Source organism: Neopsephotus bourkii, unplaced genomic scaffold, assembly GCF_033783945.1.
Source record: "Neopsephotus bourkii isolate Nb327-2 ecotype Australia unplaced genomic scaffold, CSIRO-AGI_Nbou_v1 NB_694, whole genome shotgun sequence".
Classification (NCBI taxonomy): Eukaryota; Metazoa; Chordata; class Aves; order Psittaciformes; family Psittacidae; genus Neopsephotus; species Neopsephotus bourkii.
In genome coordinates, this window is record NW_026901193.1 from 15,816 (window position 1) to 281,180 (window position 265,365).

The following is a 265,365-nucleotide window of genomic DNA, read 5'->3' on the forward strand; positions in this document are numbered from 1 at the left end:
GGGGAGCTGCGGCACCGCCCCGGACCCATCCCCCATGACCCCATCCCCGATGGCCCCGTCCCTCCCTGTCCCCATCCCCTCCCTGTGCCCATCCCCTCCCCGTCCCCATCCCCTCCCTGTCCCCATCCCCTCCCCGTCCCCATCCCCTCCCTGTCCCCATCCCCTCCCCGTCCCCATCCCCTCCCCGTCCCCATCCCCTCCCTGTCCCCATCCCCTCCCTGTCCCCATCCCCTCCCTGTCCCCATCCCCTCCCCGTCCCCATCCCCTCCCCGTCCCCATCCCCTCCCTGTCCCCATCCCCTCCCTGTCCCCATCCCCTCCCTGTCCCCATCCCCTCCCTGTCCCCATCCCCTCCCTGTCCCCATCCCCTCCCTGTCCCCATCCCCTCCCTGTCCCATCCCCTCCCTGTCCCCATCCCCTCCCTGTCCCCATCCCCATGGCCCCATCCCGGCCCCACCTGAGCCCTATGGCGAGGCTGCGCATGGCGGCCCCGCACCCGGTGCCCGTGGGGTTGAAGGGGATGCGGTACCCGCCGGGGACCCCCGGCTGCAGCTGAGATGTGCCTGGGGGCAGAGGGGTGAGACCCCCCCATGACCCCCCATGAACCCCCCAGACCCCTCCATGACCCCCCATGAACCCCCCAGACCCCTCCATGCCATCCCCATGGCCCCCCCATGACCCCCCCATGACCCCTCCATTACATCCCCATGGCCCCCCCCAGTGCCCCCCATGACCCCCCATGACCCCCCCATGACCCCTCCATGACCCCCCATGGCCCCCCCAGACCCCTCTATGCCATCCCCATGGCCCCCCCCATGACCCCCCCATGACCCTTCCATTACATCCCCATGCCCCCCCCAGTGCCCCCCATGACCCCCACATGACCCCCCATGACCCCTCCATTACATCTCCATGCCCCCCCCCCCCCCCCCTTTATAACCCCCCCAGACCCCTCCATGACATCCCCATTACCCCCCATTACCCCCCCTCACCCAGGATGCTCGTGGGGCCCGGTTTGCGCCCCTCCATGTCCCCCATTGCATCCACGTAGCGCCGGGCCATCTCCTGCAGCAGCGCTTCCCCCTCCAGCCCTGGGGGGGCGGTAGTGAGACCCCCCCCCAACATGGACCCCCACAAGTGGGCGGAGCATCACCCCATAGACACCCCATCCCCTGTGCATCCCATCCCTTATGACCCCATCCCTTGGGTACCCCATCCCTTTGGACCCCATCATTGGATATCCCATCACCTGGGAACCCCATCTTTGGGTACCCCATCCCCTGTGCATCCCATCCCTTGGGTACCCTATTTGGGTAACACATCCCTTAGTCCCCCATCCTTTGGGTACCCCATTTGGGTACCACATCTCCTGGGCACCCCATCCATTAGGCCCCCATCCCTTGGGTACCCCATTTGGGTACCACATCCCTTAGGCCCCCATGCCTTGGGTACCACATCCCTTAAGACCCCATCCCTTAGGCCCCCATCTCCTTCTTCACCCCATTCCCCCCCCCTTTGGCTCCCCCATTGGTGTCCCCCCCATCCCCCCCATCTTTGGGGTGCCCCCGTACCCGTGGCCAGCGCCTCGGCCGTGGCCAGGTGCAGGACGGTGTCATCGCTCACGGGCCACTCGGGGGGCTCCAGGACGATGGCCCCCAGCCCCCCCAGTTCCTCCAGTTCCGCATGGATCTGGGGCCCCGAGGTGCAGTACTCCCAGCGCCCCCCCCGGTACCCCAGCGCATCCCCCACCCCGCTCAGCACCATGGCGGCCTCATAGGATTCCACTGAGGGCACCCTAAAAATGGGGCGGGGAAAGGGGTTAATGGGGGGGTACCAGCAATGGGACCCCCCCTTCCCAATGGGACCCCCCCTTCCCAATGGGACCCCCCCCTCCCAATGGGACCCCTCCTTCCCAATGGGACCCCCCTTCCCAATGGGACCCCCCCTTCCCAATGGGACCCCCCCTTCCCAATGGGACCCCCCCTTCCCAATGGGATCCCCCCTTCCCAATGGGACCCCCCTCTTCCCAACGGGATCCCCCCGTTCCCAATGGGACACTCACTTCTCCTCCATAGCAGCTGGGGATGCCCATCAGGAGGGGGGCAAGGAGCCAGGAGGGTTTAAGGAGGAGGAGGAGGAGATCCCATGGGATCGAATGGGATCAATCCCAAAGGGACGTGGGGGGAGTGGGGGGGGGATGGAGGGGGTGAGGGTGAAGGTGGATGGGGGGGGCACCCAATGGGGTAATTGCAAAGGGGGATGGAAATGCATGGGGGTACCCCAAGGGTGGATGGGGGTACCCTAAAGATGGATGGGGGGACCCAAAGGGCAATGGGAGCAGATGGGGGGTACCCTAAAGATGGATGATGGGACCCTCAAAGGGCAATGGAAGCAGATGGGGGGACCCCAAAGGTGGATGGGGGGACCCCAAAGGGCAATGGAAGCAGATGGGGGGTACCCAAAGGCTCAAACGGGCACATGGGAGCCCCCCAAAAGGACCAGGAAGGTGCCCAAGGGACCCCAAGGATGAGGGATGCAGGGGTGGAAGCAGCATCCCCATGGAGCGAGGTCCCTGGTGCGGATTTATCCCGCAGTGACCCCAAAACCGCCGCTTTTTGCCCCATAAAAGCACCCAAATCCCGGAGCCCTGAGGGATCCTCCTTAAATCCCAGAGCCTGGAATGGGACCGGCCCCAGGAGCTCCGCGCAGGCCCGCATCCAAGGACACGGCTGCTGCCCCACAAGCAGCTCCCAGCCCGTTTTGGGCCAAAAAGAGGTGGAATCGGGCCCAGGCTGTTGTTAAACGGCAGCTTCGGGGGGGGGGGGGGAATGAAGGGATGGGGGCAGAAGGAATGGGGTTTGTGGGGTGCTGCCGGCAGCGGGCGGGTGAATGGGGCTGGGAGCGGGATGCTCCATGGTGATAGCGGACCAGACGCCACAACCCGTTATGGTTGTAAAGCGGGTTCGCTTTATTGAGCTGAAGGCGCATTGGGGTTTGGTCCCCCAAAAGGCACGTGTCCCTTAGCGCCCTTTTCCTTCTACATTTACCCTGTAGAGTCATACATATTCATAGTCTAGCCCGCTTCGTATTATAATGAGCTAACAGGCGCTCCGCGCATGCGCAGTGCCTCCTGCTGGTCTCGGGCAGGGGTCTGCAGATGAAGTAAAGGAGCCTTCCTACCTCTGGTCCTCACGCATGCTCTTTAGGAGCTGGATGGGCCTGGTCCATGAGCTGGTTTAATGGGCTATTCCCTTCGTTAGGAAGCTTTATCTTAGTCCTGCCTGATAAGGCACCTGGTGAGCTCCTTAACCCAGCTATGACTTAAGCAGTACCCCCTGTACAGCCCCCCCATTCTCCTCATTAGGAGGTTCTGTCCTGGCACTGCCTGATAAGGCACCTGGTGAGCTCGTTAACCCGGCTATGACTTAAGCAGTACCCCCTGTACAGCCCCCCTGTACACAATAGGCCACATCAGTTTCAGTGACAGGCTCAGGTTGGCACCGGGGGGGGGGTCCCTGTCTCATTGGGGCACCACAGGGGCAGCTCCAGTCCCGTCCCCCCCCATAGCAAAGCTCAAAGGGGGGGGACCCTCATCCATCACCCTGTGGGGGGGGCATTAATGTCATGGGGGGGTCCATAGGGGAGGGGGTTTAAGCTTCAAGGCCTGGGGGGATTGGGGGGCGGGGGGCACCTTTAGGTCCATAGAGCCCCCCCCAATGGGGTGGGTGGTGCTGGGTGGCGGAGGGGTGGTCCCAGTTCGGGGGAGGGGCATGGATGGAAGCATCCATTGGGTGCTGGGAGGGGGTCATGGGGGGGGCACCCATCTCCAGCGGTTTATGGGGGGGGAGGGGGCGTCCACATGGGGCTGGGGACCGCCATGAGGGTGCTCCCGCCTCAAGGTCCGGGCGGGCGCCACTGCCGGTGGCGCTGTTTCCCGTTCCGGGCTGGCGCCGCTACCCGGCGTTTCCGGTTCCCGTCGTTGTTCCGGTTCCCGTTCCCCGTTCGCCGTCCCCGCTCCCGTTTCCCGTCGTTCCCGTTCCCGTTTCCCAGCGCGGTTCCGGCCGCGATGGGCGCGCACCTGGCTCGGCGCTACGCGGGCGGCGCGGACACGGAGCCGGACCCACTGCGCATGCCCACGTTTCCCCCCGAGCTGGGCATGCCGGAGCGCCGCCCGCGCAGTCAGTGCCCCACGTGACCTTGGGGTGACCCCCGGGTGACCCCCGGGTGACCTCCGGGTGACCTGTGCATGCACCGGGGGGCTGTGGGGGCTATGGGGTGGCTATGGGGGCTGTGGGGGGGCATAGAGAGCTATGGGTGCTATCGGGCCTATGGGGGCTATGGAGGGGCTATGGGGGCTATGGGGGGGCTATAGGGTGGCTATGGGGGCTATGGGGGGGCTATAGGGTGGCTATGGGGTGGCTATGGGGGCTGTGGGGGCTATGGGGTGGCTATGGGGGCTGTGGGTGCTATGGGTGCTATAGGGTGCTGTAGGTGCTGTGGGTGCTATGGGTGTTGTGGGTGCTATACAGTGCTATGGGTGCTATGGGCCACCAGGAGCACATCACACCCAATGTGCCAGCTCCACATCACCCCACTCATGTCCCCATTGCCCCCCATTACCCCTATTACCCCATTACTCCCATTGCCCCCATTATCCCCATTGCCCCCATGTCCCCATTACCCCCATTGTCCCCATTACCCCCATTTCCCCATTACCCCACTGACCCCGTTCCCCCCCAGCCATGGTGGCCTCCGCGGAGGTCCTGGCCGCGGCGCGGGTGCCCCTGGAGCAGCGCGATTTCTGCGCCCATCACCTGGTGAAGCTCCTGCGGTGCAAGCGCGACGCCTTCCCCGCACCGTGGAGCTGCCGGGACCTGCAGCACGGCTGGGAGGCCTGCCAGCACCACGAGTATGGGAACGGGGGGATAGGGGGGATATAGGGGGTATGGGATATGGGGTATGGGGTGTGGGGTATGGGGCATGGGATGTGGGGTATGGGGTGTGGGTTATGGGGGATGGGATATGGGATACGGATGGGATATGGGGTATGGGGTACGGGATATGGGGGATGGGGGATAGGATATGGGGGATGGGATATGGGGTACGGAATATGGGATATGGGGGATGGGATGTCGGGTATGGGATATGTCATTCCGTGTCACTCCACTCCCATGTTGTTCCTGTGTCATCCCTGTGTCATCCCCGTGTCACTCCCATGTGATTCCCATGTCATTCCCATGTCATTCCCATGTCATCCCCATGTCATTCCCATGTCACTCCCCGTGTCATTCCCATGTCATTCCCATGTCATTCCCATGTCATTCCCATGTCATTCCCATGTCACTCCCCGTGTCATTCCCGTGTCATTCCCGTGTCATTCCCGTGTCATCCCCATGTTCCCAGCTATGTGATGCGCATGAAGGAGTTTGAGCGCGAGCGGCGGCTGCTCCAGCGCCAGAAGCGGCGGCGCCTGCGGGAGGAGGCGGCGGCGGCGGCAGCACAGGCGTGACGAGGGCACACGTGACAGCCACGTGACAGCCATGTGACAGCCACGTGACACCCACGTGACACCCACGTGACAGCCACATGACAGCCGCGTGACAGCCATGTGACAGCCACGTGACACCCACGTGACAGCCGCGTGACACAGGCGTGAGGCCTCAATAAACACCCGGAGCTCTCCTTGTGTTTTATTGCCAGGGACAGGGGACACCCAATGGGGACACCCCAGTGGGAATACCCCAATGGTGAGAATGGGGACACCCCAATGGGGACACCCCAATGGGGACACCCCAATGGTGAGAATGGGGACACCCCAATGGTGAGAATGGGGACACCCCACTGGGGACACGACCATGGGGACACCCAATGGGGACATCCCAGTGGTGAGAATGGGGACACCCCAATGGGGGCACCCAATGGGGATACCCCAGTGGTGACACCCAGTGGGGACACCCAATGGGGGCACCCCAATGGGTCCGTGTCCATGTGTCCCCCATTGGGGTCTCCCATCGGGTGTCTCGTTGGGGTTCCCCATCGGGTGCCCCCAGGGGGTGCTCAGAGCAGGAAGGGGACGATGGGGGAGCGCAGGGCCGGGTACTCGCGGAACTCCCGCAGGTAACTGCGGTGCTTGCCCTGCGCCCAGATGGCCATCTGCACAAAGCCCACCAGCGAGAAGAGAGCCACTGCGGGGACAGGGGGACAATGGGGGTAATGGGGACACTGGGGGCAATGGGGGTAATGGGGACACTGGGGGCAATGGGGGGCAATGGGGGTAATGGGGACATTGGGGGCAATGGGAGCAATGGGGACATTGGGGGCAATGGGGACATTGGGGGCAATGGGGACATTGGGGGTAACGGGAACGTTGGGGGCAATGGGGACTTTGGGGGCAATGGGGACATGGGGGGCAATGGGGGCAATGGGGACATTGGGGGTAATGGGGACATTGGGGGCAATGGGGGCAATAGGGACATTGGGGGCAATGGGAACATTGGGGACATTGGGGGCAATGGGGACATTGGGGGCATTGGGGGCAATGGGGATATTGGAGGCAAAGGGGACAATGGGGACATTGAGGGCATAGGGGACATTGGTGGCAGTGGGACAAGGGCTATGGGGACCCTGAGCTCAGCATGGGACAAGGAATGGGACAAGGAGCATGGGGGGGGCATGGGGAGACTCCGGGGTTGCCCCCCCCCAAAGGTGACTCCTCCCCTTGGGTCCCCCCATCACAATGACCCCCCCCTCACCAGGCAGGCACTGGGTCATGATGGTGAAACCGATCCAGGAGCCGACCTGGGGGGGGGCAGCACCCATGGGGGGCCGTTAGTGCTCCCCAATGGCACCCAGTGACCCCAGTACACCCCCACTGCCCCCCAATACACCCCATAGCCCCCCCAGTGCCCCCCAATACACCCCCCCATAGCCCCCCCCAGTGCCCCCCATGGCCCCGGTGCCACCTCGTAGGTGTAGTTGGGGCAGGAGACGAGCAGGAAGAGCCATGTGAAGGGGTTGCGGGTGGGGTACGGGATCTTGCGCGTCTTGGAGCCTGGATGGGACAGGGGTGTAACATGTAACATGTATGGGACATGTATGTAACACGTAACATGTATGGGACATGGGTGTAACGTAATATGTATGGGACATGTAACACGTAACACGTATGGGACATGTATGAGACATGGGTGTAACATGTATGGGACATGGGTGTAACACGTAACATGCATGGGGCATGGGTGTAACATGTAACATGTATGGGACACGTATGGGACATGTGTGTAACACATGTATGGAACATGTATGTAACGCATGACATGTATGTAATGTAACATCATACACGTCGTGTAATGCGGTTAACACATGACATGTATGTAACATGTATGTAACATGTAACATACATAACACGTGTGACGTGACATCCTGACATATGCATGTGACCCCCTGTGCAACACCCCCATGTGTGTCCCCTGCAACCCAGCACAAACATGACCCCGCACACATGTGACCCCACACACACGTGACCCCTCACACATGTGACCCAGCACAAACATGACCCTGCACACACGTGACCCCCCCCACATGTGACCCCGCACACACGTGACCACGTCCATGTCCTCACCCGCAGGGCGCAGGTTCCTCAGGGCCACGTGGATGGAGAAGTTCCCGAGCTGGCAAAACTGGGGGGGGGAGATCAAGGGGGGGTGCACCCCATAGACCCCCAATACATCCCATAGACCCCCATGTACCCCATAGCACCCCAATACACCCCATAGCACCCCAATACATCCCATAGACCCCCATGGACCCCATAGACCCCCAATACATCCCATAGACACCCATGCCCCCCTAGACCTTCATGCACCTCATAGCACCCCAATACACCCCATAGACCCCCATGCATTCTATAGCACCCCAATGCACCCCATAGACCCAACCAACACCCCATAACCCCCCAGTACTCCCTCGCACCCAATGCCCCTCCAGCACCCCATAGCCCCCCCCAGCATCCCATAGTACCCCAATACACCCCCTAGCCCCCCCACATCCCATAGCCCTCCATAGACCCCCCCAACACCCCATAGCACCCTATAGCACCCCATGGCTTCTCCAGCACCCCATAGCCCCCAATGCACCCACAGCCCTCCATAGGCCCCCCAGCACCCCACAGCGCCCCATAGCACCCACCAGGAACATGGCCAGCGCCAGCTTCACCTGATCATCCCCATAGGCTGAGGGGACACAAGGGGGGGGTCAAGGATAAGGACACCCCCCTGCAGTATCCCCATAGGTTGTGGGGGGACAGGGACAGGGATGGGGACACTCATGGGGGTCTTGATCTGATGGGTGACAGGGATGGGTGACAGTGACAGGGATGGGTGATGGTCAGGTCTATAGGGTGCATGGGTGATGGGTGACAGTGACACTGATGGGGATGTGATCTGATGGGTGACAGGGATGGGTGAGGGTGACAGGGATGGTGACAAAGCAGGTCTATAGGGTGCATGGGTGATGGGTGACAGTGACGGTGACACTGATGGATGTGTGACCTGATGGGTGATAGGGTGATGGGTGACAGGGATGGGTGATGGTCAGGTCTATAGGGTGCATGGGTGATGGGTGACAGTGGGTGACAGTGACAGTGACACTGATGGAGGTGTGACCTGATGGGTGATAGGGTGACGGGTGACAGGGATGGGTGATGGTCAGGTCTATAGGGTGCATGGGTGATGGGTGACAGTGGGTGACAGGGATGGGTGATGGTGAGGTCTATAGGGTGCATGGGTGATGGGTGACAGTGGGTGACAGGGATGGGTGATGGTCAGGTCTATAGGGTGCATGGGTGATGGGTGACAGTGGGTGACAGGGATGGGTGATGGTCAGGTCTATAGGGTGCATGGGTGCCAGGGGGTGCCAGCACTCACCGGGGGGGGTGTACAGCGGGTGGTTGATGTAATAGGCCATCCAGGCAGCAAAGCCCCAGTAGTAGGTGCAGTTCTGGGTGTGGGGGGGACACACAGAGAGCACCCATGGGTGACACCGGGGACACCCCCCCGGCAGCACCCATCAAAGGGACACGGGGGGGGCTCACCTTGAAGATGTTGCGCAGGGGCATGGTCCCATGGGAGAAGCGGTGGATGAAGAGGGTCTCCAAGAGGCGCTTGATGTAGTGGAAGGAGTGACAGGCACAGGCCAGGCTGGGGGGACATGGGGGGATATAGGGGATATAGGGGACATAGGGGACATGAGGAGATATAGGGGACATAGAGGCTATAGAGGATATAGGAGACATAGGGGACATGGGGGATATAGGGAACACAGGGGACATGAGCGGATATAGAGGATATAGGAGATATAGGGGACATAGAGGCTATAGAGGATATAGGGGACATAGGGGACATGCGGGGTATAGGGGATATAGAGGATATAGAGTATATAGGGGATATAGGGGATATAGGGGATATAGGGGACATAGGGGATATAGGGGATCTAGGTGACAGCTCTGCTCCCCCTGCCCCAAATCCAGCTGCATCCAAGTGAGGTGCTGAGTCCCCCCTCCCCAACACCCTCCAAGACCCCCCGATTGGCCCCATTCCCCCATTGCCCCACATCGTCCCTATTGCCCCACATTGTCCCCATTACCCCCATCACCCCCATTGCCCCCCATTGCCCCACACTGCCCCTATTGCCCCATTGGCAGCACTCACTGGACCACTCGGTGCCTGCTGGCAGTGAAGTCGTAGCGGGGCCCATACAGGAAGGGGACCCGGAAGTAGAAGAGCAGGTAAATGAGTAACGGCCCCGCGTACTCCGTCAGGAACACCTGGAATGGGGATGGGATGGGGGGGATGGGCCACGGGCAGGGGGGCATAGAGATATGGATGGGGGCATGGGATGGGGGATGGGTGAGGGATGGATGATGGATGATGGATGGATGGATGATGATGGATGATGGATGGATGATGGATGATGATGGATGGATGATGGATGGATGGATGGATGGATGGATGATGATGGATGGATGAAGGATGGATGATGGATGGATGCATGGATGACGATGGATGGATGGATGGATGATGGATGGATGGATGGATGGATGATGGATGATGATGATGGATGGATGAATGGATGATGATGGATGATGATGGATGATGATGATGATGGATGATGATGATGGATAATGGATGATGATGATGGATGATAATGATAATGATGGATAATGGATGATGATGATGATGGATGATGGATGATGATGATGGATGGATGAATGGATGATGATGGATGATGATGGATGATGATGATGATGGATGATGGATGGATGATGGATGCAGGAGCTGTGCCAGGAGCCCTGACCCCATCTCCTCACCGTCACCCAGCTGATCTGTGCCCCGAGGTCTCGGAAGTAGAAGGTGGCCGTGGTACCCACGGGGAGGCTCTGCAGCACATCCTCATCCTTCAGGGACCGGCCCTCTGCAGGGACAGCCTGCTGACCAGAGACCCACAGACCCCACAGACCCCCATAGACCCCCATAAACCCACCATAGACCCCATACACACACATAGACACCTATAAACCCGCTGTAGGCCCCCATAAACCCCCATAAAGCCTCCATAGCCCCCCATAAGCCCCCACAAGTCCCCCAATAGACACACCATAAACCCTCATAGACCCCCATAGACCCCCCATAGACCCCATAGACACCCATAAACCCCCTATAGACCCCCATAGACACCCATAAACCCCCATAAACCCCCCCCATAAACCCCCCCATAGACCCCCAATAGACCCCATAGACCCCCATAAACCCCCCATAGACCCCCAATAGACCCCCATAAACCCCCTATAGACCCCCAATAGACCCCATAGACCCCCATAAACCCCCCATAGACCCCAAATAGACCCCCATAAACCCCCTATAGACCCCCAATAGACCCCATAGACACCCATAAACCCTTATAGATCCCCTACAGACCTCCCATACACTCCCAGTAGACCCCATAGACCCCCATAAACCCCCCACAGACCCCCAATAGACCCCCATAAACCCCCTATAGACCCCCAATATACCCCATCGACACCCATAAACCCTTATAGACCCCCTATAGACCCCCCATAGACCCCCAATAGACCCCATAGACCCCCATAAACCCCCCATAGACCCCCATAAACCCCCTATAGACCCCCATAAACCCCTATAGACCCCCACAGACCCCCATAAACCCCCTATAGACGCCCCATAAACCCCCTATAGACCCCCATAGACCCCCCATAAACCCCTATAGACCCCCCATTATCCCCTGGGTACCACTCACTGGGATCCAGCCGCAGTGACTGCCGGGCTGGGTACCACTGGGGATCTGCAGGGCACAAGGGACACGGCACTGGTGGCCCCTTGGGGACAACGATGGCACCCGAGGGGTGTGGGAGCCCCAATGTCCCTTATGGGTGCCCCAGTGTCCCCCTATGGGTGCCCCCATTGTTCTTTATCGGTGCCCCCAATGTCCCCCTATGGGTGCCCCCAGTGCCCCCTATGGGTGCCCCCAATGAGTGCCCCCAATGTCCCTCTATGGGTGCCCCAATGTTCCTCTATGGGTGCCCCAATGACCCCTTATGGGTGCCCCCAATGTCCCACTATGGGTGCCCCCATTGTTCTTTATGGGTGCCCCAGTGTCCCCCTATGGGTGCCCCAATGTCCCTTATGGGTGCCCCCAATGTCCCCCTATGGGTGCCCCAGTGTCCCTTATGGGTGCTCCAATGTCCCCCTATGGGTGCCCCCAATGTCCCCCTATGGGTGCCCCAATATCCCTTATGGGTGCCCCAATGTCCCCCTATGGATGCCCCCAATGAGTGACCCCAATGTCCCCCTATGGGTGCCCCAATGTCCCCCTATGGGTGCCCCCAATGAGTGCCCCCAATGTCCCTTATGGGTGCCCCCAGCTGCCACCTACGGGCCTTGGTGAAGAGGTTCTTGATGTCAGCGATGGTGGCGTGAGGCTCTACCTATGATGTGGGGGGGAGGTAAGGAAAGGGGATGGGTGTTGTGTGTGTGTGCCCCCATCCCCATCACCATGATGGGGTCACCCCATTGTGGGCAGTAGGGAGGAGGGGGGTAAGGGAAGGGGATGGGTGCTGTGTGTGTGTGCCCCCATCCCCATCACCATGATGGGGTCACCCCATTGTGGGCAGTGGGGGGGGGGGGGTAAGGAAAGGGGATGGGTGCTGTGTGTGTGTGCCCCCATCCCCATCACCATGATGGGGTCACCCCATTGTGGGCAGTGGGGAGGGGGGTAAGGAAAGGGGATGGGTGTTGTGTGTGTGTGCCCCCATCCCCATCACCATGATGGGGTCACCCCATTGTGGGCATTGGGGAGGAGGGGGGTAAGGAAAGGGGATGGGTGCTGTGTGTGTGTGCCCCCCATCACCATCACCATGATGGGGTCACCCCATTGTGGGCATTAGGGAGGAGGGGGGTAAGGTAAGGGGATGGGTGTTGTGTGTGTGTGCCCCCCATCACCATCACCATGATGGGGTCACCCCATTGTGGGCATTAGGGAGGAGGGGGGTAAGGAAAGGGGATGGGTGTTGTGTGTGTGTGCCCCCATCACCATCATCATGATGGGGTCACCCCATTGTGGGCAGTGGGGAGGAGGGGGGTAAGGAAAGGGGATGGGTGTTGTGTGTGTGTGCCCCCATCCCCATCACCATGATGGGGTCACCCCATTGTGGGCATTAGGGAGGAGGGGGGTAAGGAAAGGGGATGGGTGTTGTGTGTGTGTGCCCCCATCCCCATCACCATGATGGGGTCACCCCATTGTGGGCATAGGGGGGGGTCCATGGGTACCTTGTCGAGGAAGCAGAGCTTCTGGCGGCTGCGCGCATCCAGGATCTCCACCTCGAAGAAGAGAGTGGCTTTCTTGAGCTTCTTCGGGGGGGGGGCCCGGTGCCACAGCTCCAGCAATGGGGACAGAGCCACCGGGGCCTCCTCCATGGCCCTTGGGCACGGCCCGAAACCTGATCGGGCCTTAGGGTGCTGCTAAATATAAAGGCACCCCCCCCCCCCCCCAAGCATCACCACCCAATGGCACCCATCCCATTGCCATCACGTCATGGGGTGGCTCTTGGCCACCGTGGCCCCAAAGGTGGCCCTGGAGGTGGCCATGAGGGGCAACGGGAGGCGGTGGTGAAGGGGACACAGGAGGTAAGGAGGGACCCCTCTTCCCCCCCCCATCAATGGGACCCACAGTGGGTGGTGGCACCCATGGGGTGTGCTAGGAGGGGGGGGGCAGGGTGTGTTATCTGCTGGCACCCAAATAGGGGTGGCAGCCTTGGGGACACCCAAATAGGGGGTGGCACCCATGGGATGGGGCTATGGGGATGGGGGCTGTCCCCTTAGGGACAACCAAAGGGGGTCTGGGACTCCCATAAAGGGGACACCCAATGGGGCCTTGCACCCCTGGGACCCCACTGTAGGGGCAGCTATATATAGGGACTGTGTATGCTATATAGGTATGTGTTATATATACTATATATACACTGTATATGCACTGTGTATAAAGTATATATACTGGGTATTTATACTATAGATGCTACGTGTGTGCCATATATACACTATACATAGTGTGTATATGTGCTATATATGCTATACGTATGGCATATTTACACTATATGTACGCTGCATACTATGTATATGTACTATATATACAGTATATACATTATATAGTCTATATACTATACATATATAGTATATACACTGTATATATTATGTATGTGCCATATATACACTATATACATGGTGTATATACTATAAATATAGCATATATACACTATATATATTATATATACTACATATATCATATATACTTCGTGTATATGATATATATACCATGTATATATAGTATATATAACGTATATACTATATATATGGCATCTATACACTGTATATATACCATATACACACTTTGTACATACTATATATGCTATATACATGCCATATATACTGTATATACACATATGGTCTCTCTATATATACTATATATATGTTATATATCACATATAAACCCCCATATACAGCGCATACACAGGGGCCATAGGGGACACCCCAATGGGACCCGGCACCCCTGGGGACACCCAACCGCTCATGCGCACACGCGCCCCCCCCGTCTGTCCGTGGCGCTGCCCGTCGTGCCCGGCGCATGCGCAGCACCGCAGCGGCGCCTCGCGGGTCCGTGGAGCTGGAACCGGAGCCGGGACCGGGAGCGGGGCTGGAGCCGGGGCTGGAGCCGGGGTTGGGTCCGGGGCTGGAGCCGGGGTTGCGGCCTCGGCCGGGCCCGGGCCCCCGGTGCCGCCGCTCACCTCGTAGTGCTTCATGGCTGCTCCCGCCCGGCGCCCCCTGCTGACGTCAACCGCCTCCTCACGCCCCCGCCAATCGCTGCCGCGGGGCTGGGAGGGGACAGCCAATCAACGAGCGTGGTGTGACTCCCTCCCTCCCACCCTCCCACCCCTCGCGGCGGTCCCGCCCCCTGCGCTCTGCCCCGCCCCTTCGCTGTTACTGGGGCAACGGGAACTCCTGAGCGCGCCGCTGCCAATGGGAGGAGGAGGCGGGGGTGGAGGAAGGAGGAGGCAGCCAATAGGGAGGCGGGACGAGGGGAGGGAGGCGGGCCTTCGGGTGGTCGGGGCTTCGGGGACCCCATGTCCCATATCCCCATGTCCCTGTATCCCATTATCCCCATGTCCCTGTATCCCCATATCCCCAATATTCCCATGTCCCCATGTCCCTGTATCCCCGTATCTCCATGTCCCTGTACTCCCATATCCCCATATCCCCATGTCCCATATTCCCCTGTCCCTGTGTCCCAGTGTATTTATGCCCCCTTGCTGGCTCTGTGCATGATGGTGGCTTTAGGAGACAGGGTCGGGCTGTCACTGCAGGTGTAGGTGGCTATGGTTGACAGGGTGTCACTATGGGTGATGATAATAGTGTCTATGGGTGACAAGGTGTCTCTATGGGTGACAGGGTGTCACAGGGGGTGACAGGTTCAGGCTGTCACTGGGGGTGTAGGTGTCTATGGGTGACAGCGCCTATGGGTGACAGTGCTGTCATGGCGGGTGATGCCGACGCGTTGCCATGGTGACGCTCTCCGGTGGGGGGGCCAGAGGTGGTACCAATAGCAGCTTGTCCCGGTTGCCATGGCAACCTCCCCCTCCCACCTCCACCCCACGCCCCGCCCCTCTCCGCGACGCACCGCTCTCCGATTGGCAGCCGTACGGAGGGGCGGGGCGGGGCGCTCTCCCATTGGCAGATACGCGGCGGGGGCGGTGCCAGGCGCTCGGCGGGCTCTGGAAGGTTCCGGCTGCGCCTCAGTGAGGCGGCGGCGGGGCCGGAGCCGGAGCCGGAGCCGGAGCCGGGATCGGGATCGGGATCGGGATCGGGATCGGGATCGCGATCGCGATCATATCGCGACATGGGCAAGGACTATTACCGCACGCTGGGGCTGTCCCGCGGCGCCTCAAGCGAGGACATTCGCCGCGCGTACCGGCGGCAGGCCCTGCGCTTCCACCCGGACAAGAACAAGGAGCCCGGCGCCGAGGAGCGCTTCAAGGAGGTGGCCGAGGCCTACGATGTGCTCAGCGACCCCAAGAAACGGGAGATCTTCGACAAGTACGGGGAGGAGGGTGAGCTATGGGGCAGCCGTGGGGCTGGCAGTGGGGCTGAGTGCTGGGCCATGGGGCAGGCAGCAGTGGGGCAGGGTATGGGGCTGGCAGTGGGGCAGGACCATGGGGCAGGCTGTGCGGCTGTCAGTGGGTCAGTTGTGGGGCTTAAGTGGGGCAGGCCTGGGGCTGGCAGTGGGGGGGGGCTGTGGGGCAGGCCTGGGGCTAGCAGTGGAGCAGTAGGGCAGGCCACGAGGCCGTCAGTGGGTCAGCCATGGGGCTGGCAGTGGGGAAGGCCATGAGGCTGGCAGTGGGGCAGGCGGTGGGGGGGGTGACAGTGGGGCAGGCACATGGGGCAGGCCATGAGGCCGTCAGTGGAGCAGGCTATGGGGCTGGCAGTGGAGCAGGCCATGAGGCTGTCAGTGGATCAGCTGTGGGGCTGGCAGTGGGGCAGGCCTCAGGCTGGCAGTGGAGCAGGCTGTGGGGCAGGCCATGAGGCTGGCAGTGGATCAGCCGTGGGGCTGGCAGTGGAGCAGGCTATGGGGCTGGCAGTGGGGCAGGCTATGGGGCTGGCAGTGGAGCAGGCCATGAGGCTGTCAGTGGATCGGCTATGGGGCAGGCTATGGGGCTGGCAGGCAGTGAGGCAGGCAGTGGAGCAGTGGTGCACTGCCCATGGGGCAGGCCATGACGCCATCAGTGGGGCAGGCCTGGGCCTGACATGGGGCAGGCTATGGGGCTGGCAGTGGAGCACGCCATGAGGCTGTCAGTGGATCAGCCGTGGGGCTGGTGGTGGAGCTAGCAGTGAGGCAGGCCATGAGGCAGTCAGTGGGGCAGGCTATGGGGCTGGCAGTGGGGCAGGCCCATGGGGCAGGCTATGAGGCCATCAGTGGGTCAGCTATGGGGCTGGCAGTGGGGCAGGCTGTGGGGCCGGGTGCCGGGCCATGGAGCAGGCAGCAGTGGGGCAGGCTATGGGGCCAGCAGTGGGTCACCCATGAGCCTGACAGTGGGGCAGGCTATGGGGCCGGCAGTGGGGCAGGAGCCTGGGGCGTGCTGGAGCCGGCCGGGCCTGTTGGGGCCGTCAGCGGCGTCTGCGCCCGAGTAGAACCGGTTCCCTCAGCGCCACCGCCCCACGCTCTGCCCCACACCCAGCCCCATGCCCTGCCCCATAGCCTGCCCCACAGCCAGCTCCGTGCCCAGCCCCACACCCTGCCCCACGCCGGCATTCATTCAGCAGGGTTCCTGTCACTAACCTGCACTCCCTGCCCTTCCCTCCATCCCCTTCCCCTCCTGTCCTTCTGTTCCTTTCCCTCCATCCCCTTCCCATCTCTCCATCCCTGTCCCTCTACCACCTTCATCCCCATCCCCTCCCCTCCATCCCCTTTTCCCCATCCCCTTCATCCCCATCCCCTCCCTTCCATCCCCTCCCCTCCATCCCCTTCATCCCCATCCCCTCCCCTCCATCCCCTCCCCTCCATCCCCTCCATCCCCATCCCCTCCATCCCCTCCCCTCCATCCCCTTCATCCCCATCCCCTCCCCCCATCCCTCCCCTCCATCCCCTCCCCTCCATCCCCTCCCCTCCATCCCCTCCCCTTCCCCCTCTCCCTACACCAGGTCTAAAGGGGGGCACCCCCACCTCAGGCCCCGGGGGGGTCCCCAACGGCCCCACCTTCACCTACACCTTCCGGGGGGACCCCCACGCCATGTTCGCCGAGTTCTTCGACGGCCGCAACCCCTTCGACACCTTCTTCGTGCAGCGCAGCGGCGAGGATGAGGACGAGGAGCCCTTCACCACCTTCCACGTGGGCTTCCCCCGCGGGCGCCCGCCCGGGGCCCGCCGCCAGGACCCCCCCGTGCTCTACGACCTCAAGGTCTCCCTGGAGGAGATCTACAGCGGCTGCACCAAGAAGATGAAGATCTCCCACAAGCGCCTCAACCCCGACGGGAAGACGGTGAGGAATGAGGACAAGATCCTCACCATCGAGGTGAAGCGGGGCTGGAAGGAGGGCACCAAAATCACCTTCCCCAAGGAAGGGGACCAGACCCCCACCAACATCCCCGCCGACGTCGTCTTCGTCCTCAAGGACAAACCTCACGGGGTCTTCCGAAGGGACGGCTCCGACATCGTGTACCCGGCCAAGATCAGCCTCCGGGAGGTGGGCGCCGCGTTGGGGTCGTGGTGGGAGGGAGCAGCAGGGATCCATTGATCGTGGGCATGGTGGGGATGGAGAGACCGGATTGGTCTGGGGGCAACGTCAAGGTTGGGTTCGTCATGGTGGAGACATCAACAAATGACTTGGTCTTGGTGGAGACGACAAGGTTGGGATGAGTCTTGGTCATGGTGGGACATCAAGGATGGGTTGGTCTTGTTTATGGTGAGGGCATCAAGGATGGGTTGGTCTTGGTCCTGGCAAAGACATCAAGGTTGGGTTGGTCTTGGTCCTGGCAAAGACATCAAGGATGGGTTGGTCTTGGTCATGGTGGGGGCATCAGGGATGGGTTGGTCTTGGTCCTGGCAAAGACATCAAGGATGGGTTGGTCTTGGTCATGGTGGGGCATCAAGGATGGGTTGGTCTTGGTCCTGGCAAGGACATCAAGGATGGGTTGGTCTTGGTCATGGTGGAGATGTCAAGGTTGGGTTGGTCTTGGTCCTGGCAAGGACATCAAGGATGGGTTGGTCTTGGTCATGGTGGGACATCAAGGTTGGGTTGGTCTCGGTCATGGTGGAGATGTCAGTTTTGGGTTGGTCTTCATGGGGGTATCAGAGCTGGGTTGGTCTCGGTGTGGATGTAGTGGGTGAAGGTTGGTTCTGGCCATGGGGGGGACGCAGTGGCTGAAAGTTGGTCATGGTGGGGACATTGAAGTTGGGTTCGTCTTGGTGTTGGTGATTGGCTCTGTTGGGTGCCAGTTGGCTCCACTGGGTGCAGGTGGCTCCATTGGGTGCAGTTGGCTCCATTGGGTGCTTTGCTCCATTGGGTGCTGCTTGGCTCCATTGGGTGGTGTTCAGTTCCATTGGGTGCCTCTGGGCTCCACTGGCTGATGGTCAGTTCCGTTGGGTGCCATTTGGCTCCATTGGGTGCCACTGAGTTCTGTTAAGTGCAGTTGGTTCTGTTGGGTGCTGCTGGGCTCCATTGAGTGTGGTGGGCTCCATTGGGTGACATTCAGCTCCATTGGGTGCTCGTTGGCTCCACTGGGTACCGTTTGGCTCCATTGGGTGCCAATGGGCTCTGTTGAGTGTGGTTGGCTCCATTGAGTGCCATTCGACTTCATTGGGTGCCGCTTGGCTCCACTGGGTACCGTTTGGCTCATTTGGGTGCCAATGGGCTCCATTGAGTGTGGTTGGTTCCATTGAGTGCCATTCGACTTCATTGGGTGCTGCTTGGTTCCATTGAGTGCTGCTTGGCTCCATTGGCTGCCGCTTGGCTCCATTGGCTGCCGCTTGGCTCCATTGGGTGCCTCTTGGCTCCATTGGGTGCCGGTTGGCTCCATTGGGTGCTGCTTGGCTCCATTGACTGCCGCTTGGCTCCATTGGCTGCCGCTTGGCTCCATTGGGTGCCTCTTGGCTCCATTGGGTGCTGCTTGGATCCATTGGGTGCTGCTTGGCTCCATTGGGTGCTGCTTGGCTCCATTGGGTGCTGCTTGGCTCCATTGACTGCCGCTGCTCTCCATTGGCTGCCGGTTGGCTCCATTGACTGCCGCTGCTGTCCATTGGCTGCCGGTTGGCTCCATTGAGTGCCGCTGCTCTCCATTGGGTGCCGCTGGTCCCCATTGGCTGCTGGTTGGCACCATTGGGTACTTGTTGGCTCTGTTGAGTGCCGCTGCTCTCCATTGGCTGCCGGTTGGCTCCATTGGGTGCCTCTTGGCTCCATTGGGTACTGGTTGGCTCTGTTGAGTGCCGCTGCTCTCCATTGGCTGCCGGTTCGCTCTGTTGAGTGCCGCCTGTCCCCATTGGCCGTTGCTGTCCCCGCAGGCTCTGTGCGGGTGCACGGTGCACACACCCACCCTGGACGGCCGCACCATTCCCATGGTGTTCCAGGACATCCTGAAGCCCGGCGTCAAGCGGCGCATCCCCGGCGAGGGCCTGCCCCTGCCGCGAGCACCGGAGCAGCGCGGGGACCTGGTCATCGAGTTCGAGGTCAAGTTCCCAGACCGCATCCCCCCGGCATCGCGGAGCCTCCTGGAGCAGATCCTGCCCCTCTGACCCCCAGCCATGGGGCACTGGGGGCCAGCCCCACACACACACACACAAGAGGCAGGCAGGGCCATGGGGGGCCCCCTCTGCCCTATTGGAGCTCATGGGGTGGCCCCCACCCCCTTCATGGGGTCCATATGGAGGGTGCTGGGGGGGGTGTCATGTGTGTTCCCCCCCCAACTCCATCTATGGGGGCCTGGGGGTCCTTAGGGGGTGTCCCCCCCCATCTTGAGGGTCATGAGGTGTCCGTAGGGTGTCCTATATCCACCCTCTTGGGGTGTTCCCTCCACCCCATGTTGCTCATGGGGTGTCTTTAGGGTGTCATTCCCCCCCTTATTGGGGTCCTAGGGTCCTGTCCCCCCCTCCCAACCCCATCTATGAGGTCCTGGGGTGTCCTTAGGGTGCCCCCCCTATCTCTCTGCTCTGGTGGCCTTGGGGTGTCCTTGTGCTCTGTCCACCCCCCCCTCATCTCTGTGCTCTGGGGGGATTTTGGGGTCCCTCACTTGGGGGTCGTGGGGTTCACTGCCCCCCCAATGATTCAGGGGTCTCCTAACTCCATTATTGGGGTCCCCATGCCCTTGCCCCCCAATTCTTTGGGGTCCCCCCATCATTCCCCCCCATCCTCCCCCCCCTCCATTCTCCACCCCATTTGGGGTCCCCCCTCCCTCATCTCATCCATTCCCCAATTTGGGGTCATCCCCCCATCATTTTCCCCCCATTGCTCCCCCCCCATCATATCCCCTCCTATATGGGGTCCCCCCCCTCCTCCCCCCCCCAATATGGGGTCCCCCCAATCATTCCCCCCCATTACCTCCCCACTTTGGGGTCCCCCTGGGGGGGGGGCATCACAGTATCCCCTCCCCCCCTCCCCGTTTACCCCCCATCCCAATCCATGGGGGACCCCCCATTGAGTGGGGGGTGTTGGGGGGCCGCGGGCGGCTCTGGGGGGGTCTATGGGGGGGGCGGGTCCCTCGTATCCTTTGGGATGAATCCGCCCGGAAAAGGGGCTGTTCCTGCCGGAACTCTCGTGGCTTTGTATAAAGCATCAAACCTGCCCCCGGCTGTGAGCGTTTGTGGGGGGGACCCCAAAATGGGGTTTGGGACCCCCAACCTGGGGGTGGGAGACCCCAAAATGGGGTCTGGTACCCCCAAATTGGGGTGTGGGAGCCACAAATGGGGTCTGCGACCCCCAGATGAAGACTGGGACCCAAAAATGGGGTCTGGGAGGCTCAAGTCTGCGGTGAGACCCCCCCAGTGAGGTCTGGGACCCCAAATAGGGACTGGGACCCCCAAAATGGGGTCTGGTACCCCCAAATTGGGGTGTGGGAGCCATAAATGGCGTCTGGGACCCCCTAAATGGGGCTTGGGAGACATAAATATGGGGTGGGACCCCCACAATGGGGTCTGGGACCCCAGAGTTGGGGTTTGGGACCCCCCAAATTGGGGTGTGGGAGCCATAAATGGGGTCTGGGACCTCCCTAAATGGGCATTGGGAGCCATAAACTGGGGTGGGAGCCCCCCAAGGGGGTCTGGGACTCCCACAATGGGGCCTGTGCCCCCCGAAGGGCTCTGGGACCCTGGGTCCGCCCGCCCGCCATGGGGCGCAATTCCCGGATCCGCCCATCCCGGGGACTCGCAACTCTCGCTCCTGATTGGCTGCGGGCGGCCCCACCCTCGGGGGAATGCGGGGCCGGGCGCGCCCACCGCCTGGAGCGCGGGGAGGGGGAGGCCTTTCCTGCCCACACCCACCTCCCATTGGTCAGCGGGGCGGGGCGGCGGCGCTGATTGGTCAAAGGGCGCTTTGGCCCCGCCCTCCCGGAAGTGTCGCTCCGGCTTCAGCGCCCGGCGGAGAGTCCGGCGGTGAGCGGCGGGGCCGGGACGGGGGGTTCGGGGGGGTTCGGAAAGAGCCGAGAGGTCCCGAAGGGTCCGGGGGCGCTCCGAGGGGGTCCCGAAGGGTGCCGAGGGGGTCCGAAAGGTTCCGGGAGGGTCCCGAAGGGTGCCGAGGGGGTCCGAAGGGTTCCGGGGAGGGATCCGAGGGGGTCCCGAAGGGTTCCGGGGAGGCTCGGAGGTGTCCGAAGGGTCCCGGGGCTGATCCGAAAGGTCCCGGAGAGACCCGAGGTGTCTCGAAGGTGTCCGCAGGGTCCCGATGGGGTCCGGTGGGTCCCGAGGAGGCTCCGAAGGGTCTCGGGGAGGGGGGGGGGGTCCGAAAGGTCCCGGAGAATCCCGAGGGGTCCCAAATGGTCCCGGGAGGGATCCGAATAGTTCCTGGGGGTCCCGAAGCGTTCCGGGGGGTCAGGAAGGGGTCCGAAGGGTCCCCTATTGACCTCCCCGTGTCTTACTGTCTCCCATTGTTCTCCCATACCCCCCCTTGCCCCGCATTCTCTCTATTCCCCCATTACCCCTAATTCCCCATTACCCTGTTGCCCCCATTACTTCTCATTCACCCCCATTTATTTTCTCTTTCCATTCACTCTCTTCCATTCATCTCCATTTATTCACTCTCTCCATTCACATCCATTCACCTTCATTCTCCCTCATTCACCCCTTCCGTTCCTCCCCATTTATCACCCCCCTCCATTCCCTCCATTTCCCCATTCATTGCCCCCCATTTCCCCTCCATCCCCCCTACATTCCCCCCATTCATTGCCCCCCATTCCCCCATTTCCCCCCTCCATTCATCCCCATTCCCCCCCTTTGTTTCCTCCTTCGTTTCCCCCCCTTTCCCCCATTCATTCCCCCTTCATTTCCCCCATTCTCCCTTCATTTCTCCCCATTCTCCCCATTCATTCCCGCCGTTCCCCCCATTCGTTCCCCCCTCCTTTCCCCCTGTTCCCCCATTCAATCCCCTCCATTCTCCCTTCATTCCCTCTATTTCCCCCGTTCATTCCCTCCGTTCCCCCCCATTCATTCCCCTCTGTTCCCCCCATCCATTCCCCCCCATTCCCCCCCATCCAACCCCCCATTGCCCCCCCTCCGTTTCCCCCCCCCAGCTCCCCATCCTCCTCCCTTCCCCCCCCGCTCCCCGCCGATGCCGCTGGGGCTGAGCCGCCGCAAGAAGCCGCCGCCGCTGGTGGAGAACGAGGAGGAGGCGGCGGCGGGGGGGGGCGGCAGCGGCGGGGCCGGGGGCAGCGGGGCCGAGGCCGGGCCCGGAGCGGGGCTGGGGGCGGGGCCGGGGGCGGGGCCCGGAGCGGGGGCGGGGCCGGGGGCGGGGCCGCTGCGGCCGCGGCTCGTGTTCCACACGCAGCTGGCGCACGGGAGCCCCACGGGGCGCGTGGAGGGGTTCAGCAACGTCCGGGAGCTCTACGGGAAGATCGCGGCGGCCTTCGGGATCCCCCCGGCAGAGGTGGACGGGGGGGAACGGGGGGGGAAACGGGGTCCTATGGGGGGGGAACGGGGATGGATGGGGGGGAAACAGGGTCCTATGGGGGGGAACGGGGATGGGGGGAATGTGGGTGGGGATGGATGGGAGGGAATGGGGGGGAAAAGGGGTCCTATGGGGGGAATGGAATGGGGGGAATGGGGATGGATGGGGGAAATGTGGGCAATAGGGATGCGGATGGATGGGGGGAATGGAATGGGGATGAATGGGGGGGAATGGGGATGGATGGGGGATGTGGGAATGGGGTTGAATGGGGGGAATGGAACGCGCATTAATGGGCATAGATGGGGGTGATGGGGGGAATGGGCGTAATGGAGTAATGGGGATGGATGGGGGCTGTGGGAATGGGGTTAAATGGGAATGGGGATGAATGGGGTGAAGGGGGCTGATGGGGGAATGGGGATAACGGGGGTGAATGGGAGCAATGGGGGGAATGAGGGGGAATGAGGATGAATGGGGACAATGGGGGGAATTGGGAGAATGGGGGCAATGGGGGTAGTGGGGTGCTGGGGGGGGTACCTGAGGGGGTAATGGGACCCACCACACTGTGTCCCATTGTGTCCCCCATTGTGTGTCCCATGGTGTCCCATTGGGGTGTCCCATTGTGTGCCATTGTGTCCCATTGTGTGCCATTGGGGTGTCCCATTGTATCCCATTGTGTCCCATTGGGGGGTCACCCCATAGCACCCCATTGACTCCCCCCCGCAGGTGCTGTTCTGCACGCTCAACACGCACAAGGTGGACATGGAGAAGCTGCTGGGGGGCCAGATCGGGCTCGAGGACTTCATCTTCGCGCACACGCGGGGCCAGCGCAAGCGCGTCGAGGTCCTCAAGTCCGAGGAGGCGCTGGGGCTCACCATCACCGACAACGGCGCCGGCTACGCCTTCATCAAGGTGACCCCGTGGGGCCATGGGGTGGATATGGGGGTCAATGGGTGCTGTGGGGAGGGGGAAGCTGGGAGGGTACCAGGGCAACGGGATGGGGATGCCTATGGGTGGCCTTGGGGACCTGTATGGGTGGCCGTGGGGAGTCTTTGGGTGCCTATGGGTGTCTATGGGTACCCCTATGGGTGCCTATGGGTGGCCATGGGGACCCTTTGGATGCCTATGGGTGGCCCTGGGGACCCCTTTGGGTGGCCCTGGGGACCCCTTTGGATGCCTATATGTGGCTATGGGGCCCCCTTTGGGTGGCCATGGGGACCCCTTTGGGTGCCTATGGGTGGCCATGGGGATGCCTTTGGGTGTCTATGGGTGGCCCTGGGGACCCCTTTAGTGCCTATGGGTGGTCATGGGGACCCCTTTGGTGCCTATGGGTGGCCATGGGGACCCCTTTGGGTGGCCCTGGGGACCCCTACGGGTGGCCCTGGGGACCCCTTTGGTGCCTATGGGTGGCCTTGGGGCCCCCTTTAGTGCCTATCGGTGGTCATGGGGACCCTTTAGGTGTCTATGGGTGCCCCTGGGGACCCCCTTGGTACCCATGGCCCCCCCGTGCCCGCAGCGCATCCGCGAGGGCAGCGTCATTGCCCGCATCCCCCTGATCGGGGTCGGGGACGTGATCGAGGCCATCGACGGCCGCAGCCTCGTGGGCGCCCGGCACTTCGAGGTGGCCAAAGTGCTCAAGGAGCTGCCCCGGGGCCGCAGCTTCGCCCTGCACCTCACTGAGCCCCGCAGGGCCTTCGGTGGGCACCCAATGGGGGGAATGGGGGGGGCAATGGGGGAGAATGGGAGGGGGGGCAATGGGGGTATCCCAATAGGAGACAGCAGGGGGTGAATGGGAGGAGGGACAACGGGGGGGTCCCAACGGGAGAGTCCCAATAAGAGGCAATTGGGGGGCCCAATGGGAGGGGGCCCAATGGGGGCAATGGGAGAATCCCAATAGGAGGCACTGGGAGGAGTCCCAGTGGGAGGGTCCCAATAGGAGGCAATGGGGGGGGTCCCAAAGGGAGGGTTCCAATAGGAGGCAGTGGGAGCAGTCCCAATGGGAGGGTCGCAATGGGAGGCAATGGGGGGGTCCCAATAGCAGGGTCCCTATGTGAAACAATGGGAGGGTTCCCATGGGAGTCAATGGGAAGGGTCCCAATGGGAGTCAATGAGAGGGTCCCCCTCCGTTGCACTGGGAGCCCCCCCCCCACCGTGGGGTCAGGGCTTGGGTTGGAGCCCCCCACCCCCCCTCTGACCCCCCCTTTTCCCTTGCAGACATGATCGCCCCAAGGGGAGGGGGGGGCCGAGGGGGGGGCACCCCCATGGGCTCCGGTCGGGGCACCCTGCGCCTGCGCGCCAATGGGCCCCCCACCCTGGAGGAGCAGGTACTGGGACCCTCATCATGGGGACCCCCATCATGAACTTCCCCATATCCCTGATCCCCCCCCATCATGGGACCCCCCCATCATGGGACCCCCCCATCATGGGGACCCCCCCCATCATGGGGACCCCACCATATCCCTGCCCCCCCCATCATGGAGACCCCCCCCATATCCCTGCCCCCCTCCCATCATGGAGACCCCCCCATATCCCTGATCCCCCTCATTATGGGGAACCCCCCCCATACTGGGGACCCCCCCAACCCCTCTGTGCCCCCCCCAGCCCTCAGCCTTCGAGGAGCGCGCAGTGGCCAAGGTGGACGATTTGCTGGAGAGCTACATGGGCATCCGGGACAGCGAGCTGGGTGAGAGCCCCCCCATGGGACCCTTCTACGGGACCCCCCTATGGGACCTCCCCCATGGAACCCCTCTAATGGGTGCTGGGACCCCCCCATGGGACCCCCTAATGGGTGCTGGGACCCCCCCATGGGACCCTTCTATGGGACCCCCCCATGGAACCCCTCTAATAGGTGCTGGGGCCCTCCCATGGGACCCCTGTAATGGGTGCTGGGACCCCCCCCATGGAACCCCTCTAATGGGTGCTGGCACCCCATCAATGAGGCACTCCAAGGGGACCCCCACAATGGGTGCTGGGACTCCCCCATAGGCCCCATAACCCCCCCACGCAATGGGTGCTGGCACCCCTCCATGTGATACCCCCTAATGGGATCTGGGACCCCCCCCATGTGACCCCCCCACAAATGGGTGCTGGAACCCCCTTCCCCATAAGAACCCCCCCAATGGGTGTTGGAACACCCCCCCATGGGACCTCCCCTAATGGTTGCTGCCCTCCCCCCATCGTGTCACAACCTCCCCATAGGACCCCACTATCGGACCCCCCCCATTGCACCCCTATGGTCCCCCCCCATTGACCTCCCAGTATCCCCGCAGCCGCCACCATGGTGGAGCTGGGCCGGGATGCTCCGGATCCGGATGCGCTGGCTCAGGCCCTGGATTCCCAGCTCGGGGACTTCGCCTTCCCGGACGAGTTCGTCTTCGACGTCTGGGGGGCCATCGGCGACGCCAAAGCGGGGCGCGGATGAGGGGGACCCCCCCCATGGACCCCCATTAAGACCACTACAACCCCCCCCTCCTTCCCCCCCCCATAAACTGCTGGAGATGGGTACCCCCCTTAGCACCCCCATCCATGCCCCCACCCCCCAAACTGGGACCACCCCCCCACCACCCAGCACCACCCACCCCATTGGGGGGGGCTCTATGGACCTAAAGGTGCCCCCCCCCACCAATCCCCCCAGGGCTTGAAGCTTAAACCCCCTCCCCTATGGACCCCCCCATGACATTAATGCCCCCCCCCAGGGTGATGGATGAGGGTCCCCCCCCCCTTTGAGCGTTGCTATGGGGGGGGATGGGACTGGAGCTGCCCCTGTGGTGCCCCAATGGGACAGGGACCCCCCCCCGGTGCCAACCTGAGCCTGTCACTGACCCCCCCCCCATCGCACTGACTACCTCGGGGGGGGGCACAGCACAACCCCCCCCGGTCACTGTGTTCCTATTGGGGGGGCGGTTATGGGGGGGGCGGTTATGGGGGGGGTCTTCTGTCATCCCCTCCCCCCCCGGGGGTTATTTTTGTATCTGGCACTAAAGGTGATTTTACCGGAAAGAGGAGAATTTGGGGGGGGGGGAGGCGATGGGGGTGAGGGGCAGAGGCCGCTGATGCTCGGAGCCGGCATCGTCTGGGGGGGGGGGAGCTGGGAGCCGGGCATGGGATGGGGATGGGGATGGGGATGGGGATGGGGATGGGGATGGGATGGGGATGGGGATGGGATGGGGATGGGGATGGGATGGGGATGGGGATGGGGATGGGATGGGGATGGGATGGGATGTGGATGGAGATGGGATGGGGATGGGATGGGATGGGATGGGTGGCCATGGCAACACCAGAGGGGACCACTGCTGTCACCCTATGGGCTGAAGGGGATGGGATGGGGATGGGGATGGGGATGGGGATGGGGTGGGGATGGGTGGCCATGGCAACACCAGAGGGGACCACTGCTGTCACCCTATGGGCTGAAGGGGACGGGATGGGGATGGGTGGCAGTGTCCATGGCCCCTTCCGGGTCCTTGGCTCCGATCTCTCAGCCCCGATCCCGGTTGGTTTCGGTTCCCCCTCCCCGGCCACGCTCGGTGCTTCCTTCCTGAGCGCTGATGCCAGCGCCAGCCCCTTGTTCCCCCTGCGGCGGCCGGAGCGGGATGGGATGGGACTGGATGGGCAAGGAACCGGTTCAAACGGGTCCAGAGCGATCCAAACCGGGTCAAACGGGTCCAGAGCGATCCAAACCGGGTCAAACGGGTCCAAAGCGATCCAAACCGGGTCAAACGGGTCCAGAGCGATCCAAACCGGGTCAAACGGGTCCAAAGCGATCCAAACCGGGTCAAACGGGTCCAGAGCGATCCAAACCGGGTCAAACGGGTCCAAACTGATCCAGATGGGTCCAAACGTGTTCAAACGGGTCCAAACGTGTTCAAACGGGTCCAAACGGGTCTGAAAGTGTTCAAATGGGTCAAAACCAGTTCAAACCAGTCCAAACTGATCCAAATGGGTCCAGACATGTTCAAAGTGGTCCAAATTGATCCAAATGGGTCCAAACATGTTCAAACGGGTCAAAACCAGTCCAAGCTGTTTCAAACCAATCCAAATGGTTCCAAATGTGTGCAAACTAGTCCAAACTTGTTCAAACTGGTCAAAAGTGATCCAAATGTGTCCAAACTGGTTCAAAGGGGTCCAAACCAGTTCAAAACGGGCCGAAGCAGTTTGCAAAGGTCCAAACCTGGGGCAGGTTCGGGGTCCCGGGGGCAGGTTCGGGGTCCCGGGGTCAGGTTCGGGGTCCCTGGGGGCAGGTTCGGGGTCCCGGGGTCAGGTTCCAGGTCCCGGGGGCAGGTTCGGGGTCCCTGGGGACAGGTTCGGGGCCCCGGGGGCAGGTTCGGGGTCCCCGGGGGCAGGTTCGGGGTCCCGGGGTCAGGTTCCAGGTCCCGGGGGCAGGTTCGGGGTCCCCGGGGGCAGGTTCGGGGTCCCCGGTGCCTGTTCCGGGTCCTTGGCTCCGATCTCTCAGCCCCGATCCCGGTCGGTTCCGGTTCCCCCTCCCCGGCCACCCTCGGTGCTTCCTTCCTGAGCGCCGACGCCGGCGCCAGCCCCGTGCTCCTCCTGCGGCGGCCGCAGCGGGACCCAACGGGACCGGACGGGACCGAACGGGACCGAACCAACGGGACCGGACGGGCAATGGGGCCGGAGCCGCTCTTCCTCCTCCTCCTCCTCCTCCCAGGTCGGTCCCCCCCCCCCTCCCCGGGACCGGCGTTTCCCGGTGCCTGACCCCGGTTCCCCCCGCAGGAGCCTCCGCTCCTCCTCCCCCTCCCCTCGTGCTCCTGCTCGGTACCGACGGCCCCCCCCGCATCGGCTGCTTCGCCCCCAAGCGCTTCTCCGGGAGCGCCTTCGAGCTGCTGGGGGACGGGGCCCGGGCCCCGGTGCGGAGCGTCCCGGCAGAGCCGCACCAGCACACGGCCCAGTTCACCCTGGACGGAGCCGCCGCCGCCTCCCGGTGCTACTGGTGCCGGTACCGGAGCCGCAACGGGAGCGTGTGGGAGACATCGGAGCTCAGCGAGGGGATCGCGGTGACCGGTGCGGGATGGGGATGGGATGGGGATGGGATGGGGATGGGGATGGGATGGGGATGGGATGGGGATGGGATGGGGATGGGATGGGATGGGATGGGGATGGGATGGGGATGGGGATGGGGATGGGGATGGGGATGGGGATGGGATGGGGATGGGGATGGGGATGGGATGGGGATGGGGATGGGATGGGATGGGGATGGGGATGGGATGGGATGGGGATGGGATGGGGATGGGATGGGATGGGATGGGGATGGATGGGGATGGGATGGGATGGGATGGGATGGGATGGGGATGGATGGGGATGGGATGGGATGGGATGGGATGGGATGGGATGGGATGGGATGGGGATGGATGGGGATGGGATGGGGATGGGATGGGATGGGGATGGGATGGGGATGGGGATGGGGATGTGATGGGATGGGGGTTGGGGTTGATCCCCGTTCCCGACGGGGCAGCCCCAAGCAGCTCCCTCGCTCCCTGCCCGCAGGCTCCGCTGACGCCGGGTGCGGGATCCCCGGCTCCGAGCCCCGCGGCTCCGCGGCCGCTCCGGGGGCCCCGCGGCTCCTCCCGCTGCTCGCCCTGGGGCTGCTCGGGGCGCTCTGAAGGGGCGGGACCGGGGCGGGGGGAACGCCTGGGGCCGCCCCCGCCTCTTCCTGCTCCTCCTTCCCCTCCCTCCGGTGCCCCCATCCCGGTGCCCCCTTCCCGGTGCCCCCTTCCCGGTGCTCCCTTCCCGGTGCTCCCATCCCGGTGCCCCCATCCCGGTGCCCCCATTCCGGTGCCCCCTTCCCGGTGCTCCCATCCCGGTGCTGTCCGGTCCCGGTTCAATAAAGGTCTTGGTGCCGGTACCGGATGTGGTGCTGGACCCCCCCCTGCGTCCTTGATCCCGGTCCTGGTCCCTCCATCCCCGTTCCTGTTCCTGATCCCTGCGTCCCCTTCTGGTTCCATTCCCAGTCCCGGTTGTGATCCCAGTCCCGATTCTATTCCTGCTTCCCAGTGCTGGTCCCGGTCCTGGTCCTGTGATCCCATTCCCGACCCTGTTTCTGATCCCATTCCCGTTCCCAGTTGTGATCCATTCCTGGTTCCAGTCCCATTCCCAGTCTCAGTGGTGATCCCATTCCAGATTCCATTCCCAATCCCGTTACCATTCCCAGTCTCAGTTGTGATTCCATTCCTGATGCCGGTCTCATTCCCGGTCCCAGTCCCAGTTGTGATCCCATTCCCACTCCCATTCCCTATCTCATTCCTGCTCCCATTCCCAGTCTCCATTCCCGATCCCATTCCCAGCTGTGATCCCATTCCTGATCCCGTTCCCAATCCCATTCCTGATTCCTCTCCCATTCCTAGTTCTGCTTGTGATCCCATTCCTGGTTCTGCTCCCATTCCCGGTTCAGGTTGTGATCCCATTCCCACTCCCATTCCCACTCCCATTTCCGCTCCCATTCCCGATCCCATTTCCACTCCCATTCCCATTCCCTGTCCCCATTCCCGTTCCCATTCCCTGTCCCCATTCCCTGTCCCCATTCCCTGTCCCCATTCCCTCTCTCATTCCCGTCCCCATTCCCGTTCCCATTCCCTGTCCCCATTCCCTGTCCCCATTCCCATCCCCGTTCCCATTCCAGTCCCCATTCCCATTCCCGTTCCCGTCCCCATTCCCGTCCCCATTCCCATTCCCTCTCCCATTCCCTCTCCCATTCCCGTCCCCATTCCCTGTCCCCATTCCTGTCCCCATTCCCTGTCCCCATTCCCTGTCTTCATTCCCATTCCCGTTCCCATTCCCGTTCCCATCCCCATTCCCTGTCCCCATTCCCGTCCCCCTTCCCTCTCCCTCCCCTCGTCCTCCACCCAGCAGGGGGCGCTGTTCCCCCCGCGGTGGCCGCCGCCGGGCGGGAGGGGGCGTGTCCCGGCGGCGGAGGGGGCGTGTCCTGCGCGCGGCGCCTCAAGATGGCCGCGGTGTCGGTGTTCGCCGGCGTGCGGCTCCTCACGATCGGGGACGCCAATGGCGAGCTCCAGCGGCACCAGGAGCAGCAGCCGCTGCGCCTCGAGGTCCGCACCGGGCCCGACAGCGCCGCCATCGCGCTCCACGGCCGTGAGTGGGGACGGGGGGGACCCGAGTGGGGCCTGGGGGGGATAATGGGGGGGGGGCGGTGGGAGGGGGAGGGGGAATATAGGGTTATATGGGGGGGTGGGGCTGGGGGGGGCTATGGGGGTCTATGGAGGCTCTATGGGTGTCTGTGGGGGGGCTATGGGGGCCTGTATGGGGTCTATGGGGGGGCTATGGGGGTCTGGGGTGGTCTATGGGGGACTATGCGGCCTCTATAGGGGTCTGTGTGGGGTCTATGGGGTTCTATGGGGGTCTGTGGGTCTATGGGGGGGCTATGGGGGTCTGTGTGGGCTCTATGGGGGCCTATGGGGGTCTGTGGGGGTTCTATGGGGGTCTGGGGGGGGCTATGGGGTGCTATGGGGGTTTCTGTGGGATCTCTAGGGGTCTGTGGGGGGGCTATGGGGGTCTGTGGGTGTATGGGGGGGCTATGGGGGTCTTTGTGGGCTCTATGGGGGCTTTCTGGGGGTCTGTGGGGTAGCAACGGGGGTCTGTGTGGGGTCTGTGGGGCTCTATGGGGGTCTATGGAGGGTATGGGGGTCTGTGGGGGATCTGTGGGGTGTCTATGGGGGGGTTGGTCTATGAGGGGGTCTGTGGAGGTTCTGTGTGGGGCCTGTGGGGGTCTGCCTGTGTCTATGGGGGGGCCTATTGGGGGGTCTATGTGGGTCCATGCGTCCCTATGGGGGGGGTCCATGCGTCCCTATGGGGGGGGGTCCATGCGTCCCTATGGGGGGGGGTCCATGCGTCCCTATGGGGGGGGGCCCATGCGTCCCTATGGGGGGGGTCCATGCGTCCCTATGGGGGGGGGTCCATGCGTCCCTATGGGGGGGGGGTCCATGCGTCCCTATGGGGGGTCCCCCTTCCCCCCGGAGCTTCCTTCCCGCCCCCCCTTTTCTGGCTCCTTTGTGTTGGTGGAGGGGGGGGCTCCGTTCCCCCCCATCCCCTGCATCCGGTGCCTTCTGTGCCGGTGCTGGCTCCGCCGTGGGTCCCAGCCCCAGAAGTGGATGTGTGGGGCTCTATGGGGGGGTCCTCACCCTCGTGTCCCCCCCCAGCCGAGGACGTGTGCGTGTTCAAGTGCTCCGTGTCCCGTGAGACCGAGTGCAGCCGCGTGGGGAAGCAGTCGTTCATTGTCACCCTGGGCTGCAACAGCGTCCTGCTCCAGTTCGCCACCCCTGCTGGTGCGATATGGGATACTGGGATACGGGATACAGGATACGGGATACGGGATACAGGATACGGGATACGGGATACAGGATACGGGATACAGGATACTGGGATATGGGATATGGGTACAGGATACAGGATCTGCGTGGGGAAGCAGTCGTTCATCGTCACCCTGGGCTGCAACAGCGTCCTGCTCCAGTTCGCCACCCCCGCTGGTGCGCAGCGGGATACTGGGATACCAGATATGAGATCTGGGATATGGGATGGGGCACTGGGATGTGGGATCTGGGATGTTGCACCGGGATGTGAGATGCAGCACCGGGATGCAGGATGCAGCAGTGGGATGCGGCACTGGGATGTGCGATGCGGGATGCGGGATGAAGGATGCGGCACTGGGATGCGGCACTGGGATGTGCGATGCGGGATGCAGGATGAAGGATGCGGCACCGGGATGGGGTTTGATGGGGTTTGACCCCCCCTTTCCCCCCTGGCAGATTTCTGCTCCTTCTACAACATCCTCAAGAACTGCCGCGGGCACAACACAGAGCGCTCCGTGTTCAGCGAGCGCACCGAGGAGTCCTCGGCCGTGCAGTACTTCCAGGTGGGGCCCGGTGCAGCGCGGGGCTGGTGCTGAGCGTGGTGCTGGATATGGTGCTGGTGCTGAGCACGGTACCAGTGCTGAGCATGGTGCTGAGCATGGTGCTGGATACAGTGCTGGTGCTGAGCACGGTACCAGTGCTGAGCATGGTGCTGAGCGCGGTGCCGGTGCTGATTGCGATGCTGAACATGGTGCTGGTGCTGAGCATGGTACTGGTGCTGAGCATGATGCTGAGTGCGGTGCCAGTGCTGAGCACAGTGCTGAATGCAGTGCTGGACATGGAGCTGGTGCTGATCACGGTGCTGAGCGTGGTACCGGTGCTGATCACGGTGCTGAATGCGGTGCCAGTGCTGAGTGTGGTGCTGGACACGGTGCTGAGCGTGCTGCTGGTGCTGGACGTGGTGGTGGTGCTGATTGCGGTGCTGGACGTGGTGCTGGTGCTGATCACGGGGCTGAATGCGGTGCCAGTGCTGAGTGTGGTGCTGGACGCGGTGCTGAGCGCGGTGCCCGGGCTGATCATGATGCTGAGCGTGGTGCCCATCACGGTGCCAATCACGGTGCCGGTGCTGGTTGCAGTGCTGAGCACGGTGCTGGTGCTGATCCCGGTGCTGGTTGCGGTGTTGATCATGGTGCTGAGCACGGTGCCGGTGCCGATCACGGTGCCGATTGCAGTGCTGATCATGGTGCTGGTTGCGGTGCCGGTGCTGATCTCGGTGCTGATCTCGGTGCCGGTGCTGGTCTTGGTGCCGGTGCTGATCTTGGTGCCGAGCATGGTGCCGGTGCCGATCTTTGCCCGGTTGCGCTCCGCAGTTCTACGGGTACCTGTCGCAGCAGCAGAACATGATGCAGGATTACGTGCGGACGGGCACGTACCAGCGCGCCATCCTCCAGAACCACAGCGACTTCAAGGACAAGGTCCGGTGCTGCCGGGAGTGGGGGCGGGATCGGGAACCGGGGGTGGGAACAGAGCCATGGATGGGCACAGCCGGGACTGGGAATGGGACCAGAACTGGTGCCGGGAACAGGAGCATGAATGGGCACAATTGGGAATGGGACTGGGAATGAGACCAGAACCAGTGCTGGGAATAGAAGCAGGACCAGCCCTGAGAACCGTGATCAGGAATGGAATCGGGAATGGGATCACAACTGGGACTGGGAATGGAAGCAGGATCAACATCAGGGTTGGGAACCAAGATCAGGAACAGGACCGTGGATGGGCACCAGAATTGGAAGCAGGAATGGGATTGGGAAGATGGCTGGGATCAGGACCTGGATTGGAAAGCGGGATGGGAGACTGGGATTGGGAATGGGATTGGGATGGAGGGACCAGGTTTGGGATCATGATACTGGGATTGGGAAACAGGATCAAGAACCGGGATCAAGGGCGTGCACCTTTATGGCACCGGGACGGGAGCACCGGGAAGGGGGCACCGGGATGGGAGCACCGGGAAGGGGGCACCGGGATGGGAGCACCGGGATGGGAGCACCGGGAAGGGGGCACTGGGATGGGAGCACTGGGATGGGGGCACCGGGATGCAGATAATGGACCCAGCACTGGTTCTTCCCCCGTCCCCCCAGATCGTGCTGGACGTTGGCTGCGGCTCCGGGATCCTCTCGTTCTTCGCGGCCCAAGCCGGCGCCAGGAAGATTTACGCGGTGGAAGCCAGCACCATGGCCCAGCACGCCGAGGTGGGCACCGCGCCGCAATGCACCGGTGGTGATGGTGGTGGTTGGGGGGGGATCCTCATTGCCAAACCCCCCCTTCCCCATTGCTTTCCATTGCCCCCCATCGCAGGTGCTGGTGAAGAGCAACAACCTGACGGAGCGCATCGTGGTGATCCCCGGCAAGGTGGAGGAGGTGGCGCTGCCGGAGCAGGTGGACGTCATCATCTCGGAGCCCATGGGCTACATGCTCTTCAATGAGCGCATGCTCGAGAGCTACCTCCACGCCAAGAAGTACCTGAAGCCCAGCGGTGAGGCCGCGGCACCGGCGCCGGCACCGGTTCCACCGCATCCACCCCCCCCCCCCCCGTCCAACCGATGTCCTCCCCTTTGCCCCCCCATAGGGAACATGTTCCCCACCATCGGCGATGTCCACTTGGCCCCGTTCACCGACGAGCAGCTCTACATGGAGCAGTTCACCAAAGCCAACTTCTGGTGAGCACCACGGGGGGGGTCCAGCACCAGCCCCATCCTAACCCTTTCCTGACCCCCCCTCCATCCCCATTGACCCTATTGTTGAGGGGGGTCCATCCCCATCATTGTCCCAACCCTTCCCTGGCCCCCCCTCCATCCCCATTGACCCCATTGCTGAGGGGGGTCCATCCCCATCCCCATCCCAACCCTTCCCTGACCCCCCCCTCCATCCCCATTGACCCCATTGCTGAGGGGTGTCCATCCCCATCCCCATCCCAACCCTTCCCTGGCCCCCCCTCCATCCCCATTGACCCCATTGCTGAGGGGTGTCCATCCCCATCCCCATCCCAACCCTTCCCTGGCCCCCCCTCCATCCCCATTGACCCCATTGCTGAGGGGTGTCCATCCCCATCCCCATCCCAACCCTTCCCTGGCCCCCCCTCCATCCCCATTGACCCCATTGCTGAGGGGTGTCCATCCCCATCCCCATCCCAACCCTTCCCTGGCCCCCCCTCCATCCCCATTGACCCCATTGCTGAGGGGTGTCCATCCCCATCCCAACCCTTCCCTTCACCCCCCTCCATCCCCATTGACCCCATTGCTGAGGGGGGTCCATCCCCATCCCAACCCTTCCCTGGCCCCCCCTCCATCCCCATTGACCCCATTGCTGAGGGGGGTCCATCCCCATCCCCATCCCAACCCTTCCCTGGCCCCCCCTCCATCCCCATTGCCCCCATTGCTCTATGCCCCCCCATGGCAGGTACCAACCCTCCTTCCACGGCGTGGACCTCTCAGCGCTGCGCGGTGCCGCCGTGGATGAGTATTTCCGGCAGCCCGTGGTGGTGAGTGCACCCCGAACCCCCATTGGGTGCTGGGGGGGGGGGGGCCTGCCCATTGACCCCCCCTTTTTGTCCCATCCCCCCCAGGACACCTTCGATATCCGCATTTTAATGGCCAAATCGGTCAAATACACCGTGAACTTCCTGGAGGCCAAGGAGGGCGACTTGCACAGGTTGGTGGTAACGGGGGGGGGGCACCCCAAAGCCTCTTTTTGGGGTCCCCCCCATGATTCCAGCCCCATTGTGCCCCTATAGGATAGAAATCCCCTTCAAGTTCCACATGCTGCACTCGGGGCTGGTCCATGGCCTGGCCTTCTGGTTCGATGTCGCCTTCATCGGCTCCATGTACGTGCAGGGGTTGGGGGGGGGGTTCCTCCTCCTCTTCCTCCTCCTCATCTTCCTCTTCCTCCCCCCCCAGCATGACCGTGTGGCTCTCGACGGCCCCCACCGAGCCCCTGACCCATTGGTACCAGGTCCGGTGCCTCTTCCAGTCGCCGCTGTTTGCCAAAGCCGGGGACACACTCTCAGGGACGTGTCTGCTCATCGCCAACAAGAGGTGAGGTGGGGGGGGGTCCCCGTCCCACTGCATCCCAGTGCATCCCAGTGCATCCCATTCAGCTGCATCCTATCCCCATCCCATCCCACTGCATCCCATCCCCATCCCATCCCAGTGCATCCCATTCAACTGCATCCTATCCCCACCCCATCCCAGTGCATCCCATCCCCATCCCATCCCCATCCCATCCCATCTGCATCCCACTGCATCCCACTGCATCCCATCCCCATCCCATCCCAGTGCATCCCATCCCAGTGCATCCCATCCCCATCCCATCTGCATCGCATCCCACTGCATCTCATCCCCATCCCACACCATCCCCATTGCACCCCATCCCATTCCACCACATCCCATCCATATCCCGCCCCCATCCCACCCCCCTCCTACTGCATCCCACCCGCATCCCAGTGCATCCCATCCCATCCCCATTCCCCCCCATCCCCATCCCTCCCCCATCCCACCCCTGTATCCTTACCCAGCCGCTGGCCCCATTTGGTTGTGCCGCGGTCCCTGGGTACCGGGCGCTGGCACCAGGAATAGCTCACGGTGATGGTGTTGGGGGGGGGCTGATCCAGTTTGGGGGGGGCCCAGTTCTGGAGCTGTATTTATAGCCCCTGATGCAGGCAATGAGCACCCAGGTGCCAGAACCCCCCCATCCCCCCCAGTGCTTTGTGTTGGGGGGGGTTTGGGGGGGTCCCTTCCACCCCTGGGGGCTCTCACCCCTTGTCCCCCCCCAGACAGAGCTACGACATCAGCATCGTGGCCCAGGTCGACCAAACCGGCTCCAAGTCCAGCAACCTCCTGGACCTGAAAAACCCCTTCTTCAGGTGGGGGGGGGCACAAAGGGGGGTTGGGGGGGTGCCCAGGACCCCCCCATTGCTCATCCCCCCCCCCCCCCATGTGCAGGTACACGGGCACGACGCCGTCGCCCCCCCCCGGCTCCCACTACACGTCCCCATCGGAGAACATGTGGAGCACGGGCAGCACCTACAACATGAGCACGGGCATGGCTGTGGCCGGTGGGTGCTGGGGTCATGGGGGGGGCACCCTAATGGGGAGGGGGGGTTAAACCCCGCTTTGGGGTCTCACCGCCCCCCCTTCCTCTTTGCCCCCATAGGGATGCCAGCAGCCTACGACCTGAGCAGCGTCATCGCCGGCGGCTCCAATGTCGGCCACAACAACCTCATCCCCTTAGGTGGGGTTTGGGGGGGTTTATGGGGGGACACAGGAGAGCACCCCCATATCCACCTTAAACTCACCCCAAATCCTTCCATCTATCCCCCCCCCAAGCCAACACCGGCATCGTCAACCACACTCACTCCAGGATGGGCTCCATCATGAGCACCGGCATCGTTCAAGGTACAGCCCCCCCCAGACACCCCAGAATCCCCCCCGACACCCCAAAACCCACCCCAGATACCCCCAAACCCACCCCAGATACCCCAAAACCCACCTCAAACACTCCAAAACCCGCCTCAATCCCCCCAAACCCACCTCAAACACCCCAAAACACCCAAAACCCACCTCAACCCCCCCAAACCCACTTCAAAGCCCCCAAAACCCACCTCAAACACCCCAAAACACCCAAAACCCTCCTCAAAGCCCTCAAACCCCACCCCAAACACCAGTAAACCCACCCCAGATACCCCAAAACTCACCTCAAACCCCCCAAAACACCTAAAAGTCTCCTCAACCCCCCCAAAACCCCCCCCAACCCCCCTCAAACCACCCCAAAACCCCCCCAACACCCCAAAACCTTCAATCCTCTTCAAGCCCCCCAAACTCCCCCCACCTCAAACACCCCAAAACTCCTCATTAAACCCCCCAAAAAACACCCCCTTAACCCCCCCATCCCTCTCTTTAACCCCCCCTCCTCCCCCGGTTCCCGCAGGCTCCTCCACGGCGCAAGGGGGCGCTGTCTCCAGCGCCCATTACCCGCTCAACAGCCAGTTCACCATGGGCGGCCCGGCCATCTCTATGGCGTCGCCCATGTCCATCACCACCAACACCATGCACTACGGCAGCTGAGGCTGCGCGGATCGGCCCCAACCAAAACCGGGGGGGGACGGGGGGGGCAAACCCCAAAACACCCCCACTCCCTCCCCCCCTTCCTCCTCCTCTCTCTTTCAGCGCTCATTTTTGGGGTATTTTGGGGGTTTTTTATTAATGAATGGGCAGGAATGGGGGGTGGAGGTGTCCCCCTCCCCTCGGAATGTACCAAACGCTCCCGGTTTGGGGGGTGGAGGGGAACAGGAAGGTTCCATCTGTGCCCCCTCCGCCCCCCCCCGTTCCTTAAGGGGGCTATGGGGGCTCCTCCACCCCAGTGCCATGGGGGCGGAAGGGGGGGGGCAGCCCCTCGCTGTGGCTTCAGTGCTGAATAAATGGGGGGGGGTTTGCAAGCGCCGAGCCCCAATGGTGTACGATGGACCCCCCCATAGAGAATGGGACCTCCCGTAGACAATGGGGACCCCCCCATAGAGAATGGGACCCCCCATAGACAATGGGGACCCCCCCATAGAGAATGGGGACCGCCCATAGACCATGGAGACCCCCCCTATAGGGAATGTGTACCCCCCTATAGACAATGGGGACCTCTCCCATAGAGAATAGGACCCCCCCCCCATAGACAATGGAGACCTCTCCCATAGACAATGGGACCCCCCGCCAGCGCCCTGCGATGCTTCCGCCCGGTCCGCCCCCCCTTCCGGTCCCCCCCCGCCGCCGTGGTTCCGCCCGGTCCGTCCGCGCCTCCGTCCCGCCGGGGTCTCTTCCGGTCATGGCGGCGGCCGCGGTCGGGGCCGGCCGCGGTCTCTGGGCGTGGATGGCGCGAACCCGCCTCGGTGAGGAGGGGGCACTTGGGGGGCAGCGCAGGCACTTATGGGGCTGGGGGGGGTGGGAGCACCTCAGGGCTCCATTGGGGGAACGGGGCCTTTGGGTTCACTTGGGGGGCAGCCGGGTTCTATGGGTTTTCTTGGGAGGCAACTAAACTCTATGGGTTCACTTAGGGGGCAGCCGGGTTCTATGGGTTCACTTGGGGGGCAACTAAACTCTATGGGTTCACTTAGGGGGCAGCCGGGTTCTATGGGTTCACTTGGGGGGCAGAGGGCTCTGTGGGTTCACTTGGAGAGCAGCCGGGTTCTGTGGGTTCACTTGCGGGGGAAGCAGGACTCTTGCTTTAGCTTAGGGGGAGAACTGCGTCCCCTGCGTTCACTTGGGGGAGAGCAGGACCAATGAGTTCAGTTGGGAGCCACTTATGGGGCAGCTGGGCCCTCTAGGGCTCACTTCTGGGGCAGCTGGGGCCCCTTGGACTCACTTCTGGGGCAGCTGCGCCCTCTAGGGCTCACTTATGGGTCAGCTGGGGCCCCTTGGACTCCCTTATGGGGCTCTAAGGGCTCCCTTATGGGGCTCTAAGGGCTCCCTTATGGGACAGCTGCGCCCTCTTGGGCTCCCTTACGGGGCAGCCAGACCCTGCCTCCCCTCACTCCCCCCCCGCTGCTCAGGGCGCTGGTGCTCGGCGCTGCTGCAGGACTACGCGGCGGCGCTGCGGGAGACGGCTCAGGGCGCTCGGCGGCGCCCGTTGGCCTCGGCGGTGACGGTGGCGGCGCTGGGCGCGGTGACCGCGTGCGGGGCCTCGGTGCCCAGCGCCGACTCCTTCGAGGCGGCCGCGGTGGAGGCCGCGGGGTCGCTGCTGCTGCTGAGCCCCGGTACCCGCAGCCCCGATGCCGAGCGCCACGTTCAGCGCCTGCTGCGGCGCCGCGAGGCCGGGCGCCTGCGCTACCGGCACCTCGTGCTGCTCGCCGTGGTCTACGAGGCCCCGCCCGGCACCGGTGCCGGTGCCCAGCTCTACTCCAGCCGGTGCCGGTACCTGCGGCCGCCGTGGCGCCAGGCCCCTGCTCGCCTGCTGGACGTGGGCTTCTGCGGGCGCTGGTGGCTGCTCCGGCACCGGCTCCGCGACTGCGACGTCAACGAGGACGAGTTCCGGGCGCTGCCGCCGCGCCTGCGCCGCCTGGAACCGCGGCAGCTCCGCTCCGAGCACAACGAGAGGCTCTTCCTGCGCAAGTACGAGCCCGCGGCGCTGGGCACCGGTGACCAGGAGGAGGAGGAGGAGGCCTGAGGAGCCGTGGAGACAATGAGGGGCGAAGGAGATGGAGAGCACCGAGTGCAGCCATGGCCAACATGGACCCATGGCACTGAATGGGGTGGGATCCATTCAATACAACTGGCCCCAGCACCACCGAGATCACCACAGCCCCATGGCACTGAATGGGGTGGGATCCATCCAATACAACCGGTCCCGGCACCACCATGGACCCATGGCGCTGAATGGGTTGGGATGCATCCAATCTAGCCGTTCCCAGCACCACCGTGGACTCATGGCACTGAATGGGGTGGGACCCATCCAATACAACCGTTCCCAGCACCACCGTGGACCCATGGCTCTGAATGGGGTGGGATCCACCTAATCCAGCTGTTCCCAGCACCACCATAGACCCATAGCACTGAATGGGTTGGGATCCATCCAATCCAGCCGTTCCCAGCACCACCGAGATCAGCACGGCCCTATAGCACTGCATGGGTTGGGATCCATCCATCCCAGCCATTCCCAGCACCCATGGGCTGGGAACGTTTCCAGGGATGGTGGCTCCAGCAGTGCCCTGGTTCCAATGGTGCCCGCTTATCTCCAGCTGGGTCATCCCGTTCTGTTATCGTTATCCCGTTCTGTTATCCCTTGGGAGCAGCCCCTGCTCCTGTCCCCATCAAGGCCCCCATTGCCCAGCCCGGGGCATTCCCTGCCCTGGGCCCACAGCCCAATCCCCATGGGTTCCAGCCGTGCCGGTGAATGAAGCTCTCGGTGCCTCTGAGCCCATGTCCGGTCTCTCTTGCTCCCCATTCCCCTTCAGTCCCCCTCTATTTCCCCCTATTCCAACCCGGTTCCCTTCATTCCCTCCCATTCCCCTTTATTCCCCCTGTATTTCCCCCTATTCCAACCCAGTTCCTTTCATTCCCTCCCATTTCCCTTTATCCCCCCTCTATTTCCCCCTATTCCAACCCAGTTCCCTTCATTCCCTCCTATTTCCCTTTATTCCCCCTCTATTTCCCCCTATTCCAACCCAGTTCCCTTCATTCCCTCCCATTTCCCTTCATTCCCCCTCTATTTTCCCCTATTCCAACCCAGTTCCCTTCATTCCCTCCCATTTCCCTTTATCCCCCCTCTATTTCCCCCTATTCCAACCCAGTTCCCTTCATTCCCTCCCATTCCCCTTTATCCCCCCTCTATTTCCCCCTATCCCAACCCAGTTCCCTTCATTCCCTCCCATTTCCCTTTATTTCCCTTTCTTTCCCCCCATTTTCCTGCATTTCTTCCTATTTCCCCCCATTTCCCTTTGGTCTGTCCTATTTCCTTTCATTTCCCCCCCATTTCTTTCTATTTTCTTCTATTTCCCATTATTTCCCCCATTTCTCACTGTTCTCTATTCCCCATTATTTCCCTCATTTCTATTTTCTCTATTTCCCATCATTCCCCCCCACTTCTCTCTATTTTCCCATTATTTCCCCTTATTTCCCCCATTTCTCTCTCTTTTCCCTCTATTTCCCATTATTTCCCCCATTTCCCTCATTTCTATTTTTCCCATTATTTCCCTTTATTTCCCATTATTTCCCCCATTTTTCTCTATTTTCCATAGATTCCCATTATTTCCCCCATTTCCCTCATTTATATTTTCCCATTATTTCCCTTTATTTCCCATTATTTCCCCCATTTTTCTCTATTTTCCATAGATTCCCATTATTTCCCCCATTTTTCTCTATTTTCCATCTATTTCCCATCTTCTCCCCCATTTCTATTTTTCCCATTATTTCCCCCATATCTCTCTTTTTCCAATTATTTCCCATTATTTCCCCTATTTTTCCCCATTTCTATTTTTCCCATTATTTGTTTCCCCCATTTTTCCCCACTTCTCCGTATTTTCCCATTATTTCCCCCATTTCTATTTTTCCTATTATTTCCCCTATTTTCCCCCATTCCTCTATGTTTTTCCCATTATTTCCCCGTTTCCCCCGCCCCTCCCTCCGCCGCAGTGCCGCTCTCACTGCGCACGCGCGGAACGGAGAAAGGGGGGGCGCGTGTGTGAGCGGGGGAATCGCGCGAGCGCGCCTCCCATTGGCCTCCGCGAGCGGAGTGGGCGGGGCCGCAGGCCCCTTCTCCCCTCCTCCCATTGGTTCCCTCTGCCCCGCCAATGGGCGAAAGGAGAGGGGGCGTGTCCTCCACTGCAGCGAGTGCGCCCCTTTCCCTCCCTCTCATTGGCCCGCGCTGTTGGAGCGGGGGTGGGTGGAGCGCCGCTATTGGTCCGGAGGGGAGTGAGGGGCGGGACGAGGAGCGAGCAGCGCCGCGCACGCGCGCTGGGCGGGCTGCGGCGGGCGCGCGCTCCCTCAGGCGACTCCGGCGGCTCCGCCGGGTCCTTTGTTCCCCCCCCCTGCACCGGGCCCGGTCCCGTTCCCGTTCCCGAGGCTCCGGTCCCGGCTCCGGTCGCGGTCCCGGCCGAGCCGAGGCCCCGCCCCCCCCGCGATGGGAGCTGCGAGCGGTGAGCGCTGGGGGGGGGGATCCGCGCGTCCCCGTGGGCCTCTGCCGCCATCCCCGACCTCCCCATCCCCCCCCATTCATGTCTATGGGGGGCAGAGACACCCATTTACCTTCCTCCCCCTTTCAGACCCTTCCCCATTCCCCCCCCATCCCCCCTCCGGGGCTTTCTTTGTGCTGCCCCCTCCCCCCCCCCGGGTTGGTTTTTGGGGGTCCCTGGGACTCAGCATCCTCTGACCTTCCCCCATCCCCCACCCTCCATCCCATTCCCCCCCATCCCATCCCGCCCCCCCTAAATCCCTTCCCATTCCCCCAATCCCATCCCATTTCTCCCTCCTCCATCCCATTCCCCCCCCATCCCATTCCCTCCCATCCCATTTCCCCCCATCCCATTCCCCCCAATCCCATTCCATTCCCCCCATCCCATTTCTCCCTCCTCTATTCCATTCCCCCGCCATCCCATCACCCCCTCCATCCTATTCACCCTCCATCCCATCCCATTTCTCCCCATCTCACTCACCCCATCTATCCCATCCCCCCTCCATCCCATACCCCCTCCACCTCATTCCATTTCCCCCCCATCCCATTCTCCCCCCCTCCATCCCATTCCCCCCCATCCCATTCCCCCACACCCATCCATCCCATTCCCCCCCCCATCCCATTCTCCCCCTCCATCCCATTCCCCCCATCCCATTCCCCCCCATCCATCCCATCCCATTCCCCCCTCCATCCCATTCTCCCCCCTCCATCCCATTCCCCCCCATCCCATTCCCCCCCATCCATCCCATCCCATTCCCCCCTCCATCCCATTCCCCCCCCTCCATCCCTGGGATCTGAAGGGAATGGGTCCATGGGGCAGCACGGGTGGGATTGAGGGCTCCCCTCTCCCCATCTATTCCATTACTGAGGGACTGGGAGCAGCATCACCCAGTGGCATTCCTGGGGTGTGATTCCCGGGGCCGCAGAGGGGGGGTCCCGGTGAGCGGGGGGGGGGCTGGCACGGGATTCATCCGGGTACCGGGGGCTGCTGGGGGTGGGGATGAGCCCATTCCCAAGGATTATCCCTGATTTCCTTCCCCAGGGTCTGAGCGGGGAGGAGGAGGGGATGGAGGGATTTGTGCGGCTTAAAATCCATGGGGTGGGGAGGGATCGGGGTGGAGAAGGAGCAAGGTGGGGAAGGAAGGAGCGGGATGGGGAAGGAGCAGGATGGGAAAGGTCAAGATAGGGAAGGTTCAGGATGGGGAGGGATCAGAATAGGGAAGGATCAGGATGAGGAAGGATTGGGATGAGGAAGGAGTGAGATGGGGAAGGATCGGGATGAGCAAGGATCGGCATGGGGAAGGATCGGGATGGGGAAGGATTGGGATGGGGAAGGAACTGGATGAAGAAGGACTGGGATGGGGAAGGATTGGGATGGGGAAGCAGCGGGATGAGGAAGGATTGGGATGGGGAAGCAGCAGGATGAGGAAGGATTGGGATGAGGAAGGATTGGGATGAGGAAGGATCGGGATGAGGAAGGAGGCTCCCAGGGCACCGGTTCCGTTCCTGGGCTGCTCCTGACCCTGGAACTCTCTCTCCAGGACACAGGCACTGGGATTGAGCCCCCGCGCCCTCAGGACCGGATCTCTGGAGGCGACGGCCCCGGGATAGGTGGGTACCAGGATCCCGGGGTCCTCCCGTGGATTGGGGGGTGCTTGGGAAGAGAGAGAAACCCCGGGAGAAGAGGAGAGCTTGGCTTGAGGGGGGAACGGGTGCTGATGGCTCCGTTACCACGGTGGTGATGGCTCCGTTACCCCGGTGGTGATGGCTCCGTTACCCCGGTGGTGATGGCTCCGTTACCCCGGTGGTGATGGCTCCGTTATCCCGGTGGTGATGGCTCCGTTATCCCGGTGGTGATGGCTCCGTTATCCCGGTGGTGATGGCTCCGTTACCCCGGTGGTGATGGCTCCGTTACCACGGTGGTGATGGCTCCGTTATCCCGGTGGTGATGGCTCCGTTATCCAATAGGTGACGGCTCTGGTGTCCCTGCAGTGACGGCTCTGTTACCCCGGCACTGACGGCCCCATTATCCCATCGGTGACGTTCCCATTATCCCATCGGTGACGGCTCCGTTATCCCATCAGTGACGGCTCCGTTATCCCAGCCCTGACCATGTCCACTCCGGACCCCCCCATGGGTGGGACCCCACGACCGGGGCCCTCCCCGGGGCCAGGTCCCTCTCCCGGGGCCATGCTGGGCCCCAGCCCCGGGCCCTCACCGGGCTCCGCTCACAGCATGATGGGCCCCAGCCCTGGCCCCCCCTCGGCCGGGCACCCGCTGCCACCGCAGGGCCCCGCTGGCTACGCTCAGGACAACCTGCACCAGCTCCATAAGGTGAGGCCAGCGCCGGGATCCATCCCTGGGGATGCTCCTGGGGGTGCTGGGCTCTGATCCTGGGGGGGGTTTTGTGTCCCCCCCCTTTCCTGCAGCCCATGGACCCCCTGCACGAGAAGGGGCTGAGCGAGGACCCTCGCTACGGGCAGATGAAGGGGATGGGGCTGCGGCCGGGCGCGCATGCAGGGATGGGGCCTCCCCCCAGCCCCATGGACCAGCATTCCCAAGGTGGGTGCCTGCAAGCCAAGGGGCTGGGGCTCTGCAGCCCCTTTGGGGGGTGGTTTGCTTCCGGCTCGTCCTCAAGCACATCCCATGGGATATGGGATGAGCAGAGGGAGCGGCATCAAGGCTTGAGGTCCCCCCCCGCATGGGGCAGTCTCTGTGCTGGGGTTGTGGGGGGGGATGCAGCGTTCCCATAAGGATTTGGGGTGTTCATTCCCTCCATGCATGAGGCAGGAGGGTTCCCGCACGCCTCCATCCCCAAATCCATGCTCTTGGGGTTTGTTTTCCCTCTGCAGCTCCTTCGCTCAGGCCCATCCCTCCCAGTCCATGGCTTTGGGGTGGATGAAGCCCTCCAGAGCTTCCCAAGCCATGGTGGGGGGGGGGGGGGTCACTTCCTCCTTCCCCTCTGCTCCCATTCCCAGCCCTGAGCTCCCTCTTTTCCAGGGTACCCCTCCCCGCTCGGGGGCTCCGAGCACGCTTCCAGCCCGGTGCCAGCCAACGGCCCCTCCTCAGCCCCCCCCATGGCCTCGGGGCCGCTGGACGGAGCCGACCCGCAGGCACTGGGAGGGGGGGGGCAGCAGAGCCGGGGCCCGACCCCCTTCAACCAGAACCAGCTCCACCAGCTCCGCGCTCAGATCATGGCCTACAAGATGCTGGCGCGGGGGCAGCCGTTGCCCGAGCACCTCCAGATGGCCGTGCAGGGCAAGCGCCCCGTGCCCGGCCTGCAGCAGCCCATGGCCACGCTGCCCCCGCCCGCTGTGGCCACCACGGGGCCGGTGCAGGGCCAAGTGCAAGGGCCCGGAGCGGGACCAGCGGCACCCAACTACAGCAGACCTCATGGTGAGGGTGGGCACTGGGCCATGGGACGGGGTGGGATGGGGATGGGGAGGGGGATCCCATTGGGACATGTTGCCATGGGAACGGAGCAGCTTGCTCCAACCCTCAGACACTGCTGGGATGGGGCATCCAAACCTGCCCCATTGACCCCATCCCCGTGTCCCCCACCTTCACTTCCCAGTCTCCATCCTGGCTCTGTCTGACCCTAACCCCGCTGTTCTCTGTTGCCAGGGATGGGGGGGCCCAACATGCCCCCCCCTGGACCCTCAGGAGTTCCCCCCGGGATGCCAGGGCAGCCCCCGGGGGGCCCTCCCAAGCCTTGGCCAGAAGGTGAGGCCCTGGAGCAGGAGCAGAGCCCATCGGGGGCTGCAGCACTGGGGGCAAAGGGCCGGGGGGGGCATTCCCAGGTGATCCCACTGGGAATGGTGGCTGGGAATGGGAGAACCGGCTTGGGCTGCGTGCTCTCACATGGAGCTTGAAGGGGCTTCATGTGTGTCCCATGCGTGTTCCATGTGTGTTCCATGCGTGTTCCCTGCCTGTCCCACGTGTGTTCCATATGTATTCCGTGTGTTTCATGTGTGTTCTATGCATGTCTCCTGTGTACCCCACACGTGTCCTCTGCCTGTCCTACATGTGTTGTGTATGTGTTCCGTATGTGTTCCATGTGTGTCCCCTCTGTGCCCCACACATGTCTCCTGCCTGTTCTACGTGTGTTCTGTGTGTTCCGTACGTGTTCCATGTGTGTCCCCTGTGTCTCCTGTGTGTCCTATGCATGTCCCCTGTGTATTCCATGCATGTCCCCTGCCTGACCCCTGTGTGTTCCATGCATATCCCCTGTGTGACCGTTCCGTGTTCCCTGTGTGTTCCATGCATATTCCATGTGTGACCCTTGCATGTCCCCTGTGTGTACCACTTGTGTCCCTTGCATGTTCCATGTGTATCCCCTGCGTGTCACATGCGTGTTCCACACGTTCCCTGCGTGTTCCCTGCATGTTCCCTGTGTGTCCCACACGTGTCCCTTGTGTGTCCCCCGTGTGCCCCACATCCTTCCCATGTCCGTCCCCCCAGGCCCCCTGGCGAACGCAGCGGCCCCCAGCAGCGCCCCCCAGAAGCTGATCCCGCCGCAGCCCACGGGGCGGCCCTCACCCGCGCCTCCGGCCGTGCCGCCAGCCGCCTCCCCGGTGATGCCGCCGCAGACGCAGTCCCCGGGGCAGCCGGCGCAGCCCGCGCCCATGGTGCAGCTGCACCAGAAGCAGAACCGCATCACCCCCATCCAGAAACCGCGCGGCCTGGACCCGGTGGAGATCCTGCAGGAGCGCGAGTACCGGTGGGTGCCGGGAGCATCCCCATCCCAGTGCATTGGGATGCTCTTACCTTTGGGCTGGGGGTTTGGTCCTGTAGGAGCTCAGGTACCGGTGGGTGCCGGGAGCATCCCCATCCCAGTGCATTGGGATGCTCTTACCTTTGTGTTGGGGGTTTGGTCCTGTAGGAGCTCAGGTACCGGTGGGTGCCGGGAGCATCCCGATCCCAGTGCATTGGGATGCTCTGGCCTTCGGGTTGGGGATTTTGGTCCTGCTGTCTGCAAGGAGCAGGGGGAGCAAATCCCTGCAGGAGCCCAGATCCTCCTTTTGGTGCCACCAAAGGAGGCCTTTGGGGTGGGTGGCAAAGGAGCAGCAAAGGCAGCACCGGGAGCTGGTTGAGGGTGCCTTCTCGGTGGGATTTGGCACTGATTTTCCACCAGCGAAGCTCAAGCTGGTGAAGGGAAACGGGGAGAATGGAGGCAAAGCTGATGGAGAGAGGAGCGGAAAGCACGGAGTGGGTTCAGGCTCTGAGGGTTGGCTCTGGGCTCCGGCTCAGTGATGGGTTGGTACCCAGTGGTTGGTACCCGATGGCTGGTACCCAATGGAGGGGCTCCATGGAGCAGTGCTGATCCCTCACCCCCTGCCCCACGGCCCCGCAGGCTCCAGGCCCGCATCGCCCACCGCATCCAGGAGCTGGAGAACCTGCCGGGCTCGCTGGCCGGTGACCTGCGCACCAAGGCCACCATCGAGCTGAAGGCGCTGCGGCTGCTCAACTTCCAGCGCCAGGTAAGGCCCTGCTGCCCCCCTGGGGTACAATGGGGGGGATGAGAGGGACCCGGTGCCCTGCATGGCCTCACCCTGCCCGGGGTGCGGTGCAGCTGCGGCAGGAGGTGGTGGTGTGCATGCGCCGGGACACGGCGCTGGAGACGGCGCTCAACGCCAAGGCCTACAAGAGGAGCAAGCGGCAGTCCCTGCGCGAGGCGCGCATCACCGAGAAGCTGGAGAAGCAGCAGAAGATCGAGCAGGAGAGGAAGCGGCGCCAGAAGCACCAGGTCTGGGGTCCTGCATTGGGGGCTGGGGTCCTGCTTTGGGTGCTGGGGTCCTGCACTGGGGGCTGGGGTCCTGCACTGGGGGCTGGGCTCCTGATTTGGGCTTTGGGCTCCTGCTTTAGGGTCTGGGCTCCTGGGGCTGGGGCTGGGCACTTGGTTTGGGCTCTGTGCCCATGGTCATTGCTCTGTCCCCATGGCCCTTGCTCTGTTCCCATGCTCCAGGCTCTGTCCCCATGGTCCAGGTTCTGTCCCCATGGTCCTTGCTCTGTCCCCATGGTCCTTGCTCTGTCCCCATGGTCCCTGCTCTGTCCCCATGCTCCTTGCTCTGTCCCCATGCTCCTTGCTCTGTCCCCATGGCCCTTGCTCTGTCCCCATGCTCCTTGCTCTGTCCCCATGCTCCTTGCTCTGTGCCCATGCTCCAAGCTCTGTCCCCATGGTCCCTGCTCTGTCCCCATGCTCCAGGCTCTGTCCCCATGGTTTGGGCTCTGTCCCCATGGTCCATGCTCTGTCCCCATGCTCCAGGCTCTGTCCCCATGGTCCCTGCTCTGTCCCCATGCTCCAGGCTCTGTCCCCATGGTTTGGGCTCTGTCCCCATGCTCCAGGCTCTGTCCCCGTGCTCCAGGTTCTGTCCCCATGGTCCATGCTCTGTCCCCACGGTCCATGCTCTATGTCCATGTCCCTTTCCCTGCACTGACGCCCGCTCCGGCGCTCCCCCCGCAGGAATACCTCAACAGCATCCTGCAGCACGCCAAGGACTTCAAGGAGTATCACCGCTCGGTGAGCGGCAAGATCCAGAAGCTCACCAAGGCGGTGGCCACGTACCACGCCAACACCGAGCGCGAGCAGAAGAAGGAGAACGAGCGCATCGAGAAGGAGCGCATGCGGCGCCTCATGGTAGCGGGGTTCAGGGGTGCCCTTGGGGGGCTTGGGGTGCTCATGGGGCTGGGGGGCTCAGGATGCGCTCCCATAGGCTGAGGATGAGGAGGGGTACCGCAAGCTCATTGACCAGAAGAAGGACAAGCGGCTGGCCTACCTGCTGCAGCAGACGGACGAGTACGTGGCCAACCTGACGGAGCTGGTGCGGCAGCACAAGGCGGCGCAGGTGGCCAAGGAGAAGAAGAAGAAGAAGAAGAAGAAGGTGGGTTTGGTGCAGAGCATCCATCCTGCTTGGGTGCCATTGCTCAGGGTGGGTTTGGTGCAGAGCATGCAGGGGTTTGGTTCCTCTTTGGTGCCATTGCTCAGGGTGGGTTTGGTGCAGAGCATCCATCCTGCTTTGGTGCCATTGCTCAGGGTGGGTTTGGTGCAGAGCATGCAGGGGTTTGGTTCCTCTTTGGTGCCATTGCTCAGGGTGGGTTTGGTGCAGAGCGGGCATCCTCTTTGGTGCCATTGCTCAGGGTGGGTTTGGTGCAGAGCATGCAGGGGTTTGGTTCCTCTTTGGTGCCATTGCTCAGGGTGGGTTTGGTGCAGAGCGGGCAGGGGTTTGGTTCCTCTTTGGTGCCATTGCTCAGGGTGGGTTTGGTGCAGAGCATGCAGGGGTTTGGTTCCTCTTTGGTGCCATTGCTCAGGGTGGGTTTGGTGCAGAGCATGCAGGGGTTTGGTTCCTCTTTGGTGCCATTGCTCAGGGTGGGTTTGGTGCAGAGCATGCAGGGGTTTGGTTCCTCTTTGGTGCCATCGCTCAAGGTGGGTTTGGTGCAGAGCATCCATCCTGCTTTGGTGCCATCGCTCAGGGTGGGTTTGGTGCAGAGCATGCAGGGGTTTGGTTCCTCTTTGGTGCCATTGCTCAGGGTGGGTTTGGTGCAGAGCATGCAGGGGTTTGGTTCCTCTTTGGTGCCATTGCTCAGGGTGGGTTTGGTGCAGAGCATGCAGGGGTTTGGTTCCTCTTTGGTGCCATTGCTCAGGGTGGGTTTGGCGCAGAGCATGCAGGGGTTTGGTTCCTCTTTGGTGCCATTGCTCAGGGTGGGTTTGGTGCAGAGCATCCATCCTGCTTTGGTGCCATTGCTCAGGGTGGGTTTGGTGCAGAGCATGCAGGGGTTTGGTTCCTCTTTGGTGCCATTGCTCAGGGTGGGTTTGGTGCAGAGCATGCAGGGGTTTGGTTCCTCTTTGGTGCCATTGCTCAGGGTGGGTTTGGTGCAGAGCATGCAGGGGTTTGGTTCCTCTTTGGTGCCATTGCTCAGGGTGGGTTTGGTGCAGAGCATCCATCCTGCTTTGGTGCCATTGCTCAGGGTGGGTTTGGTGCAGAGCATGCAGGGGTTTGGTTCCTCTTTGGTGCCATTGCTCAGGGTGGGTTTGGTGCAGAGCATGCAGGGGTTTGGTTCCTCTTTGGTGCCATTGCTCAGGGTGGGTTTGGTGCAGAGCATGCAGGGGTTTGGTTCCTCTTTGGTGCCATTGCTCAGGGTGGGTTTGGTGCAGAGCAGAGCAGGCAGCTCTGGTGCATGGAGCTCTGGTACAGAGCATGCATCCTGCTTTGGTGCCATCGCTCAGGGTGGGTTTGGTGCAGAGCATGCAGGGGTTTGGTTCCTCTTTGGTGCCATTGCTCAGGGTGGGTTTGGTGCAGAGCATCCATCCTGCTTGGGTGCCATTGCTCAGGGTGGGTTTGGTGCCATCACTCAGGGTGGGTTTGGTGCAGAGCAGAGCAGGCAGCTCTGGTGCATGGAGCTCTGGTACAGAGCATGTATCCTGCTTTGGTGCCATTGCTCAGGGTGGGTTTGGCACAGGGCACGCAGGGGTTTGGCTCCTCTGATGCCATCACTCAGGGTGGGTTTGGCACAGGGCACGCAGGGGTTTGGGTTTGGCTCCTCTTTGGTGCCATCGCTCTGAACCCTCCTCTTCCTCCCGCAGAAGGCCGAGAACGCCGAGGGGCAGCCGCCGGCCATCGGCCCGGATGGGGAGGTGAGGCCGGAACCAGCCCCATGCCCGATCCCAGTGCGGATCCAATGGGACCCATGGAGCCCCTGCTCCCGCTCTGCCCCCACAGCCCCTGGATGAGACGAGCCAAATGAGCGACCTCCCGGTCAAGGTGATCCACGTGGAGAGCGGCAAGATCCTGACCGGCACCGATGCGCCCAAGGCCGGGCAGCTGGAGGCATGGCTGGAGATGAACCCGGGGTCAGTGCCAGGGCATCACCCTTGGGGAAGGGTGGGAGAGAGCCCATCACCCATGGGGAAGGTTGGGAGAGACCCCATCACCCATGGGGAAGGGTGGGAGAGACCCCATCACCTATAGGGAAGGGTGGGAGAGACCCCATCACCCATAGGGAAGGGTGGGAGAGACCCCATCGCCCATAGGGAAGGGTGGGAGCCCATCACCCATAGGGAAGGGTGGGAGAGACCCCATCACCCATGGGGAAGGGTGGGAGAGACCCCATCACCCATGGGGAAGGGTGGGAGAGACCCCATCACCCATGGGGAAGGGTGGGAGAGACCCCATCGCCCATGGGGAAGGGTGGGAGAGACCCCATCACCCATGGGGAAGGGTGGGAGAGACCCCATCACCCATGGGGAAGGGTGGGAGAGACCCCATCACCCATGGGGAAGGGTGGGAGAGACCCCATCACCCATGGAGAAGGGTGGGAGAGACCCCATCACCCATGGGGAAGGGTGGGAGAGACCCCATCACCCATGGGGAAGGGTGGGAGAGACCCCATCACCCATGGGGAAGGGTGGGAGAGACCCCATCACCCATGGGGATGGGTGGGAGAGACCCCATCGCCCATAGGGAAGGGTGGGAGAGACCCCATCGCCCATAGGGAAGGCTTGGAGGGGGGCAGCTGCGTTCCCTACAGGATGCATGGAACCCTTAAAGCAGTGTTGTATGGGGTCTGGATGGTGCTGATGGGGACACAGGGGTGGCTCCCACTGCACTGAGCCTGCCTTGCCCCAGGTACGAGGTGGCCCCGCGCTCCGACAGCGAGGAGAGCGGCTCCGAAGAGGAGGAGGAGGTGAGCAGCGGCCCCAGTGCATCCCAAGGGATGGGGGCACCGAGGGGATGGTGCTGAGCACCCATCGGGGCCTTGTGTCCCTATAGGAGGAGGAGGAGGAGCAGCCCCTGGTGCACCCCAAGGGATGGGGGCACCAAGGGGATGGTGCTGAGCACCCATCGGGGCCTTGTGTCCCTATAGGAGGAGGAGGAGGAGCAGCCCCTGGTGCATCCCAAGGGATGGGGGCACCGAGGGGATGGTGCTGAGCACCCATCGGGGCCTTGTGTCCCTATAGGAGGAGGAGGAGGAGCAGCCCCTGGTGCATCCCAAGGGATGGGGGCACCAAGGGGATGGTGCTGAGCACCCATCGGGGCCTTGTGTCCCTATAGGAGGAGGAGGAGGAGCAGCCCCTGGTGCATCCCAAGGGATGGGGGCACCAAGGGGATGGTGCTGAGCACCCATCGGGGCCTTGTGTCCCTATAGGAGGAGGAGGAGGAGCAGCCCCTGGTGCACCCCAAGGGATGGGGGCACCAAGGGGATGGTGCTGAGCACCCATCGGGGCCTTGTGTCCCTATAGGAGGAGGAGGAGGAGCAGCCCCAGCCCGCCCAACCCACACTGCCCGTGGAGGAGAAGAAGAAGATCCCCGACCCCGACAGCGACGACGTCTCCGAGGTGGACGCCAGGCACATCATTGAGTGAGGCTCTCCCCATGGATATGGGCTTCCCACGGGCCTCATTCCATAGGGATCCCCCTGCTCATCCCCTCCTCCCCGGGGCAGGAACGCCAAGCAGGATGTGGATGATGAGTATGGGGTGTCGCAGGCGCTGGCACGGGGGCTGCAGTCCTACTACGCTGTGGCCCACGCCGTCACCGAGCGGGTGGACAAGCAATCCACGCTCATGGTCAATGGGGTCCTCAAGCAGTACCAGGTAGGGATGGGGGCATCCCAATGGGTTCCTTATGGGCCTTGCAACCGGCTCCTTCCCACCCCTCCATCCGTGTTCCCCATAGATCAAGGGGCTGGAGTGGTTGGTGTCCCTGTACAACAACAACCTCAATGGCATCCTGGCCGATGAGATGGGGCTGGGCAAGACCATCCAGACCATCGCCCTCATCACGTACCTCATGGAGCACAAGCGCATCAACGGGCCCTTCCTCATCATCGTCCCGCTCTCGTAAGCACCGCGGTCCTACCGGGCCGGGCCTCGGCACCGCGGCGCCCCATTGACCAATTCTCTTGGTTTTCCCCCCAGAACCCTGTCCAATTGGGCCTATGAGTTCGACAAATGGGCTCCTTCTGTGGTCAAGGTCTCCTACAAGGCAAGTGCCGCCTCCTCATCCTCACTGTTTCCCCCTTCCAGTCCCCGCATCCTTCATCCCATGGGATCTGGGACGCTTCCCAGCACTGAATCCTTCCCATCCCCATCCCCATTCCCATTGGGAATGCCATCCGCAGGGCTCACCGGCAGCCAGACGCGCCTTCGTGCCGCAGCTCCGCAGCGGGAAGTTCAACGTCCTGCTCACCACCTACGAGTACATCATCAAGGACAAGCACATCCTGGCCAAGGTGGGGCCTCGCTCGGGCACCCCAACTCCTCTTTCCCTTGGGATTCTCCCATTCCATGGCCTTTCCCTCCCCTTCGAGCACTCCATGGGGTGAGGAGCACTCGGTGGAACCCTTCTGGGGTGGTCTCTGGACACTGGGGGGGTTCTGCCTTGCCCTCGGGCTATGGGAGGTGCTGGTGCTGGGGTCGGTGCTGGTGTCCTCCTGCTCCTGCCTGCCTCCAGTCCTCACCCCCCTGCTGCTCCCTATGGAGAGGCAGCGGCCGTATCCTGGGCTGCATCCCAAGGAGGGGATCCTGCCCCTCTGCTCTGCCCTATTGAGACCTCACTTGGAGCACTGGGTGCAGTTCTGGGGTCCTCAGCATCAAAAGGACATGGAGCTGTTGGGACAAGCCCAGAGGAGGCCACGAGGATGCTCAGGGGCTGGAGCAGCTCCTGTATGGAGCCAGGCTGAGAACACTGGGGCTGTTCTGCATGGAGACCCATAGCAGCTTCCAGTGATGAAGGGGGGATATAGGGATGTGGGGATGGACTCTTCATTAGGGACTGTGGTGATGGGACAAGAGGTGATGGGTTCAGACTGAAACAGGGGAGTTTAGATTGGATCTAAGGAGGGAATCCTTCCCTGTGAGGGTGCTGAGGCCCTGGAATGGGTGCCCAGGGAGGTTGGGAATGCTCCATCCCTGGCTGTGCTCAAGGCCCGGTTGGACGGAGCCGTGGGTACCATGGTTGAGAGCGCGGTGTCCCTGCCCATGGATGACGCCAGGGTTCCCCATCCGTGGCTCTCCCGGTCCCGGTGCAGATCCGGTGGAAGTACATGATCGTGGACGAGGGGCACCGCATGAAGAACCACCACTGCAAGCTGACGCAGGTGCTCAACACCCACTACGTGGCCCCGCGGCGCCTGCTGCTCACCGGGACGCCGCTGCAGAACAAGCTCCCCGAGCTCTGGGCCCTGCTCAACTTCCTCCTGCCGACCATCTTCAAGAGCTGCAGCACCTTCGAGCAGTGGTTCAACGCCCCCTTCGCCATGACGGGAGAGAAGGTACGGCCCGAGGCTGCGGGGAGGGGCTCGAGGCCACGAGGCTGCGGTGAGGGGCTCGCAGCCATGAGGGGCTCACAGCCATGAGGCTGCAGTGAGGGTCTCATGAGCACAAGGGGCTCACAGCCATGAGGCTGCGGTGAGGGGCTCACAGCCATGAGGGGCTCGTGGCCACGAGGCTGCGGTGAGGGGCTCACAGCCATGAGGGGCTCACAGCCATGAGGCTGCGGTGAGGGGCTCACAGCCATGAGGGGCTCACGGCCATGAGGCTGCAGTGAGGGGCTCACAGCCACAAGGGGCTCATGGCCATGAGGCTGTGGTGAGGGGCTCACAGCCATGAGGGGCTCACAGCCATGAGGCTGTGGTGAGGGGCTCACAGCCATGAGGGGCTCACAGCCACAAGGGGCTCATGGCCACGAGGCTGCGGGGAGGGGCTCGCAGCCATGAGGGGCTCGCAGCCATGAGGGGCTTGTGGCCCTGAGGCTGCAGTGAGGGTCTCATGAGCACAAGGGGCTCATGGCCATGAGGCTGAGGTGAGGGGCTCACAGCCATGAGGGGCTCACAGCCATGAGGCTGCGGTGAGGGGCTCACAGCCATGAGGGGCTCACAGCCATGAGGCTGCGGTGAGGGGCTCACAGCCATGAGGGGCTCACGGCCATGAGGCTGCAGTGAGGGGCTCACAGCCACAAGGGGCTCATGGCCATGAGGCTGTGGTGAGGGGCTCACAGCCATGAGGGGCTCACAGCCATGAGGCTGTGGTGAGGGGCTCACAGCCATGAGGGGCTCACAGCCACAAGGGGCTCGAGGCCACGAGGCTGCGGTGAGGGGCTCGCAGCCATGAGGGGCTCACAGCCATGAGGCTGCGGTGAGGGGCTCACAGCCATGAGGGGCTCGTGGCCACGAGGCTGCGGTGAGGGGCTCACAGCCATGAGGGGCTCACAGCCATGAGGCTGCGGTGAGGGGCTCACGGCCATGAGGCTGCGGTGAGGGGCTCACAGCCATGAGGGGCTCGCAGCCATGAGGGGCTCACAGCCATGAGGCTGCGGTGAGGGGCTCACAGCCATGAGGGGCTCGCAGCCATGAGGGGCTCACAGCCATGAGGCTGCGGTGAGGGGCTCACAGCCATGAGGGGCTCGCAGCCATGAGGGGCTCACGGCCATGAGGCTGCAGTGAGGGGCTTGTGGCTGTGAGGGGGTTGCAGCCACGAGGCTGCGGTGAGGGGCTTGCAGCCTCTGGACTCCTGTGCCTCGCTGCAGCACCCACCTTAAGGGCAAGCATCCTGGCTTTGGGATGGGCCTGAAGGGAGCAGGCGGGAGGTGGGGGAATGGCTTCCGGTGTCCCCAGCTCCCAGGGTTGGGGATCCCATGGGAAGAGCATCCCTTTGGTGAGGGCTCCCGTCCCTGCCGCAGGTGGACCTGAACGAGGAGGAAACGATCCTGATCATCCGGCGCCTGCACAAGGTGCTGAGGCCCTTCCTGCTGCGCCGCCTCAAGAAGGAGGTGGAGGCGCAGCTGCCCGAGAAGGTGACGCCTCCTCCCTGTGTCCCATGGGATGCGTGCGGGGTTCGGGATGAGCCCATGGTGGGGGGGGTTCACTGCTCCCCTGGGTCCTGCAGGTGGAATACGTGATCAAGTGCGACATGTCAGCGCTGCAGCGCGTCCTCTACCGGCACATGCAGGCCAAGGGCGTGCTCCTCACCGACGGCTCCGAGAAGGACAAGAAGGTCGGGATGTGGAAGCTTCCCTGTTCCGGGATGGGGTTTGGGAACGGTGCCGGAACCAGCTCCGGCTCCTGGTGCTGGTCCCCGCGGCATCGAACCCACTGTGATGAGGACGAGGGTTTGGGAGCCATCGGGAAGCGGAGGGGGAATTCCGGCTGAGGCCCTACTCCTGGGGGATCGGGATGTCTGAGGGTCCTCTCTCCTTGGCACAGGGCAAAGGAGGCACCAAAACCCTCATGAACACCATCATGCAGCTGCGGAAGATCTGCAACCACCCCTACATGTTCCAGCACATCGAGGTAATGCGGGAACGGTGGGAAACTCAACCGTGCTTTCCTACATGGGGATCGACCCAGCTGGGGTAAACCCCATGGGGGATCAACCCAACGAGTCAGAAACCCAACTGGGATCAACCCAATTGGGATAAACCTAATGGGGGATCAACCCCATGGGTCAGAAACCCAACTGGGATCAACCCAACTGGGATAAGCCCAATGGGGGACCAACCCAACTGGGATCAGCCCAACTGGTCATAAACCCAATGGGGGACCAGACCAACTGGGATCAACCCAAGTGGTCATAAACCCAGTGGGGGATCAACCCAACTGGTCATAAACCCAATGGGGAACCAACCCAACTGGGATCAACCCAACTGGTCATAAACCCAGTGGGGGATCAACCCAGCTGGGATCAACCCAAGAGCTCCTGCAGCCATGGCATAGGTCAAGCGTTGCCCTCCACGTGCCGGGCTTCACGATGCCGACCGGATGCATCCCATGGGGATGAGCTCCTTGGGAACCCCCTTGGCCCTTCCTTAGGTGACCCAGGAGCGGGCTCCCTGCCCCCTCGTCCCCCGGGCCCCTTCCATTGGGTTCCTTTGGCCCCTTCCTGACCCCATTCCTCTTCCCGCTTGCAGGAATCCTTCTCGGAGCACTTGGGCTTCACCGGAGGCATCGTGCAGGGGTGAGTGCGGTGCTGGTGCTGGGGGTGGTGATGGTGCTGGTGATGGTGACGGTGGTGGTGATGGTGATGGTGGTGGTGCTGGTGATGGTGACGGTGCTGGTGATGGTGGTGGTGATGGTGATGGTGGTGGTGGTGGTGCTGGTGATGGTGACGGTGCTGGTGATGGTGATGGTGACGGTGGTGCTGGTGATGGTGGTGGTGCTGGTTCTGGTGGTGGTGATGGTGCTGGTGATGGTGATGGTGGTGGTGCTGGTGATGGTGGTGGTGCTGGTGATGGTGACGGTGGTGGTGCTGGTGATGGTGACGGTGATGGTGATGGTGATGGTGCTGGTGCTGGTGATGGTGGTGGTGCTGGTGATGGTGATGGTGACGGTGCTGGTGATGGTGATGGTTGGGGGGGGGAGCCACAAGGAGGAGCCCCATTGGGATCCCTGCTCCCGAGCCCTCATCTCCCCCCGCTCCCGCTCTTCCAGGCTGGATCTGTACCGCGCCTCCGGCAAGTTCGAGCTCCTGGACCGGATCCTGCCCAAGCTGCGCGCCACCAACCACAAGGTGCTGCTCTTCTGCCAGATGACCTCGCTCATGACCATCATGGAGGATTACTTCGCCTACCGCGGCTTCAAGTACCTGCGGCTGGACGGTGAGGGCCGAAGGGGGGCAAAGGGCACCCAATGGGGATGGATCCTGGCATCACTGGGGGGGGCCCATAGGGGATGGACACGGGGGGTGTGGGATGAGCTGGAAGGGGATTGGCTCCTGGACACAACCTCCCTTCACCAGATCTGGTACCGGGGGCTGCCGGAGCCGGCACAGCCCCGAGGCCTCCTTGCCAGCAAAAGGATCTGTATTGAATCCATGGATTTGGTGCCACCTCCTTAATGAATCCATGGATTTGGTGCCGGTTCCTTAATGAATCCCTGGATTTGGTGCCACCTCCTTAATGAATCCATGGATTTGGTGCCACCTCCTTAATGAATCCCTGGATTTGGTGCCACCTCCTTAATGAATCCATGGATTTGGTGCCACCTCCTTAATGAATCCCTGGATTTGGTGCCACCTCCTTAATGAATCCCTGGATTTGGTGCCACCTCCTTAATGAATCCCTGGATTTGGTGCCGCCTCCTTAATGAATCCATGGATTTGGTGCCACCTCCTTAATGAATCCGTGGATTTGGTGTTGGCTCTGTATTGAATCGGTGGATTTGGTGCCACCTCCTTAATGAATCCATGGATTTGGTGCCACCTCCTTAATGAATCCCTGGATTTGGTGCCACCTCCTTAATGAATCCCTGGATTTGGTGCCACCTCCTTAATGAATCCCTGGATTTGGTGCCACCTCCTTAATGAATCCATGGATTTGGTGCCGGCTCTTTCCCGATGCACCCGGGAGCTGCTGCAGAGCTGAGATGCAGAATGAGACCAGAGCAGCTCCATGAGCCCCGGTTTCCCCTCCCAGTCCCTGTCCTGGTCCCACCATGGGGCAGAGCCTCGGGGCCGGCTGAGCCCCAGCTCCTGCTGCTGCCCCCTTCAAGCCAGGCCTGACTCCCCCCTCCCCGCTCCGCCGCAGGGACCACGAAGGCCGAGGACCGGGGGATGCTGCTGAAGACGTTCAACGAGCCCGGCTCCGAGTACTTCATCTTCCTGCTGAGCACTCGCGCCGGCGGCCTGGGCCTCAACCTGCAGTCGGCCGACACCGTCATCATCTTCGACAGCGACTGGAACCCGCACCAGGTACGGGCACAGCGCAGCAGCAGCCACCAATCACCAACCACCACCAACCAACCCAAACCAACAACCACAAACCCAACAACAACCAACAATCACCAAACTACCAACGACCACCAACCCAACCAACAACCCGATACCAACCACCAATCACCAACCACAAACCCAACACCAACCAACCACCAACAACCAACCACCAACAACCAATGAACCAACCACCAACACCAACAACCACCAAACAACCAACAACCCAACACCAACCAACAACCCAGCCAACAACCCGACACCAACCAACAACCAGCAACCAACCAACAACGACCAACCACCAACCCAACACCAACCAGCAACCAACAACAACCCAACATCAACCACCAGCAACCAACCCAAACCCAACCAACAACCCAACACCAACCAATCAACCAACAACCAAGCCAAAACCAACCCACAACCAACTACCACCAACAACCAATCCAAAACCAACCAACAGCCACCAACCAACCCAACGCCAACCAACAGCCAACCAACCAACCCAGCACCAACCATCAACCAACCCACCACCACTAACAACCAACCCCAAACCAACCACCAACCAACCAACCAAACCAACACCAGCAACCAACCCACAACCAGCGAGCAACCAACCCAACACCAACGACCATCACCAACCAACCGCCGCCAACCAACCCAATGCCAACCACCACCAACCAACCCAACGCCACCCACCAACCAACCCAAACCCATCAGCCAAACCAGCTCCAAACCAACACGACACAAACGCACCCAACATCAACCGGAACGACCTGCAACCAACCCAAACCCAACCAACCCCATCCAACCCAATCCCAGCCAACCCAATCCAACCAAACCAGCTCAAACCCAACCGAGCAACCCCCAAAACCCCAACCAACCAACCAGAAACCACCCGAGTGAATGGAGACAACGGCTCCTTGAAGAGCTCTCAAGCATCTCCCCCTTCTCTGTGACCATCCAGCCCGGGGGATGAAGACGCAGCCGCATCCCTGCATCCATCACCCACCCCTCTCCATCACCCACCACCACCACTGTGTCCTTGCACCAGCACCGGGGCCCGGCTCCGCAGGACCCATAGCGCTGATCCCAAGGCTTTGACATCGTCTTTGTGCCCCGGCAGGACCTGCAGGCCCAGGACCGGGCCCACCGCATCGGGCAGCAGAACGAGGTGCGCGTCCTGCGCCTCTGCACCGTCAACAGCGTGGAGGAGAAGATCCTGGCCGCAGCCAAGTACAAGCTCAACGTGGACCAGAAAGTGATCCAGGCGGGGATGTTCGACCAGAAGTCCTCGAGCCACGAGCGCAGAGCCTTCCTGCAGGCCATCCTGGAGCACGAGGAGCAGGACGAGGTAAGGGGCCTCCATCGGCGCCGCGGCGCGCGGCTCGGTGCGTCCCGGGTGAGCTCGGTCACCTCCATCCCCGCCTGCTTCGAGGCCGGCTTGGACAGGGCCGCAGCAGCCTGCTCTAGAGGAAGGTGCCCCTGCCCGTGGTAGGGGTTGGAACCGGATGAGCTCTGGGGTCCCTTCCAACCCCGACCACCCCATGAGGAAGCGCTTAGATCTCAGGCCCGGACCCAGGCGGCTCTGACGTGAGGCTTGGACCAAGCTGAGCCTCCAGGTCCCTTCCATCCCCAGCCCCATTCACTGCCCCCCAGCCGTAGCCAAAGGGGTTCTTTCTGTGTCGCGTCGGTGAGAGGCGCCGGATTGACAGCCCTGGAGACTGAAGTCCTCCTTTTATCCACAGAGCAGATACAGCGCGGGCAGCGGCAGTGGCAGCTTCCCCCACACTGCCTCCACCCTGTGCCTGGCCGCTGAGCTGGAGGAACCACCTCTAAAGGTGAGAGGGGGTTGCTCAGTCTCCACGCCCATTCAATCCTCGGCCCCGCACCTTTGCCAGCTCCCGCCGGGGCTCTTTGCACCGCGGAGACCATAGAGAGCCCCATTGAGCCCCAAGCAGAAAGAGACCCCCCCCCAGCACCACCACCCCATAAGAGATCAATGCAGAGCGCAGCAGACACCACACACAGCTCCCCCCCCCCCCCAGCCCCATCGCCACCACCCATGGCCCCACGCGTCGGGAGCGATGCCGCGGCCGCGCCGGCGCTCGCCCTCAGCCGCCGCCGTCTCCATCCCCGGCAGGAGGAAGATGAGGTCCCCGATGATGAGACCGTCAACCAGATGATCGCAAGGCACGAGGAGGAGTTCGACCTCTTCATGGTGAGCGGGGAGCAGGTGGAGGTGGCCGTGTCCCCCCCCATCAACCCTGGTAGCAGCCAAAACAGCCTCTCCGTGAGCATCCCCTGCCTGGGAGCCAGCAGGTAAAGCCAAAGCAGGGAGCAGGGATCAAACCAGGAGGATCCCATCGCCGGTAAGGGATGGGGAGCAGGAGGAAGGGAGCGTGGGGAGGAGGAGCAGCCTAAACACCGGTTTCCCACCCAAAACTGGTGGGATGAGGAGCATGGAATGAGCTTGGAACAGAGGCAGCCCCTTAGCGAGCGTGGCTGTGCCCAATGGTGCGGAGCGGCGCCATCGCCTTGGTGGCATCCCCATCCCCGGTGTCACCGCATCCCCTGCGTGACCCTTGACCCCTGCAGCACCATAGGGATGCTCCCCTGCGGCAGCACAGGGATGCCCCCCTGCAGCATCGTAGGGATGCCCTCCTGCGGCACCATAGGGATGCCCCCCTGCGGCAGCACAGGGATGCCCCCCTGCGGCACCATAGGGATGCCCCCCTGCGGCAGCACAGGGATGCCCCCCTGCAGCACCATAGGGATGCCCCCCTGCGGCACCATAGGGATGCCCCCCTGCGGCACCATAGGGATGCCCCCCTGCGGCACCATAGGGATGCCCCCTGCGGCACCATAGGGATGCCCCCCTGCGGCACCATAGGGATGCCCCCCTGCGGCAGCACAGGGATGCCCCCCTGCAGCACCATAGGGATGCCCCCCTGCAGCACCATAGGGATGCCCCCCTGCGGCACCATAGGGATGCCCCCCTGCGGCACCATAGGGATGCCCCCCTGCGGGACCATAGGGATGCCCCCCTGCGGCACCATAGGGATGCCCCCCTGCGGCACCATAGGGATGCCCCCCTGCGGCACCATAGGGATGCTCCCCTGCGGCACCATAGGGATGCCCCCCTGCGGCACCATGGGGATGCCCCCCTGCAGCACCATAGGGATGCTCCAAGGGCAGAGCCCCTCTCGTTGCAGCGCATGGACCTGGACCGGCGGCGCGAGGAGGCGCGGAACCCCAAGCGCAAGCCGCGGCTCATGGAGGAGGACGAGCTCCCCTCGTGGATCATCAAGGACGACGCCGAGGTCGAGCGCTTGACCTGCGAGGAGGAGGAGGAGAAGATGTTCGGGCGCGGGTCGCGGCACCGCAAGGAGGTCGATTACAGCGACTCGCTGACGGAGAAGCAGTGGCTCAAGGTATACATGGTACAGCATCGTTCTGCAACGCCTTCGCGCCGCCACGGCAACCCCGGCACCGGGGACCTCACCAAAACACAGCCTGGCAAACACTGTGGTGCTGCGGCACGGGGCTGGGCCATAGCCAGGGATGTGGCTGGGGCATAGCCAGGGATGGGGTTGTGCCATAGCCAGGCGTGGAGCTGTGTGCCATAGCCAGGCATGGGGCTGTGTGCCATAGCCAGGTGTGGAGCTGTGTGCCATAGCCAGGCATGGATCTGTGCCATAGCCAGGCATGGGGCTGTGTGCCATAGCCAGGGATGGATCTGTGCCATAGCCAGGGATGGATCTGTGCCATAGCCAGGCGTGGAGCTGTGTGCCATAGCCGGGCATGGATCTGTGCCATAGCCGGGCATGGGGCTGTTCCATAGCCAGGCATGGGGCTGTTCCATAGCCAGGCATGGGGCTGTGTGCCATAGCCAGGGATGGGGCTGTGTGCCATAGCCGGGCATGGGGCTGTTCCATAGCCAGGCATGGGGCTGTGTGCCATAGCCAGGGATGGGGCTGTGTGCCATAGCCAGGCATGGGGCTGTGTGCCATAGCCGGGCATGGATCTGTGCCATAGCCAGGCATGGGGCTGTTCCATAGCCAGGCATGGGGCTGTGTGCCATAGCCAGGGATGGGGCTGTGCCATAGCCAGGCATGGGGCTGTGTGCCATAGCCAGGCATGGGGCTGTGTGCCATAGCCGGGCATGGATCTGTGCCATAGCCAGGCATGGAGCTGTGCCATAGGCAGGCATGGGGCTGTGTGCCATAGCCGGGTATGGATCTGTGCCATAGCCAGGCATGGAGCTGTGCCATAGCCAGGCATGGGGCTGTGTGCCATAGCCAGGCGTGGAGCTGTGTGCCATAGCCAGGTGTGGAGCTGTGTGCCATAGGCAGGTATGGAGCTGTGTGCCATAGCCAGGCGTGGAGCTGTGTGCCATAGCCAGGCATGGGGCTGTGTGCCATAGCCGGGCATGGAGCTGTGTGCCATAGCCAGGCATGGGGCTGTGTGCCATAGCCAGGCATGGAGCTGTTTGCCATAGCCAGGCCTGGGGCTGTGCCATAGCCAGGCCTGGGGCTGTGTGCCATAGCCAGGCGTGGAGCTGTGTGCCATAGCCAGGCGTGGAGCTGTGTGCCATAGGCAGGCATGGGGCTGTGTGCCATAGCCGGGCATGGAGCTGTGTGCCATAGCCAGGCCTGGGGCTGTGCCATAGCCAGGGCAGTGACCGCAGCCGGCGTGGTTGTGCCGGGCTGGGGGGGGAGCTCGTCGGCAGCCCCGCGCTAGCGGCCCCGTCCCGCGCAGGCCATCGAGGAGGGGACGCTGGAGGAGATCGAGGAGGAAGTTCGCCAGAAGAAATCCTCCCGGAAGCGGAAGCGGGACCCGGACGTGGGCCCCAGCACCGGCACCGCCGGCAGCGCCGGCACCGCCAGCACCCGCAGCCGCGACAAGGACGAGGAGAGCAAGAAGCAGAAGAAGCGCGGGCGGCCGCCGGCGGAGAAGCTCTCGCCGAACCCCCCCAACCTCACCAAGAAGATGAAGAAGATCGTGGACGCCGTCATCAAGTACAAGGACAGGTAGGGAGGCACCGGGGGGCTCGGCGCCGGGGCCGGTGCCGGCGGTGCCACGCGGTGTCTCTTTGCAGCAGCAGTGGACGGCAGCTCAGTGAGGTCTTCATCCAGCTGCCGTCCCGCAAGGAGCTGCCCGAGTACTACGAGCTCATCCGCAAGCCCGTGGACTTCAAGAAGATCAAGGTAACGGCGGCACCGCGCCGGCGCCTGGGCGCCAATGGATGCGGCCGGGGTGACTGTGTTGGGTGCTGGTGAACCACGGCGTTGGGTTGTGCCCATTGCTGTTGAGTCGTGCCGATTGGCATTGGATTGTGCCCATTGTGGTTGGGTTGTGTCCATTGCCATTGGGTTGTGTCCATTGCCATTGGATTGTGCCCATTGCCATTGGGTTGTGTCCATTGGCATTGGGTTGTGTCCATTGGCATTGGGTTGTGCCCATTGCCGTTGGGTTGTGTCCATTGTGGTTGGGTTGTGTTCATTGCCATTGGGTTGTGCCCATTGTGGTTGGGTTGTGTTCATTGCCATTGGGTTGTGCCCATTGCCGTTGGGTTGTGTCCATTGTGGTTGGGTTGTGTTCATTGCCATTGGGTTGTGTTCATTGCCATTGGGTTGTGCCCATTGCCGTTGGGTTGTGTCCATTGGCATTGGGTTGTGCCCATTGTGGTTGGGTTGTGCCCGTTGCCATTGGGTTGCCCCCATTGCCGTTGGGTTGCCCCCATTGCCATTGGGCTGCCCCCATTGCCCTTGGGTTGTGCCCATTGAGGTTGGGTTGCCCCCATTGCCGTTGGCTTGCCCCTATTGCCGTTGGGTTGCCCCCATTGGCACTGGCCAAGATCCCGACCCCTTCCCCTGCGGCAGGAGCGGATCCGCAACCACAAGTACCGGAGCCTCAACGACCTGGAGAAGGACGTGATGCTGCTGTGCCAGAACGCGCAGACCTTCAACCTCGAGGGCTCCCTCGTGAGTTGGGGTGGTGATGGTGGGGGGGGAACGGGGACCCTGCCCGACACCGGCACCGGCACCGGCACCACCGCGGCTGCACCGGCTCCATCGCCTTCGCCCCCCCCAGATCTACGAGGACTCCATCGTGCTGCAGTCGGTGTTCACCAGCGTGCGCCAGAAGATCGAGAAGGAGGAGGAGAGCGACGGCGACGACAGCGACGAGGAGGAGGAGGGCGAGGAGGAAGGCTCCGAGTCCGAGTGTGAGTGCTCCAATGGGGACACCCCAGCCCCCCCCCCCATCCCCATCCCCATCCTCATCCTCACCCTGCGCCCGCAGCGCGCTCGGTGAAGGTGAAGATCAAGCTGGGCCGCAAGGAGAAGGCGCCGGAGCGCGGCAAAGGCCGGCGGCGCACGAGCCGCAGCGCCCGCGCCAAGCCCGTGGTGAGCGACGACGACAGCGACGAGGAGCAGGAGGAGGTAAAGGAGACCCACAACGGCCTCCTGCCCCATGACCAACTCCTGCCCCATAACCACCTCCTGCCCCATAACCACCTCCTGCCCCATAACCACATCCTCCTGCTCCACAACTGCCTCCTGCCCCATAACCAACTCCTGCCCCACAACCACCTCCTGCCCCATGACCAACTCCTGCCCCATAACCACCTCCTGCCCCATGACCACCTCCTGCCCCATAACCACCTCCTGCCCCATGACCAACTCCTGCCCCACAACCCCCTCCTGCCCCATGACCAACTCCTGCCCCATAACCACCTCCTGCCCCATGACCAACTCCTGCCCCATGACCACCTCCTGCCCCATAACCACCTCCTGCCCCATGACCAACTCCTGCCCCATAACCACCTCCTGCCCCATGACCAACTCCTGCCCCACAACCCCCTCCTGCCCCATGACCAACTCCTGCCCCATAACCACCTCCTGCCCCACAACCCCCTCCTGCCCCATGACCAACTCCTGCCCCACAACCCCCTCCTGCCCCATGACCAACTCCTGCCCCATGACCAACTCCTGCCCCATAACCACCTCCTGCCCCATAACCACATCCTCCTGCCCCACAACTGCCTCCTGCCCCATAACCAACTCCTGCCCCACAACCCCCTCCTGCCCCATGACCAACTCCTGCCCCATAACCGACTCCTGCCCCATAACCACATCCTCCTGCCCCACACCCTCCTCCTGCCCCACAACCGCCTCCTGCCCCACACCCTCCTCCTGCCCCACAACCGCCTCCTGCCCCACACCCTCTTCCTGCCCCACAACCCCCCGCCATCCCCATCACTGACCCCCCCTTCCCACAGGATCGCTCCGGCAGCGGCACCGATGAGGACTGAGGCCCCCCCCGGCAGAGCCTGGACCCACATTCCACGGCCCCGGCGCCATCCATGTCCTGTGCCCCCCCCCGCCCCCCAACTCCTCAGCCCCACATCCCCCCCCCCCCGCAGCTGCGCCCTGTATAAAACCTCCATATTTATACAGCCGAGTGCCCCCCCATGGTGCCCCCCCCATGGTGCCCCCCCTCCATGGTGACCCCCCCCGGGTGCCCCCCCCATGGTCCGCCCCCCCCCCCGCCGGCGCCTGTCGCTGTCACTGGATTTCAAGCAGTAATAAAGGAAGTGAAGAGGAAATCAATGCAATTGATGGGGCTGGGGGGGGGGCTTGGGGGGGCTCTATGGGTTCTCTATGGGGTTTCTATGGGAGCTCAATGGGGGCTCTATGGGGTCTCAATGAGGCTCAATGGGGCTCAATGAGGTCTCAGTGTGGCTGTATGGGGTCTCAATGGGGTCTCAATGGGGCTCTGGGGTCTCTGTGGCTGTATGGGGTCTCAATGGGGTCTCAATGGGGCTCTATGGGGTCTCAATGTGGCTGTATGGGGTCTCAATGGGGTCTCAATGGGGACTCAATGTGGCTGTATGGGGTCTCAATGGGGCTCAATGGGGTCTCAGTGTGGCTGTATGGGGTCTCAATGGGGCTCTGGGGCTCTATGGGGCTCTATGGGGTCTCAATGTGGCTGTATGGGGTCTCAATGGGGTCTCAATGGGGTCTCAATGAGGTCTCAATGGGGCTCTATGAGGGCGCTGGGGGGGGGTCTTTGAGTCCGGACGTGTCCGGTGGCTGCGGGGGTCGGGGTGTGTGGGGGGCGGAGTCAGTTCTGTGTCTCCGCCCGGCCACGCCCCCCCCGTGACGTGTTCCCGTTTGAAATCACCCCACGCGAGGCCCCGCCCCCCCGGCGCTGCCCTTGAAATGGGAGCGGAGCCGCGATCGCGATCGTGATCCCGGTCCCGATCCCGGTCCCGATCCCGGTCCCGGAGCCTGGGATCCCCCGGGATGGGGCCCGCGCTGCTGCGGCTGCTCCTGCTCGGGACGGCGGCGGCGGCGGCACCGGGAGGAGGTAACGGAGGGCGGGGGGGGAGCGGGACCGGGACCGGGGATGGGGAATGGGGGGGGGGAAACGGGGGCATCCGGACCCACCGGGGCTCAGCCCCTCCCCCCCAACACCTGCGGAGGGGAGGGGGGAGGGGGGAACCGGCGCCGTTCACCGGGACCCCCCCCCCCATGGTGGCGGGCGGAGGGCGGGGCTGGTGGGCGGGGTTAAGGAAGCGCGGTCCTGCCCCCCCCTCCCATCGCGGGGCCGCCAAGAGCCAATCACGGCCCGCGCAATGCCCCGCCCTGCGGCGGACGCGCTTTTGATTGGCGGGAGCGCGGACTGGCCACCCGGCGGGGAAACGCCCCGCTGGCCAATGAGAGAGCGGCGCGCCCGGCAGGGAGAGGGGTGGCCACGCCCAGCGGGGGCTGCGGGTGGGGCCGGGAGCGGGAATGGGGCTGGGAACCCCTGGAATGGGGCTGGAAAACCCGGAAATGGGGCTGGAAAATGGGAATGGGGCTGGAAAACCTGGGAATGGGGCTGGAAAACCTGGGAATGGGGCTGGAAAACCGGGAATGGGGCTGGAAAACCTGGGAATGGGGCTGGAAAACTGGGAATGAGGCTGAAAAACCTGGGAATGGGGCTGGAAAACCGGGAATGGGGATGAAAAACTGGGAATGGGGCTGGAAAAATGGGAATGGGTTGGAAAACTGGGAATGTGGCTGGAAAACCTGGGAATGAGGCTGAAAAACCTGGGAAGGGGGCTGGAAAACCGGGAATGGGGATGAAAAATTGTAAATGGGGCAGAAAACCTGGGAATGGGACTAAAAATACCGGGAATGGGGCTGGAAAACCGGGAATGGGAAGCAGGGCCCAGCTCTATCCCCGGGCCCCACCCTGGTTCCAGGTCAGGGTCAGGGGGAGCAAAGGTCGGCCCGGGTCATCCGGTCACCCCCAGCCCCTCCCATGGCAAAGCCCCGGTACCGGGGGGGAGGGGCTTTGCTGTGACCACGCCTCCCGCAGGCCCCGCCCAGTGCGGGGGGGGGCAGTTCCAGTGCGGGGACGGCGCCTGCATCCCCAGGGCCTGGGTCTGCGACGGCAGCGCCGAGTGCAGGGATGGGGCCGATGAGAGCGAGGAGAGCTGCAGTGAGTGCAGGGGGTCACGTGGGGGGTCACGTGGGGTGGGGGTGTGTCACGTGGGGGTGTGTCACCTGTGTGCCACCTGTGTGCTATGTGCCATGTGTGCTATGTGTGTGTCGTGTGTGTGTGCTGTATGTCACGTGTGTGTCACGTGTGCTGTGTCACGTGTGTGCTATGTGTGTGTCACGTGTGTCATGCGCGTGTCCTCTGTGTCATGTGTATTACATGTGTCGTATGTGTTGTGTGTGTCGTGTGTCACGTGTGTGTCATGTGTGCTATGTGTTGTGTCAGGTGTGTGTCAGCTGTGGGTCATGAGTGCGTCATGTGTGTGCTATGTGCCGTGTATGTGTCATGTGTCCCATGTGTCCCATGCATGTCCTGTGTCCCGTGTGTGTCCCATGAGTGTCCCATGCGTGTCCCATGCGTGTCCCATGCGTGTCCCATGCATGTCCCATGCGTGTCCCGTGTGTGTCCCATGCATGTCCCATGCGTGTCCCGTGTGTGTCCCATGCGTGTCCCATGTGTGCCCTGCGCTTGTGCCTGTCCCAGGCTCCGTGTCCTGCTCCCCATCCGAGTTCCCCTGCGGGGGGCTCCGGGGCCGCTGCGTTCCCCTGCTCTGGCGCTGCGATGGGCACCGCGACTGCGAGGACGGCTCCGACGAGCTGCAGTGCCGTGAGTGCCCCACAGCCCCCACAGCACCCATAGCCCCCATAGACCCCATACCCCATAGCCCCTATAGCACCCATAGCCCCCATAGCCCCCATACCCCATAGCCCCTATAGCACCCATAGCCCCCATAGAGCCACCTAGCACAGCCCCATAGTACCCCATACCCCATAGCCCCACCACACCCATAGCCCCCATAGCCCCATACCCCCCATAGCCCCATAGCCCCCATAGCCCCCATACCCCCCATACCCCCCATAGACCCCATAGCCCCCATAGCCCCCATACCCCCCATACCCCCCATAGCCCCCATACCCCCCCATAGCTCCCCATAGCCTCCCATAGCCCCCATACCCCCCATTGCTCCCTATAACCCCCATAGCCCCCATATCTCCCATGGCCCACATTGCTCCCCACAGCCTCCCATAGCCCTCATCTCCCCCATCCCCCCCATTTCCCATCCCCCCCTTCCCCCCTCGTGCCCCCCCATTGACCCACCCCCCATCCCCCCCATCCCCCCCCCCCATTGACTCCCCCTTTTCCCCTCCCCCCCCCAGCCCCCCGTTCCTGCCCCCCGGATCAGCTCCGTTGCGGGAGCGGCTCCTGCATCTCCCGCGCCTTCGCCTGCGACGGGGACCGGGACTGCGAGGACGGCGCGGACGAGGCCGGGTGCCCCCCAGCGCCCCCTTGCGGCGCCGCCGCCTTCCGCTGCCCCGACGGCTCCTGCGTGCCCCGGCTCTGGGCCTGCGACGGGGACCGGGACTGCCCCGACGGCGCGGACGAGGCGGCCCCGAGCTGCGGCCCCCCCCGCGCCCCCCGCGCCTGCCCCCCCCTGCAGCTGCGCTGCGGCTCCGGCCGCTGCCTCCCCCGGCGCTGGCGCTGCGACGGCACCGAGGACTGCGCCGACGGCAGCGACGAGAGGGGATGCGGTGAGAGCCGAGCCCATAGAGAGCCATAGAGAGCCATAGAGAGCCATAGAGACCCCATAGAGACCCCATAGAGACCCCATAGAGACACATAGAGACCCATAGAGACACATAGAGACCCCATAGAGACCCCATAGAGACCCATAGAGACACATAGAGACCCATGGAGACCCCATAGAGACCCATAGAGACCCATAGAGACCCCATAGAGACCCATAGAGACACATAGAGACCCATGGAGACCCCATAGAGACCCATAGAGACCCATAGAGACCCCATAGAGACCCCATAGAGACCCCATAGAGACACATAGAGACCCATAGAGACACATAGAGACTCATAGAGACACATAGAGACTCATAGAGACCCATAGAGACCCATAGAGACCCTAGGGGACCCCATAGAGACCCATCTACGCCCCATAGAGACCCTGGGGGACCCCATAGAGCACCCTGGGGGACCCCATAGAGAACCCTGGGGGACCCCATGGAGAACCCTGGGGACCCCATAGAGACCCATCTGCGCCCCATAGAGCACCCTGGGGGACCGCATCTGTGCCCCATAGAGACGCTGCACCCCATTGAGCCCCCTGCACCCCATTTATACCTATTAGCACCCCATTGATCCCATCTGCACCCCATTGACTCCCCTGCACCCTATTGATCCCTATCTTCACCCCATTGACCCCCATAAGCACCCCAATTCCTCCGTGTCCCCCCCCCCAATCCCTGCTGCACCTTGGGGTGCAGGTTGCGGGGGATCCCCTATGGGGTGCAGCTCACTTGGGGGGCACCGGCCTGCTCTGACCCCCATCCCCCTCCAGCCCCCGCCTTGTGCCCCCCGGAGCAGTTCAGCTGCGGGGACGGGCGCTGCGTGCCGGGGCTGCGGCGCTGCGATGGCACCGAGGACTGCGCCGACGGCAGCGACGAGGCCGAGTGCGGCAACGGTGAGAGCAGTGGGGCAGCCCCATAGTGGGGGGGGGGTCCCATAGGGGGCAGGGGGTCTGACACCCCCTATGTGTGTGTGAGCATCCATGCATCCATCCATGCATCCATCCATGCATCCCTGCATCCATCCCTGCATCCATCCCTGCATCCATCCCTGCATCCATCCCTGCATCCATCCCTGCATCCCTGCATCCATCCATGCATCCTGTTTGTTTGTTTGTTTATCCCTGCATCCATCCATGCATCCCTGCATCCATCCCTGCATCCATCCATGCATCCCTGCATCCATCCCTGCATCCATCCCTGCATCCATCCCTGCATCCATCCCTGCATCCCTGCATCCATCCCTGCATCCATCCATGCATCCATCCATGCATCCATCCATGCATCCATCCATGCATCCCTGCATCCATCCCTGCATCCATCCCTGCATCCATCCCTGCATCCATCCCTGCATCCCTGCATCCATCCCTGCATCCATCCATGCATCCATCCATGCATCCATCCATGCATCCATCCATGCATCCCTGCATCCATCCCTGCATCCATCCCTGCATCCATCCCTGCATCCATCCCTGCATCCCTGCATCCATCCCTGCATCCATCCATGCATCCATCCATGCATCCATCCATGCATCCATCCATGCATCCCTGCATCCATCCATGCATCCATCCCTGCATCCATCCCTGCATCCCTGCATCCATCCATGCATCCATCCGTGCATCCATCCATGCATCCCTGCATCCATCCATGCATCCATCCGTGCATCCATCCATGCATCCCTGCATCCATCCCTGCATCCATCCCCAGTGACCGCCTGCGCCGGGTTCCGGTGCCGCTCCGGTGAATGCATCCCCATGGAGCGCGTCTGCGACCGGCGCCGCGACTGCCGGGATTGGTCGGATGAGCCTCTCAAGGAGTGCGGTAAGGATGGACCCCCACCTCCAATGGGGAATGGGCTTGGGGGTGTCCCCCCCCACCCCTCAATTTGGGCTCCGTTGTCCCCATAGGGGTCAATGAGTGCCTGGATGGCAACGGGGGCTGCTCCCACGTGTGCCGGGACTTGCCCCTTGGCTACGAGTGCCGGTGCCCCGATGGCTTCCGGCTGGGCCCCGATGGACGGAGCTGCCTCGGTGGGTGCTGACCCCCCCCTTTCCCCATAGAACCCCATTATGGGACCCCCCCCATCCATAGGACCCCATTAGGGTCAGGGTTAGGTGGGTGCTGCCTCCCCCTTTTCCCCATAGAACCCCATTATGGGACCCACCCCATCCATGGGACCCCATGTGCTGCCCCTGACCCCCATTGTGTCCCCCCCCCCCACAGACATTGATGAGTGCCAGGACCCCACCACCTGCAGCCAACGGTGCCAGAACCTCCCGGGCTCCTTCAAGTGCGGCTGCGGGGAGGGGTACAGGCTGGAGCCCAGCACCAACGCCTGCCGTGCACTCGGTGAGTCCCGGACCCCCCCTCTGAGCCCCTCACCCCGCGTCTGGTGATGGGGAGGGTCCATGGGGGGGGGGGGGATGCTGCGGTTCAATGTGTGTCTATGGGGCGGATGCTGCAGTTCCCGTTGTGTCCACGGGGCGGCGCTGCAGTTCCATGTGCCCATGTTGGACGCTGCAGTTCCCGCTGTGTCCACGGGGCGGCGCTGCGGTTCAATGTGTGTCTATGGGGGGCGCTGCAGTTCCCGCTGTGTCCACGGGGCGGCGCTGCGGTTCAATGTGTGTCTATGGGAGACGCTGCAGTTCCCGCTGTGTCCACGGGGCGGCGCTGCGGTTCAATGTGTGCCCATATTGGACGCTGCAGTTCCCGCTGTGTCCACGGGGCGGCGCTGCGGTTCAATGCGTGTTTACGGGGACGCTGCAGTTCCCGCTGTGTCCACGGGGCGGCGCTGCGGTTCAACGTGTGTCTATGGGTTGCGCTGTAGTTCCCGCTGTGTCCACGAGGCGGCGCTGCGGTTCAATGCGTGTTTATGGGGCGCTGCAGTTCCCGCTGTGTCCACGGTGCGGCGCTGCGGTTCAATGTGTGTCTATGTTGGGCGCTGCAGTTCCCGCTGTGTCCACGGGGCGGCGCTGCGGTTCAATGTGTGTCCATGTTGGGCGCTGCAGTTCCCGCTGTGTCCACGGGGCGGCGCTGCGGTTCAATGTGTGTCCATGTTGGGCGCTGCAGTTCCCGCTGTGTCCACGGGGCGGCGCTGCGGTTCAATGTGTGTCCATGGGGCGCTGCAGTTCCCGCTGTGTCCACGGGGCGGCGCTGCGGTTCAATGTGTGTCCATGTTGCGCTGCAGTTCCCGCTGTGTCCACGGGGCGGCGCTGCGGTTCAATGTGTGTCCATGGGGCGCTGCAGTTCCCGCTGTGTCCACAGGGCGGCGCTGCGGTTCAATGTGTGCCCATGTTGGACGCTGCAGTTCCCGCTGTGTCCACGGGGCGGCGCTGCGGTTCAATGTGTGTCCATGTTGGGCGCTGCAGTTCCCGCTGTGTCCACGGGGCGGCGCTGCGGTTCAATGTGTGTCTATGGGGCGCTGCAGTTCCCGCTGTGTCCACGGGGCGGCGCTGCGGTTCAATGTGTGTCCATGTTGGGCGCTGCAGTTCCCGCTGTGTCCACGGGGCGGCGCTGCGGTTCAATGTGTGTCCATGTTGGGCGCTGCAGTTCCCGCTGTGTCCACGGGGCGGCGCTGCGGTTCAATGTGTGTCCATGTTGGGCGCTGCAGTTCCCGCTGTGTCCACGGGGCGGCGCTGCGGTTCAATGTGTGTTTATGGGGCGCTGCAGTTCCCGCTGTGTCCACGGGGCGGCGCTGCGGTTCAATGTGTGTCCATGTTGGGCGCTGCAGTTCCCGCTGTGTCCACGGGGCGGCGCTGCGGTTCAATGTGTGTTTATGGGGCGCTGCAGTTCCCGCTGTGTCCACGGGGCGGCGCTGCGGTTCAATGTGTGTGTTTATGGGGCGCTGCACTTCCCGCTGTGTCCAGAGGGCGGCGCTGCGGTTCAATGTGTGTTTATGGGGCGCTGCAGTTCCCCCTGTGTCCAGAGGGCGGCGCTGCGGTTCAATGCGTGTTTATGGGGCGCTGCAGTTCCCGCTGTGTCCACGGTGCGGCGCTGCGGTTCAATGTGTGTCTATGGGTTGCGCTGTAGTTCCCGCTGTGTCCACGGGGCGGCGCTGCGGTTCAATGTGTGTCCATGTTGGGCGCTGCAGTTCCCGCTGTGTCCACGGGGCGGCGCTGCGGTTCAATGTGTGTCCATGTTGGGCGCTGCAGTTCCCGCTGTGTCCACGGGGCGGCGCTGCGGTTCAATGTGTGTCCATGTTGGGCGCTGCAGTTCCCGCTGTGTCCACGGGGCGGCGCTGCGGTTCAATGTGTGTCTATGGGGGTGCAGCCGCTGTTCGGGGCGGCGTCTTATGTGTGTGGGCCATGTTGGGCGCTGCAGTTCCCGCTGTGTCCACGGGGCGGCGCTGCGGTTCAATGTGTGTCTATGGGGCGCTGCAGTTCCCGCTGTGTCCACGGGGCGGCGCTGCGGTTCAATGTGTGTTTATGGGGCGCTGCAGTTCCCGCTGTGTCCACGGGGCGGCGCTGCGGTTCAATGTGTGTCCATGGGGCGCTGCAGTTCCCGCTGTGTCCACGGGGCGGCGCTGCGGTTCAATGTGTGTTTATGGGGCGCTGCAGTTCCCGCTGTGTCCACGGGGCGGCGCTGCGGTTCAATGTGTGTCCATGTTGGGCGCTGCAGTTCCCGCTGTGTCCACGGTGCGGCGCTGCGGTTCAATGTGTGTCCATGGGGCGCTGCAGTTCCCGCTGTGTCCACGGTGCGGCGCTGCGGTTCAATGTGTGTTTATGGGGCGCTGCAGTTCCCGCTGTGTCCACGGGGCGGCGCTGCGGTTCAATGTGTGTATGGGGTGGTTGTGTGTGGGGGGTGGGTTCAATGTGTGTCTATGGGGCGCTGCAGTTCCCGCTGTGTCCACGGGGCGGCGCTGCGGTTCAATGTGTGTTTATGGGGCGCTGCAGTTCCCGCTGTGTCCACGGGGCGGCGCTGCGGTTCAATGTGTGTTTATGGGGCGCTGCAGTTCCCGCTGTGTCCACGGGGCGGCGCTGCGGTTCAATGTGTGTCCATGTTGGGCGCTGCATTTCCCGCTGTGTCCACGGGGCGGCGCTGCGGTTCAATGTGTGTCCATGTTGGACGCTGCAGTTCCCGTTGTGTCCACGGGGCGGCGCAGCTCACGCCCGGTTCCCGCAGGGCCGCCCCCGGCGCTGCTGTTCTCGTTGCGCCACGAACTGCGGGAGGTGGCGCTGGACGGGGCCCGGTACCGGCGGCTCCTGGGGCCGCTCAAGCACCTCGGGGCGCTGGACGTGCACGTGGGCAACGGCTCCGTGTTCTGGGCCGACCTCAGCCGGGGACGGATCTTCCGGTGAGCGACCCCCGGGGCCGTGCCCCAGCCCCAGCCCCAGCCCCAGCTCCATCCCATGCGATCCCACTGCCTCCTGTCCTGTTCTTATCCCCATCCCATTCCCATCCCCATCCCCGTCCCCATCCCCATTCCCATCCCCATCCCATTCCCATCCCAATGCCATCCCCATTCTATGCCGTTCTCATCCCATCCCATCTGATCCCACTGAATCCCATCCCCATCCCATCCCCATCACCATACCAAACCCATCCCCATCCCTATCAAACTCTATCCCCATCCCAATCAAACTCCATCCCCCTCCCCATCCCAACGCCACCCCATCCTAATCCCTATCCCATCCCCATCCCTATCCCATCCCCATCCCATCCCAATCCCACCCATTCCCTCCCGCAGGTCTCCACTCTCCACCACAGCCGATGCCCCCCAGCAGGTCCCGGTGCTGGAGCTGGGCTCAGGGACCCCGGACTCCATTGCCCTGGACTGGCTCCATCACCTCCTTTACTGGACCGACCCCGTGCTCGGGGCCGTGGCCGTGGCAGACGCCGGCGGTGCCTGGAGCCGGACGCTGCTGCGGGAGGAGGGAGCCAAACCCTGCGGCATCGCCCTGGACCCGCTGCAGGGGTACGGGGGGGGCAATGGGGGGGGGGCAGATGGGGAGGGGGCCATGGGGGGATGGGGGTGACAGCTCTGCCCCGTCCCCCCCCAGTTTCCTGTACTGGACGGACTGGGGAGCCAGCCCCAAGATCGCCCGGAGCCGCCTCGATGGCTCTGATGTGGTGACGCTGGTGACCGAGGATGTGGAGTGGCCAAATGGGATCACCCTGGGTGAGCTCTGGGGGTGCCTGGGTCCCATCCCTGTCTGTACCCGTCCCTATTCCCATCCCTTCCCTATCCTCATCCCATCCCATCCCCAAGCCATCCCTATCCCCATCCCCATCCCATCCCATCCCATCCCCATCCCCATCCCCATCCCCATCCCATCCCATCCCATCCCATCCCATCCCATCCCATCCCCATCCCATCCCATCCCCATCCCATCCCCATCCCATCCCATCCCATCCCCATCCCATCCCATCCCATCCCCATCCCATCCCCATCCCCATCCCATCCCATCCCATCCCCATCCCATCCCATCCCATCCCCATCCCCATCCCATCCCCATCCCATCCCATCCCATCCATCCCATCCCCATCCCATCCCATCCCCATCCCCATCCCATCCCCATCCCATCCCCATCCCATCCCATCCCATCCCCATCCCCCATCCCCATCCCATCCATCCCCATCCCATCCCCATCCCATCCCATCCCATCCCATCCCATCCCATCCCATCCCCATCCCATCCCCATCCCATCCCTCTCCCATCTCTGCCCCAGATCTGCCCTCCCAGCGCCTGTTCTGGGTGGACGCTCGGCTCCATGCGCTCTCCAGTGTGGACGTGGACGGGGGCCGGCGCCGGACGCTGCTCAGGGACCCTGCGGTGCTGGTGCAGCCGTTCGCCATCACCGTGTTCGAGGTGAGCGCCCCCGGGCCCTCCAGGGTCCCCCTTCCTATTCCCCATCCCCATCCCCATCCCCATCCCCATCCCCATCCCATCCCCATCCCATCCCCATCCCCATCCCATCCCCATCCCATCCCCATCCCCATCCCATCCCCATCCCATCCCCATCCCATCCCATCCCCATCCCCATCCCATCCCATCCCCATCCCATCCCCATCCCCATCCCCATCCCATCCCATCCCCATCCCATCCCCATCCCCATCCCCATCCCCATCCATCCCCACCCCATCCCCATCCCCATCCCCATCCCATCCCCATCCCCATCCCCACCCCATCCCCATCCCATCCCCATCCCCACCCCATCCCCATCCCATCCCCATCCCATCCCCATCCCCATCCCCATCCCCATCCCCATCCCCATCCCCATCCCATCCCCATCCCCATCCCCATCCCCATCCCCATCCCCATCCCATCCCCATCCCATCCCCATCCCCACCCCATCCCCATCCCACCCCATCCCCATCCCATCCCCATCCCCATCCCCATCCCATCCCATCCCCACCCCATCCCCACCCATCCCCATCCCATCCCCATCCCATCCCCATCCCCATCCCCATCCCATCCCATCCCCATCCCATCCCCATCCCCATCCCCATCCCATCCCCATCCCCACCCCATCCCCATCCCATCCCCATCCCATCCCCATCCCCATCCCCATCCCCATCCCCACCCCATCCCATCCCCATCCCCATCCCCATCCCCATCCCATCCCATCCCCATCCCCATCCCCATCCCATCCCCATCCCCATCCCATCCCCATCCCCATCCCATCCCCATCCCCATCCCATCCCATTCCCATTCCCATAGGACCGGATTTACTGGAGCGATTCCCAGCTCGGGGCCGTGTTCGGGCTCGGGCTCCACTCGGAGCCGGGGCCGCAGCGGCTGCTCCAGGAGCGGTTCCCGGTGCAGGGATTGGTGCTGGTGCATCCCCTGCGGCAGCCCACAGGTACCATGGCACAGCCGTGCCCTTCCCGTGTCCATCCCATGATGTCCTTCCCATGTCCATCTGTGTCCTTCCCGTGTCCATCCCATGATGTCCATCCCGTGTCCATCCCGTGTCCTTCCCATGTCCTTCCCATGTCCATCCCGTGTCCATCTGTGTCCTTCCCATGTCCATCCCGTGTCCATCCCGTGTCCTTCCCATGTCCATCCCATGTCCATCCGTGTCAATCCCGTGTCCATCCCTGTCCATCCCCTGTGTCCGTGTCCCTGTTTCCATCCCATCCCCATTCCCTCATCCCCCTTCTCCCTCCTCACCCCTGTTCCCCCCCTGCAGCCCCCTTGCCCCCCCTGGACGTGGTCCTCCCACAGCCCCCCCCCAGTGCCCATGAGGGGGGCCCGGAGCCCACACCCAGCGCTGAGACCCCCGGGACCCCCAACAGCACCGGCACATCCGGCAACGCCACCGCAGGTACCAGCCCCATAGCCCGGCCCCATAACCCAGCCCCATAACCCAGCCCTATAGCCCAGCCCCATAACCCAGCCCCATAGCCCGGCCCCATAGCCTGGCCACATAACCCAGCCCCATACCCGGCCCCATAACCCAGCCCCATAACCCAGCCCCATAGCCCGGCCCCATAGCCCGGCCACATAACCTAGCCCCATAACCCAGACCCATAGCCTGGTCACATAGCCCAGCCGCATAACCCAGCCCTATAGCTCAGCCCCATAGCCCAGCCTCATAGCCCTGCCCCATAGCCCTGCCCCATAGCACAGCCTCATAGCCCTGCCCCATAGCCCTGCCCCATAGCCCAGCCCCATAGCCCAGCCCCACACCCCCCCATGGGGCTCTTTCCTTCTCCCCAGGCAGCCGCGGCGGTGCCGTGGTTCCCGAGGGTCCCGGTGGCAGCAGAACGGCCTCGACGGTGCTCGCGGTGATGCTGCTGCTGGGTACGTGTGGGGGGGGGTCCCCATTGCCCCTTATGGGGGTGTCCCCATTGTCCCTTATTGGGGGGTCCCCATTGTCCCTTATGGGGGGGTCCCCATTGCCCCTTATGGGGGGGGCCCCATTGTCCCTTATGGGGGGGTCCCCATTGTCCCTTATGGGGGGTCCCCATTGCCCCTTATGGGGAGTCCCCATTGTCCCTTATGGGGGGTCCCCATTGTGTTTGTTGGGGGGGTTTGTTTTTTGTCCCTTATGGGGGTGTCCCCATTGCCCCTTATGGGGGGGGTCCCCATTGTCCCTTATGGGGGTGTCCCCATTGTCCCTTATGGGGGGGTCCCCATTGCCCCTTATGGGGGAGTCCCCATTGTCCCTTATGGGGGGTCCCCATTGCCCCTTATGGGGGAGTCCCCATTGTCCCTTATGGGGGAGTCCCCATTGTCCCTTATGGGGGGTCCCCATTGTCCCTATGGGGTTCCCCACGGGGTCCCGCTGACGCTGCCCCCCCGCAGGGGCCCTGGCTCTGCTCGGTGCCGGTGCCCGCGGGCTCTGGCGCTGGTGGCGGCACCGCAGCACCCGCAGCATCAGCTTCAGCAACCCCGTGTTCCGCAAGGGGGGGGGCCCAGGGGGGGACGAGGAGGAGGAGGAGCCCCTGGGGGTGCCCCGGGCCCCCTCGGTGAGCACCGGGGTCCTATGGGGCGGGGGGGCTCCAATGGGGGGCTATGGGGCGGGGGGGCTCCAATGGGGGGCTATGGGGTGGGGGGGCTCCAATGGGGGGCTGTGGGGCGGGGGGGATCCAATGGGGTCCTATGGGGATGAGGGGGGGCTCCAATGGGGGCTTATGGGGTAGGGGGTGGGGGTTCTGATAGGGTCCTATGGGGTTTGGGGGGGGCTCCAATGGCAGATTATGGGGCAGAAGGGGTCTCCTATGGGGGGTTATGGGGCAGAGAGGGTCTCCAATGTGGGATTATGGGGCAGGGGGGTCCTTATGGGGTCCTATGGGGCAGGGAGGGCTTCCTATGGGGGGTTATGGGGCAGAGGGTCTCCAATGGGGGGTTATGGGGCAGGAAGGGTCTCTAATGTCGGGTTATGGGGTGGGGGGGGGCCTTATGGGTTCCTATGGGGCAGGGAAGGCTTCCTATGGGGGGTTATGGGGCAGGGGGGCTCCAGTGGGGCCCTGACCCCCCCTGTGTCTCCCCCCAGGTGCTGGAGGATGGCGTGGCCTGAGCTTGGCACCGCGCAGTCACGCATGTGCGGGTCTCGACCCGCTCCTATGGGGTCACGTGGTTGGCTGTGGTCACGTGGTTGGCTGTGGTCACGTGGTTGGCTGTGGCTACACGTGGTTGTATGTTGTTGGCTGTGGTCACATGTGGTTGCGTGTGGTTGTATGTGGTCACATGTGGTTGGATGCAGTCAAATGTGGTTGGATGCGGTTGTGTTCATGTTTGTGTTTGTATGTGGTCACATGTGGCTGTATGTGGTTACGTGTGGTTTATATGTGGTCACATGTGGTTGTATGTGGTCACATGTGGCTGTATGTGGTTACGTGTGGTTTATATGTGGTCACATGTGGTTTATATGTGGTCACATGTGGTTGTATGTGGTCACATGTGGCTGTATGTGGTTACGTGTGGTTTATATGTGGTCACATGTGGTTTATATGTGGTCACGTGTGGTTTATATGTGGCCGTATGAGGTTGGATGCGGCCAGCCTGGACCACGCGTGTTCGAGCGTGATGCACGCCAGCACACGCAGCAGGTGCTGCTTTGAACCAAAAACTGTGAAACTGAACCCAAAACGTGGCCTTGGGGGGGGGGGCCTGTGGTGATGGAGCCCCCCCAGACCCAATACAGGGGTTATTTATTTCCCTCCCTTGTGCTGCCTCCTCCTTACCCCCCCCCCGACCCCCAAGTGCCCCCGGTTGTGGGTCCTGGTGTGGGTCAGTGCTTTATTGGGGGGGGCATACAAAAATGGGGGGGGGATGCAGGGTGATGACGTCACCGGGTGCTCTGTGACGTCACGAGGTTCTCGTATGACGTCACGCGATGTCACGCGGCGGCACCGCAGGGGGCTGGGGGTGGCTGGAAGGCACATGGAAGAGGTCACGTGATGCGCATGGGGAAGGTCACGTGACGCACATTGGGGGGGTCACGTGTCGCACACGCGTGTGGGGGTCTCACCCCTCCTCCGCCTCATGGTACTCGCTGTCATCGGAGGAGCTGGGGGGGGAAAGGGGGTGAGAGGACCCCAAACCTGCCCCATTCACCCCCAGGACCCCAAACCTGCCCCATCCCCCTCCCAGGACCCCAAACCTGTCCCATCCCCCCCCCAGGACCCCAAACCTGCCCCCCCACCTGCTGCTGCCCCCCCGGGGGGGGTCTCCATCACCATCGGCTCCATCGGTGTCACCCGGCGGCTCTGGGAGATGGGGCGGGGGGGTGAAGCTGGAGCCCCCCAGATCCCATATTCCCCATCCCCCATCCCGTGCCCATATCCCATGTTCTATGTCCCATGCCCCATATCTGTATCCATGCCCATATCCCATGTTCTATGTCCCATATCCTCTACCCCATGTCCCCTATCCCATATCCCCCATCCCCTATTCCCTATCCCATGTCCCCTATCCCCTATACCCCTACCCCATGTCCCCTTTCCCATATCCCCCATCCCCTATTCCCTATCCCATATCCCCCATCCCCTATCCCATATCCCTCATCCCCTATCCCATATCCCCCATCCCCTATCCCCTATCCCATATCCCCATACCCCCTATCCTGTGTCCCCCACCCCCTATCCCCTACCCCATGTCCCCTATCCCATATCCCCCATCCCCTATTCCCTATCCCATGTCCCCTATCCCCTATCCCGTATCCCCTATACCCATATCCCCTATCCCCTATCCCATCCCATATCCCCCTATCCCCTATCCCATATCCCCCTATCCCCTATCCCATATCCCCTATCCCCTATCCCCTATCCCCTCTCCCCCATCCCCCATCCCCTCTCCCATGTCCCTCTCACGCTGTCTCAGCCGGGCCCGGGCCTCCCGCAGCTCCTCCAGTGCCCGCTGCAGGCGCTGCTCCAGCTCCGCCACCCGGCCCGGCAGCGCCGCGGCCCCGTCCGTGCCCACGGCCACCGAGCGGCGGCCCTGCGGCAGCGCCAGCGCCCGACCGGGGCCGGGCCCGATCCCGGTGATGCCGGAGCTGATCCCGGTGCTGGGGATGGAGCCGGGGCTGATCCCGGTGATGCCGGAGCTGATCCCGGGGCTGGGGATGGAGCCGGGGCCGATCCCGGTGATGCCGGAGCTGATCCCGGTGCTGGGGATGGAGCCGGGGCTGTGGTGTGGGGTGGGGGGGTGTGGTGTGGGGTGTGGTGTGGGGTGGGGGGGCGATCCCGGTGATGCCGGAGCTGATCCCGGGGCTGGGGATGGAGCCGGGGCTGATCCCGGTGATGCCGGAGCTGATCCCGGTGCTGGGGATGGAGCCGGGGCTGATCCCGGTGTCAGGGATGGAGCTGGAGCTGATCTTGGTGCTGGTGATGGAGCCAGAGCCAATCCCGGTGCTGGCGATGCTGGAGCTGATCCTGGTGCTGGTGATGCTGGAGCCAATCCCAGTACCACCAATAGATCTGGTGATGCCAGAGCTGATCCCAGTGCTGCCACTGGATCCAGTGATGCTGGAGCCGATCCCGGTGTCAGGGATGGACCCGGTGATGTTGGAGCAGATCCTGGTGGTGCTGGAGCTGATCCCAGTGATGCTGGGGTCAATCCCGGTGATGCCGGAGCTGATCCCTGTGCCGCCACTGGATCCAGTGATGCTGGAGCCGATCCCGGTGTCAGGGATGGACCCGGTGATGCCGGAACTGATCCCGGTGATGCTCTGGTCAATCCCAGTGACACCGGAGCTGATCCCGGTGTTGCCGGAGCCAATCTTGGTGTTGCCGGGGTCGATCCCAGTGTTACCGGAGCCAATCCCAGTGATGCCAGGGTCAATCCCGCTGTTGCCGGCGCCGACCCCGGTGCCCGCGGTGCCTCCATCCCCATCCCCATCCCCACCCCCGTGGCCGCAGCCGCAGCCGCGCTGGCTCCGGAGCCGCTCCAGCAGCAGCCGCTTCTCCTCCTGGAGGCTCTGGAGGCGGCTCCGCAGCGCGGGCAGGGCCCGGACCTGCTCCTCCAGCTCCCGCAGCCGCGCCAGCGCCGCCGCCATCTGCGCCCGCACCCCCCGCAGCGCCGCCGCCGCCGCCGCCGCCTCCTCCTCGGGAGCCCCCCCCCAGGACCCGCGGTGCCGGGGCCGGAGCCCCGGGGGCCGCCGCAGCGTCAGCCCCTGCTCGATGGCCTCCACGTAGCCCAGGAAGCCCAGGTCCAGCCGGTACCCGTAGGGGGTCTCCAGCCAGTACCGCGCCTCCCCCGGCACCGCCGCTGCCAACGCTGGGCCCGACCGGCGCCGACCTGCGGGGAGAACCGTGACAGCGGCACCGGCACCGCAACGGGAGCCCCCATAGAGAGAACACCCATAGGGGAACCGGGACCCCCCATAGCGGGCTCCCCCCCATAGAGCAAATGGGACCCCCCCATAGGGGGGGGCGAAGGGGACCCCCATGGAAACCCATAGGGGAACCGGGACCCCCCATAGCGGGACCCCCTCATAGAGCAAATGGGACCCCCCCATAGGGGAACCGGGACCCCCCATAGCGGGACCCCCTCATAGAGCAAATGGGACCCCCCCATAGGGGAACCGGGACCCCCCATAGCGGGCTCCCCCCCATAGAGCAAATGGGACCCCCCCATAGGGGAACCGGGACCCCCCATAGCGGGACCCCCTCATAGAGCAAATGGGACCCCCCCATAGTGCAACTGGGACCAGCCTCACTGCAGGACCCCCCAATAGCAGGACCAGGACCAGCCCCACTGTGGGACACCCCATAGCAGGACCCCATATGGAAGAACCAGGACACCCCTATAGCAGGACCCCCATAGGGGAACCAGGACCAGCCCCACTGCAGGACCCACCATAGCAGGACCCCCCAATAGCAGGACCAGGACCAGCCCCACTGTGGGACCCCATATAGAGGAACCAGGACCCCCCTATAGCGGGACCCCTCCATAGAGCAACCAGGACCAGCCCCACTGCAGGACCCCCCATAGCGGGGCTCCGTATAGAGGAACTGGGACCCCTCCATAGCGGGACCCCCCATAGAGCAAGTGGGACTGGCCCCACTGTGGGACCCCCCCTATAGGGGAGCCCCCCATAGAGCAACCAGAACCCCGTCATAGAGCAAAGGGGACCCCGCCATAGCAGGACCCCCCACAGCGCACCCCCCCACATCCCAACCTGGGACCCCCCCCATAGCACAACTGCACCCCATCCCCAACAGGGCCCCTCATAGCACCAGGAATCAAACCCCCCCCCTTAATGCAGACCTAGCCCCCCCACTGACCTCAGCCCGCCCCCCCCCATCAGACCCACGGCTGCAGGGACCCCCCCACCCCTACCTGGGAACGTGTCCGCAGGCAGGACCTGAGCCATGGCCCCGGCCTGGGGGGGGGACGGACGGGGTCAGCACCAGGGCCCCCCCCATCACCCCCCCCCCGTGTCCAGCCCCATGGACACCGCCCCCCCCCCCCAGTTCCCCTTTTCCCGGCGGCCTCCGCCCATCCCCACCCCGGGACTTCGGGGTCCCCCCCCCCGGTATCGGGGTCCATGGGGGGGTCCCTGGGCCATGGGGCCGGGGTTGGGGGGGGCTCCCCCGATGCCTGTGCCCGTCCCCCAGTTCTCGTTCCCCCCCCATCGCCGCTGTTCCCCCTCCGGCGCCTCCTCGCCCGCAGATGGAACCAATTAAGGGGCGATGGCGGCTCCGGCTCCTCCGCCCCACAGCGGCCCCACGGCCCCATCGCGGCCCCACAACCCCCGGCCCCATTGCCCCACATCTGCCCTGTACCCCCGCTCCAGCCCCACATCTGGCTCCCCCCCCCCAGCCCCACAACCTCTGATCAGTGCCCATGGGGCCGGGGCTGGGGGTGCCTCCCCCCCACCCCCACGTGATCAGCGGCCCCGTGGGGCGGAACCGACCCCGGGACCCCCCGAGACCCCCAAACCCCCCCCCCGGTTCACCCTCGGGCGCTGCCGCCGCTCCGGTAACTCCCGCTCCGCTCCCGCGCTGGCCACGCCCCCGCTGACCAAGCCCCCTCTAACCACGCCCCCCGCAATCTCAGCCCTATCCCACAGACCACGCCCACCTCTCCTTCCCCCAGGCCACGCCCCCACACGTGGCCACGCCCCCGCCGAGTGCTAGCGACGCCGCTGATTGGCTGCCGCTTCCCTCCTAAACGGCCTCGCGAACGTCATTGGTCGGCTGGCGCGCGCCGGGGCCGATCCCGCGCGTTTGCTGCCGCCGATTGATTCCGGCTCCTGTCAGTCTAAAGAAGCTCCGCCCCATCGCTCTTTACCCTATCACCGGCCGCCGTGCGGCTCTCTGCGCTCCGATTGGCTCCGGCCGCCGTCAGTGAGGAGCCGCCTCCTCCAATAAGAGCAGCGGAAGCCCCGCCCACAGCCTTCCGCTTCGTCTTCCAATAGCAGCCGTGCGCCCGCCGCCATTGGCCGAGCGCCCCTCCGGTCCCGCCCCCCTCCGATTGGCTCGTCCCTCCGCCAATCCCCTCCCGCAGCGCCTTCCCGCTCCCCCCTCCGCCGCGCGCCGGGTCCATTCCCTTTCTCTATTGGCCACCTACCCCTGCCACTCTCCGCCGCGCCGCGCTCCCATTGGCCCCTCCGCCGGCTGCGGGTGGGGCTTCCTGCGCGCCGTCCCAGCGTGCCCCGCGCGGTGTGTGGAGAGCGCGGCCTGTTCCCGCGTCGCCGCCGCCGCCGCCGCCATGTCCGAGTTCAGCGCCGCGGGGCCGCCGCCCGCAGCCGCCCCGCCCGGGGGGGCCCCGCCGCCCGCAGCCGCCGCAGCCACGGGGCCGCCGCCTCCGGCCGCGGGGGGCAGCGGCCCGGGCCCCGGCGGCGCCGGCGGAGGAGGAGGCGGAGCAGGAGGAGGCGGAGGAGGAGGCGGAGGAGGGGGGGGGGGCGGCCCTCCCGCCGGTATCCGGAAGGACGCTTTCGCCGACGCGGTGCAGCGGGCCCGGCAGGTGAGGGGCCCGGCGGGGGGGGAGGCACCGGGAGGCGCCGGGGTCTGCCCCCCGCCGCGGCGCCGCGGCCCCTCCCCCCACCCTCCCGGTAAGGCCCCGCCCCCCCCCCGGGGGGGCGCGAGGGGTGACCCCAGCCCCCCCCCGCGACCTCACGTGACCCCGGGGGTTTGGGGGGCGGCTGTTACCGCGGTAATCCCCCCCCCCCACCCCCTTTATAGTGAGTGTTCAGGGGGCGCCCCAAACCCCTTGCACCCCCCCGGTTATGGGGGGACCCCATTGATGTCGGGCTGGGGGGGGAGTTTGGGGGTGACCCCCCCCTCCTCTGGGCCTCTAGTAGGGCGTACCCCCGTGATGTGGGGCTCATGGGGGGGATTGGGGCTCCCCATTGATGTGGGGCTCATGGGGGGGGTTTGGAGGTTCCTCATTGATATGGAGCTCATGGGGGGGTTTGGGGGCTCCCCGTTGATATGGAGCTCATGGGGGGGTTTGGGGGCTCCCCATTGATGTAGGGCTCATGAGGGGGGTTTAGGGGTGATTCTCACCTCCTATGGGCGTTATAGGAGGGTTTGAGGGCCCCCCCCTTTTTATGGGTCTCAGAGCATGGGTTCCCTCTGATGTGGGGCCCCTGGTGGTGGTTTGGGGGTGATCCCCCCCATATGTGGGGCTCACAGCAGTGCCTTGGGGGGAGGGTCCTGTCCCAATGTGCACCTGGAGGGGGGTATTTGGGGAACCCCCCTTTGCTATGGGGCTCACACAGACCCCCCCCCTTCTGTGAGACTTATGGAGAGCTTGGGGGGGGGGCTATAATGTGGGGCTCAAAGAGTACTATGGGGGGGCTGCTACAATGGGAAACCCCATGGGGGGGGGATTTGGGTGCTGGGGGAGGGGGCCTCTTTTGGGGGTGTCCCCCCCCGGCCCCAACCATTCCCTTTGCAGATAGCGGCCAAAATCGGGGGGGACGCGGCTACGACAGTGAACAACAGCACCCCCGACTTCAGCTTTGGGGGGCAGAAACGGCAGCTGGAGGATGGCGGTAAGGGGGGGCACCTCAACAATGGGGGGCACCCCTAAAATGGGGGGGCACCGCTAAAACCCCATCTCCCTTTTGGGGGGTCACTGATGGTGTTTCCCCCCCCTCCCAGACCAGCCCGAGAGCAAGAAGCTGGCGGCACAGGGGGACTGTGAGTATGGGGGTGTTCAAGGGGGGGGCTATGGGGGGCTACAGGGCCCCCCCCCCGGCCTCACTGGGGTTTGGTTCCGTCCGCAGCGCTCCCAGCCCCATTGGGACCCATCCACCCCCCACCCAGGTGAGACCAAAGTGGGGTTATGGGGGGGTGTCCGGGGGGGGTGTTTTGGGGGTGTCTGACCCCCCCTTTGCCTGTGCAGGTCGACGGTGACGGAAGAATATCGTGTCCCTGATGGCATGGTGGGACTCAGTGAGTGGGGGGGGCGCGGGGGGGGGTCGAGGGGGTCAGTGGGGTCCCCAATGACCCCCCCTCAATGGTCTCTTGTCCCCCATTCGCAGTCATTGGCCGAGGGGGGGAGCAGATCAACAAGATCCAGCAGGATTCAGGCTGCAAAGTACAGATCTCCCCAGGTGAGGGGGGGCGCGGGGGGGCGGGACCCCCTCTTCACAATGGGGGCTCCCAAAGAGACCCCCCCCTTCCTGCTGGGGGGTCCCGTTGGTTCCAACCCTCCCCCTCCATTGCCCCATTGCAGACAGTGGCGGCTTACCGGAGCGCAGCGTGTCCTTGACGGGCTCCCCCGAGGCCGTGCAGTGAGTAGGAGCCTGTACCCCCACGAACATACATCTGCCCCCCTGGACATACATGTGCCCCCTGAACATACATGTGCCCCCCAGAACATACATGTGCACCCCCAAACATGCATGTGCCCCCCAGAACATGCATGTGCCTCCTCCAAACATGCGTGTGCCCCCCCGAACATGCATGTGCCCCCCCCCCAAACATGCATGTGCACCCTGGACATACATGTGTTCCCCCAAACATGCATGTGCCTCCCCCAAACGTGTGTACCCCCCAGAACATGCATGTGCTCCTATGAAACATACGTGTTCCTCCCCCAAGAACATGCATGTGCCCCTCAGAACATGTGTGTGCTCCCCAGAACCTGCGTATGCCTCTCCCAGAGCATGCATGTGCCCCCTGAGCTCATGTGTGTTGCCTTAAGACGTGTGTGGGTCCCAACAACATGCATGTGCCCCCTAAAAGCACAGATCTGCCCCCCCAGTGCATATGTGCCTCCCAGAACATGCATGTGTCCCTGTTCAACATGTGTACTACCACCAAAACATGTATGTGGCTCCTAACAACACGTATGTGCCCATAAAAATACACATGTGGGCGCCATAATCCACATGTGCCCCCCAAAGCATGTGTGTGCCCCGCTAAAACATGCGTGTGCCCTTGCCTAACACACACGTCAACCCTCCATACCATGGATGTGGTCCTAAAACATGCGTGTGCCCCCAAACTGCCATGTAAGCACCCCCCAAACCACCCATGTGCCCTGCAAAGCACATGTATGTGCCCCAGAAACACATGTGTGCCCCACTAAAACACGTGTGTACCCCCTAAAACACGCATGTACCCACCAAAACATGTGTGTACCCCCAAAACACACGTGTAGCCTCTAAAACACGCGTGTATCCCCTAAAACATGCATGTACCCCCCCTAAAACACGTGTGTACCCCTTAAAACCTGTGTGTACCCCCCAAAACACGCATGTACCCCCCAAAACCTGCGTGTACCCCCCAAAGCACGCATGTACTCCCCTAAAACACGTATGTACCCCCCCAAAACCCGCGTGTGCCCCCCCAGGAAGGCGAAGCTGATGCTGGATGACATCGTGTCGCGGGGCCGGGGGGGGCCCCCGGGGCAGTTCCATGACAACGCCAACGGGCAGAACGGCACAGTGCAGGAGATCATGATCCCCGCCGGGAAAGCGGGGCTGGTCATCGGCAAGGGGGGCGAGACCATCAAACAGCTGCAGGTACCGCACCGGGGCTGGGGTTTGGGGTGCCCCCCCCCCCTTTTCTCCTTTTAACCCCCCCTATCCCCCCCCACCAACAGGAGCGAGCGGGGGTGAAGATGATCCTGATCCAAGACGGTTCCCAAAACACCAACGTGGACAAACCCCTGCGGATCATCGGGGACCCCTACAAAGTGCAGGTGGGGCCCCCCCCCTTAAAGCCCCCCCCATTCACCCCCACACCCCTTGACCCCCCCTCTTTGTGCCCCATAGCAAGCCTGTGAGATGGTGATGGACATCCTCCGTGAGCGCGACCAGGGCGGCTTCGGTGACCGCAATGAGTACGGGTCCCGCATCGGCGGTGGCATCGATGTGAGTCCCCCCCCCCCATCCCCCCCCCCGTGGTTTTTGGGGTGCCCCCAGCCCCACATTGAGCCCCCCCCGGTGCCGCTGCAGGTGCCGGTGCCGCGGCACTCGGTCGGCGTCGTCATCGGCCGCAGTGGGGAGATGATCAAGAAGATCCAGAACGATGCTGGGGTGCGGATACAGTTCAAGCAAGGTCAGTGGGGGGGCTCCCCCCGCATTGTTTTAACCCCCCCCATTGTTTTAACCCCCCCCATTGTTTTTAACCCCCCCCCATGCCGTTTGACCCCATTCATCCCCTTGATGTTTGACCCCCCCATGCTGGTTAACCCCCTAATGCTCTTCACCCCCCCCCATGCTGCTTAAACCCATTCACCCCTGTTGATATTCACCCCCCTGTGCTGTTTAACCCCATTCATCTCCATTGATTCCCCCCCTATCCTGCTCAACCCCCTTCACCCCCATTGATGCCCCCCCTATCCTGCTCAACCCCCTTCACCCCCATTGATGCCCCCCCTATCCTGCTCAACCCCCTTCACCCCCATTGATGCCCCCCCTATCCTGCTCAACCCCCTTCACCCCCATTGATGCCCCCCCTATCCTGCTCAACCCCCTTCACCCCCATTGACCCCCCCACCCACCGGTCCGGTTTAACCCCCCCTCGCTGCTCTCCCCCCCCCCAGACGACGGGACGGGCCCCGAGAAGATCGCTCACATCATGGGCCCCCCCGAGCGCTGTGAACACGCCGCCCGCATCATCAACGACCTCCTGCAGAGCCTGCGGGTAGGGGGGGGGCGGCCCGGGGCTCCCCGCCCCCCCGGTGGGGACCGCCCACCCCTCACACCTCCCTTCCCCCCGCAGAGCGGCCCCCCGGGGCCCCCAGGCCCGGGGCTGCCCCCGGGGGGGCGGGGGCGCGGGAGGGGCCAGGGCTCTTGGGGCCCCCCCGGGGGTGAGATGACCTTCTCCATCCCCACGCACAAGTGCGGGTTGGTCATCGGCAGAGGTAAGTGGGGGGCCCCCCCCATTTAACGTGCTTGTGTCCCCCCCATTAGAACACACCCCAACACCCCCCTTTCCGTGCCCGCAGGTGGGGAGAACGTCAAAGCCATCAACCAGCAGACGGGGGCCTTTGTGGAGATCTCCAGGCAGTTGCCCCCCAATGGGGACCCCAACTTTAAGCTCTTCATCATCCGCGGCTCCCCCCAGCAGATCGACCACGCCAAGCAGCTCATTGAGGAGAAGATTGAGGTTCGGGGGGGGCGTACCCCAAAAACACCCCCCAAAACACCCCCTTTGTTTGCGCTCACCCCATTCCCTTCCGCAGGGGCCGCTCTGCCCTGTGGGGCCAGGACCAGGACCGGGGGGGCCACCGGGTCCCGCTGGCCCCATGGGGCCCTTCAACCCTGGACCCTTCAACCAGGGCCCCCCCGGAGCCCCCCCCCAGTGAGTACTGGGGGTTTATGGGGGTGCTAAAGATGAGGGGAGGGGGTTGTGGTTGTGCCCCCCCCATTCACCCCCTTTCTTCACAGCCCCGGAGGCCCCCCCCCGCACCAGTACCCCCCCCAGGGCTGGGGCAACACCTACCCCCAATGGCAGCCACCGGCCCCCCACGACCCCAGTGAGTATGAACCGCCCCCCCCAAGGGGCTTTTTTGGGGTGTCCTCCCCTGCATCTCATCCTTTGGGTTTGGGATGTCCCCCCCATCTTCTCGCCCCTTTTTGGGGTGTCCCCCCCATCTCCCCCCCTTGTTCTTGGGATATGCCCCCCCCATCTCACCCCCTGGTTTTGGGGTGTCCCCCCCCAGGTAAAGCAGCCGCGGACCCCAATGCCGCCTGGGCCGCCTATTACTCGCACTACTACCAACAGCCCCCGGGGCCGGTCCCGGGGCCGCCCCCCGGCCCCCCCCCCCCCCCCCGTGCAGGGGGAGCCCCCCCAGCCCCCCCCCACCGGCCAGTCCGACTACACCAAGGCCTGGGAGGAGTACTACAAGAAAATAGGTGAGTGCCCCCCAAAACCGTGGGGGGGACCCCACATTAACACCACCACACCCCCAAAAGGGGCTTGGGGGGGGTCCCAGACCCCCCTTAAGCTCTAGGGGGGGGCTTGGATCCCCTCTTCATGTGTGTGCCCCCCCCCCCCCAGGCCAGCAGCCCCAGCAGCCCGGGGCCCCCCCCCAGCAGGATTACACAAAAGCCTGGGAGGAATACTACAAGAAACAAGGTAAGGGCCCCCCTGCACCCCAGAAATGGGGATGAGCCCCCCTGCACCACATAAATGGGGATGAACCCTCCAAACACCCCATAAATGGGGATGACCCCCCAAACACACCATAAATGGGGATAAACCCCCTCTGCACCCCATAAATGGGGATGACCCCCCAAAACACCCCATAGATGCGGATGACCCCCCCAAACACCCCATCCATGGGGCTGAACCCCCCTCCACACCCCATAAATGGGGCTGACCCCCCCCTCTGCACCCCATAAATGGGGATGCCCCCCCTGAAAGTCCCCATCCATGGGGCTGACCCCCCCCAAACACCCCATCTATAGGGGTGCCCCCCCCTCACTCTGCCCCCGTTGCCCCCACAGCAGCGCAAGTGGCCACAGGGGGTGGTCCCGGCGCCCCCCCCGGCCCCCAGCCCGATTACAGCGCCGCATGGGCTGAGTACTACCGGCAGCAGGCAGCCTACTACGGGCAGACCCCGGGGGCCGCCGGGCCCGCGCCCCCCCCAACGCAGCAGGGACAGCAGGTACCGACCCCCCCGCACCCCCAGAAACCCCATGGGACCCCCCCTGCACTGCCCCAAACCCCCCCTGGGATCCCACCCCTTGGGCCCCCCCCACTCCATAATAGTGCATCCTGGGACCCCCCCAAACCCCCTTGGGACCCCCCCACACTGCCCCAAACCCCTCCCTGGGATCCCCCCATTGAGCCCCCAAAAGCCCCATAGCCCCCTCCTTTCCCTTGGGCCGCCCCACTCCATAATACTGCATCCTGGGACCCCCCAGACCACATTGGGACCCCATGGGGTACCCCCCCACTGCCCCAACCCCCCCTGGACCCCCATTGTGCCCCCCCACTCCATCATCCCCCATCCTGGTGCCCCCCCAAACCCCATTGGGACCCCATGGGACCCCCTCCCACTGCCCCAACCCCCCCGGGACCCTCTGTGCCCCCCCACTCCATCATCCCCCATCCTGGTGCCCCCCCAAACCCCATTGGGACCCCATGGGACCCCCCCCCCACTGCCCCAACCCCCCGGGACCCTCTTGTGCCCCCCCCACTCCATCATCCCCCATCCTGGTGCCCCCCGAAACCGCATTGGGACCCCCCCCATCAATAGCCCCTGTGGGGGTGTCAATGCTGCCTCCCTTTGACCCCCCTCTTCTCTCTGCCCCCCCAGGCTCAGTGAACCGAATGTGAAGCCCCCGTCTGTGACCCCCCCTTTTTGTTTTCAAGGAGCGCTCGGGGCGAGCGGCCCCCCCCCCAAAACACCCAAACACCCCCCCCAAAACCCACCCCATAGAGTGGAGGGGGGAAGGTCTCCCCTTTTCCCACCCCATTTTGGGGGGGATCCCCTTTTCCCCCCCCCAAACCGAACTCATTTTGGGGGGGGTCCCCCATTTCCACACACCCCCCCCCGCCGCTCACATTGGCCCCGACCGCCCCCGGGGAGCCCCCGGCCCCCCCCTCGCGGGTCAATGGAACATTCCTCAGAGCCGCCGGAGCCGGGGACCCCCCCCCTTCCCCTTCCCCCCCTCCCGCCCCCCCACAATGGTTGCTCCCAGCAAGGAGCCAGATCCCACCCCTACCCCCCGTCGGACGCTCGGTTTTTACTTTTTACCGCTTGTTTTTAACTTCACAAATAAACGAGAATGAAAAAACGATGTTTTTTTTTGGGGGGAAGCTGGGTTTGGAGGTGTTTTTTTGGGGGAAAAAGGGGATTTTGGGGGTGGGAGGGGTGGGAGGCCGCCGCTGTTGCTGTGGTAACGGAGGGGGGGAGAGGAGGGACTTCCGGCGGCGTGAAGGGAACTTCCGGTCCTGCGCACTGCGGCGGTGGGAGCCGCGGGCGGACGGCGAGGTGCGGCCTTTGGGGGTCCATAGTGGGCTATGGGGACTCTAAAGGGGTCTGTGTGGGCTCTAAAGGGGTCTGTGGGGGCTCTAAAAGGGTCTGTGGGGCTCCATAGGGGGCTCTAAAGGGGTCTGTGGGGGCTCTAAAGGGGTCTGGGGCTCCATAGGGGCCTGTGGGGGCTCTAAAGGGGTCTGTGCGGCTCCACAGGGGTCTATGGGGGCTCTAAAGGGGTCTATGGGGGCTCTAAAGGGGTCTGTGGGGATCCATAGGGGGCTATGGGGGCTCTAAAGGGGTCTATGGGATATGTAGGGGTCTGTGGAGGCTCTATGAGCACTCTAAAGGGGTCTATGCGGTTCCATAGTGGGCTGTGGGGATTCTAAAGGGGTCTGTGGGATCTATAGGGGTCTATGGGGCCTCTAGATGTGTCTGTGGGGATCCATAGGGGTCTATGGGGGCTCTGTGGGGATCCGTAGGGGGCTATGGGGACTATAAAGGGGTCTATGGGATCTATAGGGGTCTATGGGGTTCCATGGGGGGCTGTGGGGGCTCTCTATGGGTTTGCGGGGATCTGTAGGGGTCTGTGGGTGCTTTATGGGTGTCCAGAGGGGGTCTAAGGGGACTTTATAGGGGTCCGGGGGGGTCTATGGGGTCTCTATAGGCCGTGGGGCCGGTCAGCGCCTTCCCCCCTCCGCCGCTCTCCAGGACCCCCCCAAGCCTCATCCGGAAGCACCGGCGAGTGCCCCCCCCCCCGGGCAGCCATGGCCGCGCTGGTGAGGAGATGGGGGGGGGGAGCCCCGGGGAACCCCAACCCCCCCCCAAACCCACCCAACTAAACCCCCCCCCAAACCCCACCCCCCCATCTCCCTGTCTCCCCACAGGGCAGCAGCAGCCCAATGGTGACCGAGTACGTGGTGCGGGTGCCCAAGTGAGTGCGGGGGGGGCAAGGGGGGGTTTGGGGGGGGTTTGGGGGTGCCAATGCCGGGTTCTGCCCCCCCCCCCCCAGGAACACCCCCAAGAGGTACAACATCATGGCATTCAATGCGGCCGATAGGGTCAACTTCAGCACCTGGCACCAGGTGAGGAGGGGGGGGACAATGGGGGGATACAGGGATGGGGGGCAATGGGATATGGGGGGCATGGACAATGGGGGGGAACAGGGATAGGGGGCAATGGGATAGAGAGATAGGGGATAATGGGATGGGGGGGATATAGACAATGGGATATAGGAATAGGGGGATACAGGAATAGGAGGTACAGGAGTAGGAAGGCATGGATAATGGGGGGATATAGGAATAGGGGACAATGGGATATGGGAATGGGGGGACATGGACAATGGGGGGGTACACAGGGGTTTGGGGATATCGGGATAGAGACAATAGGATACAGGGGTCCGCGGAATATGGGCAATGGAGGGGGTACAGGGATGGGGCAATGGGATGGGGGGGCATGCACAATAGAGGGATACAGGTATGGGGGGACAGGGATGGGGGCACATGGACAATGGGGGGGTACAGCCGTGACGCTGGTGCTGGCGCTGCCCCAGGCGCGCATGGAGCGGGACCTCAGCAACAAGCGCATCTACCAGGAGGAGGAGCTGCCCGAGAGCGGCGCCGGCAGCGAGTTCCACCGGAGGCTGCGGGAGGAGGCGCGGCGCAAGAAATACGGGATCGTCCTGAGGGAGTTCCGGGCCGAGGAGCAGCCCTGGCTGCTGAGGGTCAATGGGAAGGCAGGCAGGAAGTGAGGAGGGACCGGGGGGGGATGGGATGGGGACAGGGTTGGGGATGGGGATGGGGATGGAGATAGGGATGGAGATAGGGATGGGGATGGGGATAGGGATAGGGATGGGGATGGGGATGGGGATAGGGATGGAGATAGGGATAGAGATGGGGATGGGGATGGAGATAGGCATGGGGATGGGGATAGGGATGGAGATAGGGATGGGGATGGGGATGGGGATAGGGATGGGGATGGGGATGGGGATAGGGATGGAGATGGGAAAGGGATGGGGATGGGAAATGGATAGAGATGGGGATGGGAAAAGGATAGGAATGGGGATAGAGAAAGGGACAGGGATGGGATGGGAAAGGGATAGAGACAGGAATGGGGATTGGAAAGGGACAGGGGTGGTGGTGGGGATAAGAAAAGGATAGAGATGGGGATGGGAAAAGGATAGGGACAGGGGTGGGGTGGGATAGGAAATGGACAGGGAGCATGTGGAGACAGGGATGGGGATAGGGACAGAGGTGGAAAAGGGATAGGGAGAAGGATGAGGTGGTGACAGGAATGGGATGGACGTGGGCAGGAGACAGGGAGGGTGATGGGCTGAGAATGGGGATAGGAGGATGGGGATGGACATGGGATGGACAGGGGAAGGACACGGGACGGACATGGGAAGGACATGGGATGGACACGGGTTGTACATGGGATGGACATGGCTGGACCGGCGCTGCCCCCGCAGGTACCGGGGGGTGAGGAAGGGCGGCGTCACCGAGAACGCCTCCTATTACATCTTCACCCAATGCCCCGACGGCGCCTTCGAGGCCTTCCCAGTTCAGCACTGGTTCAACTTCACCCCCCTGGCCAAGCACCGCACCCTCACTGCCGAGGAGGCCGAGGAGGAGTGGGAGAGGTGAGGGGGAACCCCCCATCCCCATCGTGCCCCCCATCCCCATTGTGCCCCCCATCCCATTATACCCCCCCATCCCATTATACCCCCCCATCCCATTATACCCCCCCATCCCCATGCTGTGTCCCCCCCCAGGCGGAACAAGGTCCTGAACCACTTCAGCATCATGCAGCAGCGGCGCCTGCGGGACCAGGACGAGGAGGACGAGGACAAGGAGAAGGCGGCCAAGAAGAAAGGGGGGGAGCTGCGGATCCATGACCTGGAGGAGGACCTGGAGCTGAGCTCTGAGGACAGCGAGGGCAGCGAGGGAGAGGGTGAGAGCTGGGGGGGAATGGGATGGGGATGGGGATGGGATGGGGATGGGGGGGGGATGGGGATGGGGATGGGATGGGGATGGGATGGGGATGGGGATGGGATGGGGATGGGGATGGGGGGGGATGGGGATGGGATGGGATGGAGATGGGGATGGGGATGGGGGATGGGATGGGGATGGGGATGGGATGGGGATGGGGATGGGGATGGGGTGGGGATGGGGGGGGATGGGATGGGGATGGGGATGGGGATGGGATGGGGATGGGGATGGGATGGGGATGGGGATGGGGAAGGGGTGGGGATGGGGGGGGATGGGATGGGGATGGGGATGGGGATGGGGATGGGGATGGGGATGGGGATGGGGATGGGATGGGGATGGGGATGGGGATGGGGATGGGATGGGGATGGGGATGGGGAAGGGGTGGGGATGGGATGGGGATGGGGATGGGGATGGGATGGGGATGGGACCCCTCCAAACTCACCCCTTGCCCAGGGGAGAAGGCGCCGAGGCCCAAGAAGGCGGCGCCGGGGGGGAAGAGGAAGAAGAAGAAGAAGGGCTCCGAGGATGAAGCCTTCGAGGACAGCGACGACGGCGACTTCGAGGGGCAGGAGGTGGATTACATGTCCGATGAGTCCAGGTATGGGGTATGGGTCATGGGGGGGTCCTCAATGAGGGGGGGTCCCCATTGCTGCATCCCCCCCTCACCCTGCCCTGCTCTGCCCCAGCAGCTCCGTGGAGGAGGAGGTGGGGAAGGCGAAGGTGACCAAGGAGGAGGAAGGCCCCAAAGGTGGGGATGGGAATGGGGCACCCCATTACCCTGCGGGGGGGGGGCCTGTCTGTGTGTCCCCATTGACCCCCCCATACAGGCATCGATGAGGCCAGTGAGAGCAGTGAGGACAGCGAGGAGGAGAAGGCACCCGAGGAGAAGGAGGAGGAAGAGGAGGAGAAACCGGCCCCGACGCCACAGGAGAAGAAGAAGAAGAAGGGTGAGGACCCCCCCCCTCACCCCGGACCCCCTTTAGGGGCTGAACCCCCCCAATTCACCCCCCAGCACCGTCCCCCCCCAGACAGCAGCGACGAGTCCCAGACCTCAGAGGAGAGCGACATCGACAGCGAGACCTCATCCGCGCTCTTCATGGCTGTGAGTGGGGCCCCATCCCGGGGGGGTCCCCATGGTTATGGGGGTGCCCTGACCCCCCCTTTCCCCCCCACCCATAGAAGAAGAAGACCCCCCCGAAGCGGGAGCGCCGCGGCTCAGCCACCAGCTCCCATGGGAACAGCCGGCCCGGGACCCCCACCGAGCCCCCCCCCAGCACCGGCAGCACCCTGCGGGCAGCGGCCTCCAGGCTGGAGCAAGGTGGGGGGGGCAGAGGGCCCCATGGGGCTCTATGGGCTGAGGGGAGTTGGGGTCCCCCCATGACCCCCCCTTTGTCCTCATTTCCGCCCCCCAGGGCGCCGCCCCCCCCAGGAGCCGCCGGCTGCCAAGAGGCTGAAGCTGGAGCCGGGGCCGCAGCCGCCATCGGGGAAATCCACCCCCAGCAGCGGGTCAGTAACGGGGGCACCCATTGATACCCCTTTGGTACCCATTGATACCCATTGGTACCCATTGACACCCCATTGATACCCATAGACACACCTGGACACCCCATTGATACCCAGTAACACCCCACTGACACCAAATAACACCCCCGCAGCCAGCAACCAACAGCCAGGGCTGTGTTGGGGTACATTGGGGCTGCATTGGGGTACATTGGGATGCTCTATGCTGGTGTCCCCGTGGCGCAGGGAGGTGCAGCTGACGGAGGAGGCCGTGCTGTGCACTGGGGCTGTGTTGGGTACATTGGGGCTGTATTGGGGTACATTGGAGCTGCATTGGGGTACATTAGGGTACGTTGGAGTACATTGGGGTGCTCCATGTCCGTGTCCCCATGACGCAGGGAGGTGCAGCTGACCGAGGAGGCCGTGCTGTGCACTGGGGCTGTGTTGGGGTACATTGGAGCTGCATTGGGGTACATTGGGGCTGTATTGGGGTGCTCCATGTCCGTGTCCCCATGGCGCAGGGAGGTGCAGCTGACCGAGGAGGCCGTGCGCCGGTACCTGACCCGGAAGCCGATGACCACCAAGGACCTGCTCAAGAAGTTCCAGACCAAGCGCACGGGGCTGAGCAGCGACGCCACCGTCAACGTCCTGGCGCAGATCCTGAAGCGCCTCAACCCCGAGCGCAAGATCATCGGCGACAAGATGCACTTCTCCCTCAAGGAGTAGGGACCCGCGCCCCACAATGGCACCCCTGCGCCCCATAACCAGGGACCCCCGCGCCCCATAACCGGGGACCCCGCGCCCCATAACCGGGACCCTGCGCCCCGTAACGGGGACCCCAATAAACGCTGGGAGGAGCCAGAGCCGTGTCCCGAGGAGGGGGGGATTTGGAGAGGTCCATTGGGATGTTTGGGGGGAGGAGCGACAGCTGGTTGGAACAGCCCTCTTAGCCCCGCCCCCTATCTCCTATTGGATAACGCGGTGACCAATCAGCGCTGAGTGCAGGCTGTGCTGGGAGATGTAGTCCCGACCAAAAGGAGGTATAAACCACACTGTGGGTGTGGTTTATACCCACCCTAACCCAATCCCCATGTGTGACCCCCAAATCGCACACAGACCCCCCCAGCACTCACCGGGCTCCCCAGTCCTTTAATACCTTTAATACAATGGACACCCCAAAACACTTTGGGGTGGGGGGGGGATGGACCCCAATGGGGCTCAGGAGGCTGGGGAGGGGTTGGGGGGTACAGAGGGAGCGGGGGGGGGCTCCTTCTGCACCAACCGGGGCTCGTCCTCGCCGCGGGGGGGGGGATGCACCAGGACCCGGTCCAGGAGCCCGAACTCTTGTGCCTCCACGGGGCTCAGGTACCGGTCCCGCTCCATGGCTGCCTCTGGGGGGGGAACGGGACAGGGGGGGTTAAGGGGGGTATGGGGGGGAACGGGACAAGGGGGGTTAAAGGGGGGGTTAAGGGGGCTATGGGGGGGTCCGGGGGGGCCCTCACCGATGACGCTCAGCGGCTGCCCCGTGTGCTTGGCGTAGATGCCGTTGATCTGGCGCTTGAGCTGCAGGATCTCCTCGGCCTGGATGGCGATGTCGGTGGCCTGGCCCTGGGGGGGCACACACACAACATGGGGGGGGGTCCCCCGTATCTATTACCCCCCTAAACTGGTTCCATCCCCCTGCACCCATTACCCCCCCCCAAAGTGGTTCCATCCCCCCCATACCCATTACCCCCCCCCCCACCAAGGGACAGTTCCAACCCCAATGGGGAGCTCTCACCCATTAACCCCCCCAGGCAGTTCCATTCCCAATGTGGGGGGGGGGGTCCTCCATTCCTATACCTCCAAGCCCATTCCAACCCCCTTGGAGGCTCCCCACACCCATTCCCCCCCCCCCCGAGATGGTTCCATCCGCAATGGGGTCCCCCCATACCCGTTACCCCCCCATATCCATTACCCCCCCACCCGAGATTGTTCCAGCCCCTATAGGAGGATTCCCCATACCCATTCCCCCCACCCCAAAGGAGTTCCATTCCCAGTGTGGGGGGGGGGTCCTTACATTCTTACAGCCCCCAAGCCCCTTCCAACCCCCCTTGGAGGCTCCCCATACCCATTACCCCCCCCAAGATGGTTCCATCTTCAATGGGGGTCGCCTCATACCCATTAGCCCCCATCCAGGACCATTCCATCCCCACTGGGGGGGGTGGTTTCCCCAAACCCATACCCCCCCGTACCCATTCCCACCCCCCTCCAGGACCATTCCATCCCCACTGTAGGGGGTTCCCCATACCCCCCTGTACCCATTCTCCCCCCCCCCCCTCATCCAGGCCCGTTCCATCCCCACTGGGGGGGGGTTTCCCCATACCCCCCTCCAGGACCATTCCATCCCCACTGTAGGGGGTTCCCCATACCCCCCTGTACCCATTCTCCCCCCCCCCCTCATCCAGGCCCGTTCCATCCCCACTGGGGGGGGGTTCCCCATACCCATACCCCCCTGTACCCATTCCCACCCCCCTCCAGGACCATTCCATCCCCACTGGGGGGGGGTTTCCCCATACCCCCCTCCAGGACCATTCCATCCCCACTGCAGGGGGGTTCCCCCGTACCCGTCACCCCCTGGGGGGGTCCCTCCGTACCCGTGCCCCCCCCGAGGGCTGGTGCACCATGATGCGGGCGTTGGGGAGCGCGTGGCGCTGCCCGGGGGCCCCCCCCGCCAGCAGCAGGGAGCCCATGCTGGCCGCCTGCCCCACGCACCACGTGCACACCGGGTTCAGCACGTACTGCATCGTGTCGTAGATGGCCAGCCCCGACGTCACCGCCCCGCCTGGGTGAAGGGGGGGGGCACCCGTTAGAGGGGTCACCCCCCCCCCGGCCCCCCCCCCATTTCAAACCCCCCCCCCCCCCCCCCATAGGGCTCACCGGGGCTGTTGATGTACATGTGGATGGGCTTCGTGTTGCTCTCGGACTGCAGGAACAGGAGCTGGGCAATGACCAGGCTGGCCAGGGAGTCATCGATCTGGGGGGGTCATGGGGGTTATAGAGGGGTATATGGGGGGGTTATAGAGGGGTATATGGGGGGGGTTATAGAGGGGTATATGGGGGGGTTATAGAGGGGTATATGAGGGGGTTATGGAAAGAGGGATGATATGGGGGTTACGGGGAGCGATACTGGGGTGATGAGAGGGATATGGGGGTTGTGACAAGGGGATATGGGGGGTACAGAGGTGATGAAGAAGGGCAATAGAAGAGGATACGGATGTACACGGGGTACAGAAGGGGGTAAGGGGGGGCTACGGAGGGGTAGGGGGGGCACCCCATCGGTGTTAACGGAGCCCCCCCGCTCACCGGGCCCATGACGCAGACGATTCTCTCCCGAAGCAGCCTCGAGTAGATGTCATAGGCGCGCTCCCCGCGGCCCTGGGAGGTCACATGGAGGGGGGGTCACATGGACGGGGGTCACATGGAGGGGGTCACATGGGGGGGGGGGGTCCCGGTACCGGGAGGGGGGGGGGGGGCGGTGCTCACCGTCTGCTCCACCACGATGGGGATCAGGGGGGGGCCGCGCGTCGGCGCTGTCCGGTGCAGGCCGCGGGCGCCCGCCCAGGCCCGGCAGAGGCCGCGCTGCGGGGCAAGAACGGGAGGGGGGGGGGGTGAGGCCGGGGAGGAACCGGAGGCTCCACACCCGAAACCCTCCCCCTCCGGGAGCCCCTCCCCGGTACCAGGACGCCCTCCCCGTTGCCGGTGCCCGCGGCCCCTCACCGCCACCACAGGCCTCATCGTGCCCCGGAAGTGCTTGGAGGACCCCGGAAGTGCCCCCCTACTCCGCGTTATTCACAGCACCCCCGAAACCCCCCGCAGTGAGCCCGGTAACGGCTGCGTGCACCCATGGGACCGGCGGGGGGGGCGGTGGGGAGCGGAGGGGGCGGCCCCGATCCCCCCCGCCATGGGGCTGGGCTCCACATCCCGCCCTACAACGGGCGACGTCCGAGGGCGGACTACATCTCCCAGCAGACCCCGCGGCCGCCGCTAACACTCTGCGCATGCGCCCTCTCCCGCACGAACCCTTTCCGCGGTGATTGACAGCCGCGGGGCCCAATGGGACGCCGCCAGCTCCCCGCGCGGCCCCGCCCTCAGGAAGCGTCGACGGACGCTTTCGGAGACCAATCGGATCGCGCCGGGGCGAGCCTGGCGGGGAGCGACGCTAGCCTCGACCAATCGGCGGGCGTCAGCGGCGAGCGGCAACCAATGGGCGCGCGGGGGCGGGGGGCGTGGCGCGGGAAGCCCCGCCCGCCGCCGAGGCGGGTAGCAACAGTTGCCCCGGTGAGGGAACACGGAGGGCGCCATTGCCGCGGTCGCCGTGGAGACGGAGCCGGCCCCGGGACCAGGCCCCGCGGGACCCCGGTGCGTGCGCGCGGCGCGGGTCAAGATGGCGGCGGCGCGACGGGGGGGGCGGGAAGCGGGACGGGGGCACGGCGGGGGGGCGGGGGGGGGAAAAGAACCGGGACCGGGCCGCGGGGGGCGGGGCCTGCGGCGCGATTGGTGGGCGGACGGACCAATGGGGGGAGGCGGAGCTGGGACGGGGAGGGGGGGATGGGGGAAGGGGGAGGAGCCAATGGCGGAGCGCGGCGGGAGGGACTCGACCCCTTCTGTGCGAGAGCGTGGCTGTGACGTCACGGGGGTGTGTGATGTCACGGGTTGATGTCACCGTGTGACGTCACTGCGGGGGGAGGGGAGGGGGAGCTCGCTGTCGTCACCTGGTAAGAGCCGGTGGAGGGGCAGTCCCATGACGTCGCGCCGTGACGTCACTCGCCGGGGGCGGAGCTTGTGGTGAAGCCCAAGCCTTGTCCCGCCCCCGTGATGGTGATCTGTGATGTCACGATGTGACGTCACAACGCGCTGAGGTCACCGACGGCAGAGGGGCTGGCGTCACCGTGACGTCACAGAGCAGCCTTTCTCTCCCTTTTCCACCTCATTCCCGCTCCAGGCCCCGCCCCCCGTCGCCATGGCAACGCCTGCTTACGTCACCGAGCTGACAGCCGCCACCACGACGACCACGACGCAGCAACCGCCGCAGGCCCCGCCCCCTCCCGGCCCCGCCCCCTTCGGGACGGAGCTCTCGGGAGGCCCCGCCCCCTCCGCGGCCCCGCCCGCCCCCCCACAGCACTTCATCGTTGTCACGGTGTCCGGTGAGACCTGGATGTGGGGTTGGGGGGGGAGGGGGGATGCAATGGGGGCGTTATGGGGGGCGGGTGGGGGGGTTTGGGTCCCTCTGACCCCGATTTTCTCCTTTCTCACCCCAAACCAGAGGCTGCTCTGGAGCCGGTTCCTGAGGGCAGCCCCGCGCCCCCCCCCACCGCCGCCCCCCCCACGGCCGGGCCCACATCTGGGGTGCAGCAGGTGGGGACTCCCCATGGCCTCCCCCAGAACCCAATGGGGGGCAGGGGTTGCAGCCTGCTCCTCCCTGCCCCATTGATCTGCCCCCATCGATACCCCCCTCATTGATCCCCCCATTGATCAGTCCCATTGATACCACCCATTGATACCTCCTCCATTGATCCCCTCCATTGATACCCGCCATTGATCATTCCAATGGATATCCCGCATTGATACCCCCTCATTATACCCCCCTCATTGATCCCCCATTGATACCCCCTCCATTGATCCCCACATTGATACCCCCCTCATTGATCCTCCCATTGGTACCCCCTCATTGATCCCCCACCCACCCATTGATGCCCCCCACTGATCCCCCCCACAACCCCCATTGATACCCCCCCACAAACCCCATTGATCCCACCCATTGATACCCCCGAATTGGTATCCCACCAGTTATACCCCCCCACTGATACTCTCCCATTGATACCCTCACATTGATCCCCCCCCACTGATACCCCCTCATTTATCCCCCCTAATTGTTCAACCCCCATTGATACCCCTCATTGATAACGCCCATTGATTCTGCCCATTGATACCCCCCAATTGGTATCCCACCAATTATACCCCCCCACTGATACTCTCCCATTGATACCCTCACATTGATCCCCCCCATTGATACCCCCTCATTGGTACAACCCTTTCGGCCCCCCCTTTGTGCCCCCCACCCATTGACCCCCTTTTGTGCCCCCCCCAGCGCTCCCCAGCTCCCAGCAGCACCGCGACCCCTAAGCCCGGACCCCTGCCAGGCCCCCAGGAGGTGAGTGCAGGTTGGGGGGGGGCAGGGGTGGGTTTTTGGGGTGCGGGGGGCACCCCCTGACCCCCCCTTTCACCCCCCCCAGGTGGCGGCGCTCCCCCCCGTGCACGTGTACCCCACACCGGTGCCGTACGTGGAGGGCAGCGACGGCTCCTACGCCCCCCCCGGTGCCATGTGAGTGACCCAGACCCCCCCCACCGGGAAAACCATGGGGGGGGGCACCCCCAAAACCTTCCCCCCTCATTGTGGTCCCCCCCCTGCAGCCGCTCCGGTTCCTACCCCTACGCCGAGGCCCCGCTCTATGGGCAGAGCAGCGGCACCGGATACTACGAGAGCCCGGGGGGGGCCCCGGTACAGCCGAGCCCCCCCCCCCCCAGCTCCCAGCAGGGCCCCCCCGCGGCCCCTGCGCCCCCCCCCGCCCCCATCTACGTTTCGGGGGGGCAGATTTTGGGGACCCCCCCCGCGGGCCCCCCCGCGCCCCCCCCCTCCAGCACCGCCCCCCCTGCAGCCACCAGCGGCAGTGGGGGCCCCCCCGGCACCGGCACCGGCACCTTCGTCATCCAGGGGGGGTACGTGCTGGGGGGGGGCGGCCAGGCCTATTCCCACAGCACCCGCGCCTCCCCCGCCACGGTGAGCAGGGAATCTGGGGGGAAATTTGTAATAAATTGGCCATTTGGGAGAGATGGGAAATGTGGCAGGAAAAGGGGAAAATTTGGGAAGGAAATGGGAAATTGGGGGGGGGAATGGAAATTTAGGGGGAATTTGGGGAATTTGGGGGAAAACCCGGGAAATTTGGGCAAAACGGGAGTTTGCATAGAAAATGGGAAAACTTGGGGAGAAAAATGGGAAATTTGAGGGGAAATTTGGGGAAATGGAAAATATGGAGGGAAATTGGGGAATTTGGAGGGAAAAATGGGAAATTTGGGGGGTGTCAGGGGTTATTCAGGGTCATTGCAGAGGTCATTGGAGGGTCATTGGGGACATTCCGGGGTCATTCCGGGGTCATTGGGGTCAATGTGGGGTCATTGCAGGGTCATTGGGGTAACTGTGGGGTCATTGTGGGGTCATTGCAGGGTCATTTTGGGGTCATTAAGGTCACTGCGGGGTCACTATGGGGTCATTGTGGGGTCGCTGTGGGGTCATTATGGGGTCATTGGGGTCACTGTGGGGTCATTGTGGGCTCACTGGGTCACTGTGGGGTCATTGGGTCACTGCGGGGTCACTGCAGGGTCACTGCAGGGTCACTGTGGGGTCATTGCAGGGTCCCTGTGGGGTCATTGGGGTCATTGTGGGGTCATTGCAGGGTCATTGTGGCGTCACTGTGGTGGCATTGTGGGGTCATCGGGGTCACTGTGGGGTCACTGTGGGGTCACTGTGGGGTCACTGCGGGGTCATTGTGGGGTCACTGTGGGGTCATTGTGGGGTCACTGTGGTGTCATTGTGGGGTCGTTGGGGTCACTGCGATGTCATTGGGTGCTCACTGTGGGGTCACTGCGGGGTCACCGTGGGGTCCCTGCAGGTGACCCCTCTGCTCCTCCCCCCCCCAGGTGCAGTGGCTGCTGGAGAACTACGAGGGGGCGGAGGGCGTGAGCCTGCCCCGCAGCGCCCTCTACTGCCACTACCTCCTGCACTGCCAGCACCGGGCGCTGCCGCCCGTCAACGCCGCCTCCTTCGGCAAGCTCATCCGGTCCGTGTTCCCCGGCCTGCGCACGCGCCGCCTCGGCACCAGGTACCCATAGAGACACATAGGGACCCATAGAGACACATAGAGACACATAGAGACACATAGAGACACATAGAGACACATAGAGACACATAGAGACACATAGAGACACATAGAGACACATAGAGACACATAGAGACACATAGAGACCCTATAGAGACCCATAGAGACCCATAGAGACACATAGAGACCCACAGCATCCAACATCCGGTCCGTGTTCCCCGGCCTGCGCACGCGCCGCCTCGGCACCAGGTACCCATAGAGACCCTATAGAGACCCATAGAGATACATAGAGACACATAGAGACACATAGAGACCCATAGAGACCCATAGAGACACATAGAGACCCACAGCATCCAACATCCGGTCCGTGTTCCCCGGCCTGCGCACGCGCCGCCTCGGCACCAGGTACCCATAGAGACACATAGGGACCTATAGGGACACATAGGGACCCCTAGAGACACATAGAGACCCATAGAGACACATAGAGACACATAGAGACACATAGAGACCCATAGCCCCCCACAGTGCCCCATAGCTCCCCACTGCACCCCCCCCACAGCCCAGAGACACCCAACACCCCCCCGGACCCCCAGACCCCCCCAACGCCGTGTGTGCCCCCAGGGGGAACTCCAAGTACCACTATTATGGGCTGCGCATCAAGGCCGGCTCCCCCCTGCTGCGGCTCATGGAGGACCAGCAGCACCTGGCCATGCGGCAGCAGCCCTTCGCCCAGAAGCAGCGGTGAGGGGCTCAGACCCACACCCCCCCCCCCACAACCCCATTCCCTGCCCCACCTCCATCACCGGGACCCACTGATGCCCCCCATAGGCTGAAGCCCATCCAGAAGGTGGAAGGGGTCACCAATGGTGCTACAGTGGCAGCGGCCCCCCCCGGCCTCACCGACATCAGCAGCCAGGTCCAGCAGTACCAGCAGTTCCTGGGTGAGCACAGGGGCCCCGGGCCCCCCCCCATAACCCCCCCTGCACCCCATAAACCCTCCCTGCACCCCATAACACCTCATAACCCTTCCTGTACCCCATAACCCCCCCTGCACCCCATAACCCCCCCTGCACCCCCATAACCCCCCCTGCACCCCATAATCCCCCCCGCACGCCCATAACCCCCCCTGCACCCCATAACCCCCCCCTGCACCCCATAACCCCTCTGTGCACCCCATAACCTCTCCATGCACCCCGTAACCCCCCCTGCACCCCATAACCCCCCCTGCCCCCCCCCAGACGCCTCCCGGGCCCTGGCCGAGTTCCCAGACCTGGACCTCTCGGAGAAGCCGCTTCCGGAGGGCGCCGGCGCCGAGGACCTGAAGGTTTTCCAGCTGCTCTACCGGGAACACTGTGAGGTGGGGGCACCCCAAAGCACCCCAAAACACCCCAAAACACCCCAAAAACACCCCAAAATCACCCCAAAACACCCCAAAATCACCCCAAAACACCCCAAAATCACCCCAAAACACCCAAAATCACCCCAAACACCCCCAAAACACCCCAAAATGACCCAAAACCACCCCAAAACACCCCAAAACACCCCAAAATCACCCCAAAACACCCCCAAATCACCCCCAAAACACCCCCAAACACCCAAAATCACCTCAAAGTCACCCAAAACCACCCCAAAACACCCAGAACACCCCAAAATGACCCAAAACCACTCCAAAACATCCAAAAACACCCAAAACCACCCCAAACCCACACCAAATCAACCCTAAGCCCAGCCCAGAATCATCCAAAAACCACCCGAAAAACACCCAAAACCACCCCAAAACAACCCCAAACCCGCTCCAACCACCCCAAACCCCCCCAAACCCCCCCAAACCCCAAACCCCCTCCAAACCCCCCCAAGCCCCAAACCCCCCCAAACCCACTCCAAACCCCCCAACCCACCCCCAAAAGCCCCCAACCCCCCCCACCACCTCTACACCCCCCAACCCCCCCCCAACCCCCCCTCAACCCCACCCCTGACCCCTGTACCCCATCCCAGGCCATGGTGGACGTCCTCATCAACCTCCAGTTCACGCTGGTCGAGACGCTCTGGAAAACCTTCTGGCGCTGCAGCCTCAGCCCCCCCAGCGAGGGCTCCGCCGGCCCCGTGTGAGTCAGGGGGGCACCCCCAATGAACCCCACATTCACCCCCCATTGACCACCCATTAACCCCCATTGACTTTCCCATTCACCCCCACATTGACCACCCCCATTAACCCCATTGACCCCCATTGACCCCCCATTGACCACCATTGACCCCCCCATTAACCCCCCATTCACCCCCCCATTGACCCCATTGACCCCCCGCATTCACCCCCATTCATCCCCCCATTCACTCCCCCATTGACCCCCCCATTCACTCCCCTTTACGCCCCCATTGGCCCCCCTTTAAGCCCCATTGACCCCCCATTAACCCTGCCATTGACTCCCCATTGACCCCCCATTACACCCCATTAAACCCCCCATTCATCCCCCCATTCACCCCCCATACCAACAGTCCCTTCCCCCCCACTGATCCCCCCATTGACCCCCTGCATTCACCCCCCCCATTAACCCCCCTTTACCTCCCCATTGAGCCCCTATTCACTCCCCCCATTGACCCCCCATTGCCCCCCCGTCGCTGCCCCCAGGCACGAGGAGGCCGAGAAGCGGCTGCCCCAGGCCCGGCTCGTGGCGCTCTGCAAGTGGGAGCCGGCGCTGCGCTGGGTGCGGGACTGCGACCATGCCCTGTACCAGGGGCTGGTGGAGATCCTGATCCCCGACGTGCTGCGGCCCATTCCCAGTGAGTGAGGGCCTCAAACAGACCCAAAACAGGCATAAATCACCCCAAAACAGACCCAAAACAGACCCAAATCACCCCAGATCCTGATCCCCGACGTGCTGCGGCCCATTCCCAGTGAGTGACTGACCCAAACAGACCCAAAACAGGCATAAATCACCCCAAAACAGACCCAAATCACCCCAGATCCTGATCCCGGACGTGCTGCGGCCCATTCCCAGTGAGTGAGGGCCTCAAACAGACCCAAAACTGCCCTAAATCACCCCAAAACAGACCCAAATCACCCCAGATCCTGATCCCGGACGTGCTGCGGCCCATTCCCAGTGAGTGAGGGCCTCAAACAGACCCAAAACTGCCCTAAATCACCCCAAAACAGACCCAGAACAGACCCAAATCACCCCAGATCCTGATCCCCGACGTGCTGCGGCCCATTCCCAGTGAGTGAGGGCCTCAAACAGACCCAAAACTGACCTAAATCACCCCAAAACAGCCCTAAATCACCCCAGATCCTCATCCCGGACGTGCTGCGGCCCATTCCCAGTGAGTGAGGGCCTCAAACAGACCCAAAACTGCCCTAAATCACCCCAAAACAGACCCAAAACAGACCCAAATCACCCCAGATCCTGATCCCCGACGTGCTGCGGCCCATTCCCAGTGAGTGACTGACCCAAACAGACCCAAAACAAGAATAAAATCACCCCAAAACAGACCCAAATCACCCCAGATCCTGATCCCCGACGTGCTGCGGCCCATTCCCAGTGAGTGACTGACCCAAACAGACCCAAAACAGGCATAAATCACCCCAAAACAGACCCAAATCACCCCAGATCCTGATCCCCGACGTGCTGCGGCCCATTCCCAGTGAGTGACTGACCCAAACAGACCCAAAACAGGCATAAATCACCCCAAAACAGACCCAAATCACCCCAGATCCTGATCCCCCTCTGCGGCCCATTCCCAGTGAGTGACTGACCCAAACAGACCCAAAACAGGCATAAATCACCCCAAAACAGACCCAAAACAGACCCAAATCACCCCAGATCGATCCACGTGCTGCGGCCCATTCCCAGTGAGTGAGGGCCCAAACAGACCCAAAACTGCCCTAAATCACCCCAAAACAGACCCAAAACAGACCCAAATCACCCCAGATCCTGATCCCCGACGTGCTGCGGCCCATTCCCAGTGAGTGACTGACCGAAACAGACCCAAAACTGCCCCTAAATCACCCCAAACAGACCCAAAACAGACCCAAATCACCCCAGATCCTGATCCCCGACGTGCTGCGGCCCATTCCCAGTGAGTGACTGACCGAAACAGACCCAAAACTGCCCTAAATCACCCCAAAACAGACCCAAAACAGACCCAAATCACCCAGATCCTGATCCCCGACGTGCTACCCCTGCCATTCCCAGTGAAGTGACACCGAAAAGACCCCAACTGCCCTAAATCACCCCAAAACAGCCCTAAATCACCCCAGATCCTGATCCCGGACGTGCTGCGGCCCATTCCCAGTGAGTGACTGACCGAAACAGACCCAAAACAGGCATAAATCACCCCAAAACAGACCCAAAACAGACCCAAATCACCCCAGATCCTGATCTCGGACGTGCTGCGGCCCATTCCCAGTGAGTGACTGACCGAAACAGACCCAAAACAGGCATAAATCACCCCAAAACAGACCCAAAACAGACCCAAATCACCCCAGATCCTGATCCCGGACGTGCTGCGGCCCATTCCCAGTGAGTGACTGACCCAAACAGACCCAAAACAGGCATAAATCACCCCAAAACAGACCCAAAACAGACCCAAATCACCCCAGATCCTGATCCCCGACGTGCTGCGGCCCATTCCCAGTGAGTGAGGGCCTCAAACAGACCCAAAACAGGCATAAATCACCCCAAAACAGACCCAAAACAGACCCAAATCACCCCAGATCCTGATCCCCGACGTGCTGCGGCCCATTCCCAGTGAGTGAGGGCCTCAAACAGACCCAAAACTGCCCTAAATCACCCCAAAACAGACCCAAAACAGACCCAAATCACCCCAGATCCTGATCCCCGACGTGCTGCAGCCCATTCCCAGTGAGTGACTGACCGAAACAGACCCAAAACTGCCCTAAATCACCCCAAAACAGACCCAAAACAGACCCAAATCACCCCAGATCCTGATCCCCGACGTGCTGCGGCCCATTCCCAGTGAGTGATAGACACAAACAGACCCAAAACAGGCATAAATCACCCCAAAACAGACCCAAAACAGACCCAAATCACCCCAGATCCTGATCCCCGACGTGCTGCGGCCCATTCCCAGTGAGTGACTGACCGAAACAGACCCAAAACTGCCCTAAATCACCCCAAAACAGCCCCAATCCCCCCGAACCCTCCGAACCCCCCCGTTCCCCCCCAGGTGCCTTGACCCAAGCGATCCGGAACTTCGCCAAGAGCCTCGAGTCCTGGCTCACGAGCGCCATGGTGAACATCCCCGAGGAGATGGTGCGCGTCAAGGTACCGCCAAAGGGGAGAGCCGTGGGGCACCCCATTGATCCCCATTGAACCCCATTGATCCCCATTGAACCCCATTGATCCCCATTGCCCTGCCCCATTGATCCCCATTGATCCCCATTTATCCTCATTGCCCTGCCCCATTGATCCCCATTGAACCCCATTGATCCTCATTGCCCTGTCCCAGTGATCCCCATTGAGCCCCATTGATCCTCATTGCCCTGCCCCAGTGATCCCCATTGAACCCCATTGATCCTCATTGCCCTGCCCCAGTGATCCCCATTGATCCCCATTGCCCCCCATTGATCCCCATTGATCCCCATTGCCCCCATTGATCCCCATTGAACCCCATTGCCCTGCCCCATTGCTCCCCATTGCCCTGCCCCATTGCTCCCCATTGCCCTGCCCCATTGATCCCCATTGCTCCCCATTGCTCCCCATTGCCCTGCCCTATTGTTCCCCATTGATCCCCATTGCTCCCCATTGCCCTGCCCCATTGATCCCCATTGCCCTGCCCCATTGTTCCCCATTGCTCCCCATTGCCCTGCCCCATTGCTCCCCATTGCTCCCCTGCCCCATAGGTGGCGGCGGCGAGCGCCTTCGCGCAGACCCTGCGGCGCTACACGTCCCTGAACCACCTGGCGCAGGCGGCGCGCGCGGTGCTGCAGAACACGGCCCAGATCAACCAAATGCTCAGCGACCTCAACCGCGTCGACTTCGCCAACGTCCAGGTACCGGCAGCGCCCCCAGCGCCACCCTGCCGTGGGGCGCCCCAGGGGGAGACCCATACAGAGACCCATACAGAGAGCCATAGGGAGACCCATACAGAGAGCCATAGAGAGCCCCATACAGAGACCCATAGGGAGCCCCACAGGGAGACCCATTGAGATCCCCATACAGAAACCCATAGGGAGACCCACAGAGCACCCCATAGGGAGCCACATAGGGAGACCCATAGAGTGCCTCACAGAGAGCCCCATAGAGCACCCCATAGACCACCCCAGAGTGATGCATAGAGCACCCCATAAAGAGCCCTACAGAGCACTCCTTGAGGTGCCCCATAGAGCACCCAGAGTGATGTAGAGCCACACAGAGCATCCCATAGAGCTCCCCACAGAGCACCCCATAGAGAGCCCCATAGAGCACCCAGAGTGATGTAGAGCCACATAGAGCATCCCATAGAGTGCTATGTACAGTGATGCATAGAGCACCCCACGGAGCACCCCACAGAGCACCCTATGGAGCAGAGGGAGCAGTGCAGGGGGGACCCTGCTGCAGAAGCGCCGGTAGGGAACGGGACGCGAGGGTTCTATAGGGCAGGGACGGGAGCCGCTGTGGGGCTGCCCCATAGGAGCAGGCGTCGTGGGTGTGCCGCTGCGAGGACCGCGTGGTGCAGCGCCTGGAGCAGGACTTCAAGGCCACGCTGCAGCAGCAGAACTCCCTGGAGCAGTGGGCAGCGTGGTTGGACGCGGTTGTGGGGCGCGTCCTCAAGCCCCACGCCGGGACCCCCCAGTTCCCCCGCGCCGCCAAGCTCTTCCTCCTCAAGTGGTCTTTCTATAGGTGGGTGCCCCCCCCATATCCCTGCGCCCCACACATCCCCCCATATCCCTGCACCCCACACAACCCCCCATATCCCTGCACCCCACACAACCCCCCATATCCCTGCACCCCACACATCCCCCCATATCCCTGCACCCCACACATCCCCCTCCCTCCCCACTGTGCCCCACACACATCCCCCCATATCCCTGCACCCCACACAACCCCCCATATCACTGCACCCCACACATCCCCCCATATCCCTGCACCCCACACAACCCCCCATATCCCTGCCACCCCACATATCCTCCTCCCCACTGTGCCCCACACAACCCCCCATATCCCTGCACCCCACACATCCCCCCATATCCCTGCACCCCACACATCCCCTCCTCCCCACTGTGCCCCACACATCCCCCCATATCCCTGCACCCCACACATCCCCCCACATCCCTGCACCCCACACATCCCCCCATATCCCTGCACACCACACATCCCCCCATATCCCTACCCCACACATCCCCCCATATCCCTGCGCCCCACACATCCCCCCACATCCCTGCACCCCACACATCCCCCCACATCCCTGCACCCCACACATCCCCCCATATCCCTGCACCCCACACATCCCCCCCTGCGCCCCACACATCCCCCCATATCCCGCGCCCCACACATCCCCCCCACTGTGCCCCACACATCCCCCCATAACCCCGGGCCTCACACATCCCCCCATATCCCTGTGCCCCACACATGCCCGCCCATATCCCCGCTGTGCCCCACACCCCGCCCCACAGCCGCGCTGTGCCCCACCCCCCGCCCCACGGCCGCGCTGTGCCCCACCCCCCGCCCCACGGCCGTGCTCTGTGCCGCAGCTCCATGGTGATCCGGGACCTGACCCTGCGCAGCGCCGCCAGCTTCGGCTCCTTCCACCTCATCCGCCTGCTCTATGACGAGTACATGTACTACCTGGTGGAGCACCGCGTGGCGCAGGCCCGCGGCCAGAGCCCCATCGCCGTCATGGGCGAGGTGAGGGGGCACGGGGGCAGGGAAAAAGGGGCAGGGGGCAGAGGTCAGAGGTCAGAGGTCTGATGTCCTCACCCCCCCCCTATTGCCCCCCCCCAGTTTGCCAACCTGAGCTCCATCAACTCACTGGACCCAGATAAAGGTGAGTTGGGCCCTACTGATGGGCTCTGTGTTAACCCTGGGGCCTACTGATGGGCTCTGTGTTAACCCTGGCCCTACTGATGGGCTCTGTGTTAACCCTGGCCCTACTGATGGGCTCTGTGTTAACCCTGGCCCTACTGATGGGCTCTGTGTTAACCCTGGCCCTACTGATGGGCTCTGTGTTAACCCTGGCCCTACTGATGGGCTCTGTGTTAACCCTGGCCCTACTGATGGGCTCTGTGTTAACCCTGGCCCTACTGATGGGCTCTGTGTTAACCCTGGCCCTACTGATGGGCTCTGTGTTAACCCTGGGCCTACTGATGGGCTCTGTGTTAACCCTGGCCCTACTGATGGGCTCTGTGTTAACCCTGGCCCTACTGATGGGCTCTGTGTTAACCCTGGCCCTACTGATGGGCTCTGTGTTAACCCTGGCCCTACTGATGGGCTCTGTGTTAACCCTGGCCCTACTGATGGGCTCGGTTAACCCTGGCCCTACTGATGGGCTCTGTGTAACCCTGGCCCCACCCATGGGCTTGTGTTAACCCTGGGCCCTACTGATGGGCTCTGTGTTAACCCTGGCCCTACTGATGGGGCCTGTGTTAACCCTGGCCCTACTGATGGGCTCTGTGTTAACCCTGGCCCTACTGATGGGCTCTGTGTTAACCCTGGCCCTACTGATGGGCTCTGTGTTAACCCTGGCCCTACTGATGGGCTTGTGTTAACCCTGGACCCTACTGATGGCTTGTGTTAACCCTGGCCCTACTGATGGGCTCTGTGTTAACCCTGGGCCCTACTGATGGGGCTCTTGTCTGGCCCTACTGATGGGCTCTGTGTTAACCCTGGCCCTACTGATGGGCTCTGTGTTAACCCTGGCCCTACTGATGGGCTCTGTGTTAACCCTGGGCCCTACTGATGGGCTCTGTGTTAACCCTGGCCCTACTGATGGGCTCTGTGTTAACCCTGGCCCTACTGATGGGCTCTGTGTTAACCCTGGGCCCTACTGATGGGCTCTGTGTTAACCCTGGCCCTACTGATGGGCTCTGTGTTAACCCTGGCCCTACTGATGGGCTCTGTGTTAACCCTGGGCCCTACTGATGGGCTCTGTGTTAACCCTGGCCCTACTGATGGGCTCTGTGTTAACCCTGGCCCTACTGATGGGCTCTGTGTTAACCCTGGGCCCTACTGATGGGCTCTGTGTTAACCCTGGCCCTACTGATGGGGTCTGTGTTAACCCTGGCCCTACTGATGGGCTCTGTGTTAACCCTGGGCCCTACTGATGGGCTCTGTGTTAACCCTGGCCCTACTGATGGGCTCTGTGTTAACCCTGGCCCTACTGATGGGCTCTGTGTTAACCCTGGGCCCTACTGATGGGCTCTGTGTTAACCCTGGCCCTACTGATGGGGTCTGTGTTAACCCTGGCCCTACTGATGGGCTCTGTGTTAACCCTGGGCCTACTGATGGGCTCTGTGTTAACCCTGGCCCTACTGATGGGCTCTGTGTTAACCCTGGGCCTACTGATGGGCTCTGTGTTAACCCTGGCCCTACTGATGGGCTCTGTGTTAACCCTGGCCCTACTGATGGGCTCTGTGTTAACCCTGGCCCTACTGATGGGCTCTGTGTTAACCCTGGCCCTACTGATGGGCTCTGTGTTAACCCTGGCCCACTGGGGCTTGTGTTAACCCTGGCCCTACTGATGGGCTCTGTGTTAACCCTGGCCCTACTGATGGGGTCTGTGTTAACCCTGGCCCTACTGATGGGCTCTGTGTTAACCCTGGGCCTACTGATGGGCTCTGTGTTAACCCTGGCCCTACTGATGGGCTCTGTGTTAACCCTGGCCCTACTGATGGGCTCTGTGTTAACCCTGGGCCCTACTGATGGGGTCTGTGTTAACCCTGGGCCTACTGATGGGCTCTGTGTTAACCCTGGGCCCTACTGATGGGCTCTGTGTTAACCCTGGGCCCTACTGATGGGCTCTGTGTTAACCCTGGCCCTACTGATGGGCTCTGTGTTAACCCTGGGCCTACTGATGGCTCCTAGGGCCTGTGTGACCCTGCCTGGCCAGTGATGGGTTTATGGGGGGGTCTATGGGGGCTATTTTGGGGGGTCATTAGGAGGTGTTGGGGGGGGCTATGGGATGGTTTATGGGGGGTCAATGGGGGGATCATTGGAGGGTTTATTGGGGGTCTATGGGACGGGCAATGAGGGGGGGTTCAGGGGGGGATGGGGGTCCCGGCTGCCCCCCCCCCCCCCAGATGAGGAGGAGGAGGAAGAGGACGAGAGCGAGGAGGAGCCGCAGGAGCTGGGGCTGGGGGAGGGGCCGGCGCTGCCCCCGGACCCCCTGGAGCCCCCCCCCAAGCTCCCCCGCTTTGTGCAGGCGCTGCCCTCGAGCTGAGGGCCCCGCCCCCACCCCCGCGACCCCGCCCCCACCGCTGCCCCTCCCCCCCCCGCACCGCCCCTCCCCCCGCCCTCACCCTAAGGGGGGGAGGGGAGGGGGGATGGGGGCCGTGTCAATGTGCCTTAAGCCGGGATCGTGCCAAAGCCCCCCCCCGGGGGTGGGGGAGGGGCGGGAAGGGACCCGGGGGTTTGGGGATGGCCCCTCCCCCCTCTGGGGTGGGGGCGACGTCGGGACCCTTGGGGGGGAGGGAGATGGGGGGGAGGGGCACAAAAACCCCGGGGTGGGGGGACCCCTCCCAGTGCCAACCCCGCCCCCACATGAGGGCCCCTCCCCCCTCGCCCCCCACCGCGCTTCAGCCCCTCCCCCCCGCATTCGAGCTGCGCTTTTGTACCCCACGCCCCTCCCCCATCCCGCGCGCGGGCCCCCCCCGAGGGGGGTGTGGGGGGAGGGGTCGATGTTTGTGGCCTCTATCGTGACAAAGAGCCTTTGGGTGGGGGGAGGGTGGGAACGCCCCTGTGCCCCTCCCCCCTCCGTGTGTGCCCCGCCCCTCCCCCCATGCTGTTTTCTACCTTTTGTAGTTCTTTCTAAACGGAATAAAACCCACGTGGTCTTTAAGCCCCGCCCCCTCCCTGCACCGCCCCTCCCCGCCCCCAATCAACACCTCCCCCCCCCGCGAACGGGAGAACGGGGGTTTATTGTGGGGTGGGGGGAGGGGCGCCGAGCCCCTCCCCCCCCTTCAACGTGAACGTGAAACAAAAAATAACAACAAATACAAATAAACGCGAGCGGGGGGTGGGGCGAAGGGTGGGGGAGGGGGCAGGACCCCCCTCTCACCCCTCCCCCACCCCTTCTTGGCCCCTTCCCCCCCTCTACAGCACTATCCACGTGTAGCGCTCGTTGTCGGCCAGCACCTTCAGGGAGCAACCTGGGGGGAGGGGGGGGTGTTAAAGGTGGGGGATGGGTTGGGGGGAGGGGGAGGGGTGGGTGCTCGCCCCTCCCCCCGCCCCTCCCCCACCTTTGTGCAGGGCCTCGTTCGTCATCCGGTTCACGTAGCGCGCGCTGCTCTCGGGCACGAGCCAGCGCATGACCGTGTCCACGCAGCCCTTGCGGTACCCGCTCCAGACGCTGCCACTGCGGGGGGGCGGAGCCAACGGGGCGGGGAAAGGGGCGGGGCTTAAAGATCGAACCCCGCCCCCTCCATCGCGGCCGCCCGATGCTCGACGGCGGCCGCAAAGCATCCCCGAATGAAACCAAAATTGCCCCCAATCCACCAAGGTTACCCCCAAATCCACCCAACATCCCAAAACCCTCCCCACTGCCCCCACACCCACCCAAACTGCCCCAAAATTGCCTTAGCATCCCCTAAAATTTTCCCCAATCCCCCGAAATTGCCCCCAAATGCACCCAGTGTCAGAATGGCCCCGAACCCTCCCCAAATTGCCCCCAAACTCATCAAACTGCCCCCAAACCCATCATAGTGCCCCCAAACTGCCCAAAAGCCCTCCAAAGATGCCCCCAAACTGCCCCAAATTGCCCCATAACCACCCTAACCCCCCCAACCCCATCACATTGCCCCCTCACCCCCCCAAACCCCCCCTCACCTCGTCTGCCCTTTGACCTCGGTGAGGTCCCCGACGCCGACAGTGACGAAGGCGCCGGTGTTGAGGTCCCAGGCGACCTTGAGGCTGGTGTGGTAGCTCCTGGGTCTGGGGGGAGGGGCAAAGGGGGGTCAGGGGGAGGTGGGGGGGTTGGGGGTGTCTGGGGCCCCCCCCTCACCTCAGTTGCCCCTCCTCATCCGGGGAGGGGAAAGCCAAGAGCAGGAGCCCGATGTTGATGACGACTTGGTTGGTGTCAGGGCAGACCTGGGGGGAAAGAGCGGTGATGGGGGGGGACAGGGGGGTGATGGGGGGGTGATGGGGGCACGGGGGTGATGGGGGACAGGGGATGATGGGGACAGGGGGGTGATGGGGGGGGAGGGGGGTGATGGGGGGGTGATGGGGGCAGGGGGGTGATGGGGGGGGCAGGGGGGTGATGGGGGACAGGGGAGTAATGGGGGCAGGGGGGGTGATGGGGGGACAGGGAGAGACAGGGGGTGATGGGGGGGTGATGGGGGAGGCAGGGGGGTGATGGGGGGACAGGGGGGTGATGGGGGTGATGGGGGAGCAGGGGATGGATGGGGGGCTGATGGGGACAGGGGGCGTGGGGGCAGGGGGGTGGTGGGGCACAGGGGGGAGATGGGGACAGGGGGTGATGGGGAGAACAGGGTGATGGGTGGACAGGGGGGAGATGGGGGGAGTGATGGGACAGGGAGAACAGGGGGGTGATCGTGGAACCCGGCCTCAGTGATGGGGGGACAGGGGGGTGATGGGGGGTGATGGGGGGGCAGGGGGGGTGATGGGGGGACAGGGGGGTGATGGGGGGACAGGGGGGTGATGGGTGGACGGTGGGTGATGGGGGGACAGGGGATGATGGGGGGCACAGGGGGGTGATGGGGGGTACATAGGGGGGTGATGGGGGGCACAGGGGGGTGATGGGGGGGCACGGGGGGTGATGGGGGCTGGGGGGGTGATGGGGGGCACAGGGGGGGAGATGGGGGGGGCAGGGGTGTGATGGGGGTCAGGGGGTGATGGGGGGCACAGGGGGTCCATGGGGGGTGATGGGGGGACAGGGGATGATGGGGGGCACAGGGGGGGAGATGGGGGGGACAGGGGGGTGATGGGGGGCACAGGGGGGGAGATGGGGGGGACAGGGGGCTGATGGGGGGCAGGGGGGGTGATGGGGGGCACAGGGGGGGAGATGGGGGGGACAGGGGGGTGATGGGGGGCACAGGGGGGGAGATGGGGGGGACAGGGGGGTGATGGGGGGACAGGGGATGATGGGGGGCACAGGGGGTCCATGGGGGGTGAGGGGGGGGTCCATGGGGGACACAGGGGGGGTGTGATGGGGGGGTCCCCACCTCGAGGATGACGATGTCGTAGTCGCTGAAGGAGCAGAACTGCCGGGCCCAGGCAGCGTCCTGGCGAATGACCTCATTGATGACGTACTCGAAGTCCAGGGTGAGCTGCTCCACGGCCAGGAACTGCTCCTGGGAACGGGAATGGGAACAGGGAATGGGAACGGGAATGGGAATAGGGAAATGGATCAGGGAATGGGAACAGGAAATGGGAACGAGAATTGGAAGGGGAATGGGAACAGGAATAGGGAATGGGAACAGGAACAGGAATGGGAACAGGAATAGGGAATGGGAACGGGAATGGGAACAGGAATAGGGAATGGGAACGGGAATGGGAACAGCAATAGGGAATGGGAACAGGAACGGGAATGGGAACGGGAATAGGGAATGGGAACAAGAATTGGAATGGGAACAGGAATAGGGAAGGGGAATGGGAAAAGGAATAGGGAATGGGAATACAGAGTGGCAACAGGAACAGGGAATGGAAACATAACAGGAATAGGGAATGGGAACAGGAATGGAATGGGGTCCTCCAGGCATCCCCCCCCAGGCACCCACCGGTGCCACCGCTCGCTCCTTGAGCGGCTTCAGGCTGCGGCCCCGCAGGTCGGTCACCAGGAAGGGCAGCGAGATCTTGTCATCCTCCAGCTCTGGGGGTACCAGCATCAATGGGGGGACCCCAAGGTCAATGGGGGGGACCCCAGCATCAATGGGGGGGATCCCAACATCAATGGGGAGGACCCCAACATCAACGGGGGGTCTGTGCCTGTGCTCACCCTCCTCAGCTGGGCCGGGCTCCAGCACGTAGCGCAGTTGGGTGTAGTTGATGTACCCGGGCTCGGGGGGCCCAGGGGGGGCCCCAAGGCCCGGGGGGGATGTGGGGTGCGGGGGGCAGCGCCCAGGCTCTGGTGGGGGGGTGGTGGAGGGCGGGGGGGGCCCCTCGGCGGTGCCGCTGGTGCCGTCCTCATCCTCATCCTCGGCCCCCCCCGGGCCTGGCCCCCCCTTGGCGCGGCGGAAGAGATCGGCCACGAACTCCTTTGCTTTGGCCACTGCTGGCGATGGGGAGGGGGCCGGGGCTGGGAGCCCCCCCGCTGGGTCCTGCCCCCCCCCTTCCTCCTCTGGGACCCGGGGGGGGGCCGGTGCTGGGGGGCTCCGGTGCCCGTAGAGGATCTGGTTGGAGCCGGCATCACCTGCAATGGGATGGGGGGGGTGAATGGAAGAGGGGGTGGGTTTGGGGGGGGGGTGGTGTCATTGGGGTGCGGGGGGGTCCCCACCGGCGGCGCGCACGGCCACGGCGCAGGCCACGAGGGAGTAGCTGGTGTTGAGCAGCACAACGTGGTCCCGCTTGAGCTGGAAGGCGGGCTGGAAGGTGGGGAAGGGGTACACGACCTGGTACTTGGTGTGCAGCATGAAGCCGTGGCACAGGCACTGCCGGGGGGTGGTACCTGGGGGGGGGAGAGCCTCAGCACCGGTGCCGGTGCCGTGGGTACCGCGGTGAGGGTCCTGGGGCTCACCGGCACCGGTGCTGTGGGTACCGCAGTGAGGGTCCGGGGGCTCACTGGCACCGGTGCCGTGGGTACCGCAGTGAGGGTCCCGGGGCTCACCGGCACCGGTGCTGTGGGTACCGCAGTGAGGGTCCCGGGGCTCACCGGCACCCGCACCAGTGCCATGGGTACCGCAGTGAGGGTCCCGGGGCTCACTGGCACCGGTGCCGTGGGTACCGCAGTGAGGGTCCCGGGGCTCACCGGCACCGGTGCTGTGGGTACCGCAGTGAGGGTCCCGGGGCTCACCGGCACCCGCACCAGTGCCATGGGTACCGCAGTGAGGGTCCCGGGGCTCACCGGCACCGGTGCCGTGGGTACCGCAGTGAGGGTCCCGGGGCTCACCCACCCGCGTGGGTGCTGAGGGTCCCTGGGGCTCACCGGCACCGGTGCCGGGGGTACCGCAGTGAGGGTCCCGGGGCTCACCGGCACCGGTGCCGTGGGTACCGCGGTGAGGGTCCCGGGGCTCACCGGCACCGGTGCTGTGGGTACCGCAGTGAGGGTCCCGGGGCTCACCGGCACCGGTGCTGTGGGTACCGCAGTGAGGGTCCCGGGGCTCACCGGCACCGGTGCTGTGGGTACCGCGGTGAGGGTCCCGGGGCTCACCGGCACCGGTGCTGTGGGTACCGCGGTGAGGGTCCCGGGGCTCACCGGCACCGGTGCTGTGGGTACCGCACTGAGGGTCCCGGGGCTCACCGGCACCGGTGCCGTGGGTACCGCAGTGAGGGTCCCGGGGCTCACCCGCACCAGTGCCGTGGGTACCGCAGTGAGGGTCCCGGGGCTCACTGGCACTGGTGCCGGGGGTACCGCAGTGAGGGTCCTGGGGCTCACTGGCACCGGTGCTGTGGGTACCGCGGTGAGGGTCCTGGGGCTCACCCGCACCAGTGCTGTGGGTACCGCGGTGAGGGTCCCGGGGCTCACTGGCACTGGTGCCGGGGGTACCGTGGTGAGGGTCCCGGGGCTACCGCACTGAGGGTCCCGGGGCTCACCGGCACTGGTGCCGGGGGTACCGCACTGAGGGTCCTGGGGCTCACCGGCACTGGTGCCGGGGCTACCGCACTGAGGGTCCTGGGGCTCACCGGGTGCCGGTGGCAGCGCTGCGGCCCGGCACAGGGCGCAGTGCAGCGGTGCCGGTGTCGCCACGATGCTGATGTAGATGTCGCGGTGGTTCTCGTCGCTCAGCATCATCATGTTGAGGAGCAGCCCCGTGGCTGAGCGGGTGCTGAGGGGAGGAGAGAGAGGATGAGGATGGCAATGGGGATGGGGATGGGGATGGGGATGAGGATGGGGATGGAGGCAGGGATGCAGACGGATGGGGATGGGGATGGGGATGGGGATGAGGATGGGGATGAAGGCAGGGATGCAGACAGATGGGGATGGGGATGGGGATGAGGATGGGGATGAAGGCAGGGATGCAGACAGATGGGGATGGGGATGGGGATGAGGATGGGGATGGAGGCAGGGATGCAGACGGATGGGGATGGGGATGGGGATGGGGATGAGGATGGGGATGAAGGCAGGGATGCAGACGGATGGGGATGGGGATGGGGATGAGATGGGGAGAAGGCAGGGATGCAGACAGATGGGGATGGGGATGGGGATGAGGATGGGGATGGAGGCAGGGATGCAGACGGATGGGGATGGGGATGGGGATGGGGATGGGATGGGGATGGAGGCAGGGATGCAGACGGATGGGGATGGGGATGGGGATGGGGATGGGGATGAGGATGGGGATGAAGATAGGGATGAAGACAATAGGGATGAGAATGGGGATGAAGGCAGGGATGCAGACAGATGGGGATGTGGATGGGGATGGGGATGAGGATGGGGATGAAGGCAGGGATGCAGACAGATGGGGATGTGGATGGGGATGGGGATGAGGATGGGGATGGAGGCAGGGATGCAGACGGATGGGGATGTGGATGGGGATGGGGATGAGGATGGGGATGGAGGCAGGGATGCAGACGGATGGGGATGGGGATGGGGATGGGGACCCCCGTGCAGGCTCACTTGAAGCCGAACACGATGACCTTGGCGGTGTCGCTCGGCCACTCGCACACGGTCAGGTAGAGATCGCTGTAAATCTCCTCGTCCTGGAAGAGCCGGACCTGACGCACCTGGGGGGAGTGTAGGGGTCAGATGGGGGGTGTGGGGGGGGACACCCCAAAAACCTCATCCGGGGGGGGGCGGTACCAGCTTGAGCTTGCTGTGGACGTTGAACTCCCACCAGTAGAGGTGGTAGATGTAGAAGGAGAGGTCGTCGTCGCTGCTGTTGCTGGTGTAGGAGAGGACGTAGCGGCCGCACTTGGAGAAGCCCAGGAAGATGTGCCTGGAAGAGGGGGGGACATGGAGGGCGATGGGGGGGGGACCGGAACATGGGGGGCGATGGGGATGGACATAGGGGGTGATGGGGGGGGTGGACATGGGGGGCAATGGGGGGGGACCAGAACATGGGGGGCGATGGGGGGGGGATGGAACATGGGGGGCAATGGGGGGGGGGGATGGAACATGGGGGGCAATGGGGATGGACATGGGGGGTGATGGGGGGGGACCGGAACACGGGGGGCAATGGGGATGGACATGGGGGCCCCCCGCGGCCTCACCCCACGCGCAGCAGCTCCTCGTCCACGATGCTCTTGAGGGAGACGCAGACGCGCGGAGGCAGCTTCCGGAAGAGCCGAGGCGAGAGCTGCCCATAGAGCTGGGGGGGGCGGGATGCTGAGCCCCACTGCTGCCCCATAGCGCCCCATTGCTATCCCATAGAACCCCATTGCTATCCCATACAGCCCCATTGCTGCCCCATACCGCCCCATTGCTATCCCATAGAGCCCCGTTGCTATCCCACAGAGCCCCACTGCTACCCCCCTGATGCCCCATAGCTATCCCATAACGTCCCACTGCTGCCCATAGCACTCCATTGCTGCCTACAGCACCCCATTGCTGCCCATAGCACTCCAATGCTATCCCATAGAGCCCCACTGCTGCTCCATAGCATCCCATTGCTGCCCATAGCATTCCACTGCTGCTACATAGTGCCCCACTGCTGCCCATAGCACCCCACTGCTATCCATAGTACCCCATTGCTATCCCATAGAGCCCCATAGCTGCTCCATAGCACCCCATTGCTGCTCCATAGCGCCCCATTGCTATCCTATAGAGCCCCATTGCTGACCATAGCACCCCACTGGTACCCCACAGAATCCAATTACTGACACACAGCACTCCACAGCGCCTCATAGCACCCCATTACTGCCCCATAGCACCCCATAGAACCCCATTACTGCCCCATAGCACCCCGCTCTGCCCCCGCGCTGACCCTGCCGCGCTGCAGCTGCCGCAGGAGGTGCTCCCTGCGCGCTCGGGGCCCACTTCCGGCCGCGGCTCCCCCCGGGCCCCGCTTCCCGCCGCCGCCGCCGCCGCGCTCCGCGTTCGAGCTCGGCGCCATTTTCCCCCGGCCCCCCCTTTCCTCTTCCGGTGCGCGACCCCGCCCCCCCGGCACAGCCCGCCCCCGCCGCTCCCCCATTGGTTGCCACGACACCGCCCGGGCTTCTCATTGGGCAAGCTGGCCCAGCGAGGCTGCCGCCTCCGATCCCGTTGGCCCGGCGCTGCCGTCAATCCCCAAGGCGCGGACCAATGGGGACGCAGGGCCCGCGGCGCGCTCGCAGCGATTGGCTCGGCCTCCCGCCCGTCCGCTCTGGGCGCGGTTGCCATGGAGACGAGGCAGCCGCGGGGTGGAGGAGCCGTTGCCATGGCGACGGGGAGATGCTGCCCAGGCTTGGGGGGGGGTGGATTGACCAAAACCCGCGTTTTTCGCCTTAAAACCTTTATAGAGTCACGTGTGAGGGCGCAGAAGGAGCCCCAGGGCCCCCCCGCGCCCCCCGGGGCAGGCACTTGGAAGGGGGGGGGTCAAGGGGGGGCAAAGTGCTTATGGGGGGGCTGGAGCTGCCCCGGTCCCTGTGATTGTCACCGCAGCGCTGGGGCGGCCTCATCCATGGAGCTTCTGGAGCTGGAAGAGAAAAGAGGGGGGAAAGGGGGGGAAATGGGGGAGGAAATGGGAGGAAATGTGGGAATAATGGGGGGAATGGGAGGAAACATGGGAATAATGGGGGGGAATGGGGGGGAAAATGGGAGGAAATGTGGGAATAATGGGGGGAAATGGGGGGAAAAATGGGGGGAAATGCAGGAATAATGGGGGGAATGGGAGGAAATGTGGGAATAATGGGGGGGAAATGGGAGGAAATGTGGGAACAATGGGGGAAATGTGGGGGAATTGAGGGGGAATGCGGGGACCCCCCAAAGTGCCCCCCCGGGAGCCCCCACCTCGTTCTGCATCAGGTTCCTCTTGCAAAGCAGCTCCTTGGGCGCGTCCTGCGGGAAGGGGGTGTCAAGGGGGGTCCCATGGGTGCTGGGGGGGGGTCTCATCCCTCCAGCCCTCAGTGCCCCCAGCACCAGCACAGGGATGGGGGCGCCGGAGGGGTCAGAGGGGAAGGGACGGGGGTCACAGGGACCGGTCACATCCTGCACTTGCCTGCTCCCGGTGCTGCTCCCGGTGCTGCTCCCGGTGCTGCTCCCGGTGCTGCTCCCGGTGCTGCTCCCGGTGCTGCTCCCGGGGCTGCTCCCGGCCATTCCCGGCGCTTCCCGGTGCTGCTCCCGGTGCTGCTCCCGGGGCTGCTCCCGGTGCTGTTCCCGGTGCTGCTCCCGGTGCTGCTCCCGGTGCTGCTCCCGGTGCTGCTCCCGGGGCTGCTCCCGGCCATTCCCGGCGCTTCCCGGTGCGGGGATCACCAGCCAGGGCTCGGTGCGGGGACGCAGCTCCGGCGCTCCCAGCGGCTCCTGCAGCCGCACCAGCACCTCCAGGGTCCCACCGGTGCGGCGCCGCCCGTCCAGGAGCTGGGAATGGGGGGGGGGGGACACAACATTCCCGGTGGGAAGCAGGAATGGGGCGGGAAGCCCTGGGTGCCCCCCCCCCAGCTCGGATCCCAGCATTCACCTCCAGCACCTCCCGCACCTCGCACGTGGTCTCCAGCGCATCCAAGCGCAGCGAGGCCGAGCCCAAGACGCGGTCAGGCTTGAAGAGGCCCCTGGGATCGGGAATGGGGATCGGGAATGGGGATCGGGAATGGGGATCGGGAATGGGGATCGGGAATGGGGATCGGGAATGGGGATCAAGAATGGGGATTGGGAATGGGGATGGGGAATGGGGATGGGGAATGGGGATGGGGAATGGGGATCGGGAATGGGGATCGGGAATAGGGATTGGGAATAGGGATCGGGAATGGGGATGGGGAATGGGGATCGGGAATGGGGATCAAGAATGGGGATTGAGAATGGGGATCGGGAATGGGGATCGGGAAGAGGCAGGAGGATGTGGGGAGGGGAAATGGGGTCCGGGGGGGGGGTCCCCATCTCTTACCCCTTGTGGGTCACCTCGAACTTGATGCCTTTGGAGCGCAGGACCCGGCGCAGCCCCCGGTGCCCCCGGAGCAGCCGGAGCCGGAACCGCTCCCGGAACTCTGCACCGGCACAGGGGGATGTGGGGCTGGGAATGGGGGGATGTGGGGCTGGGAATGGGGGGATGTGGGGCTGGGAATGGGGGGATGTGGGGCTGGGAATGGGGGGGATGTGGGGCTGGGAATGGGGGGGATGTGGGGCTGGGAATGGGGGGGATGTGGGGCTGGGAATGGGGGGATGTGGGGCTGGGAATGGGGGGGATGTGGGGCTGGGAATGGGGGGGATGTGGGGCTCGATGCGCTATGGGGCGGGGGGGGCCCGGTGCCGGTTACCGGGACAATCGGTGCTCTTCACAGTGGCCGTTTTGTCCCGCTGGGGCTCCTCCTGCAATGGGAGCATCAGAGCTGGACGGTCCCCGGGCTCCGGCTCCGGCTCCGGGACCCCCACTCACCGCGCTGGGATGCGGGAACTCGAACCGCACCGACGTGTCCAGGTCCTTGGGAGCCAAACCTGGGATCATGGAATGGGCTCCTCCAGTTGGGGGGGCAGGGACCCCTTTCCCTTGGGATCACCCCCAATTCATGGGGATTCCCGTTGCCCATCGAGGCTCACCCTGCGGCGCCGGGAGGTTCATCCCCTTCACTATGGCCAGCTCCAGGTCGCTGGGGCTCAGCTCCGGGAAGCTCCTGGGAATGCCGGGATCCCATTGGACGCTGAGCGGTGGCACCGGAGCCGCGGGGGGCACCGGGGCCGCGGTACCTGATGGTGGTGAAGGTTCGCTGCTCCCGGTGGTGCCGCGGCACCGGGCCGCCGGCAGCGTGAGCCCGTTGGAGCAGCTCCAGGCTCCGGCGGCATTCCCGGGCCAGCGCCTCGAACCTGCCGGGACGGCGGCACCAGGTGAGCCCTGGCTCCGGTGCAGCTCCGGTGCGGCTCTGGTGCCGGATCTGGTGCCGGATCCGGTGCGGCTCCAGTGTGGCTCCGGTGCGGCTCCAGTGCCGGTTCCCAATGCACTCACTTGGTCGTCTCGGTGAGGTTTCCCAGCTGAGCGAATTGCTTGGAGTGGCTGAGGCAGATCTGGGGGCAGGAAGGGGGAAATGGGAAAAGGAGGGAAAGGGATGGAATAAAATGGGAAATAAATGGGATGAGAATGGAGGCAGAAGGGGGAGAAGGGAAGCAGGGAGGGAGCCGCTCGTTTCCTTCCTCCTCCTCCTCCTCACCTCGTGCTGGCGCCGCAGCAGCCGCAGCAGCTCCAGGAACTGCGCGGCCGCTTCCGGCGGGATCCTGGCACCGGAGCGCGGCTCCAGCAGGAAAAGCTCCGGGAATCCTGGAGCCTCCGGTACCTGTGGCAGAGGGAGGGGATGGGGTGGGGATGGGGATGGGATGGGGATGGGATGGGGATGGGGATGGGATGGGGATGGGATGGGATGGGGATGGGATGGGGATGGGATGGGGATGGGGATGGGGATGGGGATGGGATGGGATGGGGATGGGGATGGGATGGGGATGGGATGGGGATGGGATGGGATGGGGATGGGATGGGGATGGGATGGGGATGGGGATGGGGATGGGGATGGGATGGGATGGGGATGGGGATGGGGATGGGATGGGATGGGATGGGGATGGGATGGGGATGGGATGGGGATGGGATGGGGATGGGATGGGGATGGGATGGGGATGGGGTGGGGATGGGGATGGGGTGGGGATGGGATGGGGATGGGATGGGGATGGGATGGGGATGGGGATGGGATGGGGATGGGATGGGATGGGGATGGGGGGGATGGGGATGGGATGGGGGGGGATGGGATCTCAAGGGGCTCACTCCCCCCTGACCTTGCTGATGTCCACGGGGAGGCCCCGGCGCGAGGCCTCCAGCGCTGGCTCCAGAGCCTTGGCCCGGCGCAGGAGCAGCTTCGCCCCCTCCAGGTCCCCGCGGCGCTTGGAGCCCAGCGCAGCCTCCAGGAGCTGCTCCCGCCGGGACTGCAGGAACCGAAGCTGCTGCTGGGCTGGGGGGGGAGGAGAGGAGCGCGGTGGGGACCCCCCTTTGCTCCATCCCCAGCCCTGCTCCCCCCGGTGCCGCCCCCGGTACCTCTGCTCCCGGTACCTCTGCCCCCGGTACCTCTGCTCCCGGTACCTCTGCTCCCGGCTTTGGCGCCTGCTCCGGTTGCATCCCCGGCTGCAGGTGCGGTGGGAGCCTGGGGCTGGGAACGGGCGCTGGTGGCACTGGGATGCACTGGGATCTGCACTGGGATCGGCGCCTCCTCGGCTCCATCCTCCCCCTCTGCCTCCTCCTGCCCCACGAGCATCAGCGCCTGCTCCAGCACCGCCGCCAGGCTCCGCTCCCCGCCCGCATCCGTGCCCTGGATGGGCTGGAACCCTGGAAACAGGGGGAACCCCCCGGGAATGGCCCCAATGGATGCAGCTCCTCACTGGGATGCACCCATGGATGGGGGGAAACTGGGAATGGTACCTGGGGGAACGGGAAGCTCCGAGAGATCCACGGCTTTCCCGGCGGTGTGGGCACGGATGGCAGCTTGGTATTGCTGGAGGTTGTCCAGCATGGGATGGGATGGGGATGGGATGGGGATGGGATGGGGATGGGGATGGGGATGGGATGGGGATGGGGATGGGATGGGGATGGGATGGGGATGGGATGGGGATGGGATGGGGATGGCATGGGATGGGGATGGGGATGGGATGGGGATGGGGATGCAGTGGGACGGGATGGGGATGGGATGGGATGGGATGGGGATGCAGGGGGATGGGATGGAAATTAAAATATGAATAATTAAGGTTTAATTCCATTCCAATTAACCCCCATTAACTGCTCATTCACCAAGGGGGAGGCGGGAGCTGAGCAGGCCCCGGTACCTTCACGATGCGCTCGTGCATCCGGGCCTTGCGCGCATCCCCCCGCATCCCGGCCGCCGCCGCCGCTTCCTCATAGCGGCGCATCCGGAGCTGCAGCGCTGGGAGCACGGCCCCGGAGCCTGGGGTGGGGATGGGGATGGGATGGGGTGGGGATGGGGATGGGATGGGGTGGGGATGGGATGGGGATGGGATGGGGATGGGGATGGGATGGGGATGGGGATGGGGATGGGATGGGATGGGGATGGGATGGGGATGGGATGGGGATGGGGATGGGGATGGGATGGGGATGGGGATGGGATGGGGATGGGATGGGATGGGGATGGGATGGGGATGGGATGGGGATGGGATGGGATGGGGATGGGATGGGGATGGGATGGGGATGGGGTGGGGATGGGGATGGGATGGGGATGGGGATGGGATGGGGATGGGATGGGGATGGGGATGGGGATGGGATGGGATGGGATGGGGATGGGATGGGGATGGGATGGGGATGGGATGGGGATGGGATGGGATGGGATGGGGATGGGATGGGGATGGGGTGGGGATGGGGATGGGATGGGGATGGGGATGGGATGGGGATGGGATGGGGATGGGGATGGGGATGGGATGGGATGGGATGGGGATGGGATGGGGATGGGATGGGGATGGGATGGGGATGGGGATGGGATGGGGATGGGATGGGGATGGGATGGGGATGGGGATGGGATGGGGATGGGATGGGATGGGGATGGGGATGGGATGGGATGGGATGGGATGGGGATGGGATGGGGATGGGGATGGGATGGGGATGGGATGGGGATGGGATGGGGATGGGGATGGGATGGGGATGGGATGGAAATAGAGATGGGGGGGAGAGAGGGAGGTTAAAGCTCATGCAGCCCCTATGGGCATTCTGCACCAGAGCAGGGAGCTCCGACACTGCAGGGCTGGAGCATCCCAGCCTGGAGCATCCTAACCCCGGAGCCTTCCCTTCTCCAGGCTGGACATTCCCAGTACTCCCAGTCTGGCTGCAGGGGGGTCCCAGCACCCGCTATGGGGCAGGGGTGTGGGGGCTCTGACCTGCACTGGAAGGAGGAGCTGGTTCAGCCTCTGGCTCCGCAGTGGGTTCCGGCTCCGGCTCCTCGGGGAGCGGATCTGTGGGGATGGGAGGGGTGGATCCAGGCCCAGGAGCACCGGGAATGCCGGCGGGCAGCACCGGGAGCACCGGGATGTACCGGGAGGCAGCGGCACGAGGCTGGGCTCCAGCGGCTGCCCCTTGGCTGCAGCATCCAGGAGAGCATCGAGCCTCTGCCAGAGCAAAGCACAGCGAGGAAACCCCCCCGGCATTCCAATGGGAAGCCCAGTCCATGTGGAATTCCAGCCGCGCCGGTGCCGGTGCCGTACCTTTGCCTCCCGGTAGCACTTGGTGGCCGTGGCCGTGTCCCCACGGCGCTTGGCCTGGAGAGCCAGGACCTTGTACTGGTGCTGGCGGCCCCGCAGCTCCTGGATCCGTTGCGATGCAGCCGCATCCGGCCTGGAAGCCTCCTCGGGGGGGGGACCCGGAGCCTTCCCCAGCGCCACCGGAGGGGGAATCTCCTCCTCCTGGATGGGTTTTCCCTTCCTGACGCATTCCAGCATCGCCTCCAGTGTCTGCAGCGGGCACAGAGGGGCTCGGTCCCATCCTCGCCCCCCAGATCCCATGGGATAACTCATGGGAGGGGGAGGAAAGGGCCAGGAACTGAAGGAGCAATGATCCCAATGGGAATGGGGCCGCTCCAATGGGATCCCTCTGGCTCACCTTGAGGCCCCTCTGGAAGCGCCGCAGGCGGGGCCCGGGCCCGGTGCTGGCAATGGCCTCCCGGTACAGAGCCGCCCGCTCCCGCAGCAGGGCCTCGGTGTTCCCGAGCTCTGGAACTGCCACCGGTGCCTGCGGACCAGGATGGGGACGGATCCATCCGGATGCATTCCAATGGGGAATGAATGGCGCTGGGGGCTGCTTCTGGGCCCTAACCCCAAGCCAGGCTGCTCCACATCCCCCCTTATCCCTCCCCATCCCTCCCTACCTTGGCTGCAGGCCCCGCTGTGTCCCCGCTGCCCAGCACCTCCCGCAGCTCAGCCTGGGGAGCACCAGGAGCCCCTTTAGCGGCTTCCAAGCGGGAAAACCCCTTCCTGGGATGAGGATTCCTCACCATGAGCCCGGCTTCATCCCCCCCCTCCTCCTCCTCCTCCGGGTCCTTCATGCACAGAGCAGCCATGGCCTCGATCGCCTCCATTCCAAAGGAGCTGCTGGAGCAGGGGCAGGGCTGATCCACCTGGATCCCAGTGCCATCCCCATCCTCATCCCATCCTGATCCCATTCCCATCCCCATCCTGATCCCGTTCCCGACCCCATCCTGATCCCATCCTAATCCCATTCCCGGTCCCATCCTGATCCCATCCTAATCCCGTTCCCGGTCCCATCCCCACCCTGATCCCATTCCCAACCCCATCCTGATCCTGTTCCCGATCCCATCCCAATCCCTTCCCGATCCCATCCCCATCCTGATCCCATCCCGATCCCGTTCCCGATCCCATCCTAATCCCGCTCCCGATCCCATCCCGATCTTGGTCCCATCCCCATCCTGATCCCATCCCGATCCCGATCCCATCCCGATCCCATTTCGATCTTGTTCCCGATGCTATTCCAATCCCATCCCGATCCCGATCCCGGTCTTGATCCCGGTCCCATACCAACCCCGGTCCTGATCCCATCCTGATCCCATTCCCGATCCCGGTCCCTATCCCATCCTGTTCCCGATCCCATCCCGATCCCGATCCCGGTCCCGATCCCGTTCCTGATCCCATCCCGATCCCGTCTCGTTCCCGATCCCATCCCGATCCCGTCTCGTTCCTGATCCCATCTCCATCCCGATCCCATTCCCGATCCCGGCTCCGTTCCCGATCCCATCCCGACCCCCGGACCCACGCTCACTTCCTGCTCCAGCCACTGTCAACAACACTCCGCGCTTTACGTGCGCCGCCGTCGCAAAAGCCGCTGTCGTTGGCAGCGCGGCTTCGCTTGACGGCGGCTCCCCCACGGGAGGTGGGGGGGGGAATACTACAACTCCCAGTGTGCCCCGCGCCGCGCACGCGCAGGGGCTCGGGAGTGAAAAGGCGGGAAAGTTTGAGGTGAGGCGGCAAGATGGCGTCTGCCCCGGGGGCAGGAAACGGGAGAAAACCGGTTAAAACGGGTTAAAACCGTTTCAAACGCCTTTGGTTTCGCCTCAGACCCCAGGGCTGTGATGGTCCGGCCGCGGTGGGGCTGAGCGGGGCCCCGGCTCCGGGCTTGGGCGGTGATCTGCCCCGTTAATGGCCCTGTTAATAGCCCCCTTGATGGCCCCATCATGGCCCCGTTAACGGTGCTTATGGCTCGTTGTGTTCTGCCCCCTCAGGCGAGCGGCAGCGATGGGCAAGAGGAAGGAGCCGGCTGCAGGTAACGGGGCCGAGCCGGTGCCTCCCTTCACGGCCCGGTGTCGGTAACCGCTACCCCCCCCCTCCCCCGGCACCGTCCTTCCTGGCCCAATGCCCCCCTTAGGGCCCGAAACCCGGTCCAAGCGTTAGAGCCGGGTCTGGGGGGCACCGAGAGCCCCGGGTCCCGGCGCTGACGGGGCCGGTTCCCCTCCGAGGTGCAGCCGGTGAGCGCCGCGGCCCCAGAGCCAAGCAGAGGCCTCCGGAGGCGGTGGGAGAGGAGGCTCCGGTCCCGGTCCCGGCTGCTGGGAGTCCCCCGGGGCTGAACCGCGGCGCGGAGCCGGGGCCACCTCCCTCAGGATCCGGTGCCGGTGCTGGGCCCCGGGAGGAAGCGCTGGAGGAGGACCGGGAAGAGGCTCGGGATGAACATCGGGATGAGCTGCAGGAGCCTCGGGAAGAGGCTCGGGATGAGCGCCGGGATGAACAACGGGAGGAGCTGCAGGAAGAGGCTCGGGATGAGCGCCGGGATGAACAACGGGAGGAGCTGCAGGAAGAGGCTCGGGATGGACATCGGGATGAGCTGCAGGAGCCTCGGGATGAGCGCCGGGATGAGCAACGGGAGGAGCTGCAGGAATTGCATCGGGAGGAGCTGCAGGAGGAGCCCCAGGAATTGCATCGGGAGGAGCTGCAGGAGCCCCGGGATGAGCCTCGGGAAAGGGCTTGGGATGAGCATCGGGATGAGCTGCAGGAGCCTCGGGATGAGCATCAGGATGTGCAGCAGGAGGCCCGGGATGAGCCTCGGGATGAGCATCAGGATGAGCTGCGGGAGGAGGCTCGGGATGAGGCTCGGGATGAGCATCAGGATGAGCTGCGGGAGGAGGCTCGGTATGAGCCCCGGCAGGAGGAGCCCCAGGAGGAGCATCGGGAGGAGCTGCAGGAACCGGGGGATGAACCCCGGGATGAGCTGCAGGAGGAGCCCCAGGAATGGCATCGGGAGGAGCTGCAGGAACCGGGGGATGAACCCCGGGATGAGCTGCAGGGAGAGCCCCAGGAATGGCATCGGGAGGAGCTGCGGGATGAGGATCAGGATAAGCCCCGGGATGAGCCGCAGTTGGAGCCCCGGGAAGGGCCCAGCCAGGAGCTGCTGCCGCAGCCCAAGGTAACGCCATGGCAGGGGCAAAGCGGGAATCCCGCGGCTTTGTGCTGGGAGCAGGGGGGATCCAGGCTCGTGTGCCCCATCCCTGGCAGTGCCCAGGGGCGGGCTGGACACGGGGGCTTGGAGCTCCCTCCAACGCAGCCCCGTTCCCTGTCACCCCACAGGAGCTCGTGGACGCCCTGCACCGCCTCGAAGAGGCCCCGAGGTGGGTGCCCCAGGGGCTGCTCCGTGCTCCCGGTGCCGGGAAGAGTGGGAATGCCGACACCCCCCCCCCATCGTTCCCCGTTTGCCCCATAGGGACGACGCGACCGACATCGTCTGCGGCCTCATCCAGGAGCTCTCGGCCCTCAAGTAAGGCTTTTCCCAAGGGATTCGGGGCGGGATTCGGGCCCGGGGCGGGGGCTGACGCGGCGCCCACCCCGCAGCCGCTTGGCCATGGGCGCCCACCGGGGCCTGGAGGCGCTGAGGAGGCAGAAACCGCGGCGGAGCCGGCGCCCGGTGCCGCTGAACCCCGGGAGGAGGCGGATGGAGACGTAGGAGCGGGGTCAGCCCCCAGGGGAGCCCCTTTATTACCAACGGGGGCTCGAACAGAGAATAAACCGTGTGCCAAAACGCGTCCAAATCCCAACAAAACAACCCAAAACACAACTGAAACCAACTGGGGGGCCGGTATCACCCCCCCGGGGGCCGGTATCACCCTCCGGGAGCCGGTGCCAGCCCCCCGGGGGCCGGTGCAACCCCTCCGGGAGCCGGTGCAACCCCTCCGGGAGCCGGTGCAACCCCTCCGGGGTCCGGTGCCACCCCCCCGGGGGCCGGTATCATCCCCTCGGGAGCCGGTGCCACCCCTCCGGGGGCCGGTATCACCCTCCGGGAGCCGGTGCCACCCCCCCGGGGGCCGGTGCAACCCCTCCGGGAGCCGGTGCAACTCCCCCGGGGGCCGGTACAACCCCGGGTCCTGCTTCCCGTCAGCGTCCAGCGCCGTCCCGGGCTCCCGCAGTCAGGAATGGGGCAGGGGTGTGGGTGGGAAGCGCCATCCCGATGCCTCTCCCTGCAAGAGAGCAGCGGGGTGCGAGGCTCATCCATGCAGTGGGAATAACAAACCAGCAGCATCATCATCATCCCCCCCCGTCCCCTCCCGTCCGGTCACCGCCGTTACCTGCGCCCCGGTGCCGCCCGTCAGCGCTCGCTGCTCCCGGTGCCGCGGCTGGACCGGCTGTAGACGGAGGTGTAGCCGTGGCGGGTGAGCGGGCAGAAGCGCCGCGTGTGCGCCCGGTCCTCGGTGGCTCCGCACTGCGGGCACACGTAGCTCCGCAGCACCGGGCACAGCACCCGGCCCGCCGCGTCCCGCAGCCGGTGCCCGTTGTAAACCTGCTTCGCTTCCCCGTTTTGCCTGCAGAAGGTGCAGCCTCCACCGCCACCACCGGCACCGGTACCGCCGCCGTTCTGGCCCCCCGGTGCCGCCGCCTCCCCCTCCGTGCGCCGCAGCGCGGCCACCACGGCCGCCAGCCCCAGGTAATCGCGCCACAGCTCGAAGCCCGGCTCCATCCCGCACCGGCACCAGCGCTGCCCTCGCCGGAGCCACCGGCAGCGGCCGAGCCCAGCGCCCGCCCGCCCCGGAGCCGCTCTGTCTGCCCCGCAGGGACTGGGGGCCCCTTTCCCCACCGCCGGGTCCCACCCTTTGGCCCCAGACGGGACCTTCCCCCCGCCCGCCCCGGCGGCGCCGGACGCCGTTGTTATGGACAAAACGCGTTGGAACGGGAAAAACCGCGTTTGAACGGGATAAAGCCACGTTTTCACACGTCCTGGAGCACGGCGGGATGCGCGAACCCGGTGTCTACCGGTGCCTTCGGGGTAAAACCGGCCGGGATTGGGTGAAGCGGCGGGGAGGAGGGGGGGGGGGGAAGGACGTGGGGGACAAGTGTGGTTTTGGGTGGAAAACGGGGGATTTTGGCGTCGAACGGTCCCGGTAAAGCCGTTCCCGGCGGGGGGAAAGGGGGGGAATAACGGCCGCGGGTCAACTCAGGGCAGCGGCTCCGCCCATTGGCCCCAAGCACCGCCCCTCCGGCTCTGGCTGCCTGCAGAGTTGGGCACGCCCCCTCATTGGTCACCGCCCCGCCGGCTCTCATTGGCTGTCTGCCAGGCTGGACACGCCCCCTCATTGGTCACCACCCCGCCTGCTCTCATTGGCTGTCTGCAGCGCTGGACACGCCCTCTCATTGGTCACCACCCCGCCTGCTCTCATTGGCCAGCGTGTGGGCTGGCGGTTAACCCGTGCGGTGCCGAGGGGAAACGTGAGGAACACGTGCGGCGTGACGTCACGGGGGGCGTGACGTCACAGAGCACGGCATGACATGGGGCCACATGGCTTAACACGGCTCGACACGCCATCACAACTGTGAACAGGGTGACAAAGGCAGCGGTCAGGTGGTGCCATGGCGTGTCCTGCCGTGTCACGCTATGTCATGCTGTGTCATACTACGTCATGCTATGTCACACTAGTCATGCCATGTCATACTACGTCATGCCACATCACGCTACATCATGGGCGATGGCGGTGCCGGTGTCTGGCGCCGCCCCGCAGTGACTCATGGGCACGAGGCTGCTGGGGGGGAGGGGCTGTGGCTCCCCCCCCCCCCCAGGGGCACCCCTCCCCCCCTCGGGATACCCCCCCGGGGACACCCAGCCCGAGGGGGGGGAGGGGCCCACCCGGTGCTGCCGGTGACTCACGGCCTGAGTCAGCCCCACACAAACACGGGGTTACCCGGCAACGGCCCCGCCGCGACCCACGGCCGGGCACAGCGGGACCCATAGAGACCCATAGAGACACCCTGAGACCCACAGCGGGACCCACAGCGACCCATAGAGAGCCACAGAGCCAACCTGAGACCCACAGTGACCCATAGACACCCATAGAGACACTGAGACACAGTGAGATCCATAGGGACACCCTGAGCCCCACAGCCTTGACCCACCGCTCATCCTCATCCCTGTTCGCAGCTGGGTCATGCTCTGTCATGCCATGTCATGCCTCACCATGCAGTTACATGCGTGTCCATGCAGTGCCACACGTGTCCATGCAGTGCCATGCGTATCCATGCAGTTACACGCGTGTCCGTGCGGTCCCATGCGTGCCCATGCGGTCCCATGCATTCCCATGCGGTGCCACGCGTGTCCATGTGGTGCCACGCGTGTCCATGCGGTGCCACGCGTGTCCATGCGGTGCCACGTGTGTCCATGCGGTGCCACGTGTGTCCATGCGGTGCCATGTGTGTCCATGCGGTGCCACGCGTGCCCATGCGGACCCACGTGTGTCCATGTGGTGCCACGTGTATCCATGCGGTGCCACACATGTCCATGCGGTGCCACACATGTCCATGCGGTGCCACGCGTGTCCATGTGCCCCCGCAGTGGACTCACACGTGTGGAATGCAGCATCCAGCTCCACTGCCTAGAAAGGACACGGCTGTGCATGGAGCCCTCACATGGATGTGCACGCGTGTTCCGTGTCCATGTGTGCACACATGGATGTGCAAGCGTGTTCCGTGCGCAGGTGTGCACACATGGATGTGCAAGCGTGTTCAGTGTCCATGTGTGCACACATGGATGTGCAAGCGTGTTCCATACCCATGTGTGCACACATGGATGTGCAAGCGTGTTCCATACCCATGTGTGCACACATGGATGTGCAAGCGTGTTCCATACCCATGTGTGCACACATGGATGTGCAAGCGTGTTCCATACCCATGTGTGCACACATGGATGTGCGTGTTCCGTGTGCAGGTGTGCACACATGGATGTGCAAGCGTGTTCCATACCCGTGTGTGCACACATGGATGTGCAAGCGTGTTCCATACCCGTGTGTGCACACATGGATGTGCAAGCGTGTTCCGTGCCCATGTGTGGGGCTGGGGTGTGCTATGGGCTGTGCTATAGGGCTGTGATGTGCTATGGGGCAGGGCTGTGTTATGGGGCAGGGCTGTGCTATGGGGCTGTGTTATGGGGCAGGACTGTTCTATGGGCTGTGCTATGGGGCTGTGCTATGGGGCAGGACTGTTCTATGGGCTGTGCTATAGGGCTGTGCTGTGCTATGGGGCAGGGCTGTGCTATGGGACAGGCCTGTGCTATGGAGCTGTGCTATGGGGCTGTGCTATGGGGCAGGGCTGTGCTATGGGGCTGGGCTGTGCTATGGGGCAGGGCTGTGCTATGGGCAGGGCTGTGCTACGAGGCAGGGCTGTGCTATGTGGCAGGGCTGTGCTATGGGGCTGTGATGTGCTATGGGGCAGGGCTGTGCTATGGGGCTGTGCTATGGGGCAGGGCTGTGCTATGGGGCAGGGCTGTGCTATGGGGCTGTGCTATGGGGCAGGGCTGTGCTATGGGGCTGTGCTATGGGGCTGGGCTGTGCTATGGGGCAGAGGCTGCGCTATGGGGCAGTGGCTGTGCTATGGGGCAGGGGCTGTGCTATGGGGCAGCGGCTGTGCTATGGGGCAGGAGCTGTGCTATGGGGCAGGAGCTGTGCTATGGGGCAGTAGTTGTGCTATGGGGCAGGGCTGTGCTATGGGGCTGTGATGTGCTATGGGGCAGGGCTGTGCTATGGGGCTGTGATGTGCTATGGGGCAGGGCTGTGCTATGGGGCTGTGCTATGGGGCAAGGCGGGATGTGTGGGGCCGGGGCCGGCCCTGGCCCTGGCCCTGGCCCGGCGGCAGCGCCCGCGGTGACGCGCTGCGGTTTCCCCCACTTCCGATGCGATCCCGTGTTTAATGTGTGTGTGCGGCATCGCCATGGAGACGGACAGGGGAAACTGAGGCGCGGGCTGCGCTATGGGGCACGGGGCTGCGCTATGGGGCACGGGGCTGTGCTATGGGGCACGGGGCTGTGCTATGGGGCTGCGCTATGGGGCACGGGGCTGTGCTATGGGGCACGGGGGTGTGCTATGGGGCACGGGGGTGTGCTATGGGGCACACAGTGCTCTCAGTATGGGGCATATAGTGCCCTCACTATGGGGTACATAGTGCCCTTGCCATGGTGTACATAGTGCCCTCGCTATGGGGTACATAGTGCTCTCAGTATGGGGCACATAGTGCCCTTGCTATGGGGCACACGGTGCTCTCAGTATGGGGCATATAGTGCCCTCACTATGGGGTACATAGTGCTCTTGCCATGGTGTACATAGTTCCCTCGCTATGGGGTACATAGTGCTCTCAGTATGGGGCACATAGTGCCCTTGCTATGGGGCACAGAGTGCGCTCAGTATGGGGCACATAGTGCCCTTGCTATGGGGCACACAGTGCTCTCAGTATGGGGTACATAGAGCCCTTGCTATGGGGCACATAGTGCGCTCAGTATGGGGCACATAGTGCCCTCACTATGGAGCACACACTGCCCTTGCTATGGGGTACATAGTGCCCTCACTATGGGGCACATAGTGCTTTCAGTATGGGGTACATAGTACCCTTGCTATGGGGTACATAACGCCATCACTATGGGGTACACATTGCCCTCCATATGGGGCACAAAGTGCCCTTTCTATGGGGCATATAATGCACTCACTCTATGTACCTAGTGCCCTCTCTATGGAATACACATTGCCCTCACTATGGGGCACACAGGCTGCTCGCTATGGGGCACATAGTGGCATCACTATGGGGTACATAGTGCCCTCAATATGGGGCACACATTGCTCTCCATATGGGGCACACAGTGCCCTCGCTATGGGGCATATAATGCACTCACTATATGGGTACCTAGTGCCCTCTCTATGGAGCACACATTGCCCTCGCTGTGGGGTACACACTGCCCTCACTATGGGGCACACAGGCTGCTCCCTATGGGGCACATAGTGGCATCAATATGGGGAAAACAGTGCCCCCTCGCTATGGGGCACACAATGTCCTCGCTATGGGGTACACATTGCCCTCACTATGGGGCACACAGTGGCATCACTATGGGGTACATAATGCCCTCAATATGGGGAAAACAGTGCCCTCTCTATTAGGCACATAATGCCCTCGCTATGGAGCACACATTGCACTTCCTATGGGGCACACAGTGGCATCACTATGGGACACATAGTGGCATCACTATGGGGCACACAGTGCACTTGCTATGGGGCACACAGGCTGCTCTCTATGGGGCACACAATGCCCTCGCTATGGGGCACACAGTGGCATCACTATGGGGTACATAGTGCCCTCAATATGGGGAAAAGAGTGCCCTCTCTATGGGACACACAATGCCCTCGCTATGGGGCACACATTGCACTTGCTATGGGGCACACAGGCTGCTCGCTATGGGGCACACAGTGGCATCACTATGGGGTACACAGTGCCCTCCACATGGGGCACACATTGCACTTGCTATGGGCCACACAGGCTGCTTGCTATGGGGCACACAGTGGTATCACTATGGGGTACACAGTGCCATCACTATGGGGCACGCAGTGGCATCACTATGGGGTACATAGTGCCTCGCTATGGGGCACACAGGCTGCTCGCTATGGGGCACACAGTGGCATCACTATGGGGCACACAGTGGCATCACTATGGGGTACACATTGTACTTGCTATGGGGCACACAGCGCCCTCGCTGTGGGGCAGCCCCGAAAGGGTGCGGAGCGGCGGCGGCGGGCGCAGGCCCCACCCCTCCCGGCCGCGGCCTCCGGGGCGGAGCGAAGCGTTTAAAAGGGATCCCCCTGCGTGGAGGGAAAGTCGGAGCCTGCGAGCGCGGCGGAGCCCCGGTGAGTACGGGCCGGGCCGGGGCGAGGGTCGGGGCTTGGCCGGGCCGAACCGAGCGGCTCCGAACACCTCCGAGCGGTGCCGAACAGCTCCGAACGATGCCGAGGGGTTCCGAATGGTGCCGAACGGTTCCGAACCGCCCTGACGGGTGCCGAACCGCTCCGAGCGGTACCGAGCGCTCTGAACGCTGCCGAACCGCCCTGACGGGTGCCGAACGGGGCCGAACCACCCTAACGGGTGCCGAACTGCTCCGAGGGGCTCCGAACGGGGCCGAACTACTCTAACGGGTGCCGAACCGCTCCGAGGGGCTCCGAACGGTGCCGAACCACCCTAACGGGTGCCGAACGGTGCCGGACCGCTCCGAGGGGCTCCGGAAGCTGCCGAACGGTACCGAGGGCCCCGAACGGCTCCGAAGCCGTCTGAGGCTCGCGTCCGGTGCGTCCCGAAGCGCCGTTTCGGCCGGTTCCGGAGGGGTTTCGGGTGCCGTCCCCCCCCCCGTCCCGGCCGGGGCGTTGGTGCCGCCGCGGTGATTCATCCTTTCCCCCCGGCGCTGCGTGTGCCGACGGGCGCGGACGGGGCGGCCCCTCCCGGCCCCCGCCTCCGCCTTGGCACCGGCCCCGCCGGCGCCTCGTGTCCCCCCGCGCTGCCCCACACACGGAGCGGGGGGGGCAGCCCCACGGCGGCGCCTCCGCCCCATAGGAGCCGGTTGGTGCGGCCCAACCGGCAACGCCCCGGCCCCGACGGCGGCTCCCGCTTGGGCCCAGGCCAAAGGGGGCGCCGGGGACCCCGTCCTGCCCCGCTCGGCCGCGTTCGGCTCCTCTCGGCTGTGTTCGGCTCCGTTCGGCCCCGCTCGGCGCCGCCGCCCCGTTGGCAGCGCCGCTGTGTTGATGCCGCCGCCGCCGCTGTTGATCCAGATTTTCTTGGTCCTTTTCCACCCGAATCCCTTTGAAGTTGCCCCGTTGCCGTGGTTACGGTGATGTCACGGCCGGGGCGGGGCCTCGGCGGCTCCCACATGGCGCCCGACGGCCCCGGCCCCATTACACGCTGCTTCCAGGAGCTCGCCCACCGACGGCGGCGGCGATGGCTGCCCCGCGATGCCCCATGGCACCCTATGGCTGCCGCATGGTACCCATTGTACCCTGTGGGTGCCCCATGGTGCTCCACTGTACCCTATGGGTGCCCTATGGCAGCCCCACAGCCGCATCTATAGGGACACAGGGAGGACACCAGCAGAGCCTCGACACCCACATCCCTTGCCTGGCTGGGGGTACCCAACCCCATGGTGCCCTATGGCCACATCCATGGGGACACGGGGGTCCTGGCACCAGCATCTCCAGAGCCTTGACGCCACAGCCCCTCTCTGCCCGGGCACACCAGTGTCTGCCCCATGGCTGCCCCACGGCTGCCCCATGGCTGCCCCACAGCCACACGCACTGGGGGGTCCTGACGCCACGGCTCAGCCCTCCCAGCCGTGCCCGGGCTCGTCCCGGCTCTCACGTGGCGGCGCCGATGGCACCGGCCGGTGCTGGCACGTGCCCGTGCCATGACTCAGCCTCGCGCGCCCGCACCGGGGCGGTGCCCATGGCTGTGGCCGTGTGTGTCCATGTCCATGTGTGTCCATGTCCATACGTGTCCATGTGGATCCACATTCATATGTGTCCATGTGTGTCCATGTCCATACGTGTCCATGTGTGTCCGTGTCTGTCCCTGTGTGTCCACCCCTGCACCCGCAGCCCCTGTGCCCATGGACCTGCCCCATCGCTGACACTGGAGGGGGGGGTCCCAGTATCCCCCCATGACGCCCCCCCCCCCCCAGCTGCCGCTCACCGGGGTTCCTGGCGATGCGATTTTTTACCGTTTCTGCCCAAAATCACATTGCCAGGGATTTCCAACGGGCGCCAGCACCGCCGCCGCGATACACCGGGAACGCCGGGATGCACACGGGCAACAGGCGCCGTGGGGTAGGGCTTAGCCCACATGTGAACAGCGTTGGCATCGGGTCGTGTTCACAGTGGCTAAGTTCCGCTCCCCGGCACTCACCGGACACCGGGATCTGCTCCAGGACACCGGGATCCCCTCCCCGGGCGCTGCCTCCTGTGCCTACTGAGCTGATTTGCAGTTGCTTTGGTTAAACTGGCTCAGTTCAGCAGGAACAGGAGTCTGGGCTGAGCGCCGGCAGCTGCTGGGGACCCCAACCCCCCCAGCACCACAAAATCTGCTTTGGGGACGCCAAAAAACCCTCCAGGACCCCAAAATCTGCTTTGGAGACCCCGAAATCCCATTTGGTGACCCCCAAAACCCCTCCAGGACCCCAAAACCCCCTCCAGGATGCCAATATCCCCTTTGGGGACCCCAAAATCCCCTTTGGAGACCCTAACTCCCCCCTCCAGGACCCAAATTCCTCCCCAAGAACCCCAAAACACCCACTGGGATCCCCAAGCCCCCCCCTCCATGGTGGAGCCTGCCCAAGGCCCTGCCCCAAACCCACCATTGGGAGGGCCCCAAAAGAGGGGGAAATCCCCCCAAAAGCCAACCTGGGTGGAAGCAATAGCAATGGGGGGGGGGGTGAATGGGGGTCACGTGGTGGGGGGGTAACGCCCTCCCCCCCTCAATAAAAATCCTTTTTCCGTTTTTCCCTGTTTGTTTCCCAAAATAACCCGGATTTCAGGGAATTTCCCTGACGTCATCGCTGGAGGAGGGGCTTCGGCACCGCCCCAACAGGCCCCGCCCCACACTGACGGGGGGAGGGGTGTTTGCCCACGTGTCCCGACCCCCCATAACACAACGAGACGCGGCCCATTTAAGACCCTTACTCGCCGCCCCCCCCCCCCATGGGGAGTGAATCACCCGGGGGCCGGGCGCGGGACAAGCGGCGGCGGCAGCAGCCAAACAGCGCTCAGGGGGCGTGGCCTCTCTTTTCCCACCCATTCATAAAGTCCCGCGGGCGCAGCATGAACGGAGCTGGGAGGGGCGGTGCTGGGAGCCCCCAAACCCAACCCGGGGGCCCTCCTGACGTAAGCGTGACGTCACCGGCCTCGGAGGAGGGGTTCCCCCACAAAATGCCTTTATTAAGACAACGAACAGCGCACGGGGGGGAGGGGCTCAGCCCCGCCCCTTTTTGGCCTTGCCCTTGGCAGGGGCGGGGCGCTGCGGTGGGGGAGGGGCGGCGCCCGCGCGCTGCCGCGCGTCCCGCTCGATGCGCGCGCGGATCCCGACCTCGAGCCGCTGCGGGGGGGAAGGGGAGAGGGGGTCAGAGGTCAGGCATGAGGAGGGGCGCCACGGCCCCGCCCCCCCCACCCCGTCAGTCCCTCCCCCCCTCCCCCATTCACCTTCTTCAGCTTCTGCTGCTGGATCACGCGGAGCTTCTTGGGCGCGATGGCGCGGCCTGGACGGGAGGGGGAGGGTCGGTGGGGTCGGCCCTGCCCCTCCCCCCCCAAAGGCTCCAACTCCCCCCTCCCCCCACTCCGGCCTCACCTCCCTTCCGCGGGCCCCGGTTCCCGCTTCCCGCCGCCGCCGTCGCCCGCCGGGGCCGCTTGGCCGCGGCCTTGGGCCTGCCCTGCGCCATGCTGCCTCCACTTCCGGGTTCCCGCCCGCGCAAAGCACGCCGGGATGTAAAGAGGCACGGCGCAAAGCAGGACGGGATCCATCGAGGCGCTTTACTGCCCCCCAGCGGCGCGGTCCGCCAGCGCCCGGCCCAGGTCCCCCGGGGGCACCACCCCCCACTCGGTGACGATACCGCCCGTGATGAGGTCATGCGGCGTGACGTCAAACGCGGGGTTCCACACGTCGATACCTAGAGATGGCGGGAAACAGCGTCATGGGGGTCCCCTGACCCACGTGGACCCCCCCCTGTGCCCTGTATGGGACCCCCATGCCCTATATGGGACCCTCTGCCCCACATGGGACCCTCTACCTTACATAGGAACCCACCTGCCCCATATAAAGCCCCCAGGAGGCAATGGGGATGCCCCTGTCTCATACAGGACCCCACCCCCTATAGAATCCTCACTCCATTTGGGACCCCTCCAAACCCATTTGGGAGCCCTCTGCCCCACATGGGACCTCTACATCCCGCATAGGACCCCGTCCAAACACATACAGCATCCCCTGACCTGTAGGGGTTCCCCTTGTCATGCATGGGTTCCCCTTGCCATGGATGGGACCCCTTGCCCCATACAGCCCCCCCCGGCCCATGAGCACCCTATGGGGCACGCACCGGGGGGTGCCAGGCAGAGCCCCTGCAGGTGGGTGAGCTCCTGGCCTGGCCTCTCCTCGATGGGGATCTGGTCCCCGCTCGCCAGGGCAGGGTCGCAGCTCGAGCTCGGTGCCGCCACGTAGAAGGGGACCCGGTGGTGCCGCGCGGCCACTGCCAGCTGGAACGTCCCGATCTTGTTGGCCGTGTCCCCGTTGGCGGCCACGCGGTCGGCTCCCACCACCACGGCTGCGGGCAGGGGACACGGCACGGTCAGAGCGTGGGGCCCCGTCCCCTTGCCATCCCCATCCCGGCTCCATCCCCATCCTGGCACCATCGCTATCCCAGAAACATCCCTATCCCCATTCCATCCCTATTTCAGCTCCATCCTCATCCCAACTCCATCCCCATCCCACAACCATCCCTATCCCCATCCCATCCCCATCCCAGCTCCATCCCTATCCCCATTCTAGCTCCATCCTCATCCCAGCTCCATCCCAGCTCCATCCCTATCCCCATCCCATCCCCATCCCAGCTCCATCCCTATCCCCATTCCATCCCCATCCCGGCTCCATCCCCATCCCAGCTCCATCCCTATCCCCATTCCAGCTCCATCCTCATCCCAGCTCCATCCCAGCTCCATCCCTATCCCCATCCCATCCCCATCCCAGCTCCATCCCTATCCCCATTCCAGCTCCATCCTCATCCCAGCTCCATCCCAGCTCCATCCCTATCCCCATCCCATCCCCATCCCAGCTCCATCCCTATCCCCATTCCATCCCCACTCCATCCCCATCCCGGCTCCATCCCCATCCCAGCTCCATCCCTATCCCCATTCCATTCCAGTCCCACTGCAATCCCAATCCCATCTCCATCCCCATCCTGTTGTGATCCCCCTCCCATCCCATCCCCATCCCATCCCCACCCCAGTCCCCCCCCGCTCTCACCATCGACCCCGTGCTCCCTCATGGCGGCGGCGGCGGCGCTGTCGGCGATGAGGGTCACGGGGATGCGGTCATGGAGCAGCTCGAAGGCCGTCAGGCGGCTGCCCTGGTTGTAGGGCCGGGTCTCGGTGCACAGCACCCTCCGCAGCCGGGCCTGCGCGTGCAGCGCCCGCACGATGCCTGAGGGGGGCAACGGGGAGCTGCGGTCAGCATGGGGGGTATTGGGGGTGGGGGGGTATTTGGGGTGCTAGGGGGGTATTTGGGGCGCTGGGGGGTATTGGGGGTGCTAGGGGGTATTTGGGGTGCTGGGGGGGTATTTGGGGTGCTGGGGGTTTGGGGGTCTAGGGGGTATTTGGGGTGCTGGGGGGGTATTTGGGGCGCTGGGGGGTATTTGGGGTGCTAGGGGGGTATTTGGGGCACGAGGGGGTATTTGGGGTGCTAGGGGGGTATTTGGGGTGCTGAGGGGGTATTTGGGGCACTGGGGGGTATTTGGGGCGCTGGGGGGTATTTGGGGCACTGGGGGGTATTTGGGGCACGAGGGGGTATTTGGGGTGCTAGGGGGGTATTTGGGGCGCTGGGGGGGGTATTTGGGGCGCTGGGGGGGTATTTGGGGTGCTGGGGGGGTATTTGGGGTGCTAGGGGGGTATTTGGGGCGCTGGGGGGGTATTTGGGGTGCTAGGGGGGTATTTGGGGCACTGGGGGGTATTTGGGGCACTGGGGGGTATTTGGGGCACGAGGGGGTATTTGGGGTGCTGAGGGGGTATTTGGGGCGCTGGGGGTCAGGACCCTACCTAGCGCGGTGCCGTAGCCGGCCGTGGCGAGGCTCCCGGTGTTGCAGTGGGTGAGGACGGTGACGGCGGCGCCGGCGGGGACACGGCTCAGGATGTGCCGGGCCCCGTGAGTCCCGATGCTCTCGTTGTCCTCCCGGTCCTTGGCCAGGAGCCCCTCGATGTGCTCAATGATGCTGGGGGGGAACGAACCTGGTGCTGAACACACGGCCCCCCGCATCCCAATAACCCCCCTGCACCCCAATACCCTCCCAGGGATCCCAATACACCCCTAGCACCCCAACACCCTCCCATGGATCCCAATACACCCCTAGCACCCCAACACCCTCCCATGGATCCCAATACACCCCTAGCACCCCAACACTCTCCCATGGATCCCAATACACCCCTAGCACCCCAACACCCTCCCATGGATCCCAATACACCCCTAGCACCCCAACACCCTCCCATGGATCCCAATACACCCCTAGCACCCCAACACCCTCCCATGGATCCCAATACACCCCTAGCACCCCAACACCCTCCCATGGATCCCAATACACTCCTAGCACCCCAATACTCTCCCATGGATCCCAATACACCCCTAGCACCCCAATACTCTCCCATGGATCCCAATACACCCCTAGCACCCCAATACTCTCCCATTGATCCCAATACACCCCTAGCACCCCAATACCCTCCCATGGATCCCAATACACCCCTAGCACCCCAATACTCTCCCATGGATCCCAATACACCCCTAGCACCCCAATACTCTCCCATGGATCCCAATACACCCCTAGCACCCCAATACTCTCCCATGGATCCCAATACACCCCTAGCACCCCAATACTCTCCCATGGATCCCAATACACCCCTAGCACCCCAATACTCTCCCATTGATCCCAATACACCCCCAGCACCCCCCCCCCGCCCTCACCGCTCCCGCAGCTCCGGGGCCGTGATCCCGGGGCTCCGGCTCCATCCCCGCAGCCGCTCCCGCAGCCGCTCGGCCTCGCGGCTCAGGTTCACGGCCGTTGGCCGCGCCGAGAGCAGGAACCGGAGCCGCTGCTCCACGAAGGCCTCCAGCGCCGCCACCCCGGCCCCGGCCTCGCCATCGCCACCGCCACCGGTCCCATCCCCGGCATCGGCCCCGGCCCCGGCCGCCAGCTCCAGCGCCAGGCTCAAGCACGCAACCAGCGCGATCGCGGGCGCTCCCCGCACCTGCGGCATCGGCACCGTCACCAGGACCCCTCCGTGCACCCCCCCCTCCCCATAGGGGCTCTGGGGTCCCATGTCCTCCCCCATAGGGGCTCTATGGCCCAGTGCCCCCCTCCCCATAGGGGCTCTGTGGCCCCGTGCCCCCCCTTCCCCATAGGGTTTCTGGGGTCCGATGTCCCCCCCCATAGGAGCTCTATGGCCCCGTGCCTCCCCCCATAGGAGCTCTATGGCCCAGTGCCCCCCCATAGGGTCTCAATGGCCCCGTCCCCCCCCGGTCACCTCCATGCCGTTGATGGCCTCCCAGGCCCGCTCGGCTCCGTCCACCCGCTCATAGCGGAGCCGCTCCGGCAGCAGCCGCTGGTTGAGCACGGAGAGGGACCCGCGCCGGTACCGGATGGACTCCAGCGCCATGGCGGGGGCAGGGGGCGGGGACCGGGACGGGGGCGGAGCTCGGGCTTCCCCCCCCCCGCATGGCCGGAAGTCCCCCGTAGTGACCCCCCCCCCCATGGCGGCACCGCGCAGTGACAGGGGCCGTGCTGAGAACGGCTTTTAATGGGGGGGGGCGGCCCCCTCAGGAGCTGTCGGAGCTGGAGTCGCGATAATCGGCGACCAGGGACGGGGGGGGCGGGGGGGTGCTCCGGTCCCCCCCCTCCTCCCCCCCCTGGGGCTCCGCACCGCGCTTTGGGGTGGGGGCGGGGTCCCCCCTGCGGATGATGCCGAGGGTGCTGCGGGTGGGGGCGGGGCTCCGCGCACCCCCCCCTCCCGGCGCCGGTTTCCGGGCGGGGTCTCCGGTAGCGGCGGGGAACCAGGGCCGGGCCGAGATCTCGGAGCGCTTCTGCCTCTGCTTGGCCTCGTAGGCTGGGGGCACAGGGGGGGTCACGGGGGGGTCACACGGGGGTTGGGGTCACACGGGGGGGTCACACGGGGGTTGGGGTCACACGGGGGGGTTGGGGTCACACGGGGGGGTCACACGGGGGTTGGGGTCACACGGGGGGGTTACACGGGGGGGTCACACGGAGGTTGGGGTCACACGGGGGGGTTGGGGTCACACGGGGGGGTCACACGGGGGTTGGGAGCACAGGGGGTTACACGGGGGGGTCACACGGAGGTTGGGGTCACACGGGGGGCTTGGGGGGGTTGGGGTCACACAGGGACAGGGCCTCCCCGCCCCCACGCACAGAGCGGGCTCCGCAGCGCCAGCAGCGCCGCCACCCTCCGGTCCTGCGGCTCCTCCGGCAGCAGCGCGATTCCCAGCCCCGGGCGAGGCGGCTCCGGCGGCGGCTTCTGCTCCTGCGGGGGAAACGGAGCGGGTGCGGCGGGGGGGGACGGGGGGAGCCCCAGTGTGGGGATATGGGGATAGGGAGAGCCCCAGCGTGGGGATACGGGAACAGGGACATCCCTCCCAGTATGGGGGTACGGGGACAGGGACATCCCTCCCAGTATGGGGGTACGGGGACAGGGACATCCCTCCCAGTATGGGGGTACGGGGACAGGGACATCCCTCCCGTATGGGGTACGGGGACGGGACATCCCCCCAGATGGGGGTACGGGGACGGACATCCCTCCCAGTATGGGGGTACGGGGACAGGGACATCCCTCCCAGTATGGGGGTACGGGGACAGGGACATCCCTCCCTGTATGGGGGTACGGGGACAGGGACATCCCTCCCAGTATGGGGGTACGGGGACAGGGACATCCCTCCCAGTATGGGGATACGGGGACAGGGACATCCCTCCCAGTATGGGGATACGAGGACAGGGACATCCCTCCCAGTATGGGGATACAGGGACAGGGACATGGGGACAGGGACATCCTTCCCCATGCAGTCACTGGTGCGTACCGGTCTATAGTGGTGCGCACTGGTCTACAGTGGTGCGCACTGGTCTATAGTGGTGCGCACTGGTCTATAGTGGTGCGCACAGGTGCATACTGGTGCGCACTGGTGCATACTGGTGTGTGCTGGGCGCTCACCCGGAAGCGGCTCCGCAGGCGGCAGTTGAGCCCGAAGTCGTCCTTCCAGAGGCTCTGGAAGTGCTGCAGCGCCGCCAGCCCCGGCTCCGCCCGCTCCCGGCACTCCCGGTCCTTGGCGCCGTGCTCCAGCCGGAACATGGCATCGGATGCCAGGCGCTCCCGCGCCTCCCGCTCTGCGGACACCGGCACCGCGCCGCTGCCGCACTGGGGGCACTGGGAGCACTGGGGGGACTGGAGCTCACCGGTGGCACGGTGTGATTGGTGTTACTGGTGCAACTGGGAATCACCCGTGGCATGGTGTGAATGGTGTCACTGGTGCCATTGGAGTTACTGGTATTCACCAGTGGCACTGTGTGACTGGTGTGATTGGTGTTACTGGTGCAACTGGGACTCACCGGTGGCACTGTGTGACTGGTGTTACTGGTATCACTGGTGTCACTGGTGTGCCTGGGACTCACCGGTGGCACTGTGTGACTGGTGTTACTGGTGTCACTGGTGTACCTGGACTCACCGGTGGCACTATGTGACTGGTGTTACTGGTGTGACTGGTGTTACTGGTGTCACTGGGACTCACCGGTGGGCAGCACCTGCTGGTTTTCAGCCATGTCCCAGCGCTCCTCCTTGCGCCGGGCGCCGCTGACGATGACGTAGTCGCATCCCGCGGGATCCGTCTGCAGCTCGATGTGGTTCACACAGAGGTGGCACTTCATCCGGAACCTGGGCAGGGCACGGGGACGGGGATGGGCACAGGGATGGGCACGGGGATAGGGATGGGGATGGGGATAGGGATGAGCACAGGGATAGGGACAGGGATGGGCACAGGCACAGGGACAGGGACAGGCCCCACCTGTAGATGGGCGTCGTGTAGTAGTTCCCAACCTTCCTCTTCTCTGCGTTGTAGCGGACGCCTGGAGCAGGAGGGGGATCAGAGCCAGCCCCATCCCGGGAATGCCGGGGCCGGGAATGCCGGGGTCGGACTCACCCATCCCGATGTGGTTCTTGCAGCCATCGCACCAGATGTTAAAGGGCATCTCGAACCTGGGGGGGGACGCACACACATACACGGGGTGGGGATGTCCCCAACACCCCCTCATGTCCCCAGACCCCCCCATTGTGTCCCCATGCCCCCCCCATGTCCCTACCTGATGACCAGGATGCCCTGGGCCAGCTTCCGAGCGCGCTCCCGCAGTGGGTGGCTCCCATGGTACTTGTTGAGGGAGCGGTGCTGGGGGGGGAACATGAGGGGGGGTCAATGGGAGCCAGGGAACCCCCCCAACACCCCCAAACCCCCCCCCCCCGAGGCCCACCTTGGCCGGGTCGAAGTCGGGGGGATAGTACTTGTTGGTGCCCTTGCGCTCACCCTAGGGAGGAAACAGGGATCAGAGCCCCATGGGGACCCCACAGGGGCCATGGGGTGCTCACAGGGAGGTCCTGGGGGCCGCACTCACCATGGTGCAGGTTCTCTGGTGCCACCGGCCTGGGGGACACGGAGCGAGGGGACGAGGAGCTGAGGTAACAGGGGGGGAAATGGGGGGCTCCCAGTCTGAACTGGGACAGGGGACACCCCAGTGAGGGCATGGGGATGGGAACACCCCATTACCAGCTATGCACACCCCATTATGGACTATGGGCACCCCATTACTGGTATGCACACCCCGTTATGGACTATAGGCACCCCATTACCGGCTATGGACACCCCGTTATGGACTACGGGCACCCCATTACCGGCTATGGACACCCCATTACAGGCTATGGGACCCCATTACCGGTATGGACACCCCATTACGGGCTATGGGACCCCGTTACGGGCTATGGACACCCCGTTACGAGCTATGAGGACCCCGTTACGGGCTATGGGACCCCATTACCAGTATGGACACCCCGTTACGTGCTATGGGACCCCGATACGGGCTATGAGGACGCCGTTACGGGCTATGAGGACCCTGTCCCGGTCGCGGCCGCCCCCCGTCCCGCCGCTCACCACCGACCTCTTCCGCCTCCGCTACCGTTGCCCCGCCCCTTCCGGTTGCGTCACCCCGTGGTCGTAAAAGGAGGCGTGGCCCGCGCCCGGCCCGCCCCTCCCGCAGCCCCGCGCATGCCCCGTCCGCGCCGCAGCGCGGTCACCTGCGGCCTCCCATGGCAACGGGGCTCACGGACGCCCCCCCCCGCCCCAGCAACGGGTTGCTATGGCAACCGGGCCCATGGCAACCAGGCCCATAACAACCGGGACCCCCCACCCAGGGGGTCCCCGTGGCTGTTCTACCCCTTCCCACGCCCCCCCCCGCCGCTGTCCTCAGGTGACCCCGCAGCCGAGGCAGCCTTGTTCACACACGTGTGCAACCACCTTGCACACACATGTGCACCGCCTTTACATGTGTGTGCAACCGCCTCGCACATACATGTGCACTGCCTTTAATGTGTGTGCAACCGCCTCACACATACATGTGCACCGCCTTTAATGTGTGTGCAACCACCTTGCACACACATGTGCACCGCCTTTACATGTGTGTGCAACCGCCTCGCACATACATGTGCACTGCCTTTACATGTGTGCGCAACCACCTCACACATACATGTGCACCGCCTTTACATGTGTGTGCAACCGCCTCGCACATACATGTGCACTGCCTTTACATGTGTGTGCAACCGCCTCGCACATACATGTGCACTGCCTTTACATGTGTGCGCAACCACCTCACACATACATGTGCACCGTCTTTACATGTGTGTGCAACCGCCTTGCACATACATGTGCACCGCCTTTACATGTGTGTGCAACCGCATTGCACATACATGTGCACCGCCTTTACATGTGTAACAGCCTCTCCCATACATGTACACTGCCTTTACACGTGTGCGCAACTGCCTCACACATACACGTACACCGTCTTTACACGTGTGTGTAACTGCCTTGCACATACATGTGCATCACCTTTACGCACGTGCACAGCTGCCTCACACACGCATGTGCACTGCCTTTACACACATGAGGAACCACCTTTCACATACATGCGCAATGCCTTTACATGTGTGCGCAACCACCTTGCTCATAGGTGGCCTCTGCCTTTATACACGTATGCACCACGATGCCTAAACGGCGTCACTGGCATTATCCCCCGGGAGCCCCTTCCCCAGGGATGGGCAGAACCGGGTGACCTGGCACGGTGACACCGCGGCACAGTGACACCACAGCACGGTGACACCAGGGCACGGTGACACCACGGCACGGTGACACCAGGGGACGGTGACACCATGGCACAGTGACACCACGGCACGGTGACACCAGGGCACGGTGACACCGCGGCACAGTGTCACCACGGCACGGTGACACCATGGCACGGTGACACCAGGGCACGGTGACACCGCGGCACGGTGACACCAGGGCACGGTGACACCAGGGTACGGTGACACCACGGCACGGTGACACCAGGGCACGGTGACACCAGGGCACGGTGACATCACGGCACGGTGACACCAGGGGACGGTGACACCACGGCACGGTGACACCAGGGCACGGTGACACCATGGCACGGTGACACCAGGGGACGGTGACACCATGGCACGGTGACACCAGGGCACGGTGACACCAGGGGACGGTGACACCAGGGCACGGTGACACCATGGCACGGTGACACCATGGCACGGTGACACCAGGGCACGGTGACACCATGGCACGGTGACACCAGGGCACGGTGACACCACGGCACGGTGACACCAGAGCTCGCTGCCCCTGCCACTCCACAGGGCCTCGCACTGGGGACAGGGTACAAAGGGACCCCCCCATCCTCCTCTGGGCCTTTGTGCACCCCAGTTTGGGTCCATGGGGGGACACCTGCGGTGTCACTGTCCCGCTGTGGCCTTGCCGTGGTGTTCCCGAGTCCCAGGGAAGCATTAATGTGTCCCCATGGACCAATGGATGCCACAGCATCCCCATCCCATCTCCGTGGCATCCCCACGGCAGCGGCTCCAGCTGCGGCTCTGGAGCCCCAAACCAGCCTCGGACATGGGGTGACCGGAATGGCACAACCGGGACATCCCATCCCCCTGGTGTCACCGGATGCATCCGGCTTTTCCCTTCCCTGGCTCCTTCCGTCTCCCCCCGCAGCACCGGAGACCCCCCCATCCGGCAGCGCTGGCAGCGGAGCCCGGTTGTGGCCGCACCGGCTGCCGGCACCGCGGGACGTCCATCTGCACCGGGCACCCGCTGCCAGGACATGGGGGGGGCCGGGATGCACCGGGATGGGGGAACCACGTCCCCTTGCGGCGATGGCACCGACCCCCGGCCTCCGGTGGGGCCCTGCTCCGCCAGGGGTTGGGGGTTCCCCATTGCCCCGAGGCGATGTCCCCGGTGGAGGGGATGGGGACGGGGCAGATTCGGGGTACGGGGGGGGGCCCCCCCTTCTCTGCACCGGGTTCGTGGCAGAGCCGCTGCGGGGCCGGGACAAAGGCGCTGACGTCAGGCACGGGGCTGGGGGCACCGGGCGACCTAGTTCCAGGCAATGGACAATGGACCCCCCCTTGCCATGGTCACGGTGTCCCCCCCCCGCGCTGTGTCCGTGCGCGCCTTCACACGTGCCCGGGGAGACCTTCACATGTGCGTGTTCACGCCTTCACATGTGCGGGTTCACGCCTTCACATGTGCGGGTTCACGCCTTCACATGTGCGGGTTCACGCCTTCACATGTGCGGGTTCACGCCTTCACATGTGCGGGTTCACGCCTTCACATGTGCGGGTTCACGCCTTCACATGTGCGTGTTCACGCCTTCACATGTGCGTGTTCACGCCTTCACATGTGCGGGTTCACGCCTTCACGTGTGCCCCTGCACCCCCTTGCTCTCTGTGCCCATGGCTCTGACATGGGAGCTGCTCACCCCTGCGGCTTTGCACACCCATTTTCCCCACCCCTTTCTGCGCACCCGTTTTTCTACACCCCTTTTTGCACACCCGTTTTTTCACACCCATTTTTGAACGCCTTTTTCCACACCCGTTTTTGAGCACCCATTTTTGCACACCCGTTTTTGAACATCCTTTTTTCCACACCCGTTTTTCCACACCCGTTTTTGAGCACCCATTTTTGCACACCCGTTTTTGAACACACTTTTTCTACACCCGTTTTTAACTCCCATTTTTGACCACCCGTTTTTCTACACCCGTTTTTTAACACCCTTTTTTGCACACCCGTTTTTGAGCATCCATTTTTGAGCACCCATTTTTGCACACCCGTTTTTCTATACCCGTTTTTAAGCACCCATTTTTGCACACTCGTTTTTCCACACCCGTTCCGCTCCCGTTTTTACCCGCCTGCAGCCCCCCCCCTTCCATTCCATTCCGTTCCATTCCGTTCCATTCCCCCCCCCCGCTCCATCTCCGCTCTCAATTGAGCCTTCCCGGGGCGGCGGAGGAGGAGGAGGAGGAGGAGGAGGAGGAAGAGCCCCGCGGGCAGGGGGGGAGCGGGAGCAGAGGCAGGAGCAGGAGGAGGAGGAGGAGCAGCAGCAGCAGCATCGCGGAGGCTCTGCCGCAGCCCGGGCCCATGGGCTCCGCCGCCCCGCTGCTACCGGGGGGCTGACGGCGACCCCCGGTGCCAACGGGGGGACCCCGCTCCGCCGCTGCCCTCCCTCCCTCGCGCCGCTTGGATCCTTTGGGAATCGCTTCTTTTCTTGGGGGGGACGCGGATTTTTTGGGTGCCTCCCCCCCCCCTTGGCGCAGCCGCCGCCCCCCCCCACCTTGCTCTGCATCGGGGCCCTTCACCCCCCCAACCCCCCTCCATCGCACCGGGAGCCGCAGAGCGGGACCCCCCCCCCCATCCTCCGCCGCTACCGGAGCGGGGGGGGTGCGCGGCGGGAGGATGCTCGGGCCGGTTCCCGCTGCCCCCGGCCCCGCCGCTGCCTGAGCGCCCCCCCCCCGGCCGGGACCGGGGGGTCCGGCCCCCCCCCCCAAATTGCTTTATTTCTCCGCCTCCCCCCCCCATGGGATGTGATGAGCTCGTCGCCGGTGCCGGCCTCAGCAGCGTAAGCCCCGGGCGCCGCTCTCCGTCCGCACAATGGCTCGTTTCGGGGATGAGATGCCGGTACCGGCCCGGTACAGGGCAGGAGGCGGCCCCGGGGCCTCGGCGGCGGGCCGGGGTGCGGGGGGCCCGCGGCAGGGCGGCCCCCCCGGGGCTCAGAGGATGTACAAGCAGTCGATGGCCCAGCGAGCCCGCACCATGGCTCTCTACAACCCCATCCCCGTGCGGCAGAACTGCCTGACCGTCAACCGCTCCCTCTTCCTCTTCAGCGAGGACAACGTGGTGAGGAAATACGCCAAAAAGATCACCGAATGGCCATATCCTTTTGGGGGACCCCCCCCGGTATCGGTATGTCACCCGCTCCCCGGCACCCCGCACCCCGGCACCCTGCCCTGTGCTGGGGTCTCCATCCCCGTGCCCTGCATTGGGCTCCCTCTCCCCATCCATATGCCCTGCATCAGTTCCTGTCCCCGTTTTGGGGTCCCATCCCCTTGTCCTACATTGGGGTCTCCATCCCTATGCCCCGCACCAGGTTCCTGTCCCCATTTCAGAGTCCCCATGCCCTACATTGGGGTCTCCATCCCTATGCCCTGCACCACGTTTCTGTCCCCATTTTGGGATCCCCATGTCCTGCACTGGGGTCCCCATCCCTGTGCTCTGCACCAGGTCCTTGTCCCCATTTCAGGGCCCCCATCCCCATGCCCTGCACCAGGTCCCTGTCCCCATTTTGAGGTCCCTATCCCCATGCCCTGAATTCGGATCCCTGTCCCCTTCTTCCTGCCCTTCACTGGGGTCCCTGTCCCCCTGCCATGAATTGAGGTCCATGTCCCTGTCCTGCGGTGTCCATCCCCATGCCCTGCACCAGGTCCCTGTCCCCATTTTGGGGTCCCTATCCCTATGCCCTGAATTGGGGCCCGTGTCCCCATTTCTCTGCCCTGCCCTGCCCTGTCCCCCTGTCATGAATTGGTGTCCCCATCCCAGTGCTGGGGTCCTCATCCCATGCCCTGCATTGGGCTTTCCACATCCTCATCCCTTACCAGATCCCCATCCCCATATTGGGGTCCCTATCCCCATATCCTGCACCATGGCTCCATCCCGGGGGTAGAGGAGCCCCATTGCACCAGCTTCTTCCAGTGTCCTAATTGGGGGGGGGGGTGGGGGTGGGTATCAAAGCTGGTCTCCATCATCCCAGGGGTCCCCTGGACTCGGGGTGTCCCCAGGAGGGACTCATTGGGCTTGGGGGGGGGGGAACGTGAGGCCATTTTGGCTTCCAGAAAGGGCCATTGAAACCCCAAAAGGGCCATTACCACCCCAAAAGGGCCATTGACACCCATAAGCGCCACTGTCACTGCCGGGAGAGCCCTGCGCCGTCCGGGGGGCACCGCTCGGTCTTGGGGTGCTGCCGAGCGGGTTCGCCCCCGGCTCTGACCCACACCGAGGCCCCCCCAAAGCCGGAAGGGGGGGGGGGGTTTGGGCCGCCGCGGTGCCGGTGGAGCCGCTGCCGGCGCAGCACCCAAATGTCGGGCCCGGTGCGGCGCCGGTGCCGCGGGTGCGGGGACGCGGAGGAGCCGGGGCCGTTGGCGCAGCAGCGCCGGCCGGGCCGGGGCATCCCATGGGCAGCGGCCCCGCGTCTGGCACCGAGCGGTGCCGGTGCGGAGGGAAGCGGAGCGCGGAGCTGGTGCCACATCAGCGGTGCTGCAGCGCGGGGCTGGGCTGCCCCCGGAACCGGGCTGTGCCAGGGCCCTGTGCCGGGGAGCGCGGCTGTGCCAGGGAACGGGGCTGAGGCCGGGGCTGTGCCAGGGAACGGGGCTGAGGCCGGGGCTGTGCCAGGGAGCGGGGCTGAGGCCGGGGCTGTGCCAGGGAACGGGGCTGAGGCCGGGGCTGTGCCAGGGAACGGGGCTGAGGCCGGGGCTGTGCCAGGGAACGGGGCTGAGGCCGGGGCTGTGCCAGGGAACGGGGCTGAGGCCGGGGCTGTGCCAGGGAACGGGGCTGAGGCCGGGGCTGTGCCAGGGAACAGGGGCTGGGCGGAATGACCATGCTGGCTGTGCCAGCGGGCTCTGCCATGCCAAAGAGCTGTGCCAGGCCTCATTGCCAGCCCAAATGTCCTGCCACAGAGCCAGGGCAGGCCAGAGACTGCAGGGGAGAGAGGGGCCGGGGGATTGTGCCATGGTACAGAGCCATGGCAAGGCGCCAAGCTGGGTGGCTGTGCTGTGCTGTGCCAGATGGATGTGCTGGATGGCCATGCTGTGCCAGATAGCCGTGCCATGCTGGATAACTGTGCCGGATAGATGTGCTGGATAGCCATGCTGTGCCAGATAGCCATGCTGGATAGCTGTGCTGGATAACTGTGCTGGATAGATGTGCTGAATAGCCATGCTGTGCCAGATAGCTGTGCCATGCTAGATAACTGTGCCGGATAGATGTGCTGGATAGCCATGCTGTGCCAGATAGCTGTGCCATGCTAGATGGCTGTGCCGGATAGATGTGCTGGATAGCCATGCTGTGCCAGATAGCCATGCTGGATAGCCGTGCTGGATAGCTGTGCTGGATAGATGTGCTGGATAGATGTGCCGGATAGATGTGATGGATAGCCATGCTGTGCCAGATAGCCATGCCGTGCCAGATAGCCATGCCGTGCCAGACAGCTGTGCTGGGTATCCATGCCATGCTGGATAGCCACACCAGATAGCCATGCTGGGTAGCTGTGCTGGATAGCTGTGCTGTGCTAGATAGCCATACCGGATACCCATGCTGTGCTGGATAGCCATGCTGGTTAGCCATTCCAGATAGCCATTCCGGATAGCCATGCTGTGCCAGATAGCCATGCTGAATAGCCATTCTGGATAGCCAGGCTGGATAGCCAGGCTGGTTAGCCATTCCGGATAGCAATTCCAGATAGCCATGCTAGTTAGCCATTCTGGATAGCCATTCCGAATAGCCATGCTGATTAGCGATTCTGGTTACCCATTCCAGATAGCCATTCCGGATAGCCATTCCAGATAGCCATTCCAGATAGCCATTCCAGATAGCCATTCCGGATAGCCATTCCGGATAGCCATTCCAGATAGCCATTCCGGATAGCCATTCCGGATAGCCATTCCAGATAGCCATTCCGGATAGCCATTCTAGATAGCCATTCCGGATAGCCATTCCAGATAGCCATTCCGGATAGCCATTCCAGATAGCCATTCCAGATAGCCATTCCAGATAGCCATTCCAGATAGCCATTCCAGATACCCATTCCAGATAGCCATTCCGGATAGCCATTCTAGATAGCCATTCCAGATAGCCATTCCGGATAGCCATTCTAGATAGCCATTCCAGATAGCCATTCCAGATAGTCATTCCAGATAGCCATTCCAGATAGCCATTCCAGGTAGCCATTCCGGATAGCCATTCCGGATAGCCATTCCGGATAGCCATTCCAGATAGCCATTCCAGATAGCCATTCCAGATAGCCATTCCGGATAGCCATTCTAGATAGCCATTCCAGATAGCCATTCCAGATAGCCATTCCGGATAGCCATTCCGGATAGCCATTCTAGATAGCCATTCCAGATAGCCATTCCGGATAGCCATTCCGGATAGCCATTCCGGATAGCCATTCTAGATAGCCATGCTGGTTAGCCATTCCAGATAGCCATTCCGGATAGCCATTACGATAGCCACGCCACCCACACCCCATGGCCGTGCCGTGCCAGGCAGCGGTGCCAGCAGCCGATCCCCACCACCCCCGTGATGCTGCAGGGGGGCAGGGAGCAGGATCCGATCCCATCTTCCCCACCTCGGCCAAGCCTTGCTCCCTCCATGGGGCAGCTCTGCCCCCCCCATCCCCCCCCAGGAGCCGGTACCGGCTCCCCCCCCGCATCGGGTGCCGCGGGGCAGGCCCCGGGCACTCCGCGGCTCCGCATGGGGCCAGGCGGGGGCCGTGTCGGGCTCGGCGGGTCCCCGTTGTCACCGCCGCGCTTTGATCGCCGCCGGCTCCCGGCTTCGTGCGGCGGCTCCGGGGCCGCGGGGTCGCTGCTTTGATGGGGATTAATGAGCCGTGGAGCGCGCCGGGCGCCGCGGTCCTACCCCCCCCCTCCACCCGCATCCCGGGCTCAGCCGCGTTTGCCTTGACTCGGCTCCACTCCTTTTGAATACATGATTTTAGCCACCATCATCGCCAACTGCATCGTCCTGGCGCTGGAGCAGCATCTGCCCGACGAGGACAAGACCCCCATGTCGGAGCGGCTGGTGAGGGGCTGCGGAGGGGGGCTCCCACCACCCCCTCATGGGGGTCCCTGCCCCACAGCGGGCTCTGTGCTGTGGGTCGGTGCCCCTGACGCTGTCCCAGTTTCCTCCTTGCTGCGAATCTGGGCCACGCAGCGGCCGCCTCCCCCCCGTCCCCAGCACCTGGGGTGGGTGAATGGGGGGGACACGGATGCTGCAGGTGCCCCCCCTTACATCCCGCCATGGGCCCGGTGCCGTCGGCTCACTGCTGTCCCCGTGCCCAGGACGACACGGAGCCCTATTTCATCGGCATCTTCTGCTTCGAGGCGGGGATCAAGATCATCGCCTTGGGCTTCGCCTTCCACAAAGGCTCCTACTTGCGCAACGGCTGGAACGTGATGGACTTCGTGGTCGTCCTCACCGGGTGAGGCCCCCACACGCGTGAACACGCGTGTCAGAGGCATGTGCAAGTGTGCGGAGGGGGCGTGCACACACGCGTGTGCCGCGTGGCACCGGGTGAACCGGTCGGTGTCACCCCGGCACCGAGAGTAACAGGGGTGAATGAACCAGGGGGAGCCAATGGGGGTCATGGGAATGAATGTGGTAAACGGGGATGAATGGGGGTGAATGGGGGTCATGGGAATGAATGTGGTAAATGGGGATGAATGGGGGTGAATGGAGGTCATTGGGGTGAGAAAGGAGGGTGAGTGGGGGTGAATGCGCGTGAATGGAGGTCATGGGAATGAATGGGATGAATGGGGGTGAAGGGGGGGGAGGCTGGCCAGTTGCCATTGTGATGGATAGCAGGAGGGGACCCTCCATGGCATTGGGGGTCACCAATTGGGATCCCCCCTCTGCCACCCGGCTCCCTGCAGGGCCCTTGCTTGCTTGGGGGTCCCTGGTCATGGGGGGGGGGTGGGATCCTGCCCCATTGACCCCCTCCCACCGCAGCATCCTGGCCACAGTGGGCTCCCAGTTCGACCTGCGGACACTGCGGGCTGTGCGCGTGCTCCGGCCCCTCAAGCTGGTCTCGGGGATCCCAAGTGAGTTCTATGGAGATGGAGGGGGCATTGGGGCCGGTTTTGGGGGGGGGGTGCAGCCGCTGAGCCCCCCCGGTGCAGGTTTACAAGTCGTCCTGAAGTCCATCATGAAGGCGATGATCCCGCTGCTGCAGATCGGGCTCCTGCTCTTCTTCGCGATCCTCATCTTCGCCATCATCGGATTAGAGTTTTATATGGGCAAATTCCACACCACCTGCTTCGACCTGGTGACGGGTGGGTCTGGACCCCCCTGAACCCCCCCAAATCCAACCAAACCCCTTTGACACCCCCAAAACCCCCTTAACCCCTCCAAGCCCCCAAATACCCACAACCAACTGTGCCTCAGTTTCCCCACTGTGGGGCCGGTGCTGTGGGGCTGGGGCTGGCTCCATCCCACCCCGTCCCCACCCCTGGACCCACTGGGGCCTGTGCCTGATATGGAGCAGTCCCAGTTAACTCCTCTCCCTAATGAAGATGCTGCTAATTGGAGCTATTTCTGCCATTGGCTGCAGTGGGGAAGTGGGGGGGATTGGGAGTGAAAGTTTGGAATGGGGGGAGAATGGGAGGTTGGGAATGGGAGGTTGGGATTAGGAGGTTGGGATTGGGGGGTTGGGAATGGGAGGTTGGGAATGGGAGGTTGAGACTGGGGGGTTGGGAAAGGGAGGATGGGAATGGGAGGTTGGGATTGGGAGGTTGGGAATGGGAGGTTGGGAATGGGAGGTTGGGAATGGGAGGTTGGGATTGGGAGGTTGGGAATGGGAGGATGGGAATGGGAGGTTGGGAATGGGAGGTTGGGAATGGGGGGGTTTGGATTGGGGGGTTGGGAATGGGAGGTTGGGATTGAGGGGGGCACCCCAGTTCCAAACCATCCCAGCCCTGGCAAGGAGGCCACCGCCACTGCTGCCACCATTGCCAGCTCCAGGCTGGGCTCGGGATGGGCAGTGCTGATCCCGGCCTGGCTTCCAGACGAGATCAAGGTGGAAGTCCCGTGCGGGACGGACGAGCCGGCCCGGATCTGTCCCAATGGCACCAAGTGCAAGAAGTACTGGGAAGGGCCCAACTACGGCATCACCCAGTTCGACAACATCCTCTTCGCCGTCCTCACCGTCTTCCAGTGCATCACCATGGAAGGGTGGACAGACCTCCTCTACTATGTGAGCCCCCCCGGCCCCGTGCTCTGATCCCAATGGGAGCCCCTCTGGATCACAGCACCCCCAGAATCACTGGATACCCCCCAACCCGTGACCCCTCTTTCCTGCTCCCCAGAGCAACGATGCCTCAGGGAACACTTGGAACTGGCTCTACTTCATCCCCCTCATCATCATCGGCTCCTTTTTTATGCTGAACCTCGTGCTGGGGGTGCTCTCCGGGTACAGGGCACGGGGGGGGGGTTGGAATCATTGGGGTGCCCCCCCCGGGTTGTGCCCGTGCCCATTGGCTCCCTTTGGCTCCGTAGGGAGTTTGCCAAAGAGCGGGAGCGGGTGGAAAACCGCCGCGCGTTCCTGAAGCTGCGGCGCCAGCAGCAGATCGAGAGGGAGCTCAATGGCTACATGGAGTGGATCTCCAAAGCGGGTGAGCACCGGGGACCCCCCCATCACCCCGGGGATCCCCCCCATCACCCCGGCACCCCCATTTCCCATTGACCCCCCCACTTCCCTTCAGAAGAAGTGATCCTGGCTGAGGACGACGCCGAGGGCGAGCCCCGGCACCCCTTCGATGGTAAGTGCCCCCCATGTCCCTGCCGGTAACGGGGGCCCCCGGGGAGGTGAGGCTGGGGGAAGGGGTTGGGGGGGTCCCATGGGGTGACACCCACCTCCCTGTGCCCCCCTGCGGGAGCTCTCCGGAGGGCCACCATCAAGAAGAGCAAAACGGACCTGCTGAGCCCTGAGGATGCTGAGGAGCAGTTGGGTGACATCGCCTCTGTGGGTGCGTGAGGGGGGCATGGGGGGGAGATGGGGGGCAATGGGGGGGGCTGATGGGTCCTGGGTGAGGGGGAATGGGGGTCATGGGGAGGGGTGATTGCAATGGGCTGTGCTGGTTTGGGGCTGATGGGTGCAATGGGCTGTGCTGGTTTGGGGCTGATGGGTGCAATGGGCTGTGCTGGTTTGGGGGTGCTGGGTGCAATGGGCTGTGCTGGTTTGGGGCTGATGGGTGCAATGGGCTGTGCTGGTTCAGGGGTGCTGGGTGCAATGGGCTGTGCTGGTTTGGGGGTGCTGGGTGCAATGGGCTGTGCTGGTTTGGGGCTGATGGGTGCTGGGTGCAATGGGCTGTGCTGGTTTAGGGGTGCTGGGTGCAATGGGCTGTGCTGGTTTCGGGGTGCTGGGTGCAATGGGCTGTGCTGGTTTGGGGCTGATGGGTGCAATGGGCTGTGCTGGTTTCGGGGTGCTGGGTGCAATGGGCTGTGCTGGTTTGGGGCTGATGGGTGCAGTGGGCTGTGCTGGTTCAGGGGTGCTGGATGCAATGGGCTGTGCTGGTTCAGGGGTGCTGGGTGCAATGGGCTGTGCTGGTTTGGGGCTGATGGGTGCTGGGTGCAATGGGCTGTGCTGGTTTAGGGGTGCTGGGTGCAATGGGCTGTGCTGGTTCAGGGCTGATGGGTGCAATGGGCTGTGCTGGTTCAGGGCTGATGGGTGCAATGGGCTGTGCTGGTTCAGGGGTGCTGGGTGCTGGGTGCAATGGGCTGTGCTGGTTTAGGGGTGCTGGGTGCAATGGGCTGTGCTGGTTCAGGGGTGCTGGGTGCTGGGTGCAATGGGCTGTGCTGGTTTAGGGGTGCTGGGTGCAATGGGCTGTGCTGGTTCAGGGGTGCTGGGTGCTGGGTGCAATGGGCTGTGCTGGTTCAGGGGTGCTGGGTGCTGGGTGCAATGGGCTGTGCTGGTTCAGGGCTGATGGGTGCAATGGGCTGTGCTGGTTTGGGGCTGATGGGTGCTGGGTGCAATGGGCTGTGCTGGTTCAGGGCTGATGGGTGCAATGGGCTGTGCTGGTTCAGGGGTGCTGGGTGCTGGGTGCAATGGGCTGTACTGGTTCGGGGGTGCTGGGTGCCGGTGCTCGGCTCTGGGGGTGACCGTGCCGCCGGTGCTCGTCTCGGGGGGCTCTCCCCAGGCTCCCCCTTCGCCCGCGCCAGCCTCAAAAGTGCCAAGCTGGAGAACGCCTCCTTCTTCCACAAGCGGGAGCGGAGGATGCGCTTCCACATCCGCCGCATGGTCAAAACTCAGGCCTTCTACTGGACCGTGCTCAGCCTCGTGGCGCTCAACACCCTCTGCGTCGCCATCGTCCACTACGACCAGCCCGACTGGCTCTCCGACTTCCTCTGTGAGTGCCCCCCGCGCCCCCAGTGCCCTCCTGGGCCCCCATCTCCTCCCCAGTGCCCTCCTGGGCCCCCATCTCCTCCTCAGTGCCCTCCTGGGCCCCCATCTCCTCCTCAACGCCCTCCTGGGCCCCCATCTCCTCCTCAGTGCCCTCCTGGGGCCCCATCTCCTCAACACCCTCCTGGGCCCCCATCTCCTCCTCAGTGCCCTCCTGGGCCCCCATCTCCTCCTCAACGCCCTCCTGGGCCCCCAGCTCCTCCTCAGTGCCCTCCTGGGCCCCCATCTCCTCCTCAATGCCCTCCTGGGCCCCCATCTCCTCAACGCCCTCCTGGGCCCCCATCTCCTCCTCAATGCCCTCCTGGGCCCCCATCTCCTCAACACCCTCCTGGGCCCCCATCTCCTCAATGCCCCCCTTGAAGCGCCCCCAATGATCCCCCTCTGCTGTTCCCTAAGGAGCCCTCGCATTCCCCTGCTGCCCCTCCCCCTGTCCCCATCCCCCCCCCACTGTCCCTGTCCCCATCCCCCCCCTGCCCCCCTCACTGTCCCTGTCCCCATCCCCCCCCACTGTCCCTGTCCCCATCCCCCCCCCTGCCCCCCTCACTGTCCCTGTCCCCGTCCCCCCCTCACTGTCCCTGTCCCCATGCCCCCCTCACTGTCCCTGTCCCCATCCCCCTGCCCCCCCCTCACTGTCCCTGTCCCCATCCCCCCCTCACTGTCCCTGTCCCCATCCCCCCCTCACTGTCCCTGTCCCCATCCCCCCCTCACTGTCCCTGTCCCATCCCCCCTCACTGTCCCTGTCCCCCCCAGACTATGCAGAATTCATTTTCTTGGGACTCTTTATGTCCGAGATGTTTATAAAAATGTACGGCCTCGGCACCCGGCCTTATTTCCACTCCTCCTTCAACTGCTTCGACTGCGCCGTGAGTGCTGCATGCACGGGATGGGATGGGATGGGGATGGGATGGGGATGGGGATGGGGATGGGATGGGGATGGGATGGGATGGGGATGGGATGGGAATGGGGATGGGATGGGGATGGGATGGGGATGGGAGGGGATGGGATGGGGATGGGAGGGGATGGGATGGGGATGGGAGGGGATGGATGGGGATGGGAGGGGATGGGATGGGGATGGGATGGGGATGGGATGGGGATGGGAGGGGATGGGATGGGGATGGGAGGGGATGGGATGGGGATGGGATGGGGATGGGAGGGGATGGGATGGGGATGGGATGGGGATGGGATGGGAATGGGGATGGGGATGGGGATGGGGTGGGAATGGGGACAGGGTGGAATGGGGGTGAAGGTGGGATGGGATGAGCAGAAGATGAGCATGGGGAAGAGGTTGCTTTAGGGCTGGGGCCAGGACAGGGCCGGGCTGGGGACCGGGACACCCTCTCCTCTCCCAGGTTATCATCGGAAGCATCTTCGAGGTGATCTGGGCCGTTGTGAAGCCGGGAACATCCTTCGGGATCAGCGTGCTCCGAGCTCTCAGGTTACTGCGCATCTTCAAGGTCACCAAGTGAGTGCTGCGGGGTCAAACGGGGCCATGGCCGTGCCTATGGGTCTGGGGGCAGGGTGTGGATGCACGGAGGCATCGCGGGGTACCCGGGTACCATCCTTGTGTCCGCGCACCGTCCCCATGTCCCTGTGTGCCCTCCTCCCCCCCGTGTCCCCGTGCCACCCCTGTGTGTGCATCCCCGCTCTGCCCGGCAGGTACTGGGCTTCCCTCCGGAACCTGGTGGTCTCCCTCCTCAACTCCATGAAGTCCATCATCAGCCTCCTCTTCCTCCTCTTCCTCTTCATCGTCGTCTTTGCCCTTTTGGGGATGCAGCTCTTCGGGGGACAGTGAGTGACCGGGCAGGGGCTGGGGTGTCCCCCCCCCCTCCACCGGGACCCCCCCGTTCCCCAGCGTGGGGGTGTCTCTGTGCCCCCAGGTCCTTGCTGGGGAGCACCCGGTGGGGGTGGGGCTCCCACCGCTTCACCCCCCCCCCCCAGGTTCAATTTTGACGACGGGACCCCCCCCACCAACTTCGACACTTTCCCAGCAGCAATAATGACGGTGTTTCAGGTAGGGACGCCCCCGGGGCCGGGGGAGGGGGTGCACCGAGGAGGTGGGGTGCTGAGGGGGGGGGTCGGGTCTCTGCTGTACCCCCCCCCCATCTCCTTTCCGCACCCCAGATCCTGACTGGAGAAGACTGGAACGCGGTGATGTACGACGGCATCAAATCTCAGGGCGGCGTCAAGGGGGGGATGGTTTTCTCTGTCTACTTCATCGTCCTCACCCTCTTTGGCAACTGCATCCTTGGGATGCCTTCGGGGGGGGGTTTGGGGGGGTCCCTGGACCATAACAGGCCCCGCTTTTGCCTTAACGGGGCACCCAGACACCCTCCTCAACGTCTTCTTGGCCATCGCAGTGGACAACCTGGCCAATGCCCAGGAGCTCACCAAGGTGAGGGGCAGCCCCGGGGGCACCCCCCCCCCCGGCCATCACCGGGGCCTCGGGGCTGGCCCAGGCACACTGTGGGGCTCTGCAGGACGAGCAGGAGGAGGAGGAAGCCGCCAACCAGAAGCTGGCGCTGCAGAAGGTGAAGGAGGTGGCTGAAGTGAGCCCGCTCTCGGCGGCCAACATGTCCGTCACCATGTGAGTGCTCCAGGCAGGATCCACCCCAGCTCCAGCCTTGGATCCATCCCAGCTCCAGCCTGGGCTCCATCCCCGCCTCCATCCCCAGTTCCATCCTATCTCCATTCCGGCTCCATGCTGACTCCATCCTTTGATCCATCCCCAGTTCCATCCTATCTCCATTCCAGCTCCATGCTGACTCCATCCTTTGATCCATCCCCAGATCCATCCCATATCAGTCCTGGTTCTGTCCCAGCTCCATCCTTGGATCCATCCCAGATCCGTCACTGGCTCCATCCTGGCTCCATCTCCAGTTCCATCCTATCACAGTTCCAGCTCCATCATGACTCCATCCCAGTTCCATCCCGGCTCCATCCCCAGTTCCATCCTATCCCAATTCCAGCTCCATCCTGACTCCATCCCAGCTCCATCCTGGCTCCATCCCTGGCTCCATCCCCAGTTCCATCCTATCCCAATTCCAGCCCCATCCTGACTCCACCCCAGCTCCATCCCGGCTCCATCCCCAGCTCCATCCCGGCTCCATCCCCGGCTCCACGCCGGCTCCATCCCCAGTCCCACCCCATCTCCATCTCCACCCCATCATGTCCACGCCGGCTCCATCCCCAGTTCCATCCTATCCCAGCTCCCCCCCATCATCATCTCCACGCCGGCTCCACCCGGGCCCCCTCAGGCTGTGGCTCCCGCTGCAGGAAGGAGCAGCACAAGAACCACAAAGCCTCCAAGTCCGTGTGGGAGCAGCGCACGAGCGAGCTGCGGAAGCAGAACCTCTTGGCCAGCCGGGAGGCGCTCTACAGCGAGCTGGACCCCGAGGAGCGCTGGAAGGTGCCCTACGCCCGCCACCTGCGCCCGGACATGAAGACGCACCTGGACCGCCCGCTCGTGGTGGACCCGCACGAGAACCGCAACAACAACACCAACAAAACGCGCCCGCCCGAGCCGGAGCCGCGCTTCGGGCACCCCCGACCCGAGGACCCGCGCCGGCCCCCGCGCTGCCCCGACCCCGGCGGTCCCCGCCCCGGGGACCCTCCCGCCGCCGCAGCGCGCCCCGGCCGCCGGCCCCGCAGCAGCAGCCGGGACCCGCAGCGGGAGCCCAGCCCCGAGCGCGGTTACGGGGACCCCGAGCGCCTCAAAGCGCTGGAGCGGCGGCACCGGGCGGGAGGCGGCGGCGGCCACTCCGGGTCCCCCCAGCCCGACCGCGAGCACCGGCGGCACCGGGCGCACCGGAGGGCGGCCGAGGAGGGCGAGGAGGGCGGGAGGCCCGAGAGGCGGCCGCGGCACCGCGATGGGAGCCGCCCGGTGCGCGGCGATGGGGACGGGGAGCACGGGGACGGGGAGCGGCGCCGGCGGCACCGGCACGCTCCGGCGGGCGCCTTCGACGGCGAGGGCAGGCGGGAGGACAAGGAGCGGCGGCACCGGAGGCGGAGGTGAGCGCGGAGCACCGGGACCCCCCCCCCCTGGGCCCCGCTTTGGCTCCCGCGGCCGCTCCCGGTGCCCACTGAGCCCCGTGGCCTCTCCGCAGGGAGAACCAGGCCCCCGGGGGGCCGCCGGGCCCCACGCTCTCCACCACCCGCCCCATCCAGCAGGACCTGGGCCGCCGGGAGCCCCCCGTGGCCGAAGACATCGATAACATGAAGAACAACAAACTGGTCACTGCCGACCCCCCCGTGCCCCCCAACATGGGCAACCACAGCTCCTGCCCCGCCGGGGCCCCCCTCCGCAGGGCCCCCCAAACCAGCAGCACCACAAACCCCCCCCCCGACACCAGCCTGGTGGTCACCAACCCCAGCACCCACAACAACCCCGCCAAGGCGGGGGGGAAGCCGGAGCACACGGCTGTGGACATCCCACCCCCCCTCCCGCCGCCCCCCACCAGCGCCCTGGTCCAGGGTAGGGACCGTCTGGTGCTCTGGGGTATGGGGGGGATGGGGGTGGTTGGGGGGGGTCCGCGGCTCCTGGGTATGGGGGGGATGGAGGTGGTTTGGGGGGGGGTCCGAGGGTCTGAGGCTCCTGGGTATGGGGGGGATGGGGGCGGTTTGGGGGGGTCTGGGAGTGCCTCTTGGGGGGTGCCAGGGCCCATAACGCTGCTGCCCCCGCAGTGAACAGAAATGCGAACCCGGAGCCACTGCCCCGCAAGGAGGAAGAGGAGAAGAAGGAGGAAGGCGACGACCAGGAGGAGAACGGCCCCAAGCCCATGGTGCCCTATAGCTCCATGTTCATCCTGTCCACCACCAACCCGTGAGCGCCGAGGGGATGCTGCAGGGGGTGGCTGGGGGTGCCCCTCGCTGCCCCCCCCTCACTGTGCCCTCCCCCCCCAGGTTTCGCCGGTTGTGCCATTACATCGTGAACCTGCGCTACTTTGAGATGTGCATCCTCATGGTCATCGCCATGAGCAGCATCGCGCTGGCTGCTGAGGATCCCGTGCAGCCCAATGCCCCCCGCAACAACGTGAGCGCCCCCCCCAAAACAGGACCCCCCCACTTGGACCCCAAAACAGCCCCCAGAGCTCTGACAAAATGGGGGGTTCCCCCCTTTGTCATACCTCTAAGACCCTGCTGCAGCCCCTGGGTGCTTGAGGGGGTCCCAGGGTGCCATAGGGGGTCCCAGGGTGCTATAGGGGGTCCTAGGGTGCCATAGGGGGTCCCAGGGTGCCATAGGAGGTCCTAGGGTTCCATAGGGGGTCCCAGGGTGCCATAGGGGGTCCTAGGGTGCCATAGGGGGTCCTAGGGTGCCAGGGGGGACCCCAGCATCTTCCCCCTCCAGGTCTTGCGGTACTTTGACTATGTCTTCACGGGGGTCTTCACCTTTGAGATGGTGATCAAGGTGAGCAAGGGGATGAGGGTTACCCCAGGGTGCCCCCCCGCACCCCCACACTCCCTTTACCCCCCCTTTACCCCCCATAGATGGTGGATCTGGGGCTGGTGCTTCACCAAGGGGCCTATTTCCGGGACCTATGGAACATCCTGGACTTCATCGTGGTCAGCGGGGCGCTGGTGGCCTTTGCCTTCACGTGAGTCCCCCATAGGGACATGGGGGGGGGGGGCTATGGGGGTCCCCCCACACTGGTGGCACCAGGGAGGGTACCATGGGGATGGTGGGGAAGGGATGGAGGTGGCGGCGTCTCACCTCTCCCAGTGCCTCCCAGTGCTTCCCAGTGGCTCCCGGTGGGGCTGTGCTCTGCTTTGTGCTTGACGTCCGCTTGTCACCGCGCTGTGTTGTTCTGTCACCGTCCTGCTGTCCCCAAGTGCAGGCACCACAGCAGTGAGCAGGGCTGCAGCAAACCCTAAGGGCAATGAGAAATCCCCTGGGCAAAGGATGAGTAGGCTGTTTGTAAGGGGTGGGAAAGCCTGTAGGGATGAGGGGGAGCATCCCCTGAGTGACTGAGCATCCTTGAAGTAAAGGGTGAGCATCCCTTCAGGGACTGAGCATCCCCCAAGTAAAGGGTGAGCATCCCCTGAGTGTCTGAGCATCCCATGAGCACCCTTAGAGCAAAGGGTGAGCATCCCCCAAGTAAAGGGTGAGCATCCCCTAGGTGTCTGAGCATCCCATGAGCATCCTTAGAGCAAAGGGTGAGCATCCCCCAAGTGAAGGGTGAGCATCCCCTAGGTGTCTGAGCATCCCATGAGCATCCTTAGAGCAAAGGGTGAGCATCCCCTGAGTGTCTGAGCATCCCCTGAGCATCCTTGAAGTACAGGGTGAGCATCCCTTCAGGAACTGAGCATCCCCCAAGTAAAGGGTGAGCATCCCCTGAGTGTCTGAGCATCCCATGAGCATCCTTAGAGCAAAGGGTGAGCATCCCCTAAGTAAAGGGTGAGCATCCCCCAAGTAAAGGGTGAGCATCCCCCAAGTAAAGGGTGAGCATCCCCTAGGTGTCTGAGCATCCCATGAGCATCCTTAGACCAAAGGGTGAGCATCCCCCAAGTGAAGGGTGAGCATCCCCCAAGTAAAGGGTGAGCATCCCCAAGTAAAGGGTGAGCATCCCCCAGTAAAGGGTGAGCATCCCCCAGGTAAAGGGTGAGCATCCCCCAGTAAAGGGTGAGCATCCCCCAGGTAAAGGGTGAGCATCCCCAGTAAAGGGTGAGCATCCCCCAGGTAAAGGGTGAGCATCCCCCAGGTAAAGGGTGAGCATCCCCCAAGTAAAGGGTGAGCATCCCCCAGGTAAAGGGTGAGCATCCCCAAGTAAAGGGTGAGCATCCCCCAGGTAAAGGGTGAGCATCCCCCAGGTAAAGGGTGAGCATCCCCCAGTAAAGGGTGAGCATCCCCAAGTAAAGGGTGAGCATCCCCAAGTAAAGGGTGAGCATCCCCCAGTAAAGGGTGAGCATCCCCAAGTAAAGGGTGAGCATCCCCAAGTAAAGGGTGAGCATCCCCCAGGTAAAGGGTGAGCATCCCCCAGGTAAAGGGTGAGCATCCCCAAGTAAAGGGTGAGCATCCCCCAGGTAAAGGGTGAGCATCCCCCAGTAAAGGGTGAGCATCCCCAAGTAAAGGGTGAGCATCCCCAAGTAAAGGGTGAGCATCCCCAAGTAAAGGGGGAGCATCCCCAAGTAAAGGGGGAGCATCCTGGACGGAAGGTGGGAGGATGCCCTCTGAGTAAGGTGTGAGCAAGGCCGGAGCAGCCCCGCACAGGGGCAGAGGGGGTGTGCGTGGGCTGGGGGGGCCGGGCTCTCACCCTGCCTTGTCTCTCCCCTTGCTCTGCCTCCGGCCGCAGGAGCAGCTCACGGTAAAGTTCTGCCTCCGTCCCCATCCTCGTCCTCGTCCTCGTCCTCTCCTCGTGCTCGTGGTTGCGCCTCGCTCCTCTTCACCCCCTCTTTGCACCCCCCAAACCCCGCTCAGGGACAGGGCCCCACGTCCCCTCTTGTCCCCCATCCCCGCAGTGGCAGCAGCAAGGGGAAGGACATCAACACCATCAAATCCCTCCGCGTCCTCCGCGTCCTCCGGCCCTTGAAGACCATCAAGAGGCTGCCCAAGCTCAAGGTGGGTGAAGGGGGCAATGGGGACCCAATGGGGAGGCCTGGATGGTGCCAACCCGGTCCCTGTGTGTCCCACTCCCCCCCACACCCCCCCCAGGCTGTCTTTGACTGCGTGGTGAACTCCCTGAAGAATGTGCTCAACATCCTCATCGTCTACATGCTCTTCATGTTCATCTTCGCCGTGGTGGCCGTGCAGCTCTTCAAGGGCAAGTTCTTCTATTGCACCGATGAGTCCAAGGAGTTCGAGAAGGACTGCAGGTAATGCTGGGCCGGGGGGGACCCCACTGCACCCCCAGACCCCATCCCACCACCCCGTCCCTCGCAGGGGGGAGTACCTGGTCTATGAGAAGGACAACGAGGTGAAGGCGCAGAAGCGGGAGTGGAAGAAGTACGAGTTCCACTATGACAACGTGCTCTGGGCGCTGCTCACCCTCTTCACCGTCTCCACCGGCGAGGGGTGGCCGCAGTAAGGGCCTGGGGATGGAGGGCGGGATGCGGGGATGGAGACCGGCATGGACCCACCCCGTCCCCATCCCCATCCCACCGCAGGGTCCTCAAGCACTCGGTGGATGCCACCTATGAGAACCAGGGGCCGAGCCCTGGGTACCGCATGGAGATGTCCATCTTCTACGTGGTCTACTTCGTGGTCTTCCCCTTCTTCTTCGTCAACATCTTCGTGGCCTTGATCATCATCACCTTCCAGGAGCAGGGCGACAAGATGATGGAGGAGTACAGCCTGGAGAAGAACGAGGTGCCCCCCCTTGGGGACCCCCTCTTTGTGCTCCTCAGCACCCTCGGGTGCGGGCCGGTGGCACCCACCCGTGTCCTGCCCTGCAGAGAGCCTGCATTGACTTCGCCATCAGCGCCAAGCCGCTCACGCGGCACATGCCGCAGAACCGGCAGAGCTTCCAGTACCGCATGTGGCAGTTCGTGGTGTCCCCCCCCTTCGAGTACACCATCATGGCCATGATCGCCCTCAACACCATCGTCCTCATGATGAAGGTCGGTGGGAGGGGGACAGAGGGGACTGGGGTTCAGCCCTGTCCCTTGGGGGCAGGACCCTGGGCACTGGCCTTGTCCCCTGGCTCCATCCCTGTTCCCCTGGCTCCATCCCTGTCCCCCTGGATCCATCCCTCTCCCCCTGGATCCATCCCTGTCCCTCGGATCCATCCCTGTCCCCCTGTCTCCATCCCATCCCTGTCCCCGTGGATCCATCCCTGTCCCTTGGATCCATTCCTGTCTCCCTGGATCCATCCCTGTCCCCCTGGCTCCATCCCTGTCCCCCTGGCTCCACCCCTGTCCCCCTGGATCCATCCCTGTCCCCCTGGCTCCATCCCATCCCTGTCCCCATCCCATCCCTGTCCCCTGGCTCCATCCCATCCCTGCCTCCCTCCCCAGTTCTACGATGCCTCGGATGCCTATGAGTACGTGCTGAAGATGTTCAACAACGTCTTCACGTCCCTCTTCTCCCTCGAGTGTCTCCTGAAGATTATGGCCTTCGGTGTCCTGGTACGTGCCCATGGGAGCACCGGCACCGCAGCCGGACCCATGGAATCCTGCCGGAGCCTGGGAGCTGCTGCAGGGCTCACTGGGGGTCCGGGGGTCTGATGCATGAGTGCTTGTGGGACCCATGGAGCCAATGCGGGGTACTTGTGGGACCCATGGGGCCAATGTGGGGTACTTATGGGACCCATGGAGCCAATGAGGGGTACTTGTGGGACCCATGGAGCCAATGTGGGGTACTGTGGGACCCATGGAGCCAATGTGGGGTACTTGTGGGACCCATGGGTGCAGTGCAGGGGTACTGCAGGATCCATGGATGCAGTGCAGGGGTACTGTGGGATCCATGGGTGCAGTGCAGGGGTACTGTGGGCTCCATAGATCCCAGTATCAGGGGCTCCATGGTCTGGGTTGCTCTTGCTGGGATCTTCCCCTCGCCCTTCGCCCCTTCCCCATTCCCAGAACTACTTCCGCGACGCCTGGAACGTCTTTGACTTCGTGACGGTGCTCGGGAGCATCACGGACATCCTGGTCACCGAGTTCGGGGTACGTGGGAGCCGGAACCAGCCCCTGCCTTTAACATGGACCCGGGTCCTCGGTTCCCACCGTTCCCCATTGCCGTCCCCAGAACAACTTCATCAACCTGAGCTTCCTGCGGCTCTTCCGCGCCGCGCGCCTCATCAAGCTCCTGCGCCAGGGCTACACCATCCGCATCCTGCTCTGGACCTTCGTGCAGTCCTTCAAGGTGCCCCCCCCGCACCCCTCTGTTGTGTGCCCCATGGGGGTACCCCCCCCCCCCAAACCTGACCGGTGCTGCTGTGCCCCCAGGCGCTGCCCTACGTCTGCCTGCTCATCGCCATGCTCTTCTTCATCTACGCCATCATCGGGATGCAGGTGAGAGAGCCCCCTCCGCACCCCTCCAACACTGCTGCAGCTCCCCAAACCCTGACTCCCCCACCCCCCCCCCGGGCCCCCATGGCTCCCCCCAGGTCTTTGGGAACATCGGCATCGAGGAGGAGGACGATGAATCGGCCATCACCCAGCACAACAACTTCCGGACCTTCTTCCAGGCACTGATGCTCCTGTTCCGGTGAGTGCCCAGTAACACCAGTAACACCGGTGCACCAGTGCCCCAGTGCCACCAGTGATACCAGTGATTCCCAGTCCCACCAGTGATTCCCAGTACCATACCACTGTCCCAGTGGCACCCAGTAGCACCAGTGTCACCCAGTGCCATACCACTGTCCTAGTGCTGTACTGCTATTCCAGCAGCACCCAGTAGCACCAGTGGAACCCAGTGCCATACCACTGTCCTAGTGCTGTACTGGTACTCCAGCAGCACCCAGTAGCACCAGCGGCACCCAGTGCCACATCACTGTCCCAGTGCCATACCACTGTCCCAGTGGCACCCATTAGCCCCAGCAGCTCCCATCAGCCCCAGTCCCCCCACCATTAGCCCCAGCAGCTCCCATCAGCCCCAGTCCCCCCCCCATTAGCCCCCAGTGCCCGTTAGCCCCAGTGCAGCCGCGGTGCAGCCGCGGTGCAGCGGGTGCCGGTGCCGCAGGAGCGCCACGGGGGAGGCCTGGCACGAGATCATGCTGTCCTGCCTGAGCGGCAAACCCTGCGACCACAACTCGGGCATCCGCGAGCACGAGTGCGGCAACGAGTTCGCCTACTTCTACTTCGTGTCCTTCATCTTCCTCTGCTCCTTCCTGGTGAGCCCCGGCGCCCCCGGCACCCCTTTAACGCGCCCCAGCACCCCCCATCCCCCCCTGAGTGTGTCTGTGCACCCCCAGATGCTGAACCTCTTTGTCGCTGTCATCATGGACAACTTCGAGTACCTGACGCGCGACTCCTCCATCCTGGGCCCCCATCACTTGGACGAGTACGTCCGGGTCTGGGCCGAGTACGACCCCGCTGCCTGGTAAGACCCCCCCCGGCTTTGGGGGTGCTTTTGAGGGGGTCCCCCCATTCCCTTGGAGCCCCTCTTGGTGCCAGCACCACCGGGGCTTGGCTGGATGGACCCTGTGTGTGTCCCCATCTCCAGCCAGGGGGATGCTGCAGGTTCCCTGCTCCTCTGTGTGCCCCCTCCAAAGGGGGTGTCCCCTCAAAGGGGGTGTCCCCAAGCTCCACTGTCCCCCACAGCCATTGTGGGCAGGAGTTGGTTTCCCCCCATAGGATCACGGAATGGGCTTGGGTTGGGGGGGACCCTCGAGACCGCTGAGGTCTTGGGCTTCAATAAGGGATCATGAAGAGGAAGCAGGGACTTGGATCATGGACTCATGGAATGGGGTTGGGTTGGAGGGAGCCTCAGGACCATTGAGGGCTCTCAATTGGAGGTGCTTGGCCGTTGGATTCCTTCCTCTTGCCCCCATCCCACCCCTCCCAGAGACCCCCTCTGGGTGCTGGAGGGGTCCCTAGGGTGGGATGTGTGCGATGGGATGGGCTGGGGCGGCTCCTTGCTGTACCCCAAGCTGCTCTCAGGGCATCCCTTGATGCTCATTGAGGCCCTGGGGAGCCTGGAAAGGGCTGGACCGCTCCGTGCCTCAGCTTCCCCATCCCGTCGTGGCGTCGGCATCCGCGTGGCTCCGGCCTCCTCACTAACCCCCCTGTATTCTTCTTGCAGTGGCCGCATTCATTATAAGGATATGTACAGTTTATTACGAGTTATATCTCCCCCCTTGGGCTTAGGCAAGAAATGCCCTCATAGGGTTGCTTGCAAGGTTTGAACTGACACTAAAAACCTGCTGAGCATCCACGGAATGAATGTTGCTTCTGGGTTCTCAGATATATATATGATATCTTTATATATATATATATATATATATGGACACACCAAACACACACGTCCCGCACCCAGCGCCGGCCCCAGGCATGGAGCCCCCCCATCCCCTTGCCCCAAACCCCTCTGCTTGCTGCGGCCCCCCCCCCGGTGGGGCTGCATGATGGGCACGGCCGTCGCCTTCCTCCCTCCTCCTCCTCCTCCTCGCTGGGGCCGTTGATGGGGTTCAGCCTTTTCCAGCTGGTTTTTCCTGGGGGTTTCCATTTTTCCGCTCCACGTCTCTGTCTCTCTCCCTCTTCCCCCCCTTCCCCTTTTCCTTTTGCTGTCCCATGTCTTCTCCTTCTCCTTCTCTCCGCTCCCAGGGGCCGGCTGACATTCATGGACATGTATGAAATGCTGAGACATATGTCCCCGCCCCTGGGTTTAGGCAAGAAATGCCCACCCCGTGTGGCTTATAAGGTAGAATAACCCCCCCCCGGCGAAGCCAAGCCCCCCCCGCCCCGGCACCGGCGGCACCGGCTCAGCCGATGCTCCCCGGCCTCTCTTCATCCTCTTCTCGGTTGGTTTTGGACGCTTTCTTTGCCCTTGGTTTGTGCTGAGCCGGCTCCGCGGGTCCCCCCATGGACGGGCTGGGTAAGATCCGGCCCCCCCCGGAGCGGGGCCCCCCCACAACCGCCCTGAACGAGGGGCTGGAGATAATGGGGATGGAGCCACCCATACCCCCCTATGGGGACCCCCCCATGGGGCTCCCAGCCCGCCAAGGACCCGCTCATTGGGGTCCCCCTTGGGTTCAACGACCCCGCCAAGGACCTCCTATTGGGGTCCACCATGGGGCTCAACCACCCCACACAAACCCCTATTGGGGGACACCCACCATGGCCCTTGGCCAGCCTCATAAGGAGCTTCTGTTTGGAGACCCCCCCCATGGGGCTCCCAGCCCCCCAAGGACCCTCTGTTTGGGGTCCCCAGTGGGGCTTCCCCCAGAAGCTCCTCTTTGGGGTCCCCCACTCTTGGGGGTCCCTTTGGGGCTCGACGCTGCCTCCGCTGGAGCAGCTCATTTTTTGGAGCCCCCCCCCCCGCAACCTCCTCCCCACTCCCCTCCCCCCATCCCACCTCCTCTCCCACATCGACCCCCCCTTTCCCCCCACCCCGGCTGCTGCACGGCCCATGGCCCCCCCGGACCTCCCTGGGGGGAGGGAGAGACCTGCATCGTGGGGCACTGGGGGGGGGGGCACAAAGGGGGGGGCATGGGGATCCCACTGCTCCGTGCCTCATTCTCCCCATCAGCATCACTTGCTCCTTGCCTTGCTCTGCACCCCCAAATCCCCCCCCCCTCGGGGCTGCATGAGGGGCAGGGTCCCTGCCCTTCTTATGGGGGGGGGTAAACCATCTGCTTGGCACTGGGAGCTGGGGGGGGCGCATCGTGGGGCTGAGGCCGCGCAAACTCATTGCTCCTCCCTGCACCCCCCAGCTCAAGCACGACCCCTTGGACCCCCCCCAAAACCGCTGCTTTGCACCACAACCCCCCCCCCCCCGGCCACTTCAGAGCCGGGAATGGGTCGTGTGTCCCCCCCATGCTGCACGTGCTGCATGTGCTGCCCCCCCGGACGCAGGGGTCCCCCCTTTGGCAGTGCCTTGTCTCCCCCCCCCCCATCCCGGGCCGTTCGTGGGGAGGGGTCTGGGGGGGTGGAGGGGGAGAAGGCGGAGGGTGGCGGGGGGGAGGGGGATTGAGGGTGGCCCCCGCCTTCTCGCCAGCCCCATAGCGCGGTGAGGGGGGGGGTCCCGGTGGTGACCCCCTTCCCCCGTGGTCGGCCCCGCAGCGGCTGCTCCGCATGGACCTGCCGGTGGCCGATGACAACACGGTGCACTTCAACTCCACGCTCATGGCGCTGATCCGCACCGCCCTCGACATCAAGATCGCCAAAGGCAGGGGGGGACACAAGGGGATGCTCGTGGGGACGTGGGGGATGCAGCGGTGCGGGGGGGGACCAGGGGTGGGGATCACAGAGGGAAGGGGACAAGGACTTTGGGGTGCGGGGATCCCAGAGGGATGGGGACGTGAACCTGAGGGGGTGCAGCCCAAAACCCAATAGGATCATGGAGGCGGGGTCCCTGGGGTGTGGGGGGGGACACACGGATGAGGGTCTCTGGGGTATGGGTGCAAAGGGGGACAGGATGCAGGGGCTGGTCCCTGGGGCTCAGCGCTGTCCCCGCAGGAGGAGCCGACAAGCAGCAGATGGATGCGGAGCTCCGCAAGGAGATGGTGGCCATCTGGCCCAACCTGTCCCCCAAGAACCTGGACCTGCTCGTCACCCCCCACAAGTGTAAGGCCCCATCCCGGTCCCCATTCCCGGTCCCCAATCCCGGTCCCTGCTCACCCTCTGTGCCCGCAGCCACCGACCTGACAGTGGGGAAGATCTACGCCGCGATGATGATCATGGAATACTATCGGCAGAGCAAGGCCAAGAAGCTGCAGGCCATGCGGGAGGAGCAGGTGGGGGGCCCCCAAACCCTCCCCATGGCCCTGAGGTGGCCCCAGCCCAGCCCCATCCTCTCCGTTCCCACCTCCTGCATCCCCGTAGTGATCTGCCCCTTTCCCAAGTGACTCCCGCGTCCCTGTCCCGACTCCTCCCCCTGTCCCCAAGCATCCCTTCAGTGTCCCCGTTTGGGTTCCGCCACCTCCGGCATCCTCATCCCAGCCCTGTCCCCATTTCTCCCCGGTGCCCCCATCCCCATGTCCGAGCGCCCCAGCTCTGTCCCATCTCTGTGCCCCCATCCCCTCCCCGCTCCCTCCCATCCCAGCCCCGTTCCTCCCCGTTCCGCACCCCCGGCCCGTCCCCAGCCTCTCCGCTGTCCCCGCAGAACCGGACGCCGCTCATGTTCCAGCGCATGGAGCCGCCATCCCCGTCGCAGGAGGGAGCCCCGGGGCCGGACGCGGCGCCCGGAGCGGAGCCGTAAGTGCGGCCGGTCCGGTCCTGCCGCTGCCCGGTGTGGGGCGGGCAGGAGGGGGGCTGAGCCTGGTCCCCCCCCCAGGGCCACACGGGACGGGGGCCTCAAGGAGAGCCCCTCCTGGGTGACGCAGCGCGCCCAGGAGATGTTCCAGAAAACAGGGACCTGGAGCCCCGAGCGGGGGCACCCCGAGGACGTGCCCAGCACCCGCCCCAGCTCCCAGGTGAGGGCCCCCAACCCCCGTGGCCCCCTCCACAAGCCCCCATCTCCATAGGTCCCCATGGGTCCCCTCAGCCTCCTCTCCATCCACCCCTATATCCCCTGATCCCAGCCCCCAACTCTTCCTGCCCTGGAGCGGGGGTGTCCCGGGGTTCGGTGCCCCCCCCCCCTCAGCCTCAGTTTTCCCCGTGCCCCGCAGCTGGTGGAGATGCGGGACATGGCCAAGGATGGATACTCAGACAGCGAGTACCTGCCCATGGAGGGGCATGGCCGAGCCGCCTCCATGCCACGGCTCCCTGCTGAAAACCAGGTGAGGGGACCCCTTCCGGGGTGCCCCCAGCACGGCACCCCCCCCCCGAGGGAACACCGGACACGGTCCCCGTCGCGACCCCTTTGTCCTCTTATAGCCCTGTGGCCATTGATGCTTTCGGGGGGGGGGAGGGCTTGTTGGGGTCCCCGCTGTGGCTGCCACCAGTGGCCCCAGTGGGATGTGTGTCCCCCCCAATGGCTGCTGCTGGTCTGCGAGCTTGGGGGGGGGCATGAGCTTAGCGGCAGCGGGGAGGGGAGCTGTGGGGCGGTGATGCCGTATCCTGGTCCCCTGGTGTGGGGATGCTCCTGCAGCGGCTGCAGCAGCTCCGTTCTGGTGCAGGACCCCCCCCCCCGAAACAGCCACAAAGGGGGGGGACATGGGACAGTGTCCTCGATGCCAGTGGAGCCACCAGCTTTGGGGATGTCCCCCCTGCTCGCCTCCGCATGCCTGGGGATGAGAACAAGGACAGGGACAGGGATGCTCTGGCTGCTCTGCTCATTGCTGCTGCTCGCCTGGCCCGTGCTTGGCTCTGTGTGGGGTGACCCGGCCCCCCCCCCGTACCCCTCCCGCCCCCCCCCCCCGTGTTCACGCTGGTCTCTCTCTCTCCCGGCCCTGCGGGCACTGCCTGGGCTCAGCAGAGGAGGAAGGTCCGACCCCGCGGGAATAACCTCAGTGTAGGTACCGCCGGGCCCCGGGAGCTGCCCCACGGGCTCAGCCTGCACCCACCCTGCACCCACCCCTGCACCCACCCTGCACCCACACCAGCACCCACACCTGCACCCACCCCTGCACCTATACCAGCATCTACCCCTGCACCCATCCCTGTACCCACACCAGCACCCACCCCTGTACCCATCCCTGTACCACATCAGCACCTACCCCTGCACCTATCCCTGCATCTACCCCTGCACCCACCACTGCATATCCCTGTCCCCTTCTTCCTGTCCCCATGTCCCTGTCCCCTTCCTCCTGTCCCCATGTCCCTGTCCCCTTCCTCCTGTTCCCATGTCCCTGTCCCCTTCCTCCTGTCCCCATATCCCTCCCAGTGACACTTGGAGGCCCCTGGCAGCAGCAGCTCAATGGATAGAGCAGCGAGGGGGGGGGAATCTGTCTCAGGGTGGGGCTGGGATGTGGCACTGGAGCGTGTCCATGTCCCCCCCAGCCCACCTCTGGGGCCCCCCCAAGGGAGGCTTGGGGATAGCCTGGCACGAGGGGAGGGGACACCGGACCTGGCGTGGGAGCAGAGCCTGGATCCATGGCAAGGGCGAGCAGGGATGGAGCTGGGGAGGGGGGCACCTGAGCACTGGAGCAGGGTGGAAGGGAGGGAGGGAGGGAGGGAAGGAAGGAAGGAAGGAAGGAAGGAAGGAAGGAAGGAAGGAAGGATGATGGCGGATGGATGGATGGGTGATGGATGGGTAATGGATGGATGGATGGATGGGTAATGGATGGATGATGATGGATGGATGGGTGATGGATGGATGGATGGATGATGGATGGATGGGGGATGGATGCTGGATGGATGGATGATGGATGGATGGGGGATGGATGCTGGATGGATGGATGGATGATGGATGGATGGATGGATGGATGGATGGAGGATGGATGGATGGATGGAGGATGGATGGACGGTGGATGGATGGATGATTGATGGGTGGATGATGATGTATGGATGGATGGATGGGTGATGGGTGGATGGATGGATGGATGGAGGATGGATGGATGCTGGATGGACGGTGGATGGATGGATGATGAATGAAGGCACAGAGCCAATGCTCACAGGTATCTCTCCCCGTGAGCCCCCGCTGCTGTCCCCACAGACCATATCCGACGCCAGCCCCATGAAGCGCTCAGCCTCCACCCTGGGCCACCCCCGCGCCCGCGGCATCCGCCTGGATGACTACTCCCTGGAGCGCGTCATTCCCGAGGACGGGCAGCGGCACCACCAGCGCCGGCGGGAGCGGAGCCACCGCACCTCGGAGCGCTCCCTCAGCCGCTACACGGACATGGACACAGGTGGGACGGGACCCCCGGACACCCTCTCCCCCCCATGTGCTGCACCCCACGGCCCCCCCATCCATCCCCCTCCGCTGTGCCCCTGCAGGGCTGGGCACCGACCTGAGCATCACAACGCAGTCGGGGGAGCTCCCTCCCAAGGAGCGGGACCCGGAGCGGGGCCGCGCCAAGGACCGCAAGCACCGGCACCACCACCACCACCACCACCACCACCACCACCACGGCGCTGGCGACAAGGAGCGGGGCCCCCCCCCCGAGCGCCACGACTACGGGCGGCCCCGCTCCCGCGACCGCCGCTGGTCCCGCTCCCCCAGCGAGGGCCGGGAGCACGCCCCCCCCCGGCAGGTGGGTGCCCCCCTCCGCTCTCCCCTTCGCCTGTAAAGGGGGGGGCTGTGGGGACACCCCCCCATAGGAGACAAGCAGGGTGTCCGGTGGCCTCTGGACCAGGCTTCAACCAAAGACACTGCCCCCCGCCATGCACTGGGACCCCCCTTAGGGTCTGTGTGGGGGATCCCAGTGTCACCCCCCAGTTTATACTGGTGGCATCCAGTTAGACCGGCAGAAGCCGCCCCCCCCCCCAGCGCCCCACCTTGGGGCTCCAGCCTCCCAACATCAGATGGGCAGCACCAAAGGGAAGGCAATGGGGGGAGGGGGGCAGCTCTAAGTGGGATGTGGGGGTGCAAAGGGGGTTATGAGCTGCTGTGGTGATGTTTGACCCCCCTGGATACCCCCCCCCCCATTTCTGCTCTCGGCCCCTCCCACCCTGCCCATTCCTTGCTTCCCCCCCCCCCCCGTGCCCCCCGCTGCTTGGGGGGGGCCCTGCCGTGATTCACGTCTCTGTCTCCCCATCGCTGTGCTTTGGCTGCGCTGTCACGGCGAGGGGTGGCCCAGGTAAGCGGTTCGGGGCCCCCCCACGTCTGCTCCGGCCCCCCCGGATCCATCAATCCCCCCTCCAGGAACGCTGGAAAGTTTGGAATGAAGATGCCCCCCCTCTTGGCTGCCCTGGACTGGTTTGGGGTGACCCCCCCCATCTCCAGCTCTGCTGCACCCCCTTAGCAGGACCATGGAGCTCCCCCCAGTGCAGAGTTGGGGTGTAGGGACTCCCCCGAGCCCTACATTGGGGTGGGTGGCCCCCAGGGTTGGGGTGCAGGGATCCCTCTCCCACCCCTGTTTTGGGGTGCACAAATTGCACCCGATGGGTTTGGGGCACCCCACAAGACGGGGGGGGAGGGGTGTGTGCAGGCATTTGGGGGTGCACGGGACCCCTCCAGCCCTGGGTTGGGGCTGGGGTGATGGCACTGGGGGGACGCAGCAGTTGCACCATGGGATGGGTGCTGAGTTCCTCACCATGGATCGGGGTGCACGGGCCCCTCACCTCCATAGGCAGGGGGGGTGCAGCCCCCAAAGGCCTCAATTGGGGTGATCACCCCCTGCACCCAGCGCTGGGGGGTCCTGGCCTCACCCCCCAGGATCCGGGTGAATGGTCCTAGCCTGGGGGGGGGGGCACGGACCCCACCCCCTGAGTCCCTGCAGGTAACGGGTTGGGGCTCACGGTGTGTGCCCCCCCCCAGGTTCCACTTTAGGGTGCAGGGCTCCACCCCCCCGGGGCCGACTCTTCCAAACTCCTCCAGCCCCCTGCTCCTCCCCATCTCCCCCGGCTGAGTCCCAACATCTTCCCCCCTCCTGCTTTGCGAGTGGCTTCGGGGGGAGCCGGCAGCCCCCCCACATGCCCCCCCTTCTCCCCACTCCCCTCTGCCCCCGTAGCCCTCCCCACCTCTTCTCACTTCTCTTCCCCTCTGCTCTCTCGTTTATGTCCATCCCCCCCAATGTTCTCGCTGCTTTGCCCTCCCTATCCCTGTCTGGGCCCCCCCCCGTGTCTGCATGGCCGGTGGCTGTCGCCCCCCATGGCTGTGACGCCCCCCCCCCATGTCTCTGCTTATGTCTGTGCCCCCTAAACCCGCGGCTGCTCCCCTGCTGTTCATGTTCACGTTCCCTCTGTCTTTCGGGAACCCACATCCCTGTGACCAATTGCTTCCCATCCATGCCCCCCCCCCCCCCGCCATGCCTGTGCCCCCCCATTCCTCGTGTTGTCCCCTTCAACCCCTGTGTCCAACCCATCTTTGCCCTTGCCCCCCATGTCCATGCCTCCTCCTGGTGTCCCTGTGTCCATGTCCCTACGTGTCCCTCGTGTCCCTGCATCCCTGCCCACGCTCTCACGTCCTGCATCTGTGCGCCTCTCCTTCCCCCGTGTCCGTGGTCACCCCCCCATGGCCGTGTCCCCCCGCTGTCCCGCCCGGTCCCCCGCGGTCACCCCGCTGTCTCGGTGTTGCTGTAGGGCAGTAGTTCGGTCAGCGGCAGCCCGGTGCTCTCCACCTCCGGGACCAGCACCCCCCGCCGCGCCCGCCGCCAGCTCCCGCCGACCCCCGCCACGCCGCGGCCCCACGTCTCCTTCTCCCCCGCCGCCCGCCGCCCCCCGCCCGCCGCCGCGCCCCCCGCCCGCGGGCCCCGCCGCCCTCCGCCGCCCGCCGCCGCCTCCCCGCGATGGACCGACCCCCCCCGCGACCCCGACCCGGCGCTCGACGGACGCGTCCCACGGGGCCCCCGGCCCGGCGGCCGCGGCGGAGCGGGGGGGACACGACCGGGACCGTCCCCGCCCCGGCCCGGCCGGCGGTTGCCCAACGGCTACTACCCGGGGCACGGCACCGCGAAGGGGCGGCCCGGTCTCCGCGACCCCTACAGCGAAACGGACGATGACTGCTGCTAGCGGCGCCTCCGACGATCTATCGCGACAGAGCGCCGCGACATAGGGCGGCGGGGAGGGGGTGCAGACGCCACACACACAAACAACCCCCCCCCCACCCGGCGCTCGCTCCCGGGGCTATGGATGAGTTTTATCATCTGGAGGAGCCGCCGCCACCGGGGGCGGAACCGGGACCCCCCCCCCCCAAACCCCGCACCGGGAGGAGCGGGAATGGGCGGTGGGAAGCGGGAAACGGAGCCTGGGGGAGGCTCCGGGCCGGGCACCGGACACCGCCGCCCCCATCCCCGCCCGAGGGACCGGAGCTGCCGCCAATTGCATGAACCGAGTTACCGAATCCAAGAAATAAAGAGAAAAAAGAGACAAAACCCGACCCCCGACCCCCCCCCCCCACGAACGGAACCATTAAAACAAGAGGAATTTTGGATCGAGCCCTTCTCCCTGCTTCCCGGGACCGGCACAGGAGGGTTTGGGGGGGGGGGGGTGCACTGGGTCTGTGCTGTTCCCCCCTCCCCCCCCTTAGCAACCAGGAAGCACCGGGGTGGGGGATGGGCTGCCCCAACCTCCCCTTCCCCTCCCCCGCACATCCGGGCGCGCTCCCCTCCCCCCGCGTGGGCAGCACGTGGAACTTCCCGGAACCGGGAAAGGGGGGGTGGGGATTCTCCCCGTATCCTGCCCCCCCCCCCCGTGGGATATCACAGGGACCCCCCCAGGCGGTGGCTGCACAGAAACCACTTTATTTAATTAACAAAATAGTAATTAAACACAATTCGGGGAGGGGGGGGCAGGACCAGCCTGGAATCCCCCTCCAGCACGGCACGGCCGTGGGCAGAGGCGTTACCGGGGGTGGAAGCCCACCGGGAGCCACGAGAGTCCGAGTGTCCGCAGCGGGGGCTCAGCACGCCCCGACGGCGCGGACCAGGAAGGCGAAAGCGGCTGCGGGCATCCCCGAGCACCGACCGGGGGGCCCCGGAGCGAGCGGCGGCTCCTCCGCCTCCAACCGCGCCCGTTTACTCAGCACCGGCCCGGCACCGCCTGAGCCGCTGCTCCGCCGTTTGCGCCCGACCCGTGCGACCGGAGCAGCTCCGGGGGAACCGGGCTCAGGCGGCGGCGAGGAGCAGGGAGCACTCGGAGGGTCCCGGGGAGGCGCTGGCGGCCTCGGAGAACTCGGCTGAGCGCAGTACCGGCTCGGGGAGGCCTGGGGGTGGTCCCGGTACTGCTCCTGGGAGCCGCGGGGGTCCGGGCTTTCTGGGTCCTCCCGGTACCGGGGGCCGCGGGGGTCCGGGCTCGCTGGGTCCTCCCGGTACCGGGGGCCGCGGGGGTTCGGGCTCGCTGGGTCCTCCCGGTACCGGGGGCCGCGGGGGTCCGGGCTCGCTGGGTCCTCCCGGTCCCGGGGGCCGCGGGGGTCCGGGCTCGCTGGGTCCTCCCGGTCCCTGGGGCTGTGGGGGTCCGGGCTCGCTGGGTCCTCCCGGTCCCGGGGGCCGCGGGAGTCCGGGCTCGCTGGGTCCTCCCGGTCCCTGGGGCTGTGGGGGTCCGGGCTCGCTGGGTCCTCCCGGTCCCGGGGGCAGCGGAGGTCCGGGCTCGGTCGTCTCGGGGGGTCTCCCCCGTGCGGGTCCCCGGGAGCCATCCCCAGGGGGTTCCCCGCCGTGGGTCCCAGTTCGGCGGCGCGGGCGGTCAAGTACCGGTGCCGGGCAGCGCGGACGAGCAGCGAGAGCTGGAGGCTCTGGTGGAGGCGGAGGCCGCCGCGCTGCAGCCGGCACCGGTAGAGCTTCCACACGGACACCGTCAGCAGCCGCTGCGCCTCCTCCATGGCGCCGCCGGGACCGGAGTGCGCTGGGGCCGCCCTCGCCGTGGGGCTCTTGTAGCGCCGCTTCCGCCCCCCCCCCACCGCCCCAGCACCGGGCCCGCCCCGGCTCCGCATCCGGCCCCGGAGCGGCGGAAATACCCCGGGGGGGGGGGACACACGACACGGCGCGGTGTCCGTGGGGGGGGTCCCTGTACCCACATGGGGGGATCCCTGTGACCCACGGAGGGGGATCCCTGTGACCCATGGAGGGGGCCCCTGTACCCACATGGGGGGATTCCTGTCATCCACAGAGGGGGGCCCTGTACCCACATGGGGGGATCCCTGTGACCCACGGTGGGGGTCCCTGTGACCCATGGAGGGGGGCCCTGTACCCGCATGGGGATGTCCCTGTGCCCCTCCCCACGTTTCCCGGGCCAGCCCGGGGTGGGGGGGAGGTGGGCTATGTGTAAGAGCGGGTGTTACACGGGAACCCCCCCCGTGACGTCACGGCGCGCCGTTTCCCTGACTATATAAGGGGACGACAGCAAAGGGGCGGAGCTCCGCGGAAGACGAGGGGAGGGGGTGTGTGTGTGCGCAAGCCCGGGATCAGCCCACTTCCTCCTTACCAAATATGGACAAAGGGGCGGGGCCGCGCCCCTGCAGCCCCGCCCCTCTCGGCGCACGTGCCGGGGGTGTTATCAAACCTCTCGTGTTTTATTGTCACTATTAACACGCCGCGGCCCCTCGCCGCTCTCCTACAGCAGTTCATGTGCAATTCTCCAGCGACTCCGGGGTTGGGGGGGGGGGGAAGGGGCCTCTTGGCACTTCATAACACAGGACAGACACTGGGGACCCCCCCGGGGGGGGTCGTGGGGAGGGGGGAAGCACAAGCCCGGGCTGGGGGGGGTCCATGCTCCCCGTTTCTGTACAGCTTCTGGGTCAGAAAACGGAAAGAAAAGGGAGAGAAATAAGCCTGACCCCCTCCGCCCTTAGTGAAAAGGGGACCCCTCCAATGAGGAGGGGACCCCCCCCTCAGTTAAAAGGAGGGGGGGCACCCCTGCAGGGCTGCGACCTGGTGCAACTCATTACACAGTGGAAAGGGGAGAACTGAGGCGCAGCAAGGGGGGGGGGGTGGGAGGAACAACCCAGGCATTGGGGGGGAAGGCAGAGGAGGGCCAAGGGGGGTGTCCCTGTGTGTCCCCCCCTCCCCGCCTGGGTGCTGGGGGGTTTGGCACAGAGCGGTGCGGTAATGGAGCCGTGAGCAGGGCCCAGGGGGGCCGGGCAGCGGGTAAGGCACTTGACCGAACGTCAGGAGACCTGTTGGGGGGCGAGGGGGGGGCTGCTGGGGTTGGGGGGGGGGGCCCACAGGATGCCTGGGTTACCCCTCAGCCCCACATCTACACAATGGGGGGGGGGGCGCCTGCCAATCTGTGCCTCAGTTTCCCCATTCAGAGCCGGTGCAAAGCCTTGCAGGGGGTGTGGGGGTCTCTCTGCGTGTCCCCCCTTAACAGAAGTGGGATTCCAACCTGTGCCCCTCCCCCAAGTCACTCCCCCCAGGGGCAACATGGGGGTGTCACCCCCCCCAATACAGGGTAATGAAGGGGGAACTGCTCCTCAGGGCAGGTTGTGGGGGTCCCATCCACACTGGGGGGCCCCCACACACAGGCTCAGCCCTGCCCTGCCCAGCTGGGGGGGGACGGGACGACAGGGGACACCCCCCTTTCTGACACGGTGGGGGGAGCTGGGGACAAGGGAAGGGGGGGGACACAAAACACAGACACCCAGAGCTGCCCTCCCCCAGGGGACGGACACACAAGTGGGGGACACACGTGGTCACCTGGAGACTCTGGCCCCATGGAGGGGGGGGACACAGGGACATGGGGGACACATGCTGGGGGGACATTCGGGGGGGGACGCCCAGAGAGACACTGGTCCCCAATTGGGAGGGGGGACATGGGGGGGACACATGCGGTTGCCTGCAGAGACAGTGGCCCCATGGAAGGGATACATGGGGACCCACATGGAGAAATGTCAGCCCTGGGGAGGGGTAGAGGGGGGTGGGGCCCAGAGGCGCCATGGGGCACCTGGGGGGGGACGTGGGACCTCAAATCTGGTGCCTGAGCAGGATAAAAGCCCCAGCCCTCCCAACCCCCCCCAAAACTGCTGGGGGGGGGGGCAATGGCCTTAGCTGCTGTCACCCTGCCCCCAAAAAGCCCCAGGCCCTCCCGGGGGGGTGACCAGACCCCTCAGCAGCGCCATGGGGTGGGATGGGGGGTCCCTGCCCCTGGGGGGGGATGACACACACCCCCTGGGAGGAGGGGGCCATGCAACCACATGGATCCCTCCACCATCAAAGGGGTCATCCCCAGTGAGAGTGCCCACCGGGTGGGGGTGCCCATGTAACCATAGGGCACTACTACAAGGGGGACCCTATCTGGAGGGGAGGGTCCCCTACCTGGTGACAGGGTCCCCACCTGGAGGGGGGGTCCCCTACCTATTGATGGGGTCCTGACCTGGTTATGGGGGCCCTACCTGATGGGGCCGCCCTACCTAGGACAGGGCTCCTACCTGGAGGGGGGGTTCCTTACCTAGTGATGGGGTCCCCTACCTGGTTACGGGGTCCCAACCCGGCAGAGGGGTCCCTACCTGGTGACAGGGTCTGTACCTGGTAGGGAGATCCCTACCTTGCGCTGGGGTCCCCACCTGGCAGGGGGGGCTCCCCACTGCAGTGGGGTGTCCCCAGGGGGTTGGAGGGGGGTCACTGCAGCCCCTCGCCAGGGGCTCCCGCTTCGCCCTCGTGGGCACTGGCATCGAAGCCAGGCTCGGGGCCCATGATGTCAGGCTCCAGCTTCCCGGCCTCGTTGATGAAGGATGTGTAGGAGTCGCCCTCGGCGCTCAGGAGCTTGAGCTTGGGGATCCAGCTCTTGCGCACCACGCGCCGCGCGTTGGTGCACATGTCAGCGGCGATGGCGTTCATCTCGCTCTCCTTGAAGTTGGGCGCAAAGTTCTGGCAGTAAACTGGGGACACACACACACAATGGGGGTGACGGGCAGCTCCTGGGGTCCATGGTGGGATCCCCCCAGCCCTTGGGCTCCCCAGTTGCCTATTACTCTCAAGTCCGCTCTCCCTAGGGTCTCCTCCACCCTCTGAGCTCCCTCTCTTCATTGTTTGAGTCCTCTGCTCATCTCCCCCTGGGGCTCTGCCCACCCCTGCTCTCCTGGGGTGTCCCCTGTCCCCCCACTCACATTTGACAGCGTGCAGGACCCGGCTGTCCAGCGGCTTCCGCCGGGGGTCATTGGTGGATGAGCGGATGCCAGTGCCACAGCTGTTGGCCAGGGTGTTACTGGTAAGGAAGGGATGAAAACCACGGTCAGAACCTGAGCACCCACCCCCCCCAAATCCCATAGAGACCCCAAAACCAGGTGCTGGGGCCCAACTTACCGGTCAAAGAAGGAGGCCAGGAGCCGCCGCAGAAGGACTTTGTGCCGTGTCCCCGCACTGACATGGCAGTTCATCAGCTGTGCCCGTGTAATGTACACGTTGGTGCCTTTGGGGGACGCACACACGGGGTGAGCAGGGCCAGGCCCCCAGCGGGGACCCCGTCCTCTCCTCTCCCCTCCTCTCCCCATGGGGCCCTCTGGGTGTACCTGTGACCAGCTCCAGCTTCTCGGCCGGGTCCCCCTCGTCGTAGAGCTTGGGGTGACAGCGGTTCCCAATCTGGTTGATGAGCTCGGCCGGCAGCGAGGCCAAGTCCTGCCGCACGCGCACGCGGGTGCGCGGCTCCGACGTGCCCTGGTCCGGCAGAGCCTCCACCTTCTCTGCGGCTGGGGGGGGGGACACAAGGGGAGGGTCAGTGGGGTCTGGAACCCAGAGGCATCCCCAACCTCTGTGGAAGCTTCTAGAAGAGCCCCCGAGGGGATATGAGGTGGGGGCAGACACGTGGTGACACCTCGTGTGCCCCTCCCGCCACCCTTAGCGACAAGCCACGCCCACAGGGGCGTGACTCTGGGGGAAACCCCACCTACTCCCCCCACGCACCATTGGGTGGGTGTGACTTGTGGGCGGAGCCCTACTCGACCAGACCCACAATGGAGGGCCTAACAGGACCACGACCCAATGGACGGAGTCTCGCCACGCCCCCTTTCCCCCACCATATAGGCGGAGACTCGCCAGGCCTCAGCCAATGGGTGTCGCCCCCTGCGCAGACCACGCCCCGCGGCGGGCGGAGCCTCACCTGCCAGCCCCACATTCATCATGCTGTACATGGTGTACATGTTGCAGATCTGGCGGTACTGCTCGTCTGAGCCTTCCTCTCCCCCATCTTCCTCCTCATCCTCCTCGTTGTGGAAGGAGCCGGGGCTGTCGCTCGTGTAGGCGCTGGACGTGCCTCCGGGGCTGGTCTGATCAGCAGCGCTGGGACCGGGAGCCACCGGGGCCGGTGCCACCAGGGCCGGCGCTGGTCCTGCTGTGGGGGTTGCAGGTTGCGGCTGCCGCCCCGGCTCCGGCGCGGAGAACTTGGCCATCTTCCGGCTGCCGTTGCCGCCGCCGGCGGCGCCATCCTTGGAGCCGCCGTCCCAAAGGCGCTTGACCACGAAGGTGCACTGCACCCCGTCGGGCTCCCCCTGCTCCGTCTTCACCCGCGACACCAGCGGCAACGCCGCGGCGCCCGAGGGCCAGCCCGAGGTCTGAGCCACGGGGCTTTGGGGCTCGGAGGAAGGAGCCTCCTCGCCGTGCAGCCCCTGCGAGTCGCAGCTGGGCGAGCTGACCTTGAGGAAGAATTCAGTCCCCTTCTCCATGATCTCCTGGATCTGCAGGAAGCCGGCGGTGTACATCAACAGGAACTGGTCCCCCATGTTCATGCTAAGCCGGCCCGTGTAGCAGAAGCTGAGGATCTGCTGGAAGGACTGGGGCTGCACGGCGGCCGGCAGCTCCACCACCGCGCTCTTGCTGCTGTTGAAAAGGTCCCGAAAGTAGGAGCTGCTGGCGGCCAGCACAGCGCGGTGAGCCTTGAACGCGTGGCCCTTCACCACCACCGACACGTCGCAGTAGAGCCCCTGCAGCCGCTGCTCGTTCAGGCATTCCAGGATGCTGTTCCCAAAGTTGGGGATCTCCATCTGCAGTGTCTGAGCCATGGCAGGAGCCAACGGGAGCCTGCGGGGACGGGGCCACGGGCATGTGTAGGGACACGGATGCATAAGGAGCAAGGCAGACATGGGGGACACATAGGAACAAAGACACATAGGGACACAGACACAGACACAGAGGGAATGGGGGCAAACACAGGGGACATGCAGGGACATGAGGGACAAGAATACACAAGGAGCAAGGCAGAAGTGGGGGCACACAGGGATAGGGGGCAGACATGGGAGACATGAGTACAGAGAGGAGGGAGACAAATAGGGGACATGTAGGGACACAGGGACATAAGGAGCAAAGCAGGTATGGGGGACACATAGGGACAGGGACACGGAAGGCACATAGGAACAGACACAGAAGAAAGTGGGACAGAAATGGGGGATATGTGGGAACAGGGACCCAGGGAGCAGAGCAGGGGACAGACAAATGGACACATGGAGAAGGGCAGAGACAAGAGGGGGGACAAGGCACAAGGGGATGGGGACAGAGAAGGGACAAGGCAAAGACCAGGCATGAGTCAGCCCATGGGAGGTAACCCCAGAGCCTCCCACAGCACCCCAAGAACAACCCGAGGTGGGGGAGAGACCTCCCAAAACAGGGGGTTAAGGAGGGAGGGCCCCCCCCGAGGGCCCCCCCCCTTGGCCATGGGGACTCTCAGGGCTCTCTAAGCCTGAGGACATGGGGGTGCTCAGGCCAAGGGGGTCCCCAGCACTTGGGGGTGCCTGGGGGGGGTGGCACGGGCACAGCCGCCCTTTAGGCAGGGGCGTGATGGGATCCTCCCACGTGAACGGGCCCCACACTTGGGGGGGTGGGGGGCGCACCGGGAGATCCCAAACGCGGGTAGAACGGGGGGGGACGACACAGCCCGCACCCTGCATTGGAGACAGAGAAGACCTCCGGTCTTGGGGGGGTGGGGGGGGCGGCACCCACAAGGGTTTTATGGGGGGGGGAACGGTTAAGCCCCCAAAAACGGGGCTGGCGGCAGAAGGGACCCCGAGGCCTGGTGGGGGGGGTGGTGGCCGACTGGGAGCGGGGAAGGGGGTGGGGGGGTGCCACAGGCTCGGGGGAACGGGAGCGGAGGGGCGGCGGGTGCGGGGCAGGCGGAGGGGGGGGGGTTCCCGCCTTACCGGAGGGCGGGGGGGGCTCAGCCTCGGCTCCGGCCGCTCCCGGTGCCCGTCCGGGTCCCCGCCGCGCTCAGCGGCCATTCATTGTGCGGCAGGCGCGATTAGCCGAGCGCCGCACCGCCCGGCGCCGCACGCGCGCGTGCGCAGGCGCGACCAGCCGAGCGCCGAATACCCACAACCCCTTCCTTCCCCCCCTCCTTCTGCACCAGGAGCAGGGCTGGCAGCGGGAATGGGCAGAGCTGCTTGTCCCGACCCCCTCCGCCGGATCAAACGGGAGCTCCCGGGCCGAATTCCCGCAGGAATATGCCGGGGTCTTCCCTCTGGGATCCTCACCGCCTCCCCGGGGAGGCCAAGGTCTTATGACCCTTGCGAGGTGCCGTTCGCCTACGGTCACGTGACCGCCGCAACATGGCGGCGCCCATGTGAAGGGGGGCTACGGCGCGGAGAATGCGCGGGGCAGGTGAGAACCGGGAGAGGGGGAGCAGGGAGGGGGGGCGGTGGGGGGAGGGGGTGGGACTTAAAGGGGCGGGACCTGAAGGGGGTGTGGCCGGAGGGGCGCGGGTTCCGGTACCCCCGGCCTCGTCCCGCGCCACGTGGTTGCCGGGGGAGTCACCCCTCGGTCCCATTCTGTGCCCCCTCCCCTCCCGCGTTAACTGCCCCCCGCCCCAGCAGCAGCCGCCTTCAGGACCCTTCAACGAGGCATCCCAGGCCCCCTCTGCCGCCGGTTTGCCATGGACGGGGCCTCCCCCAACGGCCCCGGGTCCCCCCCAGCCCCTGAGGGCTCCCCCCGGGCCAGCGAGACGCTGATCTCCGAGGGCCGAGCCACCATCCTCTTCCCCAGCGCCAATGAGGTCTTCTACAACCCGGTGCAGGGCTTCAACCGGGACCTGACGTGAGCAGGGCCAGGGGGGCTCTGGGGCATCTCAGGAGGGTCGGTGGGGGGTTTGGGATGTCTTGGGGGTACCCCATGGGGGTATTGGGGTGATCCTTACTCTCCCCTACCCCCATTCCTGACATCGCTTCCCTCTCAGCTGCGCTGTGCTGACGGAATTCGCTCGGCTCCTCCTGCAGCCAAAGGGGATCCAGGGTAGGTACCGCTGGGGTAGGTACCATTGGGATGGGTGCCGTTGGGGTAGGAGCCACCTTGGGCTCCCCATCCCCAGGCCCCCCGTTTGCTCAGTGTGGGGGAGGTAATCCGTCACCCCAATCCTTCCTTTTCCAGTTGTTGCCCCTGGGGAGGAGAGCACGGATGCAGGAAGCCCCCAACCACTGGAGGAGGGTGATGGTGCCAGTGCCAGCCCCCCACGGGTGGTGAAGGCAGGAGAAGTGTGCGAGGTGCTGGGCACAGGGGGGGGATTCCCCTTTTCCCTGTATTGGGGTGTCCCCCGCCATGGCAGCCCATGGGCAGCGCTGTGTGTTTGCAGGGGGGGCTGCGGGTGCTGGAGGCGCTGGCGGCCTCGGGGCTCCGCTCCATCCGCTTCGCCAAGGAGGTGCCGGGGCTTCGGGCCGTGGTGGCCAACGACTGCTCAGCGCAGGCTGTGGGGCTCATTGAGCGCAACGTGGCCTTCAATGGGGTGGGGGCCCTGGTGACCCCCAGTATGGCTGATGCCAGGTAACGCCCCCTGAGCACCCTCAGGAACCTCCCCACCAGGCTTTTCCCCCCCTCCATGTATTGGAGCGTCCCATAGTGGGGTTTGACAAAACCAGGACCCCCCTTTCCCTCCCCCCAGGATGCTGATGTACCAGTGCAAAGCTGACAGGGAGCCCTTTGATGTGATCGACCTGGACCCCTACGGCAGCCCCGCGCACTTCCTTGATGCTGCTGTGCAAGCTGTGAGCGAAGGAGGTGAGCTGGGGCCGAGGGGGGGGGGCCCACATTGGGGTGCTCGTGGCAGCACCCCTGAACCCTTTTCCCCCCCTTGGCCAGGGTTACTGTGTGTGACCTGCACGGACATGGGGGTGCTGGCGGGGAACAACGCTGAGACCTCCTACAGCAAGTACGGTGCCGTGTCCCTCAAGGGCAAGTTCTGCCACGAGATGGTGAGCGGGGGGGGGTCCCTGGTGAGTGTGGGGACAAGGGGGGGAGGTCAGGGGTGTCCCCATGGCCTCCGTGTCTCCGCCGTGGCCAGGCCCTGCGCATAGTCCTGCACAGCCTGGACAGCAGAGCCAACTGCTACCAGCGCTTCATCGCGCCGCTGCTCGCCGTCAGCGCCGACTTCTACATCCGCGTCTTCGTGCGGGTCTTCACGGGGCAGGCGAAGGTGAAAGCCTCGGCGAGGTGAGGGGGGAGACGCGGTGGGGACCGCAGCGAGAGGGGTGCACCCTGTGACCCCCCCTCCCCTTGCTTTCGCCCCTGCAGCAAGCAGGCTCTGGTGTACCACTGCGTTGGCTGCGGCACCCACCACCTCCAGCGCATGGGCAAGGCCACAGCCCATGGCAACGGGTACAGTGGGGGGGCAGTGTGTGCCCGGGGTGAGGGAGGGAGCCTGGGATAAGGGGGACCTCTCACACCTCAGCTCTTCCCTTCCAGCTTCAAGTACGGGGCAGCCACGGGGCCACCTGTGGGGCCCACGTGTGAGTTCTGCCAACAGCGGCACCAGGTGGGTGCGTGTGTGCCCCCGTCAGTGTCCCTTTGGTGCTCCCCCGTACCCCATCGCTGACCCCTCGTGTCCCCCTGTACCCCATCACTGACCCCCCTATCCCCCCCCAAGCTGGGTGGTCCCATATGGGCTGAGCCGCTCCATGACGTGCCCTTCGTGCAGCGGGTGCTGGCGGCGCTGGAGCGGAGCCCCCAGCGCTTCCAGACGCAGGAGCGGATGCAGGGGGTGCTCAGCAGCATCGCCGAGGTACTTGGGGGGAGGGCATTTGGGGGGGGGGGTTCAAGTCCTGTCCCCCCTCCCAGCGCTGGGGCTGACTCAGCTGCTCCCCATGGGCAGGAGCTCAGCGATGTGCCCCTGTACTACACCCTGGAGGGGCTCAGCAGCACCATCCACTGCAACACCCCATCACTGCTGCAGTTCAGGTGAGGGCACCCCAAAAACCCCTCCTTAGCCCATCCCTGCACCCCAAACCCTATCCTGTCCCTCCAATCCCATCCCTACGCCCCCAAATCTCATCCCACGCCCCAAATCCAATCCTGCACCCCCACTCCCATCCCTGACCCCCAAACCCCCTCTGTGACTCCCCCCACCCCGTGTGTCCCCCCCAGCTCAGCGCTGCTGCACGCCGGGTACCGCGTGTCCTTGTCCCATGCCTGCAGGACCGCAGTGAAGACGAATGCGCCCCCAGCTGTGCTCTGGGACATCCTGCGCTGCTGGGTGAGGGGGGGGTACCTTGGGGACCCCCCCCAGGACACCCCAGTATGGGGCAGGGTTGGAGGCCTGCCCCCCCATCATCATCCTCCTCCTCTTCCTCAGGTGCGGCTGCACCCGGTGAAGCGCGAGCGGCTCACAGACACCAGCCCCGCAGCCCGGATCCTCGCCGTGGAGCCCACGTAGGGACCCTGGGGAGGGGATGAGCGTCCCAAAACAGGCTCAGGGAGCCCCAAAACAGGCTCAGGGAGCCCCAAAACTGGCCCAGGGAGCCCCAAAACCGGCCCCAGGCACCCCACAACTGTTCCTGAGCACCCCCAGCGCAGCCCTGAGCCCCTCTCCCCCTCCAGGCTCCAGGCTTCCTTCGCTATCCGCGCTGACGCCAATCCCAGCTCCAGGAAAAGGGGCTTGAAGCGATTCCCAGAAAACCCAGAAGCATTTTGGGGACCTAAAGCCCGGGCCAAGGCTGGGTAAGGAGCTTGTCGTGGGTCTCATGAGGGTTGGGCTCTTCTGAACCAAGCCAAGGTCAAAATGTCCCCGTCCCCCCCCCCCCCAATCGAGGGGAGAATAAAGATGCCCTAAAGGAAGTGGGGAGGAGGGAAGGGTCCAGTGCTCTGCCTGGGGGGGGTCTGCAGCTCCCTGGCTCATGCCCCCCCCAGGGGCGGCATCTCCCCATCCCTGCAGGAGAAGAGGAAGCAGCTCCAGAACAAACGGAGGCAGCGACTGCAAGGAGCCGACGTGGAACCCTCCCCCTGCAAACGGCACAAGGAGGTGGGGAGGGCAGGGGAGAACAAAGTGGGGGCAGAATAAAGGGGGCCTGGGAAGAAGAGGGGCTTAAGGGGGAAGAGAGGACAAGGGGGTGGGCTGGGAATGGGGGGGTGCAGAATAAAGGGGGTCTGGCAAGAAGGGGGGCCAAGAGGGGGCCACTGCCACCCCCTCACCCTCCTTCCCTCCATCAGGGCCACTGCTTGCAGGAGGGGGAGCCCCCCCTTGCACCCCCCAGACCCGGCACTGCCTCGTGCCCCCATTAAACGCCTGAGGAAATGGTGTGGTTTTTAATGCACTTGGGGAGGGACACAGGACAGAGACACCCCCCCGTGCCCCACCCGGCTCCGGGATGCTCAGAGCCCCCCCAGAGCTGCTCCAGGCCCCTCGTAGTGCACCAGGAACGTTCTGATGTCCATAGGCTGCAGCGTCACCTGCCGGGGGTCCAGTTTGGCCACTGGTTGGGACTGGGCTGGACCTATGGGGAAGTGGGAAGGGGTGAGGGGAAGCTGCAGCCCCTGCATGCCCCCCCCTTAAAGCTCCCCCAGTACCTGTGGCCGGGGTCCAGACCAGGCGGGAGATGGCATCGAGGGGCTGGTCCCCCCCTAGGCTCATCTCCTGCACGGAGGTGATGGTGAATGCCGAGAACAGGTCCTGGGAAAGGATGTTGGGAATCATGCGGGAGCAGGAATGGGGTCACCTCTGGAAGCCTTGGGGACGGGCGGGGGGTTCGGGGCTCACCAGCAGGTCGATGGTGACGGGCTGGGAGCTGTTCCTGCTCTCCCCGCTCTCAAACTGGTGCTCCAGCCGCAGCAGCAGGGTCCCAGCGTCCCCGGGGGCCAGCGTCAGGAGGTGGATGCTGGGAGGCAGCTCCCGGCGCAGCGCTGAGAACTGCGATGGGGACAGTGAGGGACGGGGATGGGCACACCCCCCCCCCCCCCCGCACCGCCCGCAGCCCCTGCCCTCACCTCCCGCAGCACTCGCTGCTTGGGCCAGTAGGATGGGCCCCCCCCGGGCGCCAGCACCGGGTACGGGGCCATGAAGAGCTCCTGCGCCCGCAGGCGGTGCCCGTCGGCCGCTGCCTGCACCGTGTCCAGCAGCAGGAGGTGGCGGCCCCGCACCACCAGACCCCGCTGGGCCGGGTCCTGCTCCAGCAGCGGCTCCCCCACCCCGCGGTTGTCATCGTACAGGAGCCGCCGATGGACCTGGATGGGGATGGAGGGGGGGTTATGGCACCCCCGAGGACACCCCCCCCCCCACTGCATCCTGGTCCATCACCATCAGCTCCAAGGAGCCATCGGAGATGCTGCTGCCGCCCTGGGAGCGATCCGTGAGCGCCGTCAGCTGGACCTTCTTGTCCTATGGGCAGGCACAGAAGAGGCACCTGTGTGATGAGTTCTGCCCTGGGCTCAGACCCCGCTGCCACCCCAGTGCTGGTACCTTGATGAAGATGCGGCTGGTGACAGGGTAGTAATTCCCTGCCACAGGCTCCGTCTGGTTCAGGTCCCACGTGGGGCGATGGTCGCGCCTGGGCATGAGGCACTGCTTGGTTATGGGATCGGGGGGGACACAGGGGGGGTCACAATGAGCTGGCTCCAACCTGCGCTCCAGGATCTGCCGCCCATTGGAGTCAGTGTAGAACAGGGCCTGGGTCTGCAGCGGCGTCTGGAAGCGGCTGATGATCTCCTTGCCCCAGCCATCCCTGGGACAGGCAGGGGGAGAGCAGCGGGGTTTGGGCGGGTTCCGCCTCCTCGGGACTGCCCCCCGGTTCCTCACTCACTCCACGGGGATGGGCCCCACGGTCCACTCCAGCTCCACATAGGGCTGCCCCGCATGGAGCCGCACCACTTGGGAGCACCACGAGGAGAAGTTCTGGTGAAGCTCCTGCACAAGCGCGTTCTGCAAGGGCGACAGTGGGGGATCAGCACCCTCAGGGGCACCCCCAGAGCTGAGGGCACCCCCGGGGCCATCCACCTTCACGAGGGATGTGGAGATCTGCTTGGAGCCAGAGACGGGGATGGGCTCGGAGCTGTTGGGACGGAAGATGTAGGCTCCGGAAGCCTGGGAGCTGTCGTCATTGCCAACGCTGGCGTTGTACCTGGGAGGAGAGGGACGGTGAGAGGTGGTGGAGGAAGGTCCCATGCGAGGGACCCCACCAGTGCTCACCAGTAGAAGCTCTGGAAGACGGGCAGCGAGATGTTCTTGGCCAGGTTCTGGATCTCCTTCATGTGCCCAGTGCGGGGGTCAAACAGCACTCGGAGATGCTGCAGGGTTGGGACGGCAGCAGCTTCAAAGTCTGCCCCTGCCCCAGCTCCTCCAGTTACCGCAGCACTGGTTTAACTGGGACAAGGGAAATGGGGCTCCACCAAACCCCAGGCCAGGCCCATGCCTCGTTGTGGATGTCCCACGGCTGTGGCTGCACCGGGGGCTGGACAGGGGGGACACGGGGGTCCCCATGGGGCGACCGTGTCACCGTGAAGGTACTGAAGCCCAGAGCAGGCACCGAGGCTTGAAAGAGCAGCTCCTGCATGGCCCCAGCATCATTCCCACGCAGCCCACGGGTGGCGATGGACACGGGGACAACCTGGGAAGAGGGCACAGGGTGAGCTGGGGACACGGGGACAAGGGGGGGCCATGTGGGGTCCGGGCTCACCTCGCTTGGCACGGGCTGGCCACGGGGGTCTGTGACCGTGTAGGACGCTCCATGGACCGGCAGGCGGAGGGGCCAGGACACGCGGCGCCCCAGCGGGTTGTAGAGGAGGACGAGGAACTGGGGACATGGGGACAAGGGCCATGAGCACTGCCTGGTCCCCTCCAAACCCCCCCAGGTTCCCCCGGGGCTCCACTCACCTGGCTCGAGGCCTCGGACAAGGGGCAGACGCTGATATTGAGGCTGTTGCAAAAAGTGAAGGTTTCCTTGGTGCCGCTGAGGCTGGCCAGGGCATTGGAGACCAGGAGCTGGCAGAAGGGGGGGACACGTGAGGGTCCCCCCATGGCTCACCCCGTGGGCCCCCAAAGCACTGGGCAGGGTCAGGGGCTCGAGCACTGGCTCCTGTCACCCATCTCCACACTCCATGAACACGGTGATGTCACCCCAAACACCATCTGTGCCCCCCCAGCTCCACCTGCACCTCAACCCCAGCAGTGGGGCCCTACCTGGCACCTCTCCCACCCCATTGCCAACTGCTTGGCGTAGTCATTGGCCACGTGCTGCTTCTCGGTGCCGGTCACGGCATCGTGGTGCTGGGCCACGGCCACGGCTTCACCTACCAGGGGACAAATGAGACATTAAAGGGGTGCAGGCGGGGGTCCCAGGGGTCCCACCCCAGCACTTACGGAGCAGGGAGCTGTCCCCAGGCCCATAGGGACCATCCCGCGCTGCTGGTCCTGCCAGTGCCTCCAGCTGACTGCAGATCTGTGGGATGGGCGGAGGGGTTGAGATGGAGGCTCCTGCCCTTGGGAGCACAGGGTGGGAGAGCTGGGAATGAGAGCCTGGAGATGGGAAGGCTCCAGGGAGGGCTTAGAGCAGCTCCCAGTGCATAAGGGGGCTGTAAGAGAGCAGCTTTGGAAAAGGGATGGGATGAGGAAGAACAGCTTCCAAGCGGAAAAGTGAAGAGTTGGCTGGGATGTAAGGAAGCTCTTCCCTGTGAGGGTGGTGGGACACTGGGATGGGTTGAAGAGAGAAGGTTGGGACGAAGCATCCAGGTTGGAGAGGGCTTGGAGCAAGCTCCTCTAGTGGAAGGTGTCCCTGGATGTGCTTTAAGGTCCCTTCCCATCCACCCCATTCCATGCCTGGGGCCATTCCCACCTGCAGGAAGTTGTTGCTGAGGCGCTCGTAGCGCTTCAGGGCTGGGCGGCTGGTGAAATACCCTGTCCAGAACTGGTGGGGCCCATCCGAGTACGGGAAGAAATCATCCATCTTCAGGGACCTGAAGGGAAAGCCAGGCTGTATCCATGTATCCATCCCACCCCAACCCAGGGTCCCCCTGCACCCTCGGAGCCTCACCAGGAGAGGTTGGCCTGGTGCAGCTCCCACAGGTAGCAGGATGGGGTGGAATAGAGGACGTGGACACGGCTGCCATTGGCTTGCTGGAAAAGCCATGGATGGGGTGAGCTGGGGCTGGGGGGGGGGATGACAGCAAACAGGAGGGACATGGTGGGGGGCCCCCGCACCTGAGCATTGACGTGGGCAATGAGCTTGTCCATGTTTTTGAACCAGAGGTTGGCATTCTCATAGTGGAAATCGGAGCCCATTGTCATGATGATGTGGTTGGTTCGATAATGCTTGGCCTGGGGGGGAAACAGACACAAAGATAGGTCAGGAACCCCCCCAATCCTATGGGATACCCTCTCAGCTGTACCCAGTGCTTGCATACCCACCTGCTTGGTGGCGATGTCCAGGAAGGTGGAGACGATGGAGGCCACGTTGTTCTCCTCGCTGTCCCCATCCACCACGGGGGGGTCAGAGCAGAGCTGGTCCCAGCAGAAGCCCGTGGGGGGGTTGTAGAGGTTGGGGAGGATGCCTGGGGATGGTCCCCCCCTTTGTCAGCATGGGATTGGGTGGCTGGGGTGGGGACAGGAGTAGGAGCAGCCCTGGGATGGGGATATGGGGACAGGAGAGCTGGAATGGGTATATGGGGACAGGAGAGCTGGGATGGGAACACAGGGATGGGAGAGCTGGGATGGGGACACAGGGATGGGAGAGCTGGGATGGGGACACAGGGATGGGAGAGCTGGGATGGGGATATGGGGACAGGAGAGCTGGGATGGGGATATAGGGACAGGAGAGCTGGGATGGGGACACAGGGATGGGAGAGCTGGGATGGGGATATAGGGACAGGAGAGCTGGGATGGGGACACAGGGATGGGAGAGCTGGAATGGGGATATGGGGACAGGAGAGCTGGGATGGGGATACAGGGATGGGAGAGCTGGGATGGGGATATGGGGACAGGAGAGCTGGGATGGGGATATGGGGACAGGAGAGCTGGGATGGGGACACAGGGATGGGAGAGCTGGGATGGGGATAGGGACAGGAGAGCTGGGATGGGGACACAGGGATGGGAGAGCTGGAATGGGGATATGGGGACAGGAGAGCTGGGATGGGGATATAGGGACAGGAGAGCTGGGATGGGGACACAGGGATGGGAGAGCTGGGATGGGGATATGGGGACAGGAGAGCTGGAATGGGGATATAGGGACAGGAGAGCTGGGATGGGGACACAGGGATGGAGAGCTGGGATGGGGATATGGGGACAGGAGAGCTGGAATGGGGATATGGGGACAGGAGAGCTGGGATGGGGACACAGGGATGGGAGAGCTGGGATGGGGATATGGGGACAGGAGAGCTGGGATGGGAACACAGGGATGGGAGAGCTGGGATGGGGATATGGGGACAGGAGAGCTGGGATGGGGACACAGGGATGGGAGAGCTGGGATGGGGATATGGGGACAGGAGAGCTGGAATGGGGATATAGGGACAGGAGAGCTGGGATGGGGACACAGGGATGGGAGAGCTGGGATGGGGATATGGGGACAGGAGAGCTGGGATGGGAACACAGGGATGGGAGAGCTGGGATGGGGATATGGGGACAGGAGAGCTGGAATGGGGATATGGGGACAGGAGAGCTGGGATGGGGATATAGGGACAGGAGAGCTGGGATGGGGACACAGGGATGGGAGAGCTGGGATGGGGATATGGGGACAGGAGAGCTGGAATGGGGATATAGGGACAGGAGAGCTGGGATGGGGACACAGGGATGGGAGAGCTGGGATGGGGATATGGGGACAGGAGAGCTGGAATGGGGATATAGGGACAGGAGAGCTGGGATGGGGACACAGGGATGGGAGAGCTGGAATGGGGACACAGGGATGGGAGAGCTGGGATGGGGATATGGGGACAGGAGAGCTGGAATGGGGATATAGGGACAGGAGAGCTGGAATGGGGATATAGGGACAGGAGAGCTGGGATGGGGACACAGGGATGGGAGAGCTGAGATGGGGACACAGAGGGGGGTTCCCACCAGTGAAGAGGTCGGAGCCGGGGCTCTGGAGGCTCCCAGTCGTCCTCCAGAGCAGCTCCAGCTCCCGGCGTTGCTCCCGCTGCGCCTTGTCCTGGTGATCCACGCGGCCCAGGAAGAGCCCATCATAGCCCATCTGCGGGCAGAGAGGAGGTGCTCAGAGCTGGGGACCCCCCGGGGGATCAGGAGGGCTGGGGGGGGGTCCCACCTGCGCGAAGGTGGCTGCGCTCTGCCGCGAGTGGCCGAAGGGGTCGATCTGCCAGGCCTGGCGGGGGGCGGCGCAGGGCCCCAGCTCCCGGCGCAGGAAGCCCCGGCCCAGCCCCAGCTGCTCCAGTCCCGCGCTGTAGTGTGTGACCGCCTCGTCTGCCATGCTCCAGCCACCCCCCACCAGCTCCAGCCGCCCTGTGGGGATAGAGGGGACAGGGTGAAACTGGGGTATTGAGACAAGGGCCATGGACAGGGGGATGGGGGCACCTCCTGCCAGCAGCACCCCAAGTCCCTCTGGGTTCCCCCCCAGGCTCCTCATCCCCCCACCCTGATGCACACACACTCCCCACCATGCACATCTCGCCCCATGTCCCTGTGTGCCCCTAGTGACATCCCAATCCCTCCCCATATCCCTGTGTACCCCCTCCAACCCCCTCCTATGTGCCCCCCCATGGTCCTCAGGGACACAGAAACCTCGGACCCCCAGGTCCCCCCGCACCCTGCTCCACGAGCTGGCGCACGGTGTTCTGGGTGGCCTGGTCCTGCAGCCGCCACCAGCGAGCCAGAAAAGCCACTTCAGCGTAGGTGAAGCGCCGGGTGGGCTCGGCCACCAACTGAGCCACAACCGAGTCCAGGATGTATTGAACGCCCGCATGCTGCACATCGTTTCGCACTAATGGAGACAACCGGGGGGGGGGGCACAGGGACATGGCAACAGCCATGGGGACACAAGTGGCATCGGGGGGGTGGTTATGCCATGGCAGGGACGGGGGCACAGTGATGGCCAGAGGGTGGGGGGAACGTAACAGCCAGGCCATATAATGGGAGGGGGGAACACAAAAGGGTCTCAGAATTGCCCCACCTGCATTTGGCAGTGCTTCACCCCTGTGGTGGCCCTGGGGATGTCACCACTCTCCCTGTGGTGGCCTCGGGGGCGTCACTTCCAACCCCATGGTGGCCTTGGGGCCATCACTGTCCCTGTGGTGGCCTCATGGACGTCACTTCCACCCCCACAGTGGCCTTGTGGACCAGCCCCCCCCCCCCCCGGTGACAGAGACACCACCTCCATAGAAATACTGCTCCACCGTCTTGAGCCAGCCCACGTCGTCGTGCGTGTGGGGCACGAGGTGCACGTTGAGGAGGTCGGGGCGTGTCGGGGGACAGGACTGCGGGCACAGGCGGATTCTCAAGGGACTCAATACGGGGCTGTGCCCACGCAGTGTCGGATCCTTCCCCCCCCCCGCCCCCCCCCAGTGTTTCCGGAGGAAGCCGTTGCAGAGGAACCACTGACAGCCCCAGTACCCTCAATCTCCCCTTACGGCCCCCGTCCCAGCCTCTTACACCAGCCCATGCCGGGCACTTCCCCTTCCCATTCCCCAGGCCCAGTTTCCCTCTCCCAGCCCCACACTGCTTCTCCCACCCGCTCTCTTCCGGCTCCCCCAGTTCCCTTCAGTCTCTCCCGGCCCCCGTTCCCGGTACCCCCCGTTCATGCCGGGCCCAACCTTGTACCCGCAGCCCAAGGCCGCGGCCGCCGCCGCCGCCCTAAGCAGCAGCAGCGGAACTGCCACCACCGCCCCAGGCGCCGCCATCCCGCTCCTGAGCACGGTCATGTGGCCAACTCTTCACATGACCCGAGGGTGGACCAGGCGCTCCCCACCCGCTAGAACAGCGACAACCAATGGGCGGTAAGGGGAGCGAGAGTCCCGCGCTCTGATTCGCTGCTGCGCACGTGGACGGGGCGTAACGGAAAGCAGCCAAGACACTACCCCGAAGTGGGCGGTGACGTAGCGGAATCGAGCCAATGAGGAAGAGGAGAGCCCCGATGGACACCGCGAGCCCCTCCTTCCGGAGCGGGCGTTAGCAACCGCTCCTAGCAACACCCAGTAACCAATCACATGCGGCGGCTCCCGAAACTCCGCCCTCGATGTACCCCATGTACCCCATTATACCCCATTGTACCCCATTATACCCCATTATAACCCATTACCCCTCTCCCCCCTTGCACGCTGGTGGAGAGCAAATGAAGGGCAGCTTTCTCCTCCAATGGGGCATCGAGAAGCCGCCCCCCTCAGCAGGGCACCCAGAGCCAAGGGCTCGCCTCATCCCTCCCCGTGGGTCCCCTCCGAAGCCGCAGGGGGCTCCAAGCAGGGTCCAGCCCTCACAAGCGAAGTGGCCCCTTTATTGCGCCTGCCCCGGCCCCGGCCGTCACCACGGTGGGGACATGGGCTGCGGGTTCTGCAGGTAGGACATCACCACAGCCGAGATGGAGAGCCTGCGGCAGGGAGGAAGGAGACTGGCTCCGGTGCCTGCTCCACAGGGAACATGGCCCCCGGGCCCGACACTCACATGAAGCTGCTCATCATCTGCTTCGTGTCCTCAGAGCTGCGGGAGTTGGCGAAGCTGATGAAGGAGCAGTAGACGGCGATCCAGGCGCACCACTTCAGCTGCGGGTGAGGGGTATGGCACGAGCATGGGCCCTGTGTGCCCACAGCACCGTAGGAACAGGCCCTGTGTTCCCACAGCACCCTGGGCATGGGCCCTGTGTCCCCACAGCACCGCAGGAATAGTCCCTGTGTCCCCATAGCACCCTGGGCACGGGGCCTGTGTCCCCACTGCACCCCAGGAACAGTCTCTGTGTCCCCATAGCACTCCAAGGATGGGCCCTGTGTCCCCATAGCGCTTCGGGCACAGTTCCTATATCCCCATAGCACCCTGGGCATGGGCTCTGTGTCCCCATAGTGCCCTGGGCACGGTCCTGGTGTCCCCATAGCACCCTGAGCATGGTCTCTGTGTCCCCACAGCACCCCAGGAACAGTCCCTGTGTTCCCACAGCACCCTGGGCACGGTCCCTCTGTCCCCATAGCACTCCAAGGACGGTCCCGGTGTCCCCACAGCGCCCCGGGCACGGTCCCCACCCGGTGCCGGTTCCCCCACCTTAAGCATGAGCCCGCACATGCTGAAGACCATCCCCAGCAGGTTCATGTAGTCGGGTGTGGGGTCCTCCAGCGCCGGGTTGGTCTCGGTGGCCGGTGGCTTGTACCTGGGGGCGGCGCTGTCAGAGGGGGCCCGGTTCCCCCTCCCGTTACACTCCCGCTGCCCCGGTCCCACCTGGCCACCCGGGCCGGCCGCCGCGGGTCCGCCATTCCTCGCCACCGCTCACTTCCGCTTCCGCCGCCGCCACCGGAAGAAGCCGCCGCGGCTCCGGCTCCGATGCCGGTCCCAGCCTCGCCAATGGCGTTCCCGCTGCCCCGGCCCCCCCGGGCCGAGCTGCCGCAGCGGCGGGTGCGGACCCTGGAGTGCGGGCAGGGAGCGGTGCGCGCCGTCCGCTTCAACGGTGCGAGGGGGGAAACGGGGGCGCGGAACCCGGGCCTCATCCCTGGGGAAGCGGGACCTGGGGGGGACACACACACACGTGGGACTCCAATTCCCTGCTCCTACCCCATGGGGAGGCGGGGTCTGGGCCTCATCCCGCTGTGTGGGGCTCGCTGTGAGTCCCCGTTGCTGGGGTGAGAAGGGGCCGTTTGGGATGCGGGGGGGGGATCACCGCTTTGCCCCCCCCATTCCAGTGGACGGGAATTACTGCCTGACCTGCGGCAGCGACAAGACTCTCAAGCTCTGGAACCCGCACAAGGGCACAGCGCTCCGCTCCTACCAGGGCCACGGCTACGAGGTGCTCGACGCCGCCGGGTAAGTGGGATTGCGGGGACCCCAGCTCCTCGGGGGGAGCCCCCAGACCCACTGATGGGGTCCCCCCGCCAGCTCTTTCGACAACAGCCACCTCTGCTCCTGCGGCGCCGACAAGACGGTGGCGCTGTGGGACGTGGCCACCGGGCAAGTGCTCCGCAAGTACCGGGGACACGCAGGGGTGAGGACACAGAGGGGCTCCGGTGCGGAGCTGGGGGCTCCGGTGGGGAGCTGGGGGCTCCGGAGGAGTCTGAAGGCTCCCTGACTCCCTGCTTCTCCCATAGAAAGTGAACTGTGTCCAGTTCAACGAGGAGGCCAGCATCATTGTATCAGGTAAGGGAGTTGGGTTTGGGGGGGCCCTGTCAACACTAGAACCCCCCCAGTACCTTTTTCGTCCCCCAGGCTCTATTGACTCCACCGTCCGGTGCTGGGACTGCCGCTCGCGCCGCCCCGACCCTGTCCAGGTCCTGGATGAGGCCAAGGATGGGGTCTCCAGTGTGAAGCTCTCCAGCCATGAGATCCTTTCGGGGTGAGGCCCATGGGGAGCTCCCCACTCGTCCCCTACAATCGGGTGCAGCCGGGGGGGGGCCCACAACACCAACTCCCCCCTCACCTTATCCCCAGCTCTGTGGATGGCCACATCCGGCGCTATGATCTCCGTGCAGGGCAGCTCTACTGCGACTATGTTGGGAGTGAGTGTGTGTGTGGGGCCCAAAACAGAACTGGGGGGTCCTGTGGACCCCCCCCAAACTCCCATGTGCTCCCCAGGCCCCATCACCAGCGTGTGCTTCAGCAAGGATGGGCAATGCACCCTTGCTGCCAGCCTTGACTCCACGCTGCGGCTGCTGGACAAGGACACGGGCGAGCTGCTGGGCGAGTATGAGCCCCCTCCCCAGCACCCTGTGCCCTGCCCGGGGGGGGGGGGGGGAGGAGTTTTGGGTACCCCCCACTTCCCCATGTCCCCCCCATAGATACAAGGGCCACCGCAGCACGACATACCGGCTGGACTGCGTGTTAAGTGAGCAGGACACCCACGTGGGCTGCGCCTCTGAGGATGGACAAGTCTACTTCTGGGACCTCGTGGAGGTAAGGGGGTGAAAGGAGGCACAGGGGGGTACAAAGCCATGTTTTGGGGTCCCTCCCATCCCCTCACCCCCCCTGGTTTTAGGGCTCACTCGCTCGCAGCTTGCCGGTGGGCCGCGCTGTGGTGCAGTCGCTCTCCTTCCACCCCACCCTGCCCTGCCTGCTCGCTGCCACCGAGGGCCAGGTCCAGCTCTGGCGGGAGGACTCCTTCCAAGAGCAGGCGGATACAGAGATGTGACGTGGGGAGTTTGGGGGGTCACAGCCTGGGGGGGACCCCTCTGTGCTCCCTGAGGTCCAGGAATAAACCCGCTGTGCAGAGGAACTGTGGTGCTTTACTGGAAGCAGCTCAAATAAATACAAGCACTGGAAGGGGACACATACACACACACATGGATGGATTGGAACCCCTGCAGAGGTAGTTGGGGCTCAGCCCCTCACAAACAGGGGGTCCTCAACCTCCCCCCAAGGTGGGGGTTCACTTCCCAACCTCCAGATCCACCTCAGCGCCGTGTCCTGCTGGATCCAAAGGGAAAGCATCAGCTCTCTGGGCAAATGTCTCTGCCACCAACAGTGGGAAGACAAGGGAAGCATCAGCATAGACCTGGGGGCAGGGAAGAAGGGTGAGAATTGGGGACCGCCCCCCAGGGACCGCCAAATCCTTCCCTTACCCCATCCCACCTTGACGGGGGTGGCATCCATGCGGATCTTGCCCCAGGACACGGCCTCATCCGGCCGCGCTCCCGAGTCGGAGCCATCGAACTCCTGTGCTGTGTTCACGTAGACGGAGAAATCGGCCCCATTCCTCTGCAAGGCAAAAAGGGGGGTGACCCCTGACCCTGGGAGGGGGAATTTGGGGGGGTCCCCCCTGCATCCTCACCATGAGGTTGGCGTTGGCGATGTGGTGCTTCACCAGGCCCCCACCCAGGATGATCATCCCCGTCTTCCTCGCAAAGATGGCCTCGGTGTTGATGAGGCGCAGGTCTGCAGAATGGGTGCTGTCATGGGGGACCCCGATGGCCAAGGGGGACCCCAGTGTCCAGGCCATACCAAGGGGACACACTCACCTTCCACTATATCCAGCACCAGCCCTGGGCGCTTGTAGGAGTGGAAGAAGATCATGTCCCCTAGGGAGCCGTCGGTGAGCGCCGGGCTCAGCACCGGGATCTTGTTCTAGAACCACAGTGCCAGCACAGGCAAAAAGGGGATGGTGTCACCCCCCATGGGGACCCTGTGTCCCCCACTTCATCCCCCCACTGTGTCCACCAACCTTCTGTGCCCAGTAACAGACTGACTCGGGGTTGTTGATCTCCTGGCCCAGCCTCGCGATCATCCTTGACGGGGTCCACTTTGTGCCCTGTGGCAGCAGCACATTGAGCCTCCCCAAGCACACGTCTCCCTCTGTGTCCCCCTCTGTGTCGCCCACCTGCGTTTCCTGCTCGTCCACCATCTTCTCCAAGATGGGCATCAACCAGTCCTCAAACTTGCAGTAGTTATCGTTGGGCACCAAGAGGTTCCCAATCCTGGGAATCAGGATCAGGAGCAGGCCTGGAGGAGACTCCCTGGTAGTAGAGGAGACCCCCATGCCCAAAAGGGGATGCCATGTACCTGTTGATCCCGCTCTGGCGCAGCTCCTGACCCCTGAGGCTGAAGTCCCCGATGTAGGTGGGTGCCAGGCACTTGATGAGATCTTCCTCCACCCCTCCGGCCGTGGTCACCAGCACATCCACCTGGGCAGGGGGGCAGACAGCGTTGGGGATCCCCTGGGAGGGCACTGGGCACGCCCCAGGACACAGAGCGTGGAGGCTCTCTCCTTGGACCCCCCCCGGGGGGCCGCACGCACCATGTTGTGCTGCACCAGGTACCGGATGCTCTCCCGGACGCCGGAGCTGATGAGGTTGGACGTGAAGCCCAGGAAGATGGTGCAGCCCGAGGGCGGCCGCTGCCCGCCCAGCCCGGCGCGGCCCCGCTCCTCCTCGCTCAGCGGCTCCAGCTTCGCCTCGATCTACGGGGGCGGTGGAGCGGGGTCAGGACCGGACCCGGGACCCCCCCGTCCCCTCCGCGCCCCGCTCCCCGGTTCGCACCATGCGGTGGATCTCAGCGGCGGCCTGCGCGAAGCTGGTGGCCTGGAAGCCGGTGGTGAGGAAGGAGCGCAGCAGCGCTGCGTGGTCCGGGCCGCCCGCGAAGTCGTAGCCGCGCACCGGGAGGGCGTCGGGCGGGAGCGGCCCGCTCGGCCTCAGCACGGCCCGAACCGCCGCGGCTGGGACGGGCCCCGGCGCCGCCATCGTGCTCCCACCGCTCCCTTTCACCGCGCACCGCCGGCCCTGGGCGCCGCCATCTTGAAGGCGGGACGGTGGCCGCGGAGGGGCAAGACTCCCAAAAGCGAAAGGGATGGCCCCAAGCTCTCCATCCCCTGCGGTGCCCCAAACCAGCCCGATTTCGCCCCAAAACCACCGTGCTTGCAAAATCCGTTTAATACCCAGGAACAAGCACCAGGCTGCCAGCCCCAGCGAGGGCCCCGGGACCGGCCCGTGGCTCTTGTCGGGGGGGCTGAGATGGGACCCTGCGCCCAGCGGGGAGCCCCTGGAACCCCAGTTGGGTGCAGTGTGAAGGCGCGACAGCGGCAGCAGCATCAGGTCCGGAGCCTCCACACCTCGACTGAGAGGCCCCCCGAGGCGGCTGCCACCACATCACCCTCCACGCTGATCTGAGGGGGGAACAAGAGGGAGGTCAGGGCACTGCCCCACCCCAGGGAGCACACACGTGTACACACATGTGCAGGAGTTACACACGTGTGCGAGAGCCTCCTCACCCCATTGAGCACCTCATCTTGCGTCCAAGAGCAGATGGTGCGGGGAGGGTCTGTAGGGACGTGTATCTGCAACAGAGCAAAAGCACACTGACAGGGTCCAGCCCCACACCATGGGGGTCAGAGCCCCCCAGACCCAGCGCTGTGAGATGGGCACAGGGGGACTCTCACCCGCAGCGACCTGTCGATGGAGGTGGTGTAGAGGGAGCCCAGTGAGTGCCAGAGCCCTGTGATCTGCAGCCGGTGCCCTACGTCGAAGTACTGCATGGAGGGAGCACAGAACCCCAGTGTGAGAGCTCAGGGTACCCCCTGTGCTCCCCAACCTCTCTCCTCGGGGGCCCTACCTGTGCGGGCTGGAAGCTGCCGGTGCTGTTCCCAAAGACATAGACCTGGCCACGGTTGTCTCCAGCCCAGAGCTCTGCTCCCTGGTAGGACATGGAGACCAGATAGCTCTTCAGCTGTGGGATGAGCAGGTACAGAGAGCATGAGGGGCTCCTGCTGCCCCCCACATCTCAGGGCTTCCATTAGAGCTCATGCTGAGGGACAGACTCCCCTTGTCCCTCCGTTTTAGCGGGGTTTTGGACCCACCTGCAGTCGCTGGAGGACCCTGGCAGCCCGCTGATCATAGACAACGAGCGTCCGGTCCTCGCTGCCTGACAAGATGAGCCGCTCATCGGCCACCAGGGCCAGGACGGCGCTGGTGTGGGGCTTGTAGCTGTGCACTGGGGGCTGCCCAGCTGCAGGAGGACAAGGTGGGGGGTGTTGAGCTGGGTCCCCCCTTTCATCCTATGTACCCCCTCCTCCAGTCCTGGGCAGCACCAACCTCGCAGGTCGTAGATGGTCACAGTCCTGTTGAAGGTGCCGGTGACGAGGACATTGGGGCGATAGGACAAGCAGAGCACAGCTGCCTTCTCCCTGCAGACAGGGAAAGGGATGGGAGCAGCTGCCCCCCCCGACCCCCCCAAAACACCTCCCCCCCCCGGGCATTACCTGATCTCCCCAAACTGCTGCCCCTCAGCCTCCAGATCCCATAGCTTCACGGTGCTGTCCCAGGAGCCTGAGCACACTTTGTTGTCTTGGGAGTCCAAGCACCAGACCCAGCCCTTGGGAATCATGGAATGGGGGTGGGTTGGGAAGGAGAGCAGGGACACTTTCCACTACAGCAGGCTGCTCCAAGCCCCATCCAACCTGGCCTTGAACACTGCCAGGGATGGGGCAGCTTCTCCTCCAGTTTTCCCTTGGGATCACCCCAGCTCAGGGCTCTGGTTGAGCTCAGGACATTTTCACCTTGGTCCCTCTGAATCCATTCATTCCCTCCTGCTCCACATATCAGCAGACTCAAACCCGTGCCTGGGCTCACAACTGCTCCAGGAACCCCCACAATGCAACAACAGGGACTTGAAGGGGGGGGGGGGAATAATGCCCATGCCCCCACCTTGTGCGTCCCAGTGCGCTCAGTGCCGAGGGTCTTTGCCAGCACGCTGCCGGGAGCCCGGCCCAGCTGCTGCAGATCCCACACGTTGACGTTGCGGTCGCGGGCCCCCGACACACACAGAGTCCCCCCCTGCGATAGGGGAAGGGGACAGAGATGAGGTGAGGACCCTCCCCCCCCCACCTTTAACTTCCACAGCCCCCCTTTCAGCCTGGCACGGCCCTACCCGCAGCAGGAGGACAGTGTCAACAGAAGCAAAGTGGCCCTCGTCCAGGGAGAAGTGCTCCATGGGGGCCCCGTTGCCCCCCCAGCGCTGCAGATGCTCCTCCATGTCCACGCAGGCGGCTGACCAGTCGAACCCCTCTTCTGCGGGGAGGCAGAGAGGACCCCAGAGCTGATGGGCAGGACGGGGGGAACCAACGCACCCCCTTTGCCCTAAGCAGCAGGGATGTGAGGTGCTGAACGGGGGTGGTTCCCGGGCCCACACCTCACCTTCCACGACGGGGAAACGGCCACGGGCGCTGCGCTGGAGACGGAGCCGCCAAGTAACGACGTCCCGGGACAGGGCCCGCAGCACGCGGCACACGCGGGGCAGCACCTCCCGCACCTCCCGCGCCCCGAGGTACCCGCAGATCCGCAGCAGCAGCTCCGGCGGAAGCGCCAGCAGCGACCCCGCGCCTGCCGGCGGCGGCACCAGGAGCCCGCGCTCCTCTACCGGCCCCTCCATGGCTCAGGGGGAGCGAGGCGGAGCCGATAATAGCGGGGCCCGTGCCCCCCGCACTCGGGTGCTCTTTCAACTCCCGGTACCGGAACCCCTCCCCCCCCACCACAACGCGGCCCCGGTACCGGGACGCCTTCAGAGCCCCCGTCCCTTCTCCCCCCCCTCCCCCCCGGCCCGTTCCGGCACCGGGCCCAGCCCCGCCGCGTCCCGTCTCCACGGCCACCGTAAGCCCCACTTCCGGCGCGACAAACCCCGCCCCACCCCACCCCCCCCCGTGACCTGCACCTCGCCCAATGAGCGTGAGACTCTGGTGCTGACGCCATCGAGCGGCGACGGGACACATTCACGTGTGGACACCGGGAGCACCGGCACCAAACCTCGTGTCCCGTTCCCCCCCCCCCCCCCCCAGAACAAACGACACCGGGACGGGGACGGTCAACAACAGACTTTTACCGAGCAGAAAAAGGGGGAACACGCCCCCCCCCTCCCCCCGTCCCTGCGGAACACCCGCTAACACCCCCCCTCCTCCCCCCGTTCCCGCCCTGTAAACCGTAAAAAACGGAGAAAAAAAAAGAAAAAAAAAAAAGAAAAGAAACCCGGGGAAAGAAACCACAAGAAACGTGGCACCGACTCGCTCACGACGAAGCACAACGGCGGCGGCTCGGCCCGGCCCCCCCCCTTCCCCCGGCCTCCCGCTTCCCCCCCTCCCCCCCCCCGGGCAGGGGCCGCTCTACATGTTCTACGCATGAGGATGGGGCAGAGGGGGGAGGCACCATGCAGGGGGGAGGGATGGAAACATCCTACAACGGAAAATGGGGGGGAATCCCCGGTTTTGGACCCTTTCGCCCCGGTTTTTGCTCTTCCCTCCCCCCCCCAGGGATTTGGGTTGCCCCTTCTGGGGGGCTACACCCCCCCACCCCCAACCCCCCTTTCCCTTCCTTCCCCTCCACACCCGGGGGTGAAAGCAATGGCGGGCCCCCCCCGCCCCCACGGGATGGGGTGCAGCGCAGGGCACCCCCAAACCCCTCCCTGGGTGCAGTGGGGGGACATGCCCGCTCCCAACCACTGTCCCGACAGCTTCCCGACCTGTAAGAGGGTGGAAAAGGAGTTCAGGGGGAGCCTGTTCATCATGGAGGGGGCCCATCTGCCCACCCTTTGCTTTGTGGGGGCTGTAGCCCTCCCTCCAGACCTGATTCCGATGCTTTGGCCTGGCCTAGACCCCATAGAATGCCGCCAGCCGGTCCTTGAGCAAAGGTGGGAACTGCTCCGAAAACTGATGCCAGTTTTCCTCCCCAACCTGGTCCTTGAAGCCATGAAGGATCTGTGTAGGGGAAGGGGGAGCTTGACATTAAGGGGGACCCCTCACCATGGAGGTGGGGTTCCCCACTGTCCCCATGTCCCATCCTGACCTTATAGAACATGTCCCGCAAGTCGTCTTTGGGGCTCACCCAGGATGCGACGGCATCGCAGAAGAAAATGAAGTCCTGGGGGGGGGGAAAGTGTTATAATGGGATAACCCCTCCCCCCCACCCCAAAACACTGCTGGGTGCCCCCCCCCCCACTCCCCAATACCTGCACGACCCCCCCAGGGTTCACTCCAATCATCACACAGATGCCTCGGAAAGCTGAGTCCTTCTCTTCATTGTCCCGGATGTTCCGGAGGGATGTGCACCTGGAGGAGGAGGGAGTAAGAAAGTGGGGTTCAGTGACACCTGCCCTCCTATTAGGCGGTGTGCGAACCCCAAAGCTTAGCCCCCCCACTCACCAGGGCCGGATGAACTGCTGTAGCATGGGGGCCACCTCCTGTGGGCACACGAAGCCCAAGCGCCCAATGGTGATGGCTGAGGGTACAGGGAGGGGATTTGGGAGGCACAGCAGGGGAAGGAGCCAGCCCCAGCAACCAGTCCCTCCAAACTCCCACTTGTGGATTCCTCTGTGCCACACACCCCCCCGTTACCTGTGTTTTCTAGGAGGGTTTTGGGGGTGTTGGGGCGATTGATGATCTCTACCAGGTTGTTGAGCACCATCTGGACATACGGCTGCATCTCTGCCCCTGCAAGCAAGCGGGGGGAGGTATCAGGACTGGGGTACCTCAGCTGAGCTTTGGGGGGGCTGAGGGGGCCCCAAACCACTCACCCATCTGCATGCAGATCTCCCCAATGGCCCAGGTCGCGTTGTTGCAGACAGAGATGAACTCCGGGTTGAGGTTGGTGCCCAGGATGGGCATGAATTCAGCTAGGGTGGGAACAGACTCAGTGCCAGCCCCCCTAAACATCATTTTGGGCTTTCCCCCCCTTATTCAAGCCCCACACGCACCAATGCAGGGTTTGACGTGCACGAAACAAGCCTTGGTGAGGTCACCCAGGAGGGCAAAGGAGCTCTGCCGCACCTCAGGCATGGTGTCCTGTGGGCAGCAGGCAGGGGCTGAGACTGGGGGCCCCCAAACTGGGCTGGGGGGCTCCCAGGTGGAAAAGGGGGGGTCCTCCTTTTACCTGCATGCACTGGAAAAGCAGTGTCATGATGTTGCTCCGAGCCACCAACTGCTCCACGTGGCAGCCAAGCCCTTCAGCCAAGCCACTGAGCAGGTCCAGGGCCACGATCATGAAATCCTTATCAGGGGCTTCATACTGCTCCGGGTGCTGGTTGTACATCTGGGGGAGGATACAGGACCCCCATAGTCACCTCATGAAGGGGATGATACCCCCCAGCAACCCCAGCACCCAAGGGCTCACCATGGCTTGAGCCAGTGTCTTCTGCACCAGGGTGACGCAGCGCTGGTAGACGGGCTCGCAGTAGGGCAGGAAACCGCTCTGCAGCGCAGTGGCCACCGAGGACAGGCACTGCAGGTGATGGGGGGGACAGCAAGGGGGATTAGGGCACAGATCAGCTCCCAAGTGCTGCCCTCTCCACCTCCCAGCTCACCTCCAGCAGCGGGAAAAGGTCCTTGTCTTCATCCTTCAGCTCATTCCACTTCTGGATGAGTGGAGGCATCAGCTTCTGGATGTATTCCTGATGGGAGAGATCCCAGCATGGGGAAGGGGATACACACAGGGGGCAGCCCCCCTCAGCCCAGGGACCATCAGAGCAGAGAGATCCACACTGGCACTTCGGGATTCGAATGTCTGTTGGCACTTGTCATCATGGGTCCCAGGCCTGGGCCATGGAGAGGGACACAGTGGGGTGAAGGGGGACATCCCACACTGTACCGGCTGGTTAAGGTGGTGCCCCACGGAGTCAGCCAGGGTGCCAATGGCGTCATAGAGAATGAGCAGGTTCTTGTGCTGGTACTTGCCAAAGGCAAAGACCAGTGTGTCCAGGATGAAGCTGAGGTACGGCACCAGCTCTGTGCATGCCTCCTCCTCCAGTGTGGCGAAGGCGCTGAGCAGAAGGAACAGTGAGGACACTCCCTCAACCCCACTCCAACACTGCCAGGAATGCTTCATCTGAACCTCCATTCAACCCATTCCACTGTTCCACAGCCCTTCTTCCTGAGATCCTATCTAATTCTTCTTCCCGCTGGAAGCTGTTCCTCCTCATCCCATTTCTCCATCCCTTGTTCAAAGCCCCTCTCCAGGTTTCTCGTCGCCCCTTTAAGCACTGGGAGCTGCTCTGAAGTCCCCCTGGAGCCTTCTCCAGCCTCTTGTTCCCAGCTCTCAGCCTGGCTCCAGAGCAGTTAAATCTCTGTGGCCTGCTGTGCCCACAGTTCATCTCAGCACCTCGAACTCCTCCTCCCACCCTGATCCAGCACCCAAAACGTCAACCCTGGGGGGGGGGCATCCCCACTATCCCTATACCTGCAGGCAGCCTCCTGCACCCGCTTGTTGCTGTCGAGGATGCGCTTGAGGAGCTCGGTCATGAGAGGCTTGAGGTACATGTCGGGGGGCTGGCTGACCACCCAGTGCGCGTAGCGGCTCAGCGTCCAGCACGCTATGGAGCGCACCAGCGCCTTCTTGTCCGCCAGGCACCGGATGAGGTGTGGGATCAGCTCGGGCAGGTACGGCACCATCCCCTGCATGCAGCCTGCAGGCATGGGCACCGTCATGCACAGCACCCGCCTTCAGCAATGGCCCCCAGCACCCTGAGCACAGAATCCCCCCTTCAGCAATGGCCCCCAGCACCCTGAGCACAGAACCCCCCTTCAGCAATGGCCCCCAGCACCCTGAGCACAGAACCCACCTTCTGCAATGGCCCCTAGCACCCTGAGCACAGAACCCCCCTTCAGCAATGGCCCCCAGCACCCTGAGCACAGAACCCCCCTTCAGCAATGGCCCCCAGCACCCTGAGCACAGAACCCCCCTTCAGCAATGGCCCCCAGCACCCTGAGCACAGAACCCACCTTCAGCAATGGCCCTCAGCACCCTGAGCACAGAACCCCCCTTCAGCAATGGCCCCCAGCACCCTGAGCACAGAACCCCCCTTCAGCAATGGCCCCCAGCACCCTGAGCACAGAACCCCCCTTCAGCAATGGCCCCCAGCACCCTGAGCACAGAACCCCCCTTCAGCAATGGCCCCCAGCACCCTGAGCACAGAACCCACCTTCAGCAATGGCCCCCAGCACCAGGATGCCCGACTCCTTGATGACCCACTCAGGGTGGAAAAGCAGCTCCTTGAGCAGCGGGAGCAGATGTGGCAGCAGCTCTTCCCGGAAGACATTGGCCAGGACGTCCAGCGCGGCGGCCGAGCACTTCCCTGCAGGGCCAGGGGGTCAATCCCACCCCAACGAGCTCCATCTCATCACACGTTGGGTTTTATCCCCTGCAAAGCCGAGGCTACCACCCCCTAAAGGGAACCCCCGTACTCAGATTCCAGTCGGAGAGAGTGTCATCGTCATCCTCATCCTCCGCATCCTCGGGGTCCTGTGCCCTCTCCTCCTCGTGCTGCAGCGTGACCGTGCGGGACTTGTGGAAGCGGGGCTTGATGTCCTGCTCGCTGTCGGGAATGGCCTCATCCTCCTCCACGTCCCCCTGTGGGGACAAGGGGACATAATGTCACACCGCAGGGAACCTCCATCACCCACCCAAGGGATCCTCAGCCCCACGGATCAGACAGTACGAACACAACAGCCATCACCAGCATCAGCTCTGAAGCTGTCATCACATCCAAGGGGACTCAGGGTGGCTCCTGCTGTCCCAGCCCCTCCTGTTTAACTACTTCCAGCCTCACAGTGCAGAAGGAGGAATAGGAAGGAGCCCCATTCCCACCCCAACCTCACACCTTGAGCAGGATGATGTCAATCTCCGAGTACTTCATACCATTCACCAGGATGGGGATAAGCCTAGAAAAGGGGGGGAATTAAGAGGTGAGGAGAGCCCTGCAGGTGCTATGAGACAAGGTGGGGGTGGTCTGAGCACTCACTGCACCAGATGGGAGGTCAGCACCTCCTTGCAGATGGGCTGCTCGGCCAATGTCAACCAGAATTCACAGGCCTCCAGGGCCACGTTCTCGTCGCTGTCCTGTGTCCGCTGCAGCATGTACTGCAGGGAAGGGGGGAACACAACACATGACCCCAAAACTCACCCACTAGGGGGTCCAATGGGCTCCTTCCCCCCACCTTTTTGCTGCTCAAGGCCTCACCTGGATGATGCTGTGCATGTGGGGGATGAGGCGGTCGATGCGCACCTCCAGCAGCATCACCAGTGCACGGCACACGTTCTTCCGCACCTCAGGGTCTTCATCCACAGCCAGAGCAAAGAGGTGCTGGGGATGAAAGAGGGGACACACATACACTTGCTGCTGCCCCCCCTCGGAGCTGCTCCCATGGGGGGGTTCCACTCACCTCGATGAAGGTGTCGATGTTCTCCATCAGTGCCTGAGCCCGGTCCATGATGAACTGGTTGACGCAGGCAATGGCATGAGACCTGGGTGGGGTGTGTGTTAGCAATTGAGGTGAAAAGGAGGAGGGGGGCAGCCACAATCCCCCCTACCCCAGCACCTCACAGGCTTGCTCCAGTCCACACTTGGGACACACACACACAGGATGATTCCCATAGGATGTTGGCTGAGCTTGAGGTGCCCAATCTGGGCAGGGGATCCCTAAATCATCCCCACTGGGGAGGGGGGAGCACAAATGGAATTAGAGACAAGGATGAGGACACCCCCAATGCAAACCTCAACCTGTCCTGTGGGCACAGAAATCCCCCATTTCCCACCCCACCTCACCCAACAAGTCACTGTAATGGCTGGGGGCAGCCCCCCAACATTCCCAACCATCCTGAGTGGCCCCCAACCCCACCATGGTGCTGCAGCGGGTGTGCCCCCAAAGCCCCCCTCAAACCTGATCTTGGGGCTGCAGTGCTTGAAAAACTGAAGAAATTTGGGGATCATGACATTGAGGGGCCGGTTGAGCGCATCGCTATCCAGGAGCTCGGAGGAGTCCTCACAGATCTTCTGCAGGGCCCCAAACGCTCCCTGGGTGCCAAGAAGGGGTCAGCCCCAGGCATGGACCACCCCCACCCCCCCCCCCAGGCCCCACACACCTCACACGTGTTGTAGTCCTCGGAGTTGAGAAGGTTGCAGAGCTGAGGGAGCAGCTCAGGCCACATCTGCAGCTCCCCCTTGGAGGCGATCGTGGTGATGAGGATGCCTGGATGGGAATGGGGTGGTTGTCAGCACAAAGTGGGGGGCAGGGCTGCTTGGGGACCCCCCCTGCTCACCAATGGTGGCTCGGATTAGGGAGGAGGCATCCCCGATGTTGTTGAGACATTCCTGCTTGATGAACTCGGCCACGGGCTGTGGGAAGCTCTGGAAATGGGCTTTAACGTTGTTCTTCAGGATGAGACCGCTCAGAGACCGTGTCGGCTCATCTGGGGGGGGGCGACAAAGGCCTATGTGGGGGCTACAGGGACCTCTGAGACAGGAACGGGCAGCTCGGCTCCTGCCTCCACCTCTGCTCCCCCCAAATGCCTGTGGCCCCCCCCGACCTTCAGACTTGAGGCGTGTGAGAACGAAGATCAAGTAGTTGTTGAAGTCGGGGAATTGGTTCAACTGCTTCAGTTTCTGCTCCGTAGGTTAAGGATGGTGCTGGGGACACCGGGGGGTTGTGGGGGCCACGGGGGGATGGTGCCGGGTACGCGAAGGGGGGGCACGGGAGGGGTGTTGGGGCCACCGGGAGGGGGGGGAGTTGAGGACACGGGGAGGGTGCTGGGGACACCGGGGGCAGTTCCGGGGGGGATACATCCTGCACCACGCGCTGCGTGGCCGTGTTGGGTGACTGCGAGTCCTTGAGCAGCTGCAGGACCTGCTGCAGGCCCTGCTCGTCCGGCTGCCAGTCCATGGCTCCGGTGGGGGCACACAGCCTGGGGGGCAACAGGGGTGAGGGGAATACGGGGGACAGAGCTCCCGATTTGCCCCCCCCCCGGGGCTATTTGACCCCATAACCCCAGTCCGGTATTATAACCCCCCTTTGTTCTCTCCCCCCCCCCCGGCCCCCCCATTTGCAACCCCCAGCTCCCGTTTGGCCGCCCCCCCCCGCTCTGGTTTGCCTCCCGTAATCCCCCCCATAAAAACACCCGGTTGTGCCCCCCCAGCTCTCTCCCGCCATCGCATCCCCACCGGGCCATCCCCAACGCCCATTTAAAGCCATAACGCCCCCCTTACCCCCCCGCAGCCGGTGCCACTAGGCCCCGCGCCGCTTCCCGCCGCCCCCGTACCTGTCCGGGGTTGAAGGGGGGTGTCCCGGAGCACAGTGGAAGGGAGGGGGGGGGTCCCTGATACAGCAGGGAGGGGGGGAAGAGTTAACGGGGAAGGGGGGGGTGTCACCGGCGGGGCCCCAGCGCGACACGCGGGCACTGACCCCCGGCGGCCACCGTCCGCCCCGCGCGGGAAAGACGGGCCACGTCACGTGGAGCGGGGGCGGAGCCACGTGGGGAAGGGTGGGCGGCAACGAGAATGCGCAGTGGGCGCTCCCGCCAATCACGGCGCTGAACTGTGTTATCCGGCGTGCCCCGCGGCGTGGGACGTATCACTGCGGGAGGGAGGGGGGGGAGAGGAAGAAGAGCGCTGGGAAACAGCGGGTATGAGACCAGGGAGCGCTGGGAGCCCCAAACCTCCGCATAGCAGTGACTGGGGAGCCCATAACTCCCCCATAGCAGGGGCTGGGGAACCCATAACCCCCCCATAGCAGTGACTGGGGAGCCCATAACTCCCCCATAGCAGGGGCTGGGGAGCCCACAACCCCCCACAGCAGTGACTGGGGAGCCCATAACCCCCCCATAGCAGGGGCTGGGGAGCCCACAACCCCCCACAGCAGTGACTGGGGAGCCCATAACCCCCCCATAGCAGTGACTGGGGAGCCCATAACCCCCCCATAGCAGGGGCTGGGGAGCCCATAACCCCCCACAGCAGTGACTGGGGAGCCCATAACCCCCCCACAGCAGTGACTGGGAATCCTAGGTGACCCACAAGACCCTCCCCAGAATCTCTCCACGCAGCTCCAAATCTGAGGTGTTTAATGCTGCAGCAGCAGCCGCCTCCACCCCCACCCCCCCTTTCCCACCCCAAATGAAGCCCCCTCGGGGCGGGGGCAGAAGTGGTGGGGCCAGTCCATGGTGGCATCAAAGTCCTGGTTGCCATTGGGGCAGCTCCGGTGGCCCCGGGCCCGGGGGGGGTGGGGGGCGTTTGGTGCTAGAAAAGGCTTCGGGCCCTGCAGAAGGAGCGTTTCTAACGCCCAGTGGGCGCTACTTGACCAACGGCCGCGTTTTGTCGTCGTCGCTGCACTGATGCGCTTTGTACTTCTTCACCTCGGCCATGTACTTGGCCCACGCGTCCCCTTTACTCGTCAGCACCTACAGCAGCATAGGGGACATCGGGGTGCTTGAGGAGCACCTCCCAATGCACCCCTTCCCTGGCTCCCCAACACCCGCCCTGACATCCCCAGTGTTCTCATTGCTATAGTACTCCCACTATCCCTGGTGTACCTCAGTGTGCACTCCCTGTGTCCCCAACACCAGTCCCAGTGTTCCCAGTTTCCTCCAGTTCTCCCTGTGTCCTCAATAGCCCCTCCCCACATCCCTTCCACCCCATCCCAGTGCTTCCCGTGTCCCCAGTTCACCCCAGCGCCCCCTCCCATTGTCCGGCTGAGTGTGTGTCCCCCAGCACGGGGCCCCCACCTCCTCGTCCGTCCTTTGCTTCTTGGCCACCACTCCTGTCTTCAAGGCCAGTTTGTTCCCCCCTCGCCGCCTGCCCACCTAAGGGGGGGAATGGACACAACTGCCACCGTTACCCACGGCCCCGGGGCCAGGAGGGACGGGCAGCCCGGCTGTCCGCAGCAGGAACCCCCGTCCCTGCCCGCTTTGGGGATGACGTCCCCTTAGGGAGCGAGCAGCGCCGGTACCACGGGGGAGCCCCCGGGACGTGCCCCCCAGCTCCATGAACGCAGGTTCCCGCTGGGAGGCGCTGGCGGTAACAGCGGGGCCCGCACTCGCGTCTGGGGACCCCCACCCCCGCAGCACGGAGCCGCTGGCGGGAGGCAGCGGCCGCCGCCACCCCCGGAGCCGGCCCGAAGGGACCCCCGCGAACCCGCCGCAAGGAGCGGGTGGGCCGGGAGGAGACGCGGGTCCCGCGTCCTTACGAAGCTGAGGGCGCCGCCGCTCCTCTTCGAGCCGTCGGGCGGGCGGGGCCCGGCGCCACCGGCTGTTTCCGCCACCGCTGCCGCCGCCGCCTCCCGTTCCCGCTCCGCCTCCATCTTGCGCTTGAAGAGCTCCAAGAAGCTGCCGTCGTTGGCGAAGACGTTGACGCCGCCGCCGGGCCCGGGAGGCGGGGACGGGGCCTCCGGGGCCTCCCCGTCCTCACCGTGCGCCTCCATCTTGTCCGCCGCGATCGCCGCGCCGCTGGGCACGCCGGGAAGCGCGCGGCGCCGCCGGATGACAGCACGGCGTTGCCGGGCAACGCGCCGCTTTTGCCCTCGCCCCTTCGGTCTCGGTGACCAACCCGGTGCAAGGGGGCGGGGCAGAGCGGAGGGGTGGTGGCCAATGAGGATGCGGGAGGGCCGCCGGGTGGTGCGGGGAAAGATGGCGGCGGCGGCGGCCGGCGGCGGGTGGGGACCGGAGGCGGAGGAGTTCGAGGACGCGCCCGACGTGGAGCCGCTGGAGCCGACGCTGGCGAATGTCATCGAGCAGCGGAGCCTCAAGTGGATCTTCGTGGGCGGGAAGGGCGGCGTGGGCAAAACCACCTGCAGGTGCGGGGTTACCGGGACGGGCCCCGGAGGCGGGGAACCGGGATGGGCTTTGGGGGATATCGGGACCCCGGCGGGAACTGCGATCTCGGGGAGGGGATCTGGACCGGCCCCGGGGGACGGGGGACGGGGGACGACGACGGGGACCGGGATCGGCTGGGGCTGGGGGCATCGGGATCAGGATGGGCTAATGGGGGATTGGGACCGCAGGGGGATTGCGATGGGCTGGGTGGGAACCGGGATCGGGGTCAGGATAGGCGGGGTGGGGACCGGGACAGGCTGGGGGGGGTCGGCCCCGGGGGTGTTTGGCCACAGCGGACGCTCCTCCAAAATCGGTCCTCCATGGAGGGGGATGTTGGGCTCAAGCCCCTCAGGGTGGCAGGGACGGGGTTGGATCCTCCTGGGAGAAGCCTGGGGCCGCCCCCGTGTTTGTGTGTGTGTGAGGGGGGTAGCAGCACCCTGGCTGTCACCGCTGTCCCCCCAGCTGCAGCCTGGCCGTGCAGCTTTCCAAGGTGCGGGAGAGCGTCCTCATCATCTCCACTGACCCTGCCCACAACATCTCTGATGCCTTCGACCAGAAGTTTTCCAAGGTCCCCACCAAAGTGAAAGGCTACGACAACCTCTTTGCCATGGTGAGCCCGGCGTTCCCGGCATTCCTGGTGCTGCTCCTCCACCACGTTCCCCCTTCTTCACTCCCCAAGTCCTCTGCAGGAGATCGACCCCAGCCTGGGGGTGGCGGAGCTGCCCGATGAGTTCTTCGAGGAGGACAACATGCTGAGCATGGGCAAGAAGATGATGCAGGAGGCCATGAGCGCCTTCCCCGGCATCGATGAGGCCATGAGCTATGCTGAGGTGATGAGGTGAGCGCTTGGGGAGGGGGTGCTGGAACAGAGCCAAGGGGGGCATGTGGCCCCACTGAGTGTCCCCCGTCGTGCCGAGGCAGGTTGGTGAAAGGGATGAACTTCTCCGTGGTGGTGTTTGACACGGCGCCCACTGGCCACACGCTGCGGCTGCTCAACTTCCCCACCATCGTGGAGCGTGGCTTGGGCCGGCTCATGCAGATCAAGAACCAGATCAGCCCTTTCATCTCCCAGGTGAGAGGGGCAGGCACAGTGTGTGGGGGGGCAGATACCTCAGAGGGGTTGGAGCTTCACTGCTGTGTTCTTCAGATGTGCAACATGTTGGGCTTGGGGGACATGAACGCCGACCAACTGGCCTCTAAGCTGGAGGAGACGCTGCCGGTCATCCGCTCTGTCAGTGAGCAGTTCAAGGACCCTGTGAGGCCACCAACAGGGAGATGGGGACAGTGGGAAGCCAAAGAGGGGAATGGGGGATCATGGGGACACAGATGGTAATGAGGGGAATGTGGACCGTGAGGACACTGGGATGCTAGAGGGAAATGGGTACCATGGCGTATGAGGGTGGAATTTGGGGCTTTGAGGTGGAATCTGGGGCCACAGGGACACTGGGAGAGGACCTGGGGATGCCAAAGAGGGGAGTGGGGACCATGCGGATGCTGCTGAACTGGTCTGGGCACATTCCTGCAGGGAATGCTCCCCAGGAGGGGGGATTGTTGCTGGGTTGTGTCCCCATGTCCAGACGTCCCCCTGAGGGTGCGTTTGGGGGGGGTTGGTAGGAGCAGACGACCTTCATCTGCGTGTGCATCGCCGAGTTCCTGTCGCTCTACGAGACGGAGCGGCTCATCCAGGAGCTGGCCAAGTGTCGCATCGACACCCACAACATCGTGGTGAACCAGCTCGTGTTCCCCGACCCCCAGCGGCCCTGCAAGATGTGCGAGGCCCGGCACAAGATCCAGGCCAAGTACCTGGACCAGGTACCCCCTGGCCTGGGGGGCACACGGGGGCAGGGGAGTGGCTTGGGTGAGACTGGGAGGGGATTTGGGGCAGCCCCAGGTGAACCTGCAGCCTCTGTGGGTCTGGGAGAGGGTTTGAGGGTGCAGTTTGGGGTTTGGGGTGCTGTAGGGTTCCCTGGGGGTGCTGTGGGGGTTCAGGGGATGTCCCCATAGCCCAGCCCCTCTCCCTGCCTGTAGATGGAGGACCTCTACGAGGACTTCCACATCGTGAAGCTGCCGCTGCTGCCGCATGAGGTGCGAGGGGCCGACAAAGTCAACACCTTCTCCTGCCTCCTGCTGGACCCCTACCAGCCCCCTAGCCCCAAGTAAAAGCCCCGGGGGGACCGGGGCTGGGGCACCCCATATTTATCCCCCCCATCCGTGTGTCCCCAGGGCCAGGGAAGGGGCACAAAGAACCACCCTCCCCCCAGGGCTTGTGTAAATAATAAACTCTGGCAGCAGCGGAGCCGCTTTCGTGTGGCTTTTTGGTCTGTGTGGGGGGGTGACGTTAACACCGGTTGGCCCTGGGCCTGGTGGGACGTGGGGGACCCTCATTAGTGCTTGGGGTGGATTAACATGGCCGCAAGAGGGTGGAGGGGGCTCTGTGTTCCCCCCCGTGTTCCTGCTGGGATCTGTCCCTGTGACCCCACTGCTGGCACAGGGGCTTGGGGACAGAGCCCGGGCTGGCGCCCAAGGCCACCAACGCACCCCTGTGGGGAAGGGGCTGGGCTCAAAGCACCGAGACAACCCTCCCCTTGTGGGCACGTGTGTCCCCCGGGGCAGGGCCAGCCCCACGATGGTATTTAAGGCCCCAGGACAGGGCCTGTGGGCCCAGAGCCGTGGTGGCCGCCCCGGTGCAGCTCTTACTGAGGTGAGTGGGGGGATTTGGGGGTCTGGGGGTGGCCCCCGAGTGTCACTTCAGTGTCCCCATGCTGTGCTCCAGTGTCCCCACAGCGTCCGAGCGTCCCTCGACGTGCCATGACGGTGACGTACACGTCACGCGTGGCCACCACCCGCTTTGGGGGCTTCTCACGGCTGCTGCTGCTCTGGCGTGGGAGCATCTACAAACTGCTCTACCGGGAGCTGCTGCTCTTCCTCAGCGCCTACCTCGTGCTCAGCCTGGCTTACCGGTGCCTATGGACGTGGGGGGGCATGGGGGGATATGGGGGGACACAGGATGCAGGGGGAGATGGGGACATACGGGGGGACACAGGGTGGAGAGGGACACATGGGGTGCAGGGAGACACAGGGGTGGGGGCTGCTGCTGACCCCCCCCGTGTCCCAGGTTCCTGCTGTCGGAGGCGCAGAAGAGGCTCTTTGAGAAGCTTGTGCTTTACTGTGACAAATCGGCCAACCTCATCCCTGTGTCCTTCGTGCTGGGTGAGGCCCCAGTACTCCCAGTACTGCTCCCAGTGGCCCCAGCACCCCCTCCCAGTGCCCCCAACAGCCCTCCCAGTGTCCCCAGCAGTGGTCCCAGTGCTGAGTGGTCCCAGTATCCCCATTACCTGCTCCAAGTGGCCCCAGTTTCAGACAGCACCCATTTCCAATGCCCTGTTTTCCCCAGTACACCCTCTTCCAGTGTCCCCAACACTGCCCCACTGCCCCCAGTTCCACCCCTTTCCAATGCCCCCAGTTTTCCCCAGTGCCCCCAGTTCCACCCCTTTCCAATGCCCCCCGTGCTCCCTCTCCCAGTGCCCCCTCTCCCGGCTCCCAGTTCCCCCCAGTTCCACCCCTTTCCAATGCCCCCAGCTCCCTCTCCCAGTGTCCCCAACACCGCTCCAGTGCCCCCAGTTCCACCCCTTTCCAATGATCCCCGTGCTCCCTCTCCCAGTGCCCCCTCTCCCGGCTCCCAGTTCCCCCCAGTTCCACCCCTTTCCAATACCCTAACCCCCCCTCCCAGCGCTCCCCGTGCCCCCGTTGCCCCCGCATCCCCCCGCGCTGCCGCCGCAGGTTTCTACGTGGCGCTGGTGCTGGAGCGCTGGTGGGGGCAGTTCCGCGCCGTGCCCGCTCCCGACGGGCTCATGCTGGCGGTGGCCGGGAGCGTGCACGGCGCGGACGCGCGCGGGCGGCTGCTGCGCCGGACGCTGCTGCGCTACGGGAGCCTGGCGGCGCTGCTCGTGCTGCGCGCGGTCAGCTCCGCGGCGCGCAAGCGCTTCCCGACCGCCGACCACCTCGTGCAGGCGGGTGAGCGCTTGGGGGGGGCGGCGTGACGTCACGGGAGGGGGACCCGGCACGCTATGGGGCAGGGGGGTGCCATCGGGGGGGATGGCACCTGGGGCGATGATGTGGGGCAGAGCGATGGTTATGGGGTAGGGGGACGGCACTGGGGATGGCACCTGGGGGCCGGTACTGGGTGGGGTTTGTCCCTCTTTCTGTCCTCATGTCCCTCCACGTCCCTTATGTCCAGGGAGAGAGCTGGGGACACTGGGAACAGTGGGAACACTGGGGGAAGGTGCTGGGGACACTGTGGGGACAGTGGGATGGGGCTGTCCTCATGGCAGTGACATCACCGTGGGGGCAGTGATGTTATGGGGGGGTGATGTCAGCACGTGGACGTCACCCAGCTGCCTTCTGAGCTTCCTCTGCCCCAATGCGGGGGCACCGTGAGGTCAGCGGGCAGTGACGTCACGGGTACGGGGGGGAGGGAGGCGATGTCAGGAGGCAGGGGGGTTGACGTCCCGTTGCGCAGGGTTCCTGACGCGGGGGGAGCGGCGGCGGCTCGAGGGGCTCCGCTCCCCCCACAACCAGTTCTGGGTCCCCTGCGTCTGGTTCACGGCTCTGGCAGCGCAGGCGCGGCGCGAGGGGCGGGTGCGCGATGACAGCGCCCTGAAGCTCCTCATGGAGGTACCCCCCGAGAGCCCTCAGGGACCCTCCGGACCCCACCCAGCAGCCCCAAACCTTCCTGTGTCCCCCAACTGCAGGAGCTGAACCGCTTCCGGGGTCACTGCAGCCTCCTCTTCCACTACGACTGGATCAGCGTTCCACTGGTGTACACCCAGGTGGGCAGTGGGACCACTGGGAAGCAAGGGGGACATGGAGGGGGAGGGAAGCTGGATGGGGTCCTGGGTGTGAAAGGGCATGAAAGGACATGGGGAGACATAGACAGGGATTGGGGGACATGGAGAGGACCCAGAAGGGATGGAGGGACATGGACCAGGAGACAAGGGATGAGGGGACATGAAAGGATGTGGGGGGACATGTCAGGGGTGTAGGAGGACAAGAACAGTGGAAAACAGGGGTGACCTGGAGGGATACAGATGAGGGTGGAAGGACATGGGGGTACATTGACAGGGACAGAGGGACACGGAAATCAGGCAGGGATGGAAGGACGTGGGGGGACACGGAGGGGACTGTCCCCTGCTGCAGGTGGTGACAATCGCCGTCTACACCTTCTTCGTGACGTGCCTCATCGGGCGGCAGTTCCTGGACCCGGCCCAGGGCTATGCAGGCCATGAGCTGGACCTGGGGGTTCCCGTCTTCACCCTCCTCCAGTTCTTCTTCTACGTGGGGTGGCTCAAGGTGGGACCAGGGGGGAGATCACACATGGTGGCCTCAGGGGACACAACGGCGGCCTCAGGGGACACAGTGGCCTCGTTGCAGGTGGCTGAGCAGCTCATCAACCCCTTTGGGGAGGACGACGATGACTTTGAGACCAACACACTCATTGACCGCAACTTCCAGGTATTCCCATCCCGCTGCCACTGGGTGTCCAGGATAGGGCCCAGGTGTGAGCATGGGAGCCAAGTCCGTGCCGCAGGTCTCCATGCTGGCGGTGGATGAGCTGTACGGGGAGGTGCCGGCGCTGGAGCGAGACAGGTACTGGGACGCCGCCAGCCCGAGGGTGCCGTACACGGCCGCAGCCGCGCCGCTGCGCCAGCCACCGTTCCGCGGCTCCGCCTGTGACATCACGTACGTGGGGATGGGACCCCCCCCAACCCTCCTCAACGAGGGCCTCTGGGGTACCCCTACACCTCTGGAGTTCCTTCAGCCACCCCAGAATCTCCCCAGTGTTCCCCAACCCTGCTGAGACCTCCCAGCTCCCACCAGGGACCCCAAGGTGCTCCCAGGGACCCTTGAAAGCCACTCCTGAGGAATGGGGGTGTCCTTTATGGGGGGGGGGTGCCAGGGGTGACTCTGGGGTGGTTTTGGGGTGACCTCGATGTCCTGCAGGTTGGCCAAGGAGGAGATGCAGTTCGTGCCACTGGAGGATATTGGGGAGACCCTCGAGTCCCAGCTGGGGAATGGGGACAGCCCAAGGGGAGACAAAGCCACCCTGAGGGACATGCCAGGGGGGGACAGTGCCCCCCATGAGCACTGGCTCCTGCACCCCAGTGCTGATGACATGGTTTAAAGTGGGGGGGGGATACCCAAAACACACCCTTCCAGCATAGCTCAGCCTTATACGAGCCCCCCAAGAATGTCTACCGGGAATGGATCTCCACCTCGTATGTCCTGTGGCTTTATTGAAATGGGTTTGGGGCACAACAAGACCCCTCCTCGAGCCCCATAGAAAAGGGGTACGAAACATGAAATGCTAAAAGCCCCCCACAAAGAGGGGTGCAGGATCTGTGCTCCCCCCCAAGCCTGTAATGTCTAAAATGGGACCAGCCCAGAGCAAAGAAGAAGCCCCAAAGTCAGCAGCTGGGGACACCCAAAGCCCCATCAGTGGTTGGGGGGTGGCTGTGGGTGGTCCCAAAACCCACAAGAGCCATAGGGAATCCCAGCATCATGGCCCAAACCTCCCAGTTCTAGTCACCCCACCAACAGCCCCCATTTACAGCCCCCCCCCAATACCAACCCCTTCCTGTTGTATCTCCACCTCCCCTGTGGTATCTGTGTCCTCCAGGGGGTCCCCATGCCCCCCACAGGGTATGTGTGCCCCCCCGAAGCCTTTGCCCCTTGGCCAGGATTGGGGTCCCCATGGTTGGGAAGGTGGGATGGGGCTTGGGGCCAAGAAGGTGGTGGTTGGGACCAGGTCCCCCATGCCCGAAGCCGGAGTCATCACCTTCCTCCCTCCCATTCCAATGGAATTATTTATTGGGTGTTGCTGTATACCCTGGGAATTGCCAAGAGGGGACCAGGGTGCCCCCCCCCCCCAGCAACCCATTGGCACCAAAACGCTTCAAACTCCCCCAAACAGTGTGACGATGGGGAGGGGGGGAACATGGCAGGGATGGACAGACACAGAAAGAGACCCCCAACCATCCGTCTCATTGGGAATGCCAGGGGGATCCATCCCACTGGGGATGCTGAGGCTAGGGGGGATGGATGTTCCCGGTTACGGCTGTGTGAGCTGGATGCCGTATACCTCAGCTTGGCCGCGGTGCTGCCGGTGCAGGCAGGCGGCTTCCAGCGAGCCCTCGGCGTCCCGCACGTTGTATTCCCCCTTCTTGCACGCCGTTGATTTGAGGTAATAACCCCCGGCAGCCGCCAAACCCACCGCGGTAACGGCACCCACCGAGCCCAGCGACGCCACCAGAACCAGCCGGCTCTCTAACGGGAGGGCAAAGTGTCGGTGGCACCTCAGTGGTGGCATCACCCCCTTGTTTCCCTGTAGCCCCCAGCTCACCGTCCACCCGCACCAGGATGCTGCCGGCCTGCCAGCCGTGCCGGTTGCTTGCGGTGCAGGTATAAAGCCCCCTGTTAGCGGCGGCGGCCCCGGCGACAGCGACGCTGCGGTTACTGGCACCGAAGCGGAGGTTGGGAGCGGGGGGCAGCACCCAGCCATAGGTGGGGGGGGGCAGCCCCTCGGCGCGACATTCCACACTGAAGCTGGTGCCGCGGGAGACGGTGGCCGAGGGCAGGACGCGCAGGGTGACAGTGCCTGGGCTGTCTGCACCGGGGGGGGCACCAGCCCTCACCCAAAGCACAGCCCCGGAGGCAAAAAACACCCCCAAAAAGCCACTTTTTTTGCACCCCCCCAAACTCCTAACACCTGAGTCCCTCCATTGACACCCGGGTCCCCCCCTGGACCCCCACGTCCCTCCCTGACACCCCTTGGGTCACCCCATCCTTGACTCACACTCGACAGTGATGGTGATGTTGCGCAGGGCTGAGCCGCGGCTGTTGGTGGCCTGGCACTGGTAGGTGCCAGCGTGGGCACGGGTGACATTGGTGCTCATTGCCACGGGGTGGTGGCTGTCCCCAAGCTTGGTGCAGGCGACATGGGGCTGGGGGTTGCCAGTGGCTGCACAGACCAGCTCCGCTGGCGTGCCCTCGACCCAGAGCCTCTGTGCTGGGCATCCGAGCTCTGCCATGCTTGGCTCATCTGCAGGGACATGGTGGCCAAGGCGGTGGGTGCTGAGTGATGATGAGTGCTGCGGCTGGGTATTGGATGATGGGACTGGGTGATAATGGGTGCAGGGACTGGGTTATGATGAGTGCTGGATCTTTGTGATGCTTAATGGGTGCAGGAATAATGACATTTCCAGCATAGCCATGTCCCCAGCCTGGCTTCAGCATCCCCATCCCTGGCACCACTGGCTCCTGTCCCCTTTGGCACTCACACTCCACTGTCACCACCACGCTGCGCACTGCGGTGCCGTGCTTGTTGGTGGCCCGGCAGATGTAGCGCCCGGCATCGGCGCGGTGAACCACCCGGTGCATTCCTGACCTGCCCATGGTGCCACCGTCGCGGGCGCAGTGGATGCTGGGTGGCGGGTCCCCATCGGCACGACATGACAGCTCCCGCCGCTCGCCCTCCACCCAGATCTGGTGCATGGGGCAGCCCCTCTCCGTCAGCGTGGGCTCATCTTGGGGAGGGGGCAAACAGGGCTCGTGGTTAGCGCCGGTGCTGCTGGTGCCACCGCAGCGCAGGGTACCGGTGCCACTCACACTCCACGCGGACAGTGACGAGCTGGCTCTGTGTCCCCAAGCTGTTGGTGGCATTGCATAGGTAAGTGCCGGCTCGGGAGCGGGTGACCAGCTCTGGGACCCTGGTGCTGACAGTGACGCCGTCCCGGCCACACACTACAGTGGGCACAGGGTTGCCAGTGGCGTGGCAGGAAAGAGCTTCCCATGTCCCCCGCAGCCATGTCCGGTTCCCAGGACAGTCACTCGCTGCCAGCTCGGGCATATCTGGAAAAGATATTGGGATGTGGCAGTGGAGCCTGGCTCAAACACCGTTAAACCGAGTTAATTTCAACCAAGTGACTGATCCATTGACTCCACCCAGGTCAAGACAATCAGGAACGCAGGGAGCAGCCATCGACAGAGCAGCACTCACAGAGCACCGAGAGCTGGGTGTCCACGTCCTTTGTCACCGTGGCGTCATTGATGTCCAGGCTGGCCCGGCACCCGAATCGCCGCCCATTGTCTTCACGGCTGGCCACCAGTGGCAGCTCCAGCTGGGAATATGGCCCCTCAGCCAGGACCCCACTGTCAGCATCACGGAGCTGCAGCCACAGTGCCGGGGGCTCGGCAGCACTAATGTGGCACCTCACCAGCACCTCGCTGCCCGCTGGAGCTGACGCCGGGCTCAGCTCCAGGATGGGTGCTGGGAAGCCTGTGGGGAAGGTGCTGGTGGTCCAATGGGATTTCGGGATGGGCTCCTATTACCCCCTCACCCGGTGTCTTACGGTAGACGTGGAGCTGCCTCTGTGCAGTACGCGCAGCTGTGGCCACCGCGGCGGTGCAGGTCAGCTCCTGCGGTCCCACGGTGCTGGGTGACAGCGTGGTGACACTGGTCAGCACATCCCCGGCCACCATCGTGGTGAAGTTCAGGCTCTGCCCAGCCAGTGTGAGGGTGAAGCGGACGTCGCCAGCAGGGAAGGCGCCGGTGAGCTGGCAGGTGGCGGTGCTGGTGGTGCCGAGCTCCAGGCGGGATGGAGCCTGGAGCTGCGGTGGCTCTGGGAGAGCTGCAGAGACGTGGCATCACCGGGATCATGGATCCCAATGGCCAGACACTCACCGGGTGCCAGTGAGGACATGGGGTTGCCGGAAGTGATTCCGGCATGGCCGTGGCCACTGGGTGAAGGCAGGGAGAGATCCAGGAATGGGAAAGGGATTAGAGTTCTGGAGCTCAGCTGGGCAGTCGCAGAGAGACTGGGATGGGACTGGACGGGAACAGATGGGGATGGGAATTGGGACTGGGGATGGGATTGGGGAGGGGATGGGAAAAGGACTTGGATGGGATTGGGGAGGGGATGGGAAGAAGATTGGGATGGGGAAGGGAAGGGGATGGAGACTGGGGTGGGGATTGGGGTGGCACAAAGATGGGAATTGGGGACAGGAATAGGATTGGGATGAGATTAGGATGGAAATGGAGATAAGACTAGGATAGGAGGAGGAAGGAGGATAGGGATACAACAGGGAAGAAGACTGAGTGTGGATGGTAACAGGGATATGGAAATGGGATTGGGATGGAGATCAGATGAGGACTGGGATGAGACAGGATAGGACAGAGCCATGGTGATGCTGAGCTGCTCCAAGCCTTTCCCCTGGCTGGGTCCATGGGCACCAGCACCAGGACTCACCGAACACCGAGAGCCTGATGGGGGTGGCGGCGTGGGCGAAGAGGGGCCCATGTGGCCGCAGAGACAGCTCAGCATGGCAGGTGACATCCTGCCCGTGGTCCCCGGGCCCGGCGCTTAGCATGTGGGTGACAGCCACGCTGGTGCTGCCATTCACAGCACCAAATCTCGCTGTCTGCAGCGTTTCAGCCCCTCGGCGCAATGTCACTGTCAAGTTGCCCACTGGAGCCACCTCCAGCACATGGCACGTGAGGTTCCTGCTCTCACCCACCGCCAAAGCTGGCACCGGATCCAGCACCACCCGCTCCGGTAGCCCTGAGATGTGGTGACACCAAACTATCAACCACAGCCCCCCCTATAAGCAGCACCCTCTTTCCCTTCATCCCGGTACTCACGGTACACAAGGACCCCGGCGCTGGCATTGACTTGGGTGTCACCACAGTGCCCGTAGCACGTGGCACTGCTGGGGTTCCACTGGGACACGTTGAGGAGCCAGAAGCTTTGCCACCGGCGCCCACCGGCCCCCAGAGCCACGGGTAAGGGGGTGTCCAGCCGCAGCGTGGCGTTGCCCCCAGGGCAAGCGCTGCGGCTGCAGTTGATGGCCACCGAGCCCCCAAAGGGAACCACGGCCACCCGCGGCCAGGCCCCCACTGTGAACGCGCTGCAGGTGGCCCCTGCAAGAGCCCCCACCAGGGGACACCCCCTGACGGCTCAGCCTGGGAACCCCCTGGCTGAGGACTCTGGTTGTGAACCCCTCCTCCCCGAAACAGGGTCTCCTGGGGAGCCATCCCCCAACATTAAGGGTCCCTGGAGGCCCCCCAAAATCAGGCACCCGGTGTCAGGGGTCCTAGGGGTCCCTCTTGTGTCCCCCATGATACAGGTATCTGCATGCACATGATACATGTACCTACACACACATGCTACTAAGGAGTCCTTGGTCCCCCCTTCGCCCAGAAATGGGGTCACCTGGGGTCCACCCCTCAGTGTTGAGGGTCCCTGGCATTGGGGATTCCCCCTTCCCACTCCCCATCATGATGGGTCCCAGCATTTGGGCTTTTTGGGCGGTTCACCCTCCTCCCCCCAAATTAGGAGGTCCTGGGCCTGGGTCCCCAGTCATGTGTGCATCCCCCTCCAAGGGCCCTCGGGGTTCCCCTCCCCCCACACATTAAGGGTCCCTGGAGTTTGGGGTCCCCGGGGTCCATCCCACAGCCCCCCACTGGGTTCCTCCTACCTGCAAGTGCCAGGATGAGGGGGGGCAGCAGCAGCACGGCCGTGCCGGGGGGGCCCATCAGGTGCCGGCTGCTGGAGGTGGTGTAGCGAGGAGGAGGAGGAGGAGGAGGAGGAGGAGGAGGAGGGAGGGGGAAGAGGATGATGGAGATGGAGAGGAAGAGAAGGAGGGGAAGAAAGGGATGGAGGGGGAGGAAAAGGAAGAGGTGGAGGGGGCTTAAGAGGAAGATGGAGATCAAGAGGAGGATGGGATGGGGAAGAAGAGAGGGGGGATGAAGGCAGCGTCTCCACGACCACGCAGGGAGGTGCTGGAGATGCTCCTCCTCCCGCCTCCGGCCAAGCACCGCCCCCCCCCCGCTGTGCTCAGTCCTGATCCCACTCCATATATTGCGTGTGTCGGCACATGGATATGTATCGTGTGTGCATGCAGCATAGAAACACGCCCGTGTACCACACATATACAGGTCTATATACCACATGCATGCAAGCATGCATCATGTGTGCATGTGGGTACATGGATCATGTGCATGCAGGTGTGCATTGCATGCACATGTAGCCAAACATAACATTTGCATGCAAGTACATGTCTCATGCACACAGCCAAGCATTATGTGTGCCCCTACACACACTCACACACCTTGAGTACTGTCACCACCGTCACCACGGTGGTTGTCCCAGTGTCCCTGTTCCCATCCCATGCTCCAGCATATCTGGGCCATGCTTCCACCTGGTGCTGCCATACTCATGCTCACACCACTGCCTGCCACTTGGCATCAGGCCCAGGGAATGGGGTGACACCACGTGTGCTTCCCCCCCATCACCCCAATCCCAGCTCCATCCCACCATTCCCAGTTCCCCCCAACCCCGGCTCCAGCCCCTGTCTGTACCCCCAGCCCCTGCCTGCACTCCAGTCTCTTGCCCATACCCCCATGCCTTGAAAACTCCCAGTATAGCCCTGTACAGACCAGTATAGACTCACACAATCCAATACAGTCCTTTGCAGACCAGTATAGCCCAGAATACCCCGGTACAACCCAATGTAACTGAGCACATTCCAGTACAACTCAGTACAGCCTAGTATGATCTACTGGCATCAGATCTACTGGCTCAGTCCAGTGTAGATCTCTAAAACCCAGTATGGACCCGTACAGCCTAGTATTGATCCTTACAGCCCAGTATAATCTATATAGACCAGTATAGATCAGTATAGTCTAGTATAGACCTGTGCAGCCTAGTATTGACCTGCACAGCCCAGTATAGACCAGTAGAATCTAATATAGACCTGTACAGCTCAGTATAGGTCCATCCAGCCCAATATAGACCCTTACAGCCCAGTATAGATCAGCAGAGCCCCATGAAGAGCTATTTTCCCTGTGGCTACCGAGGTCTCAGGGTACCAGAGACACCCCTTCTGGCTCTGGTCACCCCCAGCAGCCAGCAGCTTGTATTGGTGGAACAGGCAGCACTGGCAGCTTCAGCCCCCTGTGTCGGTGCTGAAGCCAATATCCCCAGCCCCGGAATCCCGGGATTCCGGCAGGATTCAGCCCCAGTGATGCACCAACATCCCAGTATGACCACAGCAGCCCTAAAATCAGATTCGCACCGCCTAAAGAATGAAGCTCTGCTAGCAAAGAAGCATCTCCATGATGGGCGTGAGGTTGGTGCCTCATCCAGCGTCCCATTGCCACTGGAATTCTGACACAGGATGGCAGAAGGAGGAGGCGCCTGCCCGGGGCTATACGGCACCCTCCTATCACCACCACCTGCAGTACCGAAATCTGGCCACAAGATGGAAGCAGAGAGCAGCGCCCGGCGCGACACCGCGCCCCCCCCCCCCCCCAACCTCGTTTTGTGGGATGCGAGGCCGGCTCCCAGAGCCGAAGAGCCAGGACAGAAAGTGTGCCACAGAGGTGGCACGACTGGACTTTCAGGTGGGAGGGAAAGCGAAGAGCGGCAGCAATGCGAGTGGCACCGTTGCAGAGCTCTCTTTGTGTACAAGGGGCACACTCGGAGTGGGAGCAGCAGCTGGATGTTAGCACTTCGGAGGTGAGGGACCTCATGCAGCTCTTGGGCCGTTCTGTGGTCAGTTGTGTGATGTTCTGTCACTTCTTAGGTGTCTTTGATCTCTCTTAGCTTTTTGGTTTGAGTGTTTCCTCCTGAAGTGCCAGGAAGGAAAGCTGGTGCTGGGCCTCTTCAGCAGTCAGCTTTGCAACGGTGCCACTCGCATTGCTGTCGCTCCTCGCTTTCCCACCAGACCACCATATCCCTACTTATGCCCCCATAGCCCCCCATGTAGGGATTCCAGACCCCCCCCATGCCCTGTAATTCCCCCATAGACACCCACGTAGGGACTCCAGAGCCCCAAATCCCCCCACAGCACCCCATGTAGGGCAATGGGGTTGGCCTTAGGGGGGGACTGGGGATAATATGAGGCAATGGGGGGGGGCAATAGGTCCAATAGAGGGTAATGGTGGGCAATGGGGGGGGGTGTAATAGGGAGATACCAGGATCTGTCCACTGGGTTGGGCAGATCTGAGCTTGTCTAAATTGGGCTGGACTGGGCTGAATTGGAGTAAATTTTGCTGAGCTGGGCTGAACTGAACTGGGCTAAACTGGACTTGAAGTGGCTGATCAGGTCTTGGGTGGGCTGGGCTGAGCTAAACAGGGCTGAATTGTGCTAAACTGGGCCTAGTGGGGCTCAACTTGTCTGGGCTGAGCTGGAGTGGGCTGGTCTGTAAACTGGGCTGAACTGGGTTAAATTGGGCTGGGACAAGCTGGACTGGGTTGGCCTAAACTGTGCTATGTTGGGCTGGGAAGGGCTAAAATGGGCTGAAGTGTACTGGCCTTGGGTGTGTTGGGCTAAACTGGGCTGGACTGGTCTAAACTGTGCTGTGCTGGGCTAAACTGGGCTGGACTGGTCTAAATTGGGCTTTACAGTGCTAAAATGATCTGGACAGATGTGAATTAGGCTAAACTAGGCTGAAGTGGTCTAAACTGGTGGGCTGGGCTGAAGTGGGCTAAGGAGGGCTCAACAGGGCTAAGGTGTGCTGGATTGGTCTGAATTGACCTAAACCCTGCTGAACTGTGCTAAATTGGTGTGGACTGGTCTGAACTGGGCTAAACTGGGCTGAGCTAAATTGATCTGAACAGGGCTAAACTGGTCTGAACTGGGGTAAAGTGGGCTGGGCTAAACTGGAATGGACTGTACTAAAGTTGGCTGCGATGGGATAAAGTGGGCTAAACGGGATGGGGTGAGCTGGAATTGGCTGGACAGGGCTAAAGTGGGCTGGGCTGAACTGGGGTGAAGTGTCTGAAGTGAGATAAACTGGGCTGGACTGGTGTGCACTGGGCTAAAGTGGGCTGGGCTAAACTGGTGCAAACTGTGCTGTGTTGGGTTATATTGGTCTGAACTGGGCTAAATCAGATGTAACTGGGCTTAACCTGCCTTAACTGGGCAGAACTGGACTAATCTGTTCTGAACTGAGTTAGGCCTGTCTGAACTGGGCTAAAGTGGGCTGGAGTGGTCTGAACTGGGCTAAACTTGTCTGAACTGGGCTAAACTGGTTTGGGGTAGGCTAAACTGGTCTGAACTGTGCTAAATGGTGCTGTGCTTGGCTGCGCTAAACCGGGTTTTCCCAGGTGGCAGGAGAATATTCTTTGAAACTCAGATTTGCCAGAACAGAATTTCCTTGTTCAGCAATCCCAAAATTAAAGAGCTCCCCATCATCCAAAGCCTGAATTCCGTTAAATGCAAAATCCTCTCCCAGGAATGCTGCTGCGATGGGTCTGGGAGTTGCTAAGAGGAGCACCCTTCAACTGGGTTAGGAATGGGAAAAATGGGTTAAAAAAAGCAAAAGAACCCTTAGAATGGGTTAGACATGGACAAAAATGGGTAGAAATGGCCAAGAAACATCTTAAAAGTGGAGAGAGATGGCCAAAAATTGCTTAAATGGGTCATAAATTTCAAAAAATTGGTTAGAAATGGCCCAAAATGGTTTAGAAACAGCCTCCCTCACACAGCATGAGGCTCGGGCTTTCATACTCACAATAATGCACGCTCATTGCGACGCAGGGGGCCAGCCCACGTCACAAGAAGTGGCCAACAATATCTAGCAAGGTCTCCAAGGGTCAGGACCTTTCCAGGCAGTTTTAAAGCAGGACTTTCTGGGAAGGAACCAAAGCTGGACTTTGCATAAAGCAGCCAAAGCAGGACACTCCAGGAAGGAGCCCATGACAACAAACAGTACTTTCCCACCCTTGTGTGTTTCACCACGGACCATTACCTATTCTCTCTGACACAACACCCCGGACTAAAGCCTCACAAATGGCACCTTTTCATCCTGGCATTTAACTCTCAGGCACTACCACTACTAAAACTGACCATTCCCCTCCCAGGCACCTCCAAGTGTGTTCTCAGATATTCTGTCTCAAATACTACATCGGAATGCTGCATCTCAAACCCCTTCCTACCATCCTGACCTTGTCCCCCACCCTCCAGTCCCAACCAGGAGTCCCTCTACTTAGTTTCCATAGTGCCATGGGTCTCCAGCTGGCCTTGATGCTAAGAACACCCCCATCAGAGTCCTGGGATCTTGCTGCAGCTGCCAAGTTCCCCTTTATCACCTGCAAGAAACAAACGAACCTGCATGAGCACCCTGTGCTGGCCATCATCATCACCACCACCACCCCACCCACCGATGCTGGCCTATTCTGTAACAGCCCTCTTTCTCTTTCAAAGCTCCTCAACATTATGTTTCCCTGTTCCAACCTCATAGCAGAGTCTTGACACTGAGCATCTCCTTCTCTCCAGGTCCTAGAAGTACAATAGAGACAAATGACCACAGTGCTTGCAAAAAGTGACCGACGCCACAATCCTTCTCCCTACCTGTCTGACTCACCTCAAGCATGCATCTGACTCCAAAGGGACAGGGCAGGCCCTGTAATAACAAACACAACTACTGAACCCCTTTGCCATGCTCTTCTCAACAATTAAACACCCCCAACACACACAACCCCTTTACCTTCTCACAGCCCTCCTCAGTTTGCAGCTTCACCTCCCTCGAGTTACCTGCAGCAACTAGAAAAGCAATGGGAACATGCACACACTGACAGAGAGATAGAAACTGCACCCTTCCCTCAGCAAGTCCCATCTCCCTCTCCTGTCACTTTACTACTCATCCACCAGCCTTCAGAGGTTTTCCATCCTTTATTCTATGTGCACCCCTTAGAAAACACTAACAAGAAAGGTATAAAACTATAATATTTTATGAAAATATCAAGACCCTGAAATAAGTTGCTGCTTGGGTGTTCTAAGCATGGCTCACCTTGGCTAAATCACATGAATGTCCTTTTTTTCCTTAGAATGGGAGAGTCTGAGCCAAGGAGTCTGTGTTAGTCTCAATGTGAGATTTGTCTGGATGAGTGAGCCAGTCAATGCCAGATTGAGCCTAAGGGAGCATGAGCCTCAGTCTGAGCTACGGTGTCTGTGCAGTTGAAATACATGAGTCCGAGCCAGTCTCTGTGGAATCAAGCCTCTGTGAGTCTGAGCCCCAGAATCTGAGACAGAAAAACACTACATGGACTGAAACGAAATATAATTCTGAACAGAGCTGCCTAAAAGTGAAGCTGTGCAGTCTATGAGTTCTTAATGCAAATCTAAGCCAGATTAATAAAGCCAAAAAGTAAAGCCAGAAAGCAGCCAAGAAACCAACCACAGATAAAAAAAACCAAACAACCCAGCTGGAACTTGTCAGCCAGTTTTTATCAAAGCTGACGGTTTGAACCACACCAGAGCCAGAGCATTCAGGGAGGGGTTGTGGCAGGGGCCTGGGGTATACAAGGCACAGGTCCCCAAGAAAAAGCTTTTTCAGGGTTTGGATCTGTTCAAGGTAAGATGTGTGGGGTATTTTGTGGTTCTAATGCTCTGTGTAGAATCTCTGGTGGTGGCTCCAGGCTGCCCAGCAGCACAGTGAGTAGAGAGCGAACGCCTGGCCTCTGCTCCCACAGCCGAAGAGCCAGGAGGGAAATCTGGTGCTGGGAATGCTCAGCACAAGGTCAGCTTTGCAACGGTGCCACCATCATTGCTGTCGCTCCTCGATTTCATACCTAAAAGTCCATTTGAATGGAACCTCTCCAGTGCTGGCTCCAGGCCGCCCAGCAGCACAGGGCAGAGTAGGTCGCCGCGCCCACGCATGCGCAGTAGGAATGAAAGTGAGGAGCAACTGCAATGATGGTGACACCGCTGGAAAGCTGACTGTGTGCTGAGTATGCCCAGCAGCAGCTTTCACTCCTGGCTCTTTGGCTGTGGGAACACAGGGCAAACATTGGTGTTGCAGTCACAGTGCTGCCTGGCAGGCCAGAGTGACCACGGCAGTGGTTAGATTCAAATGGGGTTTCAGGTATGAAATCGAGAAGACACTGGTCCTAACCAGACACATTCCTAACCCATAACCCCAAGCCATCCTAATCCTGACCAATGTAATCTAACCCACACAGACCTAGGTTAGGCTAATCTAAACCAGGCAAAGCTAGGCACGGCTAGCTAATGAAATTTAACCCAGGCACGGCTAGGCTAGGCTAGGCTAGGCTTGGCTTATCTATGCCAGGCTAGGCTAAAGTAACATAGGCTAGGCTAATCCAACCCATGCTAGGTTAATCTAACTCAAGTTAGGGCTCTGCTAGGCTACTCTAACCCAGGCTTGGTTATGCTAGGCGAATCTAATCTAACCCAGGAAGAGCTAGGCTAGACTAATCTAACCCAGTTTAGGCTAACAGAAGATGGGCTAGGCTAATCTAATCTAGCCCAGGCAGAGATAGGCTAGGCTAAAGCAGTCTAGGCTGGACTAATCTAAGCCAGGTTAGGCTAAAACAGACAAGGCTAGCCTAATCCAATCTCAGCCAGGCAGAGCTAGGCTAGGCTAATCTAACTGTGGGTAGGCTAACACAGTCTAGGATAGGCTAATCTAATCTAACCCAGGTAGAGCTAGGCTAATCTCATTTAACCCAGGCAGAGCTACAGTAGGCAAATCTAACCCAGGCTAGGCTAAAACAGGCTCGGGCTAGGCTAATCTAATCTAACCCAGGCAGACCTACCGTAATCTAACCCAGGGTAGGCTAACACAGGTTAGGCTAGGCTAAGCCAAGCCAGGCTACTTTACGTTAATCTAATCTAACCCAGACAGAGCTCAGCTAGGCTAATCTAAGTCCGGTTAGGCTAATCTAATCTAAGTGAGACAGAGCTAGGCTTATCTAATATAATCCAGTCAGAGCAAGGCTAAACTAGCCTAATCTATCCCAGGCTAGGCTAATCTATTCTAATCCAGGCAGAGCTAGGATAGACTAATGTAACCCAGGTTAGAGTATCAGAGGCTTGGGTAGCCTAATGTAATCTAACCTAGGCAGACCTAAAATAATATAATCTATGCTAGGCTAAAGCAGACCATGCTAGGCTGATCTAACCCAGGTTATGCTAACACAGGCTAGGCTAGGCTAATCCAACCCAGACTAGGTTAGGTTAATCTTGTCTAACTCAGGCAGAGCTAGGCTCGGCATAATCTAACCCAGGTTAGGCTAATACAGACTCGGCTAGTCTTATCTAATCTAAGCCAGGCAGAGCTGGCTTAATCTAACCCGGCTAGGCTCCGTTAATGTGACTCAAGCTAGGCTAACACAGGCTAGACTAGGCTAATCTAACCAGGCTTGGCTAGGCTAATGTCATCTATGGTAGGGGTTAGATTTAACCCCTAATCTAATTTAACCCATTTTATGCTGCACTAATCTAATTTAACCCAGGCAGAGCTAGGCTAGCCTAGGATAATCTAACCTGGGTGAGGCTATCAGAGGCTGGGGTAGACTAAACTAATCTAACCTAGGCAGACCTAGGCTAAAGTAATCTATTCTAGGCTAAAGCAGACCATGCTAGGCTAATCTAACCCAGGTTAGGTTAAAACAGGCTAGGCTAGGCTAATCTAATGTAAGCCTGGCAGAGCTAGGCTAGGCTAATTTAACCCAGGGTATGCTAACACAGGCTAGGATAGGCTAATCTAATCTAATCTAAGGCTGGCAGAGCTAGTCAAATCTAATCTAAGTTAGAGCTAAGCTACACTAATCGAAACAAAGCTAGGCTAACACAGGTTAGGCTAGGCTAACCTAACCGAGTCAGACTGAGGCGAATCTAACCCAGCGTAGTCTAACAGAGGCTAGGCTAGGTTTATGTAATCTAAGCTAGGCATAGCTAGGTTAATGTAACCCAGCTATGCTAGCCTAATCTAAACCTGGCTCGGCTAGGCTAATCTCATCTAACCCAAGCAAAACTAGGACATTCTAACCCAGGCATTGCTGGGCTAATCTAACGCAGGCTAGGCTAGGCTAGGCTAATCTAATTTAATCTAATCTAACCTAGGGAGCTGTAGCCTAGGCTAGGCTACCTGAGGCCTGATCGAACCCAGGCTAGGCTAATATAACCCACGAGAGGCTAAAGCAGTGTAGGCATTCTAACACTAATAAATCTAACCCTAACCCCGAACCCTCACCATAATAATCCTAACCCTAAAAATAACCCTAACCCCTAACCCTCTTAACCCTAACTCTAACCTTAACCTTAATCCCTAACCCTAATCCTCTTGGCTCTTCGGCTCTGGGAGCAGGTGCCAGGTGTTCGTGCTCCACTCACTGTGCTGCTGGGCAGCCTGGAGCCACCACCAGAGATGTTCCATGGATATAGGGATACACCAGTATGGATATAGGGATACACCAGTACGGACATAGGGGTACACCAGTACGGACATAGGGGTACACCAGTACGGACATAGGGGTACACCAGTATAGGTATAGGATACACCAGTACGGACATAGGGGCACATCAGTACAGACATAGGGGTACATCGGTATGGATATAGGGATATACCAGTATGGATATAGGGATACACCAGTACGAATATAGGGATAGCAGTATGGGTATAGGATACACCAGTATGGATATAGGGATACACCAGTATGGATATAGGGTACACCAGTATGGATATAAGGTACACCAGTATGAATATAGGGATACACCAGTACGGACATAGGGATACATCAGTATGGATATAAGGATACACCAGTATGGATATAGGGATACCAGTATGGGTATAGCGATACACCAGTATGGGTATAGCGATGCACCAGTATGGGTATAGCGATGCACCAGTATGGGTATAGCGATGCACCAGTATGGGTATAGGGATACACCAGTATGGATATAGGGTTACACCAGTACGGACATAGGAATACACCAGTATGGATATAGGGATACACCAGTACGAATATAGGGATACCAGTATGGGTATAGGATACACCAGTATGGATATAGGGATACACCAGTATGGATATAGGGATACACCAGTATGGATATAGGGTACACCAGTATGGATATAGGGTACACCAGTATGGGTATACGGTACACCAGTATGGGTATACGGTACACCAGTATGAATATAGGGATACACGAGTACGGACATAGGGATACATCAGTATGGATATAAGGATACACCAGTATGGATATAGGGATACCAGTATGGATATAGGGATACACCAGTACAGACATAGGGGTACACCAGTATGGGTATAGGGATACACCAGTATGGGTATAGGTTTACACCAGTATGGGTATAGGTTTACACCAGTATGGGTATAGGGATACACCAGTATGGGTATAGGGATACACCAGTATGGGTATAGGGATACACCAGTATGGATATAGGGATACACCAGTATGGATATAGGGATACACCAGTATGGGTATAGGTTTACACCAGTATGAATATAGGGTTACACCAGTACGGATATAGGGATACGCCAGTACGGATATAGGGATACACCAGTACGGGTATAGGGATACACCAGTATGGATATAGGGATACACCAGTACGGATATAGGGATACACCAGTACGGATATAGGGATACACCAGTATGGATATAGGGATACACCAGTATGGACATAGGAACACCCCAGTACGGGCACAGGGACCCCCAGTACAGAGCAGGGACCCCAGTACAGTCACAGGCACCCTGATACAGGCACAAGCACCCCAGGCCCCAAAACCACCCCTGGGTCCCCAAATCCAGCTCCAGGCCCCCGAACCCCCCCCCCCCCCCAGAGCTCCAAAAGCAGCTTCAGAGACACCAGGAACCTGTCTGGGACCCCCAGACCCCCCTGGAACCCCACAAGAGCCCCCCCTTTGTGCCCCCCCCTCTGAACCCCCTTTGAACCCCCCCATTGCAGGCTATGAGCTGCCCTGGGAGGACCCGGCCCTGCCGTGCCCCTGGAGGTGGCCATCGGGGCCAGCGAGTACGGGAACAAGTTCGGGGAGCCCGTGCTGGCCGCTGAGTGGGGACCCCCCCATAGAGACCCCCCCCCGGTGCTGGCCGCTGAGTGGGGACCCCCCCATAGAGACCCCCCCCGGTGCTGGCCGGTGAGTGGGGACCCCCTCCCATAGAGACCCCCCCCAGTGCTGGCCGGTGAGTGGGGACCCCCCCCGGTGCTGGCAGCTGAGTGGGGACCCCCTCCCCATAGAGACCCCCCCCCATAGAGACCCCCCCCCATAGAGACCCCCCCCAGTGCTGGCTGGTGAGTGGGGACCCCCCCCATAGAGACCCCCCCCGGTGCTGGCTGCTGAGTGGGGACCCCCCCCACTAGAGACCCCTCCCCGTGCTGGCCGGTGAGTGGGCCCCCCCATAGAGACCCCCCCCGGTGCTGGCTGCTGAGTGGGGACCCCCCCCACTAGAGACCCCTCCCAGTGCTGGCCGGTGAGTGGGGACCCCCCCCATAGAGACCGCCCCCCGGTGCTGGCTCCAGGCAACCGCAGTGCTCAGAACTCCCACAGCAGATGCCAGGGATGGTGCGGCCATTGCCAAGTTGCTCTTCATCATCTGCCAGAGGGAAACAAACCAAGGGGACCAGGCTGTGTTGGTCATTACCTCCCCCACGCCAGCCATCGATGCCCCTCTTCTCTATCTCTACTTACCCTTCTTCATACTGTGTTCGCCTTGACCAAATCTACTGCAGAATAGGGTGCGGGGCTCCTGCTGCACCCCAGAACCTAGGGTACAATAGAGAGAATTAACCACGGTACCTGCACAGAGTGAGTGACCCTCACAACCACTGTTGTTACCTCCCTGCCTCACGTCCAACACTCACCTGACTCCAGAGATAGAAGGTAGGACCTGCAGTGACCAACACGAGCAGTGAACCCTTCGACGTGTTATTCTCTGAGTCACCCCTCAGGCAGACAATCCTTTTACCTTCTCACAGCCCTCCTCAGTCGGCAGCTTCACCTCTCCTGAGTTACCTGTGGCACCTAAAACCAAAACTGAAACAGGCAGACATTGAGAGAAAAATAGAAGCTGCAGCTCCCTGAAAGAAGCTGTTTCTTGGGTATCCCAAGCATGGCTCACCTTAGCTGAGTCATCTGAATGTTCTTTTTCAGCTGGAGACTGAGGGTGACTTTGGGTCAGGGAGGCTCATCCAAGGAGTGTGAATCAGAAATTCTGTGTTAGAATCAGTATGAGATTTATGTGGATGTATGAGCCAACCAGTGTCAGATGGAGCCTAAGTGAGTGTGAGGCCAAGTCTGAGCCAGAGAGTGTCTGTGCAATTTAAATGGAGCATGAGTCTGAGCCAGAGCCAGTCTGGGTGAGAGGGGGCCTGCGTGGTCTCTGAGGCTTAAATGGGAGTCTGAGCCACAGAGAAAAAGCCAAAAATTAAAGCTGGGAAGCAGCCAATGATCCAGAGCCACGTTAAGTAAGACTCAGCTGTGGATTGTCAGGGTTCTTTTATCCCAGCTGGGAGTTTGCCCCACCCCTGACCCACAGCACTGAGGGAAGGGTTATGGGTGACACCCTCACTCCATAACAGTCAAGCTGTAGCTGCCCTACCCATGTAAGCTCATGCTGCAAAATAGCCCCTGCCTTTCCCTCAGCCCCATGCTATACTTCAAACCCCTTCCTGCCATCCTGATCTTGTCCCCCACCCTCCAGTCCCAAGCAGCAGTCCTTCTGCTTACCTTCTATACTGCCATGGATCTCAAGCTGATCCTGGGATCTTGCCACAGCTGCCAAGTTCCTCTTTATCACCTGCAAGGAACAAAAGAGCCAACATGAGCACCCTGTGCTGGCCATCATCATCACCACCATCATCATCATCATCATCATCACCCCACCCACCAATGCTGGCCTGTTCTGTAACAGCCCTCTTTCTCTTTCAAAGCTCCCAACCTTGGCTAAACCACCTGAATGTCTTTATTTAGTTAGAAAGGGAGAGCAAGTCTGAGCCAAGAACTCTGTGTTAGTGTGAGACTTGTGTGGATGAGTGAGGCAGTCAAAGCCAGGTTGAACCCAAGTGTGAGCTAGAGCACCTGTGCAGCTTAAACATAGGAGTCTGAGCCACTCTGTGTGGAAATAAGCTCCTGTGAATCCGAGACCCAGAATCTGAGATTAAAAAACCCTACACAGTCAGAAACTAAACATAATTCTCAGCCTGACTTCATAAAACTGAAGCTATGCAGTCTGTGAGCTTTGAATGGAAACCTAAAGGACAAAAAAGAAACCAAACATTTAAAAACCAGAGATAAGGCAATAAAGCAAAATCCAAGCAAACCAACCCAGCTGTCCCTTGTCAGGCTGCTTTTATCTCAGGTAGTGATTGCCCCCAGCCCTGGGCCAGGGCATTGAGGGAGGGGCTGTGGGTAGGGCCTGGGATATATAAGGCACAGCTTCCAAGCAGGGCATTTCATTTGGGCTCGGCTTGGATGAAGGTAAGATGTGTGGGGTGTTTTGGGGTTTTTATGCTTTGTTGTTTATTTTTTGCTGTGGTTTTTTGAGTTTTTTGAAATGCTTTTTTCTGGACTAAAATGTTTAAGTTTTGTTAATACTTATGTGGGCATGTGCCAATCAACTTTTTTTGTGCTGTGGTTTTGAGTGCTTTTGAGCTTAGCAAACTTGTTTGGATGTTCTCAGGCATAGAAAATATGGCCAAGGTTGGTTTTGGTTTTTGTTTTTCTTACTTTATTTACTTTTTTTTTGCATATAATGATTATGATGGTGGCTACTAAACCAACATACCAGTTATATGAAGGTGCTTTTGGGTGTATGTACTTATACAAAGTAAGTTGAATGCCTAGATTTAAAGAAAACCGAAACAGTATATTTATGTTGTTTAGGGACGTACAGGCTGTTAAAAAACTGGTGCTTTTTGGTGGAGAGTAGTAAAAAAAATTTTTTTAGTTTATAAATTTCTCCTTTTATAAGTCTAAAGTATAGAAAGCACAGGTTCTTTACAGTCTGCATGGAATTAATATTTCAGAGTTCTTTGCTCTATTTATTTGTCTGTGAAGTATTATATGGCTGATTTTTATTATTTTTTCTTACTGCAGATAATAAAAACTAAATGGCTGGATGCAGTAATTATTTTTGTGTCTAATAGTGGAGTTCTGAGCATTAAGTTTTGCTTTAGACTTATGGGACTATAAAAACTAAGAAAGAAGAATATTTTCTGACAGAAAAGGCCTGAGGAGAACCATCAGTACAGCAGGAAGAGCTTTGAAATGTACCATGGGGATGAGAAAAATAAAATGGGATGTTTTATAGCACCATCTTCGAGTGTGTATGGTAGTGCAGCATGACTGTTTCAATGAGTATATTTGCTTGTGATTTGCATTGGCACTTCCACATCATTTAAATGAAGGGGTCAGAGAGATGTGGCTTGCGTGGTTTTTTTTCGTTCATATTAAATTAACTCATTCTAGAAGAAAGGTCTTGAAATTGGCTGTTGAGAACCTAAGCTGATGAATTAGCTTAACACAATTTTTAACTTCTTTAAATTGTTTCTTTTCTTTCTGAAATCCAAGTCTAGTTGTGGCTGTATAGAACTGATGTGGTTCTGCAGCAATGGCAGGAGGGAATGCTGAAGTAACATAGTTTGTTTTGAGCTAACATGGTGGCTGTATTGCTGCTCCAGCTAGTTAAGAAGCTTTTTATTTAGTTTCTTTCCCTGAGTAGTGGAGGAAGTGAGTTCATTTCTAACATGCATATTAATTTCTTGCCCCATTAAAGAACTTGTAAACAGTGGTTTTGTACAGGAAAGGTCATAAATCAGTTTCTGCTTCACTGGCATTGGTAACTGTGCCAAGGGACCAGTACATAGAAACAACTCTGTGATCGAAAGTGTTCTTGAGCTTAATCTTCCACTATTCAGAATGCTGATTATAAAGAAATAATTGAGGGGATCAATTTGAGGGCTCAACTACTCATGCTTGGCTGATATCTAACCAGCTAACAGTGTCAGTACAAAATGCTACAATGTACTTTTCACCCTGCTCAGAGGGGGTTGAAGTTGGAACTTAATCTGTGTAAAGGCCAGGCGTTGTCTGAAAGGAAGCAGAAAATTCATTAATATCTAAGCTTTTTGAGAGTTTTCTGTGTGTAACTCTCAACCTGACTTCATAAAATTGAAGCTATGCAGTCTGTGAGCTTTGAAAGTAAACCTAAAGCATAAAAAAAAACCCCAAAAACTTAAAAGCCAGAGACAAACCAACAAAGCAAACTCCAACCAAAACCAACCCAGCTGTCCCTTGTCAGGCTGCTTTTATCTGGGGTAGTGATTGGCCCCACCCCCGAGCCAGGGCATTGAGGGAGGGGCTGTGGGTAGGGCCTGGGATATATAAGGCACAGCTTCCAAACAGGGAGCTTCTTTTGGGTTCGGCTTTTATCAAGGTGAGGTGTTTGGGGTATTTTGAGGGTTTTATGCTTTGTCTTTTATTTTTTGTTTTGTTTTTTGAGTTCTTTGAAATGCTTTTTTCTGAACTAGAATTTTTAAGTTTTGCTAGTACTTACGTGGGCGTGTGCCAATTAACTTTTTTTGTGCTGTGGATTTATTTAGGGTGCTGTGGTTTTGAGTGCTTTTAAGCTTAGCAGACTTCTTTGGATGTTCTCAGGCATAGAAAATATGGCCAAAGTTGTTTTTGTTCTCCTTACTTTATTTACTTTTTTTTTTTTTTGCATTTAATGCTTATGATTGTGGCTACTAAACCAACATACCAGTTAGATGGAGGAGGTAATGGGTCATAACCAACGTATTACTCAGTCTTTGGAGAAATTTGATTGAATCTTAATTAGTGATCTTGGAGAATTTAGTTCACATAGTTTTAAAATGATTTTGCTGTGTCCTTTGGCCAGCTGCAGTTGAGCACTTACATGGCAAAGAAGGGCTATTCTGTCCCTGTAATGATTTTGTTAAAACTGAAGGGCTTGCTTGTGCATCTTCCCTTCCCCCTTGCCAAAGTGATGGCTTGGATATTCCGTATGGCGTACTGCTTCTTATCGTAGTTGTCTGTCTTTAATGTTCATCTGTAGTGAACCTAGCATCTGTCAAATGCATTGTGGTTTTGTAGTGTTAAACTTCTCCAAAAGCTCATAGTTTTGGGAGCTGGGTCTCCCCTACCAAAGTTTACGATACCAAACCAAGTGAACTTTAATGAAACTCTGGTTGTTTTTTTTTTTTAGCTGCTTTATATTAATTCACAAATAGTTTTTATTGCAGTCCAGTGCTAGCAGTGTTCAGTTTGAGATGCGTATTAGTATTTTGTGTCTGTAAGAATGTCTTGTAGTCCTAGGGGGACTACAAGAAAAAAGTATTAACCTAGAAGTTTTTTGTGTTTCTAATGGTAGAAGTTGATGTACTATATACTCCTTCCTGTTAAAATTCAGCTGTACTCAATCAGTAGGCACTGTGATAATATTGCCAGAGAAATCAGTTCTTAGTTGAACGATGAATAAAGGACAAAAAAAAAAAAAAAACCAAACAACCCCAAACCGAAAAAAACATGTTTCTAACCAATCTGATAATTTTTATTCTTGCTCTGAATAACCAGATCTGCATGCTGAGACTGTGAAACAAGCTGGACTGTTTAATGCCCAGTCTTATCAATGCGGTAATGTTGCAGTACTTTGAGATTAAAACATGGTGTAACTGATAGGTGATAATTATAATGATGCTGCCTTGACTTGATTTAAAAACTTGAGAGAATGGAAATTTTTATGAAGTCAGACATAGCACGTGCTTGTCTGCATTCTTCCCTATGTTGGGAAACCTTGCCTGTAAAAACAAAGAAAATGGATGAATGGAGCCCTGAACCAAACCTCATCCACCCCTGAAGCAGGGGAGGACGGCATAAGCAGTGAGGCAGAAGGGAAAGAGGGGTTCTATATTCCAAGCATTAACCAGTAAATTTTAGATCTAGCTGCATATTTCCCAAAATAGCTATCATGGTTGAAATTCTCCTTCAAGAATTTGTTGTGTCAGACAGGTAGGAGGAAGTTGTAATTAGTATATTATGAACCCCCTACTCATATTTAATAATATGTCTGGATAACAGCTGGATTTCAAACAAGTAGCCAGTATTTCTGTTGAAGAGTACTTACATGCTGCTCCCAGGATTATAAATGCTTTGCTTCTTGCTGAATTGCAGTGATAAATTCTTCTTTCTTTTAATTTTTTTCCCAGTTAATTTACTTTTTTCAGAAGAAAAGCCTCAAATATTTTTCAACTAAAAGCTCTTTTCCTTCTTTTAAATATAGATGCATGTGAACAGCAATCTGGTGCAAAGCAAACTTGAAGGTTTTTATGAGTTTTAAGACCTTTGATTAGTTACTAAGTGCAACTGAGGAGAGTTGCACTTACTGGAGAGTCTTTATTTTTGTATTGTTTTGAACGGGGTGCAGAAGGTAGTAGATTACTGCATGATTGTAGCATTCTGTACTATTATACTTGTGTCTGCAGTGATTTTTTTTTTTATCGAGACAAAATCAGAGTAGACATAAATTGCAGTAGCTAAAAAAGAATTGAAGAATACAGTTATTATTTAAACTAAAAATTGTGAAACTGGTACCTTAAAGTCCAGAAACCCACCTAGTTGTTTAAGGTTGGTACTGTGGTGTATTGTGCTTTTACTTATTTTGATTTACACAGTTTGGTTAAACCTGTGTTAGCTCTGTGCCTAGTGTTGGGCTGAGATTTTTGTGCTTTCCTCGTGATAGTGGTATTTATCACTGTTGGCCTATTCTGTTACTTTGGTAGTTAGAATATTGATTTTTCCCTCTGGGAACTCAAAGCGTCTCTGACCCTTGAACATAATGACGTGTTTGTTTGTTGTCTTGGTTTATAATTCAGATTGAAGGTAAAATGAGTATGTCCTGCCAGGTGGCAATAGAAAGCCATTAGCAGGTCATGCTTAGTTAGAGTAGTTACAAATTCTGATTCTCCTAGTGTAGATCCACACTGTCGGAGCAGACCGGAGCATTTACTGGCCTGAGATTATCCACCTTTTTCCTTCAGAATTGAAATGCTGATTTAAGCAAGCTAGTGCATTGGTTTTTGGAGATATTAAGTAATTTTTTTGAAATGCCATGGTTACCCGACAAATGTGCCAGCCTGAAAGCTTGTCTGGTTTTTCCAACTGTCACGTAGTATAAGAAAGATATTTCTCCTTCCTACCAGCGTTGCCTCTACCCTCACAGGGCTATATGATCTTTAATGTCCCTTCCAACCCAACCATTCTATGAATTTCTTATAGGCTGCTGAAGCATGTTCCCTCTATAGGATTTTGTTGCTGTTAGATAATGATGCTTTTACTGAAATAGGATATTTTTAATCACTGGCTGACTTAAGCCTAGGCCTCAGTTTTCAGATAGGGGGGTGTGGGTATGCATCATGCGTGTGTGGTGTTAATCCTCGGGTCGGTATTCTGCTTTGTGGACTGCGCAGGCCAGGTGTTTCCAGGCTATTGTCTTGCTTCACGACTGTGACAGCCTGCTTTTGCTTCTCTGTTGCCATTACATTTTCAACAGTAGTTCACTGTCATGTCGTTTTTGAAATGTAGCTGAAGGATTTATTTATTTATTTATCTATTTATTTATTTATTTATTTAGGCTAAGATAGGTTAATCTATCCCAGGCTAAGCTAATCTATTCTAACCCAGGCAGAGCTAGGCTGGCTACTCTTATCTAACACAGGCTAGGCTAATCTAATCCAACCCAGGCGGAGCTAGGCTAGAGCTGAGCTGGTTTGCTGATGGTCTTCCCAGGGTCCTTGGGCTTGGTAAGATAAGGAAGCATGAGAAGTATCCTTTCCTATCTCTATAGTTTGCCATGTTAAGAAATTAATAGTGAGTTGTTTGCTTGTCTCTGGTTTTGTCTCACCTGGAATTTTTGAACTGTGCAAGGTATGTGGTGCAGTTTTATAATGCCAGTGTAGCTGTGTACTCTTGATGAGCTGTGTGAATGGACAGAAGAGCTCTTAGAATAAGCTTGTAATGAACGAGTCAGGGCCAGAGAGTCTTCTTGGGAGTGGGTGTGATAGTATATCTGGAGTTAGTGTCTGAGGCAGAGGGAGTAGGGGCTGTGTTGCGACTGTCTGAACGTCAGTCTGTGTATGCATGTCAACCTGAGTGTCGGTGTGAGCTTGGGCTGTGACTTAGAGGCAGAATAAGCTTTTGGTTGGCTTTGCGGTTAATAAAGCCAGGTTATTCTTGCAGGTGGCGAGATGGTTAGCCCCCTGTGAGAGTCTGATGTAGGAGGGTTGAGCTGAGTTAGGGTGCCAGGTGGGTAAATTTGTGGTGTCAGAAGGAAGTTTCAGTGTATTCTGCTGGTGGGCTTATGACTTTGTGTTTTGAATTTGGAGGTGAGCAACGAGGAGCAAAGCGAGCTCGTTTGCCCGGAGCTGTCTTGGACTAGGTGAGCTGTGCTTAGCAGACTGAAGCAGCAACTGATGGAGTGTCTTACAGTTTTTGTGAGATGAAAACCAGGTCTTAACGTTGGGTTTTGCAGGCAGTGCACGTGCTCGAAGAAACGAAAGGAAGGTGTGGAATACCAGCAGACTAGTAGATCTATATTTGTCTCTGTTTGTTTCTCAGCTGGAATTTTTCAACTTCGGAAATCGTGTGGGTTTTTTTCCTAGTCACAGGATAGTTCTCTAACCCTGATGATCTGTGTCACCGATCACATTGTCATCGCCTATGTTTGAGCAAATATCGGTGCAGGGATGTAGTGTCAGGCATGGTTTTTAGGATGTTCCAGGTATGGTTGTTCACATGATTGTATTCCGCTGAGTCAGGGGTAGGCATGGCAGGGATGAGAGGAGGCAGAGTTTGGGGCCATGTGAAAGGCGTAAGGTTGTTGCATTTGGCACGTGTGTGAGTATATATAGATGCGTATAAATGTGTATGAACGGTTTTAGGCATAGGACTTGTGTTTGTGCGTGTGACGTGGGTTGTAGATTTAAAATGTTTTTCCTTTTCAGGTCTTTAGATGTTTAGAAACAAAAATTGCAGTCAAGAGATTTTTATTTTTTCCTCCACCAGGTGGCTTTTTTTACTGTTTCCAGCCAGTCTGCGAGATGATGTTCCTCACCACCTGTGGTTGAGCGGCTGTCAGTGGAGGGTTTTCAGGCATGGTCATTTTGAGTCTTCAGGCAATTTAGTTGCTGAGAATTCCTGAAGCCAGGCCAGGTGGGTGTTGTTTTGTATTAGGAAAGAATATGTGAGAGTTGGTGTGGCAGCCCTTAAAATGCTGTCTCATATATGGGTGTAGGTGATGGTTAACTATGTTTCCGTGCAGTGAATGTTGTCTGTTGGGTGCAAATAGTTTGCTTTGCAGACATAGAGTAAATTCAAGCGAGGGGAGGATATTTAGAGGTCATAGTGTAATGACATTGATAGAAATGTAGTTTTGTTTGCAGGTTAGTATGTTGGGAACCTGTAGATTTGAGAGGAGCTCCGTGTTATTCTGGATGGTGATTTGCAGCACGTAGAAGATTTCAGTTAGAGGCCCGAAAGTTGTCCGTGTCGAATGGAAGGCTACATTGCCGTGTGTAAAAGGAGGTCTGATGATCATTATGTGACAAAGCATGCTACCTGTCGAGCGCCTTGTGTAAGTAGTCAAGTGTTGGATTTGTAAGGATGAATTTTAAAATGCAAACAATGTCATTTATGTACGTAAATCCATTTAAATGAAAGGAATGATGATACTAATTTCCTAAGTTCATGTAAGGTAAATGTTACTGGCATTGGCCTTAGAATGCTGGTGTTAGGCTTAGAATGCCGCTGTTAGTCTTGGAGATCTGGTCTTCACCTTAAAATGCGTGTCAGTCTTAGAATGCTGGTGTTAGTCTTAAAATGAACGTCTTTGTCCTAGAATGCTGGTGTTCATCTTAAAATGAATATCTTAGTCTCAGAATGTCGGTGTTCGTCTTAGACTGCTGGTGTTATTCTTAGAGTACACATCAGTCTTAGAATGCACGACTTAGTGTTACAATGGTGGTCTTAGTCTCAGAATGGTGGTGTTAGCTTTTACTTTTCTGATTTTGAGATGTTCAGAAACAAAAAATCGCAGATGGGGGATATAGTTTTTCTCCGTCTCCCGGGTGGGGATATTTTTCCCGGTCCCGGCTGGTCTGCGAGGTGAATTTGTCAACACCTATGTTTGAGCAATGCTTGGTGCAGGGACAGGTCTTAGGCAGGCAGGACATTTAGGATGTTCCCGGGAATGTGGTGCCAGTGGATTGATTCTCAGCGAGGGAGGGGTAGGCGTCAGAAGGGACAAGCAGAGGCGGACTTTGGGCCCCTGAGGCAGGGGAATGTGTTTTGTATGTGTGTGAGCATATATAGACGTGTGCAAGAGTGTGTGGGCAATTCTAGGCTTAGGGTTTTTGTCTGTGCACCGAACGTGGCTTGTCGATTTAAAATGCTTTTAGAACTTGGGTGCTTTTAGAACTTAAATGTCTTAGAAATTAGTGTGTAACTGGAGAATATACTGTCTCAAAGGAGAAGTTAGTGTCAGCTTGGAGAAGTTAGTTAGTGTCGGCTTGGAGAAGTTAGTGTCGGCTTGGAGAATTTAGTTAGTGTCGGCTTGGACAAGTTAGTTAGTGTCGGCTTGGAGAAGTTAGCGTTTTAATGAATAACTTAATCTCTAAATGGAGAACTTAGTGTTCCAATGGAGAATGGAGCGTTTCAAAACAGAACATACAGTTTGAATACAGAACGTAGCGTTTCAATGCAGAACGTAGCCTTTCAATGGTGAAGTTACCGCTTCAATGGCAAACTTAGCTCTTCAATGGCAAACATAGAGTTTCATTGGGGAATATAGCATTTCAATGGATAACTTTACTGTTTTAATGGAGAACTAAGTGTAACAGTAACCCTAACCCCTAACACTCACCTTAACCCCTAACACTAACGCTAACTTCCTAATCCTAACCCTAAACCAAAACATCTCCCTGACCCTAAACCTAACACCTAACCCTAATGGTAAAGCTAACCCACCCTAAGACTACCACTAAACCTTAGCCTACCCCTAATAGTAACTCTAATCATTAACTCAAACACTAACAATAACCCTAACCCTAAACCCTTACACTAGCTCTAACCCCTAACCCCGATCCCTAATCCTAACACTAACACTTACACAAGCCCTAACCCCTAACCCTAATCCAAACCCTAACCTTTCACCCTAACCACCAAACTTTAACCTCAGCGTAACCCTCTACTCCCACAGCTGAATAACCAGGCCAGAAAGCTGCTGCTGGACGTGTTCAGCCCATAGCGAGCTTTGCAGTGGCACCCACTATGCTGTTGCTTCTCACTTTCTCACCTAATAGTCCATTTGAATGCAACGTCTTTGCTGGTAGCTCTTGGCTGCGCAGCAGCAGAGTGACCAGAGCACGAACATTTTGCATCTGCTCCCACAGCCGAAGAGGCAGGAGGGAAAGCAGAGGCTTGATATCTTGAAACACAGCGAGCTTAGCAACGGTGCAACCTGCATTGCTGACTCTAACCCTACCCTTAAACCCCAAGCTTAATCCTAATCTATCCTAACCCCTAAATTTAACTCCTAATGCTAACCCTAACTCCTAATCCTTATCATAAACTTTAACCCTAACCCTCAGGTCTGCCACCCAAACCCTCATGTCTGCCAACCTAAACCTAACCCTAATCCCTAACACTAAACCTAATCCCTAACTTTAACCATGACACTAACCCTAAAGATGACCCTAACTCTACGGGTAACTGATCCTTATCCTAACACCTGACGCTAACACTAACCTTAACAATGAAACTAACCCCTAAAACTAACACTATCCTTAACCCCTAGCACTAACCCTTAGCCATAACCCTTTCCCTAGAATTTAACCCTAACCCCAATCCCTAATTGCTGCCACTCTAACACTCTAACACTGTAACCCACCCTAACCGCTAACACCTAACCTTAATCCTAACACCTAAACCTAAATCTACACCATCCTAAACCTTATCCTAACACTAACCGTAACCCTAATTCTTACCTAACCCCTAACCCTAAACCCTTAACTCTAACCCCTAACTATAACCTCTAACAATAACCCTAATCCTAAACCTAACCCATCCTAACCCTAAACACTAAACCTAATCCCATAACTCTAACCCCAAACCCTAACTTGAAACCTTACCATAACCCATAACCCGAACCCCTTCTAACCCCAACCATCCACAGCCGAAGAAGCAGGCTAGAAAGCTGGTGCTAATCTAAGTCAGGTTAGGCTAACACAGGCTAGGCTAGGTTTATGTAATCTAACCCAGGCAGAGCTAGGTTAATCTAACCCGGCTAAGCTAGGCTAATCTAACACACGCTCAGCTAGGCTGATCTTATGTAACCTAGACAGAGGTAAGCTAGGCTAATGTAATCTATGCTCAGCTAGGCTGATCTTATGTAACCTAGACAGAGGTAAGCTAGGCTAATGTAATCTATGCTCAGCTAGGCTGATCTTATGTAACCTAGACAGAGGTAAGCTAGGCTAATGTAATCTATGCTAGGCTGCCATAGGCTAGGCTAATATAACCCAGGGTAGGCTAACAGGCTACTAACAGGCTAATCTAATCTAACCCAGGCAGAGCTAGGCTCATCTAACCCAGGCTAGGCTAAACTAATCTAATTTAATCTAATCTAACCTAGGGAGCTGTAGCCTAGGTTAGGGTTAGGGGTAATCTGATCTAACCCAGGCTAGGCTAAGATAACCGAGGAGAGGCTAAAGTAGGGTAAACTAATCTAACCCAGGCTCCACTAGTTTAGGTAAATCGAAACTAACATAATCTAACCCATAATCTAACTAGTCTATGCTAGTCTAACCATAGCTTGGAAGGTTAGTCTAACCCTGGCAGAGCTAGGCTCATCTAACCTAGGCTAGGGTAATCAAACCCCGTCTCAGAAAGGATAATCAAACCCCAGCTGACCCGGGGCTAAGCTGACCCGGGGCTAAGCTGACCCGGGGCTAAGCTGACCCGGGATAATCTGACCCGGGATAATCTGACCCGGGATAATCTGACCCGGGATAATCTGACCCGGGATAATCTGACCCGGGATAATCTGACCCGGGATAATCTGACCCGGGATAATCTGACCCGGGATAATCCGGCCCGGGGTTAATTTGACCCGGGGTTAATCTAACCCGACTTTAGCCTCAATTAAAACTATATTGTAACACTAACCTAAACCTAAAAATACCGTACCCAAAACCTTACCCAAACAGTAACCCTAACTTTACTCTATTCTGTAACTCTAAACCCTAACACTAATCCTAAACCCTTAACACTAATCCTAATCCTAAATCTAACCCATCCTGACCCTAAACACTAATCCTAACTCAAACTCTAAACCTTACCCTAACCCATAACCCCAAGCCATCCTAAACCTGACCAATGTAATCTAACCCACACAGACCTAGGTTAGGTTAGGCTAATCTAAACCAGGCAAAGCTAGGCACGGCTAGCTAATGAAATTTAACCCAGGCACAGCTAGGCTAGGCTAGGCTTGGCTTATCTATGCCAGGCTAGGCTAATCCAACCCATGCTAGGTTAATCTAACTCAAGTTAGGGCTCTGCTAGGCTACTATAACCCAGGCTTGGTTATGCTAATTTAATCTAATCCACACAGAGCTAAACTAAAATAGGCTAATCTATCTCAGGGTAAACTAATCCCAGGGTAAGCTAACCTAATCTAACCTTACACAGGTGGCACTAGGCATATCTAACACAGGCTAGATATCTAATCTAACTAAGGCAGAGCTATGCTAGACGAATCTAATCTAACTCAGGCAGAGCTAGGCGTGGCTAGTCTAATTAATTTAACCCAGGCAGAGCTAGGCTAGACTAATCCAACCCAGGTTAGACTATCAGAGGCTGGGGTAGGCTAATTTAATCTAACCTAGGCAGACCCAGGCTAAAGTAATCTATTCTAGGGTAAAGCAGACCATGCTAGGCTAATCTAACCCAGGTTAGGTTAAAAGAGGCTAGGCTAGGTTAATGTAATCTAACCAAGGCAGAGCTAGGCTAGGCTAATTTAACCCAGGGTATGCTAACACAGGCTAGGATAGGCTAATCTAATCTAACGCTGGCAGAGCTAGTCAATCTAAGTTAGAGCTAAACTACGCTAATCGAAACAAGGCTAGGCTAACACAGGTTAGGCTAGGCTAATCTGACCGAGTCAGACTGAGGCGAATCTAACCCAGGGTAGTCTAACAGAGGCTAGGCTAGGTTTATGTAATCTAAGGTAGGCATAGCTAGGTCAATGTAACCCAGCTATGCTAGCCTAATCTAAACCTGGCTCGGCTAGGCTAATCTAATCTAACCCAGGAAGAGCTAGGCTAGACTAATTTAACCCAGGTTAGGCTAACAGAGGATGGGCTAGGCTAATCTAATCTAACCCAGGCAGAGATAGGCTAGGCTAAAGCAGTCTAGGCTGGACTAATCTAATCCAGGTTAGGCTAAAACAGACAAGACTAGCCTAATCCAATCTCAGACAGGCAGAGCTAGGCTAATCTAACTCTGGGTAGGCTAACACAGTCTAGGATAGGATAATCTAATCTAACCCAGGCAGAGCTACACTAGGCAAATCTAACCCAGGCTAGGCTAATCTAATCTAACCCAGGCAGACCTACCCTAATCTAACCCAGGGTAGGCTAACACAGGTTAGGCTAGGCTAAATCAAGGCAGGCTACTTTACGTTAATCTAATCTAACCCAGACAGAGCTCAGCTAGGCTAATCTAAATCTGGTTAGGCTAATCTAATCTAAGTGGGGCAGAGGTAGTCTTATCTAATATAATCCAGTCAGAGCAAGGCTAAACTAGGCTAATCTATCCCAGGCTAGGCTAATCTATTCTAATCCAGGCAGAGCTAGGATAGACTAATCTAACCCAGGTTAGAGTATCAGAGGCTAGGGTAGGCTAATCTAATCTAACCTAGGCAGACCTAGGCTAACGTAATCTATGCTCGGCTAAAGCAGACCACGCTAGGCTAATCTAACCCAGGTTAGGCTACCCCTAACCCAGGCAGATCTCGGCTAGGCTAATCTAACCCAGGCTCGGCTAACCCAGGCTAGGCTAGGCTAATCCAACCCAGGCTAGTTTAGGCTAATCTTGTCTAACTCAGGCAGAGCTAGGCTCGGCATAATCTAACCCAGGTTAGGCTAATACAGACTCGGCTAGGCTTATCTAATCTAACCCAGGCAGAGCTGTCTTAATCTAACCCGGCTAGGCTCCGTTAATGTGACTCAGTCTAGGCTAACACAGGCTAGCCTAGGCTAATCTAACCAGGCTTGGCTAGGCTAATGTCATCTATGGTAGGGGTTAGATTTAACCCCTACGTAATTTAACCCGTTTTACGCTGTGGTAATCTAATCTAACCCAGGCAGAGCCTGGCTAGCCTAGGCTAATCTAACCCGGGCTAGGCTAGGCTAGTCTAATCTACTCTAACTCAACCCAGGCAGAGCTAGGCTAGACTAATATAACCCAGGTTAGACTATCATTGGCTGGGGTAGGCTAATCTAATCTAACCTAGGCAGACCTAAAATAATGTAATCTATTCTAGGCTAAAGCAGACCATGCTAGGCTAACCTAATCTAAGCCTGGCAGAGCTAGGCTAGGCTAATTTAACCCAGGGTATGCTAACACAGGCTAGGATAGGTTAATCTAATCTAATCTAACACTGGCAGAGCTAGTCAAATCTAATCTAAGTTAGAGCTAAGGTACACTAATCGAAACAAGGCTAGGCTAACACAGGTTAGGCTAGGCTACTCTAACCGAGTCAGACTGAGGCGAATCTAACCCAGCGTAGTCTAACAGAGGCTAGGCTAGGTTTATGTAATCTAAGACAGGCATAGCTAGGTTACTGTAACCCAGCTATGCTAGCCTAATCTAAACCTGTCTTGGCTAGGCTAATCTAATCTAACCCAGGAAGAGCTAGGCTAGACTAATTTACCCAGGTTAGGCTAACACAGGATGGGCTAGGCTAATCTAATCTAACCCAGGCAAAGATAGGCTAGGCTAAAGCAGTCTAGGCTGGACTAATCTAACCCAGGTTAGGCTAAAACAGACAAGGCTAGCCTAATCCAATCTCAGACAGGCAGAGCTAGGCTAGGCTAATCTAACTCTGGGTAGGCTAACACAGTCTAGGATAGGCTAATCTAATCTAACCCAGGCAGAGCTAGGCTAGACTAATTTAACCCAGGTTAGGCTAACAGAGGATGGGCTAGGCTAATCTAATCTAACCCAGGCAGAGCTAGGCTAGACTAATTTAACCCAGGTTAGGCTAACAGAGGATGGGCTAGGCTAATCTAATCTAACCCAGGCAGAGCTAGGCTAGGCTAATCTAACTCTGGGTAGGCTAACACAGTCTAGGATAGGCTAATCTAATCTAACCCAGGCAGAGCTAGGCTAGACTTTTAACCCAGGTTAGGCTAACAGAGAATGGGCTAGGCTAATCTAATCTAACCCAGGCAGAGCTAGGCTAGGCTAATCTAACTCTGGGTAGGCTAACACAGTCTAGGATAGGCTAATCTAATCTAACCCAGGCAGAGCTAGGCTAGGCTAATTTAACCCAGGCAGAGCTACACTAGGCAAATCTAACCCAGGCTAGGCTAAAACAGGCTCGGGCTAGGCTAATCTAATCTAACCCAAGCAAAACTAGGACATTCTAACCCAGGCATTGCTGGGCTAATCTAACGCAGGCTAGGCTAGGATAGGCTAATCTAATCTAATTTATGCATAGGCAGCCTAGGCTACACTAATCTAACCTAATCCAGGCAGAGCTAGGGTATTTTAGGCTAATCTAACGCAGGTCAGGCTAATTTAACCCGGGCTAGGCTAAACCAGGCCTAACCTTAACTCTGACCCTAATCCCTACCCCTAATGTGTGCCACCCTAAAAGTAACACCTAAGCCTAAAACTAACCCTAAAACTAAACTCAAATCCTAACCATAATTCTAATCCTAAGGGCAACCCACCTTAACCTTAACCCCAAACCATCCTAACCCTAAGCATTATAATAAATCTAACCCTTACCCTAACTCTTAATCCTAGCCACTAACCCTACTGGCTGTCATACTAACCCTAATGGCTGACCCTAACTGTAATCCATCCTAACCATACCCTTACCCTTACCCTAATACCTAACCCTAAACCTAATCTTAACACATCTGAACCCTTTCCTTGACAATAACCATTACCCTAACTCGTAAACCTAAACCATAACCCTGTCCCCTAACCCTAAACCTTACCCTAACCCTAACCCTCTACTCCCACAGCTGAAGAACCAGGCCAGAAAGCTGGTGCTTGGCATCTTCAGCACACAGCGAGCTTTGCTACAGTGCCACCCCCAGTGCTGTTGTTCCTCGCTTTCCCACCTAAATGTCTGTTTGCATCCAATCTTTTTGGTGGTCGCTCTCAGCTGCCCTGCAGCAGGGTGAGGAGAGCACAAACATTTTGTGTCTCACAGACTAAGGCAGGCTAATCTAATCTAACCCAGGCAGAGCTAGGCTGGACTAATCTAAGGCAGGTTAGGCTAAAACAGACAAGGCTAGCCTAATCCAATCTCAGCCAGGCAGAGCTAGGCTAGGCTAATCTAACCCTGGGTAGGCTAACACAGTCTAGGATAGGCTAATCTAATCTAACCCAGGCAGAGCTAGGCTAATCTTTAAGACACAGAGAGAGAGAGAGAGAGAGAGAGAGAGAGAGAGAGTCTAGACTAATCTAACCCAGGATGGGCTAGGCTAATCTAATCTAACCCAGGCCAGAGGTAGGCTAGGCTAAAGCAGTCTAGGTTGGAGTAATCTAAGCCAGGTTAGGCTAAAACAGACAAGGCTAGCCTAATCCAATCTCAGTCAGGCAGAGCTAGGCTAGGCTAATCTAACCCTGGGTAGGCTAACACAGTCTAGGATAGGCTAATCTAATCTAACCCAGGCAGAGCTAGGCTAATCTCATTTAACCCAGGCAGAGCTACACTAGGCAAATATAACCCAGGCTAGGCTAAAACAGGCTTGGGCTAGGCTAATCTAATCTAACCCAGGCAGACCTACCCTAATCTAACCCAGGGTAGGCTAACACAGGTTAGGCTAGGCTAAGCCAAGCCACGCTAGTTTAGGTTCATCTAATCTAACCCAGACAGAGGTCGTCTAGGCTAATCTCAGCCCGGTTAGGCTAATCTAATCTAACTGAGGCAGAGGTAGGTTTATCTAATATAATCCTGTTAGAGCTAGGCTAAACTAGGTTAATCTGTCCCAGGCTAAGCTAATCTATTGTATCGCAGGCAGAGCTAGGCTGGCTACTCTTATCTAACACAGGCTAGGCTAATCTAATGTAACCCAGGCTAGACTACGCTAATCTAATCCAACCCAGGCAGAGCTAGGCTAATCCAACCCAGCCTAGTCTAAACTAACCCCAGTGAGTATCGTGTAATCAAGGTTCTGCTAGGCTAATCTAAAGCAGGTTCAGTTAGGCGAATTTGATCTAACCCAGGCAGAGCTAGGGTAGGTTAATCTAACCGAGGCTGAGCTAATCTAATCTAAGGTAGGCAGAGCTAGGCTAATCTAAGCCAGAATTGGCTGTGCTAGGCAAATCCAATGTAACCCAGGCAGAGCTAGGCTAGGCTAATGTAATCTAACCCATGCATAGGCAGCCTAGGCTACACTAATCTAACATGGTCTCTCTTACTTATTTGCTAATTTTGCTATGCAAGGACTAGGAACATTTTTGGTTTTTTTCAGTAGTTCTTAATGTTTGAATTGTGGGTAAATATTGAAAGACAGGTTTCAGAGGATGCAATTATGTCCTAAAATGCTCTCTTTATTTATTTATTTTTTTTTTGGAAGAAGTCATTTAGAAAGGAATAAAAGCCGTGGATTGTTTGTGTACCCTGACGCACTGCTTAATGAAAATTAGTGTATATTTGTACCAAAGTACCTTTCGGTCACTCTGTAGTTTAGAGTTGAAAAGAAGGTGTTCAATGCATTTAGTATTGGTGTTTGGTGTTGCAGGTCTTGCCCTCGACCTTTGGAGGCGGAGGAGTGCTTGAGGTGAGTCAGGCAGGTAAGGAGAAGGCTTGCCGGGTGGGTCAGTTTCGCAGGAGCGATGGCCCTTGGCTTTTGTTGCACTCCTAGAGCAGGGAGGGGAGGAGGAGCCCCAGGTGAGACTGCGGAAGGGCTTTGGTGGCAGGCGAGCCCAGTATTGAGGAGCTTTGGAGGATCCTGAGAGTTGGTAAGGACCAGGCCGGGCTGGGGATGGCTGGGGTGGTGGAGATGACGGCCAACACAGCCTGTTCCCCCTTTTTTGTTTGTTTCTGGCAGATGATGAAGGGAACTTGTCAACGGCTGCACCATCCCTGGCATCTGCCGTGGAGATTCTGAGCAGTGAGGTTGCCTGGAGCCGCATGGCACTATGCCCGCTAAGTAGAGGGGGTCCTTTAGGAGGCGAGGGGGTGGGGGACGATGTCAGAATGGCAAGAAGGGGTTTGAGCTGTAGCATTCCAATGTAGTATTTGAGCCAGAATGTCTGAGAACACGCTTGGCGGTGCCTGGGAGGGGAATGGTCAAGTTTAGTGTAGGTAGTGCCTCAGAGTTAAATGCCAGGATGAAAAGGTGCCTTTTGTGGGGCTGAAGTCTGGGGTGCTGTGTCAGGGAGAATAGGTAATGATCTGTGGTGAAACACACAAGGGTGGGAAAGGTGCTGTTTGTTGTCATGGGCCTCTCGCAGAGGGTTTTGCTTTGGCTGCTTCATGCGGTGTCCAGCTTTGGTTCCTAGCCAGAAAGTTCTGCTTTCGAAGTGCCTGGGAAAGTCCTGAGCCTTGGAGACCTCCTTAGATTTCGTTGGGCGCTTCTTGCAACGTGGGCTGGCCCCCTGCGTTGCAATGAGTGTTCAGTTTTTGTGAGTGTGAAAGCCTGAGCCTCATGCTGTGTGAGGGAGGCAGAAGCTCATGCCAGCCAGGTGAAGGTTGCCTGCGCGGGGACGCCCGCTAAGGCTGAGCCTGCCACCTCGCACTGCCATGATGATTCTCGGAGCTGGTTTGCTGATGGTCTTCCCAGGGTCCTTGGGCTTGGTAAGATAAGGAAGCATGAGAAGTATCCTTTCCTATCTCTATAGTTTGCCATGTTAGGAAATTAATAGTGACTTGTTTGTGTGTCTCTGGTTTTGTCTCACTTGGAACTGTTGAACTGTGCAAGGTAT

General features: G+C 62.2%; 32 protein-coding genes and 1 non-coding gene across 48 annotated transcripts in view; 15 read left to right on the top strand and 18 right to left on the bottom strand.

Annotated features, from left to right (window-relative positions):
- Positions 1-2,134, bottom strand: part of LOC133212389 (ADP-ribosylhydrolase ARH1-like) — a 4,327-nt gene extending 2,193 nt beyond the window's left edge. Inside the window, exons 1-4 of the mRNA XM_061353759.1 lie at positions 2,062-2,134; positions 1,571-1,794; positions 992-1,090; positions 457-562 (exon numbers count right to left, since the gene is read on the bottom strand). Of these exons, the coding sequence (XP_061209743.1) occupies positions 457-562; positions 992-1,090; positions 1,571-1,794; positions 2,062-2,072 (440 nt within the window). The 5' untranslated portion in view covers positions 2,073-2,134. The remainder of the gene's footprint in view (positions 1-456; positions 563-991; positions 1,091-1,570; positions 1,795-2,061) is intronic.
- Positions 2,135-4,037: 1,903 nt separating this feature from the next.
- Positions 4,038-5,508, top strand: NDUFB7 (NADH:ubiquinone oxidoreductase subunit B7). The gene is made up of 3 exons (XM_061353769.1): positions 4,038-4,177; positions 4,740-4,908; positions 5,403-5,508. Exons 1-3 carry the CDS (start codon positions 4,066-4,068, stop codon positions 5,506-5,508), a joined length of 387 nt encoding a protein of 128 aa, XP_061209753.1. The 5' UTR covers positions 4,038-4,065.
- Positions 5,509-6,048: 540 nt separating this feature from the next.
- Positions 6,049-14,452, bottom strand: TECR (trans-2,3-enoyl-CoA reductase). Its single transcript, XM_061353768.1, has 13 exons — positions 14,353-14,452; positions 12,842-12,892; positions 11,949-12,000; positions 11,313-11,357; positions 10,366-10,469; positions 9,707-9,822; positions 9,091-9,196; positions 8,924-8,996; positions 8,187-8,230; positions 7,621-7,678; positions 6,962-7,050; positions 6,752-6,797; positions 6,049-6,184 (listed from the first exon to the last, which is right to left on the bottom strand). The coding sequence occupies exons 1-13, from the start codon at positions 14,365-14,367 to the stop codon at positions 6,057-6,059; spliced, it is 927 nt and encodes a 308-aa protein (XP_061209752.1). The 5' UTR covers positions 14,368-14,452; the 3' UTR covers positions 6,049-6,056.
- A 968-nt stretch (positions 14,453-15,420) lies between these two features.
- DNAJB1 (DnaJ heat shock protein family (Hsp40) member B1) lies at positions 15,421-19,847 on the top strand. Its single transcript, XM_061353770.1, has 3 exons — positions 15,421-15,672; positions 17,261-17,802; positions 19,617-19,847. Exons 1-3 carry the CDS (start codon positions 15,462-15,464, stop codon positions 19,845-19,847), a joined length of 984 nt encoding a protein of 327 aa, XP_061209754.1. The 5' UTR covers positions 15,421-15,461.
- Positions 19,848-22,842: 2,995 nt separating this feature from the next.
- On the top strand, positions 22,843-26,638 carry GIPC1 (GIPC PDZ domain containing family member 1). Its single transcript, XM_061353772.1, has 6 exons — positions 22,843-23,181; positions 23,926-24,111; positions 24,716-24,896; positions 25,414-25,523; positions 25,801-25,882; positions 26,469-26,638. The coding sequence occupies exons 1-6, from the start codon at positions 22,867-22,869 to the stop codon at positions 26,618-26,620; spliced, it is 1,026 nt and encodes a 341-aa protein (XP_061209756.1). The 5' UTR covers positions 22,843-22,866; the 3' UTR covers positions 26,621-26,638.
- A 4,465-nt stretch (positions 26,639-31,103) lies between these two features.
- On the top strand, positions 31,104-38,649 carry CARM1 (coactivator associated arginine methyltransferase 1). Its single transcript, XM_061353778.1, has 16 exons — positions 31,104-31,293; positions 32,358-32,483; positions 32,964-33,070; positions 33,878-33,982; positions 34,646-34,756; positions 34,863-35,040; positions 35,134-35,224; positions 35,964-36,045; positions 36,130-36,215; positions 36,298-36,387; positions 36,461-36,598; positions 37,336-37,425; positions 37,505-37,617; positions 37,716-37,793; positions 37,889-37,957; positions 38,490-38,649. Exons 1-16 carry the CDS (start codon positions 31,149-31,151, stop codon positions 38,624-38,626), a joined length of 1,746 nt encoding a protein of 581 aa, XP_061209762.1. The 5' UTR covers positions 31,104-31,148; the 3' UTR covers positions 38,627-38,649.
- Positions 38,650-39,331: 682 nt separating this feature from the next.
- TIMM29 (translocase of inner mitochondrial membrane 29) lies at positions 39,332-40,712 on the top strand. The gene is made up of 2 exons (XM_061353760.1): positions 39,332-39,438; positions 40,099-40,712. The coding sequence occupies exons 1-2, from the start codon at positions 39,375-39,377 to the stop codon at positions 40,710-40,712; spliced, it is 678 nt and encodes a 225-aa protein (XP_061209744.1). The 5' UTR covers positions 39,332-39,374.
- A 4,554-nt stretch (positions 40,713-45,266) lies between these two features.
- Positions 45,267-67,288, top strand: SMARCA4 (SWI/SNF related, matrix associated, actin dependent regulator of chromatin, subfamily a, member 4). 6 transcript variants are annotated; one of them, XM_061353781.1, is made up of 34 exons: positions 45,267-45,548; positions 45,644-45,776; positions 46,215-46,610; positions 46,839-46,937; positions 47,676-47,934; positions 48,568-48,694; positions 48,787-48,960; positions 49,678-49,851; positions 49,928-50,095; positions 51,796-51,846; positions 51,932-52,062; positions 52,838-52,895; positions 53,452-53,570; positions 53,655-53,805; positions 53,888-54,051; positions 54,130-54,196; positions 54,333-54,443; positions 55,242-55,484; positions 56,891-57,004; positions 57,097-57,204; positions 57,414-57,500; positions 58,118-58,164; positions 58,638-58,804; positions 59,732-59,895; positions 61,040-61,267; positions 61,662-61,754; positions 62,057-62,134; positions 63,129-63,347; positions 64,675-64,946; positions 65,015-65,123; positions 65,799-65,900; positions 66,010-66,142; positions 66,220-66,359; positions 67,199-67,288. In XM_061353781.1, exons 1-34 carry the CDS (start codon positions 45,327-45,329, stop codon positions 67,229-67,231), a joined length of 4,941 nt encoding a protein of 1,646 aa, XP_061209765.1. In that variant the 5' UTR covers positions 45,267-45,326; the 3' UTR covers positions 67,232-67,288. The 6 variants fall into 6 exon arrangements, with proteins under 6 accessions (XP_061209765.1, XP_061209766.1, XP_061209767.1 ...); XM_061353782.1 differs by lacking the exon at positions 61,662-61,754 and having other exon boundaries at positions 63,129-63,356; XM_061353783.1 differs by lacking the exon at positions 61,662-61,754 and having other exon boundaries at positions 63,129-63,356; positions 65,018-65,123.
- A 937-nt stretch (positions 67,289-68,225) lies between these two features.
- LOC133212391 (low-density lipoprotein receptor-like) lies at positions 68,226-81,010 on the top strand. The gene is made up of 17 exons (XM_061353761.1): positions 68,226-68,289; positions 69,286-69,408; positions 69,952-70,074; positions 70,626-70,997; positions 71,818-71,940; positions 72,753-72,866; positions 72,953-73,075; positions 73,269-73,394; positions 76,167-76,338; positions 76,732-76,959; positions 77,045-77,163; positions 77,714-77,853; positions 78,706-78,847; positions 79,178-79,312; positions 79,708-79,791; positions 80,296-80,459; positions 80,987-81,010. Exons 1-17 carry the CDS (start codon positions 68,226-68,228, stop codon positions 81,008-81,010), a joined length of 2,376 nt encoding a protein of 791 aa, XP_061209745.1.
- Positions 81,011-86,591: 5,581 nt separating this feature from the next.
- Positions 86,592-93,791, top strand: KHSRP (KH-type splicing regulatory protein). Its single transcript, XM_061353788.1, is given in 21 exon segments — positions 86,592-86,904; positions 87,841-87,937; positions 88,047-88,085; positions 88,172-88,211; positions 88,291-88,340; positions 88,430-88,501; positions 88,624-88,681; positions 89,746-89,917; positions 89,998-90,096; positions 90,170-90,268; positions 90,353-90,455; positions 90,943-91,043; positions 91,122-91,263; positions 91,348-91,508; positions 91,585-91,703; positions 91,790-91,878; positions 92,065-92,150; positions 92,152-92,257; positions 92,403-92,480; positions 92,852-93,012; positions 93,667-93,791. Coding segments are annotated over 21 exon segments (2,136 nt in total). The 5' UTR covers positions 86,592-86,649; the 3' UTR covers positions 93,676-93,791.
- GTF2F1 (general transcription factor IIF subunit 1) lies at positions 87,216-99,548 on the top strand. Of its 3 annotated transcripts, XM_061353791.1 has the most exons (14): positions 87,216-87,221; positions 95,091-95,105; positions 95,214-95,260; positions 95,339-95,411; positions 95,879-96,072; positions 96,794-96,964; positions 97,097-97,275; positions 97,767-97,911; positions 98,000-98,061; positions 98,141-98,260; positions 98,342-98,415; positions 98,493-98,631; positions 98,726-98,819; positions 99,335-99,548. In XM_061353791.1, the coding sequence occupies exons 2-14, from the start codon at positions 95,094-95,096 to the stop codon at positions 99,537-99,539; spliced, it is 1,515 nt and encodes a 504-aa protein (XP_061209775.1). In that variant the 5' UTR covers positions 87,216-87,221; positions 95,091-95,093; the 3' UTR covers positions 99,540-99,548. The 3 variants fall into 3 exon arrangements, with proteins under 3 accessions (XP_061209775.1, XP_061209774.1, XP_061209776.1); XM_061353790.1 differs by lacking the exon at positions 87,216-87,221 and having other exon boundaries at positions 94,999-95,105; XM_061353792.1 differs by lacking the exon at positions 87,216-87,221 and having other exon boundaries at positions 94,999-95,105; positions 98,003-98,061.
- A 483-nt stretch (positions 99,549-100,031) lies between these two features.
- On the bottom strand, positions 100,032-102,625 carry CLPP (caseinolytic mitochondrial matrix peptidase proteolytic subunit). The gene is made up of 7 exons (XM_061353762.1): positions 102,573-102,625; positions 102,339-102,434; positions 102,159-102,230; positions 101,733-101,829; positions 101,450-101,637; positions 100,316-100,421; positions 100,032-100,204 (listed from the first exon to the last, which is right to left on the bottom strand). The coding sequence occupies exons 1-7, from the start codon at positions 102,588-102,590 to the stop codon at positions 100,032-100,034; spliced, it is 750 nt and encodes a 249-aa protein (XP_061209746.1). The 5' UTR covers positions 102,591-102,625.
- Positions 102,626-103,783: 1,158 nt separating this feature from the next.
- On the top strand, positions 103,784-117,151 carry RFX1 (regulatory factor X1). Of its 2 annotated transcripts, XM_061353786.1 has the most exons (17): positions 103,784-103,999; positions 104,119-104,210; positions 104,944-105,006; positions 105,089-105,177; positions 105,267-105,633; positions 106,551-106,732; positions 107,351-107,470; positions 107,558-107,670; positions 107,968-108,086; positions 108,725-108,834; positions 109,356-109,507; positions 111,911-112,008; positions 112,587-112,736; positions 113,357-113,565; positions 114,417-114,570; positions 114,667-114,709; positions 116,961-117,151. In XM_061353786.1, exons 1-17 carry the CDS (start codon positions 103,816-103,818, stop codon positions 117,098-117,100), a joined length of 2,385 nt encoding a protein of 794 aa, XP_061209770.1. In that variant the 5' UTR covers positions 103,784-103,815; the 3' UTR covers positions 117,101-117,151. The 2 variants fall into 2 exon arrangements, with proteins under 2 accessions (XP_061209770.1, XP_061209771.1); XM_061353787.1 differs by lacking the exon at positions 104,944-105,006.
- A 787-nt stretch (positions 117,152-117,938) lies between these two features.
- DCAF15 (DDB1 and CUL4 associated factor 15) lies at positions 117,939-125,053 on the bottom strand. The gene is made up of 13 exons (XM_061353793.1): positions 124,914-125,053; positions 124,201-124,298; positions 123,791-123,926; positions 123,608-123,714; positions 122,699-122,819; positions 121,331-121,517; positions 120,833-121,246; positions 120,615-120,706; positions 120,060-120,188; positions 118,880-118,965; positions 118,705-118,809; positions 118,119-118,234; positions 117,939-118,028 (listed from the first exon to the last, which is right to left on the bottom strand). The coding sequence occupies exons 1-13, from the start codon at positions 125,040-125,042 to the stop codon at positions 117,973-117,975; spliced, it is 1,776 nt and encodes a 591-aa protein (XP_061209777.1). The 5' UTR covers positions 125,043-125,053; the 3' UTR covers positions 117,939-117,972.
- Positions 125,054-125,147: 94 nt separating this feature from the next.
- CC2D1A (coiled-coil and C2 domain containing 1A) lies at positions 125,148-132,869 on the bottom strand. Its single transcript, XM_061353764.1, has 20 exons — positions 132,846-132,869; positions 131,956-132,204; positions 131,691-131,819; positions 131,297-131,542; positions 131,128-131,200; positions 130,973-131,047; positions 129,914-130,032; positions 129,513-129,585; positions 129,275-129,419; positions 128,876-129,218; positions 128,263-128,385; positions 128,061-128,119; positions 127,805-127,921; positions 127,658-127,731; positions 127,497-127,555; positions 127,378-127,429; positions 127,008-127,107; positions 126,585-126,675; positions 125,918-126,484; positions 125,148-125,411 (listed from the first exon to the last, which is right to left on the bottom strand). The coding sequence occupies exons 2-20, from the start codon at positions 132,163-132,165 to the stop codon at positions 125,148-125,150; spliced, it is 2,919 nt and encodes a 972-aa protein (XP_061209748.1). The 5' UTR covers positions 132,166-132,204; positions 132,846-132,869.
- A 2,787-nt stretch (positions 132,870-135,656) lies between these two features.
- Positions 135,657-136,742, bottom strand: NANOS3 (nanos C2HC-type zinc finger 3). The gene is given in 4 exon segments (XM_061353765.1): positions 135,657-136,119; positions 136,334-136,476; positions 136,478-136,554; positions 136,604-136,742. Coding segments are annotated over 4 exon segments (777 nt in total). The 5' UTR covers positions 136,713-136,742; the 3' UTR covers positions 135,657-135,671.
- Positions 136,743-144,870: 8,128 nt separating this feature from the next.
- MRI1 (methylthioribose-1-phosphate isomerase 1) lies at positions 144,871-148,762 on the bottom strand. The gene is made up of 6 exons (XM_061353794.1): positions 148,630-148,762; positions 148,070-148,353; positions 147,154-147,326; positions 146,366-146,542; positions 145,443-145,667; positions 144,871-145,019 (listed from the first exon to the last, which is right to left on the bottom strand). The coding sequence occupies exons 1-6, from the start codon at positions 148,759-148,761 to the stop codon at positions 144,883-144,885; spliced, it is 1,128 nt and encodes a 375-aa protein (XP_061209778.1). The 5' UTR covers position 148,762; the 3' UTR covers positions 144,871-144,882.
- A 159-nt stretch (positions 148,763-148,921) lies between these two features.
- YJU2B (YJU2 splicing factor homolog B) lies at positions 148,922-151,871 on the bottom strand. Its single transcript, XM_061353766.1, has 9 exons — positions 151,770-151,871; positions 151,629-151,682; positions 151,464-151,546; positions 151,304-151,359; positions 151,169-151,229; positions 150,896-151,038; positions 150,322-150,494; positions 149,529-149,640; positions 148,922-149,208 (listed from the first exon to the last, which is right to left on the bottom strand). The coding sequence occupies exons 1-9, from the start codon at positions 151,770-151,772 to the stop codon at positions 148,922-148,924; spliced, it is 972 nt and encodes a 323-aa protein (XP_061209750.1). The 5' UTR covers positions 151,773-151,871.
- Positions 151,872-156,240: 4,369 nt separating this feature from the next.
- Positions 156,241-185,332, top strand: CACNA1A (calcium voltage-gated channel subunit alpha1 A). 4 transcript variants are annotated; one of them, XM_061353799.1, is made up of 47 exons: positions 156,241-156,641; positions 160,455-160,561; positions 160,822-160,961; positions 161,489-161,580; positions 161,659-161,811; positions 162,544-162,731; positions 162,844-162,947; positions 163,034-163,149; positions 163,240-163,295; positions 163,410-163,503; positions 164,674-164,883; positions 165,687-165,799; positions 166,286-166,398; positions 166,593-166,724; positions 166,875-166,947; positions 167,058-167,175; positions 167,261-167,328; positions 167,414-167,520; positions 168,210-168,944; positions 169,040-169,407; positions 169,617-169,755; positions 169,836-169,965; positions 170,281-170,340; positions 170,421-170,527; positions 172,389-172,488; positions 172,582-172,742; positions 172,810-172,950; positions 173,034-173,235; positions 173,322-173,486; positions 173,883-173,993; positions 174,447-174,530; positions 174,613-174,729; positions 174,813-174,878; positions 174,974-175,074; positions 175,549-175,699; positions 175,781-175,908; positions 176,611-176,707; positions 178,587-178,692; positions 178,983-179,090; positions 179,160-179,260; positions 179,629-179,720; positions 179,773-179,938; positions 180,134-180,244; positions 180,883-180,918; positions 182,062-182,257; positions 182,346-182,602; positions 184,593-185,332. In XM_061353799.1, exons 1-47 carry the CDS (start codon positions 156,362-156,364, stop codon positions 185,019-185,021), a joined length of 7,029 nt encoding a protein of 2,342 aa, XP_061209783.1. In that variant the 5' UTR covers positions 156,241-156,361; the 3' UTR covers positions 185,022-185,332. The 4 variants fall into 4 exon arrangements, with proteins under 4 accessions (XP_061209783.1, XP_061209781.1, XP_061209779.1 ...); XM_061353797.1 differs by lacking the exons at positions 176,611-176,707; positions 179,773-179,938; positions 180,134-180,244; ... (2 more) ...; positions 182,346-182,602; positions 184,593-185,332 and adding an exon at positions 177,129-177,225 and having other exon boundaries at positions 163,240-163,296; positions 163,414-163,503; positions 179,629-179,762; XM_061353795.1 differs by lacking the exons at positions 176,611-176,707; positions 179,773-179,938; positions 180,134-180,244; ... (2 more) ...; positions 182,346-182,602; positions 184,593-185,332 and adding an exon at positions 177,129-177,225 and having other exon boundaries at positions 179,629-179,761.
- Positions 185,333-185,736: 404 nt separating this feature from the next.
- IER2 (immediate early response 2) lies at positions 185,737-186,970 on the bottom strand. Its single transcript, XM_061353773.1, has one exon. It carries the CDS (start codon positions 186,934-186,936, stop codon positions 185,911-185,913), a length of 1,026 nt encoding a protein of 341 aa, XP_061209757.1. The 5' UTR covers positions 186,937-186,970; the 3' UTR covers positions 185,737-185,910.
- A 2,061-nt stretch (positions 186,971-189,031) lies between these two features.
- Positions 189,032-193,209, bottom strand: NACC1 (nucleus accumbens associated 1). Of its 2 annotated transcripts, XR_009725465.1 has the most exons (7): positions 193,066-193,209; positions 191,037-191,953; positions 190,450-190,626; positions 190,244-190,349; positions 190,048-190,145; positions 189,390-189,819; positions 189,032-189,256 (listed from the first exon to the last, which is right to left on the bottom strand). XR_009725465.1 is itself a non-coding variant. In XM_061353806.1 (6 exons), the coding sequence occupies exons 2-6, from the start codon at positions 191,932-191,934 to the stop codon at positions 189,560-189,562; spliced, it is 1,539 nt and encodes a 512-aa protein (XP_061209790.1). In that variant the 5' UTR covers positions 191,935-191,953; positions 193,066-193,209; the 3' UTR covers positions 189,270-189,559. The 2 variants fall into 2 exon arrangements, 1 of the variants encoding a protein (XP_061209790.1); XM_061353806.1 differs by lacking the exon at positions 189,032-189,256 and having other exon boundaries at positions 189,270-189,819.
- Positions 193,210-193,388: 179 nt separating this feature from the next.
- Positions 193,389-197,420, top strand: TRMT1 (tRNA methyltransferase 1). 2 transcript variants are annotated; one of them, XM_061353805.1, is made up of 17 exons: positions 193,389-193,522; positions 193,735-193,954; positions 194,094-194,149; positions 194,285-194,397; positions 194,487-194,674; positions 194,793-194,908; positions 194,990-195,102; positions 195,192-195,340; positions 195,422-195,505; positions 195,593-195,662; positions 195,774-195,908; positions 195,999-196,084; positions 196,271-196,379; positions 196,479-196,555; positions 196,724-196,843; positions 197,033-197,144; positions 197,333-197,420. In XM_061353805.1, exons 1-17 carry the CDS (start codon positions 193,510-193,512, stop codon positions 197,402-197,404), a joined length of 1,833 nt encoding a protein of 610 aa, XP_061209789.1. In that variant the 5' UTR covers positions 193,389-193,509; the 3' UTR covers positions 197,405-197,420. The 2 variants fall into 2 exon arrangements, with proteins under 2 accessions (XP_061209789.1, XP_061209788.1); XM_061353804.1 differs by having other exon boundaries at positions 193,392-193,522; positions 193,732-193,954.
- Positions 197,421-197,479: 59 nt separating this feature from the next.
- MAN2B1 (mannosidase alpha class 2B member 1) lies at positions 197,480-204,952 on the bottom strand. Its single transcript, XM_061353767.1, has 24 exons — positions 204,770-204,952; positions 204,427-204,649; positions 203,863-204,036; positions 203,365-203,558; positions 203,160-203,292; positions 201,519-201,661; positions 201,312-201,428; positions 201,145-201,227; positions 200,947-201,067; positions 200,475-200,553; positions 200,295-200,404; positions 199,989-200,096; positions 199,792-199,908; positions 199,528-199,722; positions 199,305-199,402; positions 199,113-199,236; positions 198,919-199,037; positions 198,739-198,840; positions 198,579-198,666; positions 198,417-198,497; positions 198,107-198,343; positions 197,880-198,029; positions 197,690-197,792; positions 197,480-197,616 (listed from the first exon to the last, which is right to left on the bottom strand). The coding sequence occupies exons 1-24, from the start codon at positions 204,950-204,952 to the stop codon at positions 197,495-197,497; spliced, it is 3,204 nt and encodes a 1,067-aa protein (XP_061209751.1). The 3' UTR covers positions 197,480-197,494.
- A 547-nt stretch (positions 204,953-205,499) lies between these two features.
- On the bottom strand, positions 205,500-206,641 carry WDR83OS (WD repeat domain 83 opposite strand). The gene is made up of 4 exons (XM_061353812.1): positions 206,472-206,641; positions 206,298-206,403; positions 205,710-205,807; positions 205,500-205,635 (listed from the first exon to the last, which is right to left on the bottom strand). The coding sequence occupies exons 1-4, from the start codon at positions 206,504-206,506 to the stop codon at positions 205,569-205,571; spliced, it is 306 nt and encodes a 101-aa protein (XP_061209796.1). The 5' UTR covers positions 206,507-206,641; the 3' UTR covers positions 205,500-205,568.
- On the top strand, positions 206,562-208,592 carry WDR83 (WD repeat domain 83). Its single transcript, XM_061353810.1, has 9 exons — positions 206,562-206,697; positions 206,930-207,050; positions 207,123-207,228; positions 207,332-207,380; positions 207,450-207,576; positions 207,672-207,739; positions 207,816-207,924; positions 208,019-208,133; positions 208,216-208,592. Exons 1-9 carry the CDS (start codon positions 206,574-206,576, stop codon positions 208,366-208,368), a joined length of 972 nt encoding a protein of 323 aa, XP_061209794.1. The 5' UTR covers positions 206,562-206,573; the 3' UTR covers positions 208,369-208,592.
- On the bottom strand, positions 208,443-210,419 carry DHPS (deoxyhypusine synthase). Its single transcript, XM_061353808.1, has 9 exons — positions 210,212-210,419; positions 209,971-210,132; positions 209,736-209,857; positions 209,554-209,650; positions 209,398-209,484; positions 209,195-209,300; positions 209,008-209,111; positions 208,809-208,934; positions 208,443-208,731 (listed from the first exon to the last, which is right to left on the bottom strand). The coding sequence occupies exons 1-9, from the start codon at positions 210,410-210,412 to the stop codon at positions 208,606-208,608; spliced, it is 1,131 nt and encodes a 376-aa protein (XP_061209792.1). The 5' UTR covers positions 210,413-210,419; the 3' UTR covers positions 208,443-208,605.
- Positions 210,420-210,587: 168 nt separating this feature from the next.
- On the bottom strand, positions 210,588-213,095 carry FBXW9 (F-box and WD repeat domain containing 9). The gene is made up of 10 exons (XM_061353774.1): positions 212,861-213,095; positions 212,595-212,734; positions 212,372-212,500; positions 211,927-212,039; positions 211,760-211,851; positions 211,525-211,673; positions 211,281-211,394; positions 211,108-211,197; positions 210,940-211,005; positions 210,588-210,834 (listed from the first exon to the last, which is right to left on the bottom strand). The coding sequence occupies exons 1-10, from the start codon at positions 213,093-213,095 to the stop codon at positions 210,760-210,762; spliced, it is 1,203 nt and encodes a 400-aa protein (XP_061209758.1). The 3' UTR covers positions 210,588-210,759.
- Positions 213,096-214,153: 1,058 nt separating this feature from the next.
- Positions 214,154-220,386, bottom strand: TNPO2 (transportin 2). Its single transcript, XM_061353802.1, has 24 exons — positions 220,264-220,386; positions 220,010-220,085; positions 219,743-219,892; positions 219,566-219,672; positions 219,364-219,497; positions 218,866-218,947; positions 218,664-218,786; positions 218,445-218,563; positions 218,304-218,364; positions 217,888-218,053; positions 217,626-217,778; positions 216,884-217,109; positions 216,296-216,467; positions 216,012-216,098; positions 215,822-215,929; positions 215,582-215,740; positions 215,406-215,493; positions 215,226-215,324; positions 215,047-215,142; positions 214,855-214,930; positions 214,662-214,761; positions 214,499-214,573; positions 214,279-214,410; positions 214,154-214,175 (listed from the first exon to the last, which is right to left on the bottom strand). The coding sequence occupies exons 1-23, from the start codon at positions 220,360-220,362 to the stop codon at positions 214,303-214,305; spliced, it is 2,664 nt and encodes an 887-aa protein (XP_061209786.1). The 5' UTR covers positions 220,363-220,386; the 3' UTR covers positions 214,154-214,175; positions 214,279-214,302.
- Positions 218,126-218,192, bottom strand: LOC133212422 (small nucleolar RNA SNORD41). The gene has a single exon (XR_009725466.1). It is a non-coding gene; the product is annotated as a small nucleolar RNA SNORD41 (small nucleolar RNA).
- A 1,206-nt stretch (positions 220,387-221,592) lies between the features above and the next one.
- Positions 221,593-222,948, bottom strand: TRIR (telomerase RNA component interacting RNase). The gene is made up of 3 exons (XM_061353811.1): positions 222,658-222,948; positions 222,197-222,274; positions 221,593-221,872 (listed from the first exon to the last, which is right to left on the bottom strand). Exons 1-3 carry the CDS (start codon positions 222,889-222,891, stop codon positions 221,765-221,767), a joined length of 420 nt encoding a protein of 139 aa, XP_061209795.1. The 5' UTR covers positions 222,892-222,948; the 3' UTR covers positions 221,593-221,764.
- Positions 222,949-223,074: 126 nt separating this feature from the next.
- Positions 223,075-225,578, top strand: GET3 (guided entry of tail-anchored proteins factor 3, ATPase). Its single transcript, XM_061353809.1, has 7 exons — positions 223,075-223,263; positions 223,745-223,892; positions 223,972-224,120; positions 224,204-224,354; positions 224,430-224,537; positions 224,897-225,094; positions 225,311-225,578. The coding sequence occupies exons 1-7, from the start codon at positions 223,097-223,099 to the stop codon at positions 225,440-225,442; spliced, it is 1,053 nt and encodes a 350-aa protein (XP_061209793.1). The 5' UTR covers positions 223,075-223,096; the 3' UTR covers positions 225,443-225,578.
- A 505-nt stretch (positions 225,579-226,083) lies between these two features.
- On the top strand, positions 226,084-229,545 carry BEST2 (bestrophin 2). Of its 2 annotated transcripts, XM_061353775.1 has the most exons (9): positions 226,084-226,242; positions 226,398-226,492; positions 227,063-227,296; positions 227,802-227,956; positions 228,034-228,111; positions 228,479-228,631; positions 228,713-228,793; positions 228,870-229,021; positions 229,283-229,545. In XM_061353775.1, exons 1-9 carry the CDS (start codon positions 226,091-226,093, stop codon positions 229,461-229,463), a joined length of 1,281 nt encoding a protein of 426 aa, XP_061209759.1. In that variant the 5' UTR covers positions 226,084-226,090; the 3' UTR covers positions 229,464-229,545. The 2 variants fall into 2 exon arrangements, with proteins under 2 accessions (XP_061209759.1, XP_061209760.1); XM_061353776.1 differs by lacking the exon at positions 228,870-229,021.
- Positions 229,546-230,354: 809 nt separating this feature from the next.
- ICAM5 (intercellular adhesion molecule 5) lies at positions 230,355-234,944 on the bottom strand. 2 transcript variants are annotated; one of them, XM_061353800.1, is made up of 10 exons: positions 234,815-234,944; positions 233,979-234,257; positions 233,587-233,898; positions 232,690-232,968; positions 232,338-232,616; positions 231,947-232,189; positions 231,619-231,864; positions 231,135-231,380; positions 230,682-230,945; positions 230,355-230,605 (listed from the first exon to the last, which is right to left on the bottom strand). In XM_061353800.1, exons 1-10 carry the CDS (start codon positions 234,870-234,872, stop codon positions 230,391-230,393), a joined length of 2,421 nt encoding a protein of 806 aa, XP_061209784.1. In that variant the 5' UTR covers positions 234,873-234,944; the 3' UTR covers positions 230,355-230,390. The 2 variants fall into 2 exon arrangements, with proteins under 2 accessions (XP_061209784.1, XP_061209785.1); XM_061353801.1 differs by lacking the exon at positions 230,682-230,945 and having other exon boundaries at positions 230,483-230,605.
- Between the last annotated feature and the right edge of the window lie 30,421 nt (positions 234,945-265,365).

Bases quoted from the DNA above. Each gene is read 5' to 3' on its own strand.
- ICAM5 (XM_061353800.1), bottom strand. From the start codon at position 234,872: ATGGGCCCCCCCGGCACGGCCGTGCTGCTGCTGCCCCCCCTCATCCTG. The intron at 232,617-232,689 runs GTAAGACACCGG...CCTTCCCCACAG, and splicing joins GAGGCAGCTCCACGTCTACC to GCTTCCCAGCACCCATCCTG. The intron at 231,381-231,618 runs GTGAGTGCCAAA...ATGTCCCTGCAG, and splicing joins CGTGGTGGTGACAGTGGAGT to ATGAGCCAAGCATGGCAGAG.
- IER2 (XM_061353773.1), bottom strand. From the start codon at position 186,936: ATGCGGAGCCGGGGCGGGCCCGGTGCTGGGGCGGTGGGGGGGGGGCGG.
- GIPC1 (XM_061353772.1), top strand. From the start codon at position 22,867: ATGCCGCTGGGGCTGAGCCGCCGCAAGAAGCCGCCGCCGCTGGTGGAG. The intron at 24,112-24,715 runs GTGACCCCGTGG...CCGTGCCCGCAG, and splicing joins CCGGCTACGCCTTCATCAAG to CGCATCCGCGAGGGCAGCGT. The intron at 25,883-26,468 runs GTGAGAGCCCCC...GTATCCCCGCAG, and splicing joins CATCCGGGACAGCGAGCTGG to CCGCCACCATGGTGGAGCTG.
- TIMM29 (XM_061353760.1), top strand. From the start codon at position 39,375: ATGGCGGCGGCCGCGGTCGGGGCCGGCCGCGGTCTCTGGGCGTGGATG. The intron at 39,439-40,098 runs GTGAGGAGGGGG...CCCGCTGCTCAG, and splicing joins GATGGCGCGAACCCGCCTCG to GGCGCTGGTGCTCGGCGCTG.
- BEST2 (XM_061353775.1), top strand. From the start codon at position 226,091: ATGACGGTGACGTACACGTCACGCGTGGCCACCACCCGCTTTGGGGGC. The intron at 226,493-227,062 runs GTGAGGCCCCAG...CTGCCGCCGCAG, and splicing joins CCCTGTGTCCTTCGTGCTGG to GTTTCTACGTGGCGCTGGTG. The intron at 227,957-228,033 runs GTACCCCCCGAG...CCCCAACTGCAG, and splicing joins CCCTGAAGCTCCTCATGGAG to GAGCTGAACCGCTTCCGGGG.
- TRIR (XM_061353811.1), bottom strand. From the start codon at position 222,891: ATGGAGGCGCACGGTGAGGACGGGGAGGCCCCGGAGGCCCCGTCCCCG. The intron at 222,275-222,657 runs GTAAGGACGCGG...TCCCCCCCTTAG, and splicing joins GCGGCGGCGCCCTCAGCTTC to GTGGGCAGGCGGCGAGGGGG. The intron at 221,873-222,196 runs GTGGGGGCCCCG...ATGCTGCTGTAG, and splicing joins AGCAAAGGACGGACGAGGAG to GTGCTGACGAGTAAAGGGGA.
- SMARCA4 (XM_061353781.1), top strand. From the start codon at position 45,327: ATGTCCACTCCGGACCCCCCCATGGGTGGGACCCCACGACCGGGGCCC. The intron at 51,847-51,931 runs GTGAGGCCGGAA...CTGCCCCCACAG, and splicing joins CCATCGGCCCGGATGGGGAG to CCCCTGGATGAGACGAGCCA. The intron at 57,205-57,413 runs GTCGGGATGTGG...TCCTTGGCACAG, and splicing joins GCTCCGAGAAGGACAAGAAG to GGCAAAGGAGGCACCAAAAC.
- LOC133212391 (XM_061353761.1), top strand. From the start codon at position 68,226: ATGGGGCCCGCGCTGCTGCGGCTGCTCCTGCTCGGGACGGCGGCGGCG. The intron at 71,941-72,752 runs GTGAGAGCAGTG...ATCCATCCCCAG, and splicing joins CGAGGCCGAGTGCGGCAACG to TGACCGCCTGCGCCGGGTTC. The intron at 78,848-79,177 runs GTACCATGGCAC...CCCCCCCTGCAG, and splicing joins TCCCCTGCGGCAGCCCACAG to CCCCCTTGCCCCCCCTGGAC.
- FBXW9 (XM_061353774.1), bottom strand. From the start codon at position 213,095: ATGGAGGGGCCGGTAGAGGAGCGCGGGCTCCTGGTGCCGCCGCCGGCA. The intron at 212,501-212,594 runs GTAGGGCCGTGC...CCCCTATCGCAG, and splicing joins ACACTGTCCTCCTGCTGCGG to GGGGGGACTCTGTGTGTGTC. The intron at 211,006-211,107 runs GTGAGAGTCCCC...GCTCTGTTGCAG, and splicing joins CCATCGACAGGTCGCTGCGG to ATACACGTCCCTACAGACCC.
- NACC1 (XM_061353806.1), bottom strand. From the start codon at position 191,934: ATGGCTCAGACACTGCAGATGGAGATCCCCAACTTTGGGAACAGCATC. The intron at 190,627-191,036 runs GTGAGGCTCCGC...CCCCCCCCCCAG, and splicing joins GATGAATGTGGGGCTGGCAG to CCGCAGAGAAGGTGGAGGCT. The intron at 190,350-190,449 runs GTACACCCAGAG...CGTCCCCCAAAG, and splicing joins GAAGCTGGAGCTGGTCACAG to GCACCAACGTGTACATTACA.
- YJU2B (XM_061353766.1), bottom strand. The intron at 151,039-151,168 runs GTGGGGCCTGTC...TGCCCTGCCCAG, and splicing joins TACACGACGCCCATCTACAG to GTTCCGGATGAAGTGCCACC. The intron at 150,495-150,895 runs GTGAGTCCCAGT...CGGTGTCCGCAG, and splicing joins CCAGCAGGTGCTGCCCACCG to AGCGGGAGGCGCGGGAGCGC.
- DHPS (XM_061353808.1), bottom strand. From the start codon at position 210,412: ATGGCGGCGCCGGGGCCCGTCCCAGCCGCGGCGGTTCGGGCCGTGCTG. The intron at 209,858-209,970 runs GTGCGTGCGGCC...CCCCCTGCCCAG, and splicing joins ACCTGGTGCAGCACAACATG to GTGGATGTGCTGGTGACCAC. The intron at 209,112-209,194 runs GTGAGTGTGTCC...CCCATTCTGCAG, and splicing joins GGTGCTGGATATAGTGGAAG to ACCTGCGCCTCATCAACACC.
- GTF2F1 (XM_061353791.1), top strand. The intron at 95,261-95,338 runs GTGAGTGCGGGG...CCCCCCCCCCAG, and splicing joins TACGTGGTGCGGGTGCCCAA to GAACACCCCCAAGAGGTACA. The intron at 96,073-96,793 runs GTGAGGAGGGAC...CTGCCCCCGCAG, and splicing joins AATGGGAAGGCAGGCAGGAA to GTACCGGGGGGTGAGGAAGG.
- TECR (XM_061353768.1), bottom strand. The intron at 9,197-9,706 runs GTGAGTGCTGCC...ATGTCCCCCCAG, and splicing joins AGCAGGCACCGAGTGGTCCA to CCTGGCCTGTGCCTGTCACT. The intron at 6,185-6,751 runs GTGAGGGGGGGG...CTGTCCCCGCAG, and splicing joins CATGACCCAGTGCCTGCCTG to TGGCTCTCTTCTCGCTGGTG.
- MAN2B1 (XM_061353767.1), bottom strand. From the start codon at position 204,952: ATGGCGGCGCCTGGGGCGGTGGTGGCAGTTCCGCTGCTGCTGCTTAGG. The intron at 203,559-203,862 runs GTGCGGGGGGAC...CTATCCCCACAG, and splicing joins GCGCCAGCTCGTGGAGCAGG to GGCGGCTGGAGCTGGTGGGG. The intron at 203,293-203,364 runs GTGGGACCCCCC...CTCTGCCCGCAG, and splicing joins GCGCAGCCACCTTCGCGCAG to ATGGGCTATGATGGGCTCTT.
- RFX1 (XM_061353786.1), top strand. From the start codon at position 103,816: ATGGCAACGCCTGCTTACGTCACCGAGCTGACAGCCGCCACCACGACG. The intron at 108,835-109,355 runs GTGAGTCAGGGG...CGCTGCCCCCAG, and splicing joins GAGGGCTCCGCCGGCCCCGT to GCACGAGGAGGCCGAGAAGC. The intron at 112,737-113,356 runs GTACCGGCAGCG...GCTGCCCCATAG, and splicing joins TCGACTTCGCCAACGTCCAG to GAGCAGGCGTCGTGGGTGTG.
- CC2D1A (XM_061353764.1), bottom strand. From the start codon at position 132,165: ATGGAGGCGATCGAGGCCATGGCTGCTCTGTGCATGAAGGACCCGGAG. The intron at 131,201-131,296 runs GTACGGCACCGG...TTGCTCTGGCAG, and splicing joins AGTGCTACCGGGAGGCAAAG to AGGCTCGATGCTCTCCTGGA. The intron at 127,922-128,060 runs GTGAGTGCATTG...CCGTCCCGGCAG, and splicing joins AACCTCACCGAGACGACCAA to GTTCGAGGCGCTGGCCCGGG.
- DCAF15 (XM_061353793.1), bottom strand. From the start codon at position 125,042: ATGGCGCCGAGCTCGAACGCGGAGCGCGGCGGCGGCGGCGGCGGGAAG. The intron at 121,518-122,698 runs GCAGCGCTGCCA...ACCGGTGCTGAG, and splicing joins ACTGCGCCCTGTGCCGGGCC to GCTCTCCCCCCCCCAGGTAC. The intron at 120,707-120,832 runs GTGAGCACAGGC...TGGTACCCCCAG, and splicing joins GCCCGGCCCAGCTGAGGAGG to AGCTGGAGGATGACAAGATC.
- CLPP (XM_061353762.1), bottom strand. The intron at 101,638-101,732 runs GTGAGCCCTATG...CCCTTCACCCAG, and splicing joins CATGTACATCAACAGCCCCG to GCGGGGCGGTGACGTCGGGG. The intron at 100,422-101,449 runs GTACGGAGGGAC...GTGCCCCCCCAG, and splicing joins AGCCCTCGGGGGGGGCACGG to GGCCAGGCCACCGACATCGC.
- CARM1 (XM_061353778.1), top strand. From the start codon at position 31,149: ATGGCCGCGGTGTCGGTGTTCGCCGGCGTGCGGCTCCTCACGATCGGG. The intron at 33,983-34,645 runs GTCCGGTGCTGC...CCGTCCCCCCAG, and splicing joins ACAGCGACTTCAAGGACAAG to ATCGTGCTGGACGTTGGCTG. The intron at 37,426-37,504 runs GTGGGGGGGGGC...CCCCATGTGCAG, and splicing joins CTGAAAAACCCCTTCTTCAG to GTACACGGGCACGACGCCGT.
- TRMT1 (XM_061353804.1), top strand. The intron at 193,955-194,093 runs GTGAGCAGGGCC...CTTCCCTCTCAG, and splicing joins GGCTTCAACCGGGACCTGAC to CTGCGCTGTGCTGACGGAAT. The intron at 194,909-194,989 runs GTGAGCTGGGGC...CCCCTTGGCCAG, and splicing joins GCAAGCTGTGAGCGAAGGAG to GGTTACTGTGTGTGACCTGC.
- DNAJB1 (XM_061353770.1), top strand. From the start codon at position 15,462: ATGGGCAAGGACTATTACCGCACGCTGGGGCTGTCCCGCGGCGCCTCA. The intron at 15,673-17,260 runs GTGAGCTATGGG...TCCCTACACCAG, and splicing joins CGACAAGTACGGGGAGGAGG to GTCTAAAGGGGGGCACCCCC. The intron at 17,803-19,616 runs GTGGGCGCCGCG...CTGTCCCCGCAG, and splicing joins CCAAGATCAGCCTCCGGGAG to GCTCTGTGCGGGTGCACGGT.
- TNPO2 (XM_061353802.1), bottom strand. From the start codon at position 220,362: ATGGACTGGCAGCCGGACGAGCAGGGCCTGCAGCAGGTCCTGCAGCTG. The intron at 218,365-218,444 runs GTGAGTGCTCAG...CCCCTTTTCTAG, and splicing joins CTGACCTCCCATCTGGTGCA to GCTTATCCCCATCCTGGTGA. The intron at 214,762-214,854 runs GTGAGTGGGGGG...CTCCTCCTCCAG, and splicing joins CAGCAGTTCATCCGGCCCTG to GTGCACATCCCTCCGGAACA.
- MRI1 (XM_061353794.1), bottom strand. From the start codon at position 148,761: ATGGCGCTGGAGTCCATCCGGTACCGGCGCGGGTCCCTCTCCGTGCTC. The intron at 148,354-148,629 runs GTGACCGGGGGG...CCGATGCCGCAG, and splicing joins AGGCCATCAACGGCATGGAG to GTGCGGGGAGCGCCCGCGAT. The intron at 145,020-145,442 runs GTGCGTGCCCCA...CGCCATCTCTAG, and splicing joins GCTCTGCCTGGCACCCCCCG to GTATCGACGTGTGGAACCCC.
- WDR83OS (XM_061353812.1), bottom strand. From the start codon at position 206,506: ATGGCGGACCCGCGGCGGCCGGCCCGGGTGGCCAG. The intron at 205,808-206,297 runs GTGGGGGAACCG...CCTCACCCGCAG, and splicing joins TGTGCGGGCTCATGCTTAAG to CTGAAGTGGTGCGCCTGGAT. The intron at 205,636-205,709 runs GTGAGTGTCGGG...TCCCTGCCGCAG, and splicing joins CAGATGATGAGCAGCTTCAT to GCTCTCCATCTCGGCTGTGG.
- CACNA1A (XM_061353799.1), top strand. From the start codon at position 156,362: ATGGCTCGTTTCGGGGATGAGATGCCGGTACCGGCCCGGTACAGGGCA. The intron at 163,150-163,239 runs GTGAGCACCGGG...ACTTCCCTTCAG, and splicing joins GGAGTGGATCTCCAAAGCGG to AAGAAGTGATCCTGGCTGAG. The intron at 165,800-166,285 runs GTGAGTGCTGCA...CTCCTCTCCCAG, and splicing joins TCAACTGCTTCGACTGCGCC to GTTATCATCGGAAGCATCTT.
- NDUFB7 (XM_061353769.1), top strand. From the start codon at position 4,066: ATGGGCGCGCACCTGGCTCGGCGCTACGCGGGCGGCGCGGACACGGAG. The intron at 4,178-4,739 runs GTCAGTGCCCCA...GTTCCCCCCCAG, and splicing joins GCCGGAGCGCCGCCCGCGCA to CCATGGTGGCCTCCGCGGAG. The intron at 4,909-5,402 runs GTATGGGAACGG...CCATGTTCCCAG, and splicing joins GAGGCCTGCCAGCACCACGA to CTATGTGATGCGCATGAAGG.
- WDR83 (XM_061353810.1), top strand. From the start codon at position 206,574: ATGCCGGTCCCAGCCTCGCCAATGGCGTTCCCGCTGCCCCGGCCCCCC. The intron at 206,698-206,929 runs GTGCGAGGGGGG...CCCCCATTCCAG, and splicing joins GCGCGCCGTCCGCTTCAACG to TGGACGGGAATTACTGCCTG. The intron at 207,229-207,331 runs GTGAGGACACAG...CTTCTCCCATAG, and splicing joins AGTACCGGGGACACGCAGGG to AAAGTGAACTGTGTCCAGTT.
- GET3 (XM_061353809.1), top strand. From the start codon at position 223,097: ATGGCGGCGGCGGCGGCCGGCGGCGGGTGGGGACCGGAGGCGGAGGAG. The intron at 224,355-224,429 runs GTGAGAGGGGCA...TGTGTTCTTCAG, and splicing joins TCAGCCCTTTCATCTCCCAG to ATGTGCAACATGTTGGGCTT. The intron at 224,538-224,896 runs GTGAGGCCACCA...GGGGGTTGGTAG, and splicing joins GTGAGCAGTTCAAGGACCCT to GAGCAGACGACCTTCATCTG.